This window comes from Anoplopoma fimbria, chromosome 18 (genome assembly GCF_027596085.1).
Source record: "Anoplopoma fimbria isolate UVic2021 breed Golden Eagle Sablefish chromosome 18, Afim_UVic_2022, whole genome shotgun sequence".
In the NCBI taxonomy this organism is placed as follows: Eukaryota; Metazoa; Chordata; class Actinopteri; order Perciformes; family Anoplopomatidae; genus Anoplopoma; species Anoplopoma fimbria.
The window spans coordinates 16,385,614-16,629,406 of record NC_072466.1 but is presented as its reverse complement, the minus strand read 5'-3'; the positions used below and the strand labels follow the sequence as shown (position 1 = coordinate 16,629,406).

General features: G+C 39.6%; 1 protein-coding gene across 1 annotated transcript; it reads right to left on the bottom strand.

Annotated features, from left to right (window-relative positions):
- Positions 1 to 3,753: 3,753 nt before the first annotated feature.
- man1a1 (mannosidase, alpha, class 1A, member 1) lies at positions 3,754 to 138,675 on the bottom strand. The gene is made up of 12 exons (XM_054618214.1): positions 137,673 to 138,675; positions 102,346 to 102,442; positions 80,536 to 80,651; positions 74,350 to 74,430; positions 39,751 to 39,845; positions 25,246 to 25,369; positions 24,538 to 24,631; positions 19,828 to 19,943; positions 16,179 to 16,398; positions 14,726 to 14,898; positions 14,260 to 14,375; positions 3,754 to 9,512 (listed from the first exon to the last, which is right to left on the bottom strand). The coding sequence occupies exons 1-12, from the start codon at positions 138,180 to 138,182 to the stop codon at positions 9,386 to 9,388; spliced, it is 1,869 nt and encodes a 622-aa protein (XP_054474189.1). The 5' UTR covers positions 138,183 to 138,675; the 3' UTR covers positions 3,754 to 9,385.
- Between the last annotated feature and the right edge of the window lie 105,118 nt (positions 138,676 to 243,793).

The following is a 243,793-nucleotide window of genomic DNA, read 5'->3' as shown; positions in this document are numbered from 1 at the left end:
TCTCTCTCCGTGGTGCTGAAACATTCAAAACAGATGTCCAAAATCAGTCGTCACAGTTTGAGTTGCACAACAGTAACTTTTTAATACATTTTTCTATTTATGAGCACAAAGCAGACTTTTTTTTCTCACGTGGGGATTTTTTTAGTGCTCTTTACAGTGGTACATTTCTGAATTCTGACAAGTAAAACCAGATAAGCCAAATGCAGTGGAACAGATTTGGATCATGCAGAGATTTTGGGAACTCGCTGAGACACGTGTGTTGCTCTCTACTGCTGAAACATTCAAAACCAGCCTCTGTCTTCTTCTGACTACCTCTGGCTTTGCACTTGCCGCCTCAAAAACTAATGTTACACCTCACCAAGTCATTCAATACACCCAGAGAACTACAGCACCCATGTCTTCATAACCCCTATCAATGCCCTGCTAACCACTTAGCACATTCATTGTTTGTAATAAAGATTATGATTTGGCCCTTTTGACATGAAAGGAGAGAGAGGTGAGTCGCCAATGTATCATATAATTCAGTTTGTAGAGCACGCAGTCATTTATCTGCAATGTGCAAGAAGAAGCTGAGATTTGTGCTTCGAGCCTCCAAAGCGAGGTAAACATGTGTGAGAGCAGCAAATACCATCTGCAAATATCAGCCTTTTAAAAAGAACATTCCTGTTTGTCCCCATTCGACTCATATGCTCATACCACGGGGGTTACCTCTTTTACTGGATGAGGACAACCACCTTTGTGCTGGGAGCAATGGGACGCTAAGCTGAACAGAGTTTTCTGGGTGTTTAGACATCAAGCTTAAGTGGTAATGTTGCCAGAGGGGAGGCTTCGTCCAAAAATGTAGAATAACCTTTTAGATTGTGGTAAAGGCGGGTGGAAGCTGTTTGTGAGCTTAAATAGAACAAGGATTTTTTTTTTTAAATGCAGAAAAGATTATGAATATAAACTATATCATGGATAATTAAGATTTTAAGTAGAAATAAATGCCATAGCAGTCATACTCAGTTTCTGAGAGGAGAAAAACTAACATGCTGCTATTCTTATGGTCCTCTGCTGCCCTCTGGTGGTAATCAATAGTACTTTGTGTTACAAGAGTGTCCAATAAAATGTAATGTTATGTCATCTAGAATGTTATGTTGTTCAGAGGTTATTGCTTTGCTGTTTTGCAAATTTAAAAAACAGATATGTATTTGTATGCTATGTGGTACAACAGTGATATAATAAATGACTATTATGTAGCTATACTTACACCTTATGATGAATAATAAGAAGAAGTTAGCACTTGGCACAGGCAGAATTCTGCTAAATCCCTTCATTAATAAAATCAGACGGCGTTTTTTAAGAGTATGAATATGTCTGAACTCCTACTGAACACAAGAGTTGAGTTGAATCCCTTTGGCACAGTGAGAACAGGCTGCTTTCTGCTGGAAGAGCTCCTGCTGGGTGATTTATCTCTCAGGGACGTCAACACACAAAAACAATTCTTTGTATCCACTTCATTCATCTTACATCTAAATAATGCTTGTCCTTTGTGGCTTGAAAGTCAAGTGTACACGCGCATACCCTGCAGTGTATTTAGACACTCGTGTTTGTAAGTACAAGTAACTTTCAAAATAAAGATACAACTGCAGTAAATCACTTCCCTCACAGTGTAGACACGTATTTTGCCTTAGGTTGGCCTCAGGTCTAGACTGGTAACACCTGTCCTCCTTACAAATGCTGGTCAGGTGACTTCTCCTCCTGAAGGAGGCTGCTTGGAGAAACATGATGTTTATACTTTATGTTTGTGCATTGTGTAAAATCACTCCTATAGATGCAGCCAGTGCAGCTGTGTCTGAATCTTCTGCTTACTCACTGCGGCATCCCTGCAGCAAAGCGGAGGATGCTGGATATGAAATACCTCCCGAATAAACAAAGGAAACATATTCGGCCTGATTGGTCTCAGTCCTCTGAAAGCAATAGAGGATGGATTGAACAGACGGATCCTATTGTTTGTTTTTTATCTTTGAGGGAGACGGCAGAGGCGATAAAGATGAGCAATTGTGTTAAATGATCTTTTCTTATTTCTGCTAGCCCGCTCGTGTCCCACAGCAACGGCTCAGCCAGATAAGAGCAACCTTCTCAATCTTTCAGTGAAGAGATAAGACGCCCAGAATTAGTCTGGGAAAAAAAAAGAAGAATAAAAGTCAGGAAACAGAGTGGCCTCAGTGTCCGTGATGCGTATCTCTATTATGTTTCCTCAAAAGGCAGATAGTCAGAGTGAAGCTGAATTCTATAAACATGTCAATGTCTTCTTTGTGCTTTTCAATACAATCTAAAGTCGAATAAGGATTTTATATATAAAGCGGTCAAAATGGTTAACAATGATTTCATTATTAATGTTTTTTTCTGTTAAAGGACTTACTTCTGGTTTTGGAAGATGGCTCCTTGGTGGATGACAGCTTCAAACGCACTTGAGCTGAGGATTATTCACAAGACAGGAGATATTTAAATAACTTCTGAGGAATTAATTATCTAAAAGTAGTTAACAACTACAGATGACCTTCACACCAAATTCAGAAAAACTGGAATGAATCTGCAGCCTTTCTTGTTGAAACTGAGTAGAAGGTTTCATGACAAACATGAATGACAACTCAAGGTCCTTCTGTCTTTTTCCAGATTTTTTCTTTCTTTGTCGTACCTCTCTTTCATAGGTACAAAATAATATTCTACGCTCAGAAGAAAGTCACATTTAAAGGGCCAGTGTCTAGGATTTAGCAGGATCTATTGGGCAAAATGAAATATAATATTCTAACTTTCATTAGTGTATAATCACCTAAAACTAAGAATCATTGTGTTGTCGTTAGCTTGGAATGAGCTGTTTTTATCTACATGCAGACCGCCCTGTTGCACCTCCATGTTTCTACAGTAGCCCAGAATGGACAAACAAAACACTGGCTCTACAGAGAGCAGTTGGTTGCTGTGTGAAACATTTTTTTGTGCAATATTGAATGTCCAGTTTACAGTCAGACACAAAAATGTGTTCATGAAAGGTTTTCAGACTCTAATTAGATCATTTATGAATAAACACTTGATGTTGAGGATGTTACAACTCATGCAACTATGATATTTTTTTTTTTTTTTCATAGTCTCTGTTTTTCTAGTGAGTACCACAACTTGAGGCTTATGTTTTATATCTTCTGGTGTCTGTGGTTGGTGTTGTCCTGTCATAATAATTGTTTTAAGTCATTTAAACAGCAAATCAAACACATAACCTTTGCAGATGAAAGAGATACATCAGAGTCTTGTTTTTTCTTGATTCTAATGACTCATTCGTTGGAGAGCTTTGGTGCTTACACGGAGCGGACCGGGCCCATGGTGAGTGCAAACTGTGACTCACACTGACATTTATTCAAAATGAATCGGTTGTTGTTGTTGTTGTTGTTGATTCTGTACAAGAAATGCATAATTTTCTGTGTAGCAAATGGTTTTCTTCTGAAGTGGAAAAACAAGCCCTTCAGGCAATTAGAGCAAAAATGTTAAAGCTCTCAAGAATAAATCAGTAACTCGGCACAAATTGCATAAATATCATTAACTTAAGATCATTCATCATTTTCTAAACATTTTCTTAATGGACTGAAGCATTAAAGTTAGAATAAATTGCAATGAATGAGTAAATGTGTTCAAATAACCTGAAACAGAAATGTTGGATTATAAATTAAGAAGGCTCTGCTGGTGGAAAAGACACAACACAAACCACAGCTTATTAAAAGATTATTTTATTCACAATAGAAGTGTAACAAATATAGTTTATTAAAAAGTCTGCTGCTTATTAATATCTTTTTAATCCATAAACTCAGAAGATTTTTTTATATAAATGTAGAACGGCCCATTTGCCGGAATGGAATATTTACATTTTTTCAATAATAATATTAACACAATAAAACAGATTCCCCCACAAAATTAAGATATTGCATATAAACGCAAAGTAAACTATGTGCAATGGAATGATTATCAGCAATATTTTGTACAGAAACATTTCTGAGGTTGGTTTTACACATCGAAACCTTTAAAGGGCAATGCCAACCAGTTTGAAAAATTCAGATTATTTTTACAGGTCAGTCATGTTTAGTGATCGTACACCACTCGTGAAGAACAATTATGATTTCAGTGTGATATAAATTAGAAGTTTCTTTTGGGAAAAGGACTGACTTCAGGTTGAATTCTTAAAAAAAGTTGGCATTCCCCTTTAATATTCACCAATAAACGGGCATTGGAACGCAACAAATCATCAACACAATATTCAGAAAATCACCAAAAACAATCCAACCTTGTTGGAAAAATAACAAAAAAATCAAATAAACTCTGCATATGGAAATGAGCAGATGCCTGATGTCACACTGTGTGAAGCTAAAGCTGATATTACACTGTCGGCTCACAGGAAAAACCAAGTACATTCTGCATTTCTTTGCTATTCAGGTAGTGAAACGACCAGATCAGTGTCACATGAGTGAAAACAACATGTCTAGGGAGTAAACCAAACCAAATTTGGGGCCAAACGTTGTAGGCCAGCCTTATCTAAAGACTTCCCATCAGCCCTTTAAGTCTAAATTACAAGCAACAAAATCGGAGGGATATTTCTAAGCCTCCATGGTTCCAAAATAGAGGTTTGCAAGTCGACACAGTTACTTTAGCGTATTTATAATCCGCAAAATGCCCTAAATATCTCATTTCAGAATGTAGAGTTGCTCCTACAAACGTTAACATCAGAGAGGGAGACTGTTATCCTCCGATTCAAATGCCCTTTGAGAAAACTTTGGAAAGCAACTGACACTATTATACCTAATGGAGAGAAACATCAAAAAATCCCCCCCCTCCCTTACAATCTTTGTAAGATTATAAATAAAGGTTTACTTCAATCAAATCCAGGTTGATGATTCGATAATACCTGAATGTTGCACTGAAGCTTTAAATAGATATTTGTTTTTATGTAGTACTCTACGGAGTTTTCAAACCACTTGTTATTAAGGAAGGAACACCACCACCAGCGATTTAACTCCATTATTCCCACCCACCATTCTGTGTTACAACTAAAATACACTCGACCACCACTGAAGTAGCATCAACTGTAGCAGCAGTCCAACTCTTTATCGTTTCTTTATTTCACTTTCAAGCGAAACCACAAACCACACAGACGTTTGTAACGGGACTTTATGGACACGTGTGACTTAAAAGATGAGATTGATGGCCAGAATAAAACTCAAGACGACACCAGTTGATAACCTTAGATCAATATTTACCAACACCACTGTTTTAAATTTACCGAAGCCGATTACAACAACAATTTAAAGTGTCTTTATAATGGACACTGAGCTGCGTTATAGCGCTGCTCTCCTTCATTATGAGTGACGCTGGGCCAATGAGGTGAGCCTGAATCTTTACAAGCCATGTCCATGAGCTCGTCATACATGAACCAAAACACTGATGACAGCACAATAGCAACTTTTTCCTCAGTATTCACATCATTCGTGTCTTAACACTATACTGTGCGATGAACACTTTGACAGAGCTGTGTTTTACTATGTTTTGCTGAATATTCCTTTATGTCTTTGCTTACGTGTCAGAAATGAAAACAATAAAATGGAAATGTGCATTCATCCTGTCCTGTTACGCCTCATGTGGCAGATTTGGATCATTTCCTACATTAATGGCAGGTCAGCACTGCGACTACAGACTATTGCTCTGCCTGCATACACTGAGTCCACTTTTTGTGCTTTCCAAGATGAAAGAAACAAACATAAGAAGACAAAAAAAATAAATGCATATAAAATATTCTTCACTTCACATTGGATGGTACATTCATACAATTCCTATCCTCCGTAAGGTTGTTTGATTGACTCCCAGGTCCCTCTTTTTTAAATTAAACCACATGATTCTGCTAACATCACTTTAAAGGTACCATGTTCAGCCTTTTTTAACACCTACAATTCATTGCTGATAGCATTGGTATATATATATCTATTTATATATGTATATATAGAGCTATAGATAGATATAGATATATCATTACTAGAGGACATTGTGGTAACTTACATCATTTATGTTAAAAAATGAAAGACCTACGGGACCTTTAAACTATTTACCGACATCTGTTCAGAATGTCTTTTTTTTTTGGTGGACAGATATGCAATAACCCACAAAAAGGTTAAGGGTCCAGTCATATAGCAGTCATGAACCAGTAGACCCACAGCGCCCCCTGGGGGTCAGCTCACAAACCCTCCAAGTCCTATGTTCACTACTACAGAATAAATTAACACAATCAGCAAAAAATGACAAGACAACACCACATGGATAATAAATGCCTCTAAACCAACTCTAACTAAACAAAAACACGGATTGAAGACGAGGACACTGTCGTCTGTACAGTGATGTGAAGAACATGGAGGGACTTCTCACAGCTCAGAAACTGAAAACTATATATTATATTGGGAGGGAAATGCCGACAGACTGATATGTCTGAGTTGGTCATTTCATGTGAAGGGATTATTATTTTACTGGATTATTTTGAATAATTACAACCAGGTGAAACTAAACGTTTAATTGGATTTCAAACCAACATTTGCAGCTCAAACCCTTTGTAGTTTAACCATTTCTTGTTTTCTTGTGAAGCAAAATCAGTGATTCTCTTAAGTTTCTATTAAAGTTGAAGGTTTTAGGAGCTCTTCTAGTTGCAAGAGGGGTTTGTAAGGTGCAAACTACTCATCACATCGTCTTGCAGCAGAAAGCTCAACAGATTTGGATGTAGGAGGACATTCAGTTTGGGAAATAATTTACATATGAATCCATCACAGTAAATTTTGCTTAAAATTTGGTAGAAACCAAAAACATGAGCCATGACAGCATCAAGCATACTTCCCAAAAATGTTTGACTTTTCCTTTTCAGACTGCTCTATGATACCTGGGCCAAAAGTCTATAAACCTGCAAAAAGGAACAAACCAGACGATTTTAAAGATCACGGTTTGCAGGTGATTAATCAGTGATATACATGTGATTCTCACCAAAACGTTTGACTTCAGACTCCAGTCATTGAGCTCAGGTCCCATGTGGACTGTGACATGAAGATCTCACCACTAGATGTCAGTGTAGTCCAGGAAATGACGGGTGACTGGGACTCCTACTGGTCTCAAACCATTTAACCACGGTTCCCGACAGATGTTGGCCTCAGGAGAAAGAAACTACTTACTATTTAATTATGATATTATCTTATGTGATCCGGAGATGGACCTTTGGACTCTTGGGCTACTTTCAAGCCAAACTTACATTAAATATCAAACAAAAAAACTGAAATTCGCCTTCAATCAGTGTCTAGTTTTGGTACAATCTTTATCCCAGGCATGGGGATACTTTACTTAAAGCTCTATTTAAAACTCTACTTTTGTGTTTGTGTGAGCTGCTTTTCCCTCCGACTCCTCGTTCATAACAGTGAAGGCACTAGATTGAAGACTAAACTGGATTCTATCTGGCTACAGTTCTGTGTGGCATCAGGAGAAATCTTTACCATAAAATCCAACTAAATAACCGACTTTGATGAAAAATGTACAACAGCGAGAACACAATTTGTATCGATACAGTCACACGCCGCCCCCACATGCGTGGAGGATGAGGGGAAGAAACATCTAAACTACAGAATGGTAAAGCTGTTTTCAGTCAGTATGGCTTCTCGTGTGTGAAGGTGGAGTAAAACAGTGAAGTCGAGTGTCCGCGTCTCCTCATAGAGGAGAGAAGATCCTACAGGCTGACCTACGCTGGAGCTGGAGGATGGAGGATGGAGGATGGAGGATGGAGGAGGAGGCGATACAACAGAGAAAGACCGACACAGACCTGCTGATGAATGGGATCAATCTGTAACGTCTAAGGTCTAAACTTTGATTCTTCACTTATACAAATTGAAGGACATTAACATCTCCAGAAGTTGTTTGTCGAATATCAAAATTGAATTTCTTCATTTCAATGACCGTAATGTTTATTCTTGATTTAGCTCAAGGTCCACTTTTTTTCCCAAGGATTCAACCGCATCTTCAGGCTCCATTACAGCTGAGAAAACCATAAAAAGTGGACCTTGAGTTAAGATATCTTTCTTAAATTTTTAGGTCAGACAAAGCTTTCTTTTACTGTCAAAGCCCTGTAATAATTGACTGAGGTTTTTTTTTAGCAACAAACACAATCCAGAGGGGAAAACTGCAAACAAAAAACTAGATTTGTATTTTGTTTTCATCAGTTCTGAAAGAAAACCTGTGTCGGTCAATCCCCAGAGATATCGGCGCAAATGTGAGGAAGAGAATAAAATCCAGGATCCAAAAAGCCAGATAAAGATACAGCTGAACTAAAGATGAGATGAGCTGAAGGAGAGCGACAGCTTTGTGTAAACGTCGTGAAATTACTGACAGGTAGAGAGCTGGTGTGGCCGGTTGTTCTGCATCACACCTAACACTCAGAGGAAGGAAGAAACAGTTGGGTGTTCTGGTAATGATGGAGGGTAAGCAGAGGTCTTTTAAAGTTCTGCATGTTTATAAAAAAAGAGGCTCGGGTTGTGCTGCGTCTTTCCTCGACTTCCACAGAGACAACCACATGTTTTTAGAAAAGAAAAAGCCTCTCTGAAGACGGAAGCAGCCGGGTTTGTGCTGCAGGTGGAGGTGTTGGTACCAGCGTTGGAGCAGGGAAACCGGTGCTTGTTCAGATATTGAAGCGGTACAGCAGAAGAGAAAGACAACGGATATGAAGTCCTGTAGCTCATTAAGTCAGCCTTGTAATCCTCAGACGAGAGCTGCAGTCTTTCTGGGTTTTGGTGCACAAAGCTCAGGTCCAAAATATCCACATTAGGGAGATGTCTGGTTTCAGATCTGTCAGTGTTCTCCTTCACAAAAAGCTGTAGCTACTAACAACAAGATCACTGACGAATAATGTGATAACCGGTCAGACTGGCCCTCTGAATGTAGTGAAATAAACTGCCACGTAATGTAATGACATCTTCAGAGAGTACCGCTTTTAGAATGCGAGAATGTTAAAAAAACGTACAATACCTGTCTGATATCACTGCATTCTCTTGAGTTATTACGTTATCCGGCAGTAAACGTGTTGGTTCTGGTCAGCGACAACAAAAGCAAAAATAATTACTAAACTGGATTCTACATTGAAAATTCAGCGCCAATGGTCTTGATTTCTGTTTTGATCCCCCCAAAAATAAAAATAATAAAAAACTAAAAGTGAAACCCCAATCAAGAGGCATCTGTAACCATTGGGGACTCCAAATGGCTAAACTGTTGTCAGACAGACAGCTGGAGGCTCAGGTGTACAGGATCAGAGGTTCTCGCACTTGTTTTGGGGCGTCAGTGCTGGACTGGTCCACTACTCCACCTCGTTGGGGATTTCTGTTTTGTCCTTCCTGATGACGGGCAGAGGGTGAGCCTCGGTGTTGAACACCCAGTGGTCGAACGGTAGGTGGTCGTCATCAGAGAAGAGCAGGTAGAGATACCTGAAGGAGGGACATGGAGGGAAAGAGTTTATTTAACACAACCTTAAGTAATGAGGAGATGTACGTGTTAAAATGACTTTTAAAGACACAAATATAAGCACAGATGTCAGGATGAAGAGCTCTAGCAGCACAAGCACATTTTAACACCTAACACAGACTTTACTATACAAACCAAAATAGCACGTGCTCTCAGAGACGCCCACATCTTACTGATTTACATTGCTTGTTGCATTTGCACCATTAAGTGTGGACCTACAATCACAAAAACAATGTTTGCCATCAGCAAAAGAAGAGAAAATACTTAGTCTGACATCTGGGGGGGGAAAAAAATGAATAAACTTGTGGTTACATGGCTTATCCATGTCTGTCCGAAATAACTTCATCCTTTTAGACATTTATGGGAAATTGTCCTAATTGGCATTTACATTTTTTAGTAAATGGCCCAAAACGTGTTTTGTGAGGTCACAGTGACCTTTGACCAAATTCTAAATGAGTTCATGCTTGAGTCCAGGTACACATTTGTGCCAAATTTGAGGATATTCCCTCCAGGTGTTCTAACAGTAGGTTGACCGTAATATTTAAAAAACACTTCAGACTCGCACAGACGAGTAGCGTGGCTCCGCAAGCGTGAGACTAATTATGTGGAAGTGTGTTAAAGAGCAAAGTCTTGGCGAAGATGCATGTGTTTGGGGAAGTAGTGAGCATACGAGTGGATAACTGAGATTTGCTGAGAGTTGTGTGAGAGCTTGTAAACTGATGTTTGAACATAGTTTAGCTATTATTAAAAGTAGCCCCCAAATACTTCAATTCATCAAGGCCTGTCTCTGTTTTTTTCCCTCCGTTCACCATAGAAGCGTGCTAAAAATACACACTTTTATTGAAGAGTTGAAGGTAACACAGGGTGATTGATATACAAATAATCAGTGTCTGAATTGTGTATTAAAAAAATACTTCCATCTCTCCATGAAGTGGAGAAAAGCACTAACAGGCTTACAAATGATGATGTTACTGAAGGTTCCCCACCATATAAAGTATTGTTTAATGTTACTATAGCTGAATAGCAGACAACTGAGTAAACCACAAACTGAAAAGCTCTGGACTTTGTAAGCGGATTTAAAGTTTAAAAAGAAGTTTGTCGAATTATAACCTTATATAAACATGCTGGAGATGACTCATTTGGGGATCTAAACTGTTCACTGCTCAGTTTGAGATATTATTTTTGAGTTCAGCTTTTGCAATACTGCCAATATGCCAAAATGCATATAAAACAGATGTGGAACTGAGAGAGAGGGGGCGTGGCTTTGGCTCAGACCAGTTTATGAAACCTGAAATGATGTAATTTTGCAGTTCAATGTCATCAGAGCTTATGAAACAGGGTGGGGTACGAGAGTAAGTAAATGAAATTGAGTTTTTGTGACAGTTGCTGTTCCATTGTGAACCACTTCAGATTTCATCATGACCAGTGAGATCAATAAAAGGAAAGATGTTTTAAGGAGACTATGTGGAGAAAAATTCAGACTGAAGACGAAGGTCGACATGCGTGTCATCTGACTAAAGAGGCGCCCTCAACCTCCAACAACAAGTCCCCCCCCCTCCTCCTCCTCCTCTGCCTGCCAACAAACCACCAGAAAGCAGTGAGTGATTGAAGGCAGACAGCGGCGTGAGGAATGGCCGTGTCCTTGGCAGCGGCGGTGAAGATGGATACTGGAAGTGGCTCAGCACGATGCCAAGATCCCCCAGCAACATTAGGGGGATTAGACTTATGGCTCTGCTGCTAAATGGGATTGATATTTCCAGGTCGGTCTCTGATGTCGTGGATGTGACTGATGAGGCAATCATTGTGTCGCTGTCCAGGCCCCGGTGGTCAATTACACTCCGATGGAAAACATTTTTATCATTCCTATAAAGGATATTCATAGCTCGCTTTTACTTTCATGTTTCATGTTCAGTTTAGAATTGTTTCTCACTGATCAACAAAACAAAACTCTCATCTGCATGTCACAGCCTGGTGGAAAGGAATCCGGAACATCTCACTGTGAGTGTTTGTGCGGTTTAATCAGGAGTAGAGGTGCTGCTTGTTAAAATTTACTGCCTATAAAAAAAATGCTGTATTGGATGGCACTTCGCCCCCATCAGGCTCTGTTGGGCCGTCACTAACCTTGACTTCACGTCAACAGCTGTATGGTGTGTGTGTGTGGGGGGGGAAATGATGGAAGAAGAGGAGAGGAGGAGGTGAAAGGGGGGAGGAAGAGATGAAGGATATAGGAGAGGCCATACACATTTTGATGGAAGGAGAACAAACGGAGAGGACGATGAGTTTGGAGGAAGATTGGGGGTGCAGAAGATTTGTTGTTGCATCACAAATGGATTAAATATAATCCACAGTATCAGAACCGGGCTTATTTTAATGAGATGCCTAATGATTCATAGTAACATGCCATTAAACACACAACTTCTGACATGCAGTCAGCTTGTGTGAAAAGATGCCAGATGTGGTAACAACAGGATGGTGAAGGTTAGATGACCAATTAGAGGTTTGAATAAATTAATGAATAAACAAAAACTAAAATTCTGTTCTGGATCAAAATGTTAATACTCGCAGGTTTTTTTAATTCCATATATCTGGGTTTTGGACTTTTGGTCAAAAAGAAGACTTTTGAAGTAGTTACCTTTCCAACATTATGTCCATATTTTCACTATTTTTAGACACTTTTTATTTTACAAATAATAAGGCATGAATACATAAATATTTAAATTCTAAAGTTGCAAATGTGTACTTGTTATATTCCAGAAGCTTTGAGTATGATGTGTGCATTTATGTGTATTGTGTAAACCTGTGAAACACATTCACACATGTTAAGGACATGTACACATACTTGTTTCACAGTTTCGCAATTGTTAAACTGTAGTTCATTGTTTAAAACAGCCAAATGAGAGGGAAAACCCTATGGGCCCCTACATATCACACTGTGTGGCTGACAACACATTTTAAGAGCCATTTGTAGCCACACACGCGCACACACACACACACACACACACACACACACACACACACACACACACACACACACACACACACACACACACACAAGAGGGCAGTTACGCAAGTAAAAATATCAGGCGCCTATTAGGAAGAAGTGAGCTGCCTGTGGTGTTCTTCACAGTTTAAGTCTTTCCCTACTGTTTAACGTCCATCTAGGCTTTAGACTTCTGGGTAAAGTGCATACTGTAGGTAGGCTGATATATGGGTTTGCTGAAACACAACATAAATAACTAGAATATCATTGTAAATATGAGCCCCATTAAGAATGATTTATTCTAAAGTGTTCCTGTCTTGTTCATTTCACATTAATATTTGATTATGATGAAATCATTCCAGTTTAGTGCGGGTGGAAAGTTTGTGACCTGGTCGGCATGTTGAAAACAGTCGAGCCAAAACCAAGCACCGCCCAGCGACCGGAGCATTCTCTCATTTCACAGCTAGACAGTACACTAAAATATGTTTCTGAAAACATTTGAGGCGATAAATAGGTTATACAGTAACAGCATCGTGATTAACATTTGATCGGTGTTGTCTTGTTCGACAGTTTTAATTGTGCTCCTAAATTGCCTTTTGTAGCACTTAAAGGAGGCATAGGAACCGGATGTTGTTTACAGATTATCTGTCTCATGTACTGCTGTAAGGATAAAGTCACAGTTTGAACAAAGTTATATTCCTTAAGGTTAAAAACTGTAGCTTTAAAGTGCAGCAATGTTGAGGCTTCCTAGTGGTGGAAGGGTTTAAGCACCATGTCATTGCAGCAGCCCCAGTTTGAGTCCAGCCAGGGATTTATGTGATATATCATCCAATGCTCTCTTTATCTCCTTTCCTGTCAGATAACCACTGTCTACTGTCTAGTAAAGACTTAAAACGGCCCAAAGATACATGAAAAGGACAAAAAAATATATTAAAAGCATAGCGAACCCCCACTTGCTCCGTCTGGACCTAAGGCTACTGCACCACCAAGCCTGAGGATAAGATGGCTTTAAGATAAGGCGTATGAAATAAGACTTCAGGCTACACAGCGATGGGAAATCAGAGACTTTAGTGCACACATCTTTACAGAGACCTGGCTCCGTTGTGGTATCCAGGATCAAAATGTACTTGACCGGCGGCCACAAGAGGGCCCAGGACTGCTGTCGGACAAAAGGAGGTTGACCCTGTGTTTACATCAATGATGCTTGGTGCTCAAACATAGTTAACAATGACGGACAATGTTTCCAATACGCAGAATTTTTTATGTAAAGATGTCGGCCTTCTTATCTCCTAAGAAGTTATTTTGTAGCTGCTGTTTACATTCCTCCTGAGGCACGTTTAAAAAAATGCACCACAGGAATGAATGCCGTTTTTTGTTTTTTCATGTTTTACTTGTGTAGCATAAACAGACAAGGCCACAAATGCATTTTGTTGTGCAAGAATGACAATAAACAAACCTTGAAAGGTTTCTAAGAGTCACTCAATGTGCGAGAGACTGTGTAGACAGAGTGAAGAAGCCTTGCCAGTGACCTTAGCAACTCTCTGGAGCCTAGTCTGAATCAATGACAACATCATCATACTTTGTTTGTGTGTGTGTGTGTGTGACATATCTCTGTCAGTTTGGGGATGCAGGGGCCTTGTCCCTCCATAAAATGCAATGACAGCACAATCATGAGAAGACAGAGGTGAAGGGAGTGTGTGTGTGTGTGTTAAGATGTTTGCGGGTCTTACTTGAGTGTCTCGGCCAAGTAGAAGCTCTGCTGCACGTCGTCGTGGTTGGGAGTTGAAGCGTAGACGTCTCTGACGCCGCTGTAGCCTCCTTCTACTTTACAGTGCTGCTCTAAAGCCTGAAAGAAGACGGAGACGCACAGCAGGGAGAGAGAACGACATCAGTGACTCGCAGCATCAATCAAACTCTTTATGTACTTAAAATATCACTAAACCTCAGGGCGGATATTGGCTAAATATAAAAACGTTAAATAAATTGACCTCCTGTAAGCTTCCTTCCTGACTTCCTGAGTTTTTTTAGAGCATGTGAGAAACTGACAACTCGTTCAATGTTATTTGAAATGACCTACTTTACTTCACTGACATAAAATCTCATATTAATTGCAGGATGGGAACATGTATTTTCAGGCTCTTGCCATATACAAAATGACACATAGCTAATTTTCAGTTTAATAAACAAAAGTCTTACCTGAACAGCCTCCCAGCCCCACTCCCTGTATTTGGGGTCGTGGGTGAACCTCCACATGTACATGTAGGTCTCTATGACCTCGGGGCGGAGGATGAAGTATTTCTCGTTCTGGCGGGTGGCGATGGCCTCAACTCCTCCGTCAAAACGGAAGGCTTCTGGTCCCAGCTTCAAAGCTAGAGAGGAGAAAATATTATACATGTTAGCAGCATAGAGTCAAATTTTATCCTAATGACATATAACATTTAAAGTTACTATTAGGAACTTTGACATAGTTATGAAATAGTCTCTATGTAATACTGATGCCTCTTTTTAGCCTACATAAGTAAGCGTGACCATCAGCGAGAATATTGGATATTCATATATATTTATTCTTAATTCCTGAGAGATTCCCCAAGAAACCGGACGAAACGATTTTAGCCACACAGGTTCATCAAAAACTCCTCCAGCTCAGACTCCAGCGGGGCCTCTGGCAGGTACCAGCCCACCACAGCAGACCAAGTCCTGGCTTAGCTGCTGATTTCAACATGGAGTCCGCAGCTCTGGCAGGATAAGGAGAGTTGTGCACACGGCAGCGTCTCAACCTCCGACCAGGAGCAGAGCTTCACCTCGCTGCACTGTTAGACCTCGCTTGGAGCCAAAACCAGAACCAAGCTGCCTGAGGCAAAGGCCGTATTGCTGGGCTTGCTAAAGGGAACAGAGGCATGGGAGAACCAGAACCAGATCTGAGCGGGGCAGACGGTCAGACCCTGCTGCAGTAAAATTTGAAGTTTTTCAAAAGGACTCACAGACACTTGTGTCCACAGGGACCGCCAAAATCAACACAAAATGAAAGGTTCCTCGTAGAAGCTTTAAGTGTATGGATATGAATATTGAATTATAGCAGGTTTTCTTTCTTTTGAATTTATTGTTTATTCTTTTATATTCATCCATATTTTTTCATAATGTTACACTTACGTTAAGTCAATGTTCCCTTAAAAAATACATTCTTGGTGATATGTCTCCAGGGCTGCATTAAAAACATGGTGACTTATATTTTGACTTGAGAAAAATACAATAATTTGATGAAGATGAAAGACAAAAACGTAAATACCCCCCAGAAAATTTCAAATATTACTTATAGCTAATTTGATAGTGCATAGACAACATTGAAAAACCTGACATCCCTACTTTAGAAGAAAAGATGCTATTGCTATACGAAATATAACTTGATTGCATAATAAGTAACACTTTTTTGAAATTAGAAATATGGCACAGGCCAGTATTAAGAAACATTAAACCACCATTTCTGATTTATTTTGATGAATAAAAAAAAATCTCAAACTAGAAGAAAATGTGACCAAACTTGCATCTACTGCAACCAAATTAAAACAGGCTGTCAAACTTAAAACCAGATTGACATAAAAAACATAAAAACATTACAGTGTGTTTCATCTTCTGTGTGTTGGATATTTACCGGTTCTGGCGTAAGACTCGTGACAGGTCCGGGCGATCTCGGCAGCCTGCTCCATCTGGTGGCCCGTCTTGTCGCTGGGCGCCCCGTCAGCACCCAGAGCGATCATGCCACCTGCGAAGCAGGTGAGGTGACCCATCTTATGCTCCAGCAGCCCCCCCTTCCACTCCGCTATGTAGGTCAGCCCGCCGCTGGACTTCCTCATCAGGTTGGTTTCTATTGCCTGAAAGACAAAGAGGGATAAAGAGTTTTATTAGAGCTGTGATAGATTACATCCACACTCCTAAATCCCACAAGTGTTGATGCAGACATGAGTTGAACATCAGTCCTCATTATGAGGTAAATCTGGCTGTATTTTCACTGTAAAATTATTTAAATTGCATTGTACATAAATTAAGTAAAAGACGCATCTTTTCACATTTAAAGACCAGACCAAACTTATCATAACTCCTAACCAGACTACCATTCACACCACATATTTTTGAGGTATCTGCCACGTCCCCAATACAAAGTTTGAAAGAACACTTCAACCACAAAATGACCGTTGTATATCAATTACTTATCTTGTGTTATCTATTAAAACACTTTGGACTCACGGACTAGTAGCACTATTGTGCAAGCAGGAGAGTAACTATGTCAAAGTGTCATAAATAGTAAGGTTTAAGTGAACGCATGTGTTTGTGAATAGTGCGTATAAGACTGGATGAATGAGACTAGGATTTCACAGCAAGAGTTGTGTAAATGTTTGTGTGTAAAAGTAGCCCCCATTGTCTTCCATTCATTAAGACTTTTCCATGTTTTTTCGAGTCTACTTTAACCGTGAAGGCACGTAAGACAAACATTTATTTTTCAGGAATTTAAGGTCATACGGGGTGAGTAGTTGATATACAAATGGTCATTTTATGGATAAAGTGTTCCCTTAACGGCACTTGGTTTATGGGGCTCAAAGTAACATGACTTTTTTTTTTGATGGCAAAGGCTCTTTCTGGAAACAACAACTTGTTACACAATTCTTGTTGTTAGAAGATTAACAACTATAATTATCTGCGGCCTATCTATAGGAGTGTATATGTGCAAACAACTATATAACTGTCAGTGCCTAGTGGACTGGGAGTTAGCGCTAGTGAAAATGTTAATTGTTTTATTCATAGAGTCAAGACTGCTTCCTGCTTCACGTCTTCCTCCTTATAACAATGTGTGTATAAGCCTTAGATCTAAATGACACTTTAACAACAAGGTCTGCTCAAAATAAAAGATGTATTTTGGGTGTACTGACCCTTTAACTCGGCCCAGACTAAATAGGACCAGCATAGGTTATCATATCATTTTATCATCCATGACTCAGATAATCACACTGCTGCTGCTCTCTCGCTTCCCAGACTTCTTGGCAAATAAATTAAGAATGTTTTTAATCCTTGAAGATCAGGAGGGATTATGGGTAAAGAATCCCTGCATGGTTAATGCTGCATTTTAGTTGCAATGTAATATATTTTCTCCCCAGAGTGCTACAGAGAAACAAATGGAGAGTCAGCTCTCTCCAGCTGAGACCTGCTGCTTGTCACCACAACTTAAGTTGACAGTTTGTTTTAAACAGAGGAGAGCTGTCTGCATGTCTGTGTGTTGTCTATGTATTCACTTTAGGAGGCTGTTGATTCATCTGCTCCTTGTCTCCGTCTTCTTATACAAAAGTGTTTGTCTCTGTTTGTGCCATCATCTTTCATCCGCTCAAACTCACCATCTGGCTCCCACAGTCAGGATTAAAGGACAAAACACTAAATATCTGAAGATTTTTGGCATGGCAGTGGTCAAAGTGATAGATAGTGGATCACAAAATTGCCACTTAAAACAAAATAAAAATCCACATGAGTCAAAAGGAACTTAATTTAGTAAAACACTGGTTACAATCTCCGTCGACCGGGAAAATATTTATGGTGATAACGTGTCATCATGAAAATTATTGCTTTTATGAGAGCTTCAAGGTTATTTGGGCGACTGGATTCCTTTAATATCTCCCCTGCAAGGATAAATACCACAGCAGCAACACTTTTCCATCTCTGAAGCTGACCTCATGTTTGTTGTCCCTATAATGAAGCAGCTTTTTATCATTCATGCAGCTCCCCGTCTGTAAACACCATGTTCACACCCTCATTTATATTACACATTCATAGCTTTCTAGTGGTGACCCATGTAGTGTTTACGTTTTCACATCTTGATGATGAAATTGAAATACACGGCACTGTTAGATCTCTTTCAGCCGTGCAACAGATCACACTTCTCGGTGGTAGAAGTGCAACAGATTGGAAATTACAGCTGGTGGAGATCAGTGCTGTAACATGATGTGATGGTCGGGACAGAGAAGGTGCTTAACACCATTCACAGATGGTGCGTTTAGGGACTTGCAGACAGGTGACAAATGATGATTTCTGTTTTTAGTTGTACAATTACAGCTGTCAGGAGAGAAATCTCACAAACAGAAAAGGGTTTTCTAAAACTCACAGTCAATCAATAGTCAATAAAAAGTTATTGAACCATCTAAAGTTCTATATTATTACTATTTCAACTGATCTCTTTAATATGGCAGAAAATTGGACTGTAGCTGGACGGGTTACTGACGGACTTTGTAATATAAAAGGATGGCAACAAAAACCTGATATCCCATTTGTAGAGGAGGAGAAGCTGTCACTAATTCTACAGACATGAGAAAATAATGGGAAGAAATGTAACAGTTTAACATCTTTTAAAACTGGTTATATGCATTGAATAATATAACACAGCCTTATTTAAGTGAGGAAGTTGTTGCCATTAATGTATTAAAGCATATGAAAATAACAACAAATAATATCTATCCTAACTGGTATATAATAAGCTTTTGAAATAGGATGTTCTGGCTGACATTTTTTACATAGGTAGGTAATGTTGTGACACAGTCATACATTTTGCTAATGTTACACATCATGTGTACAGACTTCACATACAACAAACGCAATAAAAAATTGTGGATCAACAGTTACTAGAATTTGTTCTCCCAAAAGAAAAATATAAAACTTTCTTCCCGATCAAGATGCATCAGACACAAAACCAATGATACTGACTCTGGTGACATTAATGTTCTAACAACAAATATGGTTCAAATCTAAAATATTAAGAGTAGTGGGAGCATGTGAAATCTTAGGCATGCTGGGGCGCCTTTTTCTTATTGTTATCAATTGTTTTTTGCATTTCTGAGTGCCGCACAATCTCCCGCCATATGCTCCTCATTTTGTAGGAGCGCCCTGAACGCCTCGAGCTGAACGAGAATTCTACTAAGAGAGGAAAAGCGATCAATGTTGTTGAGAGTTTTTTCTCATTGTGGTGACTTTGGCTAGATATCTGAAGCTTTAAGACTGTACTAAGCATAGTTAACGTGATCTGAACAGAAATCAGCTGAAGGCACATTAATGCAGTACTTAGGATTTCAGGTAACTTGTTTTCATGAATTTAAGCCAAACTATTCAACAAAATGTTAAAGCTCCAGAGAAGTCTATGACTGGAATCAAGAATAACTTCGCCTCCTGTTTCATTCTCAAAGGATTCAAAGTCACCCCAACCCTGAGAGAAGAGATTTCTGGTGCATGTGTGTGTGTGTTGTCAGCTGTGTGTGTTTGTGTGTTACCTGCAGGGCATCATAATACATCTTCTTGCCCTCTTCGTCGGTCTTGTCAGACATCAGCCAGGCCTTGAGCAGGTACTCATAGAAACTGTCACCTAGGCCCCCGACGGACACGTGATCTGCAACACACACCAATAAACAAAGATTATAACACACACACACACACACACACACACACACACATACACAGATGAACACACAAACAGGCCTCCTACACGTATTCTGCTTTAGATCACAACCGTTGGACCATCCATAGATCACCCTCACACGACACAGGGTCAGATATGTGTGTGAAATATAAAGAGGGCATACAGTCTGTGATATACTACTGTGTTATTATGCGTGTGTGCTATCACAGGTGAGCCTCCAGCCGGCCGAGCGGCACTTTTGTATTCGCCCTTCTGATTGTCAGTGAAGGCTCATCCATATGTATGTGTCATTAACAGAGTCCAGCCCTGTTTGTGGGGCCCAGAGATTAAACGTCAGCAGTGATCATCGTGAAGTGAAAAGAAAGGAGGCAGGTGGTGGAAGTGGGTTGGTGCAGAGCCAATGAGTGTAACTGACCTCCGGCGAGTTCAATATTAAAACAATATTGAAACAAGAGCACCAAACTATCTATAGAGACGCCACACGCTTAAAATAGAGCTGTCAGATTTCAATGAAAATTCATGTGTAAACATTTTTCTGATACAAACTTTGAAGCATAGAGAGGGAACTATGACTCAGCATGTCTTCACCACAAATGGCAACATAACAGCTGTTTGGATAAAATATAGAAAAAAAGTTGAAACACAACTTGGTTTTCTGTGTGTGCAGCCCATGAAAGAAGCAGCAGCATTTCTGTGAGTGTGCGGTAGAGAGATATTTTTCAGACAACATTAGGCTGCAAACATCCCTAGGTCATAATTTATTCAACAAATACATTCCCATCACTATTGCATAATATATTTGTAGATGAAAAACCCTCTCTGGCTAAGACAAGCATAAAAGCGTTTTTTTTTTTTTTGTTGAAACTTGCTGTTTCTATTCAACATTCGTAACCGGATATGTCATCATTTGCATAAAGCACTTGGGTAAAAACACAGTTGCTGGCTCTGGGTTAGATTGTCAGCTAAATGCCAACAATTATAACTGTGGATGTGCTTTCAGTAGCTTTCCCCAATGTTTCATGCATCAGATAATAAAAGTAAGTAGGCCAGAGGTGCAGGTCCATATTTAACCATCACAGATATTAACAACCCTCAAATCAAGGGTTGGCTCTCAAAAACAATCCGAGACAGGACTCTAATAAACTCTGAAGCATATCAATGGATATAATCATTGTAATAATAAAAACTGGATCAAAAGATTTCTAATTTAATCCTACAACTTTTTAAAGTGGGAAGCAAGAGAAATATGCCCTCATTTTATGTAGAACAGTGACTGAACACACATGATGCCTCTACAAGGTGACATGTGTGTTAAAGCATATTGAGCATGAACAGTTATCAAGTTCCACTCATTTCAAAAGACAATTTCTGCTGATTTTTCCTTTTCCTTTTCCACGTCTGCATGTGTCTTTTCCTATTGATTCAAAGACCACAGTCTGACAACTCTAAATTACAAAGATCATGATGTTTCTGTACTACTTTGTATGCAAAATATTGCCTCAAACAAAGTCATATTTTAATCCAATCTTGGTTTTATTTGCCTAATCTCTGCAGTTGTTGGTAGGTGGCAGAAATGTAATCAAAGCAGCAAGAATTGTTTTTTCTGATCTTCCTGATGTTGTGTTTAGGTCCCAACCCAACCTGTCGAGGCAGGGCCTGGTTCTGGTCCAGGTTTCTGCCTGTTTAAAGGCCCCTGTCGCCAAGACCTCGCTCTAGGTCTCTGTAAATTATATCATAAAGAGGAGTACGAACTGGACCTGCTCTATATGTAAAGTGCACAGAGATAACTTCTGTTAGGATTTGGTACTATGTATATGGATTGAGGTCCTGGGGCTTCATAGTTACTGGCACTATTTGTTCAAAGAAAGTCCACTAATGACCCAGAAATTTGTTTGTTGTGACATTTTGGGAAACATGGTAATTAGCTTTCTTGTTGAGAGTGTGACAAAGAAAATCAACAACACCCTCGGTCACTTGAGAATATCAGTATTATTACTTATGTCTTTCCATTATATATGAGGTTAATGCCATAAGATGGTTAGCATAGCTTAGCAGAAAAACAGCACCTCTAAAGCTAGCAAATTGATATGTTATATATCATTAGTTCTGTGCAAAAGTACATTAATATGTAGATTTGTGGCTATTTCTCTGCTGTCTCTGCTGGTGACGATGACAAGAGCCAACTTGTCTCCTGGCTGTAGCTTCATATTAACCGGACTGATAAGAAAGTGGTGTCAATCTCATCCAACTCTCTGCATGAAAGAATTTCCCCCAAAAACTATTCCTTTGAGAACTTGATGATTTGATGTATAAGCTTGTCACTTTGAGTTTGTTCTGAAGTCCAATTTCTGCTCCCTAGAGGTCGAAAAATCACTTAAAGCTGCCTTTAGAATGGGTTGGAAATGGATTTTGTTATGCAGCCCTTCTCTTGTCAGTGTCACTATAATTATATCTTCTCAGTTGACAGTTTTCTACGACGTATGACAAGTGGCATTAGGAGAAGCTTTTACTGCTGGATTTTCTCTCCCAAACTTTACCTTACATCCCTTGTCCATTATTTATCGTTTCTCTGTCTTTAACTCCATATGTTCCTCTCCTTTTTCTTTAACACCCCTATGCCCTCATCTTTCTCAAAGCCTCACCTCATTATTAATATCAATACCTGTTCAGCTACATGGTTTGAAGAGTCTTAAATCGGTTTGAATCGGTTAAAAATTAGACCCCATTACCTTAATCTGTGAGAGAGTCAGACAGGTGAGAGGACATGTGAGCTAAAGATAGAGATCGGGGGTGGAGTGAGTATGAGAATACAAGACAGAGAAACGGGTGAAATGGTGGGTTGCAGTAATAAAACGAGTCAACAAGGTTCAAATGGAAAGAGTGAAGAGAAAGCGTGAGGTGAGAGAGAAAAGGGAGAAGACTGGACATGACACTGAAAACCATTCAGCACCAATGCGAGAACAATGTCAAATGAGTCAGTCCTTCATCATATGAAATCAATATCAAAAGAAAACTTAAGATGAAATACAACACTTTTATGTAAAAAAAATGGACTGCCCCTTAAACAGATGTTCATATTTAAGCTTTAATTAAGACCTCTAAAAACAAATTATATTTATATGGAACTTTTCAAGCCAATGAATGTAATTTGATCTGCTTTTCAAAGAGTTCAGTAAATTAAATAGAAAGAATAATGACAGATTGGGTAGGATAGAATGAGAGGGATAAGAGCAAGTTAAACAGTATTCTGAATACAAAATTACATAATTATGAAAACATAACTGCTAAAATAAATATCCCAGTCTAAATGTTCCAAAACTAACAAATTAAACTGCTAACTTATTGTTTGGTCTATTTAATGTAATAAAAATAGGGAAAAATATATATCTATCCATCGCAATTTCCCGGAGCCCAAACACAAGTATTTAATTAGTTTCTTTTGTCAGAAGAGATCCAATTTATAATGATAGAAGTTTGAAAAAAAAGCTAATATTCACAATTTAAAAGTTGAACAAGCTAATTTGGGGGTTAAGGAAAGACCTGAGGGATAAATCGATTATCAGAATAGTTATTGATCATATTTGTGTCTATTGACTGATCACTTTATCAACTTATCCCTTCAACTATACTCAACATGGCCAGTTGTTAATAAAAAGTAGTCAGTGGATCTGAGAGCTCTAATAAGGAGCTCTAGGAATTGTAGCAGGAGATTATTTATGTCCAGGGATCAACTTCATCACCTTTAAAAGTGAAAAGCTGAGCGAGGAGCCTGTGAATTAATTTTAATATCAGAGGGATATTTGCATTCCTAGTTTTTCGTCAGTACAAATTACAGGTGTGGAATAGTTTTTCTTTGAAAGAGCAGCTTTAAGTGCATTGCATGAAACCAGACAAGTAGTAATTTGCGGGCATTAGTGTTTCTTGAGAAAATAAAGGTTGAACTTCGGTGGCTTTCTTCAAGTGACAAATGCTAATTTTTATTCATGTTTCTGATATCAGCCTCCAAGTCCAGGGTAATGATTAGCCCAAAGATTTCAGCCTGTGATTTCCATGTTAATCACACTGTATTTATGAATCTCTTTCTCTCTCTGTTTCACCATGAGCCCGTCTTGCATTTGTGTGGCAACAGGGGCGGCTCCATTTGGCCACAATGATGTTCGTAACAGGAGGTAATATTAAGCACACAAATTCAATGTTTACTCTCTCTTCAACCACTGAAGAGCCAAAGAACCGGAGAGGATCAACCCAGTCAATAAGGATGATCCACTGTATTAAAAACAGCTGACTGACAACTGATAACTTAATTCTGCCTTAGTGCGAGTGCAGACTCAGCAACTGGAATATTTAGTTCCTAGGAAAAAAAGTGGGAAAAACACTGGTGAAGTGTTCAACATTCACGAAAAACAAGAAACAGAAAGACAAATGCTGATTGGCAGAACATCTGAGACTCCTGAGCTAAAGGGCAGTGTTCCCAGGCAGATGCTTGTGACACTAAAGTACTACACAAGTAGTGGATGCAGAAGAAATTAAAATGGATGTGATAAGAAGGGTAAAGAGGACTTACGTTGGCCCCACTGGCCGCTATTGGGGTTCAGGTAGTTGGGGTACAGCCCCTGTGGTTTGTCCAGGCGATTGAGTACTTTCCGGATGTTCATAACCTATTAATTAAAGGAAGAAAGCACAAATACAATAAGTAACGTGAACTAGTTTCCAACGCAAATCTGTTGTTCACAATGTAGCATTATCAAGGAAACAACAGGGTGCATGAGATTGTTCAACCACAGGTGATTAGTTGTCGTTTGCTAATTTTGGGCAGGATGTACAGATCGAGTAGCGTGCGACACGTATTGCTGTTGTTCCTGTGTAGGTGAATAAGCTAATAAATGATATGATAACAGGAAAATGGATCAGTGCGTAGACTGCCATTACCCAATCGACTATTTTAAAGCTGTATCTTATGCATTTCAGATACTGGTATCGGTACAACTCTACTTCAAACATCAAATGTGAAAATACATGGATGTATATAAAAGGACTGTGTGAAACACTATGAAAAGACAGAAACTGTTTCATATTTGAAATAATCAATAGATCCATGGAGAAATAAGGTAAAGGGGTGAAGAGTCTTGTTTGAACTGCACTTATTTCTGCCTCTCCAAGTCCTCAGACATTACAGACACTTCTAACGTGAAAATGTTCATGTGGGAATCCTGCGCCACTGCATCCATTAACTGAAGAAAAAGTAATATCTATTCTCATGCGTGTCTGTTACCTTCTGTGCAAAGTCAGGATTCCCTGAGAGTTTGCTGAGGTGCATGAACTCCAGATGCAGGGTGCCATACTCTGCCAGGATGCTGCTGCCGCCTGAAGCCCAGGGCCAGTTTCTGCCAATACCACTGGACAAAGACAAAAAGAGAAGGAGACAAGAGGTTTCTGTTTAAAAAACACAGCACAACAAGAAGACTGACACACAGCTCCATAACGTTTCACTTTTTCTGTGCAGTTTAGTGAATGATCTGACATCGTCTTTTCAGCAAAAATCAGTGCTATCTTAACTTGATTTCACTATTTCATAATGATTCCTACTAATACCCACAAGTGCTTTGTTAGCAAAGACAGAATATTAAACTATGAGTTATGCTAGAAAAGCAAATTCCTGAGCACACAGAAAAGCTGCTTGTCTCGATATGAAACTGACAGCTGAAACGAGGCGCTAAACCCTCCAAAAGTCAGACCCGCTGTGACTCAGCGGTCAAACTTTGAATTGTGAAGACTGCTAAAATGTTCTTGTGATTTACAGGGTATTTTAGAAAGCCGTCTTTTGCCTCAGTGACATTTATTCTTAAAATGGATATGGACAGAGTTACATTAACGACACTAAAAGCTAACCTCACACTCCATCTGTCATATTCATGGATGCATTTGTTTCCTTTTTTTTACACACACTCTGGCAGCACTTCATATCCTTGCTGGTGTCCTCTAGGTCAGTCAGTCAGAGCGCATGGACCCCACCCTCTCCCCTGACATTGCCCGTAGCAACGATGAAGCAGTCTCTATCCTCCGGCCATATGTGAGAGTTTCCAACCTCTGGCACGTTTGACAAGGACAGAGGACCTAGCAACAGGATGTATGTGTGTGTGTGTGTGTGTGTGTGTGTGTGTGTGTGTGTGTGTGTGTGTGTGTGTGTGTGTGTGTGTGTGTGTGTGTGTGTGTATGAGATCATTAGAGCCACTGACGGATCACTTCCAGGCTAAAGACTGATGACTCAGGTAGCGATGCTTCAAGTTACTACTCATGAATACATATTAACAATTCACTACACTGTGAAACACACGCCAGGATGTGTGCACTGCAACAATTACATGTGGACATCAGCTGCACACACACAGGAGACATCCAACAAATGAGAAAAAGGAGGAGGAGAAGGAGTGTGAATTAGGAAAAAAGCCAAATACACACAAATACACACATGCACACATTGCTTCAAAGAGGTGGATGAACATACTAATTATTCCCCCTTCAACTCATCATGCTGCACAACCCATAATTTGTTTCCCATTACACCATGGATTTAATCAAGACAACCAGACACAGAAAAGACCACCACAGCATCAGGCAGTGAGCAGATATCAGGGTCAGAGAACATAACATGGTGATGGAAAAATCCCATCACTGTGGATCTGATTACAATTGGGGCTGTGTGTTGGTTAGATTTAGACTGATGCAGACATTAAAATAGGATATTAAAGTCTATGATTACCTGCACAAAAAGCTTAATGTGTTGTATTTGTACAACTTCCCTCAGCCCCCAGCATTACCAATTGGTATTATTGTTGGCACCGCTGTAGAAAAGACGGCTGGATTGCTTTCAGTTTTTCTCAGAGCCAAGCAAAAACCAACAACAAAGGACACGCTGCATTTTATTTTGCAGTTACTTTGGTTGGACCCCCATCTGCCAACCCCTCTACTTGGGATAGCAACTGCAAAAAACGTACATGGAAAACTAACCCGCTATCCTCTTCCTGTTATGGTTGCACAATGAACTTCCTTTGTGCCGTAAATGGAGACTTCATTTCCACGGGAGATTGTACCGATTGGCAGACAGTATTGCATAGTGAAAGCGAGGCCTATAAAAAAACTAATCTAAAAGAGGATGGTGTCATTATTCCATAGCTGCTCCACGGGTCCCCACTGGGAGCCGACACCACGCTGCTGGATTGCTAGCCGTATTGCTGGACCAGCTGGAGGGAAGGTGGGCAAGGTAGAACCACAACCAGGACTGAGAGGGTCAGACTGTCAGACCCTGCTCCAGTAATAAGAGAGGTTTTCTAAAGGGACTAAAAGGTGCTCGGGAACACCACCACTTAGTGTTTTCCGGCTACTTCCTAAGAACATTATTCCTTTATCTCCACAAATCTTTACTTCCCTTCAGTCAACTTGGAGGCTGGATCTGTCTATACATCTTTTTCAATCCTTTTATAAACCGTGTGATGAACGATAAATCCCCATTCTTGGCCAGAGTGGAGGCATGGAGGTATACACACACCTTTAGAAGTCGCCCCTGTCCAGTCCGATCCCTCCCAAAGCCCTGCTGTGAGAATAACTAAATCCCTGTTAGGGAGAACAAAACAGCAGACAGCAGGGGAAAGCTGCTGTGTAAACCAAACACACAACCCAATGAAAAGCAGATATAAGGTAAATCACCAGAGACGGATGGATGAGGGTGTGTTAGGAATATCATTAATGTAGGCAGGGGGTCTGCATGTGTAAGAAAGATAAATTTAAGACCATTTCAGATCTGTATTGCCGGCTGGAACCCAATTAGAAAATGAAGACATTTTAAAGAACAGAGCTGTGGAACCAGGTCTACTTGTTTGATCACAGCTGTTGAAGTTATTAATCTACTACGGCAAAATAGGACACTCTCTTCCTCTTGCAAATGAAAGATGAAGCAGTAATCAATAAAATGCCCTCTCTAAGGATTATAAACAGTGAGGTGTTTTGATGCAACAGTCGTACTTGATCAGGTATGATCACTGGCATTAAGTGGCTAAGGTTAGCAAGCATGGGATAGATAGGGCTGTACAGCTGACATTATTATTTATTAATAACCTGTAATTGTCACTTGTGACCATGGTTCAGCAAAGACATAAAGTCTCCGTTAAGCAAAGCAGACTGCATATACAATATGATAGTAATAAATCTGTGACTTTTGATTTGAAATACAAACTTTTTTCAATGTCTGGGATAAAAATACTGGATCTGTAATAATGTGTTTAATACAATTTTACAATCAAATACAACAGTGTTTAGGATTGGAGAAAATGTGTTGCTTTCCAATTAATTTGAACTTATTACTTATTTGAACTTTTAAAGTGACTTCCTAATGACTGTTATACCTGCACTTTATAAACAACAGCTATGAGAGTAATATCTGTACTACCATAGTAAAACACTAGTGACAAAAGGGAGAGACTGGTGAAGAACTCAAATAGACCCAAACCAACAAACACCATTGGTGTTTTGAGAGATAGGGAGTTTGAATAACAGCCAAAAGTAAATTACTTATGATTCAAAAATAATATTAATGCTGGTAAACCATATGAAATCGTTGGCTCAGCGAGCTGCCTCTGCTCCATTTTGGGTGAAACGTTTCAATAGCTACTGAGGGGCATTAATGCCTGTTTTCTGATGGAAACTCTTTGTTCCAGTCACATCCCGTACCGGGATTGGAAACTGGCATTCATCCATTGACATACAATACAACACAACTGTATTGGTCCATGTGATGGGAGTCCACTGTTGCTGATGCAGATGTCCTGCCTGGTGGCCAACTTTCCAAGGCACTGTTACCAACCAGAACGCCCTAGATCCCTTTTCTCATATGGGATGTAATGAGAGTAATTACAAACTCTGAGCTATAAAACTACTGTTTGGTTTATGACCTCTCCTCGCACAACATATCATACTGCAATATTGTAAAAGTACCACACAAGTGGTCAAGGTTTGAGCGTATACTCTTACAGCAGCCTTAACTGTCTTTCAAACTAATTTGAGGACATTATCTAGCAAAGATGAAGCAATTATTTCTACTGCAAAATATGAATTAATTTCTCCTGATGACTGTGTTTTGTGATCTCAGTCAGCTTAATTTTTCACAGTCAGGGGTATGAAGATTCATATTAAAAGCTGGCTGAGTAAAGTCTCACTTTATTCACTAGCAGGAGGCAGTGCTGTGTCTCTCTCTTTGTCATCATGCTTTATACCAACCAGTGGCGATGTAATGCAGCAAACTGAAAAGAACACTGTTATGGTGACCTAGAAGTAGGACTTTTTTTGAGAATATGCAAAGCTTAGACTAATATATGAAAGCAGATTTGAAGCTTTCATTATAAATAAAAAGGAATGACGTGATGCAGTTTGTTTGGCTAATAGGAGTCCATGCCCATAGATTTTGATCCATTTGCTTAGCCAATATTTGATCCTGTTTTATAACAGTTATAATGAATATGTGAAATCAGGCCAGCCACAATAAAATTATTGAGGTCTTTGAATAATTATTATAGTATTACCTTTAAAAAAGAATATATATATATTCAAAGACAATTTTTTCTATTTCAATTTTTAAGCTTAAAAGGATGTTATCAAAAATAGCTGAGCGTATGTTGGCAGAAGAAATGGAGTTTTGCCTCAGACATCCAGAAAAGTTGTATTAAAAGTGTTAAAAGCATTACAATGTCTGGTTGTTGCATGTTTGTTGGTCAGAATTGATATTTTAACAGTGGGCCCAAGTTCTACAGAATTTAGAGAGGGTTTCAGAGCAACAGGTGTTTGAGTTAAATGAGTGACTGTGTTAACTGGTGACTTTCAGCCAAATGCGTCCTTAGTTGCTGGAAGTATCTTACATAAACGGTTGGCATGGGTAATAAACAAAGATGATTATGTAGTTAAAATTGATTTTAGGCATTTACGGGGACATCAAAATGCATTTTGTCTTTTCAACAGCTGCCATCATTACAAACAACCACAGATACATTCTGCTGAGAGACACCAGTCAACCTGGTCACTTATTAAATCCAAACACCAACAGTGGTTAGCTATTTTCAGCTTTGTCATGGTATTATACATTATGCACAGGACCATAGATAACTGGTTGTAAGCATCTAGTGACTTGTACGTATATATGTATTCTACCCACTCACTAATAGCAAACGCATCTTGAAAGTCAACTTGTTTCGGTTGCATTCGTGATCTTTGTTGGTTAATGCCCCTGCAATGCAAGATGGTTGACCGAGTTGCTGTAAAGAAACCTACAGTATAAAAATGATGTGGGCACCTAGGAAACATAAATAATAAGTAAACATATCTTATACATCTCAGAGACATCTAGACTACCAATGATCAAGAGCATTTCAACAATTTATAGTGGTATGTCCGTCAAAATAATCTGACATGATGACATAACATCTCTGCCCGGCTGTTCAGCCAAGAATCAAAAAAGGGCTCAAGGGGTCCATAAAACAAATATGGATCCAAAGCCTCAACCTAGAAAAAACTGGCTCGTTAAACATCAATGCCATTGCCATCATCTTTGTCCTTTTGGGGGTGTCCAATCCTCTTATTATTTAACCTCTCACACCTGTAGCCATTCTCCTGTTCAGCTGTGAAATGACATGAATTCTGTGGCGCGAAGCACGAACCTACAAAAAAAACGAAAAGGCATTCCATCTCCATAAATTAGCATTTCACACCAGGAAGTGCCCTCTCACACTCCTCTAGTACTCTTCCAATTCATATTATCTCTGTGTTTGGATGAAGTCTATATTTTAGCAGAGTTTTTTTGTGTCTGTCCTCCTCATACTTGCCATGACTTCTGTTTCCCTCCTGCCTTCCTCCCCTCAATATCTCTTCCTCTCATGTCTTAAACTCTATTGTACTTCTCCTCTGGGCGCAAAGAAAATGTGAATTGCGATAGATTCACAGTTAGCAACTTAATTAGAGGCCTTAAATCATTGCTGCCTTCCACTGCCTCAGGTTACTGCCGAGGATAGAACCGCTCTGAGAGTGCACTGAAAGTGTGTATAGTTGTGTGTGTGATTGCTTAAAAAAAAGAATGTCTGGTTACTTACAGTGCCAGACTTTCCTTTGCTCTTAAAAATTCCTCAGGGCAGTGAGACAGTGTTACTACCAATACTTTGATTGTGTGTCTGCTGTATGTACATGTGTGTACTCATAACGGTAGCCATAGTAAGAACACCTGTAAGGGTTCCTCCCTTTGCCCATTTGGTAGAGACCCCTAGAACCAGCCTTAGCTGCCCCAACCCCTAAATATTTATAGAACTTAAACTTGAAAATCAAGGCCCCAAAACATTACAAAAATAACTCATTAGAGCCCCGATTCGTCAACTGATATAAGTTCATCTGTGATATCATGACTATTGCTGTATATGTCAGCCGATAAGTAACAAGAAATAGCAGCACAGAAATGCCAAAGACACATTTGTAACAATTTTGAATCTGAGTCGACATTACATAGTTAATCGACCAGAGAGCACTGAAAAAAATCAGTCCACTTTAAAATGTTCCATTCAGTACATATCTCAGTCAAAAGTTTTTAAAAAACAAATTTGTTTTGTTTTTTATTTATGTTACAGTAAAAACTGTAATTGTTCGATGATTTGTTATTAAACTTTTTAAACTAAATTATCTTGTGAGGCGGTTAACTGGGATGCAACACTGTTCCTCTACATTAAATTCCACCATTATGTGTTTTGCTCACGGTGTAAAACACTGTCTCAGGTGACAAAACATATCTGGTAACGGATATTATCATAAATTGTCTGAAAGTTTGATTGTTAACAGGACTTGTGTCCTTCAACTGCAGCAGTAGTATCCTATAAATGAGATCACATTACTATTAGGAAAGAAACCATCACAGCCCAAGTAAAATTTCAATTGATTTTGTTCATAACGTATAACATTTTAAGACTTCTTCTTCTTCTGCTATGCTGACGACACTAACTTTTACTTTCCTGTTAAGCACTAAGGGCCTTATTCTTGCACGTTTGCACAGCTCTAAATAAAAATAAAAATAAAAATGATCTGCCTTCAAAGTTAATGGGCTGACATCAGTCTTTACTAAGCACAGCAGGTTCATTTTCCCATGCCATCTAGTATAAAAGGCTTACTGAAAGTGAGCCACTTCACAGGGTCACCCAGTGTGACAACCTCTCTAGTCTGTACTAATCGAGCCATTCTCCATCTCGGCCTATTAATCAAACTCCAAGACCCCAAGAGCTAAGGATTGATTGCTTCAGCCTCAGAGCCTGTAGCTGAAGGAGTAAATCTGTCCCAAACTGACAAAACATTTTATTCTGTGAGATTAGAAATGAGAGCAGGAGGAAAAAGTTAGCTTTAACATTGCAGCTGCATTCAGATGATGTTATTGTTTTAATCCAAGCTGACACTTTATTTGAGTTAGTACAATCAGTGATGGTAGGTGAGGGTGGGCAGCTAACTTGCAGATATATACTGTATTTGTAGCTCTTTAAAGTCTACATCAAATGAAAAATGCTTTTTTAACCGTTTTTGATCAGCTCCCATGTCTTATTGTTCACAAATTTAACAATATATGTAAAACATTTTTTTAAATCAATTTCTTCATATTTTTTATTTGAAAATCAAATCATAATGTCTTTCTGCAAAACAAAATGTGATGTCATGATATCATGGACAACCATCCATCAATCAATCGGCAATAAGGGACGTGTGTAGAACCTGTCTTCTGTTCCGTACCGCGTTACATTCTAAGCCTGCCCACTTTCTCATGGTCTGATCAAATGCAAAGGATTTGATTCAACTCCTTCTTGTAACTGCGCATCACTCAAATATTACATTTCAGTTTGAATATTCACTGGAGCCAAAATCATTTACACTATTTTTAGCAGGTATATACAACTTTCCAACTTAGAGAGTAAAACTTGGTGACCTTGCTAATTTAAATTTTTGAAGCAAAAAGAATGGTCTCTGTTTTTCGCTAAGAGAGAAAACAGTCTTTTATCTGCCAGACCTCTACTTACATTGTGAAGATCCTGGAGTAGAGTACTCTCAACCACTGACTTATTTGCTACCGATAAAATAACATAGTGTGCATATATATCAAAAAGAACACATGAAGCGGCAACTTTTAAGTCATTTATATATATAAAAAATGTATAGAGGACCCAGGACACTATCCTGCGGCACCCCATATGTCATTATTCTCAACTTGGAAGGGTCCCATTCAAGTCAATAATTTGGATTATGATTTGATAGGTATGACTGGACCCAATTCAGGGACAGCCCACTGAAACCCTTAGTACATCTCTTAATACGTTTTAATAAAAATGCTGTAATCTACTGTATCAATGCTTTTTTGCAAATCCAGCATCATAAACTTTATTTTTCATTTGTCATTTAAACAAACAACCAAGTATTTTGTGAGTATGTTATTTGCAAATTGCATAAAAGCGTTTTTCAAATCTTTTTTTATCAATTAGAAGTAAAAAATGATGCATATCTGTCATTGTGAGTGTTTGTATGTGTGTGTGTGTGTGTGTGTTCATCACAGTGATGCCTGTAGAGAAGAATGAACGTTTAATTTCAGGGCGGAGCACAGATCCACACACCTCAACTCAACCCAAAACACACACATACACGTACACACACTCACACAATGCCTCATCCCATTAAGGAAAGTCAGTCTGCAGTGCAGTGGGAGCGATTTGCCAGAGCTTTATCAGTCTGAATGTTAATAGAAGAGCTACGGGACATACTGGCTGAAGCAGATAACGACCGGGTAACTACTGTGTGTGTGTGTGTGTGTGTGTGTGTGTGTGTGTGTGTGTGTGTGTGTGCGTGTGTGTGTGTTTGTGAGAAAAAGTGAGAGTGACAGAAAATGTCAGAGGAAATAGGGGTAGCAGTTAGTTTGTACTGTGCTGCTACGGCTTCCATTGCTTAATCTCAGCAACTCAATATTGTAGGAAGCTACATGTGTACAGTACAGAAAGTACATGTGTGAAGGCAATTTCTACTATTACTTATTACTATTATTATGTTTCAATTAGTTTATATGTTAAAATGGAGCATTACATTACTTTAGATCGAACTGTTCATTTTTAAGGGATAAATTGTCCAAAAGCATCCAATTTAATGAATCAATGAAAATGTATGTAACACATTTGACGAGCTGCCCAATAATTTCTGACTTTGCCCAAACCTTTTCTTGTCTGGCTTACTTTACCATTATTCATCTTGATTCAATCACTAAAAGGCAACTGATATTACTCACAGGCAGCAGAAAAAAGTCACATTTCTGAGGTTTTCCCAAAGTAAAAACTAATCTAAGCAGCATTTAATTCACTAAAATTGATTGTTTATTCTTTGTTAATGCGTACTTTTGGATTTAATACCAATAAAGTATATTCAAAATGATTAAAATTAGTCAGAACTTTGTCTAATCCAAGCCTTTTCATCTACACTGCAACATATTTTGATTGAATGTACTGAATTAAATATTTCCTCACCAACTGTATTTGTGTTTGATGAATGTTCTCCTTTCCATGATGTGATGAATGTTGAATAAAAAAAAAAACATTGAGTCACTTAAGAATATAAAGAGAGAAGAAATGAAGCAAAATTCAAAACAGGACATTTTTTTTTTCTTATAGTGTTCATTCAACAGAATATTTCACTGAAAGAGACATATCGACCGTCTCAGAGTTGCTATTCTATGCCTTTGTACTTCTCAAAGAAAAATTCGGGAAAATATGTTCCTCTGTCCGCAGAGACACCAGATTTGCTCTGGTCAGGCTGGAGTCTGTGGCAGATCAATAGGACAACTCAATCGGATCTTAACAGCATTTTCCGCTCAGTTAGTGTCAATCACTGGGTTTATGCGCACAAAAACACAGAGAGAGAGAGAGAGAGAGAGAGAGAGAGAGAGAGAGAGAGAGAGAAAGAGAGAGAGAGAGAGAGAGAGAGAGAGATCTACGAGTCCAGGTCCAGCATGTGAACCTTTATGAGGTGCCGTACCTCTGATTTATATATTACTTATTAGAAGTGGCCAAGAGGCTGTTTCAAGTGTCTTCCGAAGATAAATCAACCACATCAAGATGAGATTTCCTGATGAATAATTCTGGGGAGTTTTTTTTTTTATTAATTTCTGTCCTGACTAATTCAGGGTGTTACCATATATATATATATACATGTTACTTTATCCTGGCTTGTTATTAGTCTTTCATGGATGAGCCATCTAGTGATCAGTTGGAATTATTAGTGCATCTCTTAAAGGAAGTGTGAGAAACCTAAGTTATTTGCATAAATTGAATATTATATGCATAACTATGTTTTTATTAGTGTATAATCACCTGAAACTAAGAATCGTTGTGTTTCAGTTAGCTTAGAAAGAACAGTTTGAATCCACAGAGTCCACAGTGTTGCACCACAATGTTTCTACAGCAGTCCACAACGGCCAAACTTAAACTGGCTCTAGAGAGAATCTTTTGTGTTTTTACGTTACCCACCGAAACCCGGTATTCAATGGGTCCCTGTGCTAAATTAAAGACTTAGAGGTAAAAGCCAATATTTTATCAATGCACCTGTTCAACAAGCATTAACATGTAAATGAAAGTGAAACCTAATTCAATTGGCTCTGTCCGCAGTCTCTCATTCACCGGCGCTATATTTACACAAGCAAATCAAACACTTTGGCCAAAACCTTTTTTTATTTTTTTTACAACCAAGCTAAAACAGAAGCCGTCTCTCTGTAGTCTGTTTATCATAGTTTGTCCTTGTAAACTTCTCTGATGGCTGAGCCAAAGCAGCCACGAGTAAATGGGACAGTAGGAAGGAAGGATACTGACTGTCTGTGTTCTTCATTCTGCTTCTTCACTTAGAAATGTTATTCATTTCATTGACATTTTTATGTGTTTCCATGAGATAATAATTAGTTTATAGACTGACTTTGCTGTTATAAACATTAATGTTGCAGCTAGAATGCTATACTAATTTTAAAAATACTATATATGTAAGAGTTTTGATAATATTAATGAAATCCTAAAGATAACTACTTCTAACTGAGGGCCACAAGATATCCCTGACGCGCTGTGAAAGGGAGTTGTGAGCGGAGTGGTATATATATACAGTTGGTTGCAGTCTGCAACCTCACCACTAGATGTTGCTAAATCTTACACACTGTTCCTTAAACATAAATCAGATGCAAAGGCCTTTTCTGTTTAAAATTGTGACATCTCATAACCAGAATCTACTTTTTAAACTGATTTAATTGTTTGCTAAAGGTAAAGAAAGTAAAACAAATAAAGAGGTAAAGATATTGGTAACTTCATTCAGCTCTATTTGGCCTGTTTTTACAAATACTGAAAGACTAACTTAACACTTGGTCAACACCTGGAAATCTGGTATTTGCTGACCTAATTTTCACCTTGCTGCAGTTATGTACAGGTGTATTCTAGGACTCAGTGACACCACTGTTGGCCGTGGTTACAGGAGCATCAAGGCAGGAGGAGCAGGAGCATCAAGGCATATTTAGGTCAGAGAGGGCAGTAAAACACTGCTTTTGTCTTAGCACCTAATGGTGTTAAATTAGTCTTTAAAGCACCTTTAGCCAGCTAAGGAATTGGTAATACGTTGACAAACACATGGACACTTGGTTTCCAAAATATTCACAAACAAGTATCTGGTTAACCTGGGTTGTCACCAGTGTAACTTAAAACCTCTTGAAGCAGTCTGTATTTATTTGTTGAATGGTTCAGATTCAGATTATGTTAATAAATTCTGTGTTTCCAATCAGAAACTGACTAAAAACATTTTTGTCTTTTTGTTTCACTTTTGTTTCACCCCATATCTTAGGGTGGAAGAAATAGTCAAGACAGGGAATTGTTTTATTTTTGACATTTATCTTGTTCTCTGAAATGAACACAGAGCAGTTGAGCAAACCAGGTTTACTTTGTGTAGACGCGATAACACGCTTTAAACTGTGGCCTTGTTTCTTGTCACCCCTATTTTTTTTTTTAGATAGCTACAAGGTGGAGTGATGGAAAAACTCTGGAGAGGGAATAAAGAGAACAAGGCCATGAAGTGGACCTCCAACACAATGTCCTGAAAGTGAAGAAGATACTGGGTCACTCAAGGTAAGATGGATGGACTGAGCGAGGACGGAGAGGGAATACAGGAGAGTGGAAAGTGAAAAAGAAAGGTTTCATTTGTTTTAAATGAAGGAGAAGAAAGGAACTGAGAGTAAAAGAGCGACAGAAAGGGGAGAGATAGGGATGAAGGGAGAGATGATAATTGGGCCTCATTTGCAAGTGTGTCTTCTGTGTGTTTTACAGATTTACTCTGCTTCAATCTGGGTCAAGGTTGTGTAGACAGTCAAAGCGCTCCTAACTACGCTGCTTCAGAAGAGCTCCTCTTATGTTTCTTCAAAGTACCCATTAGTGAGAACTTTTCTATAATTCTCCCCCTCCATCTCTGTCTGACCTGTACACAGCAAGTACATTATATTCAAACTGGGACACTTTAAAAATACGCTGATTGTGTTTGTTTAGGCCACAATCTAACCAGATCAAGTATTTTATTTCTGAGCTGTGTAATAATAGAACAAGCTTAAATAGTGTCACATATGACATGAACATCTTTCATCTTAATTAATTGCTGTTGTATTCCTTCAAGTCTGTCTCCCTATGCACACATCGGATGTTTTATACTTTCATTTGAGCTGGACATACTTGTGTACATTGGACCATGGATATTTAAAGCAGTGCATTCTGTTTCCGTACTTGGTCACGTTGGACTTCCCTCACTTGCATTTTGCTGTATTGCTGCTCTCTTTCATAAAGCTTGTAAGTCCTTGTTCCTGTCGACCATACTGTAAACATACATGTGCAGAGATGCATGTGTAACCACCAATTTAGGAAAGTGCAGCGGGTCTAAATTTTGCTCCCACAAAGACATTTCCAAGAAATAGAATGTGGAATTCAAAAACATGCATTTAACCAAATAACCGGTTTGTTCCATGTGTACATGTCACACATACAAGAAGGAGACTTTTAAACTAGAAATAGGAGTTAAGAGTGGCCCACTGTGGTGATGCCTTTGCGTGTGCGTGCATTGGAATGTGTGTGTCTGCGTGTTTCCAAGCTATCATAGCTCAGTCATGCAGGTAAATTCATCATCACCAGCAATCTGCTCAGGCCTGCAGGGGTTGGTGTGCGCACACACACGCGCACACACACGCACACGCACACACACACGCACACGCACACGCACACGCACACACCCCATCCATCCATCCATCCATCCAGAGTATCTCCCTGGGGTGTTTCTCCCTCCAGAGAGGAGGACAAGAGGGGGTGCAGAGTCCATTCACCCGTATAGACAGAAAGAAAATTAATTTGTCACAGCACGTTTATCGTCATGACAACCTGTCTTTTAATTAAGGTCTGACAAACAGCAGTGTCGTGTCTCTCTCTGGGGAAGGACAGATAGAAAGGAAATGGAAGGAGGAGAATAAAGTGCTCTCCTCGTCTCTTGTGATTGACAGAGGAAGTGGAGGATGGCGCCTTATGTACATTCGTTTTGATACTGACATTTTTGTTGCCCGTGTACTTGTTAAATAGTTTATGTATGGCTTAGTTCAGGCAACTAAAACTACTTTGTTATGGTTAGGAAAAGATGATCATCACACAGCAGTGACTGTTGGTAGGAGCTTGGATGCAAATTCTGGTTTCTGCTTCTAAAAAGGAAGATCTTAATTTCAATCTTAATGGCCTTTTTTGCGACAATTTATAGACTAAGTGACTGAAAAATATATATTTACATAAGAACTTCACAAAAGAATAATGAGAACCCTTCCTGGTTGCACAACTTATAATTGACCACTCACTTTACCAAAAAATTCTGTTTTAGCTTCTCAATATATATATTTTGATAAACAGACAAATAAAGGTTAATGAAGTGCTACAATGTCATTTAATGATGTAATTGTGGACAGTGGAAGTAGTCTTGGTTTTTCCTTCTCAGCATTTTATTTCCTGTCATGTCCTTTAATGCACCAGTTCCAAACTTATGTTTTCATAAAAAATTGTAGCTTTACATTTACAACTTGAATCCTTTCCAGAACCACCAGAATAATTATCTGTATGCACTTCAATATGGATCAATTTCACAAGAAATACATCATCAATCAAGCTGAATCCTTTCCAAAATCACAAAAGGACAAGTTTTAGGTTTATATCTCCATTATCAAAATTGCGTGTGTTTCTGCATGTGTGTGTGTGTGTGTGTGTGTGTGTGTGTGTGTGTGTGTGTGTGTGTGTGTGTGTGTGTGTGCAGCAGTCAAACCCAGCGGCAGCCCCTTGACAGCGTATCACAGTGCATTAATAAAGGCTGACTGTGGCCTATAACCCTGTCAGAGTTCTCAGAAACTTTCTGTTGGTCTTTTGAGTGCTAGCTGAGTTTCAGAGCCAGCCGCTGGCACTTAGTCCTGGATGGAGAAACCAAACAACTTCAGTCCGACAAGCCTGCTCTGTCATGTAAAACTAAAACATCTCAGCTCGGCCGTGTGAGAGGGGGAACAGAGAGGAGCTTGTGTTCATCTGGCTCCCGGAAAGACCACAGAGCTCTTTAAAGTATCAAACCATAAAAACAGACCTGCTGCCTCAAATACCACCCAAGTGAAAGAGCGAGTGTGTGTGTGTGTGTGTGTGTGTGTGTGTTCTACCTCTTGAGGTTAAGCAGAGCCCAGGGGATGCCGGTGGGCGTTTTGAAGGCTGGCAGCAGCTTTTCTCCCAGCTCCACCGCCTTCCTACGGTATACCTGAGAAAGAAAGAAAGATAGCATCTCATTAAAAAAGGCTTCTAGCTCACATTCTCTTGACCAACCCTTTGAGAAAGAAGCTGCACCACACAAAGGAAAAAGAAAACCTCTAACTACAGCACTCAACTAGCATTTTTCAGTAACATCCAGCAACATCCAGTGGATGTTGTCCAGCAACATCCAGTTTGAAACCTATTACTCCAGAATACTTGGTTTGTTATTTGACCGTATAAACATACCAGATACATACCGAGGTCAGCCATGAATTTTTAATCATTATATGGGTCAAACTATTGATGATCTTCATTATAGATTAATCCGGCAATTATTTTCTATCTAACCAACTCATCACCTGTTATAATTACAAAATGTCCAAGGTCATGTGGCCAGATTTGATTTATTCAACTAACAGTTGAAAGACAGATATTCAGGATATTATTATTTAAGACAAAGAAAGGCAAAAATCCTCAAACCCTTAAAAAAAAATATGAATCAATTATCAAAATAATTGCTTTTGGCTGCTTGTTGTAGATCTAAATTGTTAGCAATTGCAGCTATAATTTTAATCATTGTTATGTGTCGCTCTGCCACAATACTGCATATGTTTTCCATGTAGTTATTTTTGAACTAAAGGAAGTGACAAATAAAAGCGAATTCAGCTCAAAAGTGACCTTTTCATAAGATAATGGATCTGGCACAGAATGCAAGAAAACAGGAAATTGAAGCCTTTTTTTTTTTCAAAGAAGTAGAGGCTGCTAGTCTTAAAAATAACTTCAAGGAGCAGCAGCAACTCCAGTTCTGAGGCCAATGTTTTCAACAGGGGCAACAAGGGCATATTCACAAGAAAAGCCAAAGTTCACGGAATTCATAGGTCGAAATTCTTTAAAAAGCTTGATTTGCAATGCAAATATAATGCTCTCATTTTATTGATTAGTAAAGCTACCAGAAGAAAAGAAAATACTTTCATACCTGTACTGTAGCTAAACACAAAGGTATCAGATCAAACACAAACTAGAAAAAAAAAAAGAGTTTGGTTACTATGATTAAGCTTTCATTCTTTTATGTCACATTTTCATTATTAAGCTGCCATAAAAGGTGACAAAAAATGGCAACTATATATTAAGTTTTTGGCAAACAAAAGCAGATGCCTGGTCTCCAGCCTCACAAACACTTAGCTTTGAGCCCTGAGTTTTTCTGCAACTTGAATAACACGTGCTACTGAATTTGATTTCATGGTCCAAGCTTTTGTGTTAGCATATCTGACCGGACAGCTTTGTAGCAGTTTTAGAAGGGGGGGTTATGGGGTCTCTTAGGTGTCTGATTTTGTTGGCTGTAGAAGTGAAGTACTTCCATATTTGGCTCCAGGCACGAGTTTAGTCAAGCAGTTAGGATAGAATGGGGTTTGGCCCAAGACGTGATGGACTGTTTGACACCGTTGCCAAGGCCTCTGCAGCTCGACGTCAACTGCTGCCCGTCCACTGACAAGAGCGAGAATGACGTTATGTCTGTTTTAATTTTCCTGTTAACTACGCAGTCCACATGTACATGACCTATTTTATTAACACTGACCCTTGATGTAGAGTGAGAGTGATTGTGTGACACAGATTTAGTCCACTAGAGATGGCAAAGTTAAAAACTGAAAATTGGAATAAAAAAAACTTGTTTCTGTGTCATCACACAGAAACACAACACAACAGCCTTATGAGATAAGATAACATACATATCATTGTATTTTTGAAGCAATAATGTAACATCATCTTTACATAGGAGGAAACAAGTTCACTTGTTCAAGGAAGGACATAATCAAAAACTTCTTAATCCAAAATATAAATGCATGAAACCAAGCAAAACTTCCCAACAGTTTTAATTCCCAAACAAAACTTTTAAGTCTTCCTTGATTGTATTTGCAAATCAAACTGCGCAATATCTCCCCAGAAAGAAAGAACATTTTTCATTCTTGAATTGTGTTATTCAATTACACAGAACCATTTTCACTCCAAATATACACATGATTAAAATATTTAAGTATATAAGTTTGTATGGGGTCGCCTGCCTCATAACCAAGTCTAAAACTTTCTGTGTTAATATAGTTTATAACGTTACCATTTAGTCAAAGGGAGCAGTCACAAACGGAACTATTCAGTTGTTTAACTGAAGTCAACAACAGTACTATCCTCTGTACCTTATTCCTTATGAGTGCAAGCATGCAGTCCTCTCTTTTATTCTTTCCTACAGTGTAGAAATACCTTTCAGATACACACAGACACACACAGAGGTGGTATAGAAGCATTACAATAGCATTATGTCAGCACGCTGGCAGCTCTGTTCCCAAAGGATCTACCACTCAGCCAGGTGTGAGAGACGGGCGGCTCGGGAGGAAACTCGTCAAAACAATATGGCAACTTGACAGCTTTTCCTTAAAAAGTCGGAGGCAGGGAGAGGTTACAATGAGCTGGACGAGGAAGAGAGGTAACAGGAATGTGGTATTCATGTGGAATGAGGATTTATGCCCAAATGACTGTCTGGAATTTAACATTGTGGGTGAAAAGAAGAAATGTCAAAATGTTATCCCTTGTAAAAATGCCAGGTGTGATGTTTTCCATGGACTCATTTTACCTTTTCTGCACCGGATGTTAAATTCAACTTCTCCTAGCGCTGTCACTGTTGGAATTAGCACAACTAACGGCTAGTTATCCAGCTAGCTTGCTAATTCCACCATGCTTAAATGTTACACTGGTTACAGAAAAGGAGCCAAACAGCGGGCTGGTGGCAAGCGGCAGGTCTCACAGTCCCTCTGCCAAACTCTACGCTGTTCCGGAGAAGGACAAGCTAACTAGCTAGCCATCGGTCTGTTTCTAGTCAGTTGACCACGGTTCAACCACAGATCTACTCATATTCTATTTATATAACTTCCAACACACTGCTTTTAAGATGCTTTGTTGTCGTGATTTTCCGCTCTGGACGGCTTGTGACCTCCATTTTTGTAGCACAACAGAATATAGCATTACAAGGTAAGTTCCCTGTTAGGTCAATAGGTTAGCAATATGTCAAGCTGGAGAAAATGTTAAAAGCGTCCCCTGCTGGATCAAAGGGTAACTACTACAAATTGTCTGACGCGCTTTTAGACTGGAAATTTAGATTTTCAACAGGTCATTATAGTTTGAATATTAACTATGTTCAAAAGAATGTTGGAATTTTGAAGTGACGGCTCTAAGACATCCCCGACAAAAATATCATCTTGGATGTTATGGATTGTTGTGTAGACTTAAATCTCATGAAATGATCAAACATTTAGTAGATCATTATACAGTATATTGATACGCTCCCTCACACAAAATCAATCAGTATGTTTCTAATATTGTCCTGTTTCAAAATGTATATTTATTGTGCATTTCAAAAGGACATCCAAGATATAGTGTTTTCAAGGTAAGATTTGTGGTGACACTGTTGACACAAAATTACCTCACTCTTTCTGTGTGTGTGTGTGTGTGTGTGTGTGTGTGTGTGTGTGTGTGTGTGTGTGTGTGTGTTTCGGGCTCCCCTGTGTTAGTGTGGGAGCAGTGTCGTAACAAGGCGTCAGATCCCAGTGATTAATGCTTTTAATAATGCCAGGAGCACACTGAGGGGGAAAATAAAAAACACTCCCAGGGACGCACAGAGGAATAAATTAAACACACCCTATGTCCAAGGCCATCAAGCAAACTGCCAACAGGCTTTAATGAGCAATTGAATTATACAGAAACGGTGGAGCACACACACACGAAGCTTGTGGCCGATGTCATTAGTAAAAACTGATGTTAAGGAATGCCTCTGAGTACCTGTCATGCGGTGATAAGGATAGCGGAAGAAGTTTAATAATACGGGAACTGATGAAAAGTAGTTAAAGTAGGAAGACCTGTGTGTCCGCCGAGTAATGAGTACATGAATGATCAAAATACAATCTTTACCGGGAACACTTTTATCTGCACCCTTTAAAGGGAATACATGAGAATAGTACATGAAGGATCACTTTCACTCACTTAAAAAACAAAAAAGTTGATATTTGGTAATTCATGGTAACTTGCTGTAGGCTTCAGCATGTGATTTTAAGGCAATATCAACATGACAAAATATTACAAGATTAAATTTGAACACATCATGATGCTGTTTACCTTTGCCTAATACTTTTTTCAGAATAGAGATTAAAATTATGATGAAACTCAATGAAACCTCAGCTGTTAGCTCCACAGAACTGTGCTTCTTAATGGCTGTTAAGAGCTAATGTTAGCTTGCTTTTCTGAGGCCGATTTCAACACAGACTTGTTGCTCATAATGTAGCATTATTTAGGGAAAAAATAGGGTGCAGGACGCATCAATAGGGAGTTTACTGCGTCCAGTCATATTTAAGATGCTGTTCGTCTTGAGTCTTTGCTCGTTTTACCTACAGGCATGTTTGAAAAATATATTTGAATCTGTTTATTTAAAGTAAGATATTTTATTTTACTGTAGATTCTAGTTTCAAGGATTGTTCCACTCTCCTACTAATGTAATTCTAGCAGAATCACTAAATCCTTGAATATAAAACATAATAAACAAAACAAAGAGTTTGCTGTTGGCTTTAAAAGCCAATATCAAGCTCAAATCTGAATTGCTCTACAACATGTAACACAAATGAGAAATTATAATCATAGCAGTACTATTTAAAAGCCTGATAAGTGACAGTGGCCGGATGCAGTAAATGGGTACTTGACCCTACAAAAAAACAGCCAAACTAATGGTGATGATTCATGTCAGAATCATTACAAAGACAAAGAGGGACACGAAAGGATGGGTTAAAGCTCCTAAAATGAGTAAGGGAAAGAAAAATCAAGTTGAAAGAGAGGGAGAACATTTGCTTTGCTTTCATTCCTCTTGAAGTTTTGGCCATTGTGTTTGTCCTCTACAAACTCACTTAATCCACATAATGAGGATAAAGTGTGTTTTAGAGAGATAGAGAGACAATGAGGAATGAAGAGAGGAAACAGACAAAGAAAACCAAAGGATGAGTCTATTTAAGATTCAGTCACATTCATGCAACTTGTACCACCAGAGGGTTTACCTTTTAAACCTCTGTTTTCTTGTGTATGTGTGTAATTACTATTTTGGTATCAACTGAAGACATTACAGCCTCTTTTTGTGGCATTTTCTAGCTACTATTTTGGTTCAGGGTAACCTCTAGTTTCAGTGTTAGAAGGTTTGGTTGAGTTTTCAAGATATTAACATAACAAGGAAAATAAGAGTCAACCGCTCAAATTTATTCAATAGAAAACATCTGATTGTTTTAGTGATTTCGGGGCCAAACATTGGTTATTAGACTAATCACTTGTGTAGACACAAACGGTTTAAAGCCTCAATGCAACACACAAACCAAATAATAATTGAGTCTTGACGGTTATTTTTTACCTTAAAGTACATGTAAAACCACTATGTAGAGTCCAGACAATGTGGGATATTTACTGTGAGTCACTAGATGAAGTATAAGTGAGGGAGGACGGTTGAGGGAAGGTGAGTACATCAGATAAGTCGATACATCTTTAACACAAACATGACTGATGTATTTCCATGGCGTATTGATTGGTTCTTCTCACCACTGTCAACAATGCGGCCAGCTTTCAATGAGGTGTTAAACACAATGTAGGTGTGTTTAACACCTCACCGACACATCTTTTGCTTTTTTTCAACAGATTCAAATTTCAGAAAAAGAAATAAAAAGATGGTGTAAAGAAAGATTGTGAACAAGAGAATTAATTTATCTCCTATATATCTTATAGAAGTACACAAGCTATGTTTGGAACAAGAACATAATAACTGGAATACATCAAACCGGGGGAAAGAGATTCTCCTTACAGAACAAAAGCTTTCTGTAAGCCTGGTCTTATATATTATATATATTTGTTATTTTTTGGGCTACTTTCCAAACAGCTATGGGGTGAAAATATAGAGTTCTCATCAGCTTAATTACCTAGATATGGTAATATATCAACAACTATATCAACACAAGCAGACAAATAATTACACGGGTTATAAACAAATCCAGAAATCTAGCAGATCGTGAGACTCCACATTCAAGGCAGAAATGTAAAAAATCACTGCTTTTCTTCTACGATAGTAAACTCACTATATTTGGATTTTGGACTCTTGGTCGGACAAAACAAGGCATCTGAGGACCTCACCTCGGACTCTGGGACACTGTCATAGATATATTTAAAAGCTTGAGGCATTTAGACCAATAATAATAATAATAATAATAGTTTTTTGGCAAATGCTGTTTCCAAGGTCAAGAATGAAGTGTCAGCAATTAGACATAAGGCAGAGATTGTGAACAATATGACTTTTGATTTTAAGACCAGAGTGTTTAGAGGAGTTGATCCTCAACCTGAGGATCTTCAGCTGCCCAGAAGCTACTGTAAAGTTTAACAGATTTATTTCTACCTTATTTTGAGCATTAATGTGTAAGAGGAGAATAACCTACAGGCGTAACCCTGACCTTCCCCTGCTTTACTTCCATTATGCTACTAAGCAGTCGACAGGTGTAGCTACAAGTGTATGTATAGGCCCCTATGAAGATAAATGACATGAATTAAGGCTTATATTAGGGTCAAAGACGTGGATAGAATATAGTTTAGCTCCTGTTTAGAGTGAGGAGATGGAAGTGGAAGGTCCCTACACGGATTTTAACATTTTGATTATATGGGAATACGTAGGTGTGTGTGTGTGTGTGTTAACCCAATCAAGTTTCCAGGTCTAGCGCTCCTACCATAAATGTTGGCAGCATGTGTGTGTGTTGTGTGTGTTTGAATATGCGATGCAGTCTGCAGAGAGTCGCCTGGACAGCTCCCTAACTAAGACGAATGACCCAGCAGGCCTTTAGGGACACGTGGCCCAGAACTCTGCGGGGACGGAGTGAGCTTCTCCTCCTCCTGGACCCCGACGCACTGCCCTGTTCGCCCTCCTCCTCCTCCTCTCTGCCCTTCATCATCTCCTCCCTCCTCGTTCCTCCTCATTTCACTGACACCCCTGTCACTCCGGGAGGCCTCCACCCTCTTACCTTTCCATTCTCACTTGTGTTCATCCATCTACGAAACTCTTATTTTCTCTCCATCTCATTCTCGATTTCTTGTCTGCTTCTTCCTTTAATGGCACACACGCCATGCACAAAATTGGAAAATCTATTTATAAGATCCCTACCCTGTGTATTTACATACACATGGCCAACAGCTATTTTTTTCATATTCTTGAAGTTTAAGATATTTTTGTTGAATATCCCAGGGTTCATTCTTGCCTCTTTCATCAATATTTTTGTCAATATAGACTCATGCCTACCGATCTGCTTCTTGAATGCCCCCCTTTAAGTTTTCCAGTACCGTACTCATGACACTGCCCTTTATATGGGCTACCAGCACTACAAGTACCTATCAGGTATTACCTACATGTTGATAGTGTGGCACCATAACCATTCATTTATGAGGCCAAATACTGTCTTTCGCATACTCATAGAAAAATATGCACTCAATGACGCTCTAAGAAAAGTATTCGCTCTCTGGTGAGATAAATGCACAGGTACAATGACTTTATTTACAACCATGGCTGACTGCCAAATGTTCTACGTCATGAGCATTCATTTTGTTAATTTCAATTGCAAATTTGCTCATGTATTTCATTCTGTTCTATTTCAAGTAGCATTAAAAAAAAAAAGAAAAAAGGGTCCAGAAGTGTTATATTTCACTTCATGAATGAACGAATCCGTGCAGGAAAGCAGAGCTGAATGAGGAGTGCAGACTTAATGTGGAAAGAGTGAGCCAGTGTACGAATGTCCTGGTGTTGGCTGAATAAGGCCTGCTGAACTGACAGCTGTATTGGAGAGGCTTAGGCAAGACACACACACACACACACACACACACACACACACACACACACACACACACACACACACACACACACACACACACACACACACACACACACACACACACACACACACACACACACACACACACACACACACACACACACACACACACACACACACAGAGACAGAGAGAGAGAGAGAGAGAGAGAGAAGCCTGCTGTTGTTTGAATGGTTGCTCTTGTCCTCCTCTCCACTGTCACAGTCGTTCCCTCACACTCTCTCATATGTCTAGGTTTGGTAATTTGCTTCAGGGATGGAAAACAAAGGATGGAAGGTGGCAGAAAACTAAGTTTGGTCAGCCATTTTAAGACAAATTACTAATAATTAAAGCAGAGCATACAGCAAGAGAGGAGAGGAGAGGAAAGGAGAAGGCAGGAAAAGTAAGGAAAGCAGGGGAAAGGATAGAGGTAAGAGAAAAAGGGAAGTGAAGGGAAAGGAAACAGGAGAGTGGAGAAAAGGATAGGGAGAGGAGAGGCAGGAGAGGAAAGGTAAGGAAGAGGGGAAAGGATATGAAACAGCAGAGGAGGGGGAAGTAAAAGGACAGGAAAGAAAAGAGGGACGAGGAAAGGAACGTAGAGACAGGAGAGGAAAAGAGAAGACAAAATGTAAGAGGAAGCGAGAGTTAGGAAAGCAAGGGGAGAAAAAAGAGAGGAGAGGAAAATAGGTAAGAGGAAATAAAAGAAAATGACAGAAAAACTGTCAAACACAGAAAAGGCCTGTAGATATCTGAATATTGCATGTTGTCAGATATGCAAATCAAGGAAGAACAGTACAAGCTGCTTGATATAACTAACAATAGTGTCTTTTTTTACATAGTTTGTCCAGCAGGAAATAATCATACTCATAACTGCTACAGCTGACATTCACTTAAGTGTGACATGCAAATGACTGTAAGGTATAAAAATATTCCCCCACAGAATGCCTCAGGGAGGAATATCTACCAAGGTAACGGCTGGCTTTACATGGAAATCACATACATCCGAATAATATGGAAATACTGGTGAAAACCGACCTCAGCACTTCCTCTACAATTCAGCAGGGTTTGTTGAGGTTTTCTAGACCAGCTGAATGCTTTCCCCCCTGGGTAACTCACTGGGGTGTTAAAAGGCCTCCCAAGAACACATTTTAACGTCCAGAATATTAAACTCTGACACCCCCTCAACTACCAGAGACTGCTGCAGGTAAGCCGTTTGATTGCTAATGAGGCCAGATTAAGAGAAAGAGCAATAGGGAAAGATCAAAACCTGAGGAAATGTGGTCTTTCGTCAGGGGGGTCACTTGTCAGCGCTGGTGAAACACAAAAGGGCACACAAACACATAGCCCTCATTTATAGAGTTTGCTGTTTGCAAAGAAAGTGATGGAGAAAGGGGAATGCTAAGAGAAAGTCCTCCTGTGATCGTGTAAGGTGTCTAGGGTACACATAAAGGAACTACACACAATGCATAGAGCTAAATACCAAAATAAAACAAGAGGACCCTATAATCAAATCAACTCACGCACATATTTATAAGATATCTACAACGCTCCTGTTGATGGACATTTTTGCTGAAAAATATTAACACAGCTTGGGCCAGACGTATAACCTGGACGTATACAGCAGCTGACTGGTCTTTACTGAATCATTAGATTTGTTAGCTCTAAATATTCAGACACATTTACAGACTTAGTATGAATTAAAAGAGAATGTGCCTCTCTTGTGTGATTCTTGGGTTCCTTCCTCTTTAGCTTTTTTTTTTGTGGTTAACGACCACCCCATGCATTTTTTAAGTCATATAAACTGCATCAACTCCACCTTTTGTAAAACACTCTCTCTTCCTTATCCAGGCTACAAAATGTGCTAATTATTTATATACATTTTAAGAAATCTCAACTGTTAGAATTTAATGACATTTAATGAAAGCCTCAAGTTACACGCCGTGATGGCCGCGCCATCAAAGGCAGCAACATTTCATTTTGAACGTGCAAGGATGAAACCATATGTTATTCATTAAATGAAATCTTTTCACAGTGTGCTTCTGTTGCTTTAATTTCACACATCCTGCATTCATGCTGCTTAATGCGACCGATTTTCATTACATTCAAACTCAAATATCTCACATGTGGTAGCTGACGTGATGCAAGACTGTAGAACCGCATATCAAATCCAGCGATTCAATATTCAAAGTGAAAGCCAATATACATCAACTCTGCCTTCACTGGGCCACAAGGCAGAGAAATGTAGCACCGTCGAGATAACGTCAATCAAACGGCGATAACGTCAATCCAACTGTGACAACAGGGACGTCAGAACTTCCACATCTCGTCTGGGTTCACTGCCGGAAGCGTTTTCCTCAGTTTGACAGACGTTTGACGAGAGAGGTAGAAACGCTGTCTAAGAAAAGGAAAAAAATACTTTGGCTTCCTCCTTCGTCCCAATATTAGCAATCTTTGCTTTGCTCTTGCGTTTGCGTGCACCTGCAACTGGAATCAACTCCTGATATTATTCCCTGGCCTCTCTGGTGGCACGGTCGGCGCTGACTCGGCACACTTTTGACAGTCGGCTCTTTTGACGGCGATGCAATGGAAATGAAGGAGACCAGGCAAAGCGAATTTACATAGAAAATTGCCGTCTCGGTAGGAAAGTTACAGGGGAGGAGTGCACCTTTAGAGGGGCTGGGGGTATAATAACTGCAATGTGAGCAACAAGCAGAGAGTTAAGTTTAATGCTCTGCCACATTATGAGTCCATTTTGTCAGAAAACACATCAGTGCACCTCAACATCAGCTTATTGTATCCTTTAGAAAACTACAGTGGCATATAGTTTGATGTCTTAATCTTAACGTATTTCTTAATGTGAGGAAAGAGCCATGGGAGCTTGCACGATCTCTAGCGGCACCACGTTTTTATAACTCTCTCTGTGCGTGAGTGTGCAATTAAGCGTCCAGTCAGGTAGGAGAGTGGTAATCTGTTCAGAGCGAATATCTCATATCCAGATTGTGTCTCGATCCAGCTGAGACAGATTGCAGTTCACACCTGACATTTAGATGCATCTCAAATGCATCTCAAGTGGCCACTTGTGATTGGATTTTTTGCTTCCTGGCTCACATTTGATTTTATCTGTGTGGGGGGAGAAAAAACCCGAAATGGCTGACAAAACAGAAAAACTACACGTGTGCGCTCCGGCCAAGCAGCTTGAGAGGAGGATTGCGATGGAAATTTGCATATTGGATAAAAAGTAAGATGGAAGACATTTTTTCTCCATGGTATAAAAACTCTTTTGACGTCAATGGAGGCACTGGAGTATCAGTCCTAACCTTAGACTACTTGGCTTAGATTACAGGTGATAAGTTTGAGTGGTCAGGAGCAACAGAAGCTGAACTCATGGGCTTGGATGCAGTTGCCATGGGAACATAATTATATGACAATGACAGCAATGGAAGCTGACACATTCGTGATCAAAGAAAAACTGAAATAATGAAAGGTTTTCTTGCTCAGCACACCTCACTTAACCTACTTAAAACTGTTTGATGATCTGTTGATGAGGGGAAAACTCCAGAACAAAAACATAAAGTGACAATACACACATAATAACCACATCATTAAGAACAATGTTGTTGACCAACACATCGCTCCTCAGTTCACTATAACATTCTGAAACAACAAGAGGGATTTTTACTGTTCATACACTTCATAGGTTACATTTTCAGTTATAGGGAAGGGTAGTGGGACAAATATAGCCCACAGCAAATAAACTGATGCTAACAATAATAAATATTTCAGAAGAATATACCTCCTGAAACAACAGACAGATAATCAGAGTGAATGAGTGTACAGTGGGAGAGAGAGAGAGAGAGAGAGAGAGAGAGATAGTGGAGTGCCATGCAAGTGTCCCAGTGGAGAGCCAGTGTTGTCAGAGAACAAGCCTGAGCTGGAACCCTGGAAGGCTTTCATCTGAAGGAAAATGTCAAATATTCACTTAAATAGTTCAACAAGGCCAAAGACCAGATCCGACTCCCCGTCTGGCAAAGCTAACACGGTCCAAAAACCTGCGTCACAGCACGGCTTCCACATCGCCCGGTACCTTATTTGGTGTGTTGAACACCCTGTAGAGAGATGGTGAGGAGCTGCCAGCAGAGGTTACGTAACCTGGGTTGACACATGTTTCATGACAAATCAGTAATGGACTAAATGGCAAGGAATAAATCCAAACTTAAAATCACGGGCAAATGTCAGTCACTGCAAAAGGTCTGTAGATGAGACCTTCTTTTTAAAAAGGTTTATGATAAAAAATGGACCTCTCAAGACTGAAGGCCTTTACAAACCGGGGGCAAAAATGCAAAAAATGGTCATCTTGTTCGGACTACGGAGCCTCCATGTTGTTGTACACTAAAGTGTAAGTTTTGAATATGTCCGTTTCACACAACATGATTGGCTGATGCCTTTAATGGAGGTGCGTTTTCCAGCAAAAAAGTAAAAGTAAAAGTATTCATAAAATAAAATAAAACTATTAAATAATACATATTGAAAAACCAATCAATTGCGCGGAAAAAAAAAAAAAAAAGCTATGTGTAAAGGCCTTAAGTGCCGCCCCCTTTTAGACAGTTTGATAAAAAGGCAGATGTGTTTGGATCATTTCTGCTTTTTTCCGAAATATATTTAAAAAAAAAAAAGGAGTTAAGAAAAAGGAGTTACTGCGTGGTTTGTATACATTTCCCATTTAAATCTATTAAAACACACAAAAAATGATGTTCAGGAGTGGTGTGTGCTTAGAGGGAAGGTATCACTGGGTGAGTTTTGCCTTTTTTGTAGGGAACCCAAATATCTTCAAAACATGTGCAAAGAAAAGAACAAGCGGGTTTATAGAGGAACATCTTACAAGTGACAGACTGAGTCTACAGAGAACATTTTTTTGTTTAGATGCAGACGGCTGGTAAATTTAGACAAAAGGCAACAAAATCAATATGGCTTAAAGAATTTATTGTCTTTGCCTTTGGGCTGTTTTGGAAAACACAACAGCTCTGAGGAATTTACTTTCAATTGTCAACACAAGCATATCTAGCCTAAAAGGATGTAGTCTGTGTGTGCAATAAAGAGATTTTGTCACAGCTATAAAACTTGATTGTTACTTCAACTGACTGATGGGGCTGGTGAGGTACTAACATGCAAGTCAAAAGCATCAATAAAACCTCTGTGTGGGTACATAAGAGCAAAGTGGCACATTATGAATACTACTGTTAGTCTATAAATGTTCTTTTTTGCTTTGTAAGTGAATCCTGCTCACCTGCGTATTGTGAAATCTCTTTCATAACCATCTCTCCAGTATCAGTCCATTATTACTCCAAGTACAAGAGTGAAAACATGGCAACCAATCCATCAAATTTGGCAACCAGTTCAAATACTTGACTTTAAGCAGAGTTTTGTTTATTAGAAATCTAATATTTCTTTACATGTAAGAATAGGATACATGCTTTTACTCGGAATAACCAAATTATATTATGTGAATGGCGTCTAAGTTTGGGGAAAACCTCCCTAGAAGTTGAAGCAGTATATGTTAACTTTCCAGGACACTTTGAGGCAGCAGAACAAGCGGTTAACAAGACATTGACACACCGGTCAGCAAGTGATAATGCAGAGGTGCTCTTAGGTTTTTAATTTAATAAATAAGTCCCACAAACAGACAGGGCAACTGACAGAGAGACAATGAAGCAGGTAAGTTTGGTTAAAAAAAAAAGAACAGAGAAGTATTGATGTGTGAAAAACAAACAAACAAACAGAGGAGCTGTTAGTCAGTGAGACAGACAAGCTGAGTAGAGAACAAAGACCTTTAAAGCGGTGTGTAGCACAAGTGTTAAACAAAGCTACCTGTCAAACTGCCGTCTGCAAGAGGGAAAAAAGAAAAAAAACTCTCAGATCTCCACAGCTAGACGACACACACACACACACACACACACACACACACACACACACACACACACACACACACACACACACACACACACACACACACACACACACACACACACACACACACACACACACACACACACACACACACACACACACACTCTAACTTTTCCTTCTCTTTCAAAGCCAGGTTAGGCGTGATAAAAAGACAGACCTGCTTTGTTAGCCCTTAAAAGCACCAGTCTGACATCAAAAAGACATCAGAGGGGACTGCAGATGCACAGACATACATACATACATACATACATACATACATACATACACACACACACATACACACACACACACACACACACACACAGGCCTGATAACAAATCCTGGGTGATAGCTGATGTAATTGGACTGCAAGTCCCATAGAACAGTGAGTTGCCTGGTGAGGAGTTTGGAGGCACGCAGCCGGCACCGGGGCATTAATATTGAGCAGAGAGCCGCAGGGCTGGGCGCATTTTCAACCAAACGAAATTTTGGACTCTTTTCGTCTCCCAGCACAGATGAGACATCATGGACACGGTCGGGTCTGAGCCAAAGGCCGACCTGGAGAGCAACTGAGGTCAGAGGGGCACCATGCCCTGCCGAATCCATTAAAGAAGTGATTTAGTTCTTTACTGCTACTAAGGGCATGTAACTTTTTTTGTAATCCCCCAAAAATATATTAATTAGTTCTGTCGTTAAATTAAACAAAAAACGTAAAAAAAAAACTCCTTTGAAAAGACAGGCCGTTCTCATTTTACAACCTTGATTCCTTTCCTCGTCTCCTCTCCTTCTGTCCAAGCTCCGCCCATGGAGATGTGAGCGGAAGAGGCGAGCAGGAGATTCGAGAAAAGAGGATTCGTGGCAACAGGCATTTGCAGTTAACAAAGTGAGGCATCTTGGCCAAGGAGCGGCCATTTTAAAGCAAGGTCAATTAAATATGACGTGGGGCACAGCTCCATCAGGTGTCCATTGTCTCGCCACTTGTCATGGGTGCCAAAAAGACTTGCGCAGGGAATAAAACTGCTGTATCCTTGCTAAGAGGTCCTCCAAGAAGCAGCCCTGCTCCTCCAGATGAATCCTAGGAATTGGGATGTGGAGCACGACGGTCGATTTCAGGGACTCAAGACGCAGGATTAAGGAGCGAGGAGGCATAAGATCAATGAGAAGAGCCCCAAAACTACTTATGCATTAGTCTGTCTTATAATACTTTCCCCATCCTGTCTGTGACTCTGAGCCTCAAAACCCAGTCTTTCCTAATGAAGACATTCATCTTTAGTTTGTTGGGGGCTGTTTCCAGTGGAGGTTAATAGAAATGTGGAGCACCAATTAGCATGAAGGGAAACTGGACGGTGCATTTGGGACAAATAATCTATAGTGTCCCATTTTATGGTAATACAAGGAACACCCAGTGGAAGACTTTGGGTCATTGATGTGTTTTAAATAATACCATGGCCTACAGGAATAAAGTATAACAGACGTTGTTAGCAGGATCAATAGTTGGATTTAGTCTCTCTGTGGGATTGGTGACAATAAAACCAATACCACCGTATCTCTACTTCAAACCTGGCATGCTACGCTGCAGCTAACCGTCCTTAGTTCTACTAAGAGATGCAGCCTAATGGGTGAGCCTGCAGCCCTCCAGCCTCACCCAAAGAAACTCTTGGTCTTTTCATGCCGCTGAGCAGAGCAAAGGCCAGCTACGTTTGAATGCCACGTTTACAGCACGCTGGCTGGAGCTATAATTAAAAAAAGTACTAAAAGAGTACACTACGCTGACATTAAAATACTTGGTATTTCACAGCCTGTGCTGGGGAAAATTGAAACTGTTTGGGTCAATAACTATTTAATTAAAGCACTTTGCTGGAACTTTTTTCAAGATGAGTGAAGAAGCCTTGAGGCAGACCTACAACACTGGGCTGCAAGGAGTCGGCCCGCGCACTGGGAAAAAACTTTTTACTGCATTGGTTTCAAAGACGGACTACTGGAGCCACAGTCTTATTTGCAAACTCACTAAACCACAACTACCTCTTTTGCAGTAATGATTAATTCTACAATAAATGCTGTATGTAATTAATCTCAATCAGAGATACTCTTATCAGAGGTAGACAAAACTCACCCAATTGGAACAGATTTTCAGGACAAAATTAAACATAACAAAACATGTATTCGGCACAAACACAGAAGGGACATGACAGGAAGAGAAAATCCAAAAAAACTAAATAGAAATTACACATGAATGACAGGCGAACAAGCTAGAGATATGAGCGGAAAAACAGAAAGCCGAACAAAAGGCATGTCAGAGTCAACTGCTAATCTGCGATTAGATAGCACCGCGGTGACTCAAATGTGAGAGCAAAGGGAGAGACTCTTGTTCTGCTTCCTCTGTCACTCAAAGACGTGTGTGTGTGTGTGTGAGTATGAGTGTGTGAGAGAGATAGAGAGAGAGAGAGGGTATATTAATAAGGCAAATAGCTTATTTGCCTTATCTTCCTTGCAGGGGGAAGAGATAAGGTCCAATGAGAGCGGGGTCTCTGAAGCAGCCCGACTCCCTTCAGGCCGGCTGACAGGAATGAGGAACAAAGGCAGACACATGAACTCCGGGGACGTTTCAGTGTTTCTAACAATAACCTGCTGCGGATCGACATACTCCCTGAACATATACACGTACACAGTTGGTTTAATAACACTGCACATGGGGTCCCAAGATACTCCAAAAGAGAATTTTCCCATGATTTTCCATTAGCATAAATTTCAGGGGAAATAATCCTGAAGAGATTGAAATGAGCAGAGCACAGATTCCCAGCCTGTGTTTATCAAATGACAATCCGTATATAATTTGGCTTAAAGAAGTAAAAGAAAATAGCGTAATGTTCCTTTAAGGTCATGCTAAAGGGTAAAAGAAAGGTCATGAATAACTCATACGAATGTAAACACTGCTGGTGTGAAACAGGAAGTGGTATTATCTCCACTACTGTTGCATCATCGAGATAAAAATACTGCAACTACATTTAGCTCACACTGCAAGCCAGAATGCAAATGCTATGCTTAAGAAATGTGCATCATTTTCGCACCACAATGCTGCCTCTTCACCTGATGCAACATTGATGTTGAACAGGATTTCTGTGAAAGATCTATTCTGCCCCGCGAGCTTCGTTTTTCACGTGTTTTCTCAGAAATTTACACACAACTCACAACTACAAGGGAAGATAAGAAGATGGTAAAAACTAACATGGCAGCTTTTTTTTGTTACAGCCTAAAGCCACTTTTTCTTTGAGTTCTGAAACTCTTTAATCCTTCACTGCACACATCTTATTTTGTAGTTCAAAATATATCCTGTGCTGCTTTTAGAAGGACTGAGGCACTGTGATAATATATTTAAGATATTAAAACATTTAAATGTATTACCCCACTTTTCCTGTCCAGTGCTTCTACAGTGACTGTGTTGGCTTTATCAGTGCAAAGACATTTAGAGACAAAAAAATAAATCATCCACCAAACTCAGTGAATAAATGATACCTGGGCTTTGGGTATACGCCGATACTGAGTAGGACTGATACCAGAGTTTAATTAATAAACTGTATTCATCTGTGTAAAAGTGACTAGGATCATTGTTTTATGTGTAAGGCAGCATTAGGTTGATTCAAACACTGCTTGTCTAACATTGTGAAACAAAATGTAACAAATACATACATATGTATATATTAATTAACTAAATTATAATTTATTATTTAAAATAATAAATTATAATGCAGCAACCAATTGGTTTTTTATAATTAGTATTTTTTAATACTTACATGTTTCGTTCAGCAAGATAAGACTCCACTTTCTGAATTTTTTAAGCTTAAACACAATTGGTCAGAAGCTAACGTTAGATGAACTGCACTACACCATGTTTGCATGAGTAAAAACTGAACAAGGCTGCAAAAGACAGACTAGTGTTTGTTTAGGCAACTGCCTTTCTTAACATGTTAAAGCTTCAAAGAGTGGTATTTACTGACATATTTTATATTGTAGAACTAAACATTTAAATTTCTTAAGCATGTGTCAACCACACACCTTATTTCAAGCATCTCACCACAAACCATTTGAGTTCGAGACGATGCAACCAGAAGTGCAAAACTATTGACTAATTTCAGTTTTTTAGGACTCATTCCTCCCAAATGGAGAAGGTCCTAGAGGAGTTTTGTGCTAGCCTTGTGAGCAAATCCTCTCATTTGGCTGCGCTGATCACAGCACTGCTTCTTTCCTTCTGCTGTTTTATTTTTTGGTAGAGGTTCAAATGTTGCACAGCACCAATAAAGACCCCTGCTCTGTGTGTGAGTGTGTGTATATGAAGATACAGGACAAAAGGGGGGTGAGGGGAAAATAAAGCAGAGTGTTCTTTGGCAATTACACAGTCTTGTCAAAGCACTGCGGGAGGAAAGGCTTGGGTCCTCTTCTGACAAGTGTGTGTGTATGGTTGCCTGCAAAGTCGGGCACACACACACACCATGCTGGTAAAGGCTTTGGTAAGCCACGGGAAAGATGGAAGACTCAGCCAATGTGTGGCCCTGTTGACCAAACCAATTTTCTCCTTGTCAAGCAGTCTAGTGCTGTGAGAGGCTGTGTGCTTCTGGCTGTGTATGTTATTTAAACAGAATGTAGTTAAGGAGTGTGTACCAATAATGGACTGCGGGGCCAATGCGACAGACTGGTCCAAAGGGAATACTACACAGGATCCTAGACACAGACAGATAACCAGGAATGAAAGGTGTGTGTGTGTGTGTGTGTGTGTGTGTGTGTGTGTGTGTGTGTGTGTGTGTGTGTGTGTGTGTGTGTGTGTGTGTTTGCATGTATAACACAACGTGGATTATTACAGGGCCATTGGCGGTCTGCTCAGTAGGCTAATCCCATTACTTCAGACTGCTGAGATGAACAGGGGCTGTAGCCTATGGGTCCTGACATGGACAATGAGATTAGGTGCAACTTGAGGTTCATAGCTAAGTTATATCTGAATGGAAAAAATAAACTACATTACTGTATGCCGTAGTGTAGCTGCAGAGGTTGATACGTTTTGAAGGTGAGTGAATATATCCTCAATCATATCTAACTTCGTATCCATGCTTTTATTGGATAGATCATTCAAGGTATCTGTTTGAAAAGTCAAATTGTAGATATTAAAGACGCATATAATGGTGTCCAGAACTGAATTTCAGCTTTACAAATCAAGTCAAAGACACAAAGCCTTTTTCAGAGAGACCATACTGTATCCACTGAAAGCTCTCCAACTACGCACAAAGAGACCGAATAAGAAAATCTACATCAGTCAATGAATTGTTAATGGGCTGTGTGAAAGCAAGTTGGAAGCCATATGATGCTACTAACTTTGTCCTGAACTCAGATTCATCTGAGTCACACATAACAAAGGAAAGACTTTGTACATTACTAACATGCTGAAAAAAAATGATTCTTTTTTCAAAAAGTCACATAAAAGCTGTTACAGTGGATGAATAGACAGTGCTAACATAGTAATCCCCCAGACTCTATCACAAGACACTAATCTGTTAGTTATTTTGTTGATATCATGTAGGCTGTGTAAAGCCTTGTTTTTAAATATGTGCATTTAGAGATGTTTTGGGAGCAAAAATTGGGAAACAATAGCTTTAACACCATGTCAGTGGGCAGTAGCATAGGCAGTCTGTAAAGCAGTAATACAGGAGAATCAGGTAAAGCGTTAGAATAAATGATCTATACTTCAAACTGTAAATCTGAAGAAGCTAATATTATTTTCTGAAAATGAATGTAGACAATGTGTAATTAAAGTGCAGTAGTGGGTGAAAGTGCAACTAACTAGTCGGCATCACAGGAGCTATGGGTCAGATGATGTCTGGGGATGAATGGCATTGCATCACAATAGATGTGCTTTGAGATAAAGAATGAATGCTAAATCTAAGATGCCTTCAGGGTCAGGGGTTTAGTACAGATAATGTCCTGCTTATTGGAAGTTAATATTAAACCGTCATTTAATAGTTTAATTCATTATCTTTTAAAAAAAGGGGCTCAATACGGAATTCAGAGCAGATCTATTGCCTCCACATGGCTCTCAACATGGCAAAGGCTGAGTCGGTGGATAGCAGCTAACAGTGCAAACAGCATGCACAGTATATGTATCTAACGGCCACAGTGCTGACAGAGCTAACAGTGTTAAATTGCCAGTCAGGGCGGCGTTATCAGAGGTTACTGTTGTATGAGTGCAGAGCAGAGCGGCATCCATTATCTTCATGACAAAGCAGAAGTGTGAGTGTGAAAGTGACATATTCAAACATACACATGTTCACATACACTAAAATGGCTCCTGCTCCATTTAATTGCTGATCCAATCATTTGTTTCTCAGCATGACCTTTACAATATCAAACGTGTGTGTGTGTGTGTGTGTGTGTGTGTGTGTGTGTGTGTGTGTGTGTGTGTGTGTGTGTGTGTGTGTGTGTGTGTGTTTACTTCCATCTCCATCTACTGATCCACTCAGCCGAGTTTCTCATCTAAAGTAGTTTTGGTCAGTCAGCCTCAGAAGGAAATACAACCTTGTGGCAGAGTGCACAGCTTCAAAGCGCTGCATGACAATTTGACCTTTTACGTATGTCAGTGAGTGTGTTACTTATGATAAATACAAACAATTAATTAAAACAGTGCACTCATCATTATTCTAATTTATTTCATCAAATAAGGTATAACTGTATTGTTATCCGACAACACACTGCTAAATTTACATTGCTAAATATAGGTCAACAGCTTTTACATGATCGTATGTATTGAGTATTGGGTATTTCAACTCAAATTCCCAGTTAAGCTCTCCATATATCCATACAAAAACCCCAACTGTCTCTAGCTTTGACAGCATCTTTTTCATGTTACAACGCAACACAGAATAAACCCCGACAGTCACTTGCTCGTTGTGGCCTCTGCAGACATACTTTCCCCTGGCTTAGAGAGCTATATTTAAGACTGGATTTACTCTTTGAGGCTACTGTGATATGTGCTTTGTACTCTTATGGACACTACAAAGACCAGCCTTTGTTTGTATCAATAATAATAATAATAGAGACACAGGCCACCTTGCACTTGTTTCAATAAACCTGGTGAATTTTTGATACTCATCACTTCACTTCACAGTATTTAAATTAATTCATTTATGGCATGGAAAATACAACGTTAGGTGGGTGGTACAACTGCAGTAACTCCATTATTGTTACTGCCGTTACAGTGTTTAACATTGTGTTCTGCAAAGTTTCCACCTTCTTTAGTCACATCCCAAACTACTCAGCATATCAGCAGTAGAGGACGGAGTGCCTGTGTGCATCAGTGATCGGACCCTACTATTTCCTCCTCTCTGTCCTCAATCCTCCTCCTTCCATCTGTAGCCCTGCTCCCTCTCCTCAGAACAGATTAGACCGCTCTCAAAAGAGATTAAGATAGATATCCCGAAAATTCATTCTCCACGGTTGGTAAATAACCTTTACTTGGCCGTGTGTGTGTGGATATGTAAGGCGCTTTACTCCGGCACAGCAGGAGGAAAGCAGAGATGGCCCAGAGGGGAAAGGGGACGGTTGTTTTTCCTCTTTTTGTCCCTCGGGCAAAGCCAATTTTCTCACTGAGTGAATGGGATTTCCTGAGGATAGAAGCTTTCTGTCGGCTCCGCCCAACACGCTGGGACCACGTGTGTGTGTGTGTGTGTGTGTGTGTGTGTGTGTGTGTGTGTGTGTGTGTGTGTGTGTGTGTGTGTGTGTGTGTGTGAGCTTTCAGTGGTCAGTAGTGCAGGTTGTTGTGCTGACCTGCAGAGCGAGAGGTCCGAGATGGGATTACACTGTGGCCGGCTTTGTGTCAATGAGTTTGCCCCACGTCTGTGAGAGAGTGCGTCTGTATCAGAGCCAGGTATTGATAGAAAGTTGTTTAAATAGCTTAACATATTTGGATCCATTCATCTGCATTTAAATCCATCCTAATTATGAAATCATACAGAGTCGGGGTGTAACAGACCGTAGTTGATCCGTGATCCGGAGGGATCCCTCAAAACAGTTCGGCTTGCATGTGAATCGCAGATTAATTACACAGTATAACCGTGATAGTCATTTATTGGCTTATATACAATAATAATATGCGATCAGGAGATCAGAATTAATGCTTTCTAGTTGTTGATCTGTTTACGTTAAATTGTGAACAACAAATGTGTTTAAAAATCGGCATGAGGGCGGGGAGTAACATTTGCAGCACCAAGAGCTAAAACACGGAGGGTCCATTGAGTTACATTATGATGCGTTCATGCTCTTTTCACTGAAAAAATATTTTTGGGCGTAAATGATTGTTATTGTAAAATTTTGGGCGAGAAACTTAAATAAATAAAGTCATATGAAGAAGATTTCTTCATTGCGATATAAAATAGATATAAGAGAGGGAGAAATGAGTTATGTCAAACAAACACAGGACTTTCAACCAGAAGTCCAGTGTTCGAGACAAGTGATTAAAAGTTATGTTTTTGATTTTTGTAGATGGTTTTCCATTCTCATGTTACATTGTTTATGATTTAATTAGTTTACAAAGTTATTTAAGCAGAAACCATGATTTTTCCTAAACCGAACTAAGGGTTTTTGCTTGAATTTACAACTTTAACCAGTGTTTACTGCGACCTTGCGCTGGGCTACCCAGTTTTCTAAAAGGCCCCACTTGGAAGCTGACCATCATGGAGACAAGGGGAAGATGTGATATATTTCATTATGGGGGTAACAGAGCACATTTTCAGACAGTGTCTCCTGGATTACATTTATACTGTTGTACTCTGTTGTGCACACAAATAAATAGTTGTGTAACAAATGAAAAGAAAGAGAGGAGTTGGATATCACCCCAAAGCCGTCCAATCGCAGCGTGGAGTTGTTATGTCCGACTGTTGTTTTTCCATAAAAATCCATCATCCTCTATATACCGAGTTTGAGACGATACTAGTCCACTCACATCTACCACTCAATGACCCAGCAGGCTATTAACTGTCAACCTCTAGAAGCCAGAGCTTTCTCAATTTGCTGTTAAAACCTTGTCAAAAACCCTGGGTTCACTTTTCCTGTAGGTCTTTTGAATTACATTCTCACTCCTACGCTCACCATTTTTAGACAGCTCAGTGTGGGTATCTGGTGCCTCCTGGGTTTTAACTGAATTGTTCTTACACAAGGTAAAAGCTGAAGCAAAGGAGGGAAAATCTCCCACAGATCCATCCGTCTACCAAGTCCCTTTGTAGTTCTTTTCAGGAACATGGAGGGACAGGAGCCGATCCCCACCAAAACGTACGGACACACTCTTGACAGGTCACCAGTCTATGAACATAAATACATTCAGTGCTGGTATGTGCAGTTTGAAGTCATCTATTCATCTGAGTTGCATGTTCAAAAAGTCTGGGAGGAGTCCAAAACATCTAAAGGGAATCCTCAGGAACATGCAAAGGAACTATTTTTGTAGGGATACATTAAAACCCTGTGTCCATATTTGTGAACTACACACTTTTATGACAATCAAACAAGATTTCACCATTTGGTGGATGCTTTTCAGTCTAAAGTCATCTACAGTGCTATGCTTGGCTTGCATGTATTTTTAGCATAACATGTCCCAATGGAAATCAAACCCTAATCCTAACTGTAAGTGCCTTGCTCTATCCACTGAGAAACCAAAATAATACACTAGAGAATGAAAAAAAAACAAGCAGTTAAATGTCAAGATATTCATCCAGCTTTCTATCCCTTTTTCTATTCTTCGCCTCTATCCAGCGGCTGCACAAGGAAGTGGGACGGAGAGTAAATGGAGAGCTGTGGATGTGCGTGTGTCGCGCTCCATGGGTGTCTGATTGGACATCGCGGTCTCGGGAGGCGGTCTGTCACTGAGGGCCGCTCTTGGCTGCCTCTTTGTTCATGCATGTGTGAGTTTGTGTCTCATGTTTGCCTGTGCGGTTCTGCCAGCAGGTGTTCACCCTAAATTCAGTTCAAGCTGATCAAGGATTAGGAGGAGCGTCTTGTCTGAATCCTACAAAAATCTGTTTGGGTATGAGCATCGCAGAAAATATTCATGTGCATTAAGAAAAGCAGTAATCAAATACTTTGATTACTTTACTCCCTAGACAACAGCTCCAAAGAAATAGGGGGCAGCATTTCACCACTATTTATGGCTCCATACGATCTGATTTAGGTGATGATGCGATTTGTTTCTTTGATTCTTTAACTTGAGATTTCATCCAATAAACAAACTATTGAAAAACACACTGATCATGGATGTATTATCGACCAACCCTTGGAAGCTCTATTTCCTCTTCCTCACATGTTGGATTAAGGGCAGACTGAGCGCTACAGTGACTCGGTATCGACTACCAAGGCAGAAGTGGTATTTATTCATTTTCAATAAAAAAAATGTTTTAAAGGGATGGTGTAAAGTTGAAAACAAAAATGTCACCATTTGATGCACGGCACCACATTATAGCTTTAAAGTAGAGAAAGACAGGAACTAGCTGGTTAGCATGCTAATTTTGGTGGATACCTCTGCAACACAAAACATCAACGTCTTTGCCATAACGTCAACACTGTAAACTTCTCAAATTCTGTTTAATTTTTGAATGTTTCAAGGTAAAATTCTGTCCGGGTCTTTCAAGTTCCAAATGTAAACTAATGTTGTTGAAAAAGACTACAGCATACATGATATATGAAGCGGGCCAGTTTACTATTCCCCCTGCAGCTTCCCGTCTCACTCAATCCTCATCTTACCAAGTTATTCTCCCTCCAATCAATGTAAACCACTTTCTCACGCCAGCCATCCTCCCATTGTCATGCACATTGTCTCCTGTTCATGCTGCATTTTCCTTTATCTGAGCCACTGGCTAAGAGCTGAACCACATTCCTTCATGCTTCTTGGATAATTCCCTCACTCTTCTCATTTGGAGTTCTCAACGCAGCGGTTTGTGCAGAGGTATCTCCAGGCGCATGTGGATTCTGTTTGGTTTCTTTTTTTTTTTTTTTGCCTCTGTCTAATTACAGTGCGATGCATGTTAATTGAGGACAAATGAGGGCAACTGAGACGGAAAAGACAGAACATATTTCAACGTGTCAGACATCGTTTTTCCCTCCTATAATTAACAAAGAAATCCAGCATGTGCTCTTGGTAGTGTTTGGTAAAGTTGCACACTGATTTTAGTTTTTGTTGAGTCATGGTATCTCATTTAGAGCATTATAATATAGATCCAGGGGCGAGCTGGTTATGGGTATTTGTAACACCTCCATGTAGAGTCAGAGGTGGACACATGTTTTATTAAGAAGGGAAGCCCAGATAGTATCAGTGGTAGTGGAGGCCAGCTCGCGGGACTTGTCACATTAATGCTTTTCACACTTGTGCTTTTTAACCATGGGCTAACCTTAATTCCAGGCTGGAGAAAGGCCATAGTTAGCTAAATCTCATTTTATTCAACACTCATTATTCATTCACTCAGGGCTAACAGTACACACATTAAAGACATTAAAGAGAAGAAAGTGCAGACACCGCGTAACTTGCTTCAAGTTGTTTTGAAGTAAAACATTCAATTGGTTCTAGCCTTGATTCAAACTAGTGATCTTAACCTTGTTTTTTGGTGGACAACTCGAAAACGAAAGGTCATTCACGTGTACATCACATGCATACGTTGTTTTTGTTGTTGTTGCTAAGTTGGGCATAATGAAGCAAATATGGCTTTTCCTTTCTTTCATGAAATCTTAACAAAGCTGCCACCAGCACTTGAAGTAAAGGAGCGAGCAGCTGCTCCAGTTACCACCCAGTCAGCCATATGGCGCAGCGAGGTATCAAAACATTGAGTACATCTAGACTCCCTGCTGGTTTGAAAACTTCAGTGCAAGAGCTGTTTACCTGTCTGTAAACCTGCCAGTCAAAATCCGCCCCCTGTTTTCTCTGCACTGATCTTTGCTCATCTGTTGTTATTTTTAATGCTTCTTTTATGTCACATTACACCGACCATGAATGCAAGCCACGGACTCGGAGATACACATAATCAAATATTACAAATGTCTTACTCCTAATGAGTGTCAGACCATTGTAGATATTTGTAGACTGTGGTGTCACTTGTTATCAGGAGCTACAGAGGTGTCCAAATGCCGGCAGCAAAATGGTAGATAACTTTTCTCTGTGGAGGCATTTCCAACAACAAGATCATATCGATCCTGAAAACATCCCATGGGACTGCAGAGAAAAATCTGGCAGTAGTGATTGTGGCAAAACAACAAACGAGGTCCTCTTATGAAGATGTTGAAATGCCTGGTTGGCACCTCTAATCACATAAAGCTGCAGCAGGCGCACTAGTGTCTTTTAATGACCCTGAAATCATTGGTGAAACTGAATCCTAATTAGCTCTGAAAGCTTCAATGACCCCATCAAGAGTCCACTCACAGTCCATTTGAAACCATATTAGTAAACAGTAATTGTATGATTTTATCATTAAGTATAAAAGCGAAAAGATGAATGCTTGGCCTGGTTGTAGATCACAGGGTGCTGAGGTTTATACATATATAACTAGGGAAATACAATCTTAATGGAAACCAATCAATTAGCAGAAGGAATTGGCAAAGTCATGCTGTGATGTCCTGAGCCAGGGCCGGCCTTTTTGTGCCATCTGATCAATCAATGACAATAAAAAGGAAACGATTTAAGCCCTGGCAACAGGAACCTCAAGTTCAGCTAATTCCTGTTGTCCGTCCCACGGAAATCCATGGAACAACCAAAGTGTGCCAAACCAAATCAGTCAAGCACAGATCTGTCCAGTGGTCCAGTGGCAAGCAGCGCCAGGCACCGCTTCTCCAGATGAACGCCAACCGCAATTACAAGGGCGCTGCATAGAGTGGCACAGCCGCCAACGGTCATTCATTAATCTAACTAGACAGTGGACCAGCAGTACAGTGGGGGAAATAATTATTTGATCCCTTGCCGATTTTGTAAGTTTGCCCACTGACAAAGAAATGAACGATCTATAATTGTTATGGTAGGTTTATTTTAACAGTGAGAGACAGAATATAAAAAAAAATAATCCAGAAAATCACATTATATAAAAGTTATAAATTGATTTGCATTTGATCGAGTGAAATAAGTATTTGAGCCCCTACCAACCAGCAAGAATTCTGGCTCCCACATATCGGTTAGATTAGTCCTTTCACTTTAAGAAAGTACTCTGAATCTCAACTCGTTACCTGTATGAAAGACATCTGTCTCAATTCATTACCTGTTTAAAAGACACCTGTCCACAGAATCAATCAATCAGATTCCAACTTCTCCACCATGGGCAAGACCAAAGAGCTGTCTAAGGACGTCGGGGCAAAGATTGTAGACCTGCACAAGGCTGGAATGGGCTACAAGACCATCGGAAAGCAGCTTGGTGAGAAGGAGACAACTGTTGGTGCGATTATTCGGAAATGGAAGAAACACAAAATGACCATCAATCGCCCTCGGTCTGGGGCTCCACGCAAGATCTCGCCTCGTGGGGTATCGATGATCATGAGAAAGGTGAGGGATCAGCCCAGAACTACACGGGAGGAACTTGTTAATGATCTCAAGACAGCTGGGACCACAGTCACCAAGAAAACCATTGGTAACACACTATGCCGTAATGGATTAAAATCCTGCAGCGCCTGCAAGGTCCCCCTGCTCAAGAAGGCACATGTACAGGCCCGTCTGAAGTTTGCCAATGAACAACTGAATGATTCAGAGAAGGCTTGGGAGAAGGTAATGTGGTCAGATGAGACCAAAATCGAGCTATTTGGCATCAACTCAACTCGCCGTGTTTGGAGGAAGAGAAATGCTGATTATAACCCCAAGAACACCATCCCCACCGTCAAGCATGGAGGTGGAAACATTATGCTTTGGGGGTGTTCCTCTGCTAAGGGGACAGGACGACTTCACCGCATCGAGGGGAGGATGGACGGGGCCATGTACCGTGAAATCTTGGGCGACAACCTCCTTCCCTCAGCCAGGACACTGAAAATGGGTCGTGGATGGGTCTTCCAGCACGACAATGACCCAAAACATACGGCCAAGGCAACAAAGGAGTGGCTCAAGAAGAAGCACATTAAGGTCATGGAGTGGCCTAGCCAGTCTCCGGACCTTAATCCCATAGAAAATCTGTGGAGGGAGCTGAAGCTTAGAGTTGCCAAGCGACAGCCTTGAAACCTTCAGGATTTGGAGAAGATCTGCAAAGAGGAGTGGACCAAAATCCCTCCTGAGATGTGCGCAAACCTGGTGACCAACTACAAGAAGCGTCTGACCTCTGTGCTTGCCAACAACGGTTTCTCCACCAAGTACTGAGTCATGTTTTGTTAGGGGATCAAATACTTATTTCACTCGATCAAATGCAAATCAATTTATAACTTTTATATAATGTGATTTTCTGGATTTTATTTTTGATATTCTGTCTCTCAATGTTAAAATAAACCTACCATAACAATTATAGATCGTTCATTTCTTTGTCAGTGGGCAAACTTACAAAATCGGCAAGGGATCAAATAATTATTTCTCCCACTGTAAGTAGAAAAGTTTCTGCTCCCTGTGGTTTTTTTTAATGCACAGTCATGATTGATAAATTCCTTAACTTTGTCTTTCATGTTTATTCATTAGAAAGAAAGGTCTGAGTTGGTCGTATCATGAGGATGTCTTAGTCTTGGCAGCCGAGTGTAGGTTTGTTGCTGGTATTATGTCAAGTCAAGATCTTTGCAGAACCCAACGTCATTTAAACAGATCTACATAAAACTAGGACAACGTCTTGAGAGGGAATTTTGTACTATAAGAACTATCAATTTGGAAAATGCCCACTCCATATTTCTAGACAGCTGAAGCCATCTTTTTGCTTAACGTTAGAAGGCACTTATATATGGCCTATTGACTATTTCTGACTGGTTGCTGTTATCATCCCTCCTCTCCAAACTGAGACACCTCAGTAGAGCGACTACCACACACTGTAAGTCTTCCAATGCACGGTATATTTGTAGACTTTATATTTATATAAACATTAATCAATAAGACCTGGCATGTCAGATTTACAGGGAGTCTGACTCCAGCAATTAAAGTTACATTTAAAGCAGTTGAATTTCTTAAATTATTCCAGCTCATGTGCTGAATTAAAAATAACATGTCTGCCTTTGCATTGAAAGTGCAAAGGCAGACATGTTTAGTCCACATTACATGACTAAACTTGTAAACGTATGAGTCTTAGGAGCCAGATGCCGTGGATTATCTTAAAAAGGTACAGGTTACTTTCAGACAAACAATCTAATGTTAATATTGTTACCTGCTGTGGGCTAACAGAAGTTGAATCTGTGATTTAAAGTGGTGACTCCCTCAGCATTAAAGTCATTACCTGGAATTTTACCAAAAAAGCTGTGGCCTTTCCGTCAAAGAAGTCAAGATGTCAACAGTTCATGCTCCTAAATCTGTCTGCCTCTCAAACCCTTTATTTCTTATTTAGATAAAAATAATCTTTGCATTGGCGCGTCTGAAGGAGATCCATAAAACAGAGTCGAGCCTCTGCTTTGGTTTCCCAGTGACCGGATTTTCACTTTAATCTGCGTTGTTCTAAGGGATGAGGGAGGCAGCTGGGACACTCATCCATGCCATCACCAGATTACTCTGTCAAACACAACTAGGAGATTGGGATTAGTTTTCATCACAATCAAGCATCAGCATTGTTGTTCATTATAATCATTCCAGAATTAAGGGTTTGGATGATGGATGAAATCATCCTTTTAAAATGAATAAGAGGACACTTTGAATGCAGATCTTCACAGCAAGGATTTGTTGATTCTTTCTCACTGTAATTTGAATTTTACGCATTACAATCACTTCATGAAGGGATGACTTGAGGGTTTTATGTGTTTAAAGTGATTATACATAGATGTTTTATTGCTTCAGGCCCTTGATGGATTCCAATCTTGCCGTATTCATTCACTTGTTGCTTCCCTTTTGCTCTCTCTCTCTCTCTCTCTGTATTTTTTAGAGGTTGAACTTCAGCTTGTGAAAGAGGAAAACTAAAATGCTCATCTGAAAAAACAAAAAGGATTTTGCTGATTTATTCAAGCGTGCATTTCAAATTTTTTTTTTTTTTTTTTAAACCAGCCAAGAACTATTTTCACAAGACAGAATGAAATCTATAAATAATAATAGATATTGTTCATAGAAAACTATATTAATTTACCAGTTACAATTAATTACATGCATCATATTTTCTCTCTCCACTCCTCTTTTCTTTATAATTACAGCCTTCCTTTTAGTTCCCTTTTTATTCAATTCCTTTTTTTTTGGTTTAAATTTTTCCTACCTAATTTATGTTTAACATCCTAGCTGTATCCTAATTCCACACCACACACTTATGCTCTGAAGGTCATGACAATATAGATTGTTCACACTGTTTAAAATGTTGTTAAATAACTTACTGCAAAGACGGTTTACAATAAAGATTAGTATCAACTTTCTTCGCTTGCTTCTTTTTAACTCCTTTCCTCCTTCAATCATAACCTTCTTCCATACTTCTTTCAGGTTTTCACCACTTCTTTTCCCCAGACAATATCTTTCTTCCTACTTCTTTTTCTGTCTTTCATTCCTGCCGCTGTCTGTCACGTCTCTGTTCTTCCTTCCTTGAAGCTTTGATTAGCAGGAGAACTGGAAGCCTTTCATTTTACTCATCTCTCCGTACGTTGTTTACCTCCTACCTTCCTGCGTTCCTTCTCTTCCACATGCTGTGGTCGTTAAAAGCAAGGCAGTAAGGTGCATACAGCTAGTATAAGCTGCACTTTTACTGATCAAACTTTCATCAAAGGCCCGGGTCTCTTTGAGCCAGAGCCAGACTAGGACCGACCCGGAGAGAGAGACAGTGATGCCTCTACCTGCTCCTTCTGCCTGTCTCAAACACTTCTTTAACTCCTGATCTATTATCCTCATTGAACCTAATATTCTCCTTATTTCCAACGTTCAACTTGTAAACACAACTGCAAAATAGTGTTCCGTGAGATCGGAGAAGTGTGGCGATTGACCACGACTTCCAGCCTTCAACAGCAAGGCGGCTAATTTAAACTCATTGTGCAAATACTGAAAGTGCTTGAACTGGAAAAACGAGTTTAAAGATTAAAGAAGCTGAAGTAGTAATGGAAGTAAAGGGACAAAGTGATTTCACTAAAAGCAGTTGGGAGGTCAGTTGGACAATAAACATTGAAAGCAGTTTGAGATGCCAATTCAAGCGTAAGCGGTACTTCAGGCATACAGACACCTGACACTTCAACTGTTTTCAGTTTCATGTATAAATTGACATATCACCTGCTTTAACTTATACTGGCAATTCTAAACTTAAGATGCTTTCGACAATTTACACTTCAACAGATTTGAAACCACTTTCGGCTCTGAAACTTCACTTCAAATACTTTAAGTGCTTCAACTTCAACTGGCACTACGGATGCTTTTAGTGCTTCAATTTAAAACTGTAACTGCCATTCAACAACCCAGATACAAAACAATCAACACTTTTAAGATATTTGATGTTTGCAGTGTTTGCACCTACATTTTACAGAGTGTTCGAGCAGACATCAGCTCTTGTAGTAGGTTTTCTTTTTTTAAAGATCTGAATGTTTTGATCATTTAAGCACTTAATACCTCTTTAGTCTGCATCCATTTACATTTCAGACAGCAACATAATGAAGAACAGGCTGAATAGTTTCTAAGGTCACATGCAATCTTTGTTATCCCTCTTTCTATTCAGCTAACAGCCTCTCTCTCTCTCTCTCTCTCTCTCTCTCTCTCCTGTGTGGTCTCTTTGGGTATGAGGGTTGGACAGCGCAGCAGGTCAGGTACAGTCTCTTCTAAAAGATAGGCCCACTCCAAATGTGGAGTTACATAATGCCTAACCAGTGTTCAATTAGTCCACTTTGTTGTAAAAATATCAGTCCACAAAATGTACCTGCAGTACAGCTCCACTTTATTTTCACATTTTGAGCTTTTATTAGGAGGGTGCTTCCAAAAGCACTGGTTTTACAGGCTGAACTTCAGCATATGAAAGAAGAAAAGTGGAGTCCTCATCTGAAAAACAAAAATTTTTGTTTAATAAATAATTTTTGTTAATAAATAATTAATTTATCTTCCAAGCAAAAATATACCCAGTTCCACCTTTTGGACTGCTGGTTGGTCAAACAAAACATTTTGAAGAAGCTGGACCTGGCAGGCATTGATGCTGTTTGTTATTTTACCACAAAAATAAACCTTCGGCGCCACCCAGCAGTCTTTGAGCCCGAAATCATCGGTCATTCAGAGGCACACCACAGGCAACATTCACTCAATAAATGACTGTAATCTTGTCCATCACCAGTCCCCCCAGTCATCCGAGACCACCAATCAGCCATCCATCTGCCTCCTCCATCCTTCAGGGGACCCTGAACTGCAGCTGAAGGAGAGCGACCTCTCAAGGCTCCCATGCTACACAGGGTGAGGTCTTGAACTAAGTGAGTCTCATAAAAAATGAAGAAAAAAGAATTGGAACTAAGAGCGACTGATGAGAAATGATGAGTCACAGTTGGCCTCCAGTGTTTCACACTCATCTCACACTTCAGACCATCCGCAAGCAGCCGTGGTGTTTTTTTAACTGCATTTAGGTTTTCAGTTTTTAAATATTTAGTAGTTGTAGCCCGATTTCTTTGAAACTGGGAAGGGTGGAGCATGGGCCAAGCACTAAAGCCATTCAATTTATGAGCCGATTGACCTTGGCAGAGGTCTTCGCTTTCTGAGTGCCCTCATAGTTTTTAGGCATGTGATTGGCTGGTTGGGCAAACCAATCTTGATTGAAACTTCATCACATGGCTATCAATAAAAAAAACAAAGCCAAAAATCCTTTATATGGATCTCCCAGATTGAAATTACAAGTGAAATGTGCTTCTTTTCTTTCTCTATTGTCTGTATGTGATAGTAATCTTGATTTCTTCAGGTTTCACACTTTTAACTGGACAACTCAACCAATTTCCGAGACATAACCTGCGGCGCAGAGAATGTCTGACATCTTTATAGAACAAATTAATCAATTAATTCTGTAATTAAAAAGTAAATACCTTTTAGTTGCAGCCTTACTGCCTATTATACATAAGGCAACCTTAAAGTTCCATTTAGGTTCGAAATGAATGTGGAGCAGCACACATTTAAGTCGTTGTGTAACATGGTCTAACAATGTGACTTTAAGAATTACTGAAAATGATGACTAAATGATTTACTTAGGTTTGATATTGAGGCTGTTAGATGTCGACAAAAGAGGTGTCAAGCCATAAAGTAGTGCTAAACTAGTTTGAACTTGTTAACCACTCTAATTTTACTTTTCTTGGGTAAGTATTCTTTAAATAACAATTTCTCTTCTTGTTAGTGTTATTATTATTGTTGCCAAAGTTAAGCCATAGCCCTAACATGCAGCATTTGACAAATCAGAGAGGATGTTCCTCCAGCTTTTCTGTGTGTAGTGAAGCGCTGAAATGCTCATTGAGGTTGGAAATGTGTTTTGCTACCGGAGAACTCCCGGTGTGACTCCTGCCCGCACAATCTCTCCCTGCTAATAAAGAAGCACTTAGCCTCACAACTCTGGTTCGCTCACCGCTACGATGATGGTGTAGATTAGGACGGTGTGTATATCTGTGGTTGTGTATTAAAGTACAGATTGCAGCAGAAATGTCGAGTGAAGATAAAAGTGACTCAGAGCGAATTTCCTCTCGTGACATCGGTCGAGAAACAGAAATGGACTCTGAAGATCTTTTAGTTTTCAAAAAATACTTTACAGGTACAGTCTGTTTTAATTTTCTTTTTCTTTTTTTTTTAAGAATTCTTTGGTGGGGTCTTATCACATATTAAGAGTCTGAGCCGTGTAATTAAATGACAGAAAGGAGAGAAGATATCAAGGAAAAGTGGGTTTACCACAAATCTCTGCAATGGCAGAGTGGAACAGGATCTGAGTGTGATACCCTGCTGATGTCATTTTCACAGCTTTTTGTCACTAAGTTGATTCACATATGCACACGCACATAATTCTAGACTGGCGCTATGAGAAAAGTGAGAAGACCCACTGAATCGATCTCTTTTTTGAATATAAAGCAAGCCTGGAGGAATATTTCCACACTCCAGGACAGAGTCTTCCACCACAAGGCCGATGGAGTGCCACCTTTCTTTTCCCTATTACTTCAAAATAAGAAGGCTTTTAAAAGGTGAAAGAATGGCAGCCAACAACCTTTTTGTTTTATCAAAGATCTTGCCAACATTCAAGGACATACTCTCCATTGAGTTTATTGCATAGATTCAAATAGCTGTATCCTTAACCTTTGCGCATCCAACACATAATTCAAGAACCAAGAGGAACAACATTTCAGCGCAGCCATCTTCAAGTACACACAGCGAAAAAAAAACTAATTGGTATGGAACTAAAAGAGAGACAGACCCATACTCAAAAAGATAACGTGTCTTGGCGCTCGCTAATGGGGATACATTAATCTGTACGAGCTATTAAAGGGGATATTATTAAAGATTTTGAGTATATAAAAGCACCCATTCAATCACTCAATCCCCACCATCCGTCATACTCATGACAAAACACTGCAGGAGGCTTCGGTATGTTTCTTACCTCTTTCCCAGACAGGTAGTAGGCGGACAGCAGACCTCCAACGAACCGGATGTTCACCTCAAACACAGACACTTCTGCGTTCTGCAGTGGGGAACAAAGACAAGAGATATGAGAGGAGGAAACACTTACAGAAGTGCTGCTCATGAATACAAAATGCATCCTCCTACAAACTGTGAAACAGGAAAACACAAACTGAGTAATAAATATTCCTGGGCGCTGTTTCACTTCAGGGAGGAATAAATCGAGGTGGGTTCAGACAGATATTTTTGAATTGAAGCAGCAAACATTTGATAGAGATGACATTTAAGTTCTGGTTGGTTTAGAATGAATGAGTGAGTAAGATGAAACAAAGAGTGTTTTGACGAAATGGCTAACAACATCTTAGCATGGGGCAAGGTTTGTGCATTATGCATATTTAGCAGTGGATACCTGCACTTCATGAGTAGTTGCCGAAGTTTTTAATTCTGCATCCTGGGTGTTTTGGTGATTATCACAACATAAAATGGTTTTAAATAATTTGGGTTTAAGGCCACACCACCGACATGGATCAAGAGATGGCAATGTTGGTTGGTCCACACTACGTTCCTGAAACCTCTCTGTTTTAAGTGTTTGGTGGATCGCCATGAAATGTTGCGCAAACATTCATAATCCCCAAATAAGAATTTGTAATCACAGTGGTGACCCCTCGACTCCATACTTGTAAAGGTAATGACATTCCCATGAGCCTCAGCTATACTTTGTATTTAGTGCTAACTAGCAGATGTTAGCAGGCTAAAACAAGCTACACCAAGATGGGGAACACGGTAACATTGTAGTTGCAGGACATCAACATGCTAAATTTGTCCTTGTGAGCATGTTACTGTGCCAAAACACAGCCTCGCAGAGATGCTAGCATGGCTGTAGATAGTGAAAGATAGTCATCGTTGTTATTCTGTTGTTTGGTTGATCAGTAGATTTTTAAAGGATTTATAAAAAATAAAAAAAATGCTGATGAAGTATGAGGCTGCTTGTGGAGCACTCGTATTCCAATCTGTCACAGCGCAGTGAAAGGGGCTTCACGTCCCCTTAAACTTAAAAAACAAAACAAATCCCTGGATACCAAACATTGCCTAAAATGGAAGTGATGAAGTGCGCTGAATCTAAAAATACAATGCCTCTATTTTCTAGACAGTTTTTGGCAGAGGGAAATGGACAAATAATGACAAAAAATGTAAGTTTGTAAAGCCATTTGTCTCAGCAACAGAACAATGAAGCCTCATCTCTCTCTCCCTCCCTCTCTCTCTCTCTGCGTCTTTATGAACAGATTCCTGAGTCAGATGAAGTTTTTGTGCTTGACTGACAGCTCTCATAAGTCACTGCTGACAACCAGAGATAGGACAATAGACTCCGTACTGCGGAAAAACAAATTATATGCCAGACAAAATGTGTCCTGTCACCCCACCCCCTCTCCCCCAAGTCTGTATGGCTGATTGAGTAGTTAGATTGTGCTGCTAATTCTTCTTAATTAAAATGTAATTATTTCCTCCACAACGCGCTGAAATGCAAAAGAACACAATTATTTCTACCTGCTGTCTACGAGCAGTGCAGTTTGAATGAAGAGTGAAACTGAAACATTTCAGCTTCTTTTTTTAACAGTACTTTTGAGCAAACAGTTTGGAGCGGGGTTTTTTTTCCTGCAGCGTCTGCTTTTAGCGACAATCGCTGCTTTAAACTGTTGGACGATGACCCTCTGACTCAGCAGTTGTGTGACGTTATCTCGTTCCTGCAAGAGGGCCTGACGAAAGTTGGCAGGCGAGGAGTCAAGTCTCCTGATGTCGCAACATTAAATCCATTACAGGCCGCACAGGAAACTGACTAAGCACGGCCTTTTCCTAACAGAGAGCTAATTAAGGGCTACAGCGGGATGAATCGATGAGATAATCGCCAGAGGAGAGCTCTTTTGATGAATGTGTATCTTATGATCTTCATTTTGAGGGAATGGCTTCTTGTGAAGTGCCAGTGGACAACCTATACTTGCTGATTTTAGAGAATAAAAAATGTCAAAAAAAAGCAGCCTACATCTATATTTTTTCAATACAGAAAATTCACGAGTTTCCCTTTTCCAAACCCCGCTCTTTATACCTTTGGATCGTAAGTTGTGTTTCAGAGCGCTTGAGTTATGGCAGAGGGAGTCTCTAGAGTGCTATAAACCTTGTACTCTTGCTCTTTCCCTTTATATAGATTTAAAGGTGTTGCTTAGCTGCTTGTGTAGAAATAAATGGCAGCGTGACCTGTGTGGCTCCCGCAGTGGGACTCTGAGTGAGGTGTCGGAGCTGCAATCATATTTTGTCAGGTTTCGAGATGAAGGGAAAACAGTATTTCAGTCATCGCCCATAGAAGAGCAGAGAGTAATGCAGAAGTCATGCTAGCTACTGTTTTGATAGTTCAATAGGAGTGTGCAGATTAACTGATAGGCATCAGAAAACCAATGCAGTAAGAGATTCTGTAACATCAATGGCTTCTGTCAGCACACAGATAGTGACTCTACTGTTGGCAGCTAATGCAAGTTCTAAACAACCACAACTCCACCTAGTTACTGAAGTCATACAAATTCATCAATACCGTTTTTGTATCAGATCTAAATATACATTCTGCATAATAAACCATTTATTCTTTGATCATCAAAAATGAAGCTGCAATGTGCAGAAACTTTGCAAGTATGTTGGAAAACTAAATGCTGCTACAGTTCAAGAAAGTCTGTTTTAAAAAATATATTGCATGTTGCATATAGCTGGCTACATTTCTCATTAAGGAACTGGAGGAGCTCAAAAGGTGCAGGATCAATTAAATGAAATTCACAAATGAATCGTAGAAGATATTTTTGTACCTTAATGGGTTGCACAATTTACTTTTTGGCAAGCAGCTCTTTTTTTTTTTCTCTCCTGAGATCATCTTTAATTCCTGTGTGAACTAATCAGTATGTGGTGCGCAGGTTTGTTTTGCATTACGAATGTACAAACCATTTGTCTTTACCCGACAGTTCCACAGGAGAAACTGTTCACACAGCAGTTATGAACAGCATAAAAAGTTTGGCGGAACCATTTGTTCCACAGGCTACTGCTGTCATTATACCGCATGTTTGTGTTTGTGTGTTCTGACAATTCAACGTCATCAGAACGTGTGCAATTTTGCTTAGGGACAGTTGTATTGACACAGACAAGTTGCATAAAGACATCAAGTAAATCTGTATTCTCTCCTTTCTCCATCTGTTACTCTGTGTCTTCTGGCAGAGTGTCCAGAGACAAACACTGCTGGCAACTGTCACCATTTCAGTATTCATAAGTTTCAAACAATTCCCCTTGTCGGTTGAAAAAAACCTTGGTCTTTTTTGTCTTTCTTTTCTGCGTCTCCAAATCACTTGAAAGGCTCCCTTTAACCTCTGCCGCAATGGCAGCATTTTCAACTTTTAAATCTTCTCTGAATGTTTTAAGACTTACTTTCCTGGATCATTTCGCTCGACTCGCAAAAGTTTATAGTTCTTCATAAGACTTAAATTGTGAGATACAATCTTTTTTTGGTTTGAAATCTTTCAAACCTCCCAAGTGAGTGAGGCGTAATGTCTTACTGATTCTTAAGTAACATAAAAAAAAAATCTCGATTTAAATCATCCCTTCCCAAGGTGGTTTCACAATATCTGCCGGGCCATTAAAAAAAACACTTATCCTAAAGCATATGCAGAAAGTGTGGATCATCAAAGGTAGCTTTACAGCTCAGCATTTTGCTACTGCGGCAGATGAGCGGAGCAGATAAGAAAACAATGGGCCTCCTGCTGTGATAATGCTGTTTGAGTGACAGGAAGACTGCTGGTAAGTACTGTAAATAAGGTAGAAATATGCACAGGGGAACTGCTGTGGTGCTGGAAATTCAGGTGTGGCAAGTCTCTACATGTATATGAGCTGAAACAACCACTGTTTTGCATACAGTACAGTAAGGAGGATTAAAAGGGTACAGACTAGTATGTAACAATTTAAATGTATTAATTGCTTTGTAGTGCCAATGTGTGAACGGAATGTAACGTAAAGGACTTGGGACTGATTTTTCGGTGAAACCAGAATCCCAGGGATCATCTGGCTAGTTTGCCGTTTGCAGATTATTTCATCAGCTACGTTACAAAGCTCTATTACAAATAATGGGTTAACCTTAGCTTCGTTGCTTGCTAACGTTATGGCAGGCAAAATTCTATTCTAAATCATTGGCTAGGTGAGTTCTGAAAATTCCATAGAGTGGCTTTTAAGCTGATCTGAAGGTGTATTCGACTACCGTACTTGATATTTAATTACATGAACTGGAGGCACAAGCAGGCAGCTGTTTTGCCCTCATTGTTCTCCTGTTCTCTGTGAAGTTTGCTAGAAGTGATAAAATGCTGCTGGTGTTTTTTATGTGGAGGGAGCAGTGCACCAACGTTCAAAAAATTGCTTTTTAAATGCTACATTAATTATAAGCCACCGGTCATATTGTAAATTGGAGGCAATTTGTCCTTGTCTGCTGTTATTAGTTTGACACGCAGTTAACATATCAATCATAACGTTGTTTTAATGAAAACTCAACTCCTGGAATTTGCTCCTGGTGTTCTTCAAAACTGTTTTGGATGGAGGTACAAGCACTGGAATAAGAAAAAAAACATCCTATTTGTAGGATTTATAAAAAAATTTTTACCATAGTATCTTAAGATGAATCGAGGGTCCTTTTTTGTATGTTTTCGTGTGTGTGTGTCAATTGATTTTGCCAAAATCCCAACCATCAGCCAGTCAATAGAGACTCAGTCATGATACAATTAAAGATATGTGAGCTACAGTGGTAATTCAGGAGGTCTTTGATAGAGTGCAACTTCAACTCAGTGTTGTTCACATTTTCTCAGATATTGCTGTTCATCAGTCATCATCCTTGACCACGTGATTTTCCCACCATGTCTTGAATGCATCAAACAGTTTGGCGTAAATCCCAAATTTAGATCACCACCTGTCGGCTGAGTCTGTGCCAAATCCGTTTGTAACATTTTGACATTTACCGCTTGACGCTACTTTCCAGACCAAGTCTGAATATCATGTTTGAGGTTTTAATTGGACTTTTTGAAGACTTTGTAGTCATCAAGTGTATGATCTTATTTATTTATTTTGTCTTATAATAAGCCACGATCAACTGGATGAAAAAGGCCTTGATGTTGCCACACTCTGGCATCCCCCTTTCCAAGCTGAGACATTGATATGTGAGTGTGTTACACAAACCCAAGTTGAAAGCAGCATTTGAAAATGATTTAGCACATTTTAAACAAGAATAAAAAATAAACATAAGAAAAATGTTATATATAAATTGTATTTGATCCAGAGAGCAAACACTTCCTAGATGATTCGCTAACTAATGCTCATAAGGAATTATAAACACATGATGATTAGTTTAATGAAGACGTAATATAATGAGCATAATAAGCTCAAAATTGCTAGGCGTTTCATGTGATAACTTTTCCTTAATGATTGCCGTCATTCTGACGCCGGGATGATTACATTGTAAGAAACAATTACCCAGGCCTCTAATGGGCTCTGCTGCTAATGGATCACAATGCACCTTGTGTGTTATCAACGTTATTGAAACCATTGTTCAGAGATGTTTTAATCAAAACAGTTTTCTGTCACTTTGACTCCACCAAAAAATATGTAAATATACGTTTTAATATCTTGAGACAATGCACGTTACCCCAGGAATCACAGAAGTGTGTGTGTGGACAGGGAAGGAGAATACTGACTTCGATTGGGCCTCCACAACGTTATCAATATAACCCAGAGGGGCTTAGAGCCAAAAACCTGTCTAATGGATCCATACAGAACTCTATTAATGCTTACTACTTTAATGCAACACACACACACACACACACACACACACACACACACACACACACACACACACACACACACACACACACACACACACACACACACACACACACACACACACACACACACACACACACACACACACACACTGGATGGATAATTGGGAGAGATATCAAACTCGGCCTGTGTTCGATATCCTCTTGCTTCCTTTCTTTCTTTCTCTCATGTTTTCTGGTTTAATTATTCAACCTTTTTTAATTTAACGCCATGAAAATGCCAGTATGGATTGCATAGCCTTTACACAAACACACTCTCTTACCACATTAAAGTCGAGGTTCTTCTCTACCCAGTCAGTAGCAGCATCAAACTCTTCAAACATCTCCATGATGTAGAGGGTATCCAGAGCGTCCACTATTGTCGCTCCCTTTATACTGCCTGTAAGAGAAACAGATAGAAAGGTTAGAAATAGATGACTCAATACACATTGTTTTGTCTTTTGAGTGTTTTTCATGTCATCAGTTTGCTAAAACAATGAGAAATGCTGGAGTGGGAGCTTTAAAAAAAAAAAACCAATACTTCAAATTTAACTCCAAACAAGCATAACCCCAATGAAGTTCCTTCAAATGTTAAAAACTTGTTAGGCGGCGTACCACTCCTTTTATGATTCTGAATGACAACAGGTGTCTGCGGCAGTCCCGCTGAGAAAAGCGGTGAACAAACAGCAGAAGTTAAAGAGTTATGTTTGGAGGTTGAATAAATTATTTGGCTCGACAGATGGTGAGATGCAGCGATTATCGGCACTGATGAAACGTCGGGAGTATTGCTCATCTCTAGCGATTAGCCTCACAGCAGGAGGGAGGACACACAAAATATCGTTCCAGCGCCGTCATTACCCAAAAACCCTTTTCACGAATCCGACACAACCCCAACGCCTCGCCTATGGTTGTGCCACGGAGCTCAATGAATCATTAAGCATGCAGCGTTGAGCCCTCAGCAAAGCTTTTAGTCTGAACATATAAACACAAGACCTCAACTGTCGAAGCTCTCTGACCACTTATAGGCGTAAAAGAAAAGGCAACAAATTTGAAATGGAAGATGTGGAAATGAAGATAGATGAACAAGACGAGGAGTAAAACATTAATACATCAGCGTAGGTAGGGAGACCCTACCCAGAGAAGGGCAGGGAGTAGAGGTGGAAAGAAAAACAGGAGGAATGAAACTGAAATAGGGATAAGGATAGAAAAAAGAAGTCCCCCGTCAGACAAGACAGAGTTTGTGTACGGAGGAGTCAAGGTGACAACCGGGACGCTGCAGGTTTTGTTATTGTGTAAATCTGTGAGTTTATTTCCTTCTGTAAGAAGTGGGAAGATGTAAAGGCAGCTAAAAGCTTTCCATTACACACAATGCTGAATCATCAGCTGTAGGCAGAGGGCCCCTGTTGTCCATCAGAAGTAACAATATTAGAAAAAAGAAAAAAGAAAATATTATTTCTTTAGAATATCACCACTGTGGGGAAATGACAATAGAGTCTCGGCTGGCTCTCTCCAAAGCTCAAGCCAGAAATAAAGGCACTTTTAGGGTGTTGCTGAGTGTATTTCCTTACTACGGACAGAGCCAGGCAAGCTGTTCCCTCTGCTTCCAGTCTCCATGCTATGCTAGGCTATGCTAATCTAATCTAATGGCCTCCTGGCTCCTGCACCATACTGAACTCACAGACATGAGAGTGGCATCGATCTTGGTATCAGTCTTATGCTTTTAGAAGAAGAGGAAAGTAAGAATGACATGATGATAGGAAGAAAGTAACGGGAGAATCCCACATCCCCCAAAAAAACCACGATAAAATGTGGCGTTAGAATTCTACAAGAAATGTGTAAATCGGTCAGAAATAGAGCAAACATAAAGCAATGTGAATGTTTTGCCGGGCCTCGAGCCTTGTGTGTAGATAGAGAGGGCGTGTGAGTGGAGGTGTCAGCAGATCCTGTTTTCCATCCATCTCACATTTACACTCCGTTGAAGCCCCCAGAGCGACGGCGGGACGACAACGCACTTTCCTCCAGTCCATTGTCTTGTCACTGTGCTTCCTTTCCCCTCACTGCTCATCCTGTATCCGAGTGTGTGTGTGTGTGTGTGTGTGTGTGTGTGTGTGTGTGTGTGTGTGTGTGTGTGTGTGTGTGATGTGAGAGGTACAGATGGTCAAAGACTGACCAGAATACTAATACTAAATAGAAAAAAATGTAAGAGCAGAAAGGAAAAATTTGGGGAAAGTTTCTTGACATTTGTCCTTCTGTAAAGGATATACATGTTTTTATGAAATATGTCTTTACAGTTTTTTTTATTATTTTATATATATTAAATATGGATTATACATACAGTAGGTTTTAGAAAGATTATTATTTCTCTCTATATAATGTAACTGGACAAATGTATCTATATTGTGAGATAATGTGGTTCACAGTTTGTTGGAGTCCAATTCATCCCAAATCTGCTACAGTTTGACATCCTTAAAACCTTTATATTCTTCGAAAATGAAATATTTATTTTATTTTCTGTTTAAACCTCATGAGTGAATCGATTTAATGTGATTAACATGAGTAACATGACAATGGCTCACAAAAGAATACGTGAAAAGTGTTATAATAATAATAATAATCTCCGCCAGAGAATTATGCGATCGCTCACATGTGTGCGTTTGTCCCTACGTGTGGTGGTGAGTGACTGGGTGAGCGTGCATCTCTGTGTCTGTCAACGGCTTATCTCACATTCTGCTGCAGCAAATTTCACAATACTTTGGGTGAGCAATTATGGCTGCATGTTCAAGGGGCCTGTCATGGTTCCGGTGACGCACCTTTTGTAATGCCTGTTTTAGACTGCTATTTACTGCCTGCTTACTCCTCACTCCTTATGTTTGATACTCTTTCAGTCTAGATGTGGGGGTTAGACAAGTGAGGGTTCTTTTCATTCAATCAAACATTACTGGATTGGTCGTTGCAGACACACTTGAGTGTACTGAGTGAGCACTGATCACAGAGAATAAAAATGATCTCTGACTTTTGTTAGACAGCCATGAAGGACCAAGAAATCTGCTAAAATACGCTTGTTATCAGATCTGGGATTTGTGTCAGGGTCCAGATGGGAGGACTATAAAAACTGAGACGGGATCGAGCTGAGGTCTGTGAGGTTGTGAGAGCAAAGTCCAAAGATATCGGTGGTGCGATGCTGCCGAGGAGCTTGTTTCTGTTTGCGACTGAGAGCATGGTGAGGCAGCAGATGGCTCAGCAGAGGGCAGCGTCTATGATGCTGCTGTAAAGCACGAGTGGTAGCGGAGGAGGAGAGAGTCTCGGATGCTTCTATGAAGACTGAGCAGTGGGGGGCAGTCCTTATGATATTTGCTGTAGGTGGTAGGCTTGTCGCAGCGGGAGAATTCTTACATATGTAGTGAGTCTTCCAGAATACCATAAACCACAATGTGATTCCCACAGCAACAGGCTTCTTCTGCTTGTACATCCTCGGAAAAAAAGAGATGGAAGTCGCCTTCTCCGATTTTAATATTTTCTCCCTGCTTTGTTTCCTTATGTAGCAGTGTAAGTGCATCGTATGAAGAAATCCATTTTTTTTTATCATTTTTAATGCAAAACATTTTTTAATTCTCATTTATTATTATTTATTTATTTTCTATTATTTATTTATTTTTATTTTGTGCATATGTTTTTGTCTTTGTCATGTCCTCAAACATGGTGCATGTCAGAGGTGAATTTGGTTCTTCAGAGGTGCATTATTGGACAAAAGTTAACAAAGTTTGTTTGCTTGTGTGTTACCCGTCCTTTTTCCGACATCACCAATAAAGCAGAACACGGGACAAAAAGATGGGAGGATGAACGGCTGGCGTCCTCGGAAGACAAGAAGAATTATTATTGTTCTGTTCGCAGGCAGACAATAAGGATGGATGGGAGAGGGGTGGCAGGAAAAAATTGGGAGACTGAAGGTCCAAAAGTCATTAACGAAAACAGAAGTCCCTCCATTGCTGTGTGCCTTCAAACACAATCCATTTCCTTGTTGCTCTTCCTACATTCAGCTGTCTTCTAACGAGACGTCCATCAGTTTCTCCTGATTCAGTTTTCTCTTTTCAGAACAATTCTATCCTTCCTCTCTCCTGCTGCCCATCTTCATCTCCCTCTTCCCTTGCCAACCTCATCCACTAAGCTTTTTTTTCTTTCCTTCCTCCCCCAGTTCCTACCTCTAACATAAAATGAGTGAAGGGGAGAGTGATGGATGAATTAAAGCAGAAAGCAAAGCGCCACACCCTGCATGCCTCATTCATCACGGACATTGGCAGATGTCCTTAACACACACACACACACACACACACACACACACACACACACACACACACACACACACACACACAGAGAAAGACAAAGACACACACTCCTGCCTGTCATTTCCTATAGTATGTCATGTACAAAGTGCTATTCTACTGCATGTCGGTGCTAAATACACGAGTATGAGCTGGTTTAACTACAAGTGTGGATGACTGGTCAATAGTGACATTCATTTACTGCACCGCTTCCAACGATGCAATGTGTTTGTGTGTGTTTGTGTGTGTGTGTGTGTGTGTGTGTGTGTGTGTGTGTGTGTGTGTGTGTGTGTGTGTGTGTGTGTGTGTGTGTATTTGTGTCAGTCAGAGGAGTGATGCATTGTTTGGTTGTTCAGAACAAAATAACCTTCACTTCAGGCAATCAGGCGGCAAAGACAGAGCTGTAATCTGTGATGCTGTGATGCGGGAGTGATTGAGAGCGACTGACAATGGGATGTTGCTTTTTGTCTTACAAACACACACACAAACACGCACACTCATACCACCACTGATCGTGTTGACAGGGGTCAAAATGCAATCATGAGCTCTGCTCATTCAGTCGAGTATACGTTACATTTTAAATTGGTGAACAGCAGGCGTAATAACAGTTTAACTGTGCGCGGTCCTGTGAGGGATTAAGCAATAAATCCACATTGATCCCTTCTTAAACGGTAGAGTACAGTATGGCATATTTTGAAGGAAGCGTTTATGTGTTTAAATGTGTTTTTAGTACATTTAAATGTATTGTGTTGTTTAGTTCACCCTGCATCCATGCTACCGTTCTCATCTTCACATTTGTTCATACTCTTATATCAGCCGTAGTTTACTGATAGCTTGAAGCCACACTGGCGATGTGTTAACGTCGTGACGCTAACTAGATTAAAGTAATCAACCTGGGAAATGACTTTACTCGCTAACATCTGGCTAGCGCGGATCGACTGCTTGTGGCCGATCATGCCGTGGCTTGGCGGAAGTCTTTTCCCTTCTGTAAAGTAAAGTATCACCTATGAAAGATCAACATTAAGTCCTAATACCACAGGAAGAACAACACAGTAATGCATCCGGCAAACATACAATACCTACAAGACAGAAAAGATAGAAAAATACAGAACAGTTTAACCGAATAGCTTAATTCAACGGTTACTTAGACTTCTGCATTAGCAATACATTAGCTAGTCTAGTGGCTAGCTTTGTTAGTAGTAAGGGACTCATAGAAAAAATAAATTGTTCTGAATCCCAAATCAACAACCACAGTGGTCTTAAAAGGAGCGCCTACGGATAACACTTTACTTGAAGTTCATGACAATAAATTATTTTTAAAAGCATAAATCCTTCTCAATTAAACCAAATCAATAGGATATTGCATGAATACATTCGATAGCCCCATAAAGTCCTGAATTTCCCTCTTTAGATCACCCTCCAAGTATAACAATTATCACTCAATGTGCTTATGTTAAGCTTTTCTTCGATCACACTAAAACTGTCTAGAATTGAATATTTTAACTAGGTGAGGTAATATAATGTCTAGATGTGCAGGATGGGTTTCTTTGCTTTGGGAACATGAACTGTAGAGAACAGCAAATGTCATGTGGATTTTCATCATGCGCTCGACGCGAACACAAAGCGTGACCTGAACAGTCGGCTGAGCCCTGTAGCTCTGGGTCACACCGCCACACATCTCCCTTTCACTCTTATTCGGCGCTCGCAGCTCCGCACGATTCAAACCTGAGCACAGAGCCGTGGATTACGACACAGCAGGCGAGTGAAGGAAGCGGAGCCGCTCTCCCAAAACAAATTCAGCCCCGCAACTGTAGGTCACGCGAAAGATGCGAATCAATGTGTGGCGCCCTTTGGCCCCGAAGCTTTCTGCTACCCTCGGCCGGGCAGAATCGCACTTTCAATTGCGATCTGAAACCAGTGAGCATTTATTGTGTGTGACTGAGCGACGAATTCACCAGCCTTAGTCCTTTTTCCCTACTCCGTTTTGATCAACAAGTCCCAAGCTTTAATCATCTTTAAGTAAAGACCTGTTGAAAACGTGTACAGCTACAGTAGCTCCTTGGACCGGCACCTAGTTATGCCACTACAGGCCTTTTTATGATACATAGAGCTCCTTTTTCCTCTTTCCTTCTCTTCATCTGTACACAGTCATGTGTTTTCGTGGATCAGGGGGTTACACCTGGATCACGGTAGCGCCGGTTGCCATGGCTCTGCTTAACACCCACGGCTACAATCATCATTACCAGTCATATTACTAATACTGCCTCTATTACTGCTATTATCATTCTATTATATCCACTATTGCTATTCATATTAATGTAAGTAGTCAGATATCATTTCTGCAATTATTGCTATTACTATTATCATTCTGTTGAATCCACTTTTGCTATTATTATTGATATTAGTTCTATTTTCATTTTTATAGCTGTTTTCTTGCCACTGGGGAATTGTTATGTCCCTACAACGGTCTAGACCAGCTCTATACGAAAGAAATGTCACTGATTGACAGGTCAGGGGAGTCCTCTCAAAACACAATATTCATGGACCGGCTGAAAATATATACAACCTGTTGACCTCGTTATGGTCAAACGCCCTAAACTTTATGAGACATCCTTCAGTCCTACAAGAAAACATTACCTCTTTCCAGCTTTACGGTGAGGTGAATTCATATTGGCACTGCACACTGACTCAGCAGCTTTCGCTTAAAACTGGCAGCCTCAGCCATCAAAAGACTGACAGCAGTCAAAGAGTCACTGATATTTAAGGAAGAAAAAGAAATTGCAGTTCTCTTCAACCTTAAAGAAAAAGAAAATCCCTTCTTGAAGTTTCTCCTCAGCTCACTGCCTTTCTCGGCCCAGAAACGTCCTCGAGACAGAAAAGGGTCCCCGATGTGTCCCGTATCGTAACGCTAACTCAATGCAAACTCCAGGGTTTAATCCTTAATCCTGCAATTTGATCCCGATCTCAACACCCCTCAGCCCAGCTGGTGATCCCATTTAGCCCCAACTACCGCCTCAGCGTTGGGTCTACACTGTATTTTTTGAGAGGTCGCGGAGGGGAGGTGAGGAAAAAAAAAAGTGATGGCTAAGCCTTTTTCGGCTAATCGTGTTATCGTAGGCAGAAAGCATGCGCACGCACGAACACACACAGACACAATCCCAAAGTGTATTAACCTATTGGCTCCTGCTGCCGGATACTCGGGCGTCAACACTTTTTCGTCAAGGTTACAGTGAAAGGCATTACCACGCTTCACAAATGTTATGGTGGTACAGGTATAAAAAATTAAAAAAAAAAAGAGGGATTTATGCGAAGCTGTGATAAAAAACACCAAACGCAAACTAGAAAGAGGCGCTGCAGGTATGAAATTCTCAATCCGCATCCCTCGTTTTTTGGTTTTGCCGCCTCGTTTAGTCAGGCGTGGGAACTTTTCCAGGGACTTCGAGGTGCGTGAACGAGCGCGTTTGTGTCTATGAGAGTGTGTTTAGGTGTGCGTTCGTCATCAGGGAGATGGCCGGTGCTGCTGCAGTGTGTTGTTCTCCGCCTTGGAGGGCGGAAATTCAAAGCCCTGGTGAGAGGGATTGTTGTTCGGTGTCTATGAGTGGCTCTGATTAATTAATGTGGATGCTATCTCAAGGCTGGCTCTATAACAAAAGGCTCGGGAGATCTGAGGGTGTACAACGCAGAGTTGCAAGGTGTGAGTGTGTGTGTGTGTGTGTGTGTGTGTGTGTGTGTGTGTGTGTGTGTGTGTGTGTGTGTGTGTGTGTGTGTGTGTGTGTGTGTGTGTGTGTTCATGTGATGGATTCCCCCGTTTCGGCTGCTGCAGTGCTTCCCCTGCCTGCGTCCCACCCACCTCTCAGCAGAGCGTGATTTACATCGCATCAGACACAACCAAATGCAACCTCCATCCCCCTCCTCACACACTCACAAGCTACACAAAAAAACCCCAGAGGGTAGGCCAGAGCAGAATTACTCCATCCATTTCAATTACAGAGATTGAGTATCTGTACACACACACACACACACACACACACACACACACACACACACACACACACACACACACACACACACACACACACACACACACACACACACAGACACACACACACACACACACACACACACACACACACACACACACACACACACACAATGCTGTGTGGGAGCTGAGGCTGCAGCCCAGGACTCAATGTCAAATTACATAACCCACTAAATGACTTGTCTGAAAATAGAGACACACCAAAAACATTTGCCTTCTTGACTGGTGGACGATAACAATATTTCAGCTCGGCTATAGAGGGCTGCAGGAAGGAGTTCTGACACCCTGTGATGAAACAGAATTGTTTGCACGTCCAGTTCCCGCGTCTGGAGTCAAAGGGTTTTTGATTTGATGGCATGAAAAAAAGGGTCTGTTGCATGTCTAATAAAGGGTGGTTGCTAACAAGTGTCTTAATGCAACTACTAGACGTCATCACACTGAACACAAGCCGGCCTTTAGCTTAGTGGTGGGGACGTGTAGTCATGTGAGCGTGTTGTAGTTTGTTTATAGTCTAACGTTAGCTTTTTACCTCTGGTGGTTGCATTTGTGCATCAAAAATCATAAAAGTGGTGTCACTTGTAACGATTATCTCGCTGAACAAAATGTAAAAGTTTCATAAACGTTTGTTTGCCATAGAGCTTTTTTTTTCCAGCATTAATCTAAAATCCAAAGGAAAAATCCCATTGGCTTTTCCCATTGCTTTTGGGTTGGCCTAATAAAAAAGGTGATCAATGCAGCACTCTATGGTGACAAGGCAAGATTTCTGAAGCTGGAAGGATACAGGAAACTTACTCAAATATGGTATGACACATACATGGGGGTGTGAAAAAGACCTAACACTGCATTTGGCTCTGATTGGCAGGCCGGACGATAGTGCTTCAAACACCTCATTCACCATTCAGCAAGACACACTGAGCCAGGTGAAAACTGTTTCGTGACTGGTTGTCTGCTGTGTGTTTTCAGTTTACCTCACAGAAGTGATTCATTTTCGTTATATATCTTGAGGATTGTGTCTTTACTCAACATGACTCACAAAGTCCTCCAGCTGAAGTGAATGCCATTAAAAGGACATGAACTAAACAGAGATCACGTAACTCCATTTCTTTTCAACTCTTGCCTTTTTCTTTTTTTTTTCTTTTTTTGAATGGAGCGGCCACCTTCTGACGTCTTGGACCTTTTAAGGACTCTACATTCTTCCTACCTAAAGCTGTTAGCCAGGCTGAAGCACAATAAGGATATGAAATCGCTGTAAATGTTGCAGAATGTGAGACAGCCTCCGTCTTATTTTAGAAGTTTAAATCAGCCGTGTAAAACAGAAACTATGTATATTTTATTTTTATAAAGCTCATAGATAAGAAATGACGCCAGAAGCTCTGCAAATCTGTTTTTCCCCTCATTCTCTCTAAATTAGACATTTCTTTAAGCTACAACCCCTCTCTCCGCTCTCAACCCTTAAAACTCCTTGTTCACCCCCAAAAGAGAGGATATGCCAAAAAGTTAATAAGTTTGGTTTTCAGTTATATTTGTAGAAGTGGTGCACTCATTTCTGTAAACAAAGTCCAAATAAGCCAACAGTAAAACTGCTGGGAGACACTTAATGGTGTAATAAGTAATGGCTTTATACACCATGGTTAAACAGACATCTGTGCTGGATAACCCAAATCAGTTTCTGGTGAAAAGCGTGGCCAAGCCAGAGTCCTGCTCAATCTCACTCAACACTCTCAGAAAAAGTAGATAACTACTGTTTGGAGGACATTAGCGCCTGTCGCTGGAGCTTTAATACAATAGTAATGACAGTGAAAAGTGATAACTAATGAAAAGATGAAGACATAAAGGCTGAAGTACAGCAGCTCTTTGCTGCGGTACTCTTTGAAGGTCAAGTGTGAATGTAAAAGGGGGAGGCCTCTGTCCTTCTTTGATTCTGAATGGGTATTTCTACTGTCACTCTACTAAAGTGATGCGAGGAGCTGCAGCATCCCTGTGGGGGACAGGGAGGAGAAAAAGCCATTGAGAGCTCTGGCATGGAGGGAAGGCCACGGGAGACAGGAGGGGAATAACAACATAAAGAAAAAGAGGTCATCGTCACAAAAACCTGGCAGCATCTGTGGCAAAGGCTGCCATTCATCCAACGGCCTTCTGAAGCACTGCGGGCGCGGCCTGAGCAGATAGTCTGTGTGTGTCCCAGGAGATGCACTCGACTTTCACTTCCACACACTGCCTGCAGCTAAAGATCCATCCAACTGCCCGGCGAATAACCACAGTCTTTTGAAAGTGTGTAGTCCTGTGTGTGTATATATACATATATATATATATATATATATATATACATATATATACATATATATGTATATATATATACATATATATGTATATATATACACATACATATATATGTATATATATACACATACATATATATGTATATATATACACATATATATATATATATATACACACACAGGACTACACACTTTCAAAATACTGTGGTTATATATACATACAGTTATATGGATCTTTATATATATATATATGGATATATGTATATATGTATATATATATATATATGCATATATATATATATATATATATATATATATATATATATATATATATATATATATGTATACATATATATATACATATATATGTATACATGTATATACATATATACATATATATATACATATATATATATATATATATACATATATATATACATATATATATATATATATATATATATATATGTATACATATATATATATATATATATACATACATACATACATACATACATACATACATACATATACATACATACATACATACATACATATATATATATATATATATATATATATATATATAATCATGCTTTCACTTTCTGAATCAATTTCATTATAATAATAAACACTTATAAAGTGCCTCATACCTTTCTGATTTATTGCGTCTTCCACTAGTAGTGAAGAAAAACAAAACATGACAGGATTTGGGCAGCAGCTGGCTTGAAGTTTTCCACAGTGAAGAACAGAACACCCGTAAGTTATCTGGGACTGTCCAAAACCATGCTTAAACTGTTCAACAAGTCTAGTACTGCATTTGTTGTTTTACTATCTTGCTAACTAGCCACCCAAACATGTACAGAACATGCACTAAAATCCTACGGTTGCAGTGTTTTTTTTTTTAATCATGTTATATAGCCTCTAGAAATATTTTCTGTATAAGTCAGTATGTGTCATATTTTTTGGGCTTCACTTCTTAAAGTTATGTGCAGAACTAAAAAAAAAAAAAAAAAAAAAAATGCTACCAAGAAAAGTCGATTTGTTTGAATCAATGTTGTTTTTTTCAGCGTAGTCAGATTTCGAGGTGTCTCCTGAGTTTTCCTCTAAAAAAGTCCACAGCTTAGACCAAGAAAACAGATGGCATCATGGCACAGACAAACACACAGACACACACACACAAACAAATAATGTTCTCTCATAGCCCAATCCAGGTCACAAACTGACTGGATGAAAACGACCTTAAAAATTCTGCCTTTTCCCCTTTGCCTGCAACAGGAGACATCAGTAGTGACCTTTAATGTGCTGCGGCTCAGTCAAGTATGTTTATTCCCGACAGAAAATACACACACACACACACACACACACACACACACACACACACACACACACACACACACACACACACACACACACACACACACACACACACACACACACACACACACACACACACACACACACACACACACACACACACACACACACACACACACACACACACACACACACACACACACACACACAGTTTTTTTGGTTGGTTGAACACATGAGTGCCTCCCCGTGCGGGCCCTCAGCTAGAACGGGAGGAGAGGAGAACTTATGTTTCAACCTTTAGCTTGTTTGGCTGCTGAGGAGCACAAGCAGCGTTCTGCCAAAGTATCAATTAAAGAGAGGACGAGCGAGGAAACCACACAGACGGGAAACACCAGGGGAGGTGATGCTGCAGCAGCGAATGTGCACTCCGAAATGTATTGATTTTTCCTTTTTGGAGCCGACAAGAGACTATATACGGAGCACATTATGCTCCTATACCACTTAAAATGATTTCCTCTAGTGTCACAACAACATACAGTATATGGCTCTGTTATGACTCATGGGCGTAGCTGCCAATGAGGACATTGAAATCATGTCCTTGGTAATATATCTGGATGTTTAATGGCATAAAGAGGATTCACACATATTAGAGATTCAGTTATTATTTTAGTCTAAATATCTTAAAATGTGAGTGATTTTAGAGATTTCCAATATCATTTTTTCCTTCCGGATATCTGATCTAGTGTCCATAACACGCATATAGACCAGTTCATTAAGGACGTCTTGCTGTTTTACTGGTGGGATTTTCCAGGGCAAAATATTGCCCAATTGCTGTCTTTTGTTAGCTCTAGCTGAGATGTGAAAGAAGCCAGATTAATCCTTTTGTCATCGGATTTGGACACGGCTGTGGAAATACTGGACAAAACTAAGTAAACTAAAATGAAAAGGTCCTTGTATAATTCGAGACAATACCTGTCAGTGTAGAGAGGGCTTTGAAACAGCAATTAAACTATACTCAAGTCAATTTTACTGAAAATGTATCTGAAAAGTTAAGCTGATGAAGAATTCTTTAATTTAGGGGTGGGCGTTACGGCCAAAATATCACATCAGGCAGATCACGATCCACAATCTTCTGGCGATTCGATTTCTTTTCTTTTTTTTTCAAGACTATTTAGAAAGTTACAAAACAGTACAACCAATCTAATTTGCCATTCTAAATAAATATGGCCCTACAAAGTAATAAATAAAAAAAACCACACCAAAGTTTGTTCTCAAATTTATCACTTTAAAGTTTCTTTAAATATTTATCAGTTACTGCAACTGCATCCCATATAATGTGCAGTACACTAACAGTCTCTCTGTCAAGACAGATGGTCGAGACATTTTAATAGTTCATATTTATCATGCTTTATCATTTAATGTACACAGTTAGGTTGGTGTCTAGTCCGGAGCACAATGTCTTTCTTTCTTCTCCTATATATCCTGTCCAATGTTAGGCAAGTGTCGTGGAGCATGTAAATAATTCCCTATATCTTATTACTTCTCAAAATAATAATCCTGCTACTTTATGGATTATTTAAAAGTATAAGTAATGAATTACATTACTTGTTACATAACCCGGCCGCGCACGAAACCCTTGAGCGCATCACATTTACTTGGGATGTGAAATGTCACATCGATCATTACTTGATATATGATTTTATATTTTTAGTCCCAGATGACTCAGGCTTACAGAGGAGAAACTAATCTAATGTTAATCCATTATAGTGCTTCTATCCCAACTTTGGTCCAAACATAGATTCTCCTTTTTCCCCCACTGAAATCTTTCCAGAGAGCAGAGTAGAATAACATCCACATTGCAGAGTCTGCACAAGCAAAAAGGAAAGGGTTACTACCAGATTCTCTCATTTAGAAAACAGTCTGCGTGTTGTCAGAGTACTATGTTAGAGAACTCTTCTCTTATTGCCAGTGTCCTTGTGTTAAAAAAAAAACAAGTTCGCTCCAGGATAAGGCCTTGGAACGAACTCCACCTCTGGCACATTGGCTTATAATGGAGCTGAGATTAAATTAAATTCTATAATGTCTAACAGGAGCCAGGGCACAGCTTAAAGGCTGGCCAGACAATTCACTGGCACTAAGCTCCGAATGAACTCCTGATGATCCGGAGAAACTTAACAAGGTAATGATTCATTTTCCAGGGGTTCGTTTAACATATTCTGGTCAGCGAGATCTGGGCGTGAAAAAGCCCTCTGTGGCTGCTCGGTTCGAAAGGACAGATCGTGTAAGAGGTGGACAGTTACAAGACTTCTATGCAAGCTGGAGGTCTAAATAATTCAGTTATTCCTCAAACCTAACACATTACAAGAACAGAGACATTTTGGAGAGGTTGTAACTCTGACAATTTCACCCCCATGCCCATTCTTTACTTACATCTGTATTCAGCAGGTTATGGCCTATTCTTGAAAGCAGTCTATGCTGTTAGCAAACTGCAATGTCACGACAGGATTTAACCCGCTCTGGATTTAGAAACAGGGTTATGTACTTGTTTTGTTTTTTTTGCAGGTTAGCACCGAGTTGAGCTCTAAGAGACGGAGAGAAGGATTGGAGACGACAGGAGGAGAGATGGATGCCATCTATGCCTCAAGGTGTTTTTAATTTTAGCTAAAAAGTGAATATACAGAATGGTGGGAAGATGTTTAATGGTTAATAAAGTTGTGTCTCATAAAACACTGTCCTTCAAATCCCAGGGAAGAAAAGCAGATAAGAAGGACGAGTTCTGATGAAATCCAAGCATTACATCACCAAAGCCCTGTAGTCAGGACAGCGGACATTATCGTTGAATAAATCAATCAACTCTGCACAATAATATCGACATCGCATCAGAAATGCCACCAGCAGTCAGCCACTAGATTAACTATGCAGATCATATTTGAGCTGGACAAACTGTATTTATGGAGCCACATTGACGAGAGCGTTCGGGGTGAGATATTGTTTGTGACTGAAATTGTCGCGCCGCAATGGAAAGCCGTTACAGGAGTCTAGGAACAGCAATCAGTCTGCCCTTCAGTTACTCAATCAATGTGCAATTCAATCACCATTCCGACAGAGCACTTCATTTTGATTCTGTGCACAATATGTTACAGTTATTGAACGTCATTTTGACTTTCAATAAAACTGAGACCCAAGTAGTTTATCCCGTCAGTAGTCACCAATACTGATGCTGTATAAAATGAATGTAATTATCTACAGTGCTATTTGACTTGATATAGTTCTCCTACAAATATATATTGTTATCATCCCGCAGTGGTTATTAATATACTATATAATATAGGATAAAATGAATAGAAATAACTAAAATAAATATAGAAGTTACCTTATATCATCTTGAATTCAGACAGCAACCTCTGGTTCCCAAAAGTGAAGCCAATGTGGAAGTGCATTAAAGTCATTATCTCTAATGGCCAGCAGGGGGCAACTATTCAGGTTTGCTTGTATGGATTAAATACAGTGGCATCTCAATAAATTAGAATATCATGGAAAAGTTTGTTTATTTCGATAATTCAATTCATAAAAGTGAAACTCATATATTATATAGATTCATTACACACAGAGTGAAATATTTCAAGCGTTTATTTCTTTTAATTTTGATGATTATGGCTTACAGCTAATGAAAACCCAAAATTCTGTATCTCAGAAAATTAGAATATTACATAAGACCAATAATACAAAGGATTTTTAAAACAGAAATGTCAGCCTACTGAAAAGTATGTTCATATATATATGCACCCAATACTTGGTCGGGGCTCCTTTTGCATGCATTACTGCATCAATGCGGCGTGGCATGGAGGCGATCAGCCTGTGGCACTGCTGAGGTGTTATGGAAGCCCAGGTTGCTTTGATAGCGGCCTTCAGCTCGTCTGCATTGTTGGGTCTGGTGTCTCTCATCTTCCTCTTGACAATACCCGACAGATTCTCTATGGGGTTCAGGTCAGGCGAGTTTGCTGGCCAATCAAGCACAGTGATACCATGGTCATTAAACCAGGTATTGGTACTTTTGGCAGTGTGGGCAGGTGCCAAGTCCTGCTGGAAAATGAAATCAGCATCTCCATAAAGCTTGTCAGTGGAAAGAAGCATGAAGTGCTCTAAAATGTCCTGGTAGACGGCTGCGTTGACTTTGGACTTGATAAAACACAGTGGACCAACACCAGCAGATGACATGGCTCCCCAAATCATCACTGACTGTGGAAACTTCACACTGGACTTCAAGCAACTTGGATTCTGTGCCTCTCCACTCTTCCTCCAGACTCTGGGACCTTGATTTCCAAATGAAATGCAAAATTTACTTTCATCTGAAAAGAGGACTTTGGACCACTGAGCAACAGTCCAGTCCTTTTTCTCCTTAGCCCAGGTAAGACGCTTCTGACGTTGTCTCTGGTTCAGGAGTGGCTTGACACAAGGAATGCGACAGTTGTAGCCCACGTCCTGGATACGTCTGTGCGTGGTGGCTCTTGATGCACTGACTCCAGCCTCAGTCCACTCCTTGTGAATCTCCCCCAAATTCTTGAATGGCCGTTGCTTCACAATCCTCTCAAGGCTGCAGTTATCCCTGTTGCTTGTGCACCTTTTTCTACCACACTTTTTCCTTCCACTCAACTTCCTATGAATATGCTTGGATACAGCACTCTGTGAACAGCCAGCGTCTTTAGCAATGACCTTTTGTGGCTTACCCTCCTTGTGGAGGGTGTCAATGACTGTCTTCTGGACAACTGTCAAGTCAGCAGTCTTCCCCATGATTGTGTAGCCTACTGAACCAGCCTTAGAGACCATTTAAAGGTTCAGGAAACCTTTGCAGGTGTTTTGAGTTAATTAGCTGATTAGAGTGGGACATCGTGAGTCTACAATATTGAACTTTTTCACAATATTCTAATTTTCTGAGATACTGAATTTTGGGTTTTCATTAGCTGTAAGCCATAATCATCAAAATTAAAAGAAATAAACGCTTGAAATATTTCACTCTGTGTGTAATGAATCTATATAATATATGAGTTTCACTTTTTGAATTGAATTATCGAAATAAACGAACTTTTCCATGATATTCTAATTTATTGAGATGTACCTGTACAGCTTGGTGTTCATTTAGTTAAATATGGTCCCATTTAAAATAAGACTGACCATTAAGCAGGTGATTTTCTTTACGGCGTCGCTACCTTGTGATTGACAGGTCACTACCACAGCATTGTCGGTCAGAGAGTTGTAACTGTTTTTCATATTAGAACTTTAACCCTTTCACAGTGTGTCTTCACTTCATGAAAGTTAATTGGAACATACTTAGCTCCACCCTCTCGAGTCGAAAAACCAAGATGGCGTCGGCCAAAACGCCAGACTTGCAGCTTCGAAGCCATACTCCACAGACCAATGGATGATGTCATGCTGACTACGTCCAATTCTATGACACAGTCAATGGTTAAATTGTCCCTGAAAACTTTGTTTTGAATGTCACATGTTCCTGTATAACATGAACTATTCATAACTTAATAGGCAACATCGGAGTGAATGTTTGGGGGGGGGTTATAAAAATGTAAAACCCAATAGTGCAGCTCCTCCTCACCAGCTAATCTGATTTGATTGGCTCCTAATATTTTTGTTTGTTGGCACTCATTTGCTATTACAAATATATTACACATCCAGAGTACCTTTATCATCATATTGACCTTTTAAACATTTCAAATAGTAGGAGGACCTGTTCACGCTTTATTTAGATTAGAGACTCTCAGAGCTAACATTGCGTCTGACTCATATCTCTTGCTCTTTACCTTTTGAAGTGTTTGGGTTAAAAAAAACCATTTTGTAATACTGTTTGATGGAACATACCCAAATTATGGTTGGCTGGCTGCCAAAGTAGTTGGTTGAGAAGATAAACATAGCTGCCTGCCAAAATGTTAGGATAATTTAAGGCTGGTAGTGTTTGTCAGTTAAAAGTTGAAGTTGAGGTCAACCATCCGCCCAAAAAAAAACATCAATCCCGTCTGCAGTCTTTTTCCATTCAACAGTTATAAAGAGAATAATGGGATGTCTAGGCTTAGTCAAAGATTGACATTTCCGAGTCCAAAGCTGGAAATAACAGATCAATCTTGCACACAGTTTTCATCATAAAACCTGTCTACACAGTTGTCATGTCTGTCTGTATATATATATATATATATATATATATATATATCAAGTTTGTATGTTAAATAAGAGTATGGCATATGTTGTATTTAATTCTGAAGAAGATCTTGTAGCTACAAAATGCTAATATACAAATTTTTGATTCGAGAGTACGGAATATAGTATTTACTACGGCTGAAATGATATGTTGATTAGACAATCCCACAGAAAACTGGCTTGAATTCCCTTTTTCCATCTACTAAATTTTGATATGTGTTGCTTTCCACGGTATTTAGTGATGATAAACCAAATCTCATGGGGATTGGACTGTGGGACAAAACAAGTCAAATCTTTGCAAAACTGCGATGGATTTCATACGATTGACTGAGAAAATAATCATCAGATTAATCAATAATGAAAATGATCGTTAGTTGCAAATATCTACTTAAAATCCCAATTTATCAATCTGAGATGTTTTTGCAACACAGAGGTAGAAAAATTGCAATTTCCAGGCAAATATCGAAGAACATAAATATTAAATATAACGAGCAGCTGATCCCAGTTGTCCATTTTACGGTAAAAAAAACGAACCCTTCCAGATGCTAGCAACGCTAACACGTTAACATGAAACTTTTGTTGCTTTCACCAAAGTGCAACATGGCTCTTTTATCAGAAGAAAAAGTAAACCATGCCTTATGGTGTAAGTCTAGTAAAAAGCAAAATTTGACATTTGCAATTCTGCCGTCTATTTTGAACCTGAAATCCAGGTTATTGTGTGTCAGGGAAATAGCCCCCGGTATGAAAAGCGGCTTCATTGCATAATGTTCCAGGTCAGGCTAATATTATCGTCATACATCATGTTCTATAGGAGTTGGAAACGGCTGTGACAAGGCCCCGGGGCCTTGCTGTCTTATTTACTGATGGAAGTGGGTCTGCTGGAGCAGCCAACTGAAACCTATTTACTTTTCTATAGCAGAGACATGAGGGATGGATAGAGAGAGGGAAACAGAGAGGAAAGACTCACACAGGCTAATTTCTAAATTAGTATTCACACAGACGCTTCCCTCTCTTTCTACATTCACGTATGATAAATCCCAGTAATGAAACAGTGGCTGGAATTTACACAAAGCTGATTGAATTTCCTCATTAAACATAAGGAGGAAATCATTAAAAATGAGCCTGTAAATCTTCCACACTGTATAATGGAATCAACTTAGTGTTGTTTTTTTTTGGGGCATTTTCCCCCAGGGGCGAAGACTGAAGATATGTATTTCAATCAAAGGCACTTCTGTGGAAACACCTACTTTCAAAACTATAATATGGAGTCTCTGTCATGATATAAGGGGGGATATTGAAGCAGATCCAAACCAAACTCCTCTTGTCTCATAACATGCTTTTACCTTAAAATACTAGAAAATATGTTCTTGAGTGTTTCCAGAGGAACAGTGGTAGAACCTGAAAAAGAAAGAGCTGGGTGCTGACAGACAAAAATGAGGCTAAATATCAAAAGAGTCATCTTACTGCATGAATTGAACAAAAGATCCGAGTCTGTGGCTTCAAATCTTCTCCGTAAAATCCTACATATAGAGATGCTCAAAGTGCTGTCATCCTGTCACTTCTGTGAGTCGATGGTGTTACAGACACAAGCTGAAGAATCAAACGCAAAGCTATAGCACCTTGACATAAATAATGCAAGCTCTGTAGAACTGATGATGTAAGATACAGAAACATTTTAGAGGTGTTCAGAAACAACTCTGTTCTTTGCCTTTTTTTTGTTATGCAGTGAAGGTAACGCTGCAGTGAGGATTCATGTTATGACTGCTATTAGTAGACAGAAAACTATGCTCTGAATAACTGCAGAGACACTCTGAACCAGAGCCAGTCACAGACCTTGGGAGTCAACTTCTGCGAAGTAATAAGACAATGTCATCTTAAAAATAGCGTGACATGCTCCTCATGTCTGAACCTTGGTTGCGGTCAGTAGTTTAAAACGGCATTTTTATTTCTGACGATTGCATTTATGTTTTGAAAAATCCTAAACGTGCTGTTCATTTGCGAAGTATAACAAAAGTTTGTTTGCCACAGAACTTCTTTTCCGCAGTAATCCAAATTCTAATGGGAAAACCCCACTGGGTTTTTGTCGAGGGAACCAGTGCGTAATAACTTCCTGGTTTGCCTACAAAATATCATCCAGCAGCAATCATGTGGCCAGAAAAACATGTCTGCTGGATGTGTTGATAAACAACTGTTTCATTACATGTGAGCCATAACTTGTATAAGGTGATAATGTGTCAATGATGTATTTTCAGCTTTTTCCGCTGCCCCAAAGCTCAAAATAACCAATTTATTTTGTAATTTAACACCATTTCCATTTCCCTACTTCCTTCCACGAAGTACAGGCAGTTTACTTGAAATCATCTAGAAGGACATATATTGTTGTTACAGAAGAAAAAATTAAATACACTGCACCTAAACATTAAATGGCAAGATTAGAAGTAAAAAAAAAGTAAAAACGCTGAACAAAAACGTCAAACCATATCAAGTACATGAGTGTATTTTGGTGTCAGGAGACCGGTCTTATCAGCAGTGGAGGCACAGCTACCTCTTTCACACATGAATGCCATCTTATCTAGTCAAGAGCTCGCAGTGACACTACTCCAAACTGTCACATACACCTTCCACTGATAAACACACACTCACACTCACACACACACACACACTCACACACACACACACACACACACAAAGCCCTCATCTGGAGCTCAAGGTATCCAAACAAATATTCTCACTGAGAATTTAATTAGGTCAAGAGAGAGACAAAGAGATCTTGACTAATTAGAAATCCAATTCCCGCTCTTATTAATCCAATCAGTCAGGATGAATTACAGTAGTCATTATGTGTACAAACACTTGGAGTGAATACACAACACCTGAAAGAAAAGAACATACACTGCTCGAACACTTAATAAAGGTTGTTTTTTCACTTAATCATGACTTATTAGATCGTGTCAGCCTCTTCTACCAAGCTACATCAACACTATCAGTCCCAGGACTGCTTTTTAGATATTAAGCCGTTTTATCTCAATACTTTGAAGCCTCTCGTCCCTTTATCCCTTCGCAAAATTAGGAGGAAAAAACAAATGTATTGCAGATTAAATGCGGGTTTTAATGAGTCATGTTGATCTTCATCCATTGGCACACGTGCTGTCAAAACAGATCCGTGGGATCGTCTTCTTTTAGCTTTATGTTTACTTTGGCAACAATTCTCCAAGTCCAGCTTTTACGCCAACGATCTCCGCCAACAAAATGAGACCACACGAGGAGCAACACGTAGTGTGTGTGTGTGTGTGTGTGTGTGTGGGATAAGAAAGGACTTAAAAAACATGGAGTTATTATGATAGTTTAATTTGGCTTTTGCTGCAAATGCTCAAACACACACACACACACACACTGGTGCATCATGACTTGTCCAACTCATTGCAGAAAGACCCTAAGCGAAGCGCATGTGTGCCCGTGTGTGTGCCCGTGTGTGTGTGTGTGTGTGTGTGTGTGTGTGTGTGTGTGTGTGTGTGTGTGTGTGTGTGTGTGTGTGTGTGTGTGTGTCCTGCGGTCATCTAGCGTCATTGCCGTGGTTTTATTTCACAACTGAAAGGCAGACGGAGAAGCAAGGTTTTCAGATAAGAGCTGTGTGAAGCAAAGTTAAAAAAAAAGCACGGACAGAATGAGCGGCCCTTCTCCGTCACCACGCTCATTAACAGCACAGACACCAACAACTGGCAAGCAGCACAAACGGAATTTAAATATATGATAAAGTTGACATTTAGAGGCATCCATAGATGGATGACTCGAAACTGACGGCCAATTTGGCTGCTAATCTAAAGGCCAAGGCAGCTGGTGGCAGGGACAAGAGATCAATCGTGTGCGTGTGTGTGTGTGTGTGTGTGTGTGTGTGTGTGTGTGTGTGTGTGTGTGCGTGTATGGTCTCTCACTCACCAAATAGATTGCTGGAGTGGCCTTGCTTGGAGACGGGCCGGAGCTCATTGGAACCCCAGGCGTAGCGCCTGTAGCTGCCCCACGCATGTTTCATCATCTGACAGGGGGAGGAGGAGGAGGAGGAGGAGGAGGAGGAGGAGGAGGAGGAGGAGAGAAATGAAGAGAGTTAAAGAGGACAATGAATCATCTAAGCTGTAACAAGTATAAAGTCATTTTCATACACAATTTGGGGTTTTGTTTGTAGCCTAAATGATACAGAATTCTCATGTCAGATGGCAATATTGAAGAAAATCTGCCAATGACATATTTGGACTGAACAGATCTTTTTTTTTTTAAATAAACATATTTTATGAACACTTTGATAAGGATCCTTGGAAACATTTCTGTGCTGCAATTTCATGTTAATAAAAAAATACTTTGAGTTACCATTGAGGTCCAAGAGTGTCTATATCCGTGTTCATCCCAATGTAAATAATCTTAACTCAATGCCATCTAAATTAATGCTATTGTCAACTCTTGATTCTATCACTTTTGTATTACTCGTAGTTTTGGTGCAGTTTCTTTAATTTCATACATTGCAAACTGAGCACACACCCATGTTCAATTCCTCTATTGAAGAAGAAACTACCAATTCTCATTACTTGATTTGAACCCGCTAAAAATTCTAAAATCCAACAACAAAAGAATTGGCTTAGGCCTAAGGCTTTGAATTGAACAACACGTAGCTAAACAATGGAATATATTGTTTGCCAATGCTTCCCAAAACAAGTGAAACAAAACGATGTGGTTAGGTTAAGATTTATTTGTACAGTTCAACACCAAACTGGGATCAATAACAACAGGAGCACAACATCTGTCGAAACACACTCTGCCAAATGACCTATTCGAAATGTCGGTCAGTCAATTATGACATTACGACTAGAGTGGCTGATTGATTGGCTCATTTCTGTAAAAAATAAAATAAAAAATAAACAAATATCCCTCAATTCCCTGTGAAAAGGAACATTTTCCTCCACTGTGTCCCATTATCTGCTGTAGAAAATCACCCAATTCCCCCGGCGGGAATCATTTGAGTTTCACCTCATTTTAATCTGGTGCTGGCTGGGGGGTGGGGGGGGGGGGGGGGTGATGTCAGTGGGAACACTACTTTCCAATCTAACACCCAGACGCTCATTTCAGCCTCGGTTGTGCCTCCAACTCCAGCTCGGCATTTGTCTCCCTTGCTAATCCGGGGTTACATAGCATAGCGTTCTGGAGCGTCCTAGAACCATGCGTGTGGATTAGCCACGCTAAAACCCCCTTATCCTCCACCTTCAGATGGAGAGTCTGTACACACACACACACACACACACACACACACACACACACACACACACACACACACACACACACACACACACACACACACACACACACACACACACACACACACACACACACACACACACACACACACACACACACACACACACACACACACACACACAGCAATGATAGTGCTCTTACTGCCACTAAACTGTAACATATAGCGTATATACAGGACGAATGCCAGATTTCTACACCTGAATATAGTAAAACACATACACAAGCGTTCAGTGATGTGATTGTGAAGCTGATGCACAGCCTGCACAATCTCTAGATATGGGGGGGGAAATCACATTACTGCATCCTTTCTCAGCACCCACATCCTGTTGCAAGCGTAGAAATGCATTTGTGTGCACTAATATGTGCACAGTGTATTCTGTGTACTGCTGCTGACTCACTGTTAGTTAGCTCACTCGGGGACAAACGCTTACGACGATTCAATGTGGTAATTTGAAAGGCGGACGCGAGTGACCGCCAGCAGGCAGTAAACCAGCGGGTCAACGAGTCGATCGGCCAGCGTGACCTGTTGCCAGCGGTAACCAAAATTAAGCAAGGCAATAAACAAGTCAATAAACGAGCGACTAAGTAGTTTGGTCAATCAGGAAACCAGTACTTTTTGACCGACCCACCTATCTCACAGCAGTCGCATGTACAAGGAGGAGAGCAAGAGGAGCTTAAGTGAGGTTCAATAAAATATGAATGAGGCTGCACTATATTACAACTAGTGTTAAAAAAAGAACAGCACAAGATCCAATGGAGGCTTTAAACACTGAGAACTCTGTGCACAGGTAGCTGGTTTCATTCGGCCCATTGGCTCCATAACCAGAAGTGGTGGAGTTAATAGGACTACTTTGACCAATTGTTTTTGATGAACTGATTCATAATTTAGTCCATAAAATGTTGTGTAATAAATGAAAAATTGCCCCTTGCAAATTTCCAGAGCCAAGGTGATTGCTTGTTTTGTCTATGCAGTAGTCTAAAAAAAAACCTTAATTAAACCTATCACTATATTAAATGAGAAAGCAGAAATATTTTTTTTCTTGATTTGGAACCTGAAATTTAGGCTTGATTAAAAATATATTAAAAATCAGTATAGATTGAATGGCTAATTTTTTATTGTGTGCACCATCAACCGCCAAGCGACATGAGGCCAGATGTTAACTATGGCTTTGAACGATTAATTAATTAAAATCGTTGTCAACTATTAAATTATTAGCAACTATACTGAAAAAATGATTTATGGGTTTGGGTTTATTCCTCTGATTCCAGCTTCTTAAATGTGAGTATTTTCTGGTTTCTTTACTCCTCCATGACAGTAAACTGAATATCTGAGAATTTCTTTGAGTCGTGGACAAAACCGTACATTTGAGGACGTCGTCTTGGGCTTTAGGAGACACTGATTGACATTTTTCACCATTTTCTGACAATTTTATAGACCAAACAAGTAATCTAGAAACTAATGAACAGAGTAATCGACAGTGAGAATAATCTTCAATTGTAGGTGGAATTTTAACAATCACTTTCTTCACATAACAACTAGGGCAGTCCCTGTTAGGGGCGTGGCCAAATCGGAACGCAGCCTGTTGGAAAAGCGAAAATGGCTTTGCTCCCCGTATTGCTGCTTGTAGCGTTCATCTCGGAGTCAATTAGGGAGCGTGCCGACTCAGAGAACGTGACACTGAGCTTGGATCCCAGAACAGCTGCTTGCAGCGTTGCCGAGAACCACTCTGAAGTTCACTTTTGCTGCTGGATGCCGGATACACTATGATGTTTCAACCACTGAACTCTTTAATCTTTGAGCCGCGGCCACTAATGGATGTCGGTGGATGAGCTGTGGATGCTACGGCTTGTTTGACCAAAAGTTTGTGAAAAATGAAACGTGTCCCATGTCAAAATTACAACTACTTCTACGTGTAACACACGTACTTAGATGCAGACAGAGATTCTTTGCTTTATAGTAAGATTGGGTGCAAACAATAAATGAAAAATGGGGTCACATGACGGACAAAAGGATGGCAAGAAATGGCTAAAACATGTGGTAAAAAAAACCAACCCATTTTCAAAATGGCACATGCAGGTGCTTAGTAACAATCCTAAACAAAAAGACACTTATTTCATTAACTGGTATTGTGAGCATGACTGACAACGCTTCAATCAAAGATGGTTTTCAGGTTACATGATGCAGGCTGAGGAGCAGGCTGCATGAATAGACTCTGATTATGTGCTCAACAACTGGTTATTAGATCGCAGTGCATAAAGGAATATGCCATAATATGCTAGAGAGGAATAGAGGACGCATAATCAGCAGTTACCTCTCACCGCTTACATATGTTTATATATAAATATATATATATATAATATATATATATATATATATATATATATATATATATATATATATATATATATATATATATATATATAATATATATATATATATATATATATAAATATACATATATATATATATATATATATAAATATATATATATATATATATATATATAATATATATATATATATATATATATATATATATATATGTGTGTGTGTGTTTAAAAGAAGGACACTTTACCATTTACCTGGACATACATTACCTAAATATATATATATATATATATATATATATATATATATATATATATATATATATATATATATATATATATATATATATATATACACACAGGCTCACACAAACACACATAAACACGGCACAAAAGCCACTGCATTTGCATAACAGCTCCCACACACATCAAAATGACAGCAGGCGAAAGCTTTCCTCCATTTAAACCCACTAATTAAAGCCAGTGAGCCTGCTAATTACAGCTCCTATATGCATGTCACTTTAAAATAACTATTCAAATACTTATTTTTTCACCCCGCATTCTGCACTCCAACACTCCAACACATGAGGAGGACGAGATCTGATCTAAGGGCTGTTTAATGGTGTTTAGATCAAGACGACAGAGAGACTGGCACAGAGGATTTACACTGTAAACAAATTGGCACTGGATATCCAAAAATGGTGCAAACTTAACTTCTTACAGCGTTTATTCCAACAAGGTTCAGTTTCTCCAATGAAAAACACTATTAGACAACTAACAAGCACCGTTACAGTGTTAGCACACAGCCCATAACTCAATGCATGTTTCTGTGAAGGTGGGCGATGCTGTGCTGGAATTCCACGCTGTTACCAAACTTTATGAACTAAAGACAATAACAAAGATGTTCGTTATCCCTTTCAAACGGGCTCAACAAAGGCCACATCAACAGATCGTATGAAACCACTTGTCTGGGAGTGTCGAGGAAGTGTAGCATCTTTAAAAATGAATTAAGTATTCTATTGCCTCATGTAGTGTGTAGAAACATTGCTTTTTATAGAATATATCCAAAGCCAGATATTACTTAAGTCTGAATTTAGTTTTTATTATGGGGAGAATTTGACTAATTTGTTTTAATCAATCTCTAGTATCAGGCCACTAATGTCATTTTTAAGCAGCAGCCGTCATAAATTGAGGCAGAGTTAGTATGTGTTCATTTAGTATACAGTAATACTGACAATATTGAGAATATATACTATATACTATTAAAGACAAATGAAGAATCTTTTTTTCCAGTCTTAATCCTGTGTTAATTGTCCATTTCTCTCGTGTGTCAATAGTGTGTCAAAAAAACAGTGTCAGTATTTAAAATCAAAATCCCTGGTTTTTTTCTCTTCTGTAAAATGGTTTAAAATGAATGACTCATCCTGCACTCAGGGACCTTAATAAAAAAAAAATCAATCAATGATGTTGGCAGATACTAAGCTAAACTATTAGCAACACTTTTTTCGCCGATGTTGTAGCTCGCTAGAGCCTTGACTCACAGTTTGTCATCTCAAACGTTTTCTAGATTGAATCTGACACCCAAAAAAACCACATCAAGATTATATTTCCCATGTGCAATTCAACCCCTTATTGCCTGAATTTATTTACAATTATATAAAAAATGTATTATTAGTGTTTTTTGCTGCCATGCAGATGCTAAATTAAGTGGAGATTGTTAATTTCAATATAGCACATACAATAGATATACATTTTGGTATGAGGCAAATTAGCGACATTAGGCATAATTGGGCATAATAGTAATTAAACACGACCGGAAGCGGCTTGAAGCCAATTTGCGGCAATAGTCTACAAGGGGTTTAAGCCTACTGCGCTGAGGTGATCCGTGTTCGCGTCCAGTCTTTCCTTTCCTTTGTTTTTCCTCAGCTAACACCGTGAGGTTATCATGACGCTGGCACTAAAAGTGTCTACTGCAACACAACTCCATTAAAATGCTCAGCAAAATCTAAGAAAGCGATGGTTTAAAGGTCTGAACCACCATGAGAATTACATTTTGGCAAATAAAGAAGAAAAAAAAATCACAGTGTATTTATCATATTTATTTAAAAAGGTATGGCGTGCTGCTCTTGTGTGTAAATAGAAGTGTGGCTCACACTACTAAACATTCCCCGTGTGTTAACTCTTATTGGATTTATTGCTCAGGATCGCTATGTGTTGACTCTAATTGGATTAACTGCTCAGGATTTTCTGTTCTGACCTTCTGTTATTAGGATCTGGTGGCTGAAGCCATCTCCGACCATCAGTATCTCTCTGCTAACAGGCACCGTGTTTAAAGGTGCAGTGGTTATTCTAGGGCACCGACATGGAGTCCAATCCAGCAGGACGATCTAAAGTACATACACGCCTCCTCTCATCTCTGGGGCATGCGGACACGCGGGCCGAGGACCAGATTATTTGGTACAGAAAGGCTGCGTGAGAAGTGTTGATAATCACCTCCTCCTCCCTCGCCCTTCATTCCTATTCTCTGTTGTCCCCCGAGCTCCACCTCTCCTCTCAGCCTATTGATCCGCCTCCGGCACTGAACTAATAACAGTGTTGTCTTCACTGATGATACACAGCACATCTACACACACTCTGACAATCACATTCACACACACACACACACACACACACACACACACACACACACACACACACACACACACACACACACACACACACACACACACACACACACACACACACACACACACACACACACACACACACACACACACACACACACACACACACACACACACACACACACAGAACCTTGTCCTCCCTTCTCTACAACTGTTTCCTGTCAGCAGGACAGCTAATTGTGTTACACCATGCTAATGCATTGCAGCAGGGAATAAAAGGACTCACTCTCCGGCACACACATAATGTTAAAATGAATACTGATGTTCTTGTTGTGAGCGAGGCAGAATTTAATTTTTTTAAATAAATGAATTAAAAAAAGCTTTAAACATGTCAATGTGAATTCTCATATGCAACTGTCAGAAAACCTAGCTTCAATACTAAAGCAAGCTACAGTTTGATTATGAAATGTTCAAATCAATAGGGCTTGTGAGGCAACATACCGTGTGTGTAGAACCCTAACAAGCTTCTTTTCTCATCTGCAGTTGAAACTGAGATTTGAAACCTCTGCTAACCAACCTTTTGACTTCCAGGACACATACAATTTTAAAGTGCTCATTTCCTATTTCAAACTCTACTAACTAACTTACTAAAATCCAAGACAGGAAATGCTTACGAGTCTTTTCCCCACTTGCCTCTCATCTGGTCAGATGGCCTTCAGACATGTTGATGTCTGATTTTTGTGCTTAAACTATGTCAATTGTGTCCGTTAGAAAGAAATTGGGAAGAATACCTAAATAAACGACGATGAAAATAATGTTAATCACATGCTATGGCCTCCACAGTCACAAAGGCTTTAAAAATGATGGTAATATTATAGAGCCAACTAGAGAAAACGGCTTAAAAGGAAGGAGCAGCTTTAACACTAATGCTGCGTTCACATGAAATCAAACCGACAAGACAGTCCAACAGAATGACAGGACGGCAAAACGAAACACCCATGACGATATGTTGTTATGAAGATGGAATGACATATGTGAATTAAATTATTTTGCAGCGTTTTTTCAGCTCATGACAGTTAATTGTAACATTTTGGCCAAAATGGCGGCGGCTGACTAGACTTTAAAACAGCGGCCCACAAACCAACGGCTACTTCTTATTTACAGTCTATGGTGTTATTACTTAAGAGACTTCTGGAGCTCTCATTTATGAAAGAGCATCGTTAATTCAAAGTCAATTTGATAAATATTGTTTATTCTTAAGTTTATGAGTAGGAGTCAGAGCGAAGGAGTTTAACTTTTATCTTTTGCTTACTTCACTTCAAGCTGTTGAATAAATACAGGCTCAGATCTCGAACGCAGTGAACACCTAGGGGAGAGTTTGAACTGCGGTTTTAACTGCATCATTTCAAAACAACTATGTATTTTTTATTTTCTTGCATCCAAACAACATGCCTTAAAAGCAATAAATGCATTCCTTAAACAGGTTGTCAAAAGTCCCTTAGAGAAGAGACACCAAGGTCAAGAACTTGCAGTTAAGTTAAGACGCTGCCTCAGGTGGGCAAGAACTTTACCCACAAAACAAATATTTCAGGGAGAAATTGAACTTTGGATGAGACATCACAAAAAGAGGAGTCTGACAGGTGCTTACTGGGCAGTGTGACAAATAGCCTTCCACTGACATAAAGTCAAATATGTGTTAACGTCTAACGAGACAACAATAAAGCCAGAGCAAGTGGCATAGAGGAGCGCAGAGGTACACGAGTCCACTGTGGCCTCATTTAAATGTCCCCCAACATTATAACCGGGCATTGATTCAGTGTGTGTACCCAACAGTGCTGTTAGCACGCACACATTCGTGCACGCATTGGGATGATGGCAAATCATTAACCGCTGTGCAAAGGCCTAAGGGTTAATGACCCCTGTTTGCCTCAGGGTGTCTTAAGTAATCTGTAACTGGGGGGAATGTGTGTAAAACAGGAAAGAGGGGAGGGGGAGGGGGTAGAGCGTTAGTGTGTGTGGTTTCCTCCGGGGGGGCTGCTGTGGCCAAAGTGAAGCTGGAACTGAATCCTCAGATGGTTTGTCTCGGGGGGAACACACTTGTGACTAACGCTCTTGTAACAGGTGCACTCAGTGTGAGAGAGAGTGTGAGACGGAGAGAGAGGGCGAGAGAGGAAAAAGGAGGGCAGTTAGGTGACAATGTGGTCGTTGGGCAGATAAGGGTGTCAGAGCAAAACCGCCACACGAACGTGAATACACACACACACATACACACACACACACACACAGACACAGTCCGCCTGCCAAAGACCAATCACGAGTGAGTGTGTGTTGAAGTACAGATGCTTGTCGGCGTCACTCCCCCTGCCGTCTCAATGAGGGGGAGATAAAGGGAGATAGAGTGAGATACTGATAATAAAAAAAGGCCAGGTCACAAAGAGCAAGGGGGTAGATAGTAAGAAGGAAAGACTACAGACTGGAAAAAATATTTTAAAAATACATACAAGCACTGAAAAGGATGAAGAAAAGCCCCCCCCAAAAAAAACAAAAACAAATCAAGCTAAGTGAAAGAGCAGAAACACATTTTCCCGCATCTGGGGAAAATGGAAAGTGCTCAGCAGGCCACTGATCTGATGATTTTCCACTCAATAGTTCAGCTCAACTTCTAGCAACTTCTCAAATATCACTTTTTAAGATTGGTTCTTCAGTTCAATCTATGAAAAAGTCATTCAGATTCATTGAATTGATTTTGACGCGACTTGGTTTTGGCTGATTTTTAGCCATGTGTCACACGGTGAAAAGCAAAGGACAGCGGTTATGATATTAGTGACACTTCCCTCCATATCTTTTGCATTTTCATCACCCCATATTCCAAGTACAACATCCTCTCTGCTTTGGGTAGGTCATAAAACTACTGCAATAGTTCTCGCCCTGCCAAAGAATTGCGGTTTAATTGCTCTTTAATAATTCAGCACATCAAAGGAAACATGAGCAGAAACCAAGCGGCTGACAGGAATCCATCATATTTACATATAGCATACAAGAATAAAGAGCTAAACCACAAAAAACAGTTACCATTTCCATATTCTGTTCATTTCACAACAGTTATGTAAATGTGTGGTTTCCTGTTCATCTCATTTAAATAAACAGGAGGATGAACAGCTGTTGTAGGATCAACTACTCTGCGGCAGATGATTGCCAGAACCAATCTTAAGATTTCATCTAATATTATAGATTGACTTACTACTATATAACCACAGTTGGTCTTTGAGGGGAGCAAAAAACACGTTTATCAGGCAAACATTCATCTGTTAATGTTGCTACTGGTTCTTTACCTCTCAAAAAGAGCAGAGAATAAAGAGAAATGTCAAATAGTCAGGTGAAACGACTAAATATGTGATCCGGGGCAGTTTTCTTATCTATACCCCCTTTAATCTTTGCAGGAAGTTGAGCTGCAAGTGCACAAATATGTCGGAGAGCTGAGCGAAACCACAGCGGCTCATCAGCAGTCTTTTCAAACGGCAAAAGAAACGATGAAGCAAGAGAGAGAGAGGCATGCTGTTGATTTCGCCCCAACGTTCAAATTGATCAAGTTCTTCTCTGAGTTGTTACATGGTGGATGATTTGTTGATTCAGTTGCTCCAGGGTTGTTTACCAGGCCTGTCTGTGTTTATGCTATCCTAAATTTAATCTCTCCCTCTATATCCACCCCCTCTCTCTATGTGGGGATGTAAGAAAGTGTCTACACCTCTGTAAAAAATAAATAAAAAGATATTACTGCATCTCTCTCAGCCCTATCTCTGAGGCCAGACACAGCCGCTGCTGCTAGCTCATACAAGCAAAAAGCGAAACAACACACACACACACACACACACACACACACACACACACACACACACACACACACACACACACACACACACACACACACACACACACACACACACACACACAAACACACACACACACACACACACACACACACACACAGCCTCCTATGGGATAAAATAAGTGCGCATTAAACATTCATTATGATCAACTAGGCGAAAAACAAGCATCTTAAAAAATAACGGCACTCGCGTCATATAAATCTGATTTACCGGATACCATGGGTATCTATGTATTTCAGAGACAGAGAACAGAAATGTTTTGCAATCTTAAGCACAGGACGGAGAGACGGAGGATGCGAGGTTCTGACACATTAAACATCATGAAACAGAAGTGACATTTTGAAATGTGCCAGACCCCGGGGCTGCATCTGTATTAGAGAGGAGAAGACGTTGAAAGCTTCTACGCACCATTACACTACTTACATGGAGACCCTGCTGAAAAGACTCGGAAAAGTCTTATGTGGAAACCGTTATGGAAAAGAGGGACATGAGGGCTAATAAAATGACACAAGGCAGGCTTTAGGGTTCGATGCAGTGTAGGGGAATATTCAGGATTATGCAACACTTCAGCTAATGGGTTCACTTTAGGACAAATGTCAGGATCAACTAAAACGTCTCCAACTGACATTTTGGCTTGTCGCAATACAAAAAGCACAGGTGGAAAACGATTACAAAAAATAAAAAAAAATCTCTAAACGCTTAAGGCTAGTGTTAAGAAATGAAACAGGTCATAATTACCTCTCTAATATCTGTTTTAAATTGTTGTGAAAACATTTTCAAACAACTGGATTTATTCAAGTTTCTCACCAAAAACTCGATTTAACAAAGATTACATTTGAACACATCATAATGACGTTATAATTAACCTTCACGTAATACTTATTTTTAATGATTAAAGGTTATACGCATCATAATGAAACTCAATGCAACCTCCGCTAACGTTATCTGTTAGCTCCCCAAGTGCTGCCCATCGGCTGCTAACAGCTAGCGTTAATTAGCTTTCCTCCCGGCGATTTCAACACTGATTTGTTGTCCATAATGCAGCACCATCAGGGGAAAAGGTTTTACTGCAACCTTATACATTTTAGACACTTTAAGTATGCAGCCCCTGACCCAGTACCTACGGTACATCATCAGTACCATCATGATTTTTTACAAAAGTTGGCATCTACTTGGCACCCAAGTATTGGTATTCCTGACATCCCTACAGGCACAACTAAAAATGGAATGCAGCCGTTTTAAATGCCATTTCCTGCACCTGTGTTTCAGGACTCAAACTGTCCGGGCACATTATGTCCCCACTTGTGCGTGTGCAGTATTAACTGAAGTCTGGCATGCAAATGAGTGAAGGTACAAATAATTAGAATTACAAATGTGCGAGAATAATGGCCAGTAACCCAGGTGAAGCAATTTCCTCTGTGAGCCGCGGTTTAATGACGGGGAAATGAAGGAGCAAATTTCTCTCCAGTGTGGAACGGCAACTGAGACACGATTTTGTGGAAGTGAAAAAAAGCGTGACATGGAGGAGGCAAACAAAAGCCGAGCCTGCCACAAATGAAGGCTGTACAGAAGATAAAACAGGTGGCTTCAGAGGCAAAATGTGAGCAGGTGAAGAAATAACTCTCTGTGCCCAAAGTAGTTAGACATTTGCTCCTCAGGTTCTGAAGGATCATTTGTATTGTTCTACTCGATCACTATAAATCAACGCATACTTTGTATCACTGATGATCATTTCTCAAACCGTGCTGTACCGTGATGTCCTCTTGCCTCCCAGGCAGCCATTTGTTTCCACTTGGGTATAAAAATCAATTTGCAGGAAATAACTTGCGTGATGTAATTCATCACCGTGAACATGATGAGTGCTTTTGTTGTTGTCATCAAGGTTACACCATCACGACATGGAAATGCTTTTGTGAGTGCAGATTGATTTGAAACGTCTCAACTATAAAAGATAACTTTGATGAAATAAGCGGACGGTGTTAAGTCTCAACATTCATAAATTATTAAATCTATGGATGCAACCGGCCTAAACAAAAAATAGATTTTAGACTATAAAAGTACTAATTGGCTATAAACTAGCAATCTAAACTAAGTACTAATTGGCAACCAAAGATTATGAGAACGCTGGTCACTTTTGAAATTTTGGGCATTTCGCTTCCATGTCTTCTTTCAGATTAGTGTAAAGAATCCCAAATACACATTTAGGTGATTATTTTAATACACTTTGTCTATGTGTGATGCATGTGCATTATTTGCAAATTGTATTAAACATTTCAGAAAACTAAGTTAGTTATCAAATGGAGAAGTTTCATGGTGTTTCATGGAAGTTTTTATCCTGTAGTGTCTTTATACATTTTAAAAAACATATTTTCGAAGGCCGTTTTCTAAAAATGATTTATGTTGTGACTATGATACAGAACTCTCCACTTCAGTAGCACTATCATACACCTAAGTTTCAAGTTTCATTCATATCTATATTCTGAAGGTTTTTACAGAGTGGTTCATCCATGTAACATTTATAGCATGATTTATACAATATATTTTTTTATGGTTGGCGAGAGAATCCATCTGATTTATGGACGGATAAAACAGTGATATCCAAAATTCCCTCAGTAAAAAAACAACTCTAATATGTCAACAAAATTAAAGAAGGTTATTTAACAGTTATTTAAATTAGCATATATTGAATAAGATTATGCCTCCTTTAGCATATTTAAACATAGATTTCAGAAAACGTGTAACACAAAAAATGATTGTCTTAATGTTAAGTTAACAACTGGGTAAGTTTAATGGCATATCCATTAGTATAATATAGTAGTAAATATTTCCCTTTTATTAGTTGCATAGAAATTGCACCAAATATTTAGATATAAAACCTGAAGATAACAATTCTGTCTAATAACAATACTCAGAAACTGCAATTAGCCCTAAGGAGAAGGTAGTTATGACACTGAGATCAACCTGTTTTTCCCAGAACAATACCCGTGTGCAGAAAACTAGTTTACTTTTGTGTGTTAGAAATCTTTAAAGAGATTCAGGCCATGGAAGCCCTGACACAAAACTTGCTTTCTGACCCATGCTGTTTTGGAACAACGCTCATCAACTAATCGTTTTTCCACCTCGTCTCCTCAAATGTTCTCACTGCTCAAGGGACAGAGGACAATATCCATCTCTCCGCCTCGGGAGCAGTTCTTCGGGGATCAGTGAGGGATTTCCTAAGCGGTTTAGTATTTCAGCAACCATATATGGGTCAGTATTGTACTGCTGGTAAAGGGATGCAGCCTCCCCACAGTCCCTGCAGACAGAAAAGTGGCTTTAATGCTTTGTTTCCATGACGGCTAGCTGCAGCTGCTACAGTTTAAGCTAACAGTTTGTACAGCTGTGTATGTGTGTGAAACTGTCTCTCAGTGACAAGCTTACAACAACTACAGTTAGCTGAAAACAAGTTGCATGTCATGTTTTTGTAAGACAAACAAAAAGGGAAGCCGTGAATAATGAATGACACAGTTGGCTTCATCTCCAGCACAGTCTGACACATATCTTGTACTTTTTGTCGAACTCATAGGGTTCAGAAGCTTTTTCTCTCATGTTTAAGCACACACTCAGGCTAAATCTTCCCTGGCTGTCAAAAAAAAAAAAAAAAAAAAAAGAGTGCATCTTCTTCCTGATAATTTGGTTAAAAATTGAAATGGGTAGTTTATTATTTAAGCGAAATAAGAAATACCACAAAGAAATACACAGTGAGCAGATATAACGACTGCAGTTAATGAAGAACAAAGGTTTGAGAGTTTATCTAATTGGGCGTTTAACATCCTTCTAACAAGCCCCGCGAGCAAAGCTTTAAACTATTCTTTCTGAAATGTCGAGCGCCAAATGTTTAGAATGAGAACCAAGTTGGTTGGAGGCTGTTCAACAGAACTGAATAACAACACCGCAGCAGCATACCAACAAAAGAGGATTAAAATCAAAGTTTCATGCAGTTCGTGATCATCATCTCCCAAAGCAATAATAAAAAAAACCCAAAAACAGACAATTCAATTCAATGGTATTCTACACCAGACAGTGTATAACTTAAGTGATTTGATCACATCGAGCTTACGGTTCTTTTAACCCCTTACCTGTCTGGTTCAGTTTAAACAAACTCTGGTGCTTTTGCATGATTGGTTTGGTTTGTTAAGGCTTGTGTGAAAGCTGCCCATTGAACTCTAGCGCACACTAAACAACTAGACCAACACGGCCTGGAAAAGAAGGTCTAGGTCCGCTTACAATCAAATAATACATATTTCTTTCCCCCCATGGTATGGACCAAATTAACCTGGCCCTAGATTTTCTTTGCAAAAGTGTCCTTTACTTTTGCAAATGCGACAACATTTATTACCACAGGAGGTAAGCCATTAGAGCACGGTGGCTGCTGAGTCACATTATCAGTGAGACACAGAGCAAAGAGAGCGAAGACCAGAACAGAGGCCACACTGTTGTTTCACATCAATGTAGTAATCCAATAATATGCACAAGCGCTTATACTGAAAAGGTCAGATTGTTATCATCAGTCACACGGATACTAGACAGCCCCTTATTCAAAAAAAATAAAAATGTTGTGACTTAGTTTACTGTCCACCATTGACGAATCGATGATCATCCACTGAGTAAAATCCAAGTGAATAAATTCCGGCCCAGTAAAAAAAGAAATTTCCCATCAGACCTTGTCTTATTCTTATAGATCCCCGCTCTTTTGTGTCAAGACTCGCTGACCCGATCGGGGTCGTAAAATGCCTTGTTCCCGATAGCCTGATTGGTGCTTAACAGTGCTTAGTGTTGATAACACGGTCAACAGCACAAGCCTACCTGTGAAGCAACATTACACACTAATAAATCAATATTAGCTGACGGCCCGTCTGGGGAGGAGAGGAGGGAATGATGAAATCGAGGAGAAGGAGAAAAATCTATATCTGCTACTGACTGTTTGGTTAAAAACCTGGTTCAGGCAGTAAAACAACACTCCTGGGGAAGCCCGGTTATTGACAATAAAGATGAAACACGAAACACTTGGAAGCCATTGTGCTATGATAACCGACATTATCTAGTCAGAAATGGAGCCGTAACAGCTATGACCCATGTGTTATGGAGCAAGGGGCTGTTTGAAGTGTTGTTTTTTTCAATTAAATTCTACCAATTGAGTTCACACATGTCGAACGGAGAGAGCGGGAATTGAAGAGGCACGGCTCAAAAGTGTTCACAACAATCAACAGAGCTACGTGTATAATCTTGAGGTGGCTGGGAAAAAGCAAAAGCAAATCTATGCCACATTTCCACTCTGATAACTGTTGAAATTCAGCTATTTCATTTTTTTCTTAGAGAGGGAACATAATGGATATGTTTTTGGCATTTTTGTGTGGATGTCTAACAAGGTCTACAAAAGGGTTTTCACTTTCCATTTAACTATGACTTTCATGGCACAGGGTGAAGTGCTAAAAACCTCTCAGTGTGTGTGTGTGTGTGTGTGTGTGTGTGTGTGTGTGTGTGTGTGTGTGTGTGTGTGTGTGTGTGTGTGTGTGTGTGTGTGGGTTTGCACAACAGTATCCCACACACACACTCACACATGTCATTTATTGACTTGACCTTTCTCTTAGTGTAGGAAGCAGCCCAATTGGGTTTGACCCAGCCGCTTGACAAAAGGCAAACTAATGAAGACTTTGTGAAAGGCAGATTGATTTTTTTTTTTTCTCCCTCCCTCCATTACACCTGTCGCCCGCTTCGATACAGCCAGCAGGAAGAGAAGGCAGGCGGCGGTTGGCAGCAGCAGAGCTCGAACTCATCACTCATTTGTTTAACAGGTTGGCAGAGACGAGGACTGAAACAGCAAGAGAATGCCAGAACGCTGTGCTCCATTCAAATGACTTGGGCCGGAGCAACGGTGGGGGATAACCACGGAATATGAAACTGGCTGGTTCGAGAGGAAATGTGGAAACTGTCATTTCTGGCCGCTTGCCAGAAACGAATTAAAGATTGTTGTCTCCTTGGACACAATTTTGCGGCTTTCGAACAATTCTGTGACCTCACTGATGAAGTTGGCGTGTGAAACCGTTGCCAGGATTTGTACCATGGGTTGGGCTGGAAAGACACTAGCCAGAATGACAAACTCTATAGACACCATCAACCAACCCTTTTACTGACTGCATCAACAAACAACAAATGGCTGTTTCCTTACAGATTAATCTAACAATTATATTCTCGATAGTAGTAGATAGTTGATCGTAGCAGACAAATAAAACGTCTATCACAGTTACCGAAAAAGTCCGATGGGACATCTTTAAATGTTTGGTTTAGTCCGAACAACAGTCCAAAATCTACTTTGTGTTTTACTATCATAAAACACAAATAAATACAAGAAATACTCACATTTAAGAGGCTTGGAAAGGTGCATTTTCTTGATTAATCAATTAATAAAACAGTTGTTAGTTAATTTTCTGTAGATCAGCCGAATGATTCATCTACTGATCTTTTTAGCTCTAATCCATGTTTGTTGTCGGATCTCCTGGGTCCATTAATCAGCCAGGAGAATCACTGTCTGCTAATCCCATCGCTTACACAATCCTAATAAAAGGAGTCAATTATTAATAACATTTACATCCCACCCTCCCAACCAGCACACCGTGGGGGTTTCCCCAATTGTCATAACGCTTTACTTTTCCCTTCCATTCCACTCAAACAATAAAAAAAGCTCTGAACCAGACTCCTGGTTCCCTTAATTCTAGGGTATTTCTTCTCACTATATTCAAAGTGTCTTATATTTTCTTGGTGATGATATTTAAACTTGTGGTAATGTAATAGTCATACCCAGTCTCCACTACAAAATGGGCCAAATTAGATCCGCTCCACTCCGGAGTAATTAACCCACACATTAAAAAGCGATAATAAAGTTGCCGTGGCATTTTCTAATCTTCTTCGCAAATTTATTACCTGGAAATACCTGGATGGTCCCTGGACATAATTACTGCACAATTTGCATTATAGCTTTGACTATGTAATCTGCGATGATAAAAAGATTGCCGTCTCAAATAGAGTTTACAACGGAATATCCTATGAAAAGCCTGAGGAACATTAAACATATACTCGTGACATCTAGAAAGATATGTTTTGCTTCTTTATTTTACCCGACCATTAAGAGGATCAAGCCTTTAGTCCTAAACCACATGAGTAGATGCAGTTTATGTGAATTTCATTGTACTATTTCATTCAGTGCATTATTTCCACCCCAAAAATGGAGTTCAGTGTTTAGAAGCGTATTAAATTAAACAAACAGTATCCATTGGCTCGATGCTAAAGGTCTCTCGAGCTGTGGCCGAATGTAAAAAACACCTTTTTTTAATATGTTACAAATTATGTGTGCGGGCAAAGTTCCCCCAGTTGTATAGCATTTCCGAGAGAAAACAGTAGACTGTTGTCCATTAATTCTTACAAAAACAATCCTTTTCTCTGAGGCTATATTTTTGTCTGAGTCATGAAGACCCACTGTAGGAGATATTGTCCGCTGACGTTCCCAGCAGGAAGCCAATGTGCCCCTCTATTTTACCAGCCGGGCAGCAATCCAATGCATCTTCTTTAGCCAGCTAAAAACACATTAAGAGTCTAACATTTGTAACTATTAGTGCAGTGGTGGAGAAGCCCAAATCCTTTCTCCTTTTTTGGTTGTTTGTGGAACATATCAGCTAAATCCAAATCTTTCCTTAAGAAGGGCAGAAGTGGCTTTGTGAGGCAGCTTTATAAAAAAAATAAACAAATAAAAAAAGGACACCGGCAGCTTTCTATGGGGATTTCTGCCACAGACGGCTTGGGAATTTGATGCGAGTGCGGGTTTTTGTTGGATCATTTGTCAAAATTAAATCCAGATTCTGATCGTTATCTTTGACCGTGCAGTTTCATGAAAGACAAATAATCTCATGAACCCTTTTCCTCTGCAATGCCAAAGAGACCTAAAAGTCCAGAGATGGGAATCGAGCAAGCAGCTTCTTAAAACCCCGACAAACGATCCGAGGTTATGCAAGCCTGCTGAAGTAGTTCTCAGTGGGTCCTAACTGCCTTACTGAGATTATCCGTATGAGCGTTAAAGTAAAGACACCATTCAGAGAGGGTAACATGAGGGCACCGGCTTCAGCTGTTAGCAAATGTAACCTGTGGGAGCACACAATGCTACTGCCTTGGTGTTGTGCATGCTGACTGGGCATGGCTTACTGGCTCACCTAAAAAGGAACAAAGTCATTATTAATGTTATTAGACGGATGGACTCGTATTTTTCCTGCCATGACAAGATAAAAACGTCTGGCAAGAGAAAAGTCAATAACGTTAGAAAAAAGACAGAATAGATGGACAGAAAGGTGCAGAGTCTGCTCTGTTTAGGGCCATAGGGCTTCAATTGTTGCCGTTTGGTTGACTAAGAGGTCACCGGGTCACAATGGTTAAATCAAGTGAGGAGTTTCACCCCCTGGCTGTGAAAAAAAGGTGCCGAGTTTGTAATTAGACTGTCTGAAGAGTGTGTGTGTGTGTGTGTTCGGATCATGGCGGAGCCGAGGTGTTAGTTTGCTGATGATGCTCTTTTATTTAAAGTCAGATGTCTGTCAGAGTGCTTCACCTCTGGTGTGATGGGCTGATCTAATAATACAATGGTTCTCTATTCTAAACTCCATTTACTCAGATCATAGAGTCCATTTCATATCACTACTACGCTTTCAGTAGCAATAGAGGGTCCCCCGTGGTGCTCTAAATTCTTTTCCAAAGGCTTTGTCGTCATAAACAAGGCATTGAGGGGCATGAAATTGGTCAGAATTTTAAAGAAAAATGAACTATATTAAGCTTTAAAAAAACAAATAACCAGATAGAGCTTCAAGAACCCATATCAGGTAATAAGAACCTCTTCATCTCACTCCCTCCTTTTGTGCCTCTTTGCTTCTTTATTCTTGACCTTTCCTTTTGTCTACTTAATGAATGCGTGTCGAACACAGTATTTCCAATTAAGTTTACAAAACGTGTGCTTTCATAAAACCTGCATATGAAGTCCATTTAAATGAATGAGGATCGAAATGTGTGGTAAACAACTCTGCATAATGAACAGTATCTATTATAACACACACACACACACACACACACACACACACACACACACACACACACACACACACACACACACACACACACACACACACACACACACACACACACACACACACACACACACACTCTCTCTCTCTCTCTCTCTCTCTCCCTCTCTCTCTGGTTGTCCTCCTCGCGTTCGTTAGAGTGGCTGCAGAATGCAGGCTGAATAATTTAGCTTGTGTACTTGGCTTGCCTCTCTCTCCCGGTAAATTGAACTGGGCACACAGCAGCACACGGCCGACACATGTGTTTGGGAGAATGGAGGCAAACGGACCGCGTCAAAACTGGGGTTCAAAACCACTGAGGGGAATCAGTTCAGAGGGGATAAAAAGGGGGCGTTGCACTGAGACTCGCCGCTCAAACTTCACGTTATAGAGCAAACGGTTTAACATACCCGTGAATTCCAGGAGAGGTTTAATAAGCTTTCTGCAAGGTGCAGTTATAAAAACTGACGCTCTCGCTGCCCCAACTGCATCTGTGCTCTTTAAACCTTTTGATTTATTTACTATTTATTCATAACCTTTTATCTATTATTTTTTTATAGGGACTTCAACCATCCATAATGGTTTTAAGAAGGGATTATGGAGATTTCATTAAATGAATGGTTCCCATGTGCCCGTGCCCGTTGTGGCATTCCATTAGAGTGCTATGTTTGAACCCTAACCTAACCTTATTCTAACCTAAATCTAACCTAATTTTAACCTAATAATAAATGCCCTTACTAAAGACAGAAGTACGACGTTAGTTGGGTGTTTGTGAAGAAGGGGCTTAAGTGAGATAGGATCACACACAACATGGATGAAGATGAAGTATGATCTGCAGTTAATGTTGTGTTACACAAAAAAGTTTGAAGTCAGTTTTCACAGGTAACTTAAAGGAAGAAAGGTGTGGGTAAGTATAGTGTAACAAAAAGTGACAGCAGTGAATGAGCAACAAAATAGCTTCTTGGAGCGAGAAAAACAGCAGTAATACCAGATGTCTATTTTTATAATGTCTAAACAAAGAGAGATTGGGGAGTTATGGCCGTTCCGTCATTAAACTTGGCATTCACTGAGATGCTAATACTCTCTGGCATGATGCAGTCACTTTGTAGGACATTTATATTCAGGAGGCGTGCATTTTTATCAGCAATATTTTTTTGTTTCTTGGAGTTAAATTGTGCCCTCTGGTAAATGTTTTGGAGTGTAATTCCCTTCATTAAAATATATATTTCTATTTCAGCATCACTGCATTTCGATTTGACTTCTGATCTTGCTGATCTCGCACAAATTCCAACATTATGCTGCAACCTCCGGCTCTCGATCACTTGCAGAGCCGTTCCAGAGGGAAGTCCCATTTGCTGATTGTGTAATTACCTGCGACCGTACTGAATCCGAAACTAATTGAAGTAAAACTGCAAATCCAACTGAAGGAAATGCATTTCAAGTAGGTTAATGTTTCCTCATGCTTATGCTGCCCTGTTGCTCAATTTGCCTGTCAATTTAGAGATTGAACCTTAATCATGTGTCAAACAGACAACATTACGATGAGTGACCTTGGCCTGTAAGAAGTATCCATGTACATACACCTAAAGGTTCTATACTATCAAAATATTCATAAAGCCAAAAACACTTAATTGCTATGTAAAAATATAGTGGAATAATGGCATCGTGAGCAGAGAAGGGAGTAACTCTCCCTCTATGTGTTGTTGTATCCAAGATTCTCTGGGCTTTGATTACATAGCCAGGCCGGCCGCGTGCCATTTAGTGCATTTTAGTGCATAAGAGCTGATCTTTGTTGCGAAAGAGTAAAGGTCAACACAGTTTTGCACTGTTAGCGCTGTTAGCAGTTAGCTGAGAGCTGCCCGCTCAGCCATTGCAATGTTTAGAGCCGTTTGGAGGCTACAGATATGCTCTGAAATTCAAATTCAGTACCGTTCATTCTGATGGATAAGAGGAGAAACATTGATATAATTTTTTTTTTTAAATAAACAGTCGGACAACAGGAACTTTATGGTCCTTAAAACTCACGTCCTACCGAGAGATTTTCCGGCCCTTAGCTGATACAATATGCAGGGCAGTAGAGCTTGTAGGGTTGAAATGCTAGCCCCCACGTTGAAAAAAAAAAAAAAAAGGAGAGGAGGAAGCAAAGTGAGATTGAAAAGTAAATGGATTATGTGATTGACAGCCTATGATTACGGGTATTAAACTGAATTGGATTAAGGAGAGAGAGAATCCTCCGACCATGACCCCTGGGGCGCTTTGGACAGCGTTTTCCTCCGTCTCCATCACAGGACCACAAGACTTGGTCAAAAAATACTTGAACCCCTCTGGAGTCTCGCAGCCTAGAGGGGTTTTCCAAAACCTAACCAGCTCCAACATTTGAAGGCAGCCAGCCTGTTTGTGCCAGCACCTAGACGCTTGTATTTGCCAAGAATAAATTGGCATCCTGCTCACAGTGATGTGAAATGACAAATCTATGTCCTTGGCCTTTGCACGAGGCTGTTTATTCTTCGTGAACATCACAGACGTGCCTCTGCAAGAGCAGACAGGTGGGTCAACCTCAAAGCAAATACACAATGAGGCATGTCCCGGGTAATTGCTATTTACATCGATATATAGAGAACATCAGTCTGCAATAAAGGGAAAAAACCACAACAATAGGCTTCCCTCTCACATAAACAACATCATAGTATTTAGTATTTTACCCACCCCTAATGTTAACACCAATAATCAAGACAAATCAAACTCCACTTAACTGTCTTTACCTTGGGAAGTGCTCGTACATCCCTAATTGTCCTCCTCCTCCTCCTCCATATTCTAATTCTCTCCCAGGTCCTGTGAAGCACTTCCAGTAACACCGGTCTTGTGTGAGAACAGAATTCGTTCACGTTGAAATCCGTCAGCCAAATATGAAGGTGCTTGTGCTGCAACTTGTTGAACATGAAGAATGAAATGTGACGTTTCCGTGTGCCGCAGATAAAGGTGCAGTCTCTTTACTTTGCTCGTGTCTTGAATAATGTGTCACACCAGGCCAGGTTATACCGACGCTTGTTATTAGTCATTCCAACGAGGGGGAGTGTTTGGATTTAAGCAAACACTCCGCTTTTGGCTTTAACAGAGAGATTAAATGGATGAACCATTGGTCTTAAAGTCCCAGTGAAACCAAAGTCAGAGAGTCTTTAGCTTTTGTACTTTGACGTATTTCACAGTGACACAAAATATTTGAGCGCTTACAGTAACAAGAGGGATTTAACTTTTTTAACTGCTAAAAAAAAAGAGGGCGGGCTAAAGATGAACTGTTGGCACCACACAATCCTCCCTCTCTTGTTGTTAGATCAAGAGGAGGGAGAGATGAAAAGGAAATGTTGATAGTTTTCCACGGGCTCTGCTTCACTGCAGCGCAAGCAGTGCGTGCAGATGAACGGCGCCCGGTCTCCATCCATGTCGCCGGCGCCAGAGCTCCCCGCTTACCCAATCTATGCGGGTGTTACGCTTCATCTGCATACTGCCCACAGTGCTGTGGCACGGAGCCCGTTTAAAAATCAGCAGTTTCCCACCAATGACTTAGACCTCAGTCTCAATGTTTTGGAAATGAAAAGTTTTTGCCCAATGACAATCCAAACACACATCCAAACCCTACATATTTCTCTGTTAGCTACTACAATCCTCAAACGGTGATGGTATCATGACTGGTGTGACTAGCTAATTGCCCAATGTCTCGTTTGATTGGAGGATTTTTTTTTGGTTCAATCCCCTGAGTGCAGTTTGAGTCATCAAACATTTGAAACAAAAGGAAAAAAAAAGACAGGGATTTAATGCGAAAATACTCTCAAATTGATTTACTATAGGACAAGAGATAAATCAAAACATAGATAAAGGGACGCAGGACTGAAAAAGGAAAGTATTTTTCATTTCATCGGGTCTTCAAACACCGATTTTATAATGTAATTGACTTCTTAAAGTGTTAACACACATGCACGCGCATTTTGTCACAGGACAGTTTTCAGCTCCAGGTTATCCAGTGGCTTTCAAATGGTTTGTTTAGTATTAGAAATCAGAGAATTCTATAAACCTGCATAAAGGTTTAAGGAAAAGCACTGCTCTATATTCTTGTATAATAACTTAGATAAGAATTTATCATAAGATCCTCTCACATGACTAAAGCAGGAAAATCAAGAGAGAAGATTATTAGACTAAAGAAGTGTATTGAATTACTCACGAACTGAGTTGGTATTAAGCGCCTTACCCAGGATATTGCTGCGTCGTGCTATTTTAACGCCTTTTTGCCCTCTGTCAAGCCCTAACACTCTAAACACCACTCTTAAACACTTCTTAAGACAAATGCCAATTAGTCCACTGTGTTTAACTCTCCAATATCACACGTGGTACTGAAGCGATTGTAAACGCAATCAATAACCTCTGGATGCTAATGAGCTAGCAGCGTGTTAGCTCTGAGCGAGACAGGACAATTGAGGCATGGTCGTTAATGGCAATAGATTTTACATGCGTGTGTGTGTGTGTGTGTGTGTGTGTGTGTGTGTGTGTGTGTGTGTGTGTGTGTGTGTGTGTGTGTGTTTTTCACCCAAAGTCCCATGAGGCCGAGGGGCCGCCCTGCTCAGCATACATTACCGTCTTTAGAATAAGGAATGCCAATAATCCTGCAATCCTATTGTACACCGCTAATGATCCAAAAAGCTATGCACATGCTTTGCCGGAAGCCGTACTGGTTCCTCCTCATTCTTCTCTCTCCCAGGCTCTCATATTCTGTTTTTCTACGTCTATGAATCCAAATACTGCAAATTCTCCGTATTCGAATAATGGCCCGGTAGAAAATTGGGATCTGATTATCTCGACTATAATGGCTCGCGCACACTTCCTGCAGATGTTTTACAATAAAAACCTTGTAGCGCGGAGAAAGCATTTGTGCCCTCTGAACTGCTGGAAGGGTTTTTAATGTGAAACAGATGGAGGAAGAGTGGGGTTTTTCATTAACAGCAAACAGCAGCAACGGCAAATTAACACAGTAAACACAGAAAACAGGGAGGTTTCTCAGTAAAATATGGTCACCTTTGTAAAATAGATCTTCTAGCCCTGTCTCAAATAATACCCTCTCTCAAATAAAAGTGGAAAAGGATTTCATAATAAGAGCATAAAAGCATTTTAACAAATGAAGGCCACAAGCAGCCTCAAGAATGCAAATCTACTTTATTTCTATGATTTTTGTGTGTAAAGAGAGTAGGCGAGTGAAAGAGAAAGAAAATGAGTGTGAGAGAAAGGGGCAGTGAAACCAAATCAGTGGATATCTCCTGTGTGCACCAAATAAGACAGTCATATAACATTTTCAGAGCTACTGGGATCTGTCAATAGGCAGCTGCCCACAGCAGGACAAGCAGGCACAGAGAGAGAGAGAGAGAGAGAGAGAGAGAGAGAGAGAGAGAGAGAGAGAGAGAGAGAGAGAGAGAGAGAGAGAGAGAGAGAGAGAGAGAGAGAGAGAGAGAGAGAGCAAAAACAGGTCCATACCAGGCTGCAGGCCAAAGCCTGTGGTGTATTGATAGGATTGGGTAAAGAAAAGTGAAGCTCTAAAGCTCCCCTTAAGCAGAAAATGTCAGTCTGTACATGCAGGAGGTCTGAATGAGGAAACATTATGGAGCACCACAAGACTTCCCGTTGCCCAACCCAAAAAAATCAATATGTTTTTACTTCTAATTTCTATTTTGTGATGTAGGGTTAGCAGGCTCTCTTTTTGGACTTGTCCACCAGGTTATGTTTGGCTGCTGTCGAGCTACGAGCTCTCTGGAAGGTTAAAAAACGAGCTGCAAGGGGAAGAGAGTGGACTGAAGCATCAAACGGAGGCGGTTCAAATGGAGCGTGGAGGAAGCCAGAAGGGTTATTGGTGACTTTCTTATTGACAATTCATTTAGCTAGCCGTTTCAGGCACCGATTTCACTGGGTCTAGTGGGAGTTTTAGGCAACGCAACATTAGCTTATTGTAGGGCTGCCACTTACAACTCAATTTATTTAAATAGACGTAATAAAAAATAAAAATAAAGAATTCACTTATTCAATGTAATTTCTAAGGTAGCAGACAGAGGTTTTATGAGTAGTATAGAAGCTACAAGGACAGAAGATTTGAAAAAATAAATAAAATAGGTATTAGTTCAAGCATTAACAGCTTCGAGGTCATTGATTACGCTGCCTAACGATGACGGTCCTAGCTGGCTGACAATTTCACTTCTATCGGATGATTGAAGGCACATTTCAAACCTTCACAAGCGCCGGGATTAGAAACAAGACAGCATCATAACAATAAATGAATGTCATTTAACTCCACTGGCACACTTTCAGTACGTTCAAACAATCAATCTTAAATTCTTCAAATTGCATCACCATGCACCTTTATGCAACACAACACACAAACAGGCACTTAAACTGCTGATGACTATACTTCAAACACACGCTGCGATTTTTTCTCAGCTTCCCAACATCTGGACGAACCAAAATTTGAATGCAACAAGCGATGTCCCAGGTATGGATTCGAACAGGCTCTGCGATTGCCCCCCCTATTATATATCACAACATAAATACCACTTATTACAAGATAAAACATCTAATATATATAGTGAGTGAAAATTGACTTCATATATGTGTTCCACAAGATACAAAGAAATTATAATAATAATACCCTCGAATGCATGACAAGAGATTTTTTTAGATTTGGGTTTGAAATACAGTGTCATTACCTCAGTGTTTGCTTCTTCCTTTTTAATGATGATGATTATTAAAAAATGAATAAAAACCACAACTTTATTCAGCTTTTCTTTCTGCAAGTTGCTGCAGGAAACCAAGGGAGGCGGTACGTATGCGGGGTTGCTATAATGGAAATGTATAGTCATATACCCATTTTTGCTTGAACAATTTCCCACCCACGCTTTAAGGCTTGCTTGTGCCTTGACCTATAACACAAACACTAGGAAATAGTGATAACGACCCATCTAATGTATTTTGCTCCATGGTTTTCCAAATCAATGCTCGATGACTATGCATGAGCCGGATTGGAGCCGGGAGAGTAGATCCAGTAACGGCAAAAAAAGCACTAGATGTACTTCTGAGATGGCTACGGTCCACGGGCAATGAATCTCAATATACCGCCATCTCAAACCCTCGTGTGTGGGACGCGGGGGCCCGCCTCTGGCCAGAGTCACTCTGAAGTCTAAATTCATTCCCAGCCAGCCAGGAGGCAACAAACCTGGAACGAGTAGATTCATCCTCATCCTCCCCGAGAACAACCCCGAAACTCAACCACCGGACCAATCCATCCACACAGACTTTATAAGAGCCCTGCTGTAACAATCCATAATAATATATGGATTTAAATATCTAAAGCCTTACGGGCTATCCACTTGGACTATATATTTACTGTGACTTTATTGGGCTGTTATAGTATACATTATTGGATCTTATATATTCTAGCCAGCGCCCTGGCCTTAGGCTACAGGAGAGATTTGTCTTTACAGGGAAGACGGTGGACATCCTGATTTAATACAGCAGCCAACAGTCTCTGGGTAATTTCCATTTCATAGCTTCTATCATTCTCTGCTTCGACCAAAATGTTCGCTGTGAAAGTTCAAGAGTGAATTAAAATTATGGCGTTTTTATATGAAATCTTTCCCCTGAACAAAATATTACTGAAAATATTAACTAAATTAGGTGAGAACAGCAGTGGAGAGCAGACTCTCAGCTGCTACATTAAAGGCCATTCTTATGGGAAAAAAACACTGAACAGGTCTTTTGGAATCAGACGGACTGTGGATTGAGTCATTTACTCATCTGTGTTTACATACGTATATAACTTAAACTAAAAAATAAGCTAATATCTTGCATTCGCTCTAACCAGTGGTGGTAAAGCACGCTCCTTCCATAAAGTAGAAACAGAGAAGCTTAACGCCACTGATTGTGGTGGTTTCCGTTAGTGAACGGTGGCGTAGCAGACTGCTCTTTTCGTGATTTGTGTTGATTTAGTAAAAGAACCAGATGCCAGTCTCCTTTTTCTCTGCAGAGCGGTTTAATCGAATAATACTACAAGAACAGATGTGAAACTTTATGATTGGCGCAAATCGCTGAATACGCAAAGACAGAGTATAGGCAATCTAAAAATAAAAGGGCGACCGTGGAGCCCACACTGTCACTAACTGCACTCGCTGCATAATCATTATCAAAGTTTGGGAAAAACTAACCGTTAACCTTAGTATCAATTTTACACAACGTTTAACCACGATCAGCTCCAGATCCACAAAAGCAGCCTGAAAATGAAGAGAGTCTGTGATTGCAGGAGCAGAGCCGTACGCTATGATTGGCCAGTTTGTGTTTGATAGGCGGGACTTAGCGAATGGTATATTACATTTCTTCCCAAATGGCCAAAGTGTTTTCATTAGCCATTTTCATTCTGTTTGGGCTGTTATTCAGATTAGTGGCATGAAAGGTTCGACACAAACGCAGAAATTGATGACTCCTCTACAACTTTGCAGGGATTCCACTGACTGAAGGGAGTTCTCTGTCTTCATTAGCGCTCACACAAGTACATTAATGGACATACACATATTCCTGTGCAGGCGCAACAGTGCTGGTCATCAGCCAAAGCTATTACAGCCATTAGACAATTAAAGAGAGCACCTGAAGGGGTTAGCAGTAACTATTCGAGACACACACACACACACACACACACACACACACACACACACACACACACACACACACACACACACACACACACACACACACACACACACACACACACACACACACACACACACACACACACACACACACACACACACACACACACACACACGGAGTTGGACCAGGGAACAAGAGGCAATTAGTTCAAACGGTCGATACCAAAATAGGACTTATAGGCTGCCAAGTTAACCCGAAAAAAAAAAGAAGACAGAAACAGAGAATATATTTTAGGCTCTGAAGGTTGGCGAAGCGGCAAAATTGCTTTTTTGGGGTGGGGGATACGTAATGTACGCTTGCAGAGAGTGGGAAAACAACTGAGTAGGGTGCTGGCAAGAAATGACTGAACCGTATCCTGAAGACGGCAAAGCAGAAAAGGAGAAGAAGGGATAGAGGTAACAGCAAAGACCTTTAAAAACCACCAGCCTCTAATCCACAGTGTGTGTGGCCAGTCAGACAAACATTTACATCTCATCTGCATACCTAAGCAGCAACAAGCTCCACTTCACAACATAAGGATGATGAGTCAGACAGGACAGCAGCAGTTGCACAGAGCATAAAAGGTGAGTCCAGGTGTATTAATTAGTAACCTGACTGTCATTATATTATTTTTTTTAAATGCTGCCACAAAGATAAGAGCCTCAGCAGAGGCAATTCCATGTTTTCCCAGGGGTCCTAGTGGGAGTTTCAGGGGTGCCCCTCACAGAATGCAGTGTAATACATTACCTGGGGGGGGGTTAGATATGAAGAAGAACCAGTGAAGATTCAGAATCAAACAATGCATTTTCCAAAGCAATAAGATACAGCGGTCTGTCGGCCTTAATTAGAAGAATAGGGAAGGAATAGATTTTCTCTTTTAGTGCCCTGCTTTTTCAAATCCAAAATTTGTTAAATTTAAGATCCTTTTTTATTCAAGGTAACATGGGGCCAGGAGTAGTGGTGGCAACTAAAGAATGAGATTTAGCAGCCCACTTCAACGTAATGAATGAATTAATGAATAAAACACTAAATGTTCTAATGGCACCGACAAAGAATCTGTATTCATTGTGGATGAGTTTTCCCAGAAGTAATTAAACATCCTTTAGACACTGGTAGACAGGGAACAGGCAAGATCAAGTGTTTAAAATGCAGTACGTGAAAATGATGGTAGGTAATGTGTGTACAGGAAACACACACTTCAGCGTCTGCTGTAAATAGAAAAGACTGTGATTTTGATGTGACATTCCACAACTTTCCATAAGGACAAACGGCAAAAATACAACGGTTTGTTAATTCCTGTTTTTCTCTCCAGAGATGAACGGTCTGAAACTCACAAACAGATACAGGAAGTGTGAATATGACGCATACGGACACCAGCCAGAGGATAATCTCTGCTTGTCATCGTTCAAAGAAACACAACTAACACACAGATTTACACAGAATTTTAGGACATAATTACCCCCCCCCCAAAAAAAGTTATATTTTACTTGTATCGCCTTTTTTTGTACCCACTCCTGTAAGTTCTGTTTTACTTTTACTCTTCATCTCTGATAAGGGGCCGGTTAATTGACATTTACTCATCAATATTGTTAAATTGGGTTTAAAGCTAACAAAGAGGCGCCTTTTTGTGTCTGACCCGCGGTTTAGCTTGGTCTGGTAGAGGGTAACGGATACAGGTCGCCCATTAACCTGTTCAGACCGACTGCTAACAAGGGTTAAATGAGTGAAAGTGTATAGTTAAATAAATCTAAAAACACACATTTCACTGATTGTTTTAATGCAACGTATACATTAAACAAAATTTGCTCCGGTGATGTCTAATCTCCCAAATTCCCTGATGGGAAAAACATTGCTTCATGTATGATAATATTCCAGTGGTGCTACGCTGGAAACAATCCGGAGATGCATCTACTTCAAGCTGGTGAGAAACATGTTACAGACGGAGCTGAAAGTAGTTCACTGTGTCAAATAACGCAGGTGTTCTAGCATCCAGCATCGACCGACCCCATCAACCTTGATTTTCCCTGTTTATCAGCCGAGGGGGTTTTCATTGTTACCCCCGCTGCTCTCGCCTAGGAGAGCCAGCGAAAGCCCGGGGCCGCAGACTGCGGGGGGGTCGGGTCTCTGATTTGAAGCAGACAAACAGATTTAGCCGATTGTGGGATTGTGGCGGTCCCTCACAACAAGCCCCCCCGCCCCGGCAGCTCGTCCTGTTGCTCGTCACAAACACAACACTCAGATCGCCACTGAGACGGCGACACGGCGGGGCAGATCCCTGGATAACTGGGTCAGAGGGCGGCTGGCGAGGTTGAGTAAGAAACCCCTGCTACAGAACTTCATCTCCAGATAATTCAACAGGCTTCCATTGAATAACACCAGGCCACCCGAGGTCCAGGGGGGGATCATGCCGGAGCATGTTTGTTTGGCTGCGTTAAGGTGAACGGAGCTACTGGCTTTACTGAGCAGAAAGTGCAGAAAATGTCAAAACAAAAAAAGAAGGGAAGGATCAAAACGGCAAGTTGTCAAATGCATGTTTGTCTAAATAGCACTAAAAGAAGTTTGCCTGGTCACATACCTTATGACTGCAAATTATTTTATACTATTTGCACTGTGATTATTATGCACAAGTTAACCAAATATTTTGGTCCGGTAATATTCAGGAGAAAGACCCTGAGACACTGATCCCAGTTACACTAAAATATCATACTAACATTATTTACTACTTTATTTGGATTTAAAGTGTCGTTCCAAGAAACGACTGAAGCCCGAAAGCTTTAAAATTTCTGAAAGAAATACATGAGAGTCCTTCACTTAAAGGTGTTACGCTAGTATTTAGGCATTTCATTGGAGCGTGAAGACGGCGAAGCTCGTTCATTGACAGCAATAAGGAGCATCGTGTTTGTCTATCTGGATGTTTTGACGTTTATTACTGATGGCGGCAGATAATCTAGGACAGTGTTTTGTCTACTCTAGAGACAAACTCCTCAAATGTACCGGACCAGCACGTCCAATTATCTCCTATCAAAAGCAGAACATAGCTGCAGGTTTAACGCACATCACCACGTCTACTCACTGAAAACCACAACTGCCGAGGCTCAAGTTGTGACAAGGGAGATGGGAATATAAAATAACTCACATATGCTGACATTTGTCATAAGTGCTGCTTAATCACAAGAGACATATTCAACACTGTTTGGTCCTTTAGGTCGACTGTGAAGCCGAACAGGTTTGTTAAATCCACTCTGCGTTTGCATTGTTCTAATGGCAGCTCCCTTACATTAATAACAGGAACAGGCTTGTCCTGAATGATAAGAGAGGAGTGATACATGTTGACACAGTCAGCGTTTACTTAAACATTTAGTATCAAATGTGCTTCACCGCCACGATGATGTGGTTTGCTTGAGAGTTTATTTTAACAACAGCACACTTGTGTTCTAAGGGAATGAGCTTACATTGCACAATAATGACGATTCCACACAATAACGTGTCAGTGGATTTCTGTTTTAATAATTAGACGCTTTCCTCGGATCCAGCGGAACATTTTTATATCTTCTATTTGTCAAAATATTGTTTTCTCTTTACAGTATTAAAAACATAACCCTCTGTTTTATTACATATCAAGGCTTTTTACACACCGGGGTGTTTTTGTGTATGATTAAATTGCAGCAGAATATATTTTTTGAACTGCTGTTTTTCAGGTATATTTTCACACAGAATGCGATTATTACTCAGTGAAAAAGCAGCTTTAATTTTTTTTCCCGGAACGAGGCATCAACCAATATTCTTGTTTGGAACAAACATATTGAAAATGTACTACAACAGGGAGAATCCAGAACTTTTTAACCTCTTTTTAACCTTAACACAGCACATACCAGGTCCACTCCTTCTGTTATTACCTTTCACAATAAAAGCCCTAGACATATGCACTGCATACTGGTTTACCAGAGGAAACTCAAACTCACTCAGATCATTTCACTAAGAGGTAACTCAATATCATAGCTTACAGTAGCTCAGTTAAACAACTATTTACCTCAGACAGACTGCCAGATAGTCATGTCTGACACACCATGTGACCTGCTGAGTAGATAGAAGAACTCAATACTGCTGTCTTTTTCTCATTGTTCAAAGCATTACAATCTCTCCCCCAAGTTGTTCATTAGTTGCTTCATTAGATCGGAGGTTTGGCCAGACGTTTGCCTTTGTTTTCCTGTCATAGAATATTGCACTGTCATGGACCATTTCTGCAACACTTTGGGTTTACTTGGAGCAAACGGAGATTAAGATGCAGCCGGTTACATACGGACAATCTTGTTTTTTCCTCTCTGCGACAAACTGCAACCCTCGCAATCTAAACAGCTGTCACGCAGGAAACGGAGGCCGGATGACCGACAATGTCAAAGTAGACATTCATTGCCAAATATTTTAGAATGGTAATCATTATCTTGAAGTGATTTGCTTGATGTTGACATGGAATCCACTTAAACTTTCCTCTCAGTGCCCTGCAGGTGTTCTCCAGGAAACAGCTGTTTATTTTACTGTTTGAATCTGTTTTACTACTGATGTCTACAGTTCACCAGCTGATGAACATGTATTGACCTGAATGATTCAGTGATGCTGCTGAGGCTACTAACATTTTCAAAATAGCAGCATCAGTGTAACTTGTGGAAATATTTAGTGAGATGCCTTCGGCACCAGAGGTACTTTTTTTTCAGATTTAAATTAATTTAATATTTTGCCATTTTAAAAAAAACAGCCCGGAGCGAGGCAATCTGTGTTTCCACTGCACTTTATAAACACAGATTGCTGCCTTGACAAAACAAGAAATCTTCAAAACAGTTGCTTTTTTTTTTTTTTTTTTTTTTTTTTCTCAATGGGGCCAACTTTATGTTGACTTTTTTTCCAGCTCACTGATGTTGTTTGCAAAGTCAAACAGTTCACAGTTGAGCTTCAGAACATAAAACAGAGACCTGGGAGCGAGACAATATGGGATTATGGGTTATGCTAGGATTTAAATAAGATTAAAGACATTTTATTCCACCTTAAACTCTGGTACTAACACCTTAAGGTCTAGGGAGAACGCCTATTGAAATGAATGCTTAAGTCCTCATCACTGTGTTTGTGAGCTCGTACTGCCGTCGCTAAGATGACACTAGATTGGTGACATAGCTTATGTGATGACAACCAGTTGGCAGGAGCAGGCCCACTATCGGCAAACTGTAATTGCTGCTTGGTATGGCCCCTTCCGTTGACATATTGTCTTTAATACCACGTCCGCGTGGTTGACAGCGTGACCTTTACATGGCAGGTGATGTCATCTTAAGGTCAGAAACGTGCCCAGTCAGCATTTCAAACTGTGTGTGTATAATACCAAAACGCACTCGATGCTCTTTTTAGGTTTCAGGACAGTGCTTACTACCAGAGAGACACCTAGGCAATGCATATCTATAAAATATCATTGACGCTGTAGTTTGAGCCTGGACCATGCATGACAATTTTGAGAATATAATATTTGGGAGTAAATTTTATCTGGTCTTTTCCAAGTATTGAAAGCTGCACTGTTAACTGTTGAGAACTTATACGACTTCAGAATCTAATTGCCTTTACCGATTATTGCTTTTCATAATCTTCTCAAATATAAAATTACCTGAAAGCAAAATCTCAATCCTCGAATGTGATTGCATTATTGATACTGGGGTTTTCATTCAAATACAATAATGGGATATTTCATTTTGTCAGTATTCAGCATAGCCCCACACACGCCACAGAGGCTGTTCAGGGAAGTCATTTCAGCTCTGAGCAATACTGACCTGCGGTTATCTCATTGTCAAATGATTTTCAATGAAAAGCAAATATCAGTCCATCTGAATGTCTAACATCAGCCACGTGTGCTCCGTCAGGACACCAAACCCTTATCGGCTCACTCACTCAACGGTCCTCTACGTGAGTCTAGCACTCAACCACCTGAATGAGTAAACGGAAAATCACCTCACTGAGCAGGTCTACGGCAATTGCTCTCCAAAAGGGCCGTGGGAAAACATTTTTTTCCTAAATGACACTCAAGATGTTAATGCCATTTGGTTGATATTCTAGGCGAGGATTTTTTTGTATGAGAGAGCTCTGAGATCATGATGCCACGGATCATGCAGCAGCGTGACCGAACAACCTCTGCAGCCCCCTGAAACCTCCTCTGAGACCTCACCGCTGGGCTTTCCGCTTGTTTTGCTGCTCACACCCACACACTGTGCAGTGAGGCAAAACACAATAATGCAGGACATGCTACCTGTTGGTGTTTCTCTTTTACCCTGCTGCAGGCTACAAGGCTTCCATTTGGCCTTCTCCGGTGTGGAATGATAGGACATCAGGGGGGGGGGGGGGGGCACACAGGCTATTGAATACAAGTAATACAGGCGTACGGGGTGACACTGTGACACTTTCTTGGCAAATAAATACGAGGCTAAATTATGACTCCAATTAGTCATTATATTAATAATAAACAGAATCATAATAATACTTGGGTCAGGCTTTCAAAAGATCTTAAAACCCTTCATCTTCAGGTTACAAACTGTGGAGAACACTTTCAATCTAGGTCATCTATAGAGATCTGTGAGAAGCTAGAAAGGTGTTTTCTATCTTCTACATCCATGATTGTCACTGTGTCGTCGTCCCCACCCCACCCCTCACACCCCACCCCTGGGATCTGATCAAAACTTGAAAGACAGGTATATCAGCCCGGAGGGGGGCAGTGGATCCTGTGCAACCTGCAACAGGATCCTCCGTTCCTCCCAGACTGCTGTTCAATTTCGTGGAAAGTAAAAAAAACAAAAAACGCCGAATTCCGTTGAAAAAAGCCGTAAAATCATTGAGTCAAATTCACCGGCAGGTATATGTAGAAATCCCAATATGGCATTAGGTCTTCAGCTCAACACTACTAGATGTGTTTGCACATTTGGGCTACTCTAAGTGCTCCGCTATAGCCAGCGTCTGCTCAGTTAAAAACACACAAGTTAGTGTACACTCTCCGCGAGGCATATGGTGACGGAGAGGACTTCATGTAAAAGTTCAAATTTCATTCACGTTGGTGCTTCTTAATGTACTTTTTTATGCGCCGAATTGTAAAAAAAAGTTCTAGAAGGTTATGTAAGCTGTTGAGTCACGTTTTACTAGGTCTACCAGCTGCCCTACGCCGAAGGAAATGTTTAAAATGCCTGATTGTTGGGGGGAGTTCGGCGGGACGCTTTCTCTCCATAGAAGGAAGAGTGCGAGAGCTCAACAGATCCTCACCTCTTTGATCTTCGCGCGGCGGTCCTTGGTCTCGGGGTCCTGGGGCTCGTGTCCGGTCGCCCCGGGCGGGCGGTGATACTCAACGAAAGGTAAATTATTGACATCATTCCCACCTTGACCTATACTCTCCTTTGCAACTTTCTCCTTCTCATTCATAATGTCTTGTTGTATCTCGTCGGGCCGTTTCTGTAGCGTATCCTTGGCCTCTATCAGCGCTTTTTCGTGGTCTTTTCGGATTTTGGCCAGGACCCTTTCGTCGTTTCCAGCCGAGCCGGGGTCGCTGCTGTCCGGACCGGTGCGGGTGTTGGTCTCCACCGCGGAGGAATGAAAGAAAACTCCGCTCAGCAGCTTGGACGAGTCCGGTAGGAAGAAGATGGCCCCGAAACACAGGGTTATAAAAGCGCTAAACACTAATAACAAGATGAATTTCTCTGTCAACCTGAAAGACGTCGGGCTGGCAGACTTCCTATTCGGAGTCGCGGTAAAAGGCAGAAGAGTTGCAACTGGCATTTTCCCCTCTTTCCTTCAACAACTCGAACAACAACAAAAGAATTGAACTCAGACGCTCGGATACGCTCACGTCGGACTCACTCTCGGGTTATTCCATTCAGAAATCCATTTCCAGAGGATATAAACCGTGTCAAATGTAGCGGAACTGTGCTAAAAAATCTCCGGTAAAAAAGTTGAGGAGTGAGGCGCCTGCCCATACCGGAGACTCTCTGCAGACAGAGCCAGTCCGCTGGCTCACACAGGAAGCAGCGGGAGATAGGCGTGACTGACAGCCGCGATGAGCTAATCACTTTCTGCCCTGTGAGTGGTGGAAACCCCCGGGGGCGTGTCCTCCCAGCGGCTGGGTATAAAGTCGATGACAGCCGCCGTAACAGCTCCATGTTGCACTCACCGTACATAAGGAAGGCTCAGAACAAATCTGAGTTTGGACAAAGTAACACATTTTTTTTAAGATTTTCTTTTTTAAATGTCAAAAACATAAATAAACCAAAAAACAGCCATAAAGTGACATTACTCTCATTGAAATGCCTCCATGCCAAAATCTAAGTCAACAAAATTAATAGTCTAGTGGATTTGCAAAAATGCAGATCTTTAGCAGGAATAATGTTTACAACTTTTTCACCATTTCAATTTCTTATGATAAAATGCTAACATTTGCCAATTGGCCTAAAAGCCAGATGATGAAAGCAACTAAGTACAAATTAGTAGGCCTACTACTTCACTAAGTACAATGCTGAAGTAGGCTACAGTTTTGAAGCACTTGTACTTTACTTGAGTGTTTCTATTTCATGCAAGTTTGTACCTCTACTTCACTGCAGTTTGGAAGGAAATATTTAACTTTTCATTACACTTCATTTATTCAATCTATAGTCACTATTTTTTTAATTAAGATTTTACACACAAAACATAGGCACCTGTTTATGAAATTAGATCCCTGCAGGGATGACTTATATTTGTAGACCAACCTGGAAGTTTGCATCGCACTGGTTCCCAGTGCACATAAATATTATGATCCAATAATATAACAGTATAATACTGACAGAAGCAACTCTGAATTATCAGTGCTTTTACTTGTGATACTTCCCAATCTTTTGTAGCTAATACTTTTACTTAATGGGAATTTTGTATGCAGGAATTTTACTTGTAATGGAGTATTTTTATACTGTGGTATTTCTACGTTTACTTCAGTGAATTAGTTGAATACTTTTCGCATCAGGGCTAAATAAAATAAAAATGTGAAATTTTGACCCATTGCTGGCTCTTGATGGAAAATCATGGGAAATCATCCTCTGGGGAACATGAATGTCTGACCACATATCATGGCATTCAATCCAATATGTGTCAAGACATTTTACTCATAACCGCAATTATCAACATTATGGTGGCACAAAGAAGTCAGGGATTGGGATTCCTCCACTAGGACCATGAATGTTTGTGCCAAATTTCATGGCAATAACTGTCATAGTTATTGAGATATTTCAGTCTGGACCAAAGTGGTGGACCAACTGACATTGATGCAATGAACATGGGCATTGCAGTTTACACATCTACTTCCTGGGTCACAGTTCAAAGATTTGTAGCACACCACATTAACGGCTGAAAAAATTGTCCCCAACAAATACCCTATTTACTCCTGTTTGAGTAACGTTAAGCTAATAACCACTGTGCATGTATTTGCAACCAGTGTTTTTTTTTTTAATTACACCTTCAGGAAATAATAGGCTTGGGGCTGAAACCATCAACTGGCAGGAAAGTATGGAGAGACATAATAAAGCTTAATAACACGTTGTTGGTTTCAGTCTTTTCATTGGATTTGTTGACAGTACGAAAAATGTCATGAGCGAGGGGAGACAGCTAACTGTGGCTTTAGCCCCGACATTCCTCACCGGCTTACCTTCTGACCACGTCATGTGTCTGGTCACATGAAAGAATCAGAGGGGTGGCTTCAACCCAGTGACTAATAACTCAGCAAATCATGTTGAAAAAGGAGCCACTAAACCGTGAGCTATACAGTAGAGTTATCCTATTCATCACCACGTCTTTATAACTCATGTACTGTATGTCAAATTAATTGCTGACTCACAATGCTAAAGAAAAACCTTAGACTCACTTTTGCAGAGGTGTAGCAAGCTGCCCTCCTCACAACACACAGCTGACTACTGTTGCAAATATCATCTATTACTTTGTGCAGGGTGCTTATTATTATTCATAGGCTTAACAAATGGACAAAAAAAACACCCCTAAAATGCATTTGCTTATGCACACATGCATGAATGCACACACAGCCTTGCTGATGAGATCCATGATCTTTGTGAGTCTGCGTGCGAACGCGAGAGATTAATGGCAATCATTTTGATTGTCTCTGTTGGTGACTAATAACGGTTTGAGGAACCAGTCAGTTACACGCATGAAACATGCAATTTATACTTAAATAGAGGTTGGAATTACCAGAGAGAGAAGAAAAAAAATCAATCCTGCACTTGTTCTGTGCTATTACAGATACTGATGAGTGCGTGCCCCTGTTTTCAGACTGAATAAATCATCTTCTCGCTGTGAGTTGAATGTGGAAACCTATTTTGTTGGCTGTTGAGGAATTTGTTGAACATTTACATGTATATGCCATACATCACTGACCATACTGTTTATGACAAATAGCTGCCAGGGCTGTACAAATCACTGAAGTGAGTGGCAGAAAAACAATTCACAGTTAGTTATACAATGTACTTCACCTATACTTCACCTGCTGGATAAGAGCATCAGTGATTGAAAGTCTAATATGGGGATGACAGATGCCTGCGACCATATTGAAATTGTAATTCTGGGATGACAACGGGTCTAAATGATGACACGCATCTCTATGATTACTTTCTCACTCTGCGATTATCGCAACAAAATTAAATCTTGGCTGAAATGTGTGGCATCTCAATATTGAACTACGAGTCTCTCGTGGCAACGGTTTTGACAACTGGCGTTCTTTCCCGTGTCATTTCATCAAAGTTGGCTTTTTCAGTGGGATTTGTTGTCAACCTGAGCAGCTGTTGATGATGTATGTATCAAAAGAAACACCATTTCCCCAGTGGTGTCATGGTTTTCTTGGTGTGGAGGAATAAATAATTCTTTGTTGTGAAGCTGGTTAAACTTGTAGAGAGAGGCAGCTCACTTTTAAGGCTCAGTCAGAGAAAAATACCTTTTTTGTCCTCCTACACTATTAAATCTTAAATCAATTCATTCCAGAAATGAAAAGTCATATTTTTTGTTGTACTCGTCCTTTAACGTACCGAGTAAAACTGTCCACACCAGACTTTATATAGCAATTAAAAGTAGGACAGTGGACTTTTTTTGTCCTCATAAACTATTATGACATTGTGCCGTCCCCGAAGGCAAATACTCCACTAAATCTACTGATGTCAGCCATCCCAGGTATAAGTATCAGTCATCATCCATACTAATGCAGCTCTTCTAAAAGTGAGAACTTCCTTGTATACATAATGTATGGTTGATCTTAAATTCATAAGCTACTGTGGATGTGGCTGTTGCAAAGCAGATAAACACACGAAGCCTTTAAAGCGGTAGCATCGAGATATCATTGCAATAAATTCTGCTCTACTGTAGCAACTGTGTGTTGTGAGAATCCGTCCGTCTGCATCCTCGTTGATGAATTATTGGTGGAGGACGGCAGCCGCAGAAAGAATGCTGGCTCTTGATGACACTTAAAACCTGATAGTTAAACCCAGTATTGTAGATCAATAGAAGAAAAAACTTCTATTGATCTACTAATCAATAGAAGATCTACTTAACTTCAATTTACTTCTTAAATATAAGTCTATACTTCGCTCTTCTTTTAGCAACGCTTTGGTTTCCACCAAGTAAATATCTGACTCATGAGCTGTAAGGTATTTGTATTTCTTTAACCAGCTGGTTGAAAAACTTTCCTGCTGCAGGTTTAGCTTGTTTGCTGAAAACAGCTGACGGCTGCTTTTGGAAACAATGTGCATGAGAGCGATGGAACTGAAATATACAGAAATGAAACCAAAACAATTATCAAAATGAGGCTGAAAAGGTAAGTAATCCGTGGCGCTATTCGCTATGAATTCAGATTACACATAATTACATCATTTATTATAAGTATTTCAGCAGAACTAGACCTGTTGGATTTTCTCTTTACCATGTTGTCCACTATGAATGTTTAATCGGATGAAAACTTTGGCATTATTTTTTGATACTTACTAAGTCCTTGACGTTATTTGAACATATGAGGCAGAGTATGGTGAACTTACTGCAGGGTGAAAGCTGCTGTCGAATCTGATCTCAGTCCAGATAAGTGGTCTCAGTTCCAGCTCAAAACTCTGGTTTGAGTTTTGCAGAGTCCACCACGGTCCCTCCTGGCATCCACACTTATTTTCTTACTGACTCAACGCACCTCATAGCGTTACGTAAGTTTGAGTCATGGAAGTTGGCGAGGTGATGTTGTGGTTTCCAGGTGACACTTTAAGGCATCTTGCAATGCCGAAGGAAAAACACAGAAATAGTGAAGGAACAACATCTAAAAGGGTCAATCTCTGCCCTGATTAATGAACTGCAGTCTAAATCATTGCAAGCAGGGTCAACTGATGTTAAGGGTCTTTTGAGGGGTAAAAGCATGAATTCATGTTTATTTTCAGTTTGTGTTGCTAATTCTGGCTGAAGGTCACAGATAAATCTCCAGTTTTTTTTCCCACAATCTCATCATCGCACTTCACTGTTATTATTATCCATGTGTGTAAATGGTAATTAGAGAGGCCGCTTCAAATGAGTTTGAGATTTTTATTAAACTAATATTGCTAATATTGTCAGCTCAATGTGCCCTGGGAATCCACTTTCAGCCAATTTGCTGATGTAAAATAGGCCATGCAGTCATCACCCAGCTGTTTGATGCTTCTCTCTCTCGCTCTCTCGCTCTCTCTTTCTCTCGCTCGCTCGCCACAGTCCAAATATAACCTCGCCCCTATCTGATTTAACCACCGTCGTCTCATCCCCGGGGCGAAATGGACTCATTTGTGCAGAGAAAGAAAAGGAGAGAAACAGGAGAGAGGAGAGAAGTGGGGAGAATAGAAAGTCCGGCGGAGAAGAAAGGAAGGGGATAAGAGGGTGGAGGGGTACGAAGGGTGGTAGTGAATAGAAAGTGTGATGAAGAGCGGAGGAGGAGGAGGAGGGGGGAGGCGGGGGACGAGATGTACTCAGTGAACGAGGTCACTAATTGGGTTGAGACTTGTAGCTGCTCCCTTGCAATCCATTCCCCTCGTTCCTGGCAGAAATCAAATTATTTTGAAATTCTTTAATAGGAGCAAAAAAATATATGTTAATTTGGTTCTGCAGGAGGCTGAAAGAAGGGGAACCATTACTGGAACAAAATAACAAGCGTCCAGTAGTAAGATGTTTATAAAGACTTTGGGCCAGAGTCATGTATAGGCCTATACTTTTGGATCAATTAGCAAAGAGATAAGATGACACATATTCTATATTGATTGCTGGGGGCATGCTAACTATAGCTTCTGGGGAGAACTCGGTTATCCCTGATCCTATTGGCTGACTCTGATCCTATTCACATAATTGTCCTGTTGGGACTTCATGTCCGGGGAAGCAGACAAAAACATAGAAACAATATCTGTTTTCCTCAAAGGAAGGAGAAAATCTGACGATGACAGTAAAATTGGCTTTGATTGGACCATTTGCATGAAGTATACACTCAATTATCAGACAGGAACATACAGTAATGCTTATGTACTGAAGGTGCTTTTTTTCAACCACTAAGGTACAGTGCAACAAGCTTTAAAGAAAAAGATGGACATAGTGCCACTTTATAGGTTGGAAATGTTAGCAAACAGTTGCTATAAAATACATTTATGTGTTAAGTGCATTGGCAGTAAACAGGAAAGGAGCACTTGCCACTTCTCATTGACAAATTATCACTTTTTAGGTTGGTATAATGAAATTATTAGTAAAAACAGTTACTTATCTACTCCTCCAGCAGATACAGAGCAACATCACCATTCAGTTGAAGTCATGTTTTTGGTTACCTGGTGAAGATAGTTCATATATTCACTTACCTTTTAGCTCTGGTTTGGTCTCCACCAACTTTTGGCTCTTATTATACCTCACTTTGCTCACAAGTTGGTAGCTAACTTTGAGGCTGGGACGGGTAGCTTACAGTTGGTTTATCAAAGCCTGTTCACTGGAAAAGTCGCAGATGAGGCCGTAAAACCAAAGCAATAAGAAAATGAAAGTGAAACTGCAGTCTGGTGATGATCATTCTTTGCGGGCCTGCCAGTGGAAGCGACATCCTTCACATTACACATAGTCATTTGATCCATTGTTAATATTAAACAGTGGTGTATAAAGTACCCAAAAGCCATACTTGAGTAAAAGTAAAGATACCTTACTGGGAAATGACTCCAGTAAAAGTGAAAGTCACCTATTAGAATACTACTTGAGTAAAAGTCTTAAAGTATCTGATATTTACTGTACTTAAGTATCAAAAGTAATTTTCTGATATTAAATGTACTTAAGTATTGAAAGTAAAAGTACAAGTAAATGCTGTTAATAAAAAAGCAAAGGGTCAGAATTTTGAGAATTATAAAGTTTATTCTTTTAAGTGCTGTGGCCACCATGACCAAGGACACAAGGGGGTACAAACAGAGACAGCAGCCTAACATACACCATGTATAGTTAAATTAGAAGATCAGACACCTGTCTCCCCCCCTCCCCCACCACAGATATACTCCAATCCTGTGGGAAACACTGCTAGATATCTTAACAGGTTTATGCTAATTATGATAACTAAACATTAACGTTGCGGCTCATGGGATTAATCTTAATTTACCTCAATGTGTTTCCTGAGGTTGGATGGGGAGTTTTTGAATGCCAATATTTCAGTAGCTTTGGGTAAGCATAAGAGGCTCTTCATCCGGTACGAAGAGTCTTTCACTCCAACATAAGAAAACATTTCTCGCAAATATGGCCACGGGTGTTGGTCTTCGTCTCCACCGTGGTTTGTTGCGGGAGTAGCAGGTGCTTCCGTTTCTGCTTCCATCATGAAACCAGTCATCGTAGAGTGGAATTCTACTCATGTAGTCGCTCGCTAGCTGGCATCCTGGGCATCACTGGGAATCAACAAAACGCGGCTTTGAGAGCACTTGTTTGCAATTGCGCATTAACGTGATTAACCAGTGATTTAACTTGCAAGCTAGGACCACTGATTCACTAACCTGCTTGCTTGCAGTCTGTGTTCCACCACAGTCCCCGACGTTGGTCTCATGATTCATTTTTTTTCTAAAGATAGATTTGATTTTGTAGCGAGTAACGAAGGTTTCAGGGGAAATGTATCGGAGTCAAAGTATCAGTTTTCTTTGCAAAATGTAGTGAAGTAAAAGTGAAAGTCAACAGAAATATAAATAGTAAAGTAAAGTACAGATATCCAAAAAAACGACTTAAGTACAGTAACGAAGTATTTCTACTTCGTTACTATACACCACTGATATTAAATATATATATATATATAGCTTAAGGAGTATGGGAATATGCAGTAGCATCAAACCACCAATATCTGTATCAGCCTTCTCAACCTCCTATCTATCAAAACCCAGTCATATACAACTCTTTGTAGCTGGCGGAGAGAGGATGGGACCTGTCCCAATAATCCTGGTTGAGCCGTGGAAAGCTCCAACAAGCATCTCCCCTGGAATAGCAGACGGAGCACATATCACCTTCAGAGGGATCCTGTTAAGCTTTGAGCAGCTATCTGTGTCTGGTTTTTACTCATTTCATATCTGATTGACATTTCTTGGCGGAGAACAGATTCCTTTTCTAATACATGGTCTTGACATGTCAGTTCAGGGGGTTTAGGGAAGATTAATATTGGGCGATGAAATCTTTCTGCAAACACAAGTGACACAACAGCCTTTAGCCGTGATATTTTTAACTTTCTAAGCACTGAAATAAATGTTTGAGGGAATTATTATGACATTTTTGTTTATTTGACTAAAACAGTGGAAGTTTTGAGCTGGTGTCTCTCCAGGGGAAGAGGTGTGGAAACTGCAGCTGTGTGAGCAGCAGGTTGAGAGTTGAGAGGTCCTTGACAATCAAACAAGAGTGCTGTGGAACACCGAGTCCTGCCGGAGCTTCGGGGATCTCTCCTCTCTATTTTCCTGTAATTTGTAAAATGTACTCTATCCCAAATCTTGTCCTGAGGCTACTGCTGAATCATTTTACATTCGAAGGGCCATGAAAGCCAGCGAGCACATCTGCAACAGTGGAACACATTCACGGTGAAAGCCCTAAGATGGGGATTTGACTTTCACTTAACAGGGAGGATAATCCATTTCTGCGGCGGTGTGAATCAAACATTCTTTTCGTTGAAGCCTAGTCTCCTGAAATTTCGCGCAAAGAAATATGTCTTCAAATCGACTGAGCACAGCGGGCAGGTGAAACGGAAGAAACAGGAATTGTCAGTAGGCTGTTAAAAAAATCTTGTTTATTTAGTTTCAAATATACAGAAAAAAAGAAAAGGAAAAACATCTTTGCACCAATCAGACACCAATATTGGAGACCAGAGGGGGATCAGCGCAATTTAAAAATGCCATATTGGATACAACATAAATTGAATTGGGTAACAGCCTACAGAGCAGTCAGTGTGAACCCAGAGTTGATGAAGTACTGTCATCAGATTAGATCACTGGTTCCCAGCTCAGTGACTCCTTAATGAGCTTTATATGAAATTCAAAACTATAGCAGCAGCAAAACTATTTGCTATATAAAGATAAAGTGGAGTAATGCTTCACTCTCCCTCTGTGTGTGTTATAATCTGAGCTTCTGATACAGATGAATAATAAACTGAACTATCATTTCGTAGATGCATCATTTTACAATCGGTTTGCTGCTTTATTAGGTCTTAAAAAAAGAGTGAGGATCAGAAGCTTCCGTTATGTTCGAGCTATTTGTCTACATAGCTGTTGCTGCATGCAGTTGCACCCTTGGTTTCTGTTTCTATGATTCTTTCATTTAGAAGACAATTGAAATGTTGTATTTTCATAACACATATTTTTATAAAGGGCTTTACTTATTATGAACCTTGTTTTTTTGTATTTTGTTTTGTTCTTGTTGTATATCAATTGGTTTTATTGTTTCATCTACAGTTTTATCACTGTTTAAATGTTACCTTAGTTTGTCTCACATTAGTTCCACTCCACTGTTTGGCTTTCTGTGGTTATATTGCCTAGCTGTGCAACCGGGAGTTCTCACAAAAGTCTCTTTCTAACCTCTAACCACAATTAATATTGTTCTTTTATTTATTAACCTAAATTGATCCCTTTTCAATGAAACAATTGTGTGTATCATCATTTTTTTTGTTTCCTATCCTGTCTATCATCATGCAGCCATTGTGATTGGGATCCTCTAGTGTCATTAAAAAGGGATTATTTTTTTTTCTTCTTCTCACCACATTGAAGCAGGAAACACACACTCCATTTTGATTCGTCACACAAGAATTTAAGACGACCAAAATACATTTCAATGAGAGCAGCTTCAGGGCATATTCTATATATACTTGACCCTACTTTTCTGTCGTGAGATTGTTCGCTTCACCAGCCTCAGTGTGTGTGTGATTGAAGCTGATAAATTGGGTTTACTTATAGGCATGTAGCTTTAGGGCATATTCTATATATAATTGACCTTACTTTTCTGTGGTGAGATTTTTCGCTTCGCCGGCCTCAGTAATTTACTTGAATGTAAAGGGACAAAAAAAACAAAAAACGATAAGGAAGTCTTTGAAAGATTTAGGTGGAATAAATCTTCTGTGCAAAGTGGAAGTGTCGTTCTCATCAGTTTTATGGAGCTCCACTCTGCGGGATGACGACTCTACGTACGGGGGGTAAAACCAGCGCTGACAATTAAGTGAACGTGACAATGAAAGAACAAAGGAGAATGGCAGGAATCCATTTCCTTCCGAGACCTGAAACAGTGACTGAATCAGTTTGACTGCCACTTCCCATAGAGAGTAGATTAGGCGAGCTTCCCTCGGCGGTCTGCACAGCTAGCCGCGTGCAGATCTCCTCCGCATGGTGGGTTGTCTTCTATATGAGCTCTGTTTCAATGGCTCTCCCATGTGACTGCCTAACAAGTGAGTGTTTGTGTGTTTCCCCTAAGGCTCCAGTCGTTCCCCTCCATCTCACATATTCTCATATGTTGTATGTTTGAATTAGGCATGCAATTCTTCCTACAGCAGTAATGTTGAAGCATGTATGCAAATCCTTTATCTGTGCCTTTAAGTCACGTGTGTGCTATATGTGTGAGTGTGTAACACCAGCAGGAAACCACACACTCACTCACCAACTCAACACCTGCAGCATCTGCCTCCTGCCTGCTGCCCTGCTGCCGGCAATTCATCATCGCTGCCTATGTTCTGCCATCACATCCAATTATTAGGCGATTAGAAGACGCACAAGGTAGCGACTAACGATGCAGCATCGCTTCGCATTACCGCCCCACGCATCATGACTGTGGGACTGGGTTGTAGATGACAGGGAGGTAGTTCAGGGGAGGAGCACTTTTTGTGTTTGTGTCTGACAGTCCCACTAAAACCAACCAGGGAGGAGATTCACGGCAGCTCTATGATTTGTTAAATACCAGTCCAACTTAAATCGCATCTGCTTATCCCTTACACATTCAGTCTTAACATTAATTTACTATCTAAATAAAGAATTAATAAATATCAGGGGAAACAGAGAAAAAGCCATAGATGGAGTGTGTTCAGCTTCTTAACAGTGTTAAAAACAATGTTTTTTTGGTTGCTCGTTCATCAAGCTATGCTGCAGGACACACGTGTTCATGTTTAGGAGTAACATAGGAAGGAAACTTAAGCCTTATGCTAGTGTAGGTTGGCTTTCAAAGTTGTCTTGCGTCTTGTGTGTCTGAACGTTGACCATGATAAATGCTTCAGTTACTGATTCATGCTTGATTTTGACAGGCTGGAGGCGAATGTAATCCATCTACATAGATTTAAAGCTAACAATATTCAGCGCAGGGCACCATTATTAACCCATAAATGAAAAGTATAAATTCCTCCCTTTTTTAATTTTTGGGTTTACTTTTCATAAAATGTGAATGCAGAACAATTGATTTTTGCAGAGCTGAAGCAGATTCAGCAGAGTTTTATTTCAGTTGGACTTAAAAATGTCAAGTCATAGTTTATTTAAAAATGCTTTATGTAGAATTTGATCATGAATAAGTTATTACCACATTAGTGGTCACTTTGAGCAAACAAGATAGATAGCCTGATCACTATTTAACACTTAAAAAACATCTAACATCTTTGTGGCACAAATCAACCTATCAACAGCGGTGCCTGGCAAATTAGTTGAATGATAAGGTATAAATTAGGCATCTACATTTTGTGGGACTACAGGTTACACTAGAAGTAGCCCAGTCGGCTGTGGGAGCCAGTGTAACATTGATATGGATGCTGCTATGCAATGTGTGCACATCTACCCTGCTCTTAATAAGTTTACCTCAGATGACTTTGCCAAACACCTTCAACTTGCAGGGTTCTGGTTTCAGTCATGTCTCCAAAAATGTATGTTCCCATACAACAAAACTGCACTGTGAAGTACATTTCGAGGGAAACATTTTGAGTGTATTACATCTGTTTTTGACGCTGACAAATAAGTTTAAAATTAGTTTGCAGAAGTCCAGGGAGGAAGTCAGTGCGGTGAACGGATCAAAACACAGGGCTCTCACCAAGGAGGCTGCTGTGTGAACTAAGTACTTTTGTAGCGGAAGCATAACCAAGTGCTTTTGTTGCATTTTTATTTTGTTTCAATTCACAACGTTTACCGCATGTTTTAAACTGTTTGAAACTGCAACCATAATCCAGGAGAAAATACATTTCCCTCGAAATGTAATTGAAAGTGCAGTATAGTTGTAAAGGAATGTAACTTTGTGGGAGACAGGGTTGTCTGGTATACATACGAGCCAGAAATGTCAAAAAAGTCCTGTTGCATCAGAGTTTTAATCCAACAAAAAGAGCTGATTTTAATCAGCCAGTTATACTGGCTACAGCTGGTCAAACCTGGCAGCAACAGTTGTCGTTTCTGCAAAACTGGCTGTCATAGGCTTAGAATGAGAGGCTGCTAAAATAAGAGATAAGATAAGATAATCCTTTATTAGTCCCGCAGCAGGGAAATATGCAGGCAAAGGAATTTGCCTGCAAAGGCCTGCAAAGGAATGCTATTGTCTACTTCTGTCAGAAACCAAGAAGCCATTGTTTTGAAAAATGACTACAAAGTGCTAAATGTTTAGTCTTACAGACATTTCAAGGTTTGTGGAGTTTGCATCTTTGCAGCTTTTTTATTTCACATGTACACTTAAATCCATCATCAGTAAGTGTCAAATAAACTACAAAGACCACCACATCTCCCGAGCTGCTACATCAGCTAATGTGGTTCATGTTGCAGATCCCAAGAACCACTCAGCCATTCAAATTGTTCTTTTTTAGGCTGCAGGCTTGCACGGACACATGGTTAAAAAATGGCATTCTATTATATTTATCTGTTTGCATAAATTCATGTTTTCCTTGCTATTTCAGGTTTTATAATGAAGTCAGTTAAGGCTGCTCGATGCCGCTGGGTTCACACTGCACTGTATTTAAAACAGTGCATGCATTCAATTATGCATTATGGCTGGATTATTTATATTACATTAAAGGTATAACAATTGTGTTACGTGTACGATGTTAGAAGAAGAATTTACTTGAGTATGCACACAAGTTCAACTAAATTATTAGTTTCAAGTTGATTTTCAAGCCAGTATGAAATCTTTATTTTGTTTACAGGCATAAGAGCTGATTTTTATTCTTCTCAAAAGTAGCACACCATCTTGAACTAAACCTCAACTTTCTGATTAATGAATTGAGCTTCCAGGGGCATCATGGAAACATATTAAAACTTAATAAAGTGACATATTAACAGCTTTAATCTCACAAGACTGATGGCCGGTCTCAAGTAGGCAGCAACCTCTGGGTCTGAAACGGGAAGCCAATGTGGAAGTTCCTTAAACTTGCATTCTCTCTCATCAGGAGGCGACTCCTTTGGTTTCAAAAATAAGTCTGATTGTATAGAAGTCTATGAGAAAATGACCTACTTCTCACTTCCGTCAGTAAACATTGTAAACATGAGGTTATTTTCTCAATTTCTAGTTTCAAGTATTCTTCAATACAGCATGATGTCCATTTAGTAAATTACGGTCCCATTAAGAGTGTCACAACAGTTTTTGTGTACCTGAAAATGTCTTATTCAGCGTTCAGTTTTACTTGCAAAAAAGCCAAGATTGCGAAGCCAAAAACCGAGATGGCCAAGGCCAGCATTGCCAAACTCAAGGCTTCAAAATGGCAGTCAAATAAAGTGTGTGGTCACGGTGAGTCTCTGGTCCCAGGCATAATGCATTGTGGGACAATTGCTTATGTGAGTACGCTCATGTCTCATACTGAGAAGTTCTTGCTAATGTTGTGTACATCCAGGCATTTTTTCGTGCTCACAACTTCCACAAACTATGCAGTGTGAAGGCACTACATTTTTCATCATACTTAGTAGGAATAGTATGTTAGTACACGATTTAACAAGCCATAGTGTGGTTTGTCCTGTTTGGTGTCCTCAACACCATCGTACATGAAGTTATACACAGACACTGTAGCCCAGCTACTCAGCCTGAAGGACCAGATCATCCATCATTCAATTGACAGCAGCTTCACTGATGTGAGGCAAGGCTCTGCACACTTGGCTGGTCATGCTGCATTGAGTTAACTGCACCGGTGCAAGTGATGGGTGTCATGGTAAGATTAAAGTGCTGTTTACACCTGATGCACGAGAAATCTCCAACAGACAACTGTTCTGTCTAACTGACTAAGGGTCTGTTTGCTAAATGTCTTCATGAACATTGTGGATTTAAGACAACAGTGTGTACACAACAGCAAACGTGACTATCTCTGTCTTAAATCCGTATTCATTCTGTTCAGTTTTATGCCAATTGTCATAGTATACTGTTAGCTGTTAGTATTCAAATAAATAAACACACTGAACCATTTCATTCCAACAAGAAGTGATACAATGTGTGCAACATCAGACGTTTATCTCAAATGCAGCTTTGGAAGCTGACTGCCCAAAAAAAAGAAAAATGTCTTTCTTACAGTTTACTTCTTTGAGTAACTTTTCTTTTTTTCAAAGATCTTTCAGGAACTGCTCACCAGCATCAACAATTTATATATTTTGTTTAGCTATTAGTAGCCATTGTAAGCAAAACCAGTTTATAACAACGGATTTTGGCATCTTGGATTTTGAGGTCCGGTATGGCAGGGTTCATCCAAATTTTCAAGTCAGAAATCCAACTTCAGGCATTTTTCCAGTTGAAATTTCCAAATGGGAACTCAGAAATTCCTTCTTCCTAGTTCAACTGTAAAGAAGCATATGTATGGATACTGTCTCATTTGAGTATACTTCATCCATCTCAAAGATTGCTTTGTGTTAAATGCCAACATGCTCACAATGACAATGCTGATTTTTTTGCAATTATAATATTCACCATGTTCACGCTCTTATTTTGGCATGTTGGCAAATGTGCCAATTAGCATTAACCACAAACTACAGCTGAGGTTAATGGGTGTGTCATTCATTTTGCAGGTATTTTGTTGTTAAACCAAAGTGTCGGACAAACCAAAATTTTGACCTGCTGTTGAAATGGTAAGGCATCACCAAAGTTATTGCAGTTCATCATGAATGTCTGTTTCATGTCAATCTATCCAACAGTTGTTAAGGACCACAAATATCAACCTCATGGTGGCGCTAGAAGAAGAGTCAGGCGATCAACAAAGTCAGAATGATGGAACCTTGAATGTCTGTACCAAAGTTTCTGGTAATAAGTTCATTAACTGATGAGATATTTCAGTCTTGACCAAAGTGGTAGTCAGTCGTGCGGTCAGTCAAACACAAATTAATGGAGAAGCACTGTCACTACAGAGACTCCTGTCTGGCTGTCATGTTAATCGGAGATACCATCGTATTGGCAACATCCACAACTGGATGTGTTAATTGAGAGATGTACGGATGATTAAAACCTGTAGATGTCTTTTCTTCAAAGTGTTGTATATTGTAATTCTCGGTGGGGTCAACTGTGATCACTGGCTGTGCAGATCATTAGAAGATGCAGTATGTCACTGATGTAAGGATCATGAGGATCCAGCTGCTGAAGATTTGCTCCTATAGCGGAGACTGCAGGCCTCTGGACAACAAGTCTGTTACCTTAGTCTGAAAATCCCAGATGTCAGAGAATCAAAAGTCGTAAATATTTTTTCTCAACACTAGATTTTCCCTCCACAACCATCAAAGGCTCAAAAGAGGTGGATTCTGTATATATGAATGAAGATTAGCTGGAAAAGAGACGTGAGCATTTTTTAAAAAATGATGATGTTTCCCCCAGGCAGCGTGTATCTACTGTGCTGCCAGCTGTTGTACAGGATCAACTGAATTGTGGAAACATTTTAAATAATTCATCAAACTAAAGTAGATCTCACTGTTTGAAATCCCTTCTTTTCTTTGACAATACATTTTTCCCCTCAGAAGTGGAAGAATTGTTTTTTTCTTAAAGGCTCCTTTTTGTTTTTGTCATGCACATTTTTGCATAATAATCAAGGCATCAAAAGCAAAATAAAACAAATAACCCAACCTATCCAACCCAGACATTCTCAGACGCCTTACATCAATTCATCCCAGATACAGATTTGAGTTTAAAAGGCAATGTAAATGTATATTTTGATATGGTAAATCAATATTTTAGAAAAGAAAGAAAATGATCACACAGTCTGGACTGAGTTTGAAATCCATGTTAAATCAAGTGTGAAATGGTACAAGGCTGTTTGGGAGAGCTTATAAAAAAACTGACGACGGAGAGTTGAAGGTCACATTGGATGATGATTAAAAAAAAGATTGACTGTTTTGATCAGCTCATTCTGAATATTAAGAAAAGACAAGAAAAGATGAAATAAGATGAACTTTTAATATCCCCTTAGGGATCTGAACTTCTTCCTGCAGTTTCACAGAAGATAAAAACTTGCATCAACTCATAGACACACCTTGTAACGGTTGGACACCTAACACTTTCACATACACATACACCTGCATCTTCTACCAGAGGGTAAAAGTTGGAACTCTGATACCGACATACCAGGGCACCTTATAGGGTCTCTATGAGACGCAGCAGGTTTAATGGTAACCCATCCACTTCATTATAGAGTTCTACAGGGATGAAGTGCTTTTGTAGGCCAACCTGGAAGTTAGCATCAACAAAAAGCCAATGGGATATTCTTATTGGATTGTGGATGATGACAGAATAGAATAAGTAAGATAATAAAATAGGTCTTAGTATAAAGAGCAAAAAAAGTCTACATATTGAGGATGGATGTGTCAAACAAACACAGGACTGTCACCCAGGAGACCACTGTTTGTATCCTGTGTCAGATCAAGGCAACATTGACTTCTTTGACCTTTCCTTGCCTAACCAAGTACTTTGTTGAGTAACCAAAAAACTAAATCTACGTTGGAAGTTTATTTTTAAAAGATACTATGCATTTCAATGCGGAAAACTTTGAACCAAATCTGACTTTAAGGGGTACCAGGAGCTTCATGGTTTAAAGTCTCTGTACTCGACAAGCTGGGATGAGAATATGTGGGGAAAAAAAGATTAATGCAATTTGAACTTTTATAGCTTTAATACAATATACCAATACAGAGATCTGTTGTAAAAGCTTTTACATGTTGTGTCACAATTATTTCATTTTGGCTGCAAGATGCATAGTCAGCATCAGTTAAGCCAATAAACAAGCTGTTAAAAAAAAAAGAAAAAAGACCACAGTTGCTTAGTCAGCGGTGTTGCAAAAACAGGCAGGTGTGTGTGTTTGTGTGCGTGTTGACTTCTTTTCCTATTGAATTCTACTGACTTGTAAAGATTGACTGCTAGGAGGCTTACTGTGGACAATACACAATAGATCTCTGAGTAGCTGTGATATCTCTCTCGGTGAATGGAGCAAAATATATTGGTCTGTTCTTTGTCAGCCAAACAAGACCAGAAAGCCTGAAGCCACTCTAGCAGCCCTAGGCTGTTTTGCTCATTGCATGGCAGAAAACCACATTTTTGCATGGATGAAATGTTGAGCAAAGACACTGAATGTTTATCGATTGGTTTCTTTTAACCAAGACCATGATTTTCCCTAACCTTAGTGTCCTAGCTTTAGTTTCTTAAATTAAACCAAACCTTAACCAAAGAGGTGGTGGATCAAAAAACACTCATGTGACACTTTTTGGAAACAGTTAGATTGGAGGACTTGCATGAATACAGCATGCTTTCATGCTATATGTGCATTCTTCTCAAAAAACAGCTGAAGCTGATTGAAGCTGATTTGTTTTGTGGGTATCCTGCTAAGTGACATTTTGATTGGTAGCCAGACAAAGTAAATCTACAAACAAATTTGATTTGCATTTCATCCGATAGATGTTTCACTCTAGACCACATGCAATAGACAATGCAATTTCTATAAAAAAAAGATAAACATATTAAATTAGCCTAATATAACAAATTTACACAAGATAACATACCTTTCACCTAGTCGTATTTATTATTAATATAATACTCACATATCTGGCTTTGGGCACAGTGATAGAGATCTGTACTGATATGCAGTTTATACAGACTTAAGTTGAGATAAAAGCTTGTTTAATGACACAATCTGAAGTACCACAGTGCACTCAAACACACACACACACACACACACACGGACACACACACAAAATTGCATTCTCAAATGCGATGATGGGCACTGTGAGGTGAGGTTATAGCCTACATTTAATATCTGTCATTCCGCATTAAATCCTGGCAAACCCCATAACACAAACACTTCCTCTTAACACACACACACACACACACACACACACACACACACACACACACACACACACACACACACACACACACACACACACACACACACACACACACACACACACACACACGTACACACACAGGCTCTGGGCAAACCCTGGTGATTTTTCATCATGATGAGCCACAATTAGCTGGGAAGGTGATGGCTGAGGCGCTGCAACATTTCTAAATGCAACAGCAATTCTTTGGGATAGATGGGCCACACTGTCATGAATACTAATGAGGCAGAGGAGGAGGACGAGGAGGAGAGGGTCAGGAGATGTATGTAAAATATAGAGAGACAGTGAGAAGGAGGAGAGGAGAATAGCGCTGTAGTGAAATAAGGATTAGGGCATACAGTGGTATTTTAATGCAGCAAGAAAAAACAGGATCTTCGTACAAAAAAGATGACTGAGAAACATTCACACACAAAATTACATTGTATTCTTAGTGGGCGCTGTGTCAGCACTCTAGTATGAGGAATCCTTCACATGACCAGTGGAAATATACACTTTGAACACTTAAATGTAAAAGAGTAAGCGCCGTTCTCTCTGTTATCTCGGCTTCTGTTCATGTTCAGGTTCAATTTAAGTAATTTATGTGAAGCGTGGGTCATTGTGTCTGTACATGTCAGTGTATTGATCGCACAACGCCATGGTTATGATTAGGCACATAAACAACATGGTTAAAGTAAGGAAAAGGTTGTGGTTTGGGTTGAAATAACCTTTAATGTTTAATGTTACTGTGAGGGAAACACAACTACTTCATTAAGCCTTTACGACCTTTTGCTGCAGATAGACAAGAGTTATATGTTTTCTATGTACACCACTAGAGGGCTGCGTCACTTGAACTTCAACATTTGTTGTTTTTTGGGTACTGATGCTCAGTTGATAAGGAATCCAAACTCAAGGTCTATTCACTAGCTTTTTCTAGAGGCTTAAAGGCAGATGGAATTTGCTCAGTTGTCCTTGCAATGGATCTGATGAAATAAGGATGACCATATTTTCAAAACCTTCTAACCGAGACCCTCTGGCATTAGTGGTATTTTAACAGTGCACGACCGAAAATGTACCCTTGCAGTGTGTGCACAAAGCAGAATTTTCATTGCGGGGTACTTTATGATGGAAGGAGAAAGCCTCCATGGAGCGCTTTAGAAAAGACAGACGTTCTCTTTGGCATGACAGCTAACTGTTAGCGTACAGACGAAAGAGACGAAAGCGGCATAGCAACAGCCTTGACAACGACGCATTTATTTATTGACACACATAGAGACAAATTAGGGTTGAATTCAGAGGCGTATTATGTTTTTATATTGGGTTAGGTAATAATGAGTGGGACAGAACAGGATACATGTCTAAAGACAAGTATTAAATAGTAATTATTATTATCATTATTTGAATTGTGGTGAAAACAGTGACCATTTGTCAGTGAGAACTGGGATATTTTAGTGTTAAACAGATTCAGGACACCCAGCTTGAATCCGAGACAATTATTGGTCACTGTAGATGACATGCAGGCTCAGTAGATTATGATTTAGTTCATAGCGTTGTTCTGGCAAACGTCATCTGATGATGAAGTTTTATACTGATGAAAGTTCTGGAAAATGCTGTACTGTGAGTGCACATCTGTGATCTCCTGACTTTTCATCGACTAGCATCATCTGGTCCAAATTTCAACTAGACTAAAACTTTGGTTTATGACCAAGTTGTAAAATCTATTCTGTTTGCATCAGCCTCAAATGTATTTGTTTAGCTCTAATTAGCAATGTTAGCATCAACTTCCATTGCAAATCTAGATGTTGAACTATATACCTGCTAAAATATGTGTTAGCGCTGTCATTGTAGCACTGCTGAGCCTCACAGAGCTGTTAACATGGCTGCAGACTCTTAGTCTTGTTGAATGAATCACATGAACTTTGCTTTTCAAAAAGCTTGACACAAATGCAGGAAAAAGTCCCATTCTGTCAGCCGACCTTGTAAAAAAAGTTTTTATGATTGAGATCATTTTGTTTCTGTTGATGTTGGTTTTCCGGGTGAACACAGATTTTACTCTTCATTTACTTCTGTTAAAAATGCATTCCATCGTAAAATCAATGCATCACCATTACATCCTGATTTTTTATTTGTGGGTGACTCCACTCTACTTTAAAATCCTCATGATTAGTGTCAGCTAAATGTCAAAAGTGTAATCTGTCGTGTATTTATGCAAGCATTTACGTTTTGACGAGCTTATTCAATAACCTCTACATCCCTCGTATTCAGCCAAAGATGCTCTAAAAAGCTTGAGTGAAGCGTAACACAGCTGCTGCTCTGCTCGCATTGCTGACAGGTACTCAAGAGAGGCATCTATTTCTCATTCAGTGGATATCAAGCTCATTCAAAATCTACACCCCCTTCCCAAGTGTGGTAGATTGGTAGTCAAGTGCAGCACTGTTTTCATCAAGCTTTCAACACAGTAGAGCTAGCACAGCTGCTTGCACTCCAGGTATCTTTCTTTTTTTCCTTTTTTTTTTGAGACCCACACGCATTTTTCCCCTTCACCATGTGTCAAGCTTTGCAACGCCTTTCAGTTTCCAAGGGTAATGGGTGGAAATAGCAATGTAGAATTGTAATTGCAGTTGTCAAGCTTGAAAATAACAAACACTGTAAACGAGCTCCATTTATCCGTCTATCATTAAATGTGATTTTGTTTTGGATCATTTTACATGAGTTAATGATTTTGTATTTTACTTTTGACTTTTATTGGAATGCATTCACCTCCAAGGCATGTGGTGACAGTTTTGCATTTTCCGTCCTTTACAGGGGTCCAGGAGGTGGAAACAATAATATAAACACCTGAATGTTGTAGTGAAATATAACACAATAGTCCTGCATTAAGAAATATTATGACCTGTTCAGGCTGCTGAAGTACAGGTACTATTATTATATATATATATATATATATACTATTTACTTTTGAGCATTATTACAGCTACAAATTAAGTAAGTCAGCCACTGTATAAATGAATGCATCTGGGGTTTTTTACTGGCAAAATACAACAGGTCTGGCAATTTTATGAACAATATAGCTAATGAGTAGCTACAAAATACAGTAATTTCATTTCCTGTGTAGACAAATTAACTTGTTTAACGTTGGTAAAACAAGAAAACAATTGGTTGAATAATAGGCTGCGTGTAAATGAGTTATTGGGTGCCAGGATTTTGTCACAATCAAGCTGAGAGGTGAAAGTAGTTTAAATGAAAACGTTAAATGTTTAAAAAAGTCGGAATCAAATGTGATAATTAACTGTGAAATTGAAGCATTTTTTTTGTTTGCTATCACACAGAACCATGTGTGAAGCTAATCCATCTACGTATGCTAGCTGGTCTGTGTGAAGCTCAAGCTGTTTTTTACTTCTCCTTGTATCCTCATTTTTGGTGACCGAACAGCTAAATTATCTGTTCCATGGCTGTTAGATACAAGTATTACCTAATGTCAGAAGTAGCATGTCACCGCTTTGAGCAAAGAGGATTTCTTTGGCATTTAAATTGTATTTTGTGCAATGCAGAACATAAAAACAGGGACACAGCATGCTACAATTTAACTGCTTTCAAGTTTTAGACTCAGGCTAAAGTCAAGGCATCATGAACAGTCACACAAGATGAAGCCTCAGGGATCCATTGTTCATGAAATCATCAAATACCAGGTTGAAAATAAAAATGAATCATTAATACAATAGACAAAAGAAAAAAGAGAAGAAAATCTGCACTCGAAACATTAGAAATACCAAAAGAAGTAGAAGTAGCAGTGACTATACAACTATTGAGTGAAGCCAAAACGCCGACCTAAATGAAGTTGAAGTGTCAGTGTAAGTGTGATCACTAAATGAAGTTAATCTGTCAATCAAAGTGTGGTCACTGAATGAAGTTGAAGTGTCACTCAAAGTGTGGTCACTGAATGAAGTTGAGCTGCCAGTTTGTGTGAGCAGTAAATTAAGTTGATGTGTCAATCAAAATGTGTTCACTGAATGAATTTGAAGTGTCAGTGGAAGTGTGATCACCAAATTAAGTTGAAGTGTCAATCGAAGTGTGTACACTGAATAAAGTGGAAGTGTCTGCACTGAGTTGAAGTGTCAGCCGAAGTGAAGTGTTGAAAAGATTTGAAACTTCAGTTTAACTGCAAGCACTTAAAGTGATGAATTGACCTGGAAGGATCAATCAATTAAAAAGTTACATCTTTCTAATCATTCATACTCATTTACATGAAAGACTGCACAAGGCCCCTATACTTTTATGTTAAAATGAAAGCTACTGAAGTGCAATTGCAACAAACACATGAAGCACTATTTCTTTTGTAATTTAGTAACAAGCTAGCTGTGAGTGCTCTCATTTACAGTGTGGTAATGTGAGAGTGTGGTGACCGCGGCCTTGCTGACAGCCTATCTCTGGGATGGGAAAACAACCTGGCTGTGAGAGAGAGAGAGAGAGAGAGAGAGAGAGAGAGAGCATACTCTATATTCATCCAAACAGGAGCAGAGCTGCTGTGATGCATCCTGTTCCTCCACAGCGAGTATGCCTGCTGGAATGACATAACCTTGCTGTGCACTCAGCAGAGGAATGAGTCAGGGATGAGGCCGTCCGGCTACACAGCGACCTGGGCTCCCTGCAAGCCACCTAAGCTGGAGTGGCATGCCTCGCTGTGATAATACTGCCAGCAATCGCAACATGAGCATGAAGGCTTTAAAAACGGCTACAGCTGCTTGATATGTTTGACTGCCACACAGCAACATCGCTAACAAGGCGTCTGCACCAAATAAGAACGAGGGGAAAAATGGCCAATGTAAAAGCAGACTGAAAAGGAGAGGTAGATGTTCTCGATAAGCTGGCTCAGAATATAAGAACATACTATAAATGGGTCCAACAAACACAGGACTTCCACACATGTTCCTGTCCTTTGTGAAACCAGTATGTTAACTTTTCGCTTATCACGTAATGTTAGTAAGAAAGTCTGCTGAGGGCAGTTGTTATTTATCAACTCTAGTTATGAAGCAGCTTTGACCTCATAGCATTTGAGTTACTGCAAGTGTGATACAAAGCTGATATGAACCATATGCATGAAACATATTTTTTGATTTAGAAAAGTAGACATCATTGTGTCTAATGGTTAGCAGAAACATATAATGCCATCATTTTGGCAGAAATGGATTTGGTCTTTGCCGACAAATTTTTCTTAAACCAAGGAATTCAGGAAAAAAAGGGATGGTATCGGATCAGATGTAACTAATAGTCAGGCTTTAGATGAACATATAAATTAAGTTGTTGCACAAAGCTATGTAGTTCTAAAAAAGTTTACTCAAAAATAGAACGGTTACACAGACAATTTATTGAATTATTGAAATAGGCTAATTTTTTACCAGGACAAACGAATGCAACTAGCGTTGTCCCATGCTCTTTATCCACACTTTACTGCTGTCTCTAAGAATATTGAAACCAAAACTGATGAGGCACATTTTTCTCTTTTAATGTAGTTTGGTACCACTGGTGTGAGTTCAGAATTAGCCTGGGGGTAGGATGGCTGACTTTTTAGGCTTAAAATAAGTCATTCGACTATTCGAGAGCAAAATTAAAACTGGCCTAACCCTACATTTACAAGCCTAAAATATTTTTGGGAAACTGGCCCCAGGACATTTTAACAAAGGCGGAAACTGCTTTATAAAAGGCCCCAAGGTGGTGCTATTTGCCTCAAATGAAATCAGCTCTTCCTTAGCACATACTTTACGAGATTTCATCGGCATCTGTTGTTTTTAATGAATCTATGGGACGAATAAACAATAACTTTCTTATTGCTAGTAACAAGTATCATCACACAGAGGATCACAGCTGTTAAGACACATTGAAGACCAAAGTTTTATTAATAATAAATAAACAGTGTGTAAAAACCAAACTCAGCCTGTGTGTTTGATCTGAGTATGGGGAGATGAAGCCGTGTGAACAGTAAAATAAGGGTATGCTACTTTTATAGCACTGCAATGCAACGAGAACCGATGACCATCTGTCCAAAGCTAGAATGTCACGTCTGACTATCCCTACCTAAATATAATGTTGTGAGGCGTGTTCTGTCCCACTTTTAAATGTTACCACCACTGTGGTTTGTTTAAAATAAAGAATTTCTACATTAAGGCAGACAATATGGGTGTGCTGCCATCAATCATGTGGTCTTCGGTAAAGTAATAAGGGTAAACAAGTGTCTCCAGTTTAATTTGTCATATTAATTGAGGAGATATCCACCTACGTGAAAATAACTATTTTCTCTTCAAAAGTTCTGTTTACTATTGGTTTTCTTAGAACATACAATAAAAGTGTCAGGCTGAATAAATGTCAAAACTTATAGTTCTGCAGATGAGAAGCTGCAATAACATCCCCAAGATTTACATACTTTATCACTGCAACATAGTCTTCGTCACCATTTACTGTTGTGTGTACTTTTCTTTTAATCTGCGGGACTCTTCTCTTATAGCTCAACAGAGATGGTGTTCCTCATTAACGTTCTACTTTTCAATTCAAAATAAGAAATAAAATGCGATACATATTTGTGATGCACCCTGTGTCGATGCTGCAGGTCCAAATCTTTTACTAACAACAACTGAAAAACATGATTATATTCCATTCAATTATATTTATTTGTGAAATTCAATCAAACACATAAAAAAAATGAATGAGATTGAGACTTTGTTGAAAAATAAACAGGCAGCAACCTCCCGTTCTGAAAAGTGAAGCCAATGTCAGAGTGCCTCAAACTTGCATTCTTTCTAATGGCCAGCAGGGAGCGACTCCTCTGTAGAAGAAAGGAAGTCAGATTTTATAAAAGCCTATGAGAAAATGACCCTACTTGTCATTTGATTCATTACCTCAGTAAACATTTTAAAGATGAGTGTATGGTCACAATCATTAGTTTCAAGTCTTCTTCAATACAGCATGAATTGAAATTGTTGTCCCATTTAGACTAGGTCAAGTTGCTTGGTTCACCGAAATGAGTTGATATTCAACAACTGTGCAGAACTGAATCCACCACAGAAAATTTATTCTCATGCAGCAGTCTCAGTAAACCACAATGCAATGCAATCACTAGACTTGTTGTTAATCTGTTAGAGATTTGGACAGCACAAACTGATGATATTTTATAGCTAAAGAAAATCGGAGGGTTCAATTTTCCTTTTAAGGCAGTTGGCGATCAGGGACTACATCACATGATTTCACCAATGACTCCCTGTTCTCTAATCAGTGAAATTACCTTTCTTGTTTGGATGCAATCATACAGACTGTCACTTAGAAACTAGTGCAATTGCTTCTCTTAAAGCGCAATGTGGCGCTTTGTTGTTCAGAATTGTACTCCACCAGATTACCACAGAGAAATCGAGAATACACCATCTCAAAACCCATTTAATTCCAATCCACAAAGGCAGTGGAGTGACCTCTGTGCTCAAGCTAAATGTCAACTTGATCAAGCGAGTGTTGGGTTTTCAGATTGGGCCACGAAAACAAATTTGCTTCAACCTTCAGTGTTCTCTCTCCAAATAAAGGACATTTGTTCCGGGAATTGTAACCAGTAGATGTTCGATAATCACCCCTGATATCCATTCAAGTCATCCTTCTCTAAGCTTCTGTAAATATTAAGAGACGATACGTCCCTACTTTGTAATTCCTGCAAGACATTTGTCAACTGCGTGTCGTGTAAATTCACCCAAATCTGTCAGAAACTGTTAAATCAGGGTTCTGTTAGAGTATGTTGTCAATCTGCTCCACAGGGTGATTTAGGACGTAATTTGTTCCTGTAGCTGTCAAGTGTTTTAATGACCTTTTGTACAAATGCACCCCCTGGGTATATGGCTGATTACGTTCTGAATGTACCTACATTTTATTAGATCAGGCTATTTCACAGGGAGCTAATGTAACTGCTTAGTTTTTGTACTGAAGAAATTATATTAATCCACAGCTGCCAGCAGTACATGTTTTATCATGTTGTAGAAAAAGAAAAAAGAAAACATCCAGATAATGCCGATGATATCAAATGTTTCCAAAACAAAAATGTTTTTGTTAATGTTGAAACAATAAACAAAAGTCATTCAAATTAATAGAAAAATAACTTTCTTTGAGCTTTCCCTTTATTTGCCCATTGCTTTTTTGTGTGTGCAGAACTTTATCCCAAATCTTTTCTAATTCCTGAACCCACATCCGACAACAAACTATACTACTCCTACTACTAATACTAAACAGTATTAGTAGTAGTAACAGCCCCATTTTTGGGCAAAATCGAGACACAATTAAAAATCTTTATGTGGAAAATGCGCAATACTTCTAACTTTAATCTCTTGCCTCCTTCTCTTATCAAACTTTCATTTCAGTCTTCGTGGCCCAATGTAAAATGGTCTGTGAATCAAAAGATTTACCAGTAAGAGTTAAGTGTCTCCAGCCTTGTTTGGGCTCACATCCTGCCAACTAAAGTACCTTAAAAACAACATGATCTGACAGAACAGTGGAAAACACATTTTCTGTGAAAGCAGGTAAACAACTGTTTTCTCTTAAAGAAGGGTTTAGGCTAGTGAATAATTATCTAGTCGTGGGTGGATTTTGCTGTTTGACATCTTATTTATCCTATTAAAGCATGAATAAAAATGTATTTTTCTGATTTTCAGAACAGTATTCACAATTTATACAGTTGTTTGCAGCCTCCTTTTTAACATATATAAACTGATGCTTACTGTATTTGCACTGTAGGTAATCCATATTCAGTTAAATGGTTGAGCATCAACACTGGTGATATTATTTTCACATAGAAACCCCTTTTAGGACCCTCACAACCTGTAATCCAGTTGCATTTTCAGGAGGTCAAATACTTGAAAGCACTACAATCAAAATACACATACTTTAACAATTAAAAGCACTCATTATGCAGAATGGTCAATTTCAGACTAATGTAAACTATAGTGTTGCCTAATAATTATTGATGCATTAATATGTACATTACTTTAATGTTGAAGCTGGTTAAGGTGGCGCTGATTCAAACCAATTTATACTCTGCTAGCTTTTCCCCATTTATCTTCTCTTATCTTAACCTATAAAAATATATGCAGTGTAAGAAGTATTCAGATCCTTCACTTAAGTAAAAGTAGAAATACCATAGTCTCAAAATACTTTACAACAAGTAAAAGTCCTGCATTCAAAATAACTTCAAAATCAAAGTCACTTAAATTAAAGTACAGAAGTATTATCAGCAAAAGTTAGTACTCATTATGCAGAATGGTTTATTTAACGGTGTTATAGAATGATACATTATTCAGTTTTTATTGACAATATATTAACAAATACATGGAATAACATTGATGTTCCCAAACAACATTTTAAAATCTGTAAATAGGTGGCGCTCCCCTTTAAGTAGGGTACTTGATAAAATGTAATTACTTACTTTCCACCACTGAATAAATCATATTTAATTTGATGATTATATTTAGTATTAGTAATCTGAATGTGCAAAGTAATTAAGGTTATCAAATAACTTTAAAATGTACAATATTAGTTTTTTCCTCTCACCGAAATGTTGACAAACAGCTCAAGTTCACAAGGTTTCAAAAAACAAAGTACACATTTCACATTTAAGCGTTTTTACATCATTCTATGTTGTCAGCCTGTGCTTCTGTCAACTATCTGTTTCTGCACCTGTGAGGAACTGGCAAGTCATTAACGAGCGCTTGCACAACTACAGGGATTTAACCCACCTGTCGCTTTAGCAACACAATGTAGCAACCTAGCTGGTGGAAATGTGACAATTTACGGTCGAGCAAATTGGTGCTAAAGAGAAAGTCAAACAGGATAAACTTTTACAAAGCGACCAAAAGTGAGAACCGGGAAGAACACAGAGAAAAAAGAGCTAGCTGACGGTGGGAAATAACCCCGATATTGACCGACGTATTTTAAACAAGTAGCATGCTAATGGCGCACGCGCAGCTAGCACAGGTTCAACACCAGTGCGGATGTGAGGAGAAACTTCTCAAAGCTACATGGAAGTTCAGAAAGCGTCGTCTATGGAGCAGAATTTCTAGCTTCCTTCATGTTCCTTCATGTTTATGTCATTCTGACTGTACGCTCATGACTTATCAAATGGCTTATTGTGACGCAAATTAATCGGTGCGTTGGTTTTGTTTCAGTTTACATGTTGAGTACTTCTGTCAGTTTGTCATAGTGGGTTGTGTCTCAATTTGCTTGTTGTTGTCGACATATAAATTGGAAATGTGCCTTAGTAAGTCTAAATGGTCTCAATTCAAGACTTTTATATACAATTAAGCTGTTTGCTGGATTTGAAATTCCTTGTGAGTGTTTAATTATAGAGTGGATGTTTTGATCTTTTTTTCTATTTGATATTGCTTTTCCTTGCTCTGTTCTCTCAGATGTGTTTTGTGGTTCATGTCTTGGCATCTGCTGTCTGATAATCTGCTAAATTATATTATGCCTGCTGTCCCTCTAATAATGTGCATTGTTTTCATTGATGGTGAATTAATTTCTTGCTGTGGCTGAGATCATTTTTCTTTAGCTGGTCGTTTGGCTTGCGACATGGTGCTTTCATGCTGTTGATTTGCATTGGGATGAAATATGAATACTGATGTTTAAGTAAGTGATTATGGGTTGAAAAGGGATGCGTTTCCCCAAAATGATGATCCCAGTCTATCAGTGTATGTATTCCCCACTGGGATACAGACAATGAGCACTTCACCAAGGTAAGTGTTTGCTGCTTTCACTAAAGTGCACATTAAGGGGATATTTCTTTGCTCAGTTCATCATTTTTGTGCTATGCGATGAGCCCGGTTGTTGTTTTGCTCTCTCAGATGTGTTTTTTTTATGATTTATGTCTTGGCATCTGCTGGTAATCTGCTAAATTATACCGCTGTCCTTTCTGTCTTGCCGGTTGTTTGCCTTGTGACATACGGTGCTTTCATGCTGTTGACTTACCCATGTTTGATTTTAATGAGTGTTATGGACTGAACCGATTGTGTAGAAGAATGTGTTGTCATTTTTTCCATGGGTTTCCTGTTGGCTCACTGTAAACCAGGTCCTATTTGGAAGGTTCCACGAGAAACTCAATGTTATCTCACATAAGATATATTCTCATTCTTTCCCCACACTTCAATTCAATCATTTAAAAAAAACATTTCAACTCAGACTTATGTGGTTATGTGACAGTTTCCGCTTTATTCTTCATATCATAACTACATCTAACTGCTGAGCCTCTGTTTTACTGTTTGCTGCCACTACATCCACAGCTACACATGTTGCCAAGGTAAGATCATATCCATGTACTGATGTTCCTCTGTTGCTTTTCAATGCTCCCTAGAGTTTCACAAAATGGGATTGTCTGCTCCAAGCCATAATTGTTTTTGTGATATTTTATTTTTTTAATATGCAAAACTGAATTATCTGCTAGTGCACATCAGGTGGACTGCTGGGTTTAGATTACAATCTCATTTCGCTAGATGGTACACTCTTTTCGGTGGCTGGAGGTGGTTTTAGTTGGGAATGGCCACACGGCAGCTTGTGCTGAGCTCTATCAGAGTACATCATAATGCCTCACTGGCATGTTGCTCTATTTCTAATGAGGTTTTGGGGAGAAGTTGGCTGACTGAAATGACTCGTGGTACAACTGAACAATTCTTAGTAGAAAAAGTGTGTTGGACATACAGTAGGAGTAAAGATGTGCTGCAAAAATATGAAGGACTACCCTGTGCCCTTTACCAGATTTTTCATTATCTGTTAATGAGACACCATGGCCTCTCAGGCACGTCTTGTATTAAGGAGATGTACTGTTGTCATAGCGATGAGGAAAGCGTCCCTGCCTGGTTGGACAGGGGCCAAAAAGGTGGAGGATTATGAAGCTGTGCCGATGCAGATTGGATTCCTCTATTACCCCGAGTTTCGTTGGGAGAGCGAACACTTTTCTTATCCTCTAAGGCTTTTTTCCCCTGTTATCTACCATTGTGTCTGGAGGGAGCGTTTGTCTGATCCCTGTAGTTGGTGTAATCCCACTCGTATCTGCTGTGACACCATTTGGCCTGAAGAGATACTCTGTTCTAATCCATGGGGAAACCTACATTTTATTTTAAGGTGGGTTTGTCTGGGAGGATGTACCGGTACAAGTGTTTTGAATACACATCTATTATTGAATAGATTATTTGATACTGCGATGCTGCATGAGTGATGTACAGAACCCGTCCAACACTCCTGGAGTCAACGAGCGTCTTTCAAGAACACTGCGAGCAGCACTTCCAGAGGCCAAGAAATCGTTCAGAAAGGGCCCTGCACTAGTATAAAGTTAAAAAAAAGCATTGCAGTTTGGAACAAACCAATGGATTATAAAACACTATTATCCACTAGCCACCAAACTGTTAAATGCTCACGATGACCCAAGTGATTCAGTTTTTTTAACGACTGTTGGCTGATGATGATGGTTTTTGTGATGGCATACTCAAGGTTTCCTGTTAAATATGGATTATTGCCTACAGATTTGCAGAAGTTGTTTGTGTCAACATCAGGTGATTATTATCACAGAAGAAATATGTTTTTAAAATATTATAACGTTGTATGTCGTAAGTAGGCAATTTAAAACAGTACACAGTTCTTCCAGTGATTGAAAGAGATTAATATTGAAATGATACTAGATTTAAAAATAGATTGGTGATTAATTGCTACCTGCTGGTGTTAACATCAACATCAATTTAGGAAATTCACATACATGAGCATTCATGAACAATTTCGTAATTATTACTTTCAATAAAGAATTATCTAAAAGCTGTTGAATACGATTTTCTACCCTGACAAGACGATAAAGTCAGAGGAAACGCATTACTTTTGGTATCTTAAGTCCAAGTAAAACCAACCTTGTCCTTCAAAATCTGACTTTATCTCCACAATCAATGGATCCAAATAATTTATCTATCTCCGTCTCCCAGATAAAGTGAAGCTCAACTGTGCTGATGGATGGTAAAGATCTCTGACCTCCTGCCTGTTCCAGCAAAGCCTGACCCTCCCCTACAGGAACGGGGAGGTTTGACCGAGGCTTGCCACCTGGGGCTCTCTGGCACCGCAGCACGCCTGCAGTGATAATTAATGAGAATTACTGTTGCAGTGAGAGGCACTTTGGCAGGGAGGATGAGAGAGGGAGAGAATTGGATTGTGAGAAGATCATTGAGACATAATGACTGTGGTGAAGAAGACAGAGATGGACCTGGTGGGAGGAGAAATGAAAAGAGACTAATGCGATTATTTTGCTACTGGCAAAAGACATACTCGCCTTGGCACTGCTGTGTCTTTTTCCCGCTGTCGGAATGACAAACATAATGCAAAATGCTCCAAAAATATCATGATTTATTTAACTTCCGCTCTCAGCTATGCAAAAGAAGGCTGAGTAGCACTGAATTATATTGGGTGGGAGATATTGAGGCATTTTGATCTGACCGTAAAAAAGTTTCTCTTTTTTTCTTTCTTTTTTTTTAAACCGCAAAAAGCCTCTTTCTCCACCGCTCAAATTCCCTTGCATAAAACGCTTGCTTAGTCCTGAGTACGCTTGACTGGGGAAAGGAAATGCCTGAGGCTAGACTCATCGTGATGAAACAGATCCTTGGGAAAATCCAGTGGAGCCCAAGTAAGTAAAAACCAATGCAAATAATTAGTTCTGAGCTAATAGTCCTCAAACAGCAGAGTCAAGTGGAGTTTCCATGGAACAGTGCTGGTCAGGCTCTCTCCACCAACACATTAAGTATAATCAACTATCAAAGAGGTTTTGTACTGAATGTAACAATATGCTAAATGCAATGCTCATTATTGTGAAGTGTTTAGTTTGAATAACAACCTGCAGTCATTTCTCATGGCACAGGATTGGACAGCAGCGAATAAAATGGCATTTTGCTCTCCAGTGACTGATGCTGTTGGAAGTGCTGAGAGCTGCTGGAGTCTCCTGTGTTAAGTGAGGGTTTTTCTTTCACATGAGACAGTTGGACTCATCCCCAAAAGTAGGAACATTGTCGTACCTCCAGTGGTTTGCGTTTGAGCTTGCTTTTTAGTTTTGCTTAAACCGAAGCTAAATATAAAGAGCCAGCAGCTCGTCTCACGTGTCCTTCCATCAAAGACTTTTCAGCAGTGTGATGGTCAAGTTCAAAACTGCTGCTGGCAAACTCACACAGTGAAGAATAAAAAAGCAGTCTTTTTGTGTTATAGTCAAGCCTAAAATGCAGCCTTCCAGAGATCAGTGGTATTTCCACCGGGCCCATACTATCTCTTTCATCATAGTTGTCACAAATGATGGGTGAGGGTGATGGTGACCTTGTGGGTTGAGGTTTAGACCACCAGAAAGGTCAGCGCAGTGCAGAAAATCCTGCTACAAACTGTAGTTTCCAAAAAATAATATCAATTTCATTTTTTTTGCTGCTACCGGTCAATGCGACTATTTCCAACATCTCTACAGTGTGTGTGTGTGTGTTTGTGTTTGTGAATTGATACAGGGTATCTTTACTACTGTACGAGCTTGTGGCCACGTCTGCTAAATATATAATCACCCAGCCGTATAGGCAATAACAACAGACCGGTATTGGATTGCCTTGTTGTGCGCTGCCTATAGTCGCAGCCATAAATTGCTCAATGAATCTTACTGCATCAACTTGTCTAAGAGAGACAGGACACGGGTCTCTGCGGCTATTGCAGTATATTGATATTTTCCATGTCCAATCACTGTGTGCTGGGCCAGATCTTCTAACTGACTATGCAACTTCCCATACCAAGTCCCCTTTCTTGGAATCATCTTCCTACCCAGGTTCTTGAAGCTACCTCTCAGTAAACACCAAACACATCTTTTCAGATCAGCCTTCAACCTCACTTAGTCTGCCCTTGAATAATAAATGCTTTGTCATATCGGGATGTAATGGACTCTGGCTTCATCAACCAGCTGATGAGTGGAAAGTAGACAATAACATTGAGGTTGTCTCTAAGGTTCATCTGGACAATTGTTATGCAATGTTTTTTTACATTACATTACATTACATTACAGTCATTTAGCAGACGCTTTTATCCAAAGCGACCTACAGGAAGTGTATTCAACATAGGTATTCAAGAGAACTACTAGTCACCAGAAGTCATAAGTGCATCTCCTTTCTTAAACAAGCATCTAAAAGCATAAACCAGAGCAAAAGTATAGTGCAGAAGCAAATTACTACGAAAACAATAATTGCAACAGACTAATACGAATACAATAAGTGCTACAAACTAATACGAATAGGATAAGTGCAATAAACGAATACAATAAGTGCAGCGAACTGATACGAATACAATAAGTGCAACAAACTAATACGAATGCAATAAGTGCTACGAGGAAGGCTCAGGGTAGTACTTCTTGAAGAGGTGAGTTTTCAGCCTGCGCCTAAAGATGGGCAGCGACTCTGCTGTCCTGACGTCGGTGGGGAGTTCATTCCACCACTGAGGGGCCAGGACAGAAAAAAGCTGTGACCGGGTCGATCGGCCGCAGGGACCTCTGAGCGACGGGGCAACCAATCGCCCGAGGCAGCAGAGCGAAGTGGTCGGGCGGGGGCGTAGGGCTTGACCAAGGCCTGGAGATAGGAAGGAGCTGTTCCTTTCACTGCCCTGTAGGCTAGCACCAGAGTCTTAAACTGGATGCGAGCTCTTACAGGGAGCCAGTGTAGAGAACGGAGAAGGGAAGTTGTGTGAGAGAACTTGGGGCGATTGAACACCAGACGTGCTGCAGCTTTATGGACATGTTCCAGAGGTCTGATGGCCGACGCCGGGGCTCCGGCAAGTAGTGAGTTGCAGTAGTCCAGGCGGGAGATGACCAGAGCCTGGATGAGCACCTGCGCCGTCTCCTCAGTGAGGAAGGGGCGAATCCTCCTGATGTTGTAGAGGAGGAATCTGCAGGAGCGTGTGACCGATGCAGTGTTTGCTGAGAACGACAGTTGGTCGTCCAGGGTCACACCCAGATTCCTCACAGTCCGAGTTGGGCTCACCACGGCATCATCAATGGTGATGGACAGGTCTCGGTGCGGGCAACCCTTCCCCGGGAGGAACAGTAGCTCGATTTTGTCCAGGTTGAGCTTCAGGTGGTGTGTCGCCTTTTTGAGTCCGAACTCTGTCCACGCCTATGTATCTCAGTGTTTGTTCTTCAACAACTCGCATAGTTACAAATGTTGAGATGTTTGTATCATATTCATTTGAAAATGAAAACACAAGAAGCATTATAGATTTCTAGACAACAAAATGACATAGGTATTGTTTCATCATGTGTTTAACTGGAGGCGACAACTAGTTTACGACAAATACATTTATTTTATGTTGCAGTAGCTTTTGTATTTGCATGTGAGCCACGCTGCCATACTGAATTAATGTGAATGAGCCTCAATACTACTTACTTACAATAATACTTTACTTAAAATTTCTTAGAACACAACCCTTCACATGTCCAACCGACTATCTACCAATTACTCCATCTTATTTTCTATCCATGCATTTTAAACAACAGAAAAAGTTGCATGTGATGCCATACAAACTCACCTGATGGACACTAATGAATAGGACAGGTCATAATGTTGATGTCTGACCTCGGTAGCAGGGGGTGAGAACATGATGCTAGCTACACTCACATAGTAATTGCCTTTTTGGGTTTAATGAATTCCTCTCGTGGACAGTCCCTCACCTTGAGGGGTGTCCTTGCATGTGTTTAAGAAGCAGAGGCAAAAGTTTCCCCAGTCTGTGAGGAGAATAATCTCATTGGTTTTCTTCTCTAGAAAGTCTCTTGAGTTGACTGAATAGTGAAAAGAAATCCTTTTCACCTTTAACGGCTCACCGATCTCTGTACTGGTGAAACTAAAGCAAGAAGATTGACAACCCCCAACATTATGGTCATTAAAAACTGAGTTAAGTTTTAGTGGAATACCCAGCTATTTTAATACCCAGCATTGTTCAAATATATAATGTATTAATAATGAAGTGTCACATTGTCTGATGGCTCATATTTTGTAAATGGGTGGACAGCATTGAGCTACAACGCTTGTCTTTCAGTGTAACTGTAGAGAATTGACAAAAAAAATAGGATAATGCTCTCAGGTAAATACATTTTTGTAAACTTTGTTTATTGTGCATTTTTTTTAAGTGTTAATTAAGAACTGGTGGGTTATTTACATGATATTATCACATGGGAATTAACATCATATCATATTTTGAATATCACTGTTATTACATTATACGTTAATACCGGTATGTCGTGACACCCCTAAACTCTCCTATTACTTTATTATTATTATTTAATGCAGTTTTGTATAACTTTCCATGAGTTTTCAGGAGAGCTTTATAAACTTGGCTTGGTATACCTCTCCTGCACAAGCTTGTGTTTACTTTGAATTCATGTATATGTAACGAGTACAATATGTTTTAAAGTAAAAGTTATGGACCAGTCCTCTCGGAGTTTGGTTCGTCTAGGGAGCCCAATGTGTATGAAAGTATCACTGAGAAAGAAAAAATAAGTTTTAACCAAGCATTTGTATTTGACATTTCATCAAAACAACATTAATTCAAAACATACAAAAAAATATACATCTGTCTTTAGAATATCTAATATAATGTTGATCTAAGACGTCTAAGAGTTCTTAGACGTCAGCAGGGGGAATAAATAAATGATTCAGTTCATTCCATTGATTAATTTCCTACCACACTACTCGTGGGAAGGAGAGGGGAATTGGTTCTTCCAAATCCAGTGGGTAGCTCGCCATCAAAAACTTGGTTGTCTGGATGATCCAAAATCCACCGAAGAAGGTAGACACAAAAAAACCTGACCTACAAAAGGTCACAAGGCACAATTAATTTAACATCAACTTAAAGATATGGAAATAAAATACTTTTCTAATGTTGTACAACATCATAAATTCAGTACAACAATAAATTAAATATATGTGTTTTAAAAAAGCAAGTAAGCAGATTAGTTTGACTTGGTAACAAAGCAATAATAACCACACCAACAATGAAAAATGTACCCATTTACATTAATAGTGCAGTGATTTATAGAAGCGGTGGGGTATTTGAACCCTCTCAGCGTAACTGTTTACTGGTAGTGTTTTGAGATATATGTGCATGCTTCAAACTAAGAAAAATGGGCCGATGAAATGCAGGTGTGCGTTTGATTAATACCGCTGATTCTCCCTCTTTGCCTTATGGCAGCTTACAACCTCATGTCCTCTGGGAGCAGAGGAAGAAAGTATAACAAAGTCTGACAGTCATTGTAACCACTTTCCAATTAGATTATTCAACTACTTTATTAATTCAGGATCAAATCACTTAATATATTAAGCATCAGATGTCAGGCCAGACCAGCATAATCAGGTTTTAAGTGCTCTTAGATATTGAAATTGTATTAGCCAAAGTCAAAGATACAATCTTGGCCAAGTATTGTGTAGGTAGCTAGGTGGGGCCTGGGGTTCTGTGAATCTAAATAAGCTACAGACAACATGTCCACTTAAGATCATACTTTGACTAACATTATTGACTGATATTCTTCCATAATCTACATTTGTATACATTGAGTTTGTGAATTATCATACTGCCCTCTTAATTTATACTTTAAAAACATATTTTCCAGTGTTTCTTTTACTCCGTTCAGCTCAAGATAAAGATGTCGCATTAATTGTAGAATTCAATTTGATACTACTCTATTTTTTCCTACACCTTTTAAAGCTATAACAAACTTCCATATAAAATACTGATGATGAAATGGTTGTACTTCAACATTTCTGATAATATAATAATACACTTTATTTACTCATCACTTTGGTTAACAATGTTACAAAGGGATTTACGAAACAAAATGAATCCAAACTATGCAGATAAAATGACAATAAGGATAAGAATAAGAATAAACAAAACAATAAAATGAATAAGTTTAGATAAACAGAACTAAAAACAACATAAATAAAAGCAATTATCAAACATTTGTAAAAGCTTTCACAAATGGAAAAGTTTTATGACGAGATTTTAAGAGTTTGATTGTCGGTGTTTCTGAGTCCAGTAGGCGAGAGTTCAATTGTTTTTGGCTCAACTAGCACAAGACCCGATCACCCTTTGTCACAAACCGTGACATCGGAGTAACCAGCAAGGCTCCAGCCGCAGATCTTAATGGTCTAGGGGGCACATACAAGCTCAATAAATCAGAAATGTATTAGGAGCAAGGTCATTTAAGGCCTTAACAGTGAGCAATACAATTTTTAAATCGATTCAAAAACTAAGGGAGGGAATCAGTGTAGGAATTCAAGCACATGAGTGATGGGATCATGCCTCTTTGTCCCAGCGATAAGTTTAGCTGCAGCGATTTATACCAACTGGAGATGGTGGAGGGAGCCCTGGCTGATGCTTTTCGTACAGTGCAGTACAATAATAGAGCTGTGAATAGATAAAACATATTCAACTTTTTATAAATCAGGATAAAATGACCTAATTTTAGAAATGTCCTTAAACTGTAAGAAAAACAACTTGACAACATTTTTGACTAGATCATCAAAACAGGTTTGCATTAAATATTAGACTACCCCTAGACACCCACCACTCTGCCTAAATATGATTTGCTGCCCAGATTAGCACCAGGAGAGCTGATGGAATTTGTGGTACCTAACAGAATAACTTTGGATTATAATTATTAACTTTATGGAAATCTTAAGAATTGAATATAGGAGAGAGAATTTTTGAGATCTTCTAGGCTTATAGGATCTATATATAACGTGTCGTCAGTGTAAAAATGGTTGAACACATCATGATTTTGAATTACCTGGCCAAGAGAGAGAATGTTGAAAACAAAAGAACAGACGCTTGAGGGACACCACAACTCAACTGAGGCATTGAGGAAGAGGGTAACGCAGAGGAACAGAAAAAGTTCTACCGGAGAGGTTAATTAGCTAAGGGCTGACCCCTTGATGCCTACCTAAATCTCCAAAGGAAGCACTTGAATCTAAAAGAACTTGAACATGTTAACTTATAGCAGTTTTTATGTTACACAGAAGAGACTGGTGGACTGGTAATTATGTTAAAAGTAGTAGCTTTTTTGCTCTTATTCATTTGGCAGAAAAGGAAGCGACACATCTAATGTATGGGGACCCTACTCCTTTTTCCAATTGGCCTGAGGTCCCCAAATGTGAGATCCCCAAGTAGGCCCTCTTGAACTCAACAGCCAATGTTCAATTTGTGCATGGCAACATAGTGAATATTAAAATGGATTTATTTTTACTGCTCGTTAAAAAGAATCATAAAAATACCTCTTTAAGGCCCAGTCACGCCAGAACGTCTTTGGTGTAAAACAAAGTGTAGGATGTGAGTCAGCTATACATTTGCAGGTATTGAATTTGCTCCCAGCTGGATACTGTTCGCCTTGTCCTGCCTCCACAGCTCTCCTAGCAAAAACTCAAAAACCAGCAGTTCTTCAAGTTTCTGCTGACTCCTGCCACAGTGGAGCTGTTAATTTAATATTTCCTTTGACGTTGGACCTGGACCCACAGAAATTGATTTCACATGACTGTCAAAGTCCTTGGCAATGTCGATCCTTTACTACACGTCATCCTTTGATTGACCTATTGGGCCCTTCGATCTTGTTCCTCTCCTTATTGCTAATATCCACCCGAATCCTCTCAGATCAACTCTCGTGTCCAGGGACTTGGATTTGGCTTCATTGAAAATCCAGCAACTGTTTACATCCCATTGATGTTTCTACAAGTAGTTTTCAAGGTAGCCTCGAGGGCGATACAATCAGTCTGTGCTTGCGATGGAGAAACCTCCCCAGTTAGAGCCATTTGTAGATGAAGCCTTTTAAAGGGAAATCTTAGTGGGTTTGGGGGAATTGGTTCTTGCTGGTGTGTGATAGTGTTCATGCATTTCTATGCATGTATGGGAGGGTTTGGGTATTAGCGCAAGATGTTTTGAATACTTCAGGTTAATCTTCTCAACATTGGATTGAGCAAGACAAGAAGGCAAAGGGAACATGAAAGCAAGATAGAAGAAGATAGGCATTTAAAAAAGTATGAAGAAGACCAACAGAGCGAAAGAAAGAAAGGAGAGATGCAAATTGATAAGACTTGGAGTGGAAGGCAGGTATATGGGAATAGAGTTGAAGGAAAGTGGGAAAATCTAGACGGAAAGAGAAAATTTAGAAATAAGATTTTTTTCTAATACAAGTCTCCCTTTAGGAATTATGTGGTTCATCAGTGCTTTGCACAAGAGTTCTTAAAATATTACTTTTTCATCAATATATCTTTTTTGGCACACACTTTTTTTAATTGCTTATATCACTCATGGATGCCCACATTATTCATTTTGCCTTGCTTCTTCTCTGCTCATCCATGTTTTCACTTAATGTGAAATCCATTTAATGCAGTGACATCACACACAGTGTATTGTCAGGGCTACACTGTTTCAATTTTTGCTGACGTTCTTTTTATTTACCCTTTTTAATTATCCTTACCTCACACTTCCTCTTAGCTTTATATTTGTGGCTGCTGCAAATATTCATCTAAATGCCTTTTTATACAGTATGATAAGCCCAAGGTCATTCTTAATACTTGGCAGCAAGACAGCTGAGACCTGATTTATACAGTTTTCAAACCGGTAAAATCCCAAGCTAACCCTGTTCCAGCAGGGTTATGTCTCTCTGGACTAAAATAATTTAATTTTAGACTGTGTCAGTGAGCAGAATGAAATGCTGAAGATTAAAAAGCTTGGAGAAAGCAGTGACTGTATGGCAAAGTGATCTGGACTGGTGGGTGGGACCAAAGACTGAGTAAGGATGCCTCGAGTTTTACACCTATGAGACCTCCATTCCTGTTTTTTCATGTGTCAAATACTGTTACAAACCAGAGCTCACCTAACATTTCAGATGGCAAATACAAATCAACACCAATTTCTTTGACGTGCTGATTTCTGACAGCACAATGAAATGCCTGTGGGAATAATTTAAGAATATTCTTGGCTAGGCTTTTAGAAAAGATTTGAAATGTCACTGGGAATATCCTTCAAAATGATGGTTTAATAAATAATAAAAAAACATTCTGTACAAAAAAAAGAAATAAATGATTTCCATCCCACAAAGACTTTAGGATCACAATACTTTCAATGTAAATGGAGGACACAACAGCTGGCTAAATATGTTGATGGTTGTCTTGAGAAAATGAATCAAAAGAAAATCCAGGAAAAGAGCCGTCACAGTGCTTTACAATCTCACCTGAGTGGCAACAATATCAAGGATTTTGTAGTGCTCAAACACCACAATGTGAGGTTTGTGCAAAAATGGAGACTTCGGAGACCCGGTATTCCTGCCGACTTTATGTCATTAAGAGGTTGTAGCAGGCATGGTTTTAAAGCAAGTATAATATGAATCCATATCGGTACTAATTATATCATGCTAGGGGAACTAATTAACACTCCAAAGTCGGGCTAAATTTTGCCGAGGAAAAAAATGGCAATGTCATTTTCAGATGACCATGCTCACCTCAAGATATCTGAAAGAAAATGGAATTCATGGGTACCCACGAGTCTCCCCTTTACAGGCATGTCCGCTTTAGCATTTAATGCAGTTTTTGCAATGCAGTGTGAATGTGTTATTTTTACTTATTATAAAATAGTGTATTTAAATATTTCTATTTACTTGGGTTCCTAAACTGTCTTGCATGAACTGGGTATGACTGGAAAACTGAGACTCTTCTGTATTCAATGGGCCCAATTGTATTCAAGTGTGATGATGTCCTCATAGTAGCCATGTCATTATAGGGAGACAGTTTTTTTTAACTTCTGATCAGTTCTTTAAGTTTACCCCCTAAAGATCCACTGCCCCAGCCGACAAAAGACAAAATGGGTCTATGTGGGTATCTTCGTGTTAAACAAGTGAAAATGCAGAATCCCCAGATTACCACTTTAATGAATTGGGTTTTAAGTGTAATAGCCCACCTGTTTCATTTTGGCTCTGTATAGATAGTGACTGTCCTGGGTTTTTAAAGCTGCATTAAAATGTAAAAGGGGGCCGTAAATGCCCAGTCAGCTCTCATTTTAGCTAAAGTGTTACGTGTCGTGCCCCACAATGGTCTCTTGGCTATAAGCAATTCACAAGTTGGCACCATTCAGTGTTGAAGCCAAATTGTTTTTTTACAACCAGGGTGTTCACAGTTTAGTTGTGCTGGTTAGGAACTTACTCCACAAGTAAATTGCTAAGATCTAGGTGGGCATCCACATCGCTAAAACGTTTCCAGGGTTGTGTATTATTAATAAGGTCGTTGTATTATTCATTTTTTAATTTGTACAAAAAACGGGCACTTGTAAACAAAGACTGTTAACTATAAACACAATTCTTTTTTTTATTTATTTTGAGCTGAATCCCAAAACCACCTCAACTAAAATGTTGTTTATTATTCATAGAGCCACACTTAAAACTAAATCCTCCCTTCACCAAAGTTATGATAATAATAATAATCAGTTATTGTTGTTTTAGTTTAGGAAGGAGGTTGATTAAAATATATGGCATTTATATTCTGCTATATTGAGTTTAATTTATTCTTCTGTCCTTGATATATTGATATACATACTCAAATGTTTGCTGCTTGTCTTTTTTCTCTTTTTTAATAGTAAATTGAATATTTGGGTTTTTTGGGTTATTATTCTGGCAAAATGAGCAATATATTGATGTCACCTTGGTCACTGGGAAATTGTAATACATTTTCTTTTTTTATATTTTCTGACAATTTGTTGACAAAGTTGATCACAAAATTTCAGTCTGTAGAACAAAGAGTTAACTTGGTAACCTGTGTGCTTTGTATTGAAATCACGATATAGTGATTTTGTAATACTCGATACATAACAAGACAATTGTCTACGAAACATCATGGTATCTGTAACAGAAGAAGTTAAAATACCCCTTTAAAAGGCAAAAGCAGGAATTATGTATTTGTTCACTGCATTGTCCTGTCAGTTTCACAGAATTTGACAACTGACATGAAAGAAGTAAGAGTCTTAACTTAGTGTCTCTTTAATACACTCAAACACACTGACTGCAATTGTCCATGTCCACATGTGCCATCATTCTAATATGAAATAACCATAAACTGGCAAAAGGCCAAACTGCCAGAAGCACTACAGTTAGATATTTCAAATGTTTGAAGGAAGGCTTCAACTAACTCAAATCTTTCTAATCTTAAATGACAATAATCTTCGTATTAATTCAAGTTTCTCTCCAAAAACAAAATTTTACAAGATTATTTAAACACTATCATTATTAAATAATTTACTCTCTTGGTGCGAGTGAATAATGACTTATCGCAAGAGGAAGTGATACAATAAATTGCCGTATTGATATTTTGTCCCACCCCTAGACAGGAAGTGTTCGTAGGTCAAATTGCCGTGACCTCACTGGTATTTAGGGGCATGAAGAGGCCGAGCTTGACATGGACATGGCATATTATATGAGGGACATACAAGTACGGAGTTCAGTTCTTATCAAACAAAGCAGCCAAAGAGTACAAAGAGTGCCTGACATCCAGCAGCAGCCCCCTCCACACACACACACACACACACACACACACACACACACACACACACACACACACACACACACACACACACACACACACACACACACACACACACACACACACACAGATACATGCACTCACCTTGAGAGGCGGTGTTGGCTCTTATCCGAAGCTGTGATCAGCTGATCTACAGCACCTGGATACTGTGGCCCCACGCAGTCAACCTGATCTATGAGGCAATTATGGTAAAACCGTCTGTCTAAGCATTCCTGGGGTTGAAAGGACTGACCGGGATATTAAACAGATTACATTATACACAAAGTGAAATGTGATGGCAGCAGCCCAAGAGACAGCCCTTTGTGTTGGCGATTAGGAGTTCCCTTATAGACGGGCCCCTCCCTGTCCAGATATTTTAACCTCTACACACACAATCACAAACACAGAGACACAAGAGATGCACTTGGCAACATGCCAAGCCTCAGATTTGTGTGTGCATGTGCAGCATCAAAGTGTATGTGACTTTACTGTGTGTGTGTGTGTGTGTGTGTGTGTGTGTGTGTGTGTGTGTGTGCGTGTGTGTGTGTGTGTGTGTGTGTGTGTGTGTGTGTGAGTGGCTAGCCTTATACACTCTGATAGATTGCAGAGTGCTGGCAGTCTTTTCAGTGTGAAGGAAGCTTGGCAGAGAAGGCAACTTATCCAAACTCAACAATCACTTGATTTATTGTTACACAGGACCCAATAAAACCAAAGCCATGCCAGTAAAGCAAATCATGCAAAACCAGACCTGTCCCTACAATTCACGAAAACATCAACCAAAAAAACGAACAAACAGTCAACAGTTATTTCAGTATTAAGCAGCGATGAGCTCCGAGATACTAAATGCTGTTGATTAATTCTATAATTAAGTAAGTTAACAATGGGCATGCATACGTCCCAGAATCACCTTCCAAGTGTCTAAGACTCTGACTGCTACAACACACTTACCACAAAACCAAATACAAAGTCAGCTTCATGCAGTCATATAATCCTGGATTCAGGCAAACAAACTGGATATACAGACTCTTAAGGTTTCTTCAAGATGATTGCAGTTAAACAGATGGATCTAAGCTTGGGCTGGACGATATGGTCATAAAAAGATCAATGTCAATAATTATGGTTTATATGTAGTAGAAGTAATAACAATGCTCAATTTACCTTTCGTGTTTGTGACCAAATTTGTATTGGTTTCCTCACATATTTTGCATTCATTTCTCTTTAATATTGTGTTGACTTTGCAAAACACATCTATTCACTAAGGTAATCACAAATGCATTATACATATACACACATTTACATTTCTATTGTGACATGGGGGGAAAAGACAAAAATAAAATATGTGGTTTAAAGAGAACCCAAAAGAAACCAGAAGGTTTATTATGATTCTTATAATAAAGAATTACTTCCACCAACTGAGCCGGCTGACTTACTCTAAGCCCTATGCTAATTCAAATGGGGATAAAATAATCCGATTTTGCAGCTATCGGCCCAAATTGATCAAATTCTGATAGTGAATGTTTCATTTCATGGGGGTTGTGACACTCAGAAGTATTTATTCAGGGTTTTACAGCAGCAACAGTAGTCACAAGGTATTGAATCCATCTGATCATGTGACAGCGCTGCCTCCAGGATGTTACTATGCTCTACCTGTATATTAAAGTATGATTATAATTGTATGCCTCTGTACGGCATAATTATTGTGTGTTTTTATAGATTGTTTTTGACTTAGTTTATTAATGCATTTATTGCCAGAATTTCACATTTACTTTGCTAAGCTTATAATCTGAAGAGCTTTTTCTTAATCAGTTATTGCAATAAATAAATGCCAACACTGAAAATGATAACATCATCAATTGTTGAACAGAAGCTTGGCAGGCTTTCTCACAAATAATAATTACAAGAATAACAATAGAAGCATGGTAAACAATAACAATAAAACAAGTGTAATTTCCATTAAATTATTTGGTCCAGGGGCACTTTCGCCAGAGACGGCAGTAGAGGCAGCCTGATTTACTATAACTGCTATTCTAACTGTATTTCAAACACATCAAGAACCAAATGTGAGGTGAGGAGCCACAGATTTCATATTACAGGTCTGCAGCTCATCCACGTCCAGCCATGCACGAAACAGCCATAAGCTGTAATTACTGGGGGTCTTTAAAAAAAAAAGAAAAAAAAGGTTTCCATTTTTTTCTGTACTTTTATATTAGGATGAAAATCTATAATAGAAAATCAAAAAATGATTCTCTGGAAAGACCCCCGATGATTCAGTCTTTGCTTTTTTAAAACAAGAGATATTTATCAGGATTTAAATGTAGTTTTTATGATCATAAGCTGGTACTGGCTTTCTGAGGATGATATCAATATTAGAGAGTTTAAAAAATGAAACGGCTCATGAGCGTTGATTTTGACCCTGAAATGTATAAGCAATACATTTTGCAGTTAGAAAAAATAACTTGATTATGCAAATAAGACACTCATTCTAAATTATGTCAAACTAAATTTCTTTCTAGACATTTTGTATAACCGACACGTTGCACACGTATACTTGTATATATCCATAATAAGCTTATACTGTAACAGATTATATCAATAGTGATGGTTGGTCCAGGCCCATTTATTATTAATACTTTGATATTAGAAAGGTAGATCTAACCACCCAAAGAAAGACTTGACAATACTAGATACTATATTTTTGATGTTGAATATAATCTACTTTTAAGTATGATATAAACTTTCAGGTCTCTAACTAACAATGTCAATTACAATATCAATTATTTTTGGTCTTGTGTTCAGGTTCAAAATGTTAACATTACTTTAAAGCCATGATTAATCCATAAGGTGATCTCTTTTGTAAATCTGTTGTGTAGTTTCAGTCACTCATAAAGACAGGGGACCTATGAGGACGTATGACTGACTATGTTCAGCCATTCTTACAGTAATTTGTTTTAAGCACATCCGAGCTCATCACATATCAAAAAGGCAAAGTTTTGTTCATTTCAGGTCTATGCTGATGATTTTTTAGTTACGGGTAAAATAAATTATGAAGCCACTGGTGACTTGCAACCATGGCGACTTACTGTAAAATGAACACCACGCCATCATGACCTGGCAAGTGACCAATTCCATCTCCATTAATTCATATAAGGAAAGGAGCTCTCCATTTCACTGTGCATGCTGGGACACGGTAGCTTGAAGTGCCCAGCAAGCCCATGACATGTGGGGCAGGATAAAAAAAATAAAGGAAATAGTTTCACTTTATGCAAATGTGAACCCTGTCAGCCATGCAAGAACCAATTCAATTTGTCTAAAGAAGATTCTGCAGTGCCTCTCCAAGTTTTCACCAATTTTCTCATGTTTAGAGAGTAACATGAGCTGCCCAAGCAAGTCTGTTGAAGACACATTTGTTACAGCAGCATCAGGGTGCTGCGAGACTAAGAAGTTGCAAGGTCAAAAACTGAAAAGATTACTTACAGCTGCAACAATTTGTGTTTTTGTTCTGGGTGGTGCAAAACCACACCACAACAATCTGATAAAGCCAAAGCCTGACACTTAATTTTCTGATAAAGTTAAGTCAAGTCAGTTTTGTTTATATAGTCCAAAAACACAAATTTGCCTGACAATCTATTCTTAGACCTTCAGTTTGGGTAAAGAAAAACTCCCCTAAAAAAATTGTTGTGATTCAATTGTTTACTAGAGCACATAACATTGTTTATCTATGTACTTAATATTGATCTCAAAGTTCGCCAGATTAATGCATCTACCTTTTTAAAATTTAAGACATGGGAAGTTTTTTCATATTTCAATATATATATATATATATATATATATATCACAAAAAAAGGCAACATTAAAGTGCTCTGTTAGTTTAAATGTGAAACTGCAACAAATATTTTGTCCCTATTATCTATGAATAATAGATTATATAATGATCTAAATGTTAATTACAACATCATGATCACAGTTTTGACCATAATAATGCAGCCCTAAATCAAAACAAAGAGGAAATGTACGACAAAACTAGAACAATAAGCTAAATGAGGCTAAGAAGCAGAGTAAAGCAGAAAGGAGAATAGAAAAATAAGTGTCTCGAGATTTGTCGTTTTGCAATAGTTCAATTGACTGCTTCTAAATAGGTCTAACTTTTGTTGACTCTGTCAAGACACGATGGCAGTAAGGATGTGATGCCAGATTAGCCTTAATCATTTGAGATCATTACAAGGTATCACAGTATATGGAGAGTCATTGCTCATCCCTTCCTCTCATAACTCAGAGAAAACCACTGAGCTGCGAGAAGAATCTTCCAACCTGAAAAGCTCTTTGATTAATCAGCGCCTTCAGCGCTTCTCTGAACCTGACCATTCAGTTCCTACACGGCTATAACTCTTGATTGGATTTTAAAAAGAAAACCTGCCACATTTCAGAATGTTCCTCTTTGTAGGTCCGCTCCTGCTTTTTAGGGTACGGCCTATTATAATGATGCATGCATCCGTGGTTTTAAATGGCAATGTATTCAGGAGACATGACCAGGGGATTATAATAATGAATAGGGATCTCTGCGCCTGTCTAAAAAGGGCATTTGTGAGGAGTGAGAGAAGGGTGGGGGGTGAGGCCTGTTCAGGAGAGACAAGGATCAGGGGAAATATTACAGACACTACAGGCGATGCAATGGTGCTGCAAGAATGAACAGGGATTGGATTGGATCAATACTTGAGGTCAATATTGGTCATTAATCAAAAATGGAATCGAGTCATGATTGTCTCTAAGATGATGGCTGTGATGTAATCTGTTTGATTATTCAGTGCATCAATAGTGATCAATACCTGACAAACTGCTTGTCATTAAGTTTGGCCTAATAAGACTTTATTCTAAACAGTGCAGGCGCACTCTCTTTCAGTGACGTCAGCGCATGTTTTGACTTTGAAAGCTGATTGAAAAAAATACCTTCCGAATGGCCTTAGGTGCAACATAGTTCATGTGTAAAGCCCTTAAGGAGCAGTGTAGCAGCAGTTTCATGCCCCATGTGATTCTGTGTTAATTTCCCTTATCTTACCAAAGAAAATACCCTCCTCATTTTATCATTCTCAAAAGTAGTCAATTGTTAAATCATGGTTTAAAGTCAGTCTGCCTGTGAGTTTTGTAACACTGTAACAGACACGTTTTCGGCACATAATAGTTAGTTTTTAACAATTAATTAATTTGAATGCATTCATAACAGACAGGTTAAACAGTCAGCTGGTGTTGTACCAAGCATCATTTGGTTGGAGATGGATACGATTGGGAATTCATCGCTGACCAGAACGCCCACCCTCCGGTTCCCCATCAGGTAAGCACGGTGAGATCTGTCAGCGCTGTTACAGTTGTTTGCATTTTTCTTGCTGTTAGCATCATCAGCTGTGAGCCGCCAGCTCAGCCGTTGCCATGGTCAGAGCCGTGTGGAGGCAAAAGACATGCTATGAATATTAAGATTAGCACCTTTTTTAATGACAAATTGCATGTGAATGTTGTGCTGTTTTTCTGGTGAGCAAATCAGTCTTTACCTTTCAGACATGATTTCTGTAAGACCACCACAATTATGTTGTCAAAGGAACCATTGCAGGGATAATGAAATTATCACGTCTGGAATTATATATTTTGCCAGCTGCACTTGTATATGGGGGAGGAGTTCAGAGGTGCACATACGTGTCTTCTGCTACACAAATGAGATTTGCATCCATGTATTATACATCAGCTCATTTTTCAATGTTTGCACTCCAAGACATTCCTGTGCATGTGAGTGTGCGTTTGCTCTCTTTTAGTGTACCTATATTTGAGCACCGCTCGGTCATGTTTGCCTCATTGCCTTAAATAATTCATCAGATGTAGGCTTCTCTGCTCTGCTCTGAAGAAACATCCCATCCACTTCCGCAATGTGACAGTATTTACATGCATAACACCGATCACAGCTCTGCTTTACATAACAGCATGCCACGCCAGAAGGAGACAAAATCTCTCTGTCTTAATAAGAGATGACAAACAATAACCTTTTTATTCCTTTATAGGGAACCGTAAACTCTGTAAAAATCTAATTTCTCCAGAATACCCACTGGGAGGGTCTGGGCTTGGAAAGTCACTTTGCTTCACTGATTTACTTTGTAGGAGCCATAATGAAGGACACATCATGATAAGTTGGAAACATTTCAGATAGAGAGTGAAAGAGAAAACTGGACTGATAATCAGACTTTGGTGTTCATTTATTGTTTCAGAGCGATCCAGATTAATTACGATGCATTAAGACACACCAGCTGAGGTCACAAGGGTCACAATTATTTAAATCATAATCCACAGCTAACACCGTTTGTCAGTCCGACTATTGTTGTTGTCCAATGACTCTGTCCCCCGGCTGAGTCTGTCTGAACAAGCAAATGTGTTTTGATTCTGATGAATAGAAAAGGTAATTGTTAGCTGGAGAGCAGAATTGATGTTATGTTTATCCATCCAGCACAGTGTGTCATTTTTCACATGCATATGAGCACAAGTGGTCTGATATATAAACATCTGGTGCTGGGCTGTCGTGGATGGAAATGTGCAGTCTCGATGGAAATTTGTGCTAATATGCAACATTTCCCCACACGGAATTGTCTTATATGAGGAGAAATGGCTTCTTCTATCACGCAAACCACCTGCTGTAAGGATGGGGAAGAACGGGAATGAGGACGAGGCACAAGGGTCAGACATCTGTTAGCCATCTGAGGTGACAGGCCTGGGCTGGGTGAGCCTTTTTGTATTAATAAAATTTGCTTTGGAATTTAGCTCACCAAACTTTAATAAACTTTTTAAATATTTTAAAGTAATTTATCTAAATAATCTAAAGTATTTATATGCTCTAAGAAGACCCATAATGATCTTTTACATTTTCCACATTATTGGGGAAAAGCTAAAATGCTTTCTTGAAGTGGAAAAAACTAAAAATAGTGTGATAAATGGAAAAGAAAAGTGAGCCAAGTGTTGGCTCGAGGCCTGAAGGGTAATTGCACTTTCATTGCACATTAGCTGAAAAGCATCACTCTCCTTATCCTGTCTTTACAGTAGATGTCAACAATGCAAACACTTTAGCACCGAGTCTCCTTTTTTCCTTTTCTTTTTTATTCCAGCGATCCCAGCTCCTGCCTCAGCACTCAGACAGCTTTTTATTTTGGCTTGTGTGACCACTGGGGGATTGAGAGTGAGGGAGGATCACCTTTTATCCACTGTCTCTCTTGAAAACACCTTTCACTTTCTATTTTCTGGATGACCAGCCTGCACTGTTTTACTCACAGGATAAGAACGTCTCCCAGTCAATCCGTTCCTATCTGTCCCCCTACTGCCACCTCTCGCATGTCGTTCTGTCTGTCTCTGTGTCACCCTGTCTCTGTCTATCATACATCTTGCATGCGTAATGTAATTGTAATTGTAATTAGCTGTGTCTTGTATGTATGTAAATATAAAGATATATTCAAATATTGTGCTCATACTATGTGCGTGTGTGCATGTTTATCCCTCACCCTCTCCTCTCTTCTGGTTCAGTTTGTTTTGTTACGGCACGCAGATCTTTACTTTTATTACCAAACACAAATCTACTCCTGCTAATAAACTTTTACACAGTGGGTAAACACCCAATTTCCTATCCTCTTTGGCTGTCCAAACAAGTTGAATTTTCTCTATTAAATTTCAATTCTAGGATTTCACACTCCAGTCTATTCTGCGCTTGGCTTTCCCTGCTGAAAAGGAAAGAAGCATTTGATCCAGATATTCATTTTTCAGTTGAACAACCAGTTGGTTGCGTGTTTGGACTATGCTATCGAAATAGCAATTGCAATAATAGACACAATATCTCCCCCTAACACACAAGGCCCATAGCAGTGGGGCGGCAAATACACAGATGTTTGCCTGCATTCATTCACACAGCAAAACATATTTCTATTCCCAGGCCTTTCTCCTTTTTCTCCAATTTAGAATGAGTTACTATTTGCACAGCTGCTGGTTTTAGATTAAACAGCATCGTTTTTCTGTAAAGTAAAAGCTTTCAAAGTTGAAGAATAGCTGGATGACACTGCGAGGAGCAGAAATAATCAGTTTTCTGTCCTACATGATAATGGGCTTGTATCAGTGTCTGGGAATTTAACCTGCTTTCTGTTTTGTCTGTATACAGTCTGAGCTACAGTGCCGGTGCACACCATTCTCACAAAATGGGTGCTGTGGTTTAAAATCATGTAAAACATACTGAATCTAAACTTGTAATAAAGGAATTAATCATCTAGGTGTCACAGCACAGGTAGTACTTGTTTTAACAACTCCCAGATCTGATCTTATCCTTCATCCCTCTCTCTGCGAAGAGCTGCAAATCTGCTACAGCTCGTTGTAGAGACGGTAAGAAGGGATATCCAAGATGGCTTTGATTTTCTCCCTTGTCCTCCTCTCCACCACTGCCTCCACACTGTCAAGTTCAAACATGATCACCCAGCTGGCCTTCTTTACCAGCTTGTTGAGACGTCTGAACTCCAAGCCTTGATGCTACCATCCCAAGACACCACTGTGAAGAAAATGGCACTGGCTCCTACAGATTGATCTCTAGGAGCCTGTTGCACACTATGAAGATCTCAGTCTCTCCAGGAAGAACTGTCTGCTCTGTCCCTTCCTGAAGAGGGCTTCAGTGTTGTGGAACCAGTCCATTTTTTTATTGATTTACTAGGTACTTGAATGAACAGCTTCAGGCTGGTGGCATTAACATCCCACCTTATGAAGACCCTGGAGAGGCTGGTCCTTGTACATCTCCGCCCCCTGGTGAGCTCATCTTTGGACCCACTTCAGTTCGCCTATCAATCTGGCATCAGGGTGGATGACGCTGTCATCTACCTGCTACAAAGCTGCCTTTCTCACCTGGAAAAGGTTCGAAGCACTGTGAGGTGTTTTTCGATTTCTCCAGTACCTTCAACACCATCCAGCCTTTGCTTCTGAGGGACAAGCTGGAGCAGACTGGGGTGGACCACCACCTCACTGCGTGGATCCTGGACTACCTCACCAACCGTCCACAGTATGTGAGGATACAGGAGTGTAAGTCAGACCCGGTGTCCTGCAGCACGGGGGCCCCACAATGAACTGTTCTGGCTCCATTTCTCGTCTCCATTTACACCTCGGACTTTACACACAACTCTGCTAACTGCCACCTGCAAAAGTTCTCTGATGACTCTTCAATCGTCAGCCTCATTTCCGCCGGTGATGACAGGGAATACAGAGAACTGAACCAGGACTTTATAGGATGGTGCCAGCGGAACCGCCTCCAGATCAACTCTGGTAAAACCAAAGAGCTGGTGGTGGACTTCCACCGTGGTAAACACCCTCCTCCGGAACCAGTGAACATCCAGGGAATAGACATTGAGATTGTGAAAACTTATAAGTACCTGGGTGTTCACTTGAACAATAAACTGGACTGTACTGATTACACTAACAGGCATCAGCCATCTTTTATGCAGTGGTCTACTGGAGCAGCAGCATCTCGACAGCCGATAAGAAGAGACTCAATAAACTTGTCAGGAAGGCCAGCAGTGTCCTGGGGTGTCCACTCGATACGGTGGAAGTGGTGGGAGACAGGAGGATGATGGCTAAGCTATCATCCCTGATGGACAACACCTCCCACCCCATGCAGCTCTGTGCAGCTCCTTCAGCCACCTGCTGCTCCACCCCCGGTGTGTGAAGGAGAGGTACCGTAGGTCCTTCCTTCATGCTGCTGTCAGGCGGCACAACCAGCTCTGTCTGCCATCCCAGTAGACCATAAAACACAAAATAATCTGTGCAATATAAATACACTATTATACTTATAAATACTATTATTATTTAATATTCTTTCCTGTTTTATTACTTATTTACAATACTTGTTTTTTTACTATGTCTCTTGTTTGCACTATCTCTATGCTGCTGTTATCCTGTAAATTTCTACAATTTCTCCTTATCTTATCTTATCTTATCTGAATCCACCCCCTTCACTTCCTCTTCACGAATGACAACCAGGACAGGGGGCTTTCTGGTAGTCCACCACAAGCTCCTTGGTTTTGCGGATACTGAGCTTAAAGTGTTTGTCGTTGCACCATGTGTTAAAGCTCTTTATTAGCCCTCTATACTCCTCTGTAAACTCGAAATGAAGGCAGCATGTTTGTCAATCATAAATCCTTCACTGGAATAATGCACATCAATATAGTGATAACTTCCATTTTGTCGAATGAAAAAATACTAAAGTAATACTGTAGCCGACTCTTGACTACCGTAGGTTCTCCCCAACACACTTACGGGCTTTGACAGGTAAGTTTAACACAGGATTTTTATTTGCTCAAAAATAAACACAAAATGCGGACTGTCGCTCTGCGCTCTGCTTCGCTGCCCGGCTTCTCGGGTGCACTCGGTCCAGCTTCCACGTTCTTGTCTCTGTCTTCGTTCCACGAGTGTGTGTCTGCTCCAGCCCAGAACTCCAGTCTGCTACTGCTTAAATAGGTTTGGAATAATTAGCACCACATTACAGCTGTGTTGATTGAACTCACAACGGCACTGTTCCCATGAACCACTCCCACACCTCTCTCCCCTGCAGCTGAGCGCAGACCACGCCCACTGCCACACACCTCCACCGCCCGACTTAGGCCGGGGAGCCGTCCGGCCTAGCCTACTCCCCCCCCACCTGTGAGCGGGAAAGGAAGTCTGCCACAAATACTTTATTCAGTTCCGTCCTAGTCTTTACTACACATATTATGAGTCTGCATAGACATGGGCGTGAACTGCAACTTGACAGGTTGGCGGAGGCATACAACTGTGAGGTGGGGATTCTAGAATGCTTAAAAATAACCTATGATTAATCAATCGTCATGATAGCTGCAGGTTGATATTCTTTTATACAACTTTTTGATTCAGCTGTAATATTTACCAACTAACTCAGAGTGCATATTTGCTGCATTGTTTCTATCTTTTTTTCTTTAAGTATGAAGCAGCTCTTAAGGCGAAAGCTTTATATGTGATGCTGAATTTATGACTCATTACCCCCTGTGTGCAAATGATTTCCAGAAAACCAGTATCCAGCAGGGTCTGAAGTTGTTGTGATGGGATGCATTTCTCCGTTGCCATGGCCGCTGTGGTCTCGGTTGATATCGCAGAATTTTACATCAAAATATTCCCAGGGCGACAGTTATTAGGTCTCTCTTCTTTCCCCAACCTGCCATCTTTCTCCCTCTACAGCTCTATCACCTGCTTCCCATCATCACAGATCATCCTGTCTGGCTTTGTCCTTACCTGCCATACAGCTGTACACCTGGGACCCGCTCTAGCACCCTCCATTCATCATCCTCTCACCTCACTTCATAATTTCCTCGCTGTCACACACGGGTCTGTTACACCTCTCCATTGATTTCTGATTCAGCATCAGAGTGGCTTTTGCACTATGGTAAGGTGCTAGCTTTGAGTTTTCTTGTGTTTTTTTTGTCCGATCTTTTAATTTGACAGGGTTTTCAGCAGGACTTTGATATATTGGTTGTCTCAAGCCGGCTACTACATAATTGGATTGTCTCAACTCAGGTTGTTTGTTTAAGATTTGAAATTCAATATCTACGAATCATACATCTGAACAGCATGGTGTTTCAGTGTCCAGTGCCTTATGAGCCAAAAGTTTGTTGGATTGATAGTTTGTGGAAGTTTACATTCCCTCCCTGTGCTCTCCTGTTTTCCTACCTGCAGTCAGATGGATAAGACTTTCACAAAGATAGAGCATCATGGAGTTTGGCATTAATATTGGTCTACTGCTGTGCTTTTGGAAGAAACTCCTGCAGTCTTTAAACAGAAGACAGAAATGACACCTGCAGTGCCTGACATGATTGGCACCCTCTTGGAAACTTGTAAATGCATTGTAGGTTGTGAACATATACATAAAAAGTTGAGATATTATATTTCATCTGTTGATTAAATTGTGAAAAGTTGAAACCACCTCTTTTTACACAGAATAAGAGCTGCAATTTATACATATTTTATAATGTATTAATCTTCCCATCATACGCTGGATTGTATGAAAATGTTTCATCTACAAATTTTTTGAAAGATGTCCAAAATGACATCTTCAGGATGATTGTTTTGACTGACCAGCAGCCCTAAACTCAAACAAATTCATTAAACGCAGAAAACCAGCAAATATGTAATATTTAATACACAATGGATGAGTTTGAACCAGTGAATTTTGGCAATCAACATAACAAACAATTAAATTGATTAAAATATTTGATTAATTCTAATTAAGGTGTTTAAAGAGGCCTTTTTACCCTGATTCAGCAGACATGTTTTGCTCTTTATCCAGAGTTAATTATAGCAACAGTCTACCAATATTGAAAAGCAGTGAACTTGAAGCAGACATTACTTTGCTGAATATTTGTTGATAGTGTCCATCATGCTCACACACACACACACACACACACACACACACACACACACACACACACACACACACACACACACACACACACACACACACACACACACACACACACACACGCACACACACTGATAACTTTGTGGAGCGTGTAAAAGACAGGAGGGACGGCCTGCTTGTGAGGGGGAGGAAAAGTGACGGAAAGCTTTAAAAATAGGAAATATTAAATATATTCTCACACCTATTGGTGCTGCAATTATTTTAATTTTATATATAGTAATTTATTGCTACATACTGTTATGCATGTGAAGTCCTTAACTGGTGTATTGTAAAGACTGATTAGTGGCATTGACCATGACCTGAGAAAGTCTTATAGGACGTTATAAGGTCTCTAAAGTGATTTGCGTCTCAAACACATTATGCATTATATACAGAAACATTTGATAATTCTTATAGTAGGTGTGGATTGGGTGTGTTAGTTTTCTTGGTATAATGTGATTCTAGATGCTTTTTCTTATCATGTATAGAAAGTTTAAATTCTGATGTAAAAAAACAAATTTTCATAATTACTTTTATTCTGAAGGGAAGGGAAATGCTTCATTTTTGTTGCACATTAAACTAAAAATATTTCCTTTTTTCCTTACAAAAATCTGCATAGGTTGACAGGTAGACGTCTCTGATACAATTTGACATTTTATTCTGATTAGCCTGACATAATTGAAGTAACTTAGCTCGAAATGGATGTTAAATAGCTAATCTTGTTTAGAAAGCCTTGATTTTTATGCCTACAGCTTTTATTAAAGGTTACGTATCCCATCACTATAGTATATTCATGACTTTAGTGGTCACGCAGGTAACAAAATAAACATACATTCTAGTTTCTTGTTTAAAGCTAAAGTGTGGAACTTTTTGCTCCCCTGGCAGTGAGTAATTTGAATTGTATTATCTGAATCTGAAGTTAATTACACAAACATTGTGGACGTGCTTATGATGTATGCCTGGAGGTGAGCTCACTACATTCCCCTCGTATCCAGATCCTATTTTAGCGACGATGGCTTTTTTGGGGGGGACTTTAGTCTTTCCTCTGAACGCTATAGCTTCTGCCATACTCCTAGCTTCTTTCGGTATGATCTCTCCCCTTCTTGCCTGCTAAGGTGTTTGGTTATACAGTGAGACCAAAATACCTTCTAACCAATTAGAGAGCTAGAATCTGCAGCTGTGCTGTGAAAACTGTAGGTGAGCAAGTTTGTTTGAAGGCACTTTGTGTAACTCTCATGTGACAGCGTTGTTGGGGAGTTAAACTACTCACTCTGGGAACAATGGGCATTCTTCTGGTGTTCCCACAGACACCAGAGACTACATCTCCCACATACTTAGAGCTTTCCCTGGCAGCAGTTGGCTAAATCTGTATTTTGAGAACTTGTTTTTTATATATAAAAGTCCCACACTAGCTTTGAATAAAAGTATCTAAAGGGGTCTAAAAAGTCACAGCAAGTAACAGGAACAACTCGCAATGATGCTGACACTTATTTTTCTCTTCAGGATTTGGTTATTGTAAATTGTCAGCTTTAACTGACTTCTCTTTCTCTGCTTTGCCTAAATAGAAACCTAGCACAGCGCTCTTTTGGCCACACAACATCTGTCAGCTTTCAGATTAAAGGAAAGAGCCAACAGTTCTAAAAAAAAAGATGAATAGAGTGAACATGGGTAGACTGAGTCTGGTTATCTATGTCTGATGAAGCCAGGAGGGTTGAGGATGAGTCGGGGGGTAAACCTGGCATACATCCTGCTGACATGAACCTTGGCAGGCTGTGACACACTGCAAAGAAAGGCCTCAGTCTGGTCCTCTGGTCCAGCTGCATCTGGAGGATTGCCCTATGAACAGCTATGGAAGGAGAGAGAGAGAGAGAGAGAGAGAGAGAGAGAGACAGATATTTTTATGTCATTTAAAGAAAAATCCTATAAAAAAAGCAGACAGAAAAAAGCCTTAAATGATGAGGCTGGGGATATTTTTTGTCCTGAGAAAAGGCCGAAGAAAAAGTGAATTGATCCTACAAACGAGTACTATCTGTGTATCTAAAGCGTATTCCTCTGTGCCATACAGCCCTGCTGTTGTCAAAAAAACTATTTAAACACATCAGTCAGCCACACTGCTGCACTGGTTGACATGTTCCTTCATTAGTATGAACAAGGGCACTGTAGTTTATCCTGAATCAATCCCACAGACATTGCCCTGCTGCTGGAAACACTCACCAGAGCACATAGTATGTATTTATCCACAGCTGAAAATAGTCCCCAACAAATGCACCACTTACTCCTGTTTGAGTTAAGATTGCTTAAAATGACAGTGCTGCGCTCTGATACTACCGCTGGTTAAACTGATAAAATCATATAATTTCTTTTGGTAACCCTCTCCTCAGGTCATGCCAATGGAGTGTCCCTCAACCAAATGCAGCTAAACTGAGTTTGAAGAATAAAGAGGTGTACATTGCATGGGTCGTTCCAATATGACATTATGCTCGTGAATGTCATTAGCAATCTGCTTTATGTTCCAAGTGCAACTGCTGCCAATTTAAAAACAGCTTCCGGATCAGATTAACTTTATATTGTGGAAGACAAAGAAATTCACTATTCTGTACGTTTTGGTTCTTTAGACTTTAAATGAACCTGCCTGAACCTCACTGGCCGCTAAATCTGTGTAATCTCTTAAATCACTTCTTAAACCCCTCTGGTATAGAAGAACAGTCTGGTAATAATCTTATATTAATTGTCCACGACTCTCCCTCTTTATCTCTTGCTTTGATGTTTTTTTTCTTGCTTGTTACTTTGACTGTTGATTTTGTATCTTTATGGGTTTTTCTTTCAAGTATGAATTCATATTTAGAGTTGTGAGAAGAGTTGTTCACAAATCTGTCAAATACAACTTATGAGCAGCAACCTAGTCTATATCTATATCGACTTTTTTCTACAAGAAAGAAATCTTGTGAGCTAGAACGCCTGCAGGTACATAAATAAAAATAAAAATCATGTGTATATTCAAAAATACAGCTAGTATGAAAGCTCGACTTTAATTTAAATGTATCTGTTTGTCAATTGTGTGTGCCGATGAGTTGGTCTTTAAAGGCACGTTTCAGTTTGTTTTCTGTACAAAAGCTGGAATGATTAAGGTAATTGACACTTTGCTTAGTCCCGCCCCTTACATGAAGAATGGCCAATCATAGTGTAGCATCAGCCTGTTTAGGGGAGCTTATCAAAGAGTCAAATGTGATAATTTAAAAGCTGAAATAACAAACACTGTCTTAATGAAGCAGCCGGTGTTTGACGAAGTGGTGCACAAAAATCTATGTCGTCTAATGAGACAAAACTGCAAAGACGTCTGGTTGTGGGTCATCGACATATAAAAAGGTAGGACAGCATCTGTCACTCAAATACAATATTATTAATAATAAGTAGGTTACTTCCTGCTTCCTCCCAAGCTGCCCTGATCACAGGTCAGACAAATAAACCGTCTGTTTACTAAAATATGTGGTAGTTTGCTTACATTTTAGTGTATATTGAACACATAACTACATGTTGCTTCCTAAGCTCCAATGTAGTCAATCCTCAATCACAGATGTATTGTGATCCCTTTGAATTGCTGAAAGCTACAGCATTGCTTTGTGAGGAAATGACCATCCAAGGTCAATAAGTGTCATAAGAAATATCAATTATCGACTAATCTGCATATTCTCAATTCTTAATTTTTTTTTTTCAATATCAAATGATTTACTAGGGCCAAAAGCAACAAATTACTTGTTTTGTCCCACTAACAGTTCAAAAGCAAAAGGTAATTAGTTGCTACATAATACAATGAAAGGCAACAAATCCTTGGAACCAGCAAATATATCTACTTGAAAAAGGGTCAAACGACTAATTGAAATAATTTTTGTGGCGTTTAAGCATTAAAATAATTTTGACCAATTAATGCTAGTAAAGAAAATACCTTTTATTTTTATTTTTTAAGTCTCCAAAATGACTATTTGATCAGATACTCCACAAACTGCAGTACAATGGTTATTTAAAGGTGTAATGGCTTTTGCCATCTCGTTAATTCCTTCTGGAAAACAAACAAACAAACATTCTGTACAGCAGCTAGCATGGTCCATTGACAGCATGTGATTAATGCAAACTGACAGTGAGCAAAGTGGTGACATTTCCTTGTTCATTTACTGGTTAAAACAAGATAATATTAGGCAAACACGGAGACATTGTCTTATAAACTGCTGATTTGTGAACCATCATTTTTTTTACACAAACATACAGCATATTCCTCATTAATATTGCGTTTTATCGTCACTATTAAAGAACCAATTAGCAAGTGGGGAACCTTGAAGGTTTTTAATGAAACTATCAATATGATGTAAGTAAAACAGGCAGCATTAATAAAAGCACACAGAGGGTAGAGAAGCTGAATACAGGGGTATGTGCAAAACACAAATGCCACATTTAAATAAAATAATCCTCTTTCATGTGTGTTTTCTGATGTGGCAAGGTCTTAGAAGTCATATAGCTACATTTAATTATTTAAGTCTTAATGTAAATATTTGTTGCAGAAAATGGTGTCAATCAGGACAATGTGATGGCCTTACCTAAGCATGATTTTGATGTTCAGAGAAAGACAGCAGGACCTTTTTGTAATGAGTAAGTGAAGTCTGATGGACAGAAAAAAAGGACTCTAATTCAACGCCGATACAAACGTGAGAATGGACAGGTTGTTTTCAGCACAGTACCTGTGTCAGGATGCATTTACATGACTGAGAGCCAGATAAGTGGATGCAGCATTGACAAAGAAAACCAAAATATATGTTGGTGAGCTTCTGAGATGTTTGTGTTATAAGGCAACAACTAAAATAGTGTGCTTCTCTCCTACTGCAGTACATGTTAGTACAATGTATAATACTCTTTTTATAGCTTTGTTTAAATTACATTACATTTGTTGAGCAATGGCCTGATATTTTAACCAAGAAAAATGTGCCTGTAATTTCTTAGTACAGTATTTTTTGCCAAGCATCTTTACCCTATGACCAAAAAGTTAGGACTTGACTGTCACTAGGTCCTTAAAGACTGGAGATTTGACTTGGATTCACAGTTGCTTGTAGACATGTTTCCTACTTGTTTCCTACTGTTAGTCACCATACAGCCTCACAACAGTGCCCTGCAGCCTCACTGAGACAAACTAGAGCAGCACTTTAACCTCTCCAGCTACAAAGTTTAATTGACCCTTGCTGCTCTGGACTATTTTGAAGTACAATATGCTGGGCACTCGAGTGGTTGAAGTGTGTATTCTGACTGTTCTCTTTCAAAGTTTTCAAGTGGCAGCTTACACCAGAAAGCCATACATACGGGATGCAGAAACACAGACATGCATTCACATAAAAGGATTTTATGTTCTTCACCAAACCAGCTATTCACAGTTGATGCACTGTGCATTTCCCGGTGGACACGTTGGGTTATCAATACTGCAGAGAGTGAGGAAAAAGACCATGCTTTCATCATTATGGCAGAAGATATCTATCTGCAGGGAGGAAAACAATGATTCTCCATTCATCATGATTAGGTACCCAGGGAGAAAAGCATGTAATATTCACAATGGAGTCCATTTAACCTGAATAATGGGACAGTGAATAGGGCCAGAGGTGATGGACTGCATCTAGTTAGAGTAGAGAAAGCAGACTAATTCTTATGAGCTTAGAGTTGCTCACAAAAACAAAGAGATCAGATGATCTGTGGGCAACATCTGAAGGGTAAATTGTTATTTTATTAGAACTGATATGACTTGAAGTAACAGTTAATACACAGTTTAGTCATTAATAGCAATGTCATTTGAGTTGAAATAAGATAGAATGTCAGTGTGTGTGTAACGTTTTTGAGGCAATAGGAAAGATTGTCGAACTGACTCCAATAAATACAATTGAATTTAGACTTAGTAACATGACCGTGTAAATAGTTGTCCATTTATGAAATTTTGTAATTTAGTGTTAATTAATTTTGTTGGTCTTCATTCATTCAACATTACAATACATTCACATTAAACCTGGGGCACCTGTTCCCCTTGCACCTGCCACCCCTTGTACAGTTCTTTATGAATATTTAATTGTGTATTCTGAAATTAGGTCTATAATAGCAGTGGGCTTTGGGAGAATAATGTGTAAAGGAGGAAGAAATGCTCAAAGAGAATGAACAAGACTATGTAAACAAAAGGAGGGATGAGTACAAAGGAGAAGAAAAGGAGAGCAAAAAGACAATACAATTGAGAAAGACTCGTACAAAAAAGATGGGCAGACAAGATCAAGAGCTAAGAGACAATGCAAGATAAAAGAATAAAAAGCATAACGGACACATGAAAGGAGGACGGCAGCGCGCCAGAAGAGAGGACGAAAAGCATGAGCATTCATCCCGTGGAAATGTTGCTGTGCTTGCGCTGGTTGTGCTGAAGGCTAAGCCAACGTGCCCAGCAGTGATGAATTTGTCCTGTCAGGATAAGCCAAACAACAGAGATATGTATAGTGTATGACAACCCTCCTCCAGGCGCTGCAGTGAACAATGACATTTCCCTACTCGCTGCGTAACAATGGCTCCAGAGATCTGGCAGGACACATATGCTGTAGGTACACAGCTGTTTGTTTTTTTGTGTGTGGATGTGCATTATGTAGGCATATCTCAGTGATTTAGTAGGGGCTCTGGGAAAAATGCCACAGACTGCTTTTGGAAAATAACAACGTTTATCAAAGCTGCAAAATGCAAGTGACTGACCACTAGAGGGCAGGAAGCAGACTCCAAAATAACAGAACAGCACTAAGCTTATATACAATCAACATATCAAGGTTTAATGGCTAATGTGTTAGCTGTGGCTTAGGCTTCGTTCAGACCAACAGTAGTACTGTTGTTGTAGTAGTACAGCAAAACAACTTGCGTGTCACTACGGTACATTGTACCAGTGAGAGGTTGGTGGTTTATATGTAAAACGGGCGGAAGGACTTTACAACAAAGGATTGATTTATATTTTATTATAAAAAAAAAAAAAAAAGAGTTTAACAGTTTAACAGTAACTGATTGGGAATGTCTGTCTGCTTTTGGCTAGTCTTGTGAATAAAACACACAACTTTTTGCCACCACGGTCAAAAAACCTTGACCCTGGTGGCCAAAGGTGTAAAAGCACTGATACACATGAGTCCAGCCTAGAACTTTTGTCATGTAACGTTCCCAGTATTTTTCTCCCCTCATATTTTTTGCCATCTCTGTACGGTTGACTTCATAATCAAGGCACAAAATGTTCCGGAGGTATTTATACCAGCGAAATCACTTACTCGTAAAATAATATTCTACATTTGTATGGAATAAATTGTCATACTACCCACTCCTACTGTACAACTTTGACATTTTCACTGCACTGCTTCCGTTTGTGCAATATCCCTTGGAATTCTGTTAGTTCATTTGTATTGGACAATTGTGCTACATCCAGTGCCAGCACAGGATGTAGTCTATGGAAATAATCTACAACCACACGTCTGCTCAAGCCTTACTGTTTGTTAATCATTATACACATGCGACTTATTAACCGGTGGACCTTCATTATAAAACCATATGTGACTCCTATATACTGGGAGGTGTCCAGATGTTTACAATATACAGCTATATACACATATTATAGTTGGGAATACACTGTCTCCTGCTAACATAAATGGAGAAGGCAGAAACCAGAATCTTATACAATTGGTTGCATGTAATGAATATAATTATCTGGTGCAATAAAACAATTTACACCAAATTGCTTCCAACATTTTTTGACACGAGAGAGGAGAAAGAGGGGAGGGAAGACAAACGTTTTGGCCCCGAGGCTTTGCTCAGTGTGTCGTCATGTTGTCTTGCCTGGCTCGGTCGTTTGAGACAGCAGGCTGTAACTGAAGCAATTAGCAACCAGGTGGTTTTGGCAACAGTAGACTACATGCACACTGACAAAGGTAGTAACGTCACAGCGGTACAGGAATGTACAACAGTTAACTGAATTAATACACATTTACGGTTCTCTGAACACAAATTATCACACAACATTAAGTAATATTAAGTCAATTTGCATTGCTGATAACATTGTTTTAATAGCCTGCTGATTTCTAATTTCCTGCTGTTCCTTCTTCTATTGAATATACAACAGCATGCAGTATCAGGGCTGGGAGAAACAATTATTTCAAAAAGGTAAACTGTCTGTTGTTTTGATTAATTTATTAATTGTCGTAAAAGGTGAAAAAAGCCAGTCACAATTTTGGGTGGATGTCTTGTTTTGTCCCATCAACAGTCCAAAATACATACATATACCATTTCTTTTTATAAAATAGAATAAAACAATAGAACAAAAATCAGCAAATCGTCACAAGAGGGCAAAACTAGCAAATATTTCACATTTTTGTTTAACACTTAACAATTCCCTGTAGACCAACTTATTAGTCAATAAATTGTTTTAGATGTATGTTGTATTTTAGTTTTTCAGAACCTTATTTTTTTGCAGTTTTAGCTGTTAAATCATATTCTGTATGATGGAAATTTTTCTTATTATGTAACTGTATTAAGACTGCTGTTGAATGTTGAGCTTTTTAATCCATTTGTATGTATTGCCTTGTGAAATATTCCTCTACATGTAGAATTGCTTTTGATGGAAAATGTCTGACTGGTTTAAGGATTTCTGTCAATCAGCATGAGGTCCTTGTTTCAATTTTATTTTGAATAGAAATGTCTCTAGAGAATTTGAAAGCTGTGTCTGGCTCTATCTGTCTTCCATGCAGTCCTGAGGAAGAATTGCCTGTATTGCTTGAATAGCTGTGGATCAAGTAATGCAGCAAACAGCAGCCTTTGATTGTCACCGCACTGATTTGTTATTGAGTAAGGATGCTGTTGAACACAGTTGTGTGCAGCTCTCTGAGATGAGAACTGGGATATTGTTTTCCACAGAATGTACTTCACTTTCATATATCATCCACTGTCCTCTTAAAGAGGCTGTCAAATAGTCCCTGCACTCTCATTTCAGAACTCTGGCAGAACAATCTTAAAGAGCACTTCAGCAAAATCAGATGATACAGAAGAAAATGAAAACCAAAAAATCAAAAGTAAGGGCTTCCTTGCCAAGATAGATGGCCTGTTGTACAATGCACAGTATCTGTGTTAAATTCCTCGGGGTTGTCCAAATGGTGCTGTAACAGCTGAACCAGTTCAATCCGTTTATCACGGTTGGCGCCCACCAGGCCTCGAGCTGAAGCTCACCTCACGCGAGTGTCCTTGACAGTCTTCTGTCACATAATTCATCCGAAAGCAGAGAATGATGACTGTGATTCACAACAAAACACTATCTTGTCATCTTTAATATTTGGTGCTTGTTGGACATTACAAGATTCAAGGTGTATGAAATACCATGTGCAAGAAGAACCTATTGGATTGATTTTTCTTTTTCTTTTTAAATATTGCCTGATGCCAAAATGATGAATCAATGTAAGAAAGTAGAAGAAAAATAACTTGAAGCAATGGTGTACTGAAGGGGAGTTGGCCAGTGGTGGAAGTAGTACTCAGATCCTTTACTAAAGTAAAATTAGAAAAACCACAGTCTAAAAATACTCCATTACATGTAAAAGTCCTAAATTTTAAATGTTAGTGTAGTTAAAGAATTATCCATAAAATATACTTAAAGTATTAAAAATACTCCCTCTAGAATGGCTCCTTTCACAGTGTTATACTATTATAGACTTTAGATACTCTGTTTGGATGAGAAATATCGTACTGCATCATTTCATATAAGCATACCATACAATTTATTTTAGGTAAAAATGAATCATCGAGTCATCGAATCACGATGGAGCAAAATTTTCCTCTGAAAATGTAGTGTACTTGAAGTATAAGGTAGCATAACATTGTTATACTCAAGTAAAGTACGGGTATGTGAACATTTTACTTAATCACAGTGCTTGACTAAATATACTGGTGTTGGAGGGCATGAGGCTTGCGGTGCTGTAGACGTCCACATAGAGGACGAAAGGGCAGACTGACACAAACAGATGAAAACAAACAATTCCACCCTATGGTGCAGGGGGCCGGCAGGAAAAGCCCGGTTGGGGATCCTGGAGAAATGTCAAGTTAAGCATACATCAATGGAGGCGAGGCGGGGCTGTCAGGGAGCATTAATGCAACACGCTTGATGTTTTAGTAATGAGGACATGCTGTACACAGTGGCAAAGATGCGGCGACGCAAACAAGTGCTGGCGAGGCTTGGACGATCAACCGGAGAATCAGACTAGCGGAGGGAATAGGAAACGGAGGCAGAGACAAACAGACTGACTGACTGGAGGAAAGCAAACAAACAGCGAGTCAAACAGTCACAGACAGTCAAACAGAGGAGGCCGACAAAGACTCTCTGCTCAGGAGAATATGTGATATTTATAAAGATGCTAAGTATTAAGTGTGTATTCTTGAAATGTAACCTCTTTCAGGTTATTTAAAAAATGATACTGACATTTAAATGTCAGTATCATTTTTGAAAAGTCCTGTGGGGTTTTTCCATTAAAGTTGGTTTGACAAATTGTACACTTGGATTCCCAAAGAGCCGGTTGCTGTCTGACAGCTGAACATTTCATGAGTCTGGTTACATTGATTTCTGCAGTGGCTTTCAAATCAATGCCGGTCACCCACTACCGGTTCTATTTACTTCTTGGTAACCCTCGACATCGTAGTCATGGTTTTTATGTGCTGTTTACACCCTGTGCACGGACTGGAGGACTGCCTTCATTGAGAAGGCAATGTTTTGAACAGTTCTGTTTGGCATTCAGTGGTTTGTTAAAGATGGACTCACCAGAATAATTACTCTTGCCACCATAATAAATGCTTTGCTGGCTTTTCTCATCTAGCTGGCCTCACAGAAATTTAGGAAGCTCCCTGTTCTGTCGTTCTATTTCTAGTCTGTGTTCTGTTCGCCTGTATCAATATTCCAGTCTTTATTAATTAACACATGGGCCGTTTAATACTATGTTCCAGTACCCATCCCTACATTCAGGTAACGTTAAAACACGCAAAAGGTTCCAGCTACTGCCAGTGTTCATTCTGGGCTGCTGTAGAAACATGGCATTGCAACATGGCGGACTCTGTGAAAGAGGACCTGCTCCCTTTTGTAGATATAGATGGCTCTTTCTAAGCTTAAGATAGCACATTACCTTAGTAAAGATAGCACATTACCTTAGTTTTGGGTAATTTTTCACTCATGAAAACATAGTTAAGAATGTTATATTCCATTTCTGCCAAATCCCCCTAAATCCTTCACTTCTGTTAAAGTTTAAACTATATTTCTGTGCAGTATCTTATCACTGTCTGCACACATCAGGGCTTATGAAGGTTTTACATTTATTCACTTCAAGTCTTTTCTGAAGTGAGATTTGCTTCAGAAAGTAAGAGCATTCTGACACCTTCCTCTGGGTCGGGCTGTTTTTGCAAAAAACAAAAACAATTGTGTTGACAAAGTGGAGTCTGGCCAAGTGAAAACTCTCTCTATTCATTAAATTTGTTCACTCTCCCAGTCGGCAGCAGCAGAGGTAGCATCAGTCATTGGAGTGTCAGCTCATCCCGTTATCGCCACGTCAAATTTCACTTCAGCTCCACTTGACTCATCTCAGATCAGTTTGTCCTCCTCACAACTGCCTCTTCATTCACTCTAGAAACTTCATTAAACTCTTCCACAGTTGGACTTTGCGGTGCTTGTTCTCGCTCTCTGTCTCTTTGACTTTTGCTGCACTTCATTTATTAAGACATAATAAAGAGATCAAACAGTAAAGCAAGTTATGCAAATTTTATCAGATATCGGGGGAAATTAGGAGCCACACTAAGAAAGGAAATTAACCATCTGAAAGGATCAACTATTGCTGACCCTAAGATGATTATTCAAAACTTTGAATAAAAGCTTATACTACAACATTGGGGAAAGATTGGTTAAGGTTAGACAACAAAACTACTTGGGTGAGGTATTAATTGGGTTTGTGTTAAAATAATATAACAATGTAGCTTTACAACGGAATTATCTCACATAACAGGCATAACAATGTTGAGTTATAAGTGTTAAGTCAATGTTTAGGACACAGATGGCGGCCTCCTTGGTGAAAGTCCTGTGTTTGTTTGACACACAATCCTAAGTGAACTTTCTTGCTGTTATACTCGTTATTATATCACGTAACTTTCAATAATGATCTGACCTAATGCAAAACATCCACATTCAACTTACACATAGTTTTTGCAGAAACACTGCATAAATTAGGCTAGAGGCTCACAAACTTTTTCTAGCCATGAATTCTACTCGTACCTGGTTTATATCATTGAATCTCCAGACAGAATTTCAGCCTGCATGCTTTTTTTTTTCAGCCTGACATTGTTGAAACAGTGCAGCTTATATTTGTAAAAACACCAACATGTTGGTCCAAACAGTCCAACTAACGGACTGTGGAGTGTTTGAATGCCGTCTCTCTGCTCTCTCTCACACACGCAACGCAGCACAACGCAAAGCAAAGCCCCGACCTTGTGGAGAGGAGAGAGACTGGTGTGACAGCAAAAAAAAGCTGAAATTAAACAAGTGCATATAAATTAGGTAAATCCAATATTTTTTTATATGTTAAATATAAGTTATATGAGTTAGCCACAGGGGTAGTGGTGGTTGTGTTATAGTAACTTGATAGACATAAAAGTGTTCTTCGCAAGTACAAAGAGATCCAAATTTGAATACGTGATAAATTAAACAAGATATGTGTGATTTATTTACACAATCTGGAGAAATTTGCCTTAATAAAAACGGTTTCCATATTTTCTGATGTCAGGGAATAAAAGGGCGAAAAATTTGTTTTATGATCGATACTGGCGACCTGATCTTGGCACTGTACAGATGAGACTTTTTAAAATTTTCACTCTTCCCAATTTGTTTTGCAACTGCTGCAAAGACATTTTTCCTTAGCATGAATAAAGTTATATTTTATCTGATCTTAAACAGGACCAAGTGCTCTGTTTTTTTGGCGATGCTTTGACCAGTTAAAATCTAGTTTATTGCCTCTATCAGGATTTGACATGCTACTTACATCCAAAAAATACACAATGTTCTCTGAACTAGTTGTTCTACAAAGCTACATGGCAAACTCTCCCAACAGTAAGCAAAATTCAAACGAGCAGTTTTTATGATAAATCGTGTCTGCACCAAGAAATCCAACTGTTTATGCAAAGCATATGCAAATAATGTAACCTACCGTATTAGCATCTTGGAGAAGACTGCAGACATTTCCTAGCAATGGTCATAATGTTTTTGAGACCAGCTGAAGAGGGTCTGTGCATCATGGAAGAGTCACAATCAGTCATGTCACTCAGTACTGTAGTTAACACTTTTCCTAATTGACTATATATATACACACACGCACACACACACACACACACACACACACACACACACACACACACACACACACACACACACACACACACACACACACACACACACACACACACACACACACACACACACACACACACAGCCTGAGAAAAGCACCTCTAGCATGACCCTCACTTGCTGTTCTGTTTTGTGGTTATAATTAAGCCTAACTGGCAAGAACTATGGCTTTCTCTCAAGTGAGTAGTCTTTCAACTCTACAAGTCTCATATCTGCATGCCAGCAGCATTTCTAACTAATCAAACTAATTCAAAAGCTTGTCCTTGATGTAAGACGGAGGACAAAGTTTGGAACTCTCTTCTGCAACTCCATTAAATAAACATTGAATGTTACGCTCACCACTCTCCAGTTGCAGCTGACAGTGTAACTGTGTCACATTCAAAGGGCACAGGAACTCTTAAACTTCAACCACTAAATCTGTGCGTGAAAGTGTCAAGACAGAGCTGACAAAGCAGTTTTATGTTTAGAGGTGCAGTATTTGGTTTGGGAATGCGTACCAGATAAGTTTCCCCGAAGGAGAGGTGCGTGCGTGCGTGCGTGCGTGCGTGTGTGTGTGTGCGTGTCGCTCATGCGTGGGACTGCTCAGCCAGACATGAGCAGGTTTGCTAGTGGATGTAAATAGGTCCTGCAGCCTAAATCCTCACTGTAATTTTAATAATAAAACCATTACACATTACACTGTGCAATAATAGTTAAAAAAGTTCAAAATAGTTGAAATAGTTGTTGTTGTTTTTTTTTCTCTGTCTGTAAATATAATATTTCAGTTATTGTTGTTTTTTCTACTGATTTTTTTTATTGCTTATTTATAATACTTGTTTTATTTTATTTTTATTTTTCATTTATTTTTATTGTTTTTTTTATCTTGTCTTCTTCTACTATGTCTCTTGTGTGCACTTTACTCTACGCTGTTGTAAGCCTGCAAATTTCCCCGCTGCGGGACTAATAAAGGATTATCTTATCTTATCTTATCTTATCTTATCTTATCTTATCTTATCTTATCTTATCTTATCTTATCTTATCTTATTAAATTTCAGTATTATAGAGTGGTATTTAATACATCTAAACTTTTAAGCTCTGGTTAGCTAAACAAGTTATTTCCATGTTTAGTTGATTATACATTTCTCATTACACAGGCTTCCCTTTCTTTGCCTGTGTATGTATTATATTTGGTCAGGATGGAATGGGAGTGTGAATGTTGAGCAGCTCTCTTTCCTTGTGAGGCTAAAAACAAAAGGTTAAAAATAATTAAACATGCAAATGACCCATGTACTGTTTACAAGTTACTCCCTGCATTGCTTATAGCTCTCAACAGGGCTTTTAAATCTGGAAATGCCCTTGTTTTTTAAATGACAATTAAAAATGTAATCTGAGTTGTTGCGCTAAGAGATATAGCCAAGTAGATGAGAAGTGTATTGAGACCATGTCATCTTACCTATACAATAGGAGCGCAGCTGGTAAGGGAACTAAATGAAGGAAAAGCTTCAGAGGGCATACATATTTATAAATGTATATGTAAAATGTTGGTTTTAAAAGGCTTAACACCTAGAAAGATGTATTTAAGCAGAATTTTCTTTCAGATGTGTGAAGTTTAGAAATAATTACACATATTTTTTTCAACAAATTTAAACTTTTGGTCCGATTCAATCTACTGTAATCAAATTCTCCAAATGGTAAGATACTAATATGCCTGATATTATTGCAGCCTTATCTTCATCACATTGAAATGTCAATGTTATAAATGAAGCTTCAAAATATTTGGTAAAACCCTGGCATATAACAGTCTACTTTTTGTAGCCTTTTTGGTAAAATTTCCCCCCAAGTCTGTTTCATACCGCCAGAGTTGCAGCTGTAAGAAAATAGGCTAAAATATTGTCATACACATCAGAAGAATACATCTGAGCAACACATTCATTTAACAGAATACACACATTTAATTATAGTCAGATATTGTGCTCTAGATGGGGCAGTGATATTATATCTATTTATTAAAACATTCACACAGTAAGTTTTTTGCCAGCTGTCCTGCTCTTAATATTTTAATGTAGCAACAGTGTTCTCACCCTCTGGGATTTGCAGTGATGCTGTGACTGTAAGGGAAAACAGGACATGTAGCAAGAGGGACAAGAAGCAGAAGGAAGTCATTGAAGATGTTGTTTGATGTTTAGTTAGTGCTCATATAAAGAAGATGTGTACCCTGCCCCCCACCTAGTGGGATCTGGTGATCGGGTGATCAGGATGACTGAAAAAATGACAACATAGTCAAGCCATATGACATACATGATGCATACAAAAATAGCAGAACTTCAGAATTTCAACAATAGAAAAATGATAACCACTACTAATAAAACAGCAGCAGTGGATTTAATTGACTAATGATGATAATAAAAGCAGTAAAAGTGCTATGTGGTTGGTTAATCATGAGACTTACTTCTTCAGAGACATTAACCTCCAACACCAGAGGAAAAAGTTTAGATGGCAAGTAGCCGTGACACACTTTTAGCTCGCTGCAGTGTGTGTGTGTGTGTGTGTGTTTTTGCCTGTCCTTGTTTGCAGCATGTCTCAGCAAGACAAGCGCTCAGGAGAAGAGTGTCACACAGTGTCCAAGATTATTAGGTAGCAACCCCTCCGCCATCTGTTCCACTACCCAACGGAAAACTAGGAATGGTGTGCACGGACTCCTTCCACCCTGCCAGCTCTGTTTAACCTCCTTCTAACTGAACACCTTGGCCCAGAACCCTAACCGACCCTCAGGCCCTTAAAGACCAGAATCTGACATTTCACTGCAATGCACCAGAGGGGAGCAATTAATCTTATGTCCTTACATTTCTTTTGGTGGACTATGCATTAGTAAAACTGCACTAAGGCTATAGGCATTTTTAAAAGGTTCATGGTAATGTCGTTTTTTAACTCACACAAATGCAAGTTCCAATCTACATGTTCATGTTGACATGTAATAAAGTAGACTCTGACATTTTACTATGCTGAATCTGTAAGTGTACTTTGAGTTTGTTCTCATTATAATTTTTTATAAATGTTTGCTGTTGCTATGTTAATTTAAATTGGAGCAATTGCCAGTACTTTATTCATAGGGATATAATCTTGTTAATATAGTTTCCATCTACTCTTGAAATGTTAAATCAAAGACAAAAGGACTTGCTGTTGATGCCCAAAGAAGTTTTGCCCCTAATCCGAGTCCCAGGTATTTAACCTGTATAATGTAATTCACACATTGTTGAGGTCACGTGTCTCATTAATACATTAATTAACAATAATGATGCACAATGTAGGTGCAGGGGCACAATTACACAATCATACCAAACCAAATTAACACACGTTTCTTTAAATATCATTAATTTCTTTTCAAAACACAAGAACAACAAGAATCTCTCCTTCCATCTGCATAAGTTAGATCCATCGCACAGCACGTATTTATGAAGAAAGTATGTAACTTTCAAAGCTGATTTGCCGGGTACTCCCGTTACTTAGTGGTGGAAAAAAAGCAATGAGAAAAAAAAAAGAATAAAATGCCAGGAGCTGAGTTTTCATTAACGCTAAATTGTGACTGGTTAACTGTATTTATTGTGTTCCAAATTAATAAGCGCGCACAAGGCCAAATTGCCTACTTAATTACCATATTACAGGTTGCTGCACTCCACAATAACCACACCGGCCTACATTTCATCACTTCCAGCCACCTTCACTGAGAACAGTGAGGGCAAAGCAGCATCTGCCTTCTGTTTTAACTAAATATTCTCTGGTCTAGCTCTGCTGAAAAGCACAAAAAGACCAAATCTATCGGCATGTTGGCGTGTTGTTCACTACCGAGCCGGTTTGTAACCGTTCATTTCACCTGTACGACTGACTTTGGCAGTTAGATAACAGACACTTGACTGTCGTGCTTTTATTACAGATGTGTAATAAAATGTGCCTCTGTTATGGACTCACTGCGATGCTCCGCTGCAGAATAATATAGGAGAAAACACATTTTTTGGGGGCCTTTCCGGTTTCTCACTGGCCTCTCGGCCGATGGCTGGATGCATTAATGCGTGAAGTGGGCTGAACTACCTGGAAGCAAACCAGGGGGCTTATGTGCTGGAAAAAAACTTTTCATTGAGAAGCATTGATGCCATGTTGGAGTCCAGTATCAATTCTTATTATAAATTAGTGGTTGTTAGGATACGTGGGTGTTATGTGAGAGTCCCTAGATTCACCGGCGTTGAGGTGTGAATGGTTCTGTAAAATGCTTAAAGTCTTCATGAATAGTTTCATCTTCAAATAAATAATTTCCATTACTCATTGAGAACTTGTACGGATGTGGAGAATTCAAGAAAACTGGTTAAAAGATGCATGAGGGCACTGTTATTTGCTTTATCCGTTTAACCACTTAAAAGCTATCTAGTCGGCCACGGGGGTCCATCATAACAAAACAAACAGCTGTTGTGTAGAATTGAAAACATTGATGAAAACCCTCATGAGTTGTAGTCCAAAAATTAAACTTACAAACTGAATATATGAGGCTCAACAATAACAATGTGTGGGAACGAAGCACAACACAGCTGGAACATAACCACTGTAATATAACGATGCAGCTTCAATCAAACAGAATGCACATTCTTCTCAAGGGGAAATTTAAGAGCAAATGAGCAAAGCCTTTTATCCTCTACTTTTGCAATGCTTACTGCACCCTGTGTACTTACTCATTGCAGCACGGGAAAATGGGGTCTTGACAATAAGGCTTTTTTGTTACAATACAGTGTACATTACTTTGCGGGTAATATATGAGTTTGCTGACAGATATACAGATTAACAGGAGGCTGATGGTGTCTGCATGCTTCTTGTGTAGTCCAACACTTAATATTGTATATGGTTCCTCTATAGAGTCATATTATTCACAGAGCAGGGGTAGTTCCATATGACATCCAGGCCATGAAACATGTCCAATATGATGATGCATGTTGTCAATAGTGGGTTGTAGATGACAGAATCCATTATCTGGGTAGTTATTGCCTTGAGGAGGTTGGCATGATAGCAAAATTTCACAGCAAATCTAGTGAATTTCTCCATTCCTACTTTCACATTTTTCTATTCCTTCTCATCCTCTTATATTTTTGCTTCTTATTCAAAGTTCCTAACCTTTCGCCATTTTTTCCATTACTTCTACACTTCTCCTTGCCTCTGTCATTCTCGTCAATTTTCTTTACCCTCCCTTACCTGTCTCTTTAATTTACCTCTATTCATCTCCACTTTCTATTTATTCTCCCTTCATAACCTGTCCCCTCCTCCCTCATCATCCTTGCCTTTTCTCGTCTGGTCCTCTTCCATCTTCTTCTTCTTCTTCTTCTTCCCTTCTCCTCACACAGAAAAATCCATCAGAATCCGCCTGTGAAGTTGAAAAGCCAACCTGCCGCAGAGTTACATAAATCAAACACCCCCACCCCCCCACCCCACCCCCCCTCCCCCGTGTCAAATGGAGAAGAAGAACTCCCCCTCTTTCCTCAAAGTGGGAGAACAGCTTTCGGTACTGTAGTGGCTACAGAGTTCAATTATAGTTGGCCATCAATTTTACACACACACTTAAATGGAGTGCTGGTACAGGTCGTGAAACACTCTCCATCTGCTACATACATCAGTCATCTTTACAGCCTCTGGCGCTGTCACTTGCCGCCTACATTTCTCCCCTTCCTCCAGGCCGTATTTGAAGCTGCTTTTGGACATTTGCAGATGTGAAAAAAAAGTAAGGAGAAAGGAGATAAGGAAAAAAGACAACACTTTAAAAGTCGACACAGCGTAGTTTACCGGTGAGCTGCACCTGCACTGTGAGACACCGAGGCCACTGCTGGAGACGGAGATGACTGAGAAAAAACAGAACTGCAGCTTCATTGACAGAAAAACTACAGTTTGTAGGCTGCAGAATCCGCTTTGTAGGGTGAAGCTTGTGGGTGCTGACAGGGACTTAGTAAGTGTACCTAGTAAACTCTAGCAGTTGTTGTAAAGTATCCTCCTTCCATCTAGCGGATCTTGTTTTTGTTGTTTAACAGTTTGTTCCCAATTGACTGGTGAAATAAGTTATTGTTATTACATATTTAAAAAAACATTTTAAAATTTGACCATATAGAATTATTGAGGCAATTCCACAAACATATCCATCATGGTTCCATGTACTATCTCTTTTTAAAAAAGAATTTCAGTGAAGGCACAAAATAGCATAACAATGTAACTATCCCTAACAACAACCGCCATTAGCTGACTTTCCTTTATAACGAGAGATACAACGTTGCGCAAAAAGTCTAAAGTAAATGTCACTTGCTCTGCATATTGTTTTTGTAACATGTAACTTGCGCTGATGAAATGCAATTTTTTTTTATCATTCAACAAACAACAAAAACCTGGTTTGCAGAAATGTACAATGCAGGCATTAATTCCTGGCGACTGAGCTGCATTGTTGCACACTCACACAGTACTAAGGGGGTTGGTAGGAGAGTGCATTACTTATATTGGCTCTGGTTTTTTGGCCACTGTCTCCGTTCCACTGTGACAAAACAGTGCTGCAGCTCCCCGGGAAAGATCCTGAGTAATGGCTTTGGACCAGAGATGTATACACTAAGTAACCTTGTGAGAAACAACTGAATTCCCTTTATGTGAGGCATGGCCACTGAGGGAGAGAAGAAATATCAGGAAGGTTTTGTTCTTTTTGGTTTATTCTTTTAATTTAATCATCTTGTTTTTCCAATTAAATAAACTGTTTTGAGGTATTAATAATTACCAATGTTCTCCCACTGAGCTGGTTTTCATCTTTATGGTTTTTTCATGAAACAAAGCAGCCCAGCTTCTTGAAGGAACTTCAATCACACAAGCTGTTGCAGTGAAAAATACTTTTCTTTAACTAATGTTCCTCTCTCTCACCATGTGCAGAGGCGTAGGTTTGCTCCGTTGAATTTTGGGGAAGTTTGTTGCGTTCACCCAGAAAAAAAGATGTAAATGCCATCTATTTACATACATTAATTTAAAGTCATGGTTGGGGCGCACTCTTTGTAGCCTGATTGTGGAACTTAGGGCATAAAAAACAACCAAAGAACTTACCGCTGCTCACAAACCATAAAGGAATAATTAACATTTTTGGGAAATACAGCCTATTTGCTTTCTTGACATCCAAATTGGATGAGAAGATAGATTCCACTCTCATTTCTGTACGGTTTACATGAAGTTACAGCTAGCAGCTGGCTAGCTTAGCTTAGTACAAAGACCAGGAACAGGGAAAGAGCTGGCGTGGCTCTCTCCAGATGTAACACAATCAGCTTACTAATTAGCATCTCGAAAGCACTCATTAAAAATGTTTTATCTCACTTGTTTAAAACTGTAAATCCTTTGGCAAGAAATCAAATGAGGTTATTTCCCAAAAAGTTGAACTATTGCTTTTATTATTGCTCAAAATACATGGCAATAAGGTGATACCTTTTTTTTTATCTGAATTCTTTTAATATTGTGTATCTGACAATTCTGAATCCAATCCAACGCTTATATCCTTAAATGTTAATTAAATGTGTGTCTGACATATTGCAATAGCACTTAATCTGACATAGCATTTTCTTTTCACATGCTCTAAATAGTTTTAGATTCTAGTTCAAAGTTTTTAAGCTTAAAATATTGATATGAATAAAAGTTAAACTGGGAGACTGTGACTCCTGAAGCTGTTTAGAGGTTTTGATTAGTAAATCAAAGAGACACAGAACTGAAATATTGGAATGGATAAAAATAGGGCTTTTAAAAGTGCTGAAATAATGCCCTTGTCAGTAAATAAAACTTAACCTTTTAAAGTCTAAAGGATGCATAATCTCATCTGTAATTGATCCATTGCTGTCTGAATCTCCTACTGTCAGTTAATGTCATTCCCATTCCTTGTTTAGCCGTCCATCAACCTGTTAGCCTCTAATAGTGCTTTTAGCTTTGAATTATTTAACACCGTGGCTGCCCAATAAATCTTTTATCTTTTACCTTGACTTTGATATGCTTTTATACGACTGCTGAAACCCATCTGGATGAGTGAGACTTGTACCCACTGACTGAAGCTTCCAGACATTTTAGATGTTCTCTGCTTTCTTTTGATGGCTTCTCATTAAGCCTCCTAATTAATGGTGAGTTCCCTCCGCTGTCTGTCCTGATAAACATTGTCAAAGTCAAACAAACATTCTCAGCATTGGTGGCCTTGAAAATACCAAAACGGAGCCTGTCTGTCTCTAAAGTTGATTTATGAATCTTCTAGAATAGTTGTAATTTGATGTGTTATGAAGATCACAATTAAGTGCTGATTCTGGTGGTTTTTCAGGTCAAAAGAACTCTAAGCATTTACTTGAAAAATAGGATACATTAGGCAAAAAAGTCCAGGTTTTTTTTAATGTTGTAGAGGTTTTCAAAGTTATCAAGTTAGTTACAATAATTCAATGTATCAAGCCCAGTTCTAACATAGACATCCAGATGTCATTTGACCTGCAAATTTAGATTCAGGTCAAAACACTGTCAGACATTAAATGTTTTGAGGTTTTGTTGTGATTCAATTTCTTTATCTCAATTATTTCAATTACTATATGTAAACATCTAGGTAGGACTGGCTTCATATTGAAATATAGTTGTTGAAATGTTGTGAAACATCGGTTCATCTGAAACTCTTTTAACCAGCTGATCAACAACTCACTGTTTACTCGGCTACTGTGAAAATGCATTTTATTAAATTACCTCCACCAGAGGTTATTTAAGACTTGGCAAAGTGTAACTCCTTATATTTCGTGTTTTGTTACGCCCCACTCCCAGCCTTAGTGCTCCTGTCCACTCCTGCTTTTTTAAACTCTACTTCTGACAACTAATTTACACAAGGTCTTTTAGAAAGCTGCCAATACCACTTCAATGCCTGTGCTGAGTACTGGCATTGAAGTAGAGATCAATCAGATGTAATATGGTGGCATTATCTTGAAGCTGTTCTGCTCCTGAAGAACAAAGAGAGAATACACTGAAGAACAACATCTGTAATGGCTAAATGAAAACGCTCTGCTGCTGTTGAGACAAATGTAGAAAGCCTAAATATATTATTCTGTTATATATATATATATACAGTGGGTACGGAAAGTATTCAGACCCCTTTAAATTTTTCACCCTTTGTTTCATTGCAGCCATTTGCTAAAATCGAAAAATTCATTTTTTTTCTTCACATTAATGTACACTCAGCAACCCATCTTGACAGAAAAAACCAGAAATGTAGAAATTTTTTGTCAAATTTATTGAAAAAAGCTAAAAACTGAAATATCACATGGTCATAAGTATTCAGACCCTTTTTGCTCAGTATTGAGTAGAAGCACCCAAATCCAGATTTGAGCTAGTACAGCCATGAGTCTTCTTGGGAATGATGCAACAAGTTTCTCACACCTGGATTTGGGGATCCTCTGCCATTCTTCCTTGCAGATCCTCTCCAGTTCTGTCAGGTTGGATGGTGAACGTTGGTGGACAGCCATTTTCAGGTCTCTCCAGAGATGCTCAATTGGGTTTAGGTCAGGGCTCTGGCTGGGCCAGTCAAGAATGGTCACAGACTTGTTCCGAAGCCACTCCTTTGTTATTTTAGCTGTGTGCTTCGGGTCATTGTCTTGTTGGAAGGTGAACCTTCGGCCCAGTCTGAGGTCCTGAGCACTCTGGAGGAGGTTTTCTTCCAGGATATCTGTACTTGGCCGCATTCATCTTTCCTTCAATTGCAACCAGTCGTCCTGTCCCTGCAGCTGAAAAACACCCCCATAGCATGATGCTGCCACCACCATGTTTCACTGTTGGGATTGTATTGGGCAGGTGATGAGCAGTGCCTGGTTTTCTCCACACATACCGCTTAGAATTAACACCAAAAAGTTCAATCTTGGTCTCATCAGACCAGAGAATCTTATTTCTCATAGTTTGGGAGTCCTCCATGTGTTTTTTGGCAAACTCTATGCGGGCTTTCATATGTCTTGCACTGAGGAGAGGCTTCCGTCGGGCCACTCTGCCATAAAGCCCCGACTGGTGGAGGGCTGCAGTGATAGTTGACTTTGTGGAACTTTCTCCCATCTCCCTACTGCATCTCTGGAGCTCAGCCACAGTGATCTTTGGGTTCTTCTTTACCTCTCTCACCAAGGCTCTTCTCCCACGATTGCTCAGTTTGGCTGGACGGCCAGGTCTAGGAAGAGTTCTGGTCATCCCATACTTCTTCCATTTAAGGATTATGGAGGCCACTGTGCTCTTAGGAACCTTGAGTGCTGCAGAAATTCTTTTGTAACCTTGGCCAGATCTGTGCCTTGCCACAATTCTGTCTCTGAGCTCCTTGGGCAGTTCCTTCGACCTCATGATTCTCATTTGTTCTGACATGCACTGTGAGCTGTAAGGTCTTATATAGACAGGTGTGTGCCTTTCCTAATCAAGTCCAATCAGTTTAATTAAACACAGCTGGACTCCAATGAAGGAGTAGAACCATCTCAAGGAGGATCAGAAGAAATGGACAGCATGTGAGTTAAATATGAGTGTCACAGCAAAGGGTCTGAATACTTATGACCATGTGATATTTCAGTTTTTCTTTTTTAATAAATTATATTTGCTACATTTCTGTTTTTTTCTGTCAAGATGGGTTGCTGAGTGTACATTAATGCGAAAAAAAATGAACTTTTTCGATTTTAGCAAATGGCTGCAATGAAACAAAGAGTGAAAAATTTAAAGGGGTCTGAATACTTTCCGTACCCACTGTATATATATATATATATGTCTATAGATAGATAGATAGATAGATAGATAGATAGATAGATAGATAGATAGATAGATAGATAGATAGATAGATAGATAGATAGAGATATTGAGGAGATGGTGTGGGAAGTGTACAGTTAATGATGCAAGAAAAGCTTCTATAACACTATAACGTTAGGGTGCTGCTCACTGTTATTTATACAGCTGTTAACATTTATTTATAGTAACTGCACTGAAAAAAGAAAATAAGAGAATACTTCTGATTTCCCCGTCTGATATAGTCCATCCGTTGGTAGTAAGCTGTTTATTCCTGGTGCCGGAGGAAAACAGTCAGACTGCATCCTGAACCTTTCAACCAGGTGTTGTGTTTTATCAGTACCCCTTTTATATTTTCATTTCATTGTTGGATTCATGGCCAGTGTTCTTTCTCCAAAGAACAATCTCACATTATGAGAAATACTCTTATTCCCTTTCTTGCTGGTTCTAAATTGAAGCTCAAGCAGCAGCTCTAGCTTTTAGTTAAGCGCAGAATTTGGTTGGGAAACTGGGGGAAATGGCGGGGTACCTGGCAACCTCACGTTGATGACAAGAAACCAGAAAGTCACAGCTTTAACCAAGAAATATTGCAGCACATAACCCCACATCACAACACAATCAAAAATCATTTTTATACAGAGGTGCTGGCTGACCAGGCTCTAAGCTTAGCTAAGCTTTTGGCAAGAAATTTAACAAGCACATTTTCAAAATGTGAATCTATTTTTTTAAACAAGTTTTAAATTTGTACTGTTTAAGCATACAAAGAGTCACCCACCATCTTCTGCAAAGTAGATGCCATAATTTCATTGTTTTTAAATATGACAAAGTTCATTAAAAAATTTGAAATACACATTTTATTTTATTTTACTTTACTTACTTTTCACAAATTACAACAAATTTTTACTTTTGAATGTTGCAACATCTTCTGCAACTGAATAAAAAAATGATGTACACAAGTACGGCGTTATGTACAGCTGACTGACGTCACCCCGCAGTGCTTTTGAGAACTTAAATCTTCGGACGGGTACCCCTTATTCGGGCTCTCCAACATGCAATGGTTACGTACTACAGCTTGATTCCTGAGCCTGAACACTATGAGGAGGAGCTCTTACTTGTCTCTGTAGCTTGCCTTGGTACACGGGTTACATGTTGAGAGATGTGGAGAAGCCAGATGTTGAATCATTCATGTCCTTGTGTTTGACTCCAGTCCACAGAGGGATACAGTCAAGCTTCTGTGAGGGGGAAAGAGGTGGAAGATACACTTTCTCCTGCCTTTTTCCCGCTGTATTGCTTTTGCTCTCTTGCTAAATTTAAGCTTTCTTGTGCTTATTTTAGACACTGTAGATACAGAATATGTTATTATTCTTGTTTCTGTATGTTTGTTGGTATCTCTATCTCTAAATATCTTTTGAAAACAAGAAACTTAAGCATATTTTCTTGTTTCAGTTTTTCTGGTCTTATTACTGAATACAGTTTCAGTTAAGGCTATTCTTTGCTTGTCAAGTAATTTAGCATTAAATAGTAATATTTACACACAGCAATCCAGTTAGGTTTTCTTGACACAGTGAAGCAACATTCGGGTCGGTCTGAACAAATGAGGGGTTGCCTTTATCTTTTTGTTAGAAAAAAAAAAGATTTTTAGTAAAGACTTTAACCACAGTAGAACTAAATAAAATATTCAAAATATACAATGAAAAGGTAGATATTTGTCTTTTCTTGCTCAAAGACTATGTGTGATGATGTGTTAAATCATGTGATGGAGCAATCCTTATTGAAGCAGGTATGGGTGGTAATTCAACAAACTTATTGATCATTTTTCTCTTGAGAACCGTCTTTGTCTTCAATTGTAGCTTTCTTTTTTTTAAAGTGTTTTCTTTACAACTCATCCACATTGTGATGGTGTGCTTTTAGCACCAACAACACCCCAGCCAGCCTGGACCCTAACCAGTATACAAACTGAGCCAAAATATACATAGAGAATGCCTTCTCCATTGCCCTCTAATTAGCCCTCACAAATCTTAAGAAATAACAACACCTACATCAGAATGTTGTTTGCTGGTTTCAGCTCAGCCTTCAAAACAATCTCCCCCATGAAACTGATTGCTAACTTACACTCTGGGCTTGAGTACCTCACCCTGCAGCTGGTTATTAGACTCCATCACAAACAGAGTGTCAGTTCAGATTGACAGCCACACCTCCTCGCCCCCAAGGGCTGCATACGTGACCCCCTCCTGTTCACACTGTACACCCCTTACTGAAACCCCCACCATGAAGGGAACCCTGTTGGGAAGTTTGCAGATGACACTATGATCATCGGCCAGATTAAGACTTCATATAGAGAGGTATAATTAACAATCTTGCAGAGTGGTTCTCAGGGAACTTCTGCTACTGATCTATGTCAGTAAAACCAAGAAGCTAACTGTTTAGACACACACCCCTGTCTACATTAATGGAGGAGAGGTGGAGCAAGTTTACAGCTTTAAGTTCCTGGAAATCGGCATCACAAACTACCTGACATGGTCATCACACATATCCATCCCTGTGAAAAAAAGCTGATAAACAGCTGTATTTCATACGCCTCAGTAACTTAAAAAAGTTACTGAGTAAAGTTGTTCTACTTATTGAACTTTTACAGAGGAGCAACATAGAAGCATCCTGACTGGAAACATTGCGAACTGGCATGGCATGTGTACGGCCAAGGTGAGGAGGACTTTAGGGCGGGTAATTAAAATCGCCCAGAACTTCACTGGTAACGTTAACCCATCTACGGAGCATCAGTGATATTCGTGACAAGAGGTGCCTGCATAAAGCCCAAAGGATATTAAAAGACAATACTCACCCCAGCCACAGTCTGTTCACCCTGCTGCCGTCTGACCAGAGATCACCAGACCTCAGAGCAGCCTCTTTCCTCAGCGACATGTTGTTGCACAATTCTGTTGCACATTTACAATAGATAACTTTGTAGCCTTGCTGTTGCCAGGTTGGAGGCGGCAAACATGAATTTTAATATGAATTGCTGACTCTTTGTACCTGGACTTTCAGCAAAATGCCAGTTAGAATTTAAATTAGACATCAGATAAACTGTGTACGAATTTTTGTTATAACTTTACAGGTCAACATGATGCTTGTTTAAGTCAACGCTTTAAATCTTTTCCAACCAAAAGTAGCTGTGACCCACAGACATCACCAGACACTATTTCCTGCTGATGCTCTGCCAAGCCTGTACTGCAGCATCTTCACATCTTTTCTTGTTTTTTGAGGCCTTTTTGCTTTGAGTCTGGTCTTCACGATCAGATGGATTTAGGTCAGCTTACTAACTTGGCAGGTCAAGAACATTCCTCTGTTTGGTCATAAAAACTTTGTGGTGGGACTGTCCAGATGTTCAAGATCACTGATCTGTTGCATTGTATTTTATCCTGGAGACAAAAAAAGGCAGCACTTTAAATGTAGTTTCCTGGAGTGACGAGCCAAAATAACTGAAATACTGTCCACTGTTCATATACGTTGTAAACCCTAAATTTCCCAGTATTTCATCTTATGAAATATGGATGTACAGAAGAACTGTCTTTCACTCTTATCATATTTATGTAAGGACCATCTGGTCTGTTCACGTCGCGAGACAAAGTTTCTGCTCATCTGTGAAGCAAAACAGGAGAGTTTGGAGGCAGTCATAAAACAATGTGACAAGGTGCTGGCCATCTGAAGCATATGATTACAGAAAAAAAATCAAACAATGTCCCAGAGGCTTGCATACTCCCATGCTCCTAAAATAAACTCTCCCAAGTGCTGTCTCACTTTCACTCCTTCAGCTTCACTTTAGTTTGCATTGTTTAGTGTTTTTTGTCCACCTTGTCAGCTTGTTACAAAATATATATCTCTAACTTCCGACTTGTACAATATTGACCTAGTCTGGTCTCTAATGCAGTCATGGCAGTTTTGTCATTGAGACAGAAAGTTAGACACCTATTGTAAATCCAGTGTGTGAACTGTGTTTGATGAGAATTAAAACTTTTATAGGAGTTTGTTCTAATTGATCTATTGGACACCTTGCATGTTAAAGTCAACGCTAACTATATCTCTGAAGTAGTTTTAATTAGTTCCACTAAGCTCTTACTTTGTTCTGCTCTGTTGTTGCTAAGGCTGTAATTCACCCAATATGATCATAATCAAACCATAAATGGAGATATCATCTAATCATCTGGATAGAAAGAGAAAACGGATATTTATTGAATCTCTACATATAAATATTTTAAAGATTATTTATCTCACCTGGTTCTGCCACAGTCCCCTCTTCCTTACTTGGACTCATCTACTAATGGCTGAACCACACATGCTTAGTGGTTTCATAGATGCCAAGGAAACACACAGATTCTGACAAGCACTTTGTAGAGTTGATGTTACAAGCAACCATGCATTGCCGGCTGTGATATCCATGTCATCCTTCATCAATTTCACATAACGGTAACTGTACTGCATGTGTACATCCCTGTCATCATAAATGTCAAATGGATAGAGGCTGTTAAGGAGAACGCACTCCTTGGGGAAAATGCCATAGGAAAATGTCCTCAAGCTCATCAATCTTTCCGATTTAATCTTGTACAAGGCAGTTCATAAAGAATGACCTGCTCAAGGTGGGGTACATATTAATCAATATCTTAATCATACCTTTGAACTGCGTAGCACCTATCTTAAAGGGGAACTTTAATTAAATTCTACACATTCAGATCAGTTTACTCCTCAAAAGGAGTTCTACTACGAAAATAACAATGGAGCAGCTTTCTTTAGTCTGAGAAATAGAAGGGAAGGTCTAATAACAGATGCTATTGAGTAACCTGAGTACACATATGTACATTGTAAACCCCGTAATACTACCAGCCAACTATACTAACTTGTACAGCATTAAAACTAAGCTTCCCTTGAATTTACACATCAACGCCTGCAGAAATTGTGTGTGAACATTTTGTATACGCTGTATTGAGCTGTCTGACTCAACAGATGTGATGAACACTATTCCTTTTTTTTCAATAAGAAAAATGGACAACAGGTGGTCAATTTATCATGGCGAGAGAGAGAAAATAAAGTCTGCTTAATTCCTACCCTGTTGATAAGTCAAGTGAAAATATTCTGCAGTATCTATTGAAATAGAAGAGGAGTAGAACAGACTGATTTACATGGTCATCTCACGAGTATAAAAGAAAATGGCAACTGTTGTTATGGTGACCTCAAACCTCAGTTGGTTGCATCATTAAAGCATAGCCGAGTTAGTCACACTGGTCACAGAAAATGGGCCAAGCCAAGTTGTCGCTCATCTGGCGACAATGTGCAATGTGGTTTCCCTATACTGTGTCAAGAGTTTGAGGATGAAGCATTACGTTTTACCCATTTACTCTGGTTCTTCATAATGTTCGTACCCTATGTAAGACTAAAATCCTCATGTGTTCCTGCAAGACTTTATGTGGGTCTGAGGTCATTATGCAAGAGGAGGGAAAGGGAGTAAACATTGTTTATCCAAACCAAGGGCCTAGTGTAATCAATTTACATGCAGTGTATCTCCACCAAGCCAAGCTAACATATACACAGCTCAGTCTCAGAAGGTATTTGGCAGCTGTAGTCAAAACAAGGTACATTTTTCCTTTTTCGTTTAAATCCACTGTGTACATGAAATCCAGCCAGAGGAACAAAAGGACCCAGCTGGAAGCGAAAAACCGTGAAGACAAGAGCTCATTACTAAAATAAACACTCTGTTCTCCTCTGCATCTTCTTTTGTCTCTTTTCTCCAATCACTTTCATGCATGAACACCAGCGAGGCTTTGTTCTCTTCATTTGAGCGCGTTGTTTGTGTTATTCAAGATAAAAGTTAGGAAGTCTTTCTGTATCTCCAGAGGGCCACGCTTTAAAGTGTTTCTCAGGCAACCTCATTTAGCGGTGGTAAAAGCCAGACAACAAAAGAAAAAAAGCTAATCTGTAAAGAGGTGGAGAGTGAGGAGAATGATTGAGAGGGAAAGAAATATAGGTTCATATCAATGTTGTTCGATGTTCTTGTTCTGGTGTCATGGTGCTCTCAATGTTCCTTGCTGCATGTTGAATCACTCAGAATAAATAGTTGCCTTGGTGCAGACCTTCAAGTCCGCCCACTCCACCGAGTTCGAGTCTACTGGTTCGTCCGGCATTGTGACATGAATTTCTTGATTAAAGAGTTATCAACCAATAAGCGCAGCAGTGAGAACTTATGACCAGGTAATCAGCGCCAGGAGCGGGACTTATGACTTTTTGAAGCCATTCTGAAGCTGTTTTCAAGCCGTAGTCAAGTATTGCCAGCTGTGCCCTGGAACCGAGGAGTAATAATAATACAAAAGAGACCACTACAGATGACACTGATGCTGACATCAATGTTGTTCTAGATAGATTAAAAGTACCCATTATGTCCGGACAGCACTGTGCTCTGCTATCTGGGGAAAAAAATATATATATTTACCTCCGTCGTACTGCTACAAGATGCCAGGTTGAGAATTAAGCATATTTCCATTTTTGCTGTTGCTGTTTTTATGCTCCTTCGTCCTTCCTCTCTTGTGTTGGTAACCATGACGTTAAGCTGCGACTGCCACCTCTTTTCAATACATTGAACATCTTCAGCTTCAAGTTATCTAAAACATGTACACAAATCCTCCCAGAATAGACGGTTGATCTACCTGGGAGAATTACCCCGTCATCTCTAAAATGTTCACTCAATGACCCCCATGAATAAGAAATTCATGGGACATATATAAGGCTTGTCTTCTCAATATCCCAGACTAGTTCTGTTTTTATAACTTTCTCTTTTAAATTGCTCCGCTCCATTCTTTAAACATCGGCACAAATAATGTTGTCATGGCAACACATCAGCCCTTGACTTAAAATCACGTTAGATTTAGGCGGACATTGGTGTCTAGTGATAAGCGAGAATCTTATTATAATTTTTTTGGGCCAAGGTCCTGATCAGATTAATGGGAACAAAATCTGTCTCAGGCAATTTCATACGGAATTTATTGTTATTCTCTAATGATGAATATAACATTTGCAGCTTCGGCCTCACCATTTTTTTCTTTTTGTCATCCACCTTTTTCTTTTTCAGTCCTTTTATAATCCATTTAATTTGTATTTTCATTCAGCTCTGCTCTTTATTCATGATTTAAATTGATTATTTCCCACTTGATCTCTGACATTACATGACTGACAATGACATTAAAGTGGTGTGCGAAGGTGACAACGGTCAATACCACTGCACCTGCAGTATAAGTAGCCTATTGACAATGTTGACGCTGTGAGATCGCTTTTCAGATGGGCAGAAATCAGCAGGTCAATTTTTTTACCCAACATTTTGCTGAAAATTTGCAAGATATGTGATATCTAAATTTGGCTCATTGTATTCGCAATAGGCTACTGTACACAAACCTAATAACATCATTATTAAGTTGATGAACTTAAATAATTGATATGATATAAAGTTTTTTTTTACCAGAGGAGACCTATCACTCAGTTGGATTTATGGGTACTACAAAAAGTCAATAACCAGTTGTACAGTGGTGTTGCAGAGTGGAGCTTCTTATGATTATTTGTATATTTATTTAGTTTTTTGTATTTTTAGTCAGCATTATTTTTCCCATATTTATTAGGGGGCTGCTTCTAACCTTTGCTTTAGAAATGAAAAAAAAATAACTCAAATGCAGAGACAAGGGCAAGTGCGGAGACAAAAACACACACACACACACACACACACACACACACACACACACACACACACACACACACACACACACACACACACACACACACACACACACACACAATAAACGTCTCCCACATATATACTGTGTGTGTGGGGGGGTGAAGCATAGTCAAAGTTCAGTTCGACAGGCCATAATACTTCAGAACTCGTGAGCCTCACCACTATAATATACTTTACGTACTGTTTTAAAAACTATTCATGCTTTTTTGCTTTTTTTTTGCTTTTGTGATTTTTCCTTTTTTTCCATATACATATTTAAAGAGCATTGTTGAAGGGAGCATGAAAGTGAAGATTTTCATTTCTGAAGATAATTGTTGTGCATCTGATTATAAAGAACTTGAAATTAGTCTCAAAACCTGCAGACATAATGAAAGGTGCATGCCCGTGATACGAATGCACAGAACAGTGTCTGGGATCTCTGCTCTACGTGCACAAATACTATCACCTTTGCCTTTTGTCTTGTATATACTTGTTATCTACCTGTGGTCAAAAACGAAAATGACAAACCAACACTAAAACAGTTTGGAGTCACTTTCCTTTTCCATATTTTTTGGTGTACAGACACTGCAGAGAGAACACAAAGCCACAAGAGCCAAGTTTAATTTTTGACTGTCAGCAAGTTTCTGACTGAATTAGCGTTAATTAGTGACAGGAGAGCAGCATTTCAACACCAGCAGGCTGAGGTGGACAAAACACTATGGAGTCCATTAAAGAAAGGATCAGCATTTAGGGGTTTATTTTATGCATTCAATGTGCAAGGATTGGCTCGATAGCAGTACTTAGCAACATATCTAGTACACCAACTTTTTTGAGGTTGTTAACTTGTAGGCATTCATTTCTATGCAGTATTGCGAACAACATTCTGTGCTGAAGGTCATACCACTGTCTTTTCCCTGTAACAGCTGCAACAGCCTCAACTCTTCTGGGAAGGCTTTCCACAATTTGTTGGAACCTGGCTGCAGGCATATTTCCATTTTCAGCCACAAGAACATCAGGGAAGTTGGTCACTGCTCTCAGATTCTTGTCATACGGTCCACTTGTTTTTAGCCGCTGAGTTTTGGGGAAAAAAATATGACAACTATTCATGTGAATGGCAACAAAACAACAACACGGAATGGCCATTAAAACCTATAAGTTTAACCCAAGCTTCCAAAACACACACACACTCATTTCTTGAACTCTCGTGTCTCTCCCTCTCTCTGTCAATTAGGCGGAATGCATCTGCAAGATCACACAGAATTGATTAAGAAAGCACCATCTTGCCACTGATGAATTCTTAATGGATTTCAATGCCTTTGGGGTGTCACCACATGTGTCTGCTGGCCTATAAACAGAAAGCCAGGAAGAAGCTGGGGGAACCATGCACTCACTCTCACACACACACACACACACACACACACACACACACACACACACACACACACACACACACACACACACACACACACACACACACACACACACACCTACACTTCATGTAACTGGTTTGGGATGGCATATATAAGAGCAGGAGATCACAAACCAGATTGACATGATGAATGTTAACGACATAATGTTGAGATAAGGATCAAGACCCTGGATTGAAAAGCGCTGAATTGGCGGGAAGGAAAAAAAACCCTGAGATATAATTATTTTGTCTGCTCAAGAGACTACACCATAAAGTCATGTGATATTAAATTAAGACACGCCTCAAGAGACTGTAGAGGAAAATCAATGCAATCATGGCGACTGGAAGGTATCATAAATCGATGGCAGAAGTCCATGAGGGTCCTGCAGGACCGTAATACGTCTGTGTTTGAGGACTGAGTCTCCACAGAGACGGGCTCCAGAGGCATTAACACACAGACCATTAAACACCACTTACAATCCAATTACTACACACTGACATCATCAAGGGGAGCCCCCTCGTTTGGGGGAGGGGGGAATCACTCCATGTCAGTCACCATGGAGATACTGAGAACAGTAAGCTGTCATTCAGAGGGGTGACAACGATGATAGATAAAGGAACGGCTGTATCCTGCCAGAAAGTCAGTGATAATAACCAGTGGGGTGTGAAAAACCTCTTAGGAGATGCACACACAAACACACAGTGTACAAAGCAACAGCAGTGTGTGTATGTGTCCCTTCATATCTTCACTATTGCAGGATTTGAGCCTTTTCATTTTACACGCAAACCAAAACACTATGTCTAGAGAGAGCCTTTGGCATTTCTCTGTTACCTGATGGCCACCGTAGGTCTGATTTTCATTGTTCCTAAGTTAGGTGAGGCAAAGGCCCTGAAAGACACCCTGATGTTACCACGGTGATTCACTCAATTACTAACGTTCCCAAAGTCTTGGAAAGTAAAGAGTGAGCGGAGGGGTATTCCGTTGGTTGCAATCTGCAACCACACTGCTGGCTCTTAATCCTTCTAACTGTCCCTTTAAATCACTTGTTCACTGATATGTTAATTTCTTTCATGTGTGACAACCTGTGTTTAAATTAACAGGAGAACAAAGATTTAGTTCAGTTACATTATGATGCGTTCAGGCTCTGTTCAGTCAAAATGAAAATTGGAAGTAGATAAATTAGTCAAAATGAAAATTGGAAGTAGATAAATTATAACACTATCATAATGTGTTCACATGTAATCTCGACAAATGTAGTGTTGGTGAGAAACTTGAATAAATCCAGTTGTTTGAATAATAATAAAATCTTTTTTTTTCCTTTTCATTTGAATTGTTTTTATGAGTAAAAAACATTCTAGGTGACTATAAGTAAATAAAAAGGATAACATTTAGAAATTTTGATGGCTAACACTGACTTCAAAGCAGTTGAAATTATTTTTGGGACTGTGGCAAAAAAAAATTGGTCTGGAGCAGTGTAGACCAGCTCCTATGATCCAACAACAATATGGATCTGCAATAATTGGCATTTAGTATCAGCGGCAAACATTTCTACAAATTATATTTCCTCCCTTTTTTTTCTTTTTTTTCTTTTTGATCCGTAGCACCTCTAATTTTCTTATTTTGTCACAGAAAGTCACTCTTGTGGTTTATTATCTCCACAGCTGTAAGAAGCGAGAGTCTGACTCAGTCATTCCCTTCTCACTTTGTTATTTCTCACCTGGAGGCTATAGGAAGGATTTAAAAGAATCTCACTGATGCTTCTTGAACGGAAGTGGAACCCCGCGTCGCCTCTGTAATGGCGTGGGTGATACCTTACCATCAGTAGCTTTAAATGTGCACCTGCAGTGTTTGTGTGTCTCCTGCTGAACGAATGAATGTGACACATTCTTTTGCCCTTTCTTTCCACACTCATCTCTCATTGATTTGCCTCCTCCTGTGATTTTGATATTAACTCCCTCTCATCTCCTATTGTCCGCCTTTTTCCTACCCGTCACTACTTTTCTTTTTTCTTTATAAAATTTGTCATGGCCTCGGTTACTTGCTTCAACTAAATAGGTGTCAAATCCCAACCCTGAGCATGCTGGAGGAGAATATTACATTTTTCACACTCCTGCTCTCATTTCTTCTCTTCTGTTTTGTTCTCCTTCCCACCTCTCTCCTCTTTGTGAACCCTGTCTGTTTTTATCTCCCACTTCTTTTGAATCCTCCCTACATGCACCCCAGAACCGTGGGCGCCTACATTTGTCTGATTGCCATGAAAGCGGCAATATGAGAATAGTTTTCTTTTTTAAAGAGTGAGTGGTTGGTCTGGGACTGAATAATGGTACTTGAGGCATTAATGACTCAAGCTTTTCCACTCGCCTGCCGCTGATGATTGTGCGCCCTTTAGATAACAGTGCACTGTACTGTGGGGGAAGAAAGAACATGTTGAATATTACACAACTTCCAGTTATTTTAGGTTCAAAATAGCTGTCTATTCCAGCCTTATTTATTATTACCCTTACACTAACGCTATTTTATTGGTTGAATCTATGCTTTCAGCCCATTAACCAGTGATATAATGTTACAAATAAGCAGGGATGCACCAATCCGACATTCTCAGTCCCTATAGCGATGGGCTTTGGGAACTGGCCGATACAGAGTACCCATCAGATACCAGTGTCTAATTAATAAGCTGTAAGCTTCACTGTGTGGAAATGACTTGGATCATTCTTTTATGTGTAAGGCAACAGCAGGCCTTACTTTAACATTGCTCTCTTAACTTTTACAATTTAAAATTGAATAAATAGATTTTTATTGGTAAAATTCAATCCCCAAGCTCATACCTCAAAATATCAGCAATGTTCCAAAATATTCTTTGCTAAAAAGAAAGTTGTAAAGGAGATAATGATGGCCATGATGGATAAGTCTGATGTGTGTGGGGTTATTTTGTAGCAACCTTGTGTCCTTTTAGGTGACTTATTGAAAGCAAACACTGTGGATGGCCATGCGGCGCACAAACCACATACTGCAGATCCGTCAACGGATCTGTCCTGCTGCCTTCAGATGGCTGCAGGGATTTAATGAACTGAAGGAGAAGCTTTTCATACAATGTAAACCAACTGTTGACAACCAATAATGCAATGCTCATCCATTAATATTCATAAATAAGTGCAGACTAGTGGCTGCACGGTGGTGTAGTGGTTAGCACTGTCGCCCACAGCAAGAGGGACCTGGGTTCAATTCCCGGGCTAGGAAACCTTCTGTGTGGAGTTCGCATGTTCTCCCCATGTCAGCGTGGGTTCTCTCCGGGTTCTCCGGCTTCCTCCCACAGTCCAAAGACATGCAGCTAAGGTTCATTGAAGACTCTAAATTGCCCGTAGGTGTGGATGTGAGCGTGAATGGTTGTCTGTCTATTACATTACAGTCATTTAGCAGACGCTTTTATCCAAAGCGACTTACAATCAGTAGTATATTACATATCATTCACCCATTCACACACTGATGACAGAGCTACCATGCAAGGTGCCACCATCAGACTCTAACTAACATTCATCATCCAGTCCACACCAATGGCAAGCCTTCGGGAGCAACTTGGGGTTAAGCATCTTGCCCAAGGACACATCGACTGCCGAAGCCGGGTATCGAACCAAATATATGTCAGCCCTGTGTACCCTGCCTTCGCCCATTGACAGCTGAGATCGGCTCCAGCACCCCTGTGACAACAAAGTGGCATCGTCGTTTATCTCTTGCCAAACCGAAATTCCCCAAAACGGTGCCAACTAGTCTTGCGCTGCCTCATTTGAGTGAGCCTCACACCAGTTTGTGCGATCTTTAGACCTGTGCACTGTGTGTTCTGCTCTGCACACCAATATGACGAACAGGCAATGCCAATTTCAAGGTCTGTACCAACCTCGTCGAACAATAGACCCACTTACATTGCCATCCCTCAAGCCATGTTGCTAGCATAGCTAAAAAACACTGCCAGTGCAGTCTGGAAAAACTCTTCTGTTGTAGTGGATCTATTTTATTCTTTCTTTATTAAAGATACAGACACTCATTTCTAGAACATTCTCGATATAATTTAAGTCACTTAATAACAGGAAATGGCCATTAAAATGGAGATTTGTCTTCACATCCCCTCAGTGGCCAATGTCATGATGTCTTTTTATTTGGACTGTCTTTCTGACATCAATTTTCTACTCTTAACACTTGCAATGTTTTGGAGCCAGGAGATCAGTTTATCTTTGCAGCAATCCATAAGAATATAATTGGAGTAGCACTGACATTGAACTGTTTGTGGTCACTTGACTAGGTCAAAGGAAAATGGCAATTTTTGTTAGTTACTTCAGTGGGGCCTTAAAGTATGTCAAACTCACCAATTTGAAAACTCTTATTTTAGTCTACCATCCATATTTAGCAGGGGTTTAGCTTTTTTCTGTCTCTTTTTGATGCTCATAATTTTTTTGGAACCAGTGAAGAAGAAGAAAGTAGGAAAACGGATGGAAACTGAATGGAGCAGAGTTTGAAAGCGGCAACCATCCTCAAACAGTCTTTTATCCTTAATATCTTCTTTGTATTGTCGATTTGATTTTACTCTGCATATGTAAAGAGAGGTTGCGGGTGGGTGGGTAGTACTAGGACCTGATTTTGAGAGTTTGATTTCTTTGTTTGTATTGTGAAATTGGGGTCTTGTACCATTACGTGTTCATTCATCCTGCCTTTTCATCTTTATGTTCTGTTTGGGCTGTGTTCTGTCCCTGTAATGGGAGCTGTGCACCACAAGGTGGCTAGGCCATACAACATTGTCCAGTTAAATGTCTTTATTCTGTATTTATGAAGCATGCTAATATAAGTGGGAAGGGACCTTTTTGTTTATTACTCATGTGGCACACTTGAGAAAAGCATAATCTTAGGTGTTTTAAGCATTTCAGTGCTAATTTAAGCTCCCAGGGCAACATGGTACTGAATCACAGCCTTTATTGTGTCATTGCCGCTTTTTGGTCTCCATCTACTTTACGTTCTACTGTCTCTCTGTCCTTGGTGTACCTGTCTGAAAAACGAATAAAGGTTTGGAAGATTCTGGATGGGTCACCAAAGAAAAGAGCAATCACCCCCTGTTACCATCCAATCAGCCAGGGTTCAATAACTTGGAATGTCTCATATCACATCAGCGCTCAGTTCAATCTGCTGGGAGAGAGGGGACTTAACCCTCTGCTCTGCACATGAACACACACACGTCCATGCACATTCATCAACACACACACACAGACACACACACAATGCATTTGAAAGATAACCACATCTACAGTATTTTTTTAAAGGAACTGACAGTTGGCCCATGAAGTGAAACCACATTTTAAAAGAAAAGCAGATGTTAGATCATGTGTTTTTATGTTTTATGCAGAACCTCTTGGATGTATTGATGCTATAGGTCCTGGGAGTTGAATCGTGTAGGGATAATACACCGGTAATAAGCATGGAAACCCAGAAGAAGGTAATCATTTGATGAGCTGCGTCTGAGACATTATCATACCACTTATATAAAATATAAACTATTTTGGTTTATTTAACAATGTGGTCTTTCCTCCTATAACAGCCTCACTAGGCTGAAAGCATGGCTGTTGACTTTAAGTATTGTTTATTTGTTTAAGGCTGAGACAGCGTTGCCGGCACTGCTTTAACCTTGTGAGTTTATGGCCCAATCCCATTCTCCACACTCACAGACTCACAAACTTTGATGATCTTTCACGTGAAGTCTGAGAGGGTTTAGGGCTGTCCCAAATCGTCGAGTGTTTGAGGGCTCTCTCACAGACATTTGAGCCCTTTATTAACCCTTTTCATTAAGTCTGCAATTCTGCTGACTTACCCAAGGGAATTGTCCACAATTCATAGCAATGTGACGTTAAACAGGGGGTTACCAGTGGAAGCATGGATACGTAAAAAAAAAAAAAAAAAAAGGAAACAAAGGCGCATAGGTGTTCAACCTGGCAAATTACATTTACTCAGAATCATTAAGGATTAAATATGGAACATAAAAACACATGAAATCAGAGGAATGGAAGCAGAGACATTTAATTTTGCCATTTGAAGCTGTTTTGACAAAAACGAGCAAATAAATTGTTTGAAATTACCTCTCATCTTGTGAGGAAAGAGCCTGGAAGACATTCAAATCAGGGAGTAAAAAGTAAAAAATAAATACCAACAATTTTACATAATATTTTTGGATGTTGTCATGGTAATGTGTATGCTGTCCCATTCGTATTTACACCATTTCAAGCCCTTACAGTCTGCCACACTCAACCATTTACCAGGTGACCTCAGTAAGTCCCCGAGGGTTCAGGGTTTAAGGCTTTAGGGGGGGGCATTGGGATTGGGTGTCATCATGGCAATTTGTGTCCCTGGAGACAGCTACTGTAACAGGAACCACCACAGAGGCAGTTTTGAGTACTTTGCTTGGCCTGTGCTTATAGTTCTGTCTGTCAGTGGACATTTATTGTACCACAATAGCGTTACTGTGAAAAAAACAGTCACATAACTTTACAGGTGTGTAGTTGAGATCAAAATGAGTAGGTGTAGGTCCGAGCAAGAGCGCCGGAAGTAAGGGGTAGGAAGTGGTGACATGGTCCAATCGGCTGGTGTGATCCCATCGCATCCACATTGTTCTGACAGGATATCTCTTATCAAATACCACAAAAAAAGCCCTTTGAAAGACTTTTCATTTTCTCTATCCCGTTTTATTCTCTTCCTTCTTTCTTCCCATCCTCTTTCTCCCTCTCCTTTTCTGTAGCTGACAGCTTCTACAATTCCCATCTATCAGTCAGATCCTTAGTGGCAGACTGTGCTCTGTTCAACCCTTCTCTTACTAGCTCTAATTGGAGTGTGGACAGGGCTATTAGTGTGTTAGCGCTCCCATCTGATAAAGGTCAAACCTCCTTTCCCGAACAGGCAGCCGGGAAAAGGTGGGCAAGGCGGGAGTGTGTGGTGTGTGTGGAGTGTGTGTTGGTGTGTGTGTGTGTGTGTGTGTGTGTGTGTGTGTGTGTGTGTGTCTTCACTTATTAAGCTTCACCTTTTAGGCTTCGGTGAGAGGAGAGGCAGGCTCTTTCTGATGGCTGCTAAATGCCTTGCTGATCCACTGTATTCTGGGAGTTGAACTTCTTCCCCGGCACAGTACAGACATATATAAAGACAGACACACACAGACATACTTCATATAGAGGCAGGGTTGTTTCGCTGTGATTATAAAGGTGCCGTGCAGGTGCATGGCTGCTGTCAGATTACGGTAATTTGCTCTCCAGGATGATTTAGTATCCGCTGTGCTCCTGCTCATTATGGCCACAGAGAGGAGGAGAGAAAGCAGAGGGGAAATGATTTATAAGGATTTAAGGGGAACCCAATTGAATTAAATGCAAATCAAATTTGAATTTTAACAAGGTTGCAAGGAAGTAACAGAGCGTAACTGCATACTGCTTAAAAAAAGTTTGGTTGAAAAATTGTGGGACTACTATTCACATTAATGGTAGTAGGTTTACAGTTTTATAAAAGAGATGCTTAAGATTTAAAACTGTATTAAGTGTTCATATACAAGTTATAACAAAGCTGTGTGCTGTTTTTATGATTTTTTAAATGCTTAAAATAGTACACATAGATTGGAGCTCATACAAACAATCTGGAAAACGAAACCTACTGCAACTCATTCTACCATTGTCTTAGTTTCACACCCCACTGTTGTATATGATAGTGGCGTGTAAACACAGGTTTGATAGATAGTTCATGACTGACCTGTATTCAGTTTACACTCTTGACTCTGACTCTGTGTCACGTCTACCCGGCTTGACTTTGTGCAGCACTCAGGTTGTGTACAAACAGAGATGAGTGAGCATCCATCCAGAGTCCTGTCAGTTATAGTTCAGTTCACTCGTGTTATTGATGTGGCCACATGGCTGCCTCACCTGACTTTACCTTTCCACACAATTTGCAGATGGATTTGCCATCTAAAGGCCAGTATATAAGACTATGTCTTTGTTCCATATGTGAAGTGATTTCATGTATTTTTTTTGTGTGAAACTTTATTTTCAGGATTTTGAAAAACATTACAAAACACAAAGCTCTGGAACAAAAACCCAACTCCTCAAAGGCTCCCAGAGGCTGCACTAACACAGTGTTCTATCCTTTCCAATGATCACAAGGTACCAAAAGAGCCTCACCTTTGTTTAAAACCAGGTACAGTGCATACCACATCTGAGGCACATTTTTGACAACTGAGGTTTAGATTAATGTATTTTTTTGTGTGTTATCAGATACAGTTGATGTAGGGAATGATAGTGAACCAGTCTGTACCGGGCATTAATAGTAGCTGATAAACTGTCCTGTAATATATCTGACCAGAGCTGTTTATATATTGTTATGTTTAAATCTGACTCCCATCTCACTCCAGATTTGTGTGAACAAGGCTTTGGGTCCTCACTCAGCCATAAGTAAAAGCTTTTAGAGATGCAATTTTATACATTTCCGTCATGCAGCAGTTTCTCCACATCAATAAATAAAGGTGAAGTCATCCCAGGGCCCAGGCTGGCTCTAAGAAAAGATCTTAGCTGAAGATAGTTGAAGAAGGTGCTGGACAAGTCATATTTCCTCTATAATCGTCCAAAGGACAAAGTACTTTTATGTAACAATCAGTGATCTCATATTAGTTATTGATGGATGCTTCACTATTGATATTTAATTAATAGTTGGCAAAGTTCTGTAAGTCATTCTTAAGATGCATTTAAATATATTTTTGTATTGATCTTTTTGGTTCGTAGTGTGGTTAGCTGTCCATTTTTTCTGCACCACATTTGGCTTTTGAATATGAGATATAAAAAACGGATCCATCATTGGGTTAATTCTTGAACTATAGAAAGCAGCAAAACAATCTCACCTCAAGGTCCTTGTTGTAGCTCCAACTTTTGTTCTTACAACATGATCTTCAGCTTCAGATGGATATCCCTTAGTGTCATGGAACTGTAGATGTCAAGCATTTTAAAGACTTACATTAGAGCTGCTTGATTATACTATCATACTAACATACAGCCAAAGTCGCTCAGTGGCCACTTTAACACAATTACTCATTGACTTTGGGACCGTCATGCATTTAGAAATAAATTGTTTACATCTAAAGTTAGGTGCAAAATTAAGAAGCTGGATTTATGTTAAGTACTTTGTGTGCTTGTAAAATTGTTGTGTTCTTGTAAAACAATTTTAATAAACAAGATACAATGGGGATGAAATCCCAAAGAAGTCACGCCTATGAAGCATGGTAAATGAGACGAGGTCCATGTTTTAAGGTGGTTATGGTGGATTGCCGCAGACCACGGACTGAGGATAATCCCCCTCGGTTGACACCCTGCAGCTTCGTACCCTTCAGCAGGGAGAGAGGGCGCAGAGAGCACTAACTCCCTGGCCCCAGAACCACGAGCCACCATCACCCTGAGCCTCACCAAGTCCACCTAGCACCGGTCGCCTCGTACCGTGGATGTAAGGGCCCCGGCAAGGGTCAGACGGCTGGGAAGGCTGCTTGCCCAGTTGGGGGAAAGTGAACCTCTGTAAAGGAAAGGGGTGCGCTGGATTTATAACACAATACAAATCGCGAGCATCATTGCAAAACAGTGCAGCTCATTGTCAATTCATCTTGACTATCTTATTTTTGTAAAAATACCGTTATATATTAAATTGTATTAATCGCCCAGCCCTACGTTAAGGCAATATTGTGTTTAAAAGCACATTCTCAAACAACAACCTTGACCCTGGAAGCAGCAGACAAGCATATCTAAAGCTCCAGAAAAGTCACATAATGGACCTTGACTTGAGATTTTGTCCTCACATCCACCCTTCTCTTACAAGCCAAGAACAGTGACAGCAGAACTCACAAAAGTAAGGCAAATAAATCATCACTAAACTCTGTCTTGAAAGCTGAGGTGAACTTTATGTTCAAGAAGGATGTTGTGTCTACCATCTTCCCTGCGGGATGAAAATTCAATATTGACTTTGAGAAGTCTACATTCTCATCATGGACACTTTTGACAGTGGAGGAGATTCCTTATGAAGTCTAACAAAACACTTCAGGTTGGTCTGCGTTTGTTTGCATCACTTCACAGTTCCCTGAACTAGCCTGTATTCTTACTCGCAGAGTGAGAAAACTGACACCTCGTTTGCTTACAATTTGTATTATCTGACACAGAAAAGGCTTGCATAGGGTTCGCCCCACAGGAGATAAGACGGATTGTCAGAAGGTGAAACGAACGATGCCGTAAAGAATACGAGTAACATTGTTATCGTATTCCTCTACCGGCAACCACCTTTTGGAGTTATATTTTCCCCAGCTATCTGTTGGAACGTCTCTCTAATGAGATTGATTGGGAATCTCTGAGAAACTCCCAAAAGCAAGAAAGAGGGGGGAGAATGAGATGTATAAAAACCTCTGCTTGATGTACCAAGAGGCAGAAGATGCCCAGGTAACGGAGGAGTTTGACATCTCAGAGAGGAAAGAAAAAGGACAGAAAGACGAGTGGCATACTTTGAGGAGGGAGCCTGAGGGTTTTGTATAAATAGCAGATCGCACATAACTTATCCACCTGACGGAGACATGAACATACACATACCTCATTTCTGAGGAGATAGGTACTTGTCTTAAGGTCAGATCAAGGTCAGTTGATGCGTCATTCAGAGTCAGGTCTCACTTTTCTTTCTTCTAATTGTACTGACCAAAATGAAATACAGTGTAGAACAAGAGTGTTATGTTACACAAAACCAGGAAACCATCAAAAGAGCTGACAGAACGAGGACATAAAGAAACAATATAGAGTAAAAAAATTATTTAAAATAACATACAATTATATTTAAAAACCACTAGAAAGGACTAGGGAATAAAGATAAGTAAATAAATGCATAAAATTAAAAAAAAGGATAGATCACAGATTAACCTAGGGTATGGAGAGAGTAGTAAGGACTCTTGTTTTTTTTATATGACTTAAAAAGAGAATGCAGAAAACTAGATGATGTATTTATGAATATAGAATTGACCTAGCAATATATATATATAAATATATATATAGAAGACTGTGGGAAAAAAAGGTGGCACGTTTTTTTTTTCATTGAAGGTGGGATGACGCACTTCGATGATAACGCATCAGTGTTATTTGACACTCAAGTCAATACAAAGGTGCTGCAGAACGCAAGATATCAAATTTAGAGGCAAACAGGTAGCCACATTCCTGAGAGTGCTTATGCCATCTGTCAGAGTTTACGATAAAGACATTTTAGAAGTGGAACAAGAGCCTGTGTACGGGCACCACTGCCAACACAGAAGAGATTGGGGCAGCTCTGCATGGATAAAAGTTAACATAGCACTTTGAAATATGCTCTTTCTCATATATGCTGCAAAAAGTAAGCATGACTGTAGGATTTTTAGCTTAAAACATGAATCCAAGCAGACTTAACTGTATCACCTTCTGAATTAACATTTTTATAGGCAGGGAATGCTTAAAACAAACTAGTTCATATGAACTGTTGTCCAGCCACGTGTTAAGGCAAAAGTCTTAAAGCTGTTCTGAGTGACCACACTCCAATCCAGGCTGAAAAGACTGCTGTCATAGAGAGGGATGAGACGTTTAAAAGGGGATAACAGTGGACACTTTCAGACTCCTTGGAGTCATTTATAATGGTGATCTCATTGGACACATGTGAAGTAACAGGAATACTTTCCCCTCCACACAGGAAAAGGACAAAAATAAATAAAGAATTTATGTGACAACCTTTTTTAGATTAAACTCAGCTACGCTCTCTGTACTCCAACACAACAACCTCTGGCCGACTCTTGGGTTTCCACCGCTGTCTTCCGGCAGCACATCATCTCACAAGATCTCAGAATGAGACTTCTCCTTGAGTGAGACTTTTTCCAAGATGTTGCTGAATGCTAAATACTGCTAAATACTGGACAGATTTTCAAAAATGATGTCCCCCAGTCAGACATATACGGTATAGATTGAGAAAATACCAAGGAAATTGTAAAGCATTTTTCCCAAATGTGTCATCAAGATTTTGTTCCTCCAAATCCCTGTGGTCAGTGATTATTTGAGCCTCTGCAATGCAAGAAAAATATCTACAAACAGCAATAAGTCAAGGAATTTGGCGAAGTGCATTACAGTCTTGAGGGCTGAGGCATGAATTGCCTTTTTCTCTCTTAGTTCTAATTTGTGCTTGAAAGAAGTACTTTCCAAGAAGGGGTCTTTAGTCTAAAATCTTGTCAGATACAGTGATCCATTTGGTGCCCTTTGGCTAGAAAAAAAAAGGGGAAAAAAGTTGGAGAACCCCGGGTCTAATTGATCATCAGTCACTGCAGTGGGTCCGTGCCCTGTAGTGCTATTCAGCACTTCACTTCAGTTCTCAGTATCTCTCTCTGCCAGCAGGCCCAGGATAGAGTCATTACAGCCAGACAGAAAGGCTCGGAAATGACTGGTCTAAATCACCAGCTCACCTGGAGCACTTTGTGATAAGCTGTGAAGGGATGGAGCTGTGTGTGTGTGTGTGTGGGGGAATGACAGAGCGAGGAAGAGAGAGCAGTGACACATTTCAACAAATGACTTCCAATTCACTTTTTCTTACTTTACCAAGTTCCTTTGCCTCTTTTTTTTTTTACTGCTTTAAAACAGAAATTGCTTTTTTTTTTACTGCTTTAAAACAGAAACCCAGCTTCAATTTAAGATGCCCTCCTATCAAAAAACAACTCATAACAACAATGATACATGTACTATATAACACCATGCACTGTGCATTACGCCATAGTGCAGGTTTTTGTTTCTTTTATCTTCCTTTTGTCCCTTGAACATTTATTCATTGCTTATGCACCGCATAGTTTCTACTGTACACTGGCTGCTTTACAAATTCAGTGGCATATATGTGTACATTTATCATCCAGAAAATGCCTTATGTTAACAGTTTATGGCAGTAGTTTATCTTAAGTATACCCACATAAATAATAAAACATCTTTAATCATTTTATAGCTTAGTTTTGCAAAAGATACTGTACCATATTCCCTGAATACTGCAGACTAATTTCCTAACAAAATAGCACCCTCTCATTTTGTTTCCAAGAGTACAGAGAATTTAGAGGCTGTATTGATTAAAATGGAAGCCATATGCTACATTTAACAAAACACTTTTCCAGGGATGAATTTCAGCTGAACATTAAATATTATTAATTGATTACAAGGTCAATCCCTTCTTAATAATGGCCCGGAAATACTATATAACATGTTTTTATATCTATAATATATCGTGTAATATAAAGTGAAATTAAACTGGGCAGAAACTAGGATTTCATTTATTCTTGAATGGAAAGCAAAAGAGAAAAAGTTAGAATATGGACCTCCAGTACATATGGCTGGATGATGGGGACAAAATTATCCATCTCTTAGATAGCAAATTTAATCCAAGGCACAGTCTCTGACAGTTTAAGCCACTGCGTGTGAAATACTAAGTAAAGTTTATAATGGATCCTTTGAAAGCACCAGACTAAAATTATAGACTTTCCAGAAATCGAACGGATCAATCGACAGCCAGATCATTGATTGTTCAGATAATTAATTAGGTGTTGCATCCTCCTCAAACTGAACATTGAACAACACTTAATCCACCTGAAATCTGGCTGCTGCATTCTAAAATAAGTCAGAAGTGATCATTACAGGTCTGAAGTCAGGCTAAATTACTTTACAATATATTATTACACCTTTTAACATCAACTATTACGGATATGTTCTTATTTAATTTAATTATTAATTGGAGTATTTCCCTGTCAGTAAGACATCAGCCTAGCTCCGTGAATTTAGAAGTCCTTGCTAATCATGACCTTCACCATTTAACACATGCATACACACACAGACACAAACACACACAAACACACACACACACACACACACACACACACACACACACACACACACACACACACACACACACACACACACACACACACACACACACACACACACACACACACAGAAAGGTTATCTTATAGGTCAATGAAAGAGGTCAGTCAAACTCATTCTTTACCTTCCCAGTGCAGCACAAGACTAGAATATTGATGTGTGTGTATCTGTGGGAACCGTGTTACACACTGGATCTTCAGAAAAAAACACTTTAACTGTCTGTGTGTGTGTGTGTGTGTGTGTGTGTGTGTGTGTGTGTGTGTGTGTGTGTGTGTGTGTGTGTGTGTGTGTGTGTGTGTGTGTGCGTGCGCAAGGTCTATTAGTTGCTGTCTTGTCAGAAAACGCCTTTAATTGTGTGTTTGTGTGTGTCCGTGTGTGCTGGTGCTTCCTTGTTCTGTCTAATCCGCTGCAGTTTTCTCTTGACGGGCTGTCAGCTTTGACACCAAACGAGAAGAAGCGCGGACCTCCTCGTCAGTCTCTCTGCGCACTTCTGCTGGTGCATCTCTGAAGTCGTTTCAAGGTTTCAAGGCGCAGAGATAGTTCTTTTTTAAAAAGAGATTTGTTGGTGGGATGGAAAGTTGAAGGGGAGACGAAGCGAACGAGAGGCAGAGATAGAGTTCACTGCCTCTGAGAAAGCTGAGATTTTTTTCTGATTGGGCATGACGCATTGACAAGAGAGACGCTGTTAGGTAGGCAGGCAGACAGGCATGCCGAACAGTAGAGGCGTCCCTCAGGATGGAGGACTCACACACAAACAAGACAGACAGATATGGTGGAGATGGTAGACATTTGTTGCTACAGCTCTCTGGCATTCAGGAGATTCATCTTAGGAAACCAAAAAAACAGCTTTATACTCATGATATGAAAACATCATATAAAAATAAAGGTCACTCTGTACAAATGTATTGATCATTAATGGTGACATATTCAATATGCTATCCAAAAAGCCAACGATGTTCATATTAAAAACAATATTAAACTTCCCATAAACAGTCTCATGCTCTGATTCACTCCAAAAAAAATATGGATATTGCAGACCCTAAAAAGAATGACAAATTTTGACTGAGAACAGAGAAGAACAGGCAGTGCTCTATGAGTAATGACAACCAGGAATGTGTGGTGATTTCACTCGGGTAGAAATTTCTAAGTGAGTTCTGAGACACAAATCAAGTCAGAGTGACGACGAGGTAAAAGTGAGGTTAACTAGATTGTGAAAGGAATTCACATCTGTCCAATATGAAGAGATTGTGCCGGGGCGAGGCTATAAATGATGGGGAGTTGTGAAACAATGATGAAGTCATCTATGGGAGGGCTTGAATGTTGTAGCTGAAAATGGAGGGACCAGAGTCATCCTATGGATTAAGATTTATAGATCGGGAAATGGAAAAAATGACTCAGTGACCAACTTAACAGGAAAAATTAAAGCTGGGTGAGACGGTTCAGGAAAGGGTTGCCATGAAATGTCTTCGAAGTTTTATTAGGATACTGATTTCTGCTGGTAGATGAGTATTGCTTTTTTTATCGTCAATGTCCCCACAGGAGGACAACAGTGATGAATCAAAGGATCATTTTAGAAATAAATAAACGGGTTATCAGCTTTGAGGTAATCAACAAAGTCTTGTCCGTGATGGACTGGGTTGCTTGATATGGGGTTTGTGGATTTTGATCAGTGTCCAGCACAACTTGTAAAACTTTAGTTGTACAACTTAAAAGGATTTTTGAATCTGATGACTAAGTTGCAGGCCCTTTTTCCAGCAAACTTAAAAAACAGCACAAGCAATCAGAATGAATTGGAAGGACTTTGAAGGCATGGATGATTTCTGCTTCAAAGACCTTTAGTCTGTGGGAAAAAGCATGACTGAAAGTAGAATAATATGGGGAAATCAAGTTAGATTTTTACTATATACTGTGTGATTTTTGTAGACATGTAGCTTGGAAAGGATATTGATCACTAAAAAGGAAAAAAAAAGAAAATGTTTGGGCCTTGGTGATTACAGAGTACTTCTTAAATTGTGGGATATTAATGGACGGATGGTGGGTGTTGCCGAGACTAGTGATTGGAGTGGAGGTATACTAGCACAACTTCACTGAAAGGAGGAGAGAGGCAAGCAGTCTTCAAGTATCAACGCTCTAGCAACACTTGGAGCTGATGGCCTTCAGGGTGATCCATGAAAGACATTACGCTCCAAGAAACTCCCGCTTTTAATTTCCAGATTACAGAGACATGTCAAAGCATCACTTGCTGGGAGAAAAGGAAGACAGTGATCAGAAGGTTTGACTTAGTTTGTGCCTGGGCGCCAACTACCATTTGAAAATATCTGGCTTTCTTGTCTCTTTGTGGTGTCTTGAAAAGGGCACCACCCAGACATGGCTTGAGTGCTTATTTGAGTCGAGTGGGATTTATTTGGAGTTGGACTTCTGTGCGAGTCATTGACTGTCCATAACACACATGTCTGATCATAAAGCAGTTTACACACGCACAATGACAAAGATGGATGTTTTTTTGGAGTCAACATGGTCAGTTTGATCCTTTGGTGGGGGGAGCCGCTAGAAAGACCTGATAAACCCTGGATGTCTCCCTATAGAGAGGAGGAGGAGAGCTGCTTTCTGTCCAGGCCACCTTAAGTGAGCCTGGGCAGAATTTGTCGCTTACTTTAGGGCTACTAAAACCCTTCACTTCAATCAGCAGGTGGCAAGCAAGACAGGTTTTTTTTTTTTTTAGGAGTTGTATCATTGATTCACTGACAAATAGCCCGAACTACATACATTCATTGCTACGTTCTCAGCTATAACGTTACTGCTAACTTCATACTTACACACACACCTGCTCTCTCTTTCTCTCTCAATTGCACATTATACAAAACTTTACGATCCACTGGGCTTGCAATGCACTGGCTGGCAAAAACTGTCTTGTCACGTCAACATAAAAAAAACCCGACATGAACGCTCTAGTAAACAAACACAATATGAAAAGCAATAGAGAAAATTAGGAGTTCAAACACATGCAATTTCTTCTTCCACTGATGAAATGTTGGTTTATAAAATAACTTTTTTTTTGCTTTGCTTATCAAATCAAAGTCAATCTGCAACAATCTGCAAAACTGTCAAATCCTCCCAAACTTTACTTCTAGTTGTTTGCTGGTGCCTGGAAAATAAACAGGGCAAGTTATATAAAGTTGATAAGATATGTGGGTTTATTTGATGTCCATAATATCAGATTTAAATCAAATAAGCCCTTTTGATCAT

Coding starts and splice junctions, on each gene's coding strand:
- man1a1 (XM_054618214.1), bottom strand. CDS start 138,182: ATGCCAGTTGCAACTCTTCTGCCTTTTACCGCGACTCCGAATAGGAAG. Junction 39,846..74,349: donor ACTACCTGTCTGGGAAAGAG/GTAAGAAACATA, acceptor TTTCTTTCTCAG/GTATACCGTAGGAAGGCGGT. Junction 14,376..14,725: donor GGGGCTGGGAGGCTGTTCAG/GTAAGACTTTTG, acceptor GTCTTCTTTCAG/GCTTTAGAGCAGCACTGTAA.